Source organism: Schistocerca gregaria, chromosome 4 (genome assembly GCF_023897955.1).
Source record: "Schistocerca gregaria isolate iqSchGreg1 chromosome 4, iqSchGreg1.2, whole genome shotgun sequence".
Classification (NCBI taxonomy): Eukaryota; Metazoa; Arthropoda; class Insecta; order Orthoptera; family Acrididae; genus Schistocerca; species Schistocerca gregaria.
Window position 1 is genome coordinate 296,568,093 of NC_064923.1, and position 288,358 is coordinate 296,856,450.

At 42.2% G+C, this 288,358-nt stretch overlaps 1 protein-coding gene across 1 annotated transcript; it reads right to left on the reverse strand.

The window, feature by feature from the left end:
* Nucleotides 1–86,242: 86,242 nt before the first annotated feature.
* LOC126267546 (neuronal acetylcholine receptor subunit alpha-3-like) lies at nucleotides 86,243–235,697 on the reverse strand. Its single transcript, XM_049972850.1, has 9 exons — nucleotides 235,621–235,697; nucleotides 219,145–219,296; nucleotides 210,217–210,261; nucleotides 210,009–210,112; nucleotides 199,369–199,573; nucleotides 176,699–176,855; nucleotides 129,369–129,521; nucleotides 123,900–124,075; nucleotides 86,243–87,368 (listed from the first exon to the last, which is right to left on the reverse strand). Exons 1-9 carry the CDS (start codon nucleotides 235,673–235,675, stop codon nucleotides 87,210–87,212), a joined length of 1,206 nt encoding a protein of 401 aa, XP_049828807.1. The 5' UTR covers nucleotides 235,676–235,697; the 3' UTR covers nucleotides 86,243–87,209.
* Between the last annotated feature and the right edge of the window lie 52,661 nt (nucleotides 235,698–288,358).

Below are 288,358 nucleotides of genomic sequence, written 5' to 3' on the forward strand. Positions count from 1 at the left end.
CGGCTGGATTTTTCACCATTTGTTGCTACAGCTGTCACCATAACAAGTATTTTTTGTTACCCTGGCTATCGATTATGATGTTGTTGTTGTTGTTGCTATTGTGTTTTCTCCAGGTTTTATTTTAATGTCGTTGCATGTCATCTTCACTGTACTGTGAAGTAGATGCTTCTACGAAATCTTCCCCTGAGGGTGCAGACCCACACAATCTTTTCCAGCAGTTTACAGCATTTCTCTTTCCAGTTGGGAGCCAAGTAGAACCAGAAGGATTATCGTCATTGCTTAAGTCACCTGTATGTGACACGTTTTCAAAAGGAGCATTCAGAGAATCTCTCAGAGCTGCTGATTTGCAGCAGCAATTTAATTTTATTTTTCGATTAATAATAATAAGATCCCGTGGTCTAGGGGTGCCGGCACGGTAGCTCAGCGTGTTCGGTCAGAGGGTAAGCAGTCCTCTGTAATAAAAAAATTAAGCTAATTGATCAACAACGAACTTAAATGGATGTATTACGACGCCCGCCCCGAGCAGATGCAGCGAACATAAGCGAACAAAATGAGATAAAAAAGTTGCGTCTTTGATTCATAATAAAAAACGTCTTCGGTCCGTGGTTCGACCCCCGCCACTGCCTAAATTTTGATAAATAATCAGCATTGGCGGCCGAAAACTTCCGGCATAAGAAGTCAGCCTCATTCTGCCAACGGCCTTGTCAAAGAGGGTGGAGGAGCGGATAGAGGTTCAGGGCACTCTCTTGTCCTAGGGGTGGGAAATTGCCCATAAAGGCGGAAGAATCAGCAATGATCAACGACATGAGGATGCAGAAGGCAATGGAAACCACTGCATTAAAGACACATAACGTGTATCCACAGGACATGTGGCCTGTAGTTGGAAAAGTGTCATGATGATCTCTCCATTGGCAAAAGATTCCGGAATAGTCCCCCATTCGGATCTCCGGGAGTAGACAGCCAAGGGGGAGGTTACCATGAGAAAAATATTGAATAATCAACGAAAGGATAACGTTCTACGAGTCGGGGCGTGGAATGTCAGAAGCTTGAACGTGGTAGGGAAACTAGAAAATCTGAAAAGAGAAATGCAATCTAGTTATAGTAGGGGTCAGTGAAGTGAAGTGGAAGGAAGACATGGTTTTCTAGTCACATGAGTATCGGGTAATATCAACAGCAGCAGAAAATTGTATAACGGGTGTAGGATTCGTTATGAATAGGAAGGTAGGGTAGAGGGTGTGTTACTGTGAACAGTTCAGTGACCGGGTTGTTCTTATCAGAATCGACAGCAGACCAACACCGACAACGATAGTTCAGGTATACATGCCGACGTCGCAAGCTGAAAATGAACAGATAGAGAAAGTGTATGAGGATATTGAAAGGGTAATGCAGTATGTAAAGGGGGACGAAAATCTAATAGTCATGGGAAACTGGAATGCAGTTGTAGGGGAAGGAGTAGAAGAAAAGGTTAGAGGAGAATATGGGCTTGGGACGAGGAATGAAAGAGGAGAAAGACTAATTGAGTTCTGTAGCAAGTTTCAACTAGTAATAGCGAATACCCTGTTCAAGAACCACAAGAGGAGGAGGTATACTTGGAAAAGGCCGGGAGATACGGGAAGATTTCAATTAGATTACATCATGGTCAGACAGAGATTCCGAAATCAGATATTGGATTGTAAGGCGTCCCCAGGAGCAGATATAGACTCATATCACAATATAGTAGTGATAAAGAGTAGGCTGAAGTTCAAGACATTAGTCAGTAAGAATCAATACGCAAAGAAGTGGGATACGGAAGTTCTAAGGAATGACGAGATACGTTTGAAGTTCTCTAACTCTGTAGATACAGCAATAAGGAATAGCGCAGTAGGCAACACAGTTGAAGAGGAATGGACATCTCTAAAAAGGGCAATCACATAAGTTGGGAAAGAAAACATAGGTACAAAGAAGGTAGCGGCGAAGAAACAATGGGTAACAGAAGAAATACTTCAGTTGATTGATGAAAGGAGGAGGTACAAACATGTTCCGGGAAAAATCAGGAATACAGAAATACAAGTCGCTGAGGAATGAAATAAATAGGAAGTTCAGGGAAGATAAGACGAAATGGCTGCAGGAAAAATGTGAAGACATCGAAAAAGATATGATTGTCGGAAGGACAGACTGAGCATACAGGAAAGTCAAAATAACCTTTGGTGACATTAAAAGCAACGTTGGTAACATTAAGAGTGCAACGGGAATTCCACAGTTAAATGCAGAGGAGAGAGCAGATAGGTGGAAAGAATACATTGAAAGCCTCTATGAGGGTGAAGATTTGTCTGATATGATAGAAGAAGAAACAGAGTCGATTTAGAAGAGATTGGGGATCCTGTATTAGAATCGGAATTTAAAAGAGCTTTGGAGGACTTACGGTCAAATAAGGCAGAAGGGATAGATAAAATACCATCTAAGATCATTAGGGGAAGAGGCAACAAAACGACTATTCACGTTGATGTGTAGAATATATGAGTCTGGCGACATACCATCTGACTTTCGGAAAAGCATCATCCACACAATTCCGAAGACGGCAAGAGCTGACAAGTGCGAGAATTATCGCACAATCAGCTTAACAGCTCATGCATCGAAGCTGCTTACAAGAATAATATACAGAAGAATGGAAAAGAAAATTGAGAATGCGCTAGGTGACGAACAGTTTGGCTTTAGGAAAAGTAAAGGAACGAGAGAGGCAATTCTGACGTTGCGGCTAATAATGGAAGCAAGGCTAAAGAAAAATCAAGGCACGTTCATAGGATTTGTCGGCCTGGAAAAAGCGTTCGACAATATAAAATGGTGCAAGCTGTTCAAGATTCTGAAAAAAGTAGGGGTAAGCTATAGGGAGAGACGGGTCATATTCAATATGTACAACAACCAAGAGGGAATAATAAGAGTGGACGATCAAGAACGAAGTGCTCCAATTAAGAAGGGAGTAAGACAACGCTGTAGCCTTTCGCCCCTACTCTTCAATCTGTACATCGAGGAAGCAATGATGGAAATAAAAGAAAGATTCAGGAGTGGAATGAAAAATACAAGGTGAAAGAATATCAATGATACGATTCGCTGATGACATTGCTATCCTGAGTGAAAGTGAAGAAGAATTAAATGATCTGCTGAACGGAATGAACAGTCGAATGAGTACACAGTATAGTTTAAGAGTAAATCGGAAAAAGACGAAGGTAATGAGAAGTAGTAGAAATGAGAACAGCGAGAAACTTAACATCAGGATTGATGTTTAAAACTTTCCCGGCGTACTGATTGTTCCATAATAACACGGGAGAACTGCCGTAAGTCAGTAACGTCCTGCCACGATATTTCGGCACAAAGTCTTTTGGCCATCTTCAGGTGAGCACCGCTGTAGTAGTACTGGCGAGTACGTGCTGAACTCTGCTATTTAAAGCCCTATGAAAATGGCATTGCGCATGCGCGACACAGTGTACGCATACACAACGACTCCGTGCGCTGCGCCTAGCGCCCTCCGCAGTGAAAGCTTGGCGTTTCGATATCAGATCGATCTTCATATTTATGCAGATAACTGCGTCGGTTACGGAGTTTCTCTATTAGCGGATTCCAAGCGGCGTTTAACTGAAAACCACTATCTCGATTAATAAGAGTGTCTCTGTCAGACAATCTTATTTCCACTGATTCATTAATAATCGAACTCCAAAAGTTTAATGTATGAGCCACAATTTTTGTATCATTGTAATTCATGGAGTGGCCTGTGGAGATACAATGTTCGGCGATTGCAGACTTGGTGGGTTGAAGAAGGCGAGTATGCCGCTGGTGTTCCACAATGCGTTCCTGCACAGTTCGTATTGTTTGCCCTATGTACGATTTGCCGCAATCACATGGAATCAGGATTGATGGTCACGAAGTCAGTGAAGATAAGGAATTCTGCTACCTAGGCAGTAAAATAACCAATGACGGACGGAGCAAGGAGGACATCAAAAGCAGACTCGCTATGGCAAAAAAGGCATTTCTGGCCAAGAGAAGTCTACTAATATCAAATACCGGCCTTAATTTGAGGAAGAAATTTCTGAGGATGTACGTCTGGAGTACAGCATTGTATGGTAGTGAAACATGGACTGTGCGAAAACCGGAACAGAAGAGATGTGGTGCCATAGAAGAATGTTGAAAATTAGGTGGACTGATAAGGTAAGGAATGAGGAGGTTCTATGCAGAATCGGAGAGGAAAGGAATGTATGGAAAACACTGACAAGGAGAAGGGACAGGATGATAGAACATCTGTTAAGACATGAGGGAATGACTTCCATGGTACTAGAGAGAGCTTTAGAGGGCAAAAACTGTACAGGAAGACAGAGATTGGAATACGTCAAGCAAATAATTGAGGACGTAGGTTGCAAGTGCTACTCTGAAATGAAGAGGTTGGCACGGGAAAGGAATTCGTGGCGGGCCGCATCAAACCAGTCAGTAGACTGATGACCAAAAATAAATAAATAAATAAATACTAGGCAGGGTGGTTATACCAAATTAATAGTAAAACAGAACCACATTATCATATAAAATAAACTGTATGACAGGTTACAGGCGTTGAAACAAACGAGGACTTCAACACGTTGTCGCCATGCTTTGTCTTAAGAATCTCACGCTAGGCCCAAAAAATGCAATTGTGTGTATGTTAATGTTTCAGTTTATATCTGAATTAATTTTCAAATAATATAACAAATTGAGTGATATATACAGAATGATTTATTTAAACTACATTTATGCCATGAAAACGAAATAAAAACCAAACTTATATTATCACAGTAGAGGCAAACAGTGGAACGTGCGGTTCCTGGCCGCCATCGTAACTCGTAATACAAGTTTGCTGACTATTAGCGTCATCAAATGTTGGAGGTAAAAGTCATTGTAAACGTGAAAAAACCCGTCACTATTGTGCAGTGCTGGTCTGAACTTCCTAGCGTTAATCGCAATGAAATAAAGCAGGAAAGACCACAAACGCGCAATTGTGGATGTATGACATGTAAGGCCTAGTGCCCTTGTTCAAACGATAAGAACTACCTCTTTGTTAGTGACTCTAGAAAATAAACAATTCATCATAAGTATGAACGGCCCATGGGAAGTGCCTTGTTGAACGCTGTTTAATGTTGGTGTTATATTTCATATAAGTAGCACATTTCCCAGTAATTTACATGTTTATTAAGAGAAAAATTAATGTTTAATTAATCAGCCGCAGGGTGACCCAAAAGCCCGTCGGCATTTAAAAATTGAATATTCGGAGGTAATTGAAATTGACACACATGCTCGAAATGACATGGGGTTTCACTGAAACGAGGAAAAGCGCACAGAAAGACCAACAAATGCCGCCGATGTGATACAAAAGCAATATTTAGCATAGAAATAGATTTTTAGCAAAGACAATGTTCTTTATAACAAATGCTCAACATGTCGGCCGTAATTCATCAGTAATAACTGTAGTCAGGGGACAATTTTGTGAACAGCACTGTGCAGCACATCATTAGATATGGTGCGGAACTCGAATCGGATGTCGTCTTTTAGTATGTCTAATGAGATCGAACGATCGCGATAGACCGCTAGTCCTGAATGGTATCCCTCTTCATTCTCCCGAATTCCTCCTCTAGCCATCCGTATGCAGAGATCCCTCTTAAGCATTGTCCAAACTGCTACATCCCCTTCATAGCAAACTACGCCCAATCATTACTTCTCTCAATCATTTATCTACTTTGATCAGTCAACACATTGGCTTTTTAATTCCTTTAACGTATGCCCCTGTTCCTCTGTCTTTTATATTTAGCGATACAGTTTGTCGTCGTTCCATCTATATCATTTTTTAAATGAATCAACTAATTTGTCTTTTATATTTTAATTTATGTAACTGAACTATGTTAGTAATGGATTCTTCCGTCGCTTCTTGATAGAACAATTCTATGTCAAACATTCATTTTGTCGAAAGCCATGTCCTATTTTATATTATATTTTAAACTTTTTGCTCTCACATAGCTGAAGAGCGCCCACTTGTATCCGCTGCCAGCCTGTCCCGTGTCCATATGCGCGAGGAGAATGAAATGACAGTAGAGAAAAAAAAGTTGTAGATTTACAACTTCACGTAATTCTACAACCAATAATCATACGAATTGATGTCTGGAACCTAGGAGGCGAAGCATGACAGAAGTGGCGGATCAGCATGTGATCCTCACCAAACAATGTGCGCAAGAGACCTCTGCCATGTGTAGCCTAATGGGGTGCAGCACCATCCTGAATAAAAGCTATACCTTCCAGTAGATGTTACATCAGCGAGGTTAGGGATCAGCTGAGACCTTCTCTCACAACAACTCTTTTCACATACCATTCTCAATAGGTCTCTTGACATTTTAAAAAATATCTCGAATCACATACGTTGATATTTAAAAAATATAGTTATAGATCTTCGATGTATCGAAAAACTTATCGATATATCGTAGGAAAATGAATCAACATACCACCCAAAAAAATCGGCTGCATTTGGTAAATTGGTGTGTTATTGGATATTCTGTACACCAAAAATCTGGTTCCTGCTTATTCTCCTTAGAGCAAGAATTAAAAGGAAAACGGTGCACGTTCATGCTTGGTGATAACCACTTTGCCAACTATGGTAACTGCTTGTAAGTATCACAATAAAAGGTGTCCAGTGGCTCGGTCATTCGGTTTCCGTACATACCGGTTTTGTGCAGAATACTTCATTCCAAGTTTTTGTTTTCTTTTTCATTTCTGCAAACACCAAACTAGCAGACGTAATGTCAAGAGTGCGGTGGTGGAGTTAAGCTTTGCACTTCCTGTTGGTAGCGCTAGAGCCGATTACGTCCACATTTGCCCACCGCTATGACCAATCCCATGGTTTAGATTTTTGTTCATCAGTTTTAGCAACTCTTTTTGTAGAATAATGATTGTAAGTAATAGCAAACTACTGCTATTATTTCACATGGGAAATCTTTTTACGCCATCCAGCCCGCTCCCCCTCCCACCAGAGCAATCGTACTTCTTACTTGTGTCATCTATATTTGCTTCACACAAAGAGAAAGACTGGACGCGAAGAAATTTCAAAAAGTAGTGAGACACATTGACACACTGAGAGTACAATTATGTTCTACTACAATTTCAAAAAACAACTCCAAATGGTTATCGAAAATCGCGATAAAAATTCAGTATAACATAACAATATCGGCGCTCGATATTGCCGTTATGATTCGCTCTATCGTTGTTAAGAAGTATATCCGACATATATCGACATTATACGGGAATTATCGATACATCGACACATGGATATTTTATCAACAAACCTTCTTCTCATGCGGCTTCACTGACGTATTGCTATTCAGCAATTGGTGTAGACATGTGTATTAAAATACAGAGATATCTAAACACGCAGAATACGGCGCTGCGGTCGGCAACACCTATGTAACGTAACAACTCTCTAGCGCAGTTGTTAGATCGGTCACTGCTGCTATAATAGCAGGTTATCAATATTTAAAAGGGTTTGAACGTGCTGTTATAGTCGGCACACGAGCGTTGGGACACAGAATCTCCGAGGCAGCGATAAAGAGGGGATATTCACGTATGATCATTACACGAATGCACCTTGAATATCAGGAATCCGGCGAAACATTAAATCTCCGTCATTGCTTCAGCCGGAAAACAGTCCTCCAAGACCGTGACCAACGACGACTGAAAAGATTCGTTCAACGTGACAGAAGTGCAACCCTTCCGCAAATTGCTACAAGATTTCGATGTTGGGTCATCAACTTACGTCAGTATGCGAACCATTCAAAGAAACTTCATCTATATGGGCTTTCAAAGTCGAAGACCCACTCTTGTACCCTTGATGACTGCACGACACAAGGCTTTACGCCTCGCCTGGGTCCTTCGACACTGACATTGGACGGTTGATGACTGGAAACATGTCCGCTGGTCAGTCGAGTCTCGTTTCGAATTGTATCGAGGGAATGGATGTGTACGGACATGTATATGGAGACAATGGTATGATTCCATGGACACTTCATGTCAGCAGGGGACTGTTCAAGGTGGTGGAGGCTCTGTAATGGTGTGGGGCATGTGCAGTTGGAGTAATATGGGACCCCTGACACGTCTAGATACGACTCTGTCAAGTGATCCGTACGTAATCGTCCTGTATGACAATCTTCATCCATTCATGTCCATTGTGCATTCCGATGGGCAGTTCGAGGAGGACAATGCGGCATCCCACACGTCGAGAATTGCTACAGAGTGGCTCGAGGAACACTCTTTTCAGTTTAAACACTTCCGCTGGCCCGAGACTTGAATATTATTGAGCCCGTCTGGGATGCCTTGCAACTTGCTGTTCAGAAGAGATCTCCGCCCCCTCGTACGCTTACGGACTTATGAACAGACCTGCAGGAGTCATGGTGTCAGCACTACCTGAGACACTTGTCGAGCCCATGCCACGTCGTGTTGGGGCACTTCGATGAGCTCCCGGGGTACCTACATGATATTAATCAGGTTTACCACTACCTTTGGCTCTTTCAGTGTTACATTGAAAAGTAAAGTTGGTTCCGGCTACAACATACTGTATCGAGGAATCGTGGTTCTGAGACATCTGCATAATTCCATTATTTATAAACACGATATAACGCAGTCTGTATGAAAACGATGTTTGATATTCAGTGACTATAGCTAAGGTCCTTAGCTATCGTCCACTTTTCTTTTAATAGAGGTGGAGGTCTACTGCTATCTCTGCATAAGGCTTTAGTTTTCTCTAATGTCAACTGTCGCAGAATGTGGGTACTGCGAAGTTTGCTTGCGTCTGGTTAAGGTTAACCATTAATTCGCGCTCATCTGGAGACAGATTGTGTCGAAAGTCGACGAAGGGTAGCGGTTTGAAAGACAGAGGGAAAAAAGTGCCAAGGTGAGAGCCAAGGGAGAAAAAAACCTCTGCGATAGTTAGGTCGGGTAGTGAGAGCAGCGGCGGATGTCTTGCTGCCTGCGACAGCGTATGCAAGGGTAGGCTCTGTTAGTAGTGGGTATCATGCATGTCGATACCGTTGATGTTGTGCGTTGCTGTTACTCGGCGGCTGTCGTTGGGTGCCGGTGTTGATCTCTCGGTCAGCGTTAGCATGTGTGTAACAGTTAGCTTCATCATCGTTTTGTGTACGATGGGTCATATATCAGAAGCACAGTGTAGGGTGATGTTGGTGATTTGCTTGTGCGTTGGCAAGCTCGTCAGTTTCCCTGCTGTAGCCTGCTGGTCGGCTTTAATAGCAGCTGATAGATGCAGTCAACGTTGCTGATATGCAGGGGCGTGCCGACGTTTGCCGGTTTTTGGTGTATGTTAGCTTGCCATAGTGGTTATGAGCTACCTAATAATGTCTTTGACAGATTATGTTTCCATGTATGATTGAGATCATGGTTTCCCAGAGTAAGGATGAAAGGATTGTTCGAGTATCTCGAGTTCCTGTATAGTCATGTGACGTGTTTTTTCAATACTTTCTTGAGGGTTTTAAGGTGGTATTCATTGTGAAGATCCACGGTGCGTGTGTAGAGTGGAGTGTTGCTAGTGATGCGTACCACTTTGTTTTGTACGATCTGCAGGCGTTTAGGAGCTGCATATCCACAGACGGGAGCTGCGTCCTCATCAGAGGTCTAATGTGTCCTGTATAAGGAAATAGACACACTCCTATTCAGTGTACTTTCTCTGCTGAGCATTGGGTAGAGCGGTGTGAGCCTCGCGTGCTCTCTGTTGGCAACGTATTCAAGGTGGTCTACCCATGTAAGTTTCCGGTCCAGCCAGACACCGAGATATCTGACTTTCTCTCGAAAACATATTGGGCGGTATGCAGTGTTTTCCATCTACAGTGTTGATGTTTGCGCAGTAGTTTCCGTCTGCTTGCGAAAAGATCTGCTTCGCACTTGTTGACGTTTACTTTAATACGCCATCGTTCCAACCAAGGCCCGGCAGTTTTGCGTGCCGTCTGTACTCGTGAATTAATGTTCGATTGTTTCCAGTCTTGCGTAAGGATGGCGTAGATGGCTAACGTCGTGTTTTGTGTTGCTGGGAAGTCGTTAATCTACAGGTTGTACAAGATGGGCCCTGGAATGCTCCATGGGGTACTGTAGCTTGGATACCGTGTTGTGTCTATTATTTTGCTTGCACGTCAGTATTGAAACATCTGTTCGTGAAATATGAATGTATGAGACATACGAGTCCGTTCGGGAAACCAACTTCGCTTCGTTTGCGTATAAGGTCGTTGTGCCAAAAAAGGTCGAAAGGTTATTCGATGTCCATGAGCACGGGCCATGTGTAGCAATGTGTCATGTGTTCGACTACGCGGTGGAGTTGTTTTGTTGGGTGGTGGTTCCTAAGGCCGAATTGCTCTAGTCTTAGAGTGTCACTGGCGATGCAGTGCCTATTGATACATTTTAATATTACCTTCTCAACAATCTTGCTGAGCGAGCGCAGCAGACAGACGGGTCATTAATTTTGTGGGAGTGGTCTTTCCCTGGCTTCCTGAACATCACGACCTTGGCCGCCTTCCAAAACTCAGGGAAGTGTTAGTGTTTTAGGGTGGCATTCGTTATGTGTGCAAGGTACTCAACGGCTCTGTCCGATAACTCCTGGAGGACAAGGTTTGGAATGAACTCCTAGCGTTGCTATGGTTGATAACCCATTTAATTTCATTTGTACTAGTGCGTCTAATTTCGTCGGGCGTCGGCTGGGCTAGATGTCGTGTAACATCCTGGCCGGTTTCCAGTGTGAATGCTGGATCCGAAGGAGCCAGATTCGGCATGAAAGACGCTGCAAGTGTTATGGCCATAAAATCTCTCTTTTCCGTCTCGGAGTACGCTGGGCCGTGTGGTCCTTATAGGGTGGGGATGTAATGTTCCTACCTGGTAAAATGTGTGGCTGGCTTCCACACTCCAGGACGTGTGATATCTAGCCATGCGTGATTCTGTCCACATTGTTCGTTTCGAAATATTTGTATTTTGTCCCGCATTATACCCTGGAGAATGTTGACGTGCAGTTTATACACTCCTGGAAATGGAAAAAAAAGAACACATTGACACCGGTGTGTCAGACCCACCATACTTGCTCCGGACACTGCGAGAGGGCTGTACAAGCAATGATCACACGCACGGCACAGCGGACACACCAGAAACCGCGGTGTTGGCCGTCGAATGGCGCTAGCTGCGCAGCATTTGTGCACCGCCGCCGCCAGTGTCAGCCAGTTTACCGTGACTCCATCGCAGTCTTTAACACTGGTAGCATGCCGCGACAGCGTGGACGTGAACCGTATGTGCAGTTGACGGACTTTGAGCGAGGGCGTATAGTGGGCATGCGGGAGGCCGGGTGGACGTACCGCCGAATTGCTCAACATGTGGGGCGTGAAGTCTCCACAGTACATCGATGTTATCGCCAGTGGTCGGCGGAAGGTGCACGTGCCCGTCGACCTGGGACCGGACCGCAGCGACGCACGGATGCACGCCAAGACCGTAGGATCCTACGCAGTGCCGTAGGGGACCGCACCGCCACTTCCCAGCAAATTAGGGACACTGTTGCTCCTGGGGTATGGGCGAGGACCATTCGCAACCGTCTCCATGAAGCTGGGCTACGGTCCCGCACACCGTTAGGCCGTGTTCCGCAGCCCGCCTCCAGTGGTGTCGCGACAGGCGTGAATGGAGGGACGAATGGAGACGTGTCGTCTTCAGCGATGAGAGTCGCTTCTGCCTTGGTGCCAATGATGGTCGTATGCGTGTTTGGCGCGGTGCAGGTGAGCGCCACAATCAGGACTGCATACGACCGAGGCACACAGGGCCAACACCCGGCATCATGGTGTGAGGAGCGATCTCCTACACTGACTGTACACCTCTGGTGATCGTCGAGGGGGCACTGAATAGTGCACGGTACATCCAAACCGTCATCGAATCCATCGTTCTACCATTCCTAGACCGGCAAGGGAACTTGCTGTTGCAACAGGACAATGCACGTCCGCATGTATCCCGTGCCACCCAACGTGCTCTAGAAGGTGTAAGTCAACTACCCTGGCCAGCAAGATATCCGGATCTGTCCCCCATTGAGCTTGTTTGGGAGTGGATGAAGCGTCGTCTCACGCGGTCTGCACGTCCAGCACGAACGCTGGTCCAACTGAGGCGCCAGGTGGAAATGGCATGGCAAGCCGTTCCACAGGACTACATCCAGAATCTCTACGATCGTCTCCATGGGAGAATAGCAGCCTGCATTGCTGCGAAAGGTGGATATACACTGTACTAGTGCCGACATTGTGCATGCTCTGTTGCCTGTGTCTATGTGCCTGTAGTTCTGTCAGTGTGATCATGTGATGTATCTGACCCCAGGAATGTGTCAATAAAGTTTCCCCTTCCTGGAACGATGAATTCACGGTTTTCTTATTTTAATTTCCAGGAGTGTAGAACGGGCGCCTGGGGCTGTTACTCATTGAGATAAAGTTAGGATTTCCCGGAGGAGGGCCGTCGAGTGTTGTTTTGATGTTGTACGTGGAATGGCGTCAGTCATTGCGTCTTGGAATGCATTAGTATAAGCCTCCACAGCCTCGTCAATTTGTGGCGTGTTGTTAATTTCGTAGGTGTGCAGAATGCGACTATCAAGCGTTTCCTTGAACAGCGTCCAATTCGCGCGCTTGTATTTAAGTATCTTGCGTGGTTCTGTGTCCAGCAGTGTTTCTTCCGTGTGCAGTGTTGCAGGCATGTCGTCTGAGTCCAGATAGTTTTCAGCCATAAGGTTGACTCTGCACGTGATGCAGTTGATGAGGGCAATGTCTAGCACGTCTGGCCCGCGTCGACCATGGGTAGGCGCGAACGTGGGGACGTCGGGCACAAGTAACTATAGCAAACGTCGTTAGCTATCGTCCGCCACCAAAAATGCTGTTACCACTCAAAACCTTCATGAGTCAACAAGTTTCAAACGTTTAAGTACAGTTTTCGACATCTTGTGCCAATGTAACTTCTGTATTTTTCCAATACAATTGTTGTTAAAAAAATCAATGATCACTCCTCATTTTCGTGTCACCATGTATACCTCTATTTTTTATACGTTGTTTCTGCGATTTATTATGTAATTTCGAAGTATTCTGATATAGCCATTACTCGACATACTGAGTACACAGCCGTGTTTGACATGTACACCAACAACTCTGTCACAACCGTCCTTATCACTCCAGGAAATTAAAACAACAGGTCTCTTCCTGTCCATCGCCAATTCACCGACTGCCCTTGCCCAGCTGTGTCACCTCGCATATACAGGGTGTCCCAGCTATCTTGTCCACCCAAAATATCTCTGGAACAATACCAGCTATTGGAAAACGACTTTCACCGGTATCAATGTAGTACTGGGCCCATGAATGTACATATTTGGAAACATTCTAAAACGAAAGCATATGTGTTTTTTTAACACAAAACTATGTTTTTTTAAATGGACCTCCTATATTTTTTCTTCAGCAATCCATAGCACAACAAAGCATATACACAATGGCGTTGATTGCATCGCAATATTACCATTACATCCCGAGATATTGAGACGCGAAGTTGACGTTTGAAACACCGGACATGCGCTGCTACCGCACGTCCCGAGGTCAAGCGTGAACCCCATGCTGTCTGTAATCGCAGCAGGATGGCAACAGACCATATTATTCGTTTCGGACCTATTGATAAGTATGGAAGTGTGATTAGGCATGTCAATCACATCGCGATTACGGGCAGCATGGGGCTCACGCCTGAGCCTCAGGACGTGCGCTAGAAACAGAAGTTTGTGTTAAAAAACACATATGCTTTCGTTTTAGAATGTTTCCTAATATGTACATTCATGGGCCCCAGCCCTACATTGATACCGGTGAAAGTCGTTTTCCAATGGCTGTTATTGTTCCAGAGACGTTTTGGGTGGACAAGATAGCTGGGACACCCTGTATACACACTACTCTCAGCAAGGGGCCCTATCTCAGAACATCTTACGCTCAGGTTATTCAAACTCTTTGCATAAACGTCCAGGGCTGACAGATCACGTCATGGGAAACAACGTCTGTTGACGCTTTCCTGCGATACTAAGCGTCTTTCGTAGTTAGTCACGCCCATGAGAGGCAGTGGCACTCTGCATCGTTCGCGTGTGACGTGTGTTGTAATCGTCTGCTCTGTGTAAAAGGGCTACGTCGACCTTCTGAATTATCGGTCTGCACTTAGGGACGTTCATTCTTAAGGTTTTGCTGTCAAAAATCACTCTATCAATTTACTGTGCAAGGTAGTATGCAGATGCAACACACCTGAGTATCAGACGCCACTAGTCTGACAATATCTCATCGTCCAAGGCCGGAGAATTCAACAAATCCACGTAGCTTAGCTAGTAACTGTCATGGGAAATTCTTTACGCTAACAGAAGCAGTGTTCCTTGATGTAATCTATTACTACTAGACATTTAATTCAAGACTTGCTCGCCATGTAATGAATTTTACCTTCTTCATGGAAAAGTAGTCACCACATCATTCCGTAACGACCTCAGTCAAGGGAGATTACATCTGAGTTTGTAAAAATTGAAACAAAGGATAATGATGAAAAATACCATCTAGTGAATTTTACCCTCTTCATGGACATGTATCCACCATGTCACTCCATAACGGCTTAAGTTGAGGAAATTTATAAATGTAACAGATGAAGGTAAATGAAAAATAACAGCCATGTAAGTTTTGGTCAAAATTGAGTTATTGGGGCCGTTAGTTGTGAATTATGAGTAAATTCTGATAGGTCGGTAGGGGAGGGAAGAGCACGTAGGACAGATGTTACGTACAGTGAAACTATTTCTGCAGTGCGAAGAAACCTGGAGTCTCAAGCAGAGGTTGAAAATATGCCAGGAAGTGATGTAACCAGCGATAGACGGTTGCCCAATAGCAGTGCTTGCCACATGTTCATGGTTTGCTGCATATTCTATCGCCCCTTTGACAATTTTGCTGTTGGTCATATTAACGTTTTCACAGCTCAAATGTTATGTGCACGACTTCAGAAGAGGACTCAAAAATCGGCGAATAGTGAAAGGTAAGGTCAAGACCGCTCAGTTGCCTGAGTTTAGAGATGAAATTACTCATGAGAAGGTAACTCTTGCGAGTAGAAGCGTCTATCTAGATTTGTTGTGGCAAATACAGTAACAGTACTGGAAATACTCCTCAATTTCCTTTTTCCGGGATCATATGACGAGCATAACCATCAACAGTCAGGTTCCATTACGTTACTAACAGTTAAAAAGAGCGGACCTCGACGTGGCCAAACGTAGCTTAACTCTTTGAGTGAAGTTATAGATGGAAAGTTCGGATTTTCGACTTTCGAAAGCTTCTTGTTATTACGCAATAGGAAACTGAATACATATAAAAGGGAGTGAAGTGAGCTGGAAATACCTCAATTGTTAAAGAAAGCAAACACTCTTCATTACGTAGGATGTTTAACGCCGAAATAGATCGAGCGGGGATGACCACATTAAAATCTTTAATGTTCGTTACAGTAAAATTACGTAATGAGTCTTAGGGAGGTCTCCGAGGATAGCAGCATTTTTACAACAGCCTTCTCCGTGATAAGAGAAATATTAGCAACCTGTTCATCAGCACATAATTCAAGAAATAATTAATATCCTAATGTAAAGTATGCTTAGTTGACTCACCTTATTCATTATTTTCATAGGACTTACCTGGTTTCGTCAGAGGAAAAGTGAGAGACTAAAAGCAGTTCCTGCTATAGGTCATACTGATCAATAACAACTGAATCATTTAGTTATATATTGATAATCAATTATTCTGCATTTTATGTCACTAAATGGCTACGTTGTTTTCCACATAAACTTATGAAGTTAAATATTTTTTTAGCTATTATGTCCATCGCTTGCGTACCGCTTATTTGTAGGTAGCCGTAACGTTTAGAAATGACCGCAGTTACTGCTATCATTAGCTCAAGGTAACTATTTAGCTGATCAGAATAAGCTAGGCAATATTAAATTCCTGTGCATGGTTGATTTCGTCAGAGAGGGTTTTCCTATTCTTTCGTTTTCTGGCTAAAACGTGACTATTAAATCGACTACGCGAGAGGCGCCGGAATTCCATCAGTTTAAAGAAAGTAAGGAACCACATGAGAAGAGCACTGATATAAAGCAGAGGACAGCTGGTACTGTAAGGTGTTACTAGTGAAATAAAAAGAGTCACGTGTTTTAGTTTTCGTATAGTAAGAAGAGCAGTTATGAACTTCCATTCTTACAAACGTAGCGTTAGCCGTAATTGAAAAGGCTGATAAATGAGCAAATTTCATATAGAAACACTCTTCTCTCCCTAAATATGATTTTTACAGTAAATTCTCGTAATTCGTTTACATCCAACAGCGCCACAGAGTTGACATCGTCGTCTAATGTTTAGTTTCCCTTCTCTTACGACAAAATTCCTAGCTTATGGCGAGTGATGTTTGAGGATATAAAAGCTTTTGTGACCGCCGTTTTTAGTGTTTTTTTTTTTTCTCACGCTGTCTCGTCGTTTTATAATCGTAGCTGCAAAGCAGTGTATTTCCGAACGAACGTTAAACAGCATATTTCCGACATGAACTGGCAAGAAGAGTTTGTCTTGTTTTTGTAATAGGTTGCTCAATCCAGTCATTCGTAATGAGGGATAGCATCATTTGTAGCTCTCTTCAGTCATTAAATGGTATTCTGTCGTTATTTTAAACAGTCAGTCACCGTCCTAAGCAACAAATCTGTATTGTGATGAAGCACGTTAAACACGCTCCATTGACGTGGCGGTGGAGACTCATTATTGTATTCCATCTCATTGTAATGAAAAATATAAACGATGGAGGAAGCTTTTGCTAACAGTCTGTATATTCATAACATTATATAAAATAGTAAAAATGCAAAGGATACTGAGAAAATCATTGTGACGGCAAGAAGTGCTACCATAAAAGTTTAGAATCTAAATTTGTTTTCGTTAGTATTCCGGAAAATGGAGGATACTAGTTTTGAAGAATGTCCCTTACTTGTGCCCATCAATAATGCAGTAGAGTCAGTTTAACTTTGTACATGTATCGTCACGTTTTTTTCAGACATCATCGACTGTTTAAAAGTATTAAGCTTTCACAAATGCATCCTCTGACAACTTCTAAAAACGGATTCCAAGAATGAGACCAAGTATGATTTTGCCTGAAACAGTAAAGAAAATTATTCCGACAAATTTTCCTTTTACTTATAGGCGGAATTCTTACCAAAACCAATTCAGGCCACTCGTGATATTCGCGGCCCCTTTTATGCTTCTTTTTAAAACCTTAGGTGGTATATCCAACGATTTGCTTTTCACGTCTATATCCAGGTGCTCACTGCAGTTCCGTTTCTTTTTGTTAAACACACACTTGCTGAAAATCTAGATTAATTTCGTGTAGGTCAAAGTAAAGTTACGGTACAAACATTGCTGAACTATTGATTTCTAATATTTATTGGTTTATGATGAAGATACTCAACACATGAGGCACAACACCGGTAGTACACTCCATTTTACAAGACGACAACGAATCGCCGGTAAAGTTTAAGAAATTTTAATGATGGAGATACTTTACGTTCTGTCGCTATTCATACTATGGACCTGACATATATACCCTAAAAGTCTATGACAACATAAAATGTTCAATATCAGGATGATCCTAAAGAAAGTGTAATGTCATCATAGTAGGAAAACTGTTGAATTACCTCATCGAGAAGAGGGACCAGATTCCTTATTGCAAGTCTTCGTAGATGATCCTTATTTCACATTTTCAATGTGATTTCAAGAATCATTAAATTATTGTTTAGCCAGTTTCACATACCGTGGAAATAATATTCTTTCGTGTATTTTAAAATTTGTTGTCTCACTCTGTGCTTTGAGTTAAATAATATTCAGAGGAATTTTTTTTCGAGTCGAGGACATAAAATAATTAAAAAACTAATAATAATTGATTGACATAACAAATTTGCAAATGTGTACAGTACGTATGTATAGTACGTGTGCACAGTACAGTATGCACAGTAGTATTTATGAGACAGATTCAATAATATATACAAACAAGAAGCAAGATGATTATATTTTTTGACGGGCCCAGTATTCCGTGGTTATCACAGCAGTTTCGCTGGCTGCACCAAGATCACAGATAGTGCATGCAGCCGGTAGGTTTCTGCAGACTAGCAGATGTTGTCCGTCCTGTACGTCACCGCACTGACTAGTTTCCTACTCATTACTGAAGCCCGACTTCCTGAGGTTGGCTTTGCACTTTGACACCCAACCTCACAGTCTGTTCAAAGTCTTTCAGGACACGTATGACAGGAGTGGAACATCCGTGACCGTTAAGTGATTGTCTTCAGCTAGGGGATCTCGCCAAAGCTCCTCTCTGTGTGTTCTGGAAGATGAACGAATTGCCATGGTTTCTGTAGGAAGCTTCTTCTTGACCTCAGTCTCGGCTGTTGAGAGTCATGCCCGAACAAATTATGTCTAGGGTAGATTTCTTGTTTTTTCTTTTCCACTTCTGTTGCAGCTTGCCTTCGAATGGGTGGCGGTGCTATACCCATAATTCGGTACAGCTTATTGACAGGAGTATGTCGTAAGCAGCCTGTAACAATGCGTCCTTTCTCGTTCAGGGCTATTGCTACATGTTTAGCATGTGCAGAGTTTTGCCAGACGGGTGCTGCCTATTCTGCGGCGGAGAAACATAGTGACAAGGCAGATGTTCTGAGCACTTTTGGCTGGACACCCCAGCTGGTTCCTGTAAGTTTGCGGATGATGTTCCGCGCTTTTACACTAAGGCTAGTTTGTTCACAGAGGGCTTTGAATGTGAGGGAACGATCCATCTTCACCCCAATGTATTTAGGAGTTCCGCAGTTTAGTTGTTCTACTCTCCAAGTGATTTTCAGTTTCCTTTTGACTTCCCTATCTCTAAGATGGAATGCACAGATTTGGGTCCCTCCAGGGTTCGGTTTCAGTTGGTTTTCATCGTAATACCTGGTCAAATTTTAAAAAGCTGTTGTCAGTTTCACCTCTACTTCCTCAAAGTTCTCACCTTGGGCAGCGAGTGCTGTATCGTCAAAGTATATGAATGCCTTGGTTGAAGAGTTAATTGGCTGGCCAGGATGGTAAAACGCCATGATTGAAGGTCGACCACAGGCCTAACTAGGTCAGAAAAATATCCTGTTGAAAAATTTTCGTTACGAGTAATTTTTCTGAAAGGTATAAGTAGTCCAAAACAGTAGCTGCAGCCATAGATAGTAAGAATGTATTCAATAGAAAGTGAGACATCCTAGCAGAGACAATAGCATGATTAAGTTATGAATATTAATACTGTTAGACTTCTGTTTTGTCTCCAACGTAAGCGCACAGGTGGCGGATACATCGTTTACAAGTTGGTTCTGACCCAACAAGTAAGTGAATTGATTGTCAGTCTTGGGTATTATAAGTGTCATTCATGTGAGCAAAAAGTTTATGAAAAGGGTGAGATCGTGTGAGGGCATGTTAACGCGAAGTAGGGCGCGTGAATTTCTCTTAAAACAGAAAATAAGGGAATCGGAAAGATTAGCAATGGCAGATCGAGACATTGACCGAATTGAGGTAGAGACCCAGCATGAGGATGGACAGAGAATAGAGGACAGTACAACAGACGATGCAGTATCGCGAGAAATAGGACAGACAACGCACCATAACGAGGATAATGTACGCCAAGGCATAGAAAACGTAGGTCAGCTTACGACAGTGGAACAGGAACGTAGGGAGACAGTCGATGAGGATTCTAACTTGCGTCTTGAATATGTAGAACCCATAGTACAAGGAATTCGAGCTGAGTCGTGTCACCCACAGTTCAATACAATCGGTTGCGAGCCAGCACTTGGGCGAAAATACGGATCGTAGGACGTTGGAAGAAACCGCAATGTGACCCACCAATCTGGCACAATTATTAAACAAATGACAGAAACCATGACAAGGCAAAATTAAGAAAAAGCGAACCAAATTAAAATTCAAAATGCGTCAACGACGAAACAAATTGCAGAAACCACGAAAACAATGCGTGCGATTAAAGAACAAAACAAAAAAATTCAGTTACTCTTAAGTCGTATTGAAGACGAAGCAAAAACAATCAATTGAGAACAGACATTGATAAGGTACAAGTGACGTACAAACACTGCATAATAACACTCAGGACGAGATCAAAACTTTACGTTACAACACCCAGGGAGAAGTCAAGAAACTAGAAAAACAGATAAACGTAATTACTAGACAAGCAGCTGGTACAGCGCGTGTAATTGTTGAAAACAATGTGTTACACAAACGTATCACCAAAGCAGCGCTGACAATATACGATAATCGCATAGTCAAAATACAAGCGCAAACCAGCAAGAATTTCAGATTCTTTAAGTGAGAGTCGAGCGATAATAGATATGGGGAAAAGTAGCGTAACATTCGGGAATGTCACAGTTCTCTTTGAGCAAAATCTAAAATTAGAAGAAATACCAGTTATGAACAAACAATTAAAAATGATGCCAGATAAAGAGGATGAAGAATTAGAATGGTATGCACAAAAGGGGGAATCGCTTCAACTCATGTTAGAAGAGCATAAAGAAATCGACGAAAAATTGCAAGAATTTCAAGGTATTTCGTCACACAGTGAAAGAGAATTAGAGGTTATTTTACAAGATAAAGCAGAGGTATTTTTAGCGAAGACTCGCAGAATTAAACACTTTCAGTACAAGTTTGAAGTAAAACTGCACAATCCGTTTAGAGTGCCACCCTATACAATCCCATTAAGCTATAGGAATAAAGTATTCCAGGAGTTATCTAAAATGTTAGATGAAGATATTATTTAACCTGCTACCTCCACATATAACAGTCCATTCCATATTGTACAAAAACTAGATGGCAGCATTAGTTAGTGCTTGATTCTAGACACATCAACACAACCATAATCACTGAGCCAGATCGCCCAGAAAAATTAGAGAAATTGATAACTTCCACGGTGCTAAGATATTTTCATCAATTGATTAATGGAGTAGATTCTGGCAAATAGAATTAGCCCCAGAATGTAGAACATTTACAGCATTAATCGTATTCGGTAGATGTTACCAATTGAAACGATTGCCATTTGGTTTAAACAAATCATCATCAGGGTTTATCAAGGGATTTAATACTATACTCATTCCTGAAATTTTACAAAAAATTACATGTTATGTTGATGATGTGATTACAGCAGAACCCTCTTGGGAACATCACTACGACACGTTGAATCAGTTTTTACAGGTCATGAAAGAGCATTAGGTCACAGTAAATATAAAAAAATCTAAATTTGGAAGGGGAGAGGTCAAATTTCTAGGACATATGATTTCAGTGAAAGGGGTAATGCCCCACCCAGAAATACTAATGGCAATCAAAGAATTCTGTATTCCATATAATAAGAAAACTCTCAGAGGATTTCTAGGTCTGACCGGATTCTATAAAAAAATTATTTGGATCGACTCTATCGCAACACTAAGGCTATGTGCATTGACTGAAAAAAAAACACTCCATGGGTATGGGATCAGCAAGCCAATGAAGAATTTTTAAAAGTGAAAAACGCACTAATAACAGCACCGATTTTAGCACATCCTGATCTAACAAAAAAAAAAATTTATATGGCCATTGATAGTGAGAAAACAGGTTTAGGAGTTGTTTTATTCCAAGAATACGAACAGCCTGCTCTAAGATCATACAGAACGATTGCATTTGCCTGTCGTGTACTCATAAAAAGCGAGAAAAACTATTCTGTCACGACGCTGGAAGCACTGGCCATTGTATGGGCTTCCAACGTTTTCGATACTTCCTATTCAAAAAAAAAAAAAAAGTATACACTGATCACAAAGTATTAGAATTTCTGTTATCCGCCAAACTAACTCATGAGAGGTTAGCCAGATGGATGTCAATACTAAAACAATTGGACTGCACTATTACACACATACCAGGACCAGCGAATTTATTAGCAGATGCTTTAGCCACAGGGTGCATCCAATAACATAAGTTTGAAAGCAGCAGAAGACCAGTTTACAATGTACTATATGAAACAAGTACACTTCGAAAACTACATTACGACAGCATTTAAAAACATAGGCAAAGAACAGGACAAGGATCCCGAAATACTAGGAATCAAATACAAGTGGAGAAGTAAGGAATTTCTGGACATTCGACAGCACAATCTCATAAAAAATAATGTTTTATTTTTTAGACGAAATGTTGCAACGAATGAATGGTTAATTTATATCCTAGAAGAACTAATTAAGAAGTACATATGGTATACACATTTAAATAATGGCCACTTTCGACCAAAGAAATGCTTTTTAAAAAGAAAACGAACAAGCCATTTTCCGAATATGGAAAGACGAATGAGAACAGTATTAGTCAAATACAAAAAATGTATGAGGGCTAAACACATCACTTTCCAAACCAAGCCATCTATGTTTCCAATAATCCCTAAAAAATTAAAACAAATAGCTGCAACGGATTTGATGGGGCAACTCCCACATACGAAATATGGATTTATTTTGATATTTGTCGTTTTGAAACTTACTTCTAAATATGTTGCCTTGACACCATTAAAATGGGAAACGTGTCTTACTGTAAGTAAAGCATTTAGACAATATTTTCTCAGACTAGTAGGTCGAGTAGAACGAATAATTTCGGATAATGGCCCACAATACAAATCAACGTATTGGCAGAAAACGTTAAAACAACACAAAATAAAACCTACCTACATATCTAAGAACAAACCTAGCGTAAATCCAGCTGTACGATCTATAAAGGGCATAGGCACTCTATTCCGATTATATGCAGGCAAAAGACACAACACTTGGAATATATACCTTAAAGATTTTCAAGAAGTAATAAATGAAATTCCACATAGCACTACACTACTACCTCCAATTACTGTACTTAAAAATATTGAACCCCAAACATAACCAGAGAAAAGTAAGATTTCACATTGTACCTCGTAGACAGCACAAGAAAGTCTTAGCAACAGCACTCTCCAAAATCAGAAAGGCAGCCATTAAAAGAAAGGAAAGAGGAGATAGAACAACAATTAAAAGAACATCCCAGTAGGCCAGAAAGTATTTGTAAAAACACACCACCTCTCCAGCAAACAGAAACACAAAAATACATAAGTTTTACGCTGCATACAAAGGACCGCTGATAATTTGCCGAATTGCTCATGATAATGCTGTGGAACTAATGAACCCAAAAACAGGTAATACCCTAGGACTTGTCCATGTGAGCCATATCAAAAAGTTTTAAGATTAATTTAATTACTGGTAAATAATCAGCACAGTATTTCAAGTTTATGTTCCAGATAAGATCGTCAGGAGAAAGAAGATTGAAGAGAGAGGAAGGTGGATAAAAGAAAGTATTTTCAATAAAAACAAAGACAAAAATAACACCAATAGTAGTATAGATTAAGGTGAAAGGATAAATCGTACATAGTCTAACAGCATGAAATACTAAAATGCTATGCACCACGACACTACACAAAAATGAAAAACGAATTTTAGGATTCTTTTAGAAGTTAAGACTCAAAATATCTTAGAATTGTAATATGGAAAGGGCTCCAAAAGTTGTATAGCTTTTTAAAAGGCGTAAAACAATGTAGTTACCAGACATATGTTAGATGATTACAAGTAAAACTTTTTGTAAGAACCATTGTAAAAAAAAGAAGAAAAACTCCAGCAAGAACCGGATGCAACGACCCACAAGTTGCAACGAGAGAAGTATCAAGAAAGAAAAGGACGTAATTAGCAAGACACGATTCCTACAAGTCCGAACCGTTGAGAGAAGGGAAGGGACAGCGACACCAACAAAGCGCACTTTTATCCGAAGTCAGCAGCAAATCTACTGCTGAAGGGTACCGTGCAGGGACAGACAAGCAAACACCGGACTTTCGCCGCTCGTATGGGACGCGGAGTCAGTCGGACGCAGCGGAGCGAGCAAAAAACGGCCCGACGAGAAGACGGCTTGGGTAAGCCACCACTGGCAAAAAATATGTGTAAGAGTCACACTACTGCAGTTAAACAGCAACGCTGCAGCACGGAACTAAAGAAAACTTCCAGAAAGTAGAAATGAGACGTCCAAACAATTTATCAAACTGTTACTAAGAGGAGAATTTCTAGGCGACTAGTTATCAATAAATATTCCAATATCCTGCCCAGAGAAGAATCAAGAATCAAGTAAGAAGCAGAGAAAAAGCAGGAAGAACAGAAGTTGAAGAGTATCAAGATTGAGACCAAGAAAGAAGATGGGTGAAGAATAGACGACATACCTTCCTAAATCCCTATCCTATTGTAAACTAGTCATCTGCGAAGTATTTCAATGATAAACAGCCTAATTTAGCGACATATAACGATGACTTTCACGCATGCAGTGCCAGTAAACCACTAGATTCAGCACTCCCAGCTCCATTTCGTTATGGGACCTCAACAATAGCAATACACAGTTGCAAAACAACAAGGAACGACGGACGAGGCGTTACATAGAATACTTGCCCACATCCATCTTGATGAAGTCCATCAACTTCAGCGAGAAAAAAAAAAATAGCATTCCTCAACCTCATGCATAAACATTCATAGGATCGTGAAAATGTGTGAAATCATGTGATATAGGAATTGTGCAAAAGACACGTGTAAAAAACTTAATAAGTAAAGCATACCAGACAGCTAATAAATTACAAAATAACAGTCACTGACTATGGACTTAAGTAAAAATAGACTATCGATAAAAATAAGACATAAGTTCTGAAAGGGACAGTGTATAAAGAACCAAAGTGAGGCATAATAAATACTAAAACTATATGCTACTTACTTTCTCCTCATAAAAATAAAAGAATAACTATGTTTTACTTATTTTCTTCTTATAAAAACAAAGAATAAAAAATTATCTTGTTGCATGTTTTCCCTTTTTTAAGATTCACACCATTTGTTAGGATAATATCTCAATACTTATGTATTAATATTTCTTTTTCAAAGCAATTCTTGTAAATAATTCTTATTTGTTAGTATAACAATGTTGAAATGAATGTCGAGAAACAAAAACTTTTTTTATAATGACCAACAATATTCAAAGTATTTACTTGTACATTATAATTAGAAAATGTGTTAGGAATAGGTTTTACTTAATAACTACATTCATGAAAACAATATTTCTAAGGAAACCGATGTGAAAGACTCCTCACTTTTGATAACAAACTTCTTAAAAAACAAACTTCACACATAAATAAAGAAAGAAAAATAAGTAAAACTGAATAATGATATGGGCATAAAAATATTCTTCTCTAGTCAATATAAACATATTTTTGAGAATAATGTGGAAGAATATAAAAATATAAAGTAGTAATACAAACTACCATAGAAGTAGAAAGACGTGGCTGAACAGTAGGCAACAAAATGTCATACATTCCCACCGTGAAACAGACGCAATTCCGAGGGGAGAAACTAGAACACAAACCAAGAGCAAAGCTGTGTATCCTAGAAGGCCCTACAATAAGGGACGGACACCAACATCGCCGGCCGATCGCCAAGAGCAGCCCCCAGCCCATACTAAAAGATAGAGCCCTCCAGAAGATCAGTATAGATATTACGATAACCCTAAATGGGCCACACCAGCTGCAAGTTTTAGCGTGAGACTATATGCATCTCTGTTACATAGCAAACATTAAAAACATTGCCCCACCACGAAAAGTATAACGTTTCTCACTGGATAGACAGAATTTTTGTAGGCGGAGCTTAAGGTTAACATTGAGACCCTGATTGGTCAGTTTTAAACACAGCCAGATACCCTTTTCTTAAACCCACTTCTGTAAATTGTAGTAAAGAGAAGTTAGGCGAGATGCTACCGAGATGGCGAGGTGTGTAGAGCTGCGCCGCCCGCCGCCAGCTGACTAACCACCGACAAGGTAATGAACGCACGCGATGCCGCATAAGAGAGCATAAGGCTTCACTCAGAACTGCAAAAGTCTCATCTGTTACATCCCCTTTTTTTGCGTAATACTAGTGTCGATCGTCAATGAAAGTTCGTGGTATTCACATTTGCTACTGGAAGTTAAAATCTGAAACGCGATGATTTTTCTGTTATATAGTAATTGAGAAGCCATATCAGCCACCGTAACTTACGACAAGTTAAATAAGTAGTTAAAGTTAATTGAGGGTCACTGTAGACCATTTTGATAGCTTTCTCTACGGCATAGGTCATCCTTCGATCTATTATAGAACCTGGTAACCGGTTCAGGGAATATTCGATCACATTTTTGTTGAACGCAGTTGGTTTTTATCATCGTGTGTTAAAATATTTCCTTTTATCAATACTGCAATTTATAAGCAATGTTTTGTGAGTAGAATAAAAATTCCAGTGGTAAATTTAACTGCTTTTTCGACGTTATTTTAGCAGCTAACTAAAAATAGGAAAGCTTTGAACCCTTTCTACTAAATTTAGTTAGTGTTAAGATTCTTTTATAGGGAGCGCAGTGGAACTGACGCCGAAATCATTAAGAATTTGATTGTATCATCGCTAGTCTTACTGAACTCTTCTGAACTCTACATTTCATGTGTGGTCTGGCGTCTCCTTACCAGCAACAGGTCCCAGGTTCAAACTAGTCAGTTCCCTAAAAAACACTCTCAGGTCGTCGTTGCGAGAAAGTGATAGGGAGACATGACTAAGAACAAACACCATGCAGAATGTTAGAAGTCGTGTAGATATTATATAACAGCGGAGACAGCACACTTCCCTGAGTTAGACCATTTTTCTGCACTCTCCGTCGACTCTTCAGAGGGTTGTACCCATAGATCTTAAATGGCACAGCTAGCTTTAGCGCACCTTTTCATTTGTTTCTGTAATGCTTTCAGCGTCACTCATCATTTCGAACTCTCAGAGGATTATTCGGTGTTCATTACTCGGCCACTAAAACTGGTTAGAGAATAGAATTACATCGAAAGAAATTTGGTAGAACGTTAGACACATATTCTACAAGTACACTGTCAATGGCAGTAGAATGCTTCTCTTACAGCTACAACAACTAAAATGAAATTGCAAAATACCGTATAAGCCCACTTTTCGGCATTCGATACACCAAATTTAACCACGAAGCCTTATTTTCTGGTCGGGCTTGGTACGTCATTGCTGGTCTTCGTGTTGGTTACCAAATGTAGAATTCGATGCGTAGGTGCATGGAGAGTTTCGCGTTCCCCGATAAATATTTGAGGTGTTTCGTCGTTCATGAAATATTCGTTGGTCCGTGCATGTATTTTGCAATGAACCAGTTAATGCAGTATTGCCGATTGTAGGAATTTCATTTCTTTAAAGAGAAATGAGGATAAGCATAAATGTTTTACAGCTTACGTTTCATCAACGTAATGATTTTGCCTCAGCCAACTACTTATTTATTCATCTATATGCACCCAGCGATTGATCTTTAGGCAATACGGATTTTATCTGTGTTTGCACAGTGCGTACATCTGTGGCATGCTCATCAGTAGAGGAAAGTTTATATTTCTGTTAAGACTTTCAGTTTCTGCCTGCGTTCATTTCATTCGTACTTTCATGATGCAGTTCACAATATTGCACCACAGCCTGTACGTCATAGAACAGTATCCAGTAGGATTGTTTCTCGCATGCTACGAATAGGGTCTAGGCCTACGGACTACCCCTGCGTCGTTAGACCGTTACAGATGACGTACCACTTGTTGGCAGCTGACAGGAAACGATCCAAATCGAGAAACACCTCGTCTTCGTTCTGCATACCCCTCGTATCGTTACCCGAAGACTGAATGCCACATCAGAAGAATACGATAGACCAAAGAAGCAGTGTGGGTGCACCGGTCCTTTGCGCAATGAGTTGGGGCGACGCCGTGCTCCAAGACCACCGCAATGGACATCTGCCCGCGATATTTCACCTCGACTTCTACCTGTAACAAAGTCAGGAAATTACAGTATTATGATGTTGTGCATGTTACAACTTACAAAGATAATCCGTCAGACTTCCACCATGTCTTGTTCCTCAGGTCTTCAGCCTGAAGACTGGTTTGATGCAGCTCTCCACACTAACCTTGCAAGCTTGTTCATCTCAAAATAACTACCGCAACATACATTCTCTTGAATCAGCTTACTGTATTCATCTCTAGATCTCCTACGATTTTTGGTCTCACACCTCCCTCCAATACTAAATTAGTGATCCCATTATGTCTCAGAACGTCTCCTATCAACTGGTCCCTTCTTCTAGTCGGGTCGCGTCGCATATTTCTTTTCTCTACAATACTGTTCGGTACCTCCTCATTAGTTACGTGATCTATCCATCTAATGTTCAGAATGCTTCTATAGCACCACTTTTAAAAAGATTCTATTCTCTTGTCGTTAAAACCGTTTATCGCCCATTTTCACTTCCATACATGGCTACACTCAATATCAGTACTTTAGAAAAGCCTTCCTGACACTTAACTGCATATCCTGTGTTAGAAATTTCTCTTCTTCAGAAATTTATTCCTTCCAATTGCCAGTTTGCATTTTATATCACTGTGTTCTGCTGCCCAAATAGTAAAACGCATCTGCTACTTTAACTGTGTCATTTCTTAATCTAATTTCCTCAGCATCACATGATTTAATTCAGCTACATTCCGTTGTCCTTGTTTCGATTTTGTTGATGTACGTCTTAGATCCTCAATTCAGGACACTGTCCACCCGTTGAACTACTCTTCCTTATCCTTTGCTGTATCTGACAGAATTATAATGTCATCGGCAAACCTCAACGATTTTTCTTCTTCCCCCTGGATTGTAATTACTACTTCCATTTTGTTTCCGTTACTGCCTGCTCAACGTACAGATCGAATAGCGTCGGGAATAGGCTACCAACCTCTCTCACTCCCCTCTCAATTACCGATTCCATTTCATGCCCCTGTCTTCTGGTTTCTGTGCAAGTTGTAAATACTCTTTCGCTCCCTGTATTTTACCCATGCTACCTTCCGAATATCAAAGAGAGTACTCCAGTAAACATTGTCAATAATTTCTCAACTTTTACAAACGGTATAACTCCAGTTTTGACTTTGTTTTACCTATTTTTCAAGATAAAACGTAAGTTCCATATATCGTAGCTTGTTGCTTCATTTCATGGAAATCAAAACTGATCTTCCGCTATATCGACTTCATTTACCTTCTCCATTCTTCTCTGAAGAATTCGTGTTACTATTTTGCAAACATGGCTTATCAAACTCACAGATAGGTAATATTCCCAGCCGCCAGTACTTGCTTTCTCTGCAACTGCAAGTATTATATTTTTCTTGAAGTCAGAGGTTGTTTCATCCGTCTCATACATCGCGCACTCTGGATGGAATAGTTCTGTCATGGCTGGCTCTCCCAAAGCTGTCAGTAGTTCTGAGGGACTTTCGTCTGTTCCCAGGGACTTGTTTTGACTTACGTCTTTCTCTGCTCTGTCAGATTCTTCTCACAGTATCATATCTCCCATCTCATCTTCACTTGCCTCCGCTTATGTTTCCAAAATGTTGCCCCCATACACATCTCCCGTGTAGAGACCCTCTATATCCTCCTTCCACCTTTCGGCTTTCCCTTTTTCGCTTAGGACTGGCTTTGTGTCTGAGCTCTTGATATTCATATAAATGCTTCTCTTTTCTCCAAAAGCCGCCTTAATTTTCCCGTAGGCGGTATCTATAGTTCCCCTGGCGATATAGCTTCCAGGTCCTGCTTAACAATTCTTCACTTACTTTCAACATAATTTTTTGACATTTGTATTCCCTTTCACCTGCTTCATTAATTGCATATTTACATTTTTTCGTTTCATTAATTAAATTCCATATTTCCTGTCTTATCCAAGGGTCTTAAAAGTTTTTTTTTTTTTTTTTTTTTTTTTTTTTTTTTTTTTTTTTTTTTTTTTTTTTACCGCTTACATCTTCTTATGCATTCATTATTCCATCTCTCAAAGCTCCATTTCGTCTTCAACTGTATTCGTTTCACTTGTTCTTGTCGATTGTTTCCTAATGCTCCCACGGAAACTCTAAATAACCTCTTGTTCTTTCAACTTATCCATCTCCCAGATCCATAATTTCCTACCTTTTTGCAATTTCTTCAGTATTAATCTACAGTTCGTAGTCAATTAATTATTGTCGGAGTACACATCTGTCCTTGGAAACGTCGTACAATTCAAACTCATCTTTCGAAATCTCTGCTTTACGATTATATGATCAACATGAAACCTTCCGGAGTCTCCAGGTCTCTTCCACGTGAACAAACTTCTTTCATGATTCTTTAAAAAAGTGTTTACGGTGATTGTAATATGCTCCGTGCAAAATTCTCTCCATGAAATTGCGAAATAGCACTCAGTAATATCTTGGCCGCAGTTGAATCTTCACTTGCTTCGATGGTAGTAAATGCACGTGTTTCCACTGCCTGCTTTGCTGCTTCGGTTAGAGAAATTGTGTTACTTAGAGCGTTCGTCCATGATTTGCTACAGAAGTCATCAGTATTGGCCGATCGTGCCTACGTTCAGCATGTTTTCTGAATAGGTGCGAGTAGTCGCGAAATACAGGTGGTGGTGACCTGTGAGATATTCATAGTGTAGTGAAAGAAGTTTGATGCATGAAAAATTTTCACTGTTTGCACTATCACCTCGTGTGAGATAAGCTGATCTCCGACCACCACAACCAGGATTTCTCTTGCAATTCCCAATTCTCGACAGTAAAATGGCCATCATGACTGTAGTCATGTAGAAGTAAATTAAAGAATTATTATGTAACTCATAAGATTGACAATCTTAGCTTAATCACCTCAGAAACGTTTTTCGATCGTGCTGAAATAAAATAAATTCTTCACCTATTCTGAGAATTTTAGTAACTTTTTTTCAGGAATAATTATAAGGTCGTAAAGAACTATTGAAAACAGACACTTGGAAGATCTTTGGAAATTTCTAAGAGTATTAGGAAATGAGGCAACAGGGGCATTGTTGTTTTTGAAAACTGGTGGCTAGAAATTAGGCTTCCAGCTCACCACCGCTGTTTTGCGTTTAACAAGATACCTGACTACAAAAAAGTGTCTGGCACCCCACCATATCGGAACTTAATTGAATGAGATGCCACCGTTACTAAAAATTATGTGCCAGTGTGGCTTACATTAACGGTGCCGCGCATAAAAGCATGTGTCGACCTGGTACCTCTACATCAGAACACTACTTATGGAGCAGTGTGTGAGGTATTCCAGTGTTTACCTCCACAATTCTGCAATGTTGTGGCTGCATCCTCGTATTTCTTATTGACTGCATCCTCGTATTCCTTACCATTCAGTAATCCTTATTGAAAACCATAGACATCAACTACAGAAGAGATAAACGGACTATAAATTCTGTTTATGAATGCAATAAATAGCGGGAGAGCAATATGGAATTGACTGAGAGGCTCAGAGTGTAGTCTGAGCAGTGTAAGTGGAAATAAATTTCTTCCTCAACGTACAGTGGCATATTTCCAAGCGGATTGAGGCTGTTTGTAAACGGTACCTGCTGAATATTTTATTATGTCATCAGTCTACTGACGGTTTGATACAGCACGTCATGAACTTCTGTGCTAGGCCATCCCCTGAATCGCTCAGTAGCAGCTGAACCAAACACCCTCAGTTATCTGCTGGATATATTCCATTCTCTCTTTCCCCTTATGTTCTTCTCTACAGTTCCCTAAACAGAGATGGAAGTTACTCTTCGACTTCTTAACAAAATACTATCATCCTCTATCTTCTTCATTTCAATGATTTATAAATTTCTCTCCGCTCCGAATTTGCGGAGCACCTCTCCATTTCTGATTCCACTACTCCACCCGATTTTCAACCACCTTCCACTCGTACACATCTCAAACGCTTCGATTCACTTCTTTCCTGTCTCCCCCAATGGCTAATGTATTATTTCTACACAGTGCTGCCCTCTAAACGTACATTGGTATATTATCATAAGCATATTCATCTAATTAAGGCTGATATTTGATGCAGGCAGTCTTCTTCTAACCAGATACGATATGTACTCCGATGTCTGTCCATTTCGTTCAGCATGTCCTGCAATTCTTTCTCTCCTCCACTGAGATTAGTATTTTGTATTGGTGCATAAGTTCGAAATGTTTTTCAATGAGTTTAATAAACACAACAGAAACACACAACAGAATCCACTGTCATCGGTAATATATTCACATTCTTCCTTTGCAACAGTGTGCTAAAGCTGGTGTAACTTTTCGTCTCCACGACTAAAGAAATAACATAATTCTGAGGCGAAGAACTCGTAGAGCCATCCTCGAAGCCCATTTTCTTCCACAAAGAGAGTTTCTTGAAGGTTGTTAGAGAGACAGCGAAAAGGTGCAAAACTGAGTCTGCAAGATTAGACGAGTAGAGTGGGTGAGGAATGACTTCCCAACTCCTGTATAGTGTTTTTGACAGTCTAGCAGAATGGGGGTGGGCGTTATGCTGGAGTAGTCACTTCATGGTGGCTTCATGGTAGTTATTGGACTGCGCCTGCAAGACGTCTCAGTTGTTGACAGTAAACCTCAGCAGTGATGGTTACACTCGATGAAGGGCTTGGTAGTTCACCACACTATTGCGGTCCTACTAGAGGCATAACTTTATTTCTCGTGGATGCTCGTAGATCTTGCTACTTTGTTTGGGCTCAATCAGTCCTTTTCTCTTCTTATCGTATCACAAGGAGACCATTTCTCGCCATCAGAAACGATAAAGTGCACGAATGATTGGTGTTGTTCATGAACCAATCGACGACGAACGAGGAGAGATGCATATAAGTCCGCCACCTGATTTTTGTAAATTTGGCTTAGAGCATGCGATACCAAAACACCTGATTTTCTAATCTCCCCATTCCATGTAACAATCACGTGGATCATTGTGGATTAATTCGTTTAAACTCCATCAAACCCCGAAGAGCTATCTGGACATGGAGAGGAAAATGTTGGAAACGTTCAGTTTTTCCACATGTCGGTCCATTTTACAGCGTACGCATCTCCACTCGCTATCTCCAAATGACAAAATGACAATATAAAAACTCAAATAGCAACAGTGAATTAAAAATAAGATATGTCAGTCGCTAAAGAAACCCCCAGGAACCGGAATTCTAAAATGCAAAATAGAAACGAAATCAACTTATGCAGCAATCTATAATTTTATCACCAAATCTTATCATTGCTATTTTTTCAATCTCAATAATGCACCTTTCCTTTATTTCAGTCATTTCTTCTTCGACCTCTAAACTGAACAGTAGAGGCGAAAAACTATATTACTCCTTATTACTTTTCTGAATGTGCAACCTGTTCTTAGCCTTTCTTTCTTATTTTTACCGTGTGGCATAGGATAGAGGTGTACTGTGGTTCGGGTTGGATGTTGTCGAGCGTGGGCTTAGTTTCGCAAGCACCACTTCATAAAGAAAAATATCTTCCTCTACAGTTAACAGCAGATTAACAAACTGAATTCAAGTATACGCCTGAGTTATTGTTCGTGAAGTGCTGGGTATTAGAACAGCACAATTAATTAATTAAAATTTCTTTAGTACAATAATAAAAAAGTTGAAATTAATACCTCCCCAGAAATACTAAAACTATAAGCAATAGTCGAACAAAACTTTTGAGTACTCCGACTCTTGGCCCGAAATATATTACGCACAAAATGAGAAATAACCATCAGTCTAAACCAGCTTAGTAAAAGGAGTTAGGTCAGAAAACCTGCCCTCAGAGTTTATAGCATAGAATACGTTTACAATAAAGATAGTACTACGTCTATTAATCACTTCCTTCACCACCTACCCACTACTTGCAGCAATTGTGCCAACCAACTGGAATATTGCCTATGCAAAATCAATGACAACAGTTCTCTGTGCAAGTGTATATACAGTCTTCGGTATGGTTACAGCTTAATTATTACAAACTGGATATACAGTTTTGAGTCAACCAACGCACGCCCAGTGTGTAGGCAAATACATAACACTGTGCAGACAGTCCATCTGTTCGGAATATGACTGTCTGGGTCTTTACTCTCTGCACAGACTCCCTGCACGACACACTGTACTGTACATATAATCAATGAGTCTCTTGTAATACAGAAACCCTTGCGTCCGGTTCTTCTGGAATCGCCGCCTTCTTCTCCAGGAAAGACACCAGCTACCCTCCTGGCCTGATGCGACAACATCCTTCAGTGTCACCACAAGACGGCCTTAGTGAATTCAAAAAGCCCTGGTTCCCCACCACATCAGCCTTGCAGTAGACTCAGTGCTCACTGGCCACTGGCTGTCCACTGACTTACTCCCAATTCCGGTCGGCAGCTCGTATTGTAGCTACTGTGATGTCTTCGGCCTGCTACACTGCTTCATACAAGTTGTGGCAATGCTGCAATTCAGGTACCACGCCACCGCCTGACCCATCAGTATCTCGCACTATGGCTACCGGCGGAGGCTATCCTTGACGTCATAGCATTTCCAGCTCTCATGCCGACAACCTCGACCGCCAACCCGAGCTCGGTTGTACCCCGCCGGCGACGCCGCAGGCTTCTCGGCTGTTCCACCCCGGCCCCAGCGGTGCCTTCTGGAACCCGTTTCCTCGTAATGAGCGGGCAAGTGAGTGGTTTGCGATCCTTCGCGCTGCTTCAAGACACCTCCTCGTGGCGCTAGTTGTGATACAAACGCTGCCGAGCCCGGCTGGACTGGCAGGAAGTGCGCTCTTCCACGAATTTTAAATTCACTGCACACTTCCTGGTTTTTGTACGTATTCAGTATCACCCTCCATCCTTTGTAGATTACACCTATTTTCCTGAAAATTTCAAATATCTTGTAGTATGTTACACTGTCAGTAGTTTTTCTATGTCGACAAATACCACGAATGTATCTACTAGTACTTTCCTAAAACCCGTCTTGCCTGAATTATGGTTCACCTTAACTCTGCTATATGGCGTGCTTTACAGCTAGCATGGAGGAGAAACGGCTACCTAGCATGCTGGATCTCTCACAGGGTTTAGGATTCGGCAAGTAGGCTGACAGACTCCCTGGACAACGCAAAACGTGCAAGCCGGAAGACCTGCAGCTTTATTTTTCTTTCAAACGATTGTGGAGAAACTATCCGGTAAAACTAAATCTTCAGATAGAAGCTATCAGTGACGAGTTTTGAGTAACATATAGTTTCTCTCCTTCCCGTTCTAAAATCTGATTCATATCCAAAAAGCAGCAGAATATCCATCTCACTAACATCCTAGTGCAGCTGAAAATGCAACAGAATCATAAAACAGCAGCTGAGGGAAAAGCAAGTCAGTAGTTCATAAAAATGATCAGTCTCGGTAGCAAAATTAATAGTAATTTTTTGAGTTGTATTGAACCAAACGAACAGCAATTATCGTTTTAACAACTATCGATGACCCTTAAAAATTACATTACTTCATGACGGAAATCTGCGGTTGCATGAATACTGCGCCAGATATGGAAGTTGACATATTAACCACATGTCGAAATACTCTCATCTTTGCGTAGTATCACTTGTCAAAGTTTTGTTTCGAAATCTAAACCCGTTTATGAAATACGAGTAATCTACATCTACATGACTACTCTGCAATTCACATTTAAGTGCTTGGCAGAGGGTTCATCGAACCACAATCATACTATCTCTCTACTATTCCACTCCCGAACAGCGAGCGGGAAAAACGAACACCTAAACCTTTCTGTTCGAGCTCTGATTTCTCTTATTTTATTTTGATGATCATTACTACCTATTTAGGTTGGGCTCAACAAAATATTTTCGCATTCGGAAGAGAAAGTTGGTGACTGAAATTTCGTAAAAAGGTCTCGCCGCTACGAAAAACGTCTATGCTGTAATGACTTCCATCCCAACTCGTGTATCATATCTGCCACACTCTCTCCCCTATAACGCGATAATACAAAACGAGCTGCCCTTCTTTGCACCCTCTCGATGTCCTCCGTCAATCCCACCTGGTAAGGATCCCACATGAATATTTCGAATATTTCACTCTGGCTTTTACGCTGATGCGTGATTTCGGTACTAAGCGCTTTATGTAGAATCTATCTTCTCGAGAAAGTGGTTTAAGTTTAAATAATGATTCAATATGTTCATTAAGTTTCACACACAGCAACGTAGAACATATTATTCACAAGAAGCAAATTCATAGCGCCCGCTAATTGTCATTGGAAACTTCAACAATATGTTGCAGTACTTCACCTAATCTCGAAATGTCACGGTAACTATGACCATTAACTAAATAAGAGACAGTTCTTCATAAAGCTGACAAATTAAGTTATAAGATAGGCGAGAATCAATTTTTTACTGAATCGGCCGGGGACCCGTCATATTCTGTTTGGTCTTGAGGAGTTTCTGGCGTTGTCTGAGAGTTCCCACCTGTAGGTCGTAACGTCAGACGTCAAACAGCACTTGTAACTGGTCAGCGTCGGTAACATTGATAGAACCTTACAAAGGCTCACGAGGAAAGTAGTACCGGAGCTATCTCGGAAAACATGCACAGCTGCCTAAAGGACAATGGGATAGCAGACGAGGGAGCTGTCGTATGAGCCAGCAAGTAAGCTTAAAGCGAATGATGCTCAATGTCAGATCGGCTTACGGGTCACTGCCACGACGAAATTTGACGTCAGAACAGTATCACTTTTCTGAACCCGAACTGACTGTTACCTAAGAGCCCCAAGATTTTCTTTTTCTTTACTGTGAATATTATTCTCGTCGGCAACTTAAGTGCGTGAACTGTGAAACTAATTTTGTGATAGTTCTAGCTCACATTTGCCTTCGATATCTTTAGGAGTGTGTGGACGATATCTTCCTGAAGAATTATGTTATGTCTCCAGTCTCAAAGAGTGTACATTCCAACTTGTATACTCATTCGGTAGCCTCTACTTCCAGTGACTTCTGATATTCTAAAGGGAAGTTATCTATGCCTTCCATCGTACTTGATCACAAGTTTTGCAAAGTGCTATTAACTTATGATTCGAATAATGGATCCTTCAGTTTTCCATATGGATTTCTACACTCCTGGAAATGGAAAAAAGAACACATTGACACCGGTGTGTCAGACCCACCATACTTGCTCCGGACACTGCGAGAGGGCTGTACAAGCAATGATCACACGCACGACACAGCGGACACACCAGGAATCGCGGTGTTGGCCGTCGAATGGCGCTAGCTGCGCAGCATTTGTGCACCGCCGCCGTCAGTGTCAGCCAGTTTGCCGTGGCATACGGAGCTCCATCGCAGTCTTTAACACTGGTTGCATGCCGCGACAGCGTGTACGTGAACCGTATGTGCAGTTGACGGACTTTGAGCGAGGGCGTATAGTGGGCATGCGGGAGGCCGGTTGGACGTACCGCCGAATTGCTCACGTGGGGCGTGAGGTCTCCACAGTACATCGATGTTGTCGCCAGTGGTAGGCGGAAGGCGCACGTGCCCGTCGACCTGGGACCGGACCGCAGCGACGCACGGATGCACGCCAAGACCGTAGGATCCTATGCAGTGCCGTAGGGGACCGCACCGCCACTTCCCAGTAAATTAGGGATACTGTTGCCCCTAGGGTATCGGCGAGGACCATTCGCAACCGTCTCCATGAAGCTAGGCTACGGTCCCGCACACCATTAGGCCGTCTTCCGCTCACGCCCCAACATCGTGCAGCCCGCCTCCAGTGGTGTCGCGACAGGCGTGAATGGAGGGACGAATGGAGACGTGTCATCATCAGCGATGAGAGTCGCTTCTGCCTTGGTGCCAATGATGGTCGTATGCGTGTTTGGCGCCGTGCAGGTGAGCGCCACAATCAGGACTGCATACGACCGAGGCACACAGGGCCTACACCCGGCATCATGGTGTGGGGAGCGATCTCCTACACTGGCCGTACACCTCTGGTGATCGTCGAGGGGACACTGAATAGTGCACCGTACATCCAAACCGTCATCGAACCTATCGTTCTACCATTCCTAGACCGGCAAGGGAACTTGCTGTTCCAACAGGACAATGCACGTCCGCATGTATCCCGTGCCAACCAACGTGCTCTAGAAGATGTAAGTCAACTACCCTGGCCAGCAAGATCTCCGGATCTGTCCCCCATTGAGCATGTTTGGGACTGGATGAAGCGTCGTCTCACGCGGTCTGCACGTATAGCACCAACGCTGGTCCAACTGAGGCGCCAGGTGGAAATGGCATGGCAAGCCGTTCCACAGGACTACATCCAGCATCTCTACGATCGTCTCCATGGGAGAATAGCAGCCTGCATTGCTGCGAAAGGTGGATATACACTGTACTAGTGCCGACATTGTGCATGCTCTGTTGCCTGTGTCTATGTGCCTGTGGTTCTGTTAGTGTGATCATGTGATATATGTGACCCCAGGAATGTGTCAATAAAGGTTCCCCTTCCTGGGACAATGAATTCACGGTGTTCTTATTTCAATTTCCAGGAGTGTATTTCCTTCTCTATCTCATTATCAGACATTTCCTCCCCACCGTACACGCGCTCAGTTCTCTCCGTCCCCCTATTAGATCTCTCCTCTGCGTTTAACAGTGGAAATCTTCTTTCTATGTTAGTATTGACACTTTTGCTTTTAAATTCACCGATCGCTGTTTTGGCTTTTCTGCATGGTGTATCAATATTTTCGTTGACAATGTTGTTTTCGATTTCTGCACAGTTTCTTCTGCAGCCATTTAACCCTTGGCTTACCTGAACTTCCTATTTATGTCATTGCTGAGTTGCTTTTATTGCTGCGATCCTGTCTTTTCTGAACATTTTTATACTTCCGCCTGTCAATGATTGACTGAAGGTATTTTTATGTAGGCCAAAGTTTCTACTCCATTACTCTCCTTGTGCCTGTGTTTGTCTGTTCCAGACAGAATCCGCGTGAGCATTCAGGCAATCATCTTACCGAATGTATCACGTTAAGGATACATGTTCGGTAGAGGGTGGCCGGAAGCCCTTAATGTCATCAATATGCCTCCCCTTCGCACCACCAGGACCCCTCTCAACCACCCAGGAATTTTTGTAACCCAACTCCCCGAGTCTAGTATTGAGAAACATAAGGCAACCGCCGGCCGCGGTGGTCTCGCGGTTCTAGGCGCTCAGTCCGAAGCCGCAGGACTGCTACGGTCGCAGGTTCGAATCCTGCCTCGGGCATGGATGTGTGCGATGTTCTTAGGTTAGTTAGGTTTAAGTAGTTCTAAGTTCTAGGGGACTGATGACCTAAGATGTTAAGTCCCATAGTGCTCAGAGCCATTTGAACCATAAGGCAACCGTTCGCCTGCCTCTTTCTGATATGCAAACCCAATCGATAGTCCGACGAATTACGTTAGCTCGATCGAGGCCCACTCTGATTTAATAAGAGAGTAATAGCATTGATTGTAAGATTGCATCATCGTCTTATTCTGTAATCAGCTACATCGGATTATGTAGGGGATGATTCCGCGTCTGAAACATAGTCCCTGGTGGGCGGCTATAACAGTGAACGCATATAGCGGCAAGGGCGAATGTTGGGGCGCGTTAGCGGACGAGAGGACGCATAGCACCGTATGGTGTCATGGCAGATGAATTCAGATATAGCTTGACGGTGAACTTTCACCAGATAATGGACTATGTTGGCAATCTCGTCTCCAATTAAGAAAATATTATAACGAATCTTCCCTGCAGAGAAGCGATCTTTCTCTACTGGCCACCTCTCTCATGAGAACACGAACTGGTTTGTAGGCTCAGTTACTTGGACGTCCAGCGAATTCAGGGAAGACGGGAGTAAAGAGTCACATTTCTACACATTCCTATTCTTTCCGCTTGTCCTAAAACAAGTAAAACATTCCGAAAGACGTCCTGCGTGTTGTCGGTTACCACGAGGTGCAGATGCGACGGGTGGACGCCACGATAGTGATATACGAGAAATGTGACACCCACAGGTAGAAAAGAAACCTCCTAAGAACCTATGAGAAAACAGAGCGTTTCAGTAATTTTTGCGCGCGAAATCAAGCCCAAAGAGAAGAATTTGGGTAAACAGTATCGTCGTTTAACAGACAGACAACTCAGCAGGCAGACGACTTCACAGAAAGTTCACTTCATGAACAGACACATACAGACTTCTGCCGACTCCACCTCAGACTTCACATGCAGAGACCACGGGCCGTTGTCGACTTTGAGGTGGAGAGCCGTGAACACATTATCTACAGCGAGATTGGTCACTGTGGGAAAATAGCCCCCATCTACAAACTTGCAGCCATCTTGTTCACCCACAAGTATGATAAGCTCGGATAGTCTAAGGGCGTTGTCAGACTCAAGTAAATTCACGCATTCTCATCATAACTGAATTTGCAGGCATAGTTCACGTGTGATTCCCTTTCTTTTTCTTGAACAAGCCGTCATTGTTTTCACGTGATGCCTTTCAGTTTAATGAATCTTGTATGAATTGGTTTATTACTGCCATATGCATCCTTATCAGAGAACCCAAATGGTTACTGTATTTCTTTTTACGGTTGAATTCACGTGTCACGCGATTGTTCAAATGGCTCTGAGCACTATGGGACTTAACATCTGAGGTCATCACTCCCATAAATTTAGAACTACTTAAACCTAACTAACCTAAGGACATCACACACATCCATGCCCGAGGCAGGATTCGAACCTGCTACCGTAGCAGCAGTGCGGTTCCGGACTGAAGCTCCTAGAATCACTCGCCCACAGCGGCCCGCAAGTGATTGTTATTGAAGTGTGTGTAACGAAATGTTGTAACTCTACAACGGGTAATAATACTCGGATTTACCTGGACCTGTGTACTTAATTTCGTAATCAGTAGACAGTTATCACGAAATTATCAATATAAGAAATGTCCGTACTTGAAATTCAGTGACAGGGCCGTTTTGTTCTTAAAACTGTGGTAAACTCAACCCCGTTGTGTAACTTTACTAAGCATTGCAATTTGAAGGAGTGATCTGCTTCTCAGTAGGTTCAGTTGATGCAGATCAGAGACCTCACATGTGGCACTTCCTAGCTTCATCTTATGTGGAATTGCGCAAATCGTTTCTAAATATTTGAGACTCGTGTACCTCAGACGAAATTCAGGTCCCAGTCCCACTCTCAACCAGACGGATGTGGTGAAACGCTAAAACCACATCCAAGGAAGCCATCACAGTGACCCTCGTCCTTTGTCGTTAATTCCGCCCCGTCCGATCCGGGACTATAGAACCAGGCCGACTCCTGGAGGCGACGTGCTAACACGCAATGCGTATCTTGATTTTAGAAAAATGTATTAGTTATTACCTTCCGACTGCTTTTTTTTCCATTTTTTTAAACTCGATTTTGTTCCTACTACAAAGAGCCAGCATTATCTCACAACTGTGTCTTCTGTTCCTTCCACTACTACACTGTTCGAACCTCCCACGATTACTAGCTTTTTCTCCCCTTTACGTACCGTACTATACGTTCAACACCGTTTAACACTTTCTCTATTTCTTCATCTTCTTCTTGAGAGTTCCGTATGCTTAGCTGAACTATGCTTGTTTTCTTTGGGTGTGATGTGATTAATCCTGTTACAATTCAGTAGGATGCACAGTCCTCTGTCCGATACACCACACTCTTAAACAAGTCTATTAACAGAACTATGTTGGCTGATTATATCCGATGTCTGTTGCCAAGATTACCAACTATTTTTATTTAAAGTTTAAACTGTGGCTGGATTTGCCTGCGCGATATAGCTTACTGTTACAGATGTGTATACAGTGTGGATTCACGTTTATCTAGTATGACGAGAAAAGTCCCCATTACCAGCAAATGCCACACTACTCGACTATAACCAACAGGTGCGGTGAACATGAAGTCCTACACCTTCTTTCCCTTCGAATGACGGTTCACCACCACGCACTGTCACATGTCTTTACTAAGTAAGGCATTGAGAAGTTCATAATGAATCACCCTTCTCTAACTTTACTTTTTTTTATACAGATAACCTGTAGCATGTATGCTATCGATTTTTGTGTAGATTAAAATTACCTAAGCTGTTTCATTAAAAGAATTTATATCATTTTGTATACGATGTATTACATTTCAGGCTAAAAAATACAAAAATGAAATTCATGTTTTACAATCGATAGGTACTAACAGTTAAAATTACTCTTCTTTTAAAAATATTTGAAATTACGAAATTTTATGTTATTAATTGCACAGTCTGACGCTAATTATAAAACTTATTTCTAGATTACTTTAGAAAATAATGACATATTTTAGCGAATATTTTTCTTCAGTAAAGAAAGTTTGTAAACTCTTTGGAATAATGATAGTACCGCAGAATGAAGGAAGTGGCGGGCTTGCCTCTGATGGAAGTAGACGTTTTCTAAGTTTGTCACCAACAATGTAATTATTGTTTTTTATGCAGAAAATGTAAAAAAATGTGTGATGCTGAAAGATGTAACAAAGAATAAAATTCAAGAATAATAGAGGCAATTCTTCATCAGATATTTAGTCATCAAGAACCTACAAAGTAGAAAGTTTAGCTGCAAGAATCTTCTCCTTAGACAAGACTTTGAGCCATCGACAACAACTACGAGATAACTAACATAAGTAAAAAGTTATTCTTCTATATATCTTATGCCTCTCGAAGCTTTCAGAACTTTTACAAAGACAGAATTTTAATAGTAATCTGTGGGAGGGTAAGATTACAATTGGTATGGAATTTTGGACCTTGGCCCAATGTCTGGTTATCAGGAAGTGTGCGAAATAGTTTTCTCCAAATGCCGGCCAAATACTGCCCTTGGAGACATCAGCCTCCATTAGGATTTGTAATACCTACCTGCGTGTCGAGCGCCGCTATGTAGTCGTGCTTTAGTCACTTTGAACATTGAGGGAGATTTGGGCTGCGGTCATTACGTTGTAGGAACGGGGTGGAACTGCAAAGCGCCAACGGAAACCCTAAGCTTCTTTATATACGATTGTGGTTTGGTCATACAGCCACCTCTCCACATCGACAACTAAATCAACCACACTAACGCTTACGACCACTGAACGTACCTAGAATATCGTTCACTGATGCCGTTCTCAGAGCAATTGGCTAGGAGTTAATAATACTCCAAATTAGACTAGAATTGACGCTATGTTGTGTATAAGTTTTCATAGGCTTACTCAAACGAGTTGTGCTTCGATGACACGTCGCGTAGGAACAACGGAACACTTTTGTCGAGAACTAATGTTGAACGGCTAATATTGCCTTATTTTTGTTGTAATTTATTCATATAAATCTTCTATTATGGGGAAAGACACAAATTCCACTAAAGCCCTCCCTCATGTTTCAAGTTTTCAGACGCAAGAGTAACCAGCTTCTATTCACAGTACGTTTTATCGTAACACTAATGCCATAGTCTACTAGGAGGAAAGTAAATAGAAATTTCAACATAAAAAACATTACTGAAATAATTTCCTTCATCTACGAAGACATGGACTGAATATTGGACACAGCAGGTTCGGTAACAGACGGGAACGTGACCATTTGACATGTTTAGAAAGTATTTACTAACTCCAGTTTCTACCATCTAGTCTTTCTAGTAGATGGTTAATCACTAAGGCAGTAAGTAATTTAGACACTGCTGTTTATTGCACTTGGGAACACTGTTTTTCAAGTAAACGTATGCACGCTGCAACATTTCAGTGATTTGAGAATCTGCTGCCTGCACATTCCTTCATTGAAATGCGCTATCTATTAGAGTTGCTGCAAAGGTAACCCTTCCGTCAGAAAACTTTTCCAAATTTATTTCCAGTTATTGATATTGCTTATACATCAGCCAAAGAACTAAGAAGAGTCGAAAATGACAAGTTTTATAAAAACTTCGGTCTGAGCGTAATATAAACCGAGAGCTAGTGCACACAGTTCAGCCACTCTCGTCTCAGTGTTTAATGAGAATAGTTCGTTGCTTCAGGCGGACGATGAACTATGCAATCCGGTACTGCACACCCTCAGCAAAGTCAATTAAATGCAAATAGCGCTTGTAGCAGTCGTTGACCCCGGCCTTTCTAAGTCCAGTGCTGAGAGCATCACTCGACTACAAATGTGCTGTCTCAGTTCTGGCAACCCTTTCGTCGAACGTAGACGAAAGTTACGCGATAGTACTAAATAACTGATCATTGTCCAACCGGCAATTCAAGCTACGTATTAAATTCTGCAATCTTTAATCCCACACTAATGTCTAAGCGTAACGAAAACATTCATAAAACAGTTTATTCACCATCACGTGTCTCAAAAGGCCAACTGAGATGTGCTGCAGAATTTGCCATGAATCGCCTGACTGCTATTTTCCCGCGCAGACCCTGGTGTGCTTCATGGTATTGTAAAAGTATCTACTCTGGAAAACATTGTTCATCATGTCTTCCTGTAAAATTCGGTCTGCGTAATAATTGACGGCTGCATCTTGAAGGCTGCTATGAATTTTATTATTTGAAAAATACAGACCTCCTCAGGCTTAATTTTGTCGATTTATTTATTCATATAACAATCCTGAGTGACTGGAATATTCTTCTCATCACCTGGCGTACCTCGGATACTGTTGGCATATCTATCCAATCAACGAAATGTATTCATTACGTAGTAGCAGCAGTTTCTGTAGTTTTCCCTGGTATCTATAAAAGTTTTCTGTGAAGCAACGACTGTCAAATCCATTCTCTTTTCAAATAATTAGTTAATACCGGGGACAAATAACAAGAGGTCCTTCAGCCTTTTGTTTAGAGCCATTGTGGGCCAGAAACAAGAGAGAAATTATCTGCTTTGGACTAAATTTAACGTTTATCATATAATATGAAAGACACTTTTCATATGACTCTACATGCCATCTGAGTAACAGCTGCTTCGTTATAATTGTAATTCGTTATTCCACCTGTTGCGCTGCCATTCATGAGCAGCGTCCCAGGAAGTGTTTTCCAGCAGGATAACGCTCGCCCATATACCGCTGCTATAGCCCAACATGCTCTATAGAGTGTCGAGATGTTTCCTCTGTCTGCTCGATCACCTGATCTGTCTCCAATAGAGTACATATGTGAAATCTACGGTTGACCACTTCTGCGTCATCCACAAACATCATAACCGTCCCTGCATTGACCGGCCAAGTGCCACAGGCGTGTAACTCCATTCCATAAACTCAAATCCGGCACGTGTACAACACAATACATGCACTTTCCACGATTGCATGAAACATTCTGGCAGTTACACTGCTCATTAATGTAACAGCGTTTCACATTATCAATGACTTACCTCGTACTTACATTAACCTGTGATCCTGCAACGTTAATCACATAAATTTACTACCCAGACTAGTGTATTCCCGAAATTTCATTACTTGACATTAATTACTTTTATTATTGTGATTTTTTTTCCGACAGTGTACCAACAGGTTTCTAGGTGCGTGACGATTATGTACCTTGGAACTTGTTCCCCATTTGGAAACAGACTGCAGCACATATTAAGTAATGCTATCTTTTCATAATTAAATAAGAAAATTTGTTAAACTTTGGTTAGAGGGCTGGGCCTGGTAAGTGTACTGAAGTAAAACATTCTTCGCTACTTTCTTTTATGTGTATTTAGGGAAAATCCTGCACTTTGGGTATAATACAAGTTAGATAAATAACGGTGGTTTTTGGCTAGTAGTGAGTTAATCATATCTTTTAGGACTGGCCAAGTCAGGCAGGTGTCGTTGTATTGTACCCTGTCATCAAACGGCAGATACACTATGTGATCAAAAGCATCCGGACACCCTCAAAAACATAGGTTTTTCATATTAGGTGCATTATTCTGTCATCTACTGCCAGGTACTCCATCTCAGCGACCTCAGTAGTCATTAGACATCGTAAGACAGCAGAATTGGGCGCTCCGCAAAACTCCCTGACTTCGAATGTGGCCAAGTGATTGGGTGTCACTTGTGTCATACGTCTCTACTCGAGATCCCCACACTTCTTAACACTCCTAGGTCCACTGTTTCAGGTGTGATGGTAAAGTGGAAACGTGGAGGGTGCGACGGGACGTTAAATAAAGTGTGGTTTGAGAATTCATACGAATGTGAATATACAAATGTTCGTTAAAAATGTTAGTGCAAATTACTCTAACAATTACATTATCTTCTCGAGGATCCATTTTAGTATGCCGTCTTCAAAGTTAGAGCTAATTTCTACTCTTTAAAATATTTGTTTTAAGTGCTGTCAACATTCGTAGAAGGTATTTCTTCCACTTATATATTTCTCTGTGGACTATTCTTTTTTGAAGGTGGTCATTGCTTTGGTGCCAACTGTAGTGGTTCTTGTATTGTACGTAATCGGTCCTGAAGATTGTTTATGTGGATATGCATGCAGTTTAAGCTCTGTGTAACAGCAATCTTCCTGCTGAAAATTTTCTTCGCTGCATCTCCAATGGTTGTTCTTATTTTATTTTTTCTATCGGGTGGTATATTGATCAGAGCTGCTCTAAGCACATCATCCACTTGGACAAATTTTTCGTCAATAGCACCTTCCTTTATAACGTGTATTGATACAGTGCACTTTGGCAGTTGTGTCAATCGATGCGGCATCTTTTGGTCTCTTGGGACATCTAAAATCGGTTGCTAGGTGGTTTTCTCCACTTGTCTGACATTTTGGTTCAACTTTTTTAGCTGTGCAGCTACTTTTAGTGTTGACCTTCACATTCACCAGTTTTTGGTGGCTTTGTCCAGTTGTTAGTATAATGTTAGAAGCTATAATATTTTACACATTGTACTGGTAGTGGAGGAGGATGTTTTGAAGTTTCTACTGTATGTACCTTACAAAACATTTTCAAAAGATTTTTTAAAAAAATTGTCTACTGTCTGTTGACCACGCGTAATCACGCGCATTTTTGCTATTTCCATTTTTCTTTGGATTTCATTGTAACTACACTGTCAAAATTGAGATCTAGTTTCTTGAGAACTTCTTCAACGTCATTAATTGTGACATCAAATTCAACCTTTGTTACGACTACACTCAAACTTGGAACAAAATTCACGGAAGTTCTTTGCTGTTGTTGTCTAGGATTATAATTGGGTCTCATTGCTTGAACTTTCATTTCTGGTTGGAAATTTGCCTTTAGTTTTTTGACTACTAGTTCCTCAATATTTGGGTTTCTACTGAGACGATTTACACTATCATTTCGACTGAATTTTATGTCCTTTATTTCTTATGTCAGATTTACTTGTTTTAATTTAGAATACAATGTCTTTGTTGTTTCACCCTTGTCTAAATTTGAAACACGAACTGCATACTCACGATCAGTAATTTTTTTTTTTTTTGTAATTGTCTTTCCGTTGTCAGACTCAATGTCTATTAAATGGCTTTTTTTCTTCAGTTTAATTTTTGTAATGTTAGCCCTGTTCTTCGTTACCTTGAATAACTGTGTTATATGAGTGTTGTTTGTCCTCTTGAATGGTGTCTGTAAGATTTAAGTGTTGCTCTACATTTTCGTCAGTAACTGTTAGATCTTGCTGCATGTTTTCAGTTGGCTGTTGTGTTTGTGTTTATTCATTAGTTGTCTCATTTTCGACTAACTTGTGTTTGCGTTTGAGTTTTCTTTGTCATACTAGCATAAGCTGAAGTGCTATGTCTGTTTGATTCTACTCGTGGATTATACTTTGCCCAGTTTTGCGCCTTGGCCTCTGCAATCGCGGGCTAATCCGACATGAACGGGCCCCTGGCTTGCCAATACCCTAGCAAACTTCCCTATTTCGAGGTGTCCAGAAAACTCACCTATTGAATAACGGATATAAATGCAGAACACGACAATTTTGCGAGACTGCCTGGCTGCCTTGACTGCTTCACTGCCTGTACCTTGACTGACCCCTGGCCAAGATGGCATCTCGCTTAAATAGGCTCAGACTTCCCCCCCGCCCCCCCCCCCAATCTTACCAGTTAAGTTTACAAATTTTGGTATATACAACCCTAGAAAGAATTAAGTACACCATCTGAACCGCGCTAGAAGTACATCTTATTTACTATGTTACATTAATTTCTAGAACTATACTATCACCCATAAATCAAGTTTTAGTTTTTGCAAAATTTCATCACTTAGTGCTAAATTGTTTGTTGATATCTGTGCTGCAAACTTTTAACATAGAACTGGATATAGAACCGTTTTTAGACGTAATCTATAGCGATCTACACATTGCGCCGGTCAGTATCTTCATATCTATAATAATTATTTAATTAATGGCGATAAATATTAATAATAATTTGCAAACAATGAAAACTATTGCAAGTTGAGTGTTTAGTATAACTGAAATAGTTTAAGATACGTGTGATGCCACCAAAATATTATATTGTACCGTTCTTTAAGTCATGAGTTTTCTATTGAATGTTATAAACAATTTACCATCAAACTTTGTTTATTGCTATTTATGGGCTTAATTATTTATGAAACATAATATATGACTACGACACTCGATCCGCTAGGATGAAACGTTTTCAATAAGTGCTCGCTCATCCCTTCAGGTTGTTATTTACTATTTTTATTAATCTTTCAGTATTCATGATATTAACCGATTTTGAGGTTTCTGTAACTTTTGCGTCTCGTGACTTGAAATAAAGATAGATCTGTCCGAAGGTGCATATTGCTGACCAAAATCCAGTGCCACATCGCCTATCACCTTAAGTTACATAGTTTTCGCGTAATTCGCGAAAAACCGCCAATGCCACAAGCTGCAGGCCACTTGGCTGCCCGGCAGTGGAGACATCCCACCGACAGTTGCAAATCTCGCACGGACGCGCCACGCGCTTCCGCGAATCGTGCACCATGTCGGGCGCTCGCTCTCCACAAAGCAATCCTTGCATACTAGGTCTGTTCGTCTAGTAACGGAGGTTTATACCGTCACAATGGACACGTGCAGCACAAAAGCGTACAGGCGGACCTCGTCTGTTGACTGATAGAAGCTGCCCACTGTTGAAGACGGTCGTAATGTGTAATACGCAAACATTTACCCAGACCATCACAAACGAATTCCAAGCTGCAAGTACTATGAAAGTTAGGTGGGAGTTGAGCCGCTGCTGATAAGCAACACATCACGCCAGTAAATGACAAACGATGCCTCGCTTTGTGTAAGGAGCGTAAACACTGGACGACTGAACAATGGAAAAACGTTGTGCGGAGTGACGAGTCACGGTACACAATGTGGCGATCCGATGGCTGGGTGTGGGTATGGCGAATATCCGGTGAACGTCATCTATCAGTGTGTTTGGTGCCAACAGTAAAATTCGGAGGCGTTTGTGTTATAGTGTGGTCGTGTTTTTCCCGCAGGAGGGGTTCACCCCTTGTTGTTTTGCGTGATACTATCACAGCACAGCACCTTGTTGCTGCGCACCGTTGAAGAGCAATTCAGGGATGGCGACTGCACCTCTTAACACAATCGAGCACCTGTTCATAATGCACGGCCTGTGGCTGAGTGGTTAAACGACAATAACATCCCAGTAATGGACTGGCCTGTACTGAGTCCTGACTTGAATCCTATAGGATACGTTTGTTATGTTTTGGAACGTCGCGTTCGTGGCAGGCCTCACTGACAGACATCGATGCTTCTCCTTAGTGCAGCATTCCGTGAAGAATGGGCTGCCATTCCCCAAGAAGGCTTCCAATACCTGATTAAACTTATGCTTGCGAGAGTGGAAGCTGTCTTCAAGGCTAAGTGTGGGCCAACACCATACTGAATTTCAGCATTACCGACAGAGGTTGCCACGAACTTGTGGGTCATTTCCAGCCAGGTGACCGGATACTTTTGATCACATAGTGTATAGCCGATCAGAAAGCATGACATAACGTGCAAGCGTCAGAATTAAAACCAGGAAAAATACTGTGCCCAGTAATAGTCATCTTAATGACTAATGCCCCGTTACAGGAGACTATATATGCTTGCTTTCTCATAGACTATATCAGCCGTTTGATAACAGCACAATACTACAACACATCGACGACTGTTGCGCTTGTTAATGGACTGCAAGGATGCAGTTCACCAATCGTACCAACTGTAACAAAGTGAATACTTGTCAAAGACACCTGAGGTGGAGTATTTCAGTATGTCTTCTAACTAAAATATAGGGCTCTGGTCCCTATGTGAAGAAAATGAACAATTGAGGTAGACGGTAAAAGTTCGATGAAGAGAATATCATACTGTAATTTATACACGTTTCATAGCTCTCACGGCAAGAAAATGTAGTGGAGCATGATTTCATTCTGTAAAACTTGATGTGTGTGTATTCATTCTCAATGGAACATCCGCCAAACCATGAAAACAATGTATGCCGAAGAATATGGTGTTTGTTTTTAATGGGAACATAATCCTAATCCACCACACTGAAGTTGACTGATGAGTAAAGATTTTACCACTGAAGCTATCAGCTGATAATGGTCAATTTACTCTGTGAAAGTATAAGACATATGTGTAATGTGATTTATGGATAAGTTTGGTTTTGAGTAAGCAAAGGTTATTACTAAAAGATGGTGTTTGTTTCACAGCAGCGGATGGTGAAAATAAGTCAGTACTCGTAGTATGTTATTGTAACACCTGTCCAGTGAATTTGGGAGAGTTAGTAACAAGGATTCTAGTGACAGTATAATCTTTGCTTGACTGTACCTATAGGACATAACACTGTCTTTTAGTGCTCCTGTACACAGCACATCTTCAAATTTCGGTAAAGACTATCTTCAATATTTAGCCTTACTTAACTGATGTTGTAGGCGGAAGTAAAACATTAGCTTTCAGATGAGCCTTCTTGGCATCGGAAGTAGCATCCAACACTCCTCACAAGAACTTCTGCTTCTGGGGAGGTGGATAAACACTGAAGAGGTGATAGGTAAGCGACACGTGGGAAATATGGATAAACAAAATGAAGTTTCAGCCGAGCCAGTACTACATCTCTAATGTGAGTATCGGAGTTTGTAGTGTAAATGAAAACATAGTTTAACAAGTAGGCACACTTTAGAGAATTTCGCTCCTTGCCAGTCCTGTAATAAAAGGGTAATATACTTTCATTTTTTTCCGAACTTACAAAATCTGCTCCAGAAAAGTAAGTTTTTCGAATTGTGAAAACATGTTCAACGTACAACATTGTCATGTACCTAGGAACAAGCATTCTATTGAAATTTAAAAGCGTTGCACTTGAGAAAATCTTAACAGTGCCGGACCTAATCGCCGATCTGTAATTACTTTTGAAGCAGTAGTTACTGGAAACTAACACAAATTTCCATTTTCAAGACATGTGAAATTATTAATAGATTATAGAAACTCAATTAATTTGCTACTGTCACTTGTTCCATACTGAAAGACCTTCTTCTGTTTGCAGGCAGAAGTTGATTCTGGACCGATGAAGTATAGCTTAAGTGTCCATATATGAACAGTTTTAAAAATACATAGCATTTTACTCTCCACAAAATTTTGTACCTGAAGAATCCAATCTTCGAAATAGCTTTGATACATTGCACAGCACTGAATTGTGTACAACGCGAAATATTTACAAATGCTGCACAGAGCACAACCTCATTTGTAACATCAACAAAATCTACCGAAAATATGGTGTTAACTTCTTATGGCGTTCTCTAGTACTTGTTGCTTCTTGTGATCCTAAAATCAGTCACTACACTGAAATACTGACCAAAAGACATTACGCTTTCCTAGGTTCACTACCCTCTGTTGGCAGTACTCTTTCGTGCTCAAAACTGGCTTTTGCTATTCGAAAGTGGATCACGAATGGACCTTAGTTTATGAGTGCTACTTTACTAATAACATTCAGCATCTCTCATAAGAATACTGATATTGTAATCTCGTGGTCACGGTGAGTATACAAGAAGAAAGAACAAACTCCCGCAATTATGGCTCAATATGCCTAACATCGGTTTGCTGCAGAGTCCTTCACCATATTCTCAATTAAAATATAGTAAGATTTCATGAGACCGAGAAGCTTACGCTCACAAATCAACATGTTCTTAGAAAGCATAATTCGTGCAAAACTGAGCTTTCTTTTTCTCGCCAACAATGAATTTCTTACTTCTAGATTTCCGAAAAAGCATTTGGTACCGTGTGCCATCCAGGATGTTAACGAAGGTACGATGATGTGGAATAGGTTCACATGTATGTGGAAAGCTCGAAGATTTGCTACTGTAAGGTATAGAACCCAGTATGTTTGAAACGTCCCCTTAGAACAATTGTACACGACTGTGCTTAAACTGACACGCAATATTTCTTTGCGCAACGCAATCTGACTTTCAGTAATCCCCACAAAAGAATTGCTCTGACTAACATTAATCTATATGTTTCACAAATCACTTACCTCACAAAAATCTTCGTTACTCGAACTACTGCAATACAGCGAGCGCCACTACTGCCAGCTAACTAAAAGATGCAAACTACGGAAGTCACTAACTACTGACAGGCATAGTTAGCAAATGAAAGATTTTAATACAGAACGGACAATGTATTTACCTTAATAGTCATAATATATAAATCAGTTCGTGACACCAATTCTTACAAATTTCAAAACTCCGCCATCTCTCTCCCCACGTCCACCATTGCTGGCGGCTCACCTTCAACTGCGCAACGCTACGCGCTGTTAGCATCCAGCTGCCGCTGCCCAACACTACAATGGCGAGTATTACAACAATGCCAACCAGACACAGACTGCACACGGCACAGCCAGTGATTTTCATACAGAGCGCTACGTGGCGGCGGCGTTACCAATAAAAAAAACTTAATCAGCCCAATTACATGTTGTCCTCGACGGAGAGTGTTTATCAGAGACAAGGATATCGTCAGAAGTGACTCAGAGAAGTCTGATAGGAGAGCTGTTGTTCTTTATAACATAAACGATTTGGCAGACTGGGTGCGCAGCAATCTGCGGCTATTTGCTGACAGTGCTGTGGTGTACAAAAAGGTGTCGAGGTTAATTGACTGTATGATACAAAAGATTTAGATAAAATTTGTAGTTGGTTTGATGAATGGCAGCTAGCTCTGAATGTAGAAATATGTGACTTAATGCGGGTGAGTAGGAAAAGCAGATCCGTAATGTCTGAATACAGCATTAGTAGAGTTGTGCTTGGCACTGTCACGTCGTTTAAACATGTGGGCGTAACTTTGTAAGGCGATATGAAATGAAACGAGCATGTGGGGACTGTGGTAGCTGAGGCAAATGGTCGGCTTCGGTTTATAGGGAGAGTTTTAGGAAAGTGTGGTTCATCTGTGAAAGAAGCCGCATATTGGACCCTAGTGCGACCTATTCGTGAGAACTGCTTAAGCGTTTGGCATCGGTACCAGGACGGATTAAAGCGAGACTTCGGAACAACTAAGAGGCTAGCTACTAGAATTTTTACCGAAAGGTTCAAACAGTACACATGTGTTACGAAAATGGTTCAAGAGCTCAAATGGAAATCCCTGGAGGGATGACGACACTCTTTTCGAGGAAAACCGTTCACATAATTTAGAGAACCGACGATTGAACCTGACTGTAGAACGATTCTACCTCAGCCAACACGCATTGCGTGTAATGAGTGCGAAGGTAAGATTCAAGAAATGAGGCCTCACATGGACGCATATAGATAATCGATTTTAACTCTCTCTATTTGTGAGTGGAACAGGAAAATAAATGACTAGTGGTGGTGCGGGATACCTTGCACCACAAGGCTTATGGCGGCTTGTCGAGTATCTACTTAGATTTGCACGTAGAGTATACTGTAGAGATAACATGTCCAAAACCACCAATACTCTTCATCAACTATTAATAATCAATTGTGATGAAGAATTATTAGCATTGCGTATTACATGTAAACCACATTAACTGCAAGGCGAGAGATTTATAACAGTAGAAGCGCTTAAAAACAGGAGAAGGTCATTTCAACACGTAGTACTGTGGCGTCAGTATCAAAGGATACCGAAATTCCATTCAAATACTCCAAAAATGTGGTCCAGATTCTTATGAAATGCCTGAAATACGTTTTGAGTTTCCACAACTTTTCTTACCAATTTCATTGTCATATCCAAATAACCTCACATATCTTTACATAAAATTTGGCAAAATCTTTTAAAGCATTACAATAGTAACACGATCCATGACGTAACCAACACTCTGAACAACAACTCTCGCATCCTTGGTGCCAACTTACTTCCAAAGACAACCATGACACAATGATATTCTTCAGAAGTGTTAGGATGATATGAGAAAACAAACTATTACATTCATTCATGTCCTTTACTTCATCATATAACACACATCAAACCATCTGCAAAATAGTGATTTTTTTTATTTTTCTCAGGTGTTATCATCTTGAAAACGATAGAATTAGGGTAATTCCGTGAAATGTATATAATTTTGTTGCATAATATGACTGTTGCTTAGCATAGCTATTGCATTGTGTGAACCTCTGCAACACACAATTATTGGTACACCAACATATTTTTCGATGCTTACTTTATATGGCGTTTTGTGATGACTGGTATCTTGCATTTTTTGATGACATACTTTGCATTAGTTGCTGCATTGATTTGATGATGAATGTTTTTGTGTGTGAGTTTTCTTAGTTCAAGACAGTGTACTTCATTTTGTTTACTGGTTTACCATGATGGTTTTTTGCATATATGCATAAGATAAGATACTTCGCTGCACTGTGTTTCTAACGAAGTATTTGTTATATTCAGAGGTGAATGAAAATGGATTTGCTCGCATTGCTTTTCTGATGTACCATTTTTGTCAATATATGTATACTTCCATGGCTATAGTTTTATGAGGTCTCACTTAGGTTAAGTATTTATTGTTAAGTATTATAAACAAGGTAAAAAATTATGAAAAAATGTTTATACGAAGACAGTAAATCGAGAATATAGCAGTTACATCTAGAAATGAGAAAGAAAAGGGTACACAGATACGGAAATAGTAAAATGTGTGAGTAGGTAGGTTGAATGAAATTGCATATATACATTGGTGGAAAAAAGCTGTTGGTTGCAATGTGAATATATATTTCCTTCGGTTAATAGTTCTGACAGACGAACAATCCATTCTTATGCATCAGTTGGTTGCCTTGAAAGATCCTTGCAAAAAATCTTCTTCATCAATAGAAACGGTAACACATGTTTACCAATAAGTTTTATCTCCACAAAAGTATTGCAGATAATTTCGCTGAGATTCAAAAATATCAAATCTTCTTCCCTAAAGTCTCGACTGATCGCTACTGTACCGCAAATAAGAATGCCAGAGCGATTCACAACTGACTGATGACCAAGTGGACCACAGATTACATTAAACCCAGAGCCAAGGGCCCTATTCACTACTATTGCAGCACGCTTGTTCATATCTGTCCAGTACAGTAAAGGAGAATTACTTAGAACGGCAGAAAACGTACGAAAACCTCAAGTTACCCCCTGCCCGAAGAAAAAAATTCGTACAGATTGTCTTATCTGTGTTATGGCAATGGAAACGAATTTCTTTTTGCAAAAATTACAAAGATGTGAGTATAGTAGGCTATAGTTATGAATAACATTATCAGTGTCAGGACTTCAGGTTTCAAAATGTACAAGAGAATACTCTGATTTGTGTTTCACATATGAATACTTTTTAGAACAGGGAGGGAACAGACACAATATTTTCCGAGTTTTGGAGACTGTAAATAAATATTTCGTAACTTACAACCATCGAAGATTTACTTTAATGTCACTTGTCATTGATCCAGAGTAGTATGGGAATACAACTGAAGATAAAATTTTGCATCACTTAGAATCAACGAAGATAATGTTTAACGTGTTTCGTCATTAATCCTGCGGCTAAGAAAAGGAAAACGACTAACACATACTGACACGTTTCTTGAGGCTTTGTGAAGTTATATCGGTGGTAGACCCAGTAATGCAGCTGATTGCCTATTACTGACAACACTCCGGAGACCAGTACTCAGGCCGGCCGTAGTGGCCGTGCGGTTCTAGGCGCTACAGTCTGGAGCCGAGCGACCGCTGCGCTCGCAGGTTCGAATCCTTCCTCGGGCATGGATGTGCTTGATGAACTTAGGTTAGTTAGGTTTAAGTAGTTCTAAGTTCTAGGCGACTGATGTCCTCAGAAGTTAAGTCGCATAGTGCTCAGAGCAATTTGAACCGTTTGAACCAGTACTCAATGTAGAATCAAATATGAGTAGACTCAGGAGAGTAATTTTCCACGGACAACTCATATGTACATTTGAAATCTAGGAGGTATCTTCGCACTGAGTACTATTACTTCATTTACGCGTGTGCAAGAATTAGTTAAAGACTTGGCAAATTCATTGAACTTTTTTCATTTTCCTTTACAAATCATTACAAAAATCTGAATTGCGTATGTAGTACTGTCTCACTAGAAATGACCTATGAATTTCTACATGGTGTTACAAAAAGGTATAGCCAAATTTTCAGGAAACATTCCTCACCCACAAATAAAGAAAAGATGTTATGTGGACACGTGTCCGGAAACGCTTACTTTCAATGTTGGAGCTCATTTTATTACTTCTCTTCAAATCACATTAATCATCGAATGGAAACACACAGCAGCAGAACGTACCAGCGTGATTTCAAACACTTTGTTACAGGAAATGTTCAAAATGTCCTCCGTTAGCGAGGATACATGTATCCACCCTCCGATGCATGGAATCCCTGATGCGCTGATGTAGCCCTGGAGAATGGCGTATTGTATCACAGCCGTCCACAATACGACCACGAAGAGTCTCTACACATGTCCAGATAACATATTTTCTTTCTTTGTGTGTGAGGAATGTTTCCTTAAAGTTTGGTCGTACCTTCTTGTAACACCCTGTATATTTCTGGCGTTAGCGGCGTGTCACCTCATTGCCTTAAATTGCTTTCCTGTGGCGAGATTGGCCACGTGAACTTTAAAAGGAGCAGAGTTGGAAGGAGGTACGAGCTCTTCCGGGAGATGACAGTACTCTCCTGCAAGGAGTGTGGTACGGCTACTTCGGTCGCAGCGAGTTGTCAGCCCTGAATCAGGGCTAAGCACTGTTGGCTTATCGTGATGCAGAGAAGCGGCGCAGCTGAGTGGATCGGCACGGCGAGGCCACGTAGGCGAAGAGGAGCTGGGGTTAGCAGCGTCTACAGTGAAAGCCGTTGCTGTCCGTGGGCGATTCAGGCCTAAGTGTGGCTGAGGTTTGCCCTGTGGCATCGCACAATACCTTCAGCACCTGGGCGGCAGATGGACACTCTTCGACATAACATATTTTCTTTCTTTGTGTGTGAGGAATGTTTCCTGAAAGTTTGGCCGTACCTTTTTGCAACACCCTGTATATGAAATAACAAGACAAATATGAAGCTTGCATATGCAATAATAATATGACCTTATTCCAAGCAAATGTGCGAATTCGTACTAATATGTTGGATGAAAATGTAAGATGAAGCTTTTTTACAAAACACGAACATTTGTAGATTTTCAATCAATATGATCAGTTAATAGCTACATACATGGATAATTATGTAATATTTTGTGTAAGATACAGAAGTGTAACAAGTAGAGCAGGTAGCAGAGCATCAGTAATTCCTAATGGTGACAAAAGGCCATGAAAATGTACAAGAGAATCTAATGTGCTCACAGTAACAGATCTTATGTTACTTAATCACTCAAAAAATGTCTGGCTACGCAGAACTAACGATTAACATGTAAGACATAGGAACAGTGGTAGTAAAAACACATACACAAGAATGTATATAGACCAGAATTAAACGACAAGCAAACAAATGTATCACAGTACCTGTAAAGGAACAGGAAAGAGAACTGAGTGCCCTTCAAAGTCTCAGTTTATTTGTGTGATATTTTATCTTAGTGTCGTATGCTACTCTAATGTACTGATCAGCTTTCTAACTTCTGTACCTTAGGCATATTTCATGGATTTACGTTTTCGCTGAACTCTCATACTTTCCTCATAAGATATTTTATCTCAGTTTGCTTAACAAATCATTGTATCCACATATCACTTTTCATCTCAATTTATGTGGCAAAAACATTATGTCAATTTCCCTGCAAAAACATCATATCCAAACTATCTGCAAATATTTCGCTATCACATCATCAGAACCACAAAATATAACATCTATTAAACCTGTGCTGGTCAAATGTATACACGTGGTCTTGGGGTAGCGACTTCGATTCATAATCAAAACGTCTTCGGTCCCAGGTTCGATCCCCGCCGTTGTCTAAATTTTGATAAATAATCAGAATTGGCGGCCGAAGACTTCCGGCATAAGAAGTCGGTCACATTCTGCCAACGGCCTTGTCAAAGAGGGCGGTGGAGCGGATAGAGGCTTAGGGCACTCTCTTGTCCTAGGGGTGGGAAATTGCCCCTAAAGGCGGAAGAATCAGCAATGATTAACGACATGAGGATGCAGAAGGCAATGGAAACCACTGCATTAAAGACACGTAACGTATATCCACAGGACATGTGGTCTGTAGTTGAAGAAGTGTCATGATGATCATTGGCAAAAGATTCCGGAATAGTCCCCCATTCGGATCTCCGGGAGAGGACTGCCAAGGGGGAGGTTACCATGAGAAAAAGATTGAATAATCATCGAAAGGATAATGTTCTACGAGTCGGGGCGTGGAATGTCAGAAGCTTGAACGTGATAGGGAAACTAGGAAATCTGAAAAGGGAAATGCAAAGGCTCAATCTAGATATAGTAGGGGTCAGTGGAAAGAAGACAAGGATTTCTGGTCAGATGAGTATCGGGTAATATCAAGAGCAGCAGAAAATGGTATAACAGGTGTAGGATTCGTTATGAACAGGAGGGTAGGGCAGACGGTGTGTTACTGTGAACAGTTCAGTGACCGGGTTGTTCTAATCAAAATCGACAGCAGACCAACACCGACAACGATAGTTCAGGTATACATGCCGACGTCGCAAGCTGAAGATGAACAGATAGAGAAAGTGTATGAGAATATTGAAAGGATAATGCAGCATGTAAAGGGGGACGAAAATCTAATAGTCATGGGCGACTGGAATGCAGTTGTAGGAGAAGGAGTAGAAGAAAAGTTTACAGGAGAATATGGGCTTGGGACAAGGTGTGAAAGAGGAGAAAGACTAATTTAGTTCTGTAACAAGTTTCAGCTAGTAATAGCGAACACCCTGTTCAAGAATCACAAGAGGAGGAGGTATACTTGGAAAAGGCCGGGAGATACGGGAAGATTTCAATTAGATTACATCATGGTCAGACAGAGATTCCGAAATCAGATACTGGATTGTAAGGCGTACCCAGGAGCAGATATAGACTCAGATCACAATATAGTAGTGATGTAGAGTAAGCTGAAGTTCAAGACATTAGTCAGTAAGAATCAATACGCTAAGAAGTGGGACACGGAAGTTCTAAGGAATGATGAGATACGTTTGAAGTTCTCTAACTCTGTAGAAGGCAACACAGTTGAAGAGGAATGGACATCTCTAAAAAGGGGCATCACAGAATTTGGGAAGGAAAACATACGTACAAAGACGTTAGCTGCGAAGAAACCATGGATAACAGAAGAAATACCTCAGTTGGTTGATGAAAGGAGGAAGTACAAACATGTTCCGGGAAAATCAGGAATACAGAAACACAAGTCGCTGAGGAATGAAATAAATGAGAAGTGAAGGGAAGCTAAGACGAAATGGTTGCAGGAAAAATGTGAAGACATCGAAAAAGATATGATTGTCGGAAGGACAGACTCAGCATACAGGAAAGTCAAAATAACCATTGGTGACATTAAAAGCAATGGTGGTAACATTAAGAGTGCAACGGGAATTCCACTGTTAAATGCAGAGGAGAGTAAATAGGTGGAAAGAATACACTGAAAGCCTCAATGAGGGTGAAGATTTGTCTGATGTGATAGAAGAAGAAACAGGAGTCGATTTAGAAGAGATAGGGGATACAGTATTAGAACCGGAATTTAAAAGGGCTTTGGAGGACTTACGGTGAAATAAGGCAGAAGGGATAGAGAACATCCCATCAGAATTTCTAAAATCATTAGGGGAGGTGGCAACAAAACGACTATTCACGTTGGTGTGTAGAATCTATGAGTCGGGCGACATACCATCTGACTTTCGGAAAAGCATCATCCACACAATTCCAAAGACGGCAAGAGCTGACAAGTGCGAGAGTTATCGCACAATCAGCTTAACAGCTCATGCATCGATGTTGCTTACAAGAATAATATACAGAAGAATGGAAAAGAAAATTGAGAATGCGATAGGTGACGATCAGTTTGGCTTTAGAAAAAGTAAAGGCACGAGAGAGGCAATTCTGACGTTACGGCAAATAATGGAACCAAGACTACAGAAATTCAATACACGTTAATAGGATCTGTCGACCTGGAAAAAGAGTTCGACAATATAAAATGGTGCAAGCCGTTCTAGATTCTGAATAAAGTAGGGGTAAGCCATAGGGAGAGACGGGTCATATACAATATGTACAACAACCAAGAGGGAATAATAAGAGTGGACGATCATGAACGAAGTGCTTGTATTAAGAAGGGAGTAAGACAAGGTTGTAGCCTTTCGCCCCTACTCTTCAATCTGTACATCGAGGAAGCAATGATGGAAATAAAAGAAAGGTTAAGGAGTGGAATTAAAATACAAGGTGAAAGGATATCAATGATACGATTCGCTGATGACATTGCTATCCTGAGTGAAAGTGAAGCAGAATTAAATGATCTGCTGAACGGAATGAACAGTCTAATGAGTACACAGTATGGTTTGAGAGTAAATCGGAAAAAGACGAAGGTAATGAGAAGTAGTAGAAACGAGAACAGCGAGAAACTTAACATCAGGATTGATGGTCACGAAGTCAATGAAGTTAAGGAACTCTGCTACCTAGGCAGTAAAATAAGCAATGACGGACAGAGCAAGGAGGACATCAAAAGCAGACTCGCTATGGCAAAAAAAGGCATTTCTGGCCAAGAGAAGTCTACTAATATGAAATACCGACCTTAATTTGAGGAAGAAATTTCTGAGGATGTACATCTGGAGTACAGTGAAACATGGACTGTGGGAAAACCGGAACAGAAGAGAATCGAAGCATTTGAGATGTGGTGCTATAGACGAATGTTGAAAATTAGGTGGAATGATAAGGTAAGGAATGAGGAGGTTCTACACAGAATCGGGGAGGAAGGGAATATGTGGAAAACGCTGACAAGGAGAAGGGACAGGATGATAGGACATCTGCTAAGACATGAGGGAATGACTTCCATGGTGCTAGAGGGAGCTGTAGAGGGCAAAAACTGTAGAGGAAGACAGAGATTGGAATACGTCAAGCAAATAATTGAGGACGTAGGTTGCAAGTGCTACTCTGAGATAAAGAGGTTAGCACAGGAAAGGTATTCGTGTTGGGCCGCTTCAAACCAGTCAGTAGACTGATGACAAATAAAAAAAAAAAAAAAAAAAAAAAAAAAATCAAATCTTTGTCCCTCACAGAGCTAATAGCATTCATTATTCGAGTTAATTCTATCCCTGTATCCAATTTTTGTATTAAGAGTATCTCGTAACCGCTATGGCCTTCTTATGTTTGGTATTTTTTGACAATAATCGGAGTTAAGTTTTTCAGGAATGACATTCTTTAATGTAAAAGCATCCCTAATCATTCTTAGTAAAATTTTGTATATTTCGTCCTGTCCTCATTGGACCTTACGCCATTCGAACTGCGACATGGTCCATTAAAAGTATATCCGTTTTTGACTGGAGCCCAACGCTCTACTCAACAAGTATTGGAAATGAGTTTTTATTGTTCGAATATGATTTATTTACGAATATTCGTCCTCGAATCATAATTATTTTATAAGTGTATTTTTAGCCTTCATTTTACTCTAGTGCGAAATCCATTTTCGTGTTGTGACACTACTTTTATGACATTTGTTACAATGACGGCTCAGACGAAATATTAGGAGCACGAAATATTGCTACCTAGAAGTAGCTTCCTTGGTTAATTATTCTGCGACGTGACTTTTAAATAACTCAAGCCCGCTAATCTCGATCGCGCTGGTGAATCTGACTTCGTACGTCATATAGTAATGTGGGTCTGTATAATTGTTACAATTAGTTACCATGTCAGTGAGTTAGCCATAATGATGACTGAACAGATAACGTTCAAGCCGGCTTGCTCTGATAATAAAACAAAAGTCACCGACGCTTCCAAAGCACGGGCTGAAAATACGTGAATAGCATTAGTGTCAGAAAAAAATTTAAAGTACAATGCGATATGTCTATCTGATGGTAATTACTTTTATCATAAATAAAGTGCACATTTACGTAAGTAGGTACAAATAGAAGCTAGGGGGAGAACGGATAAGAAAGTAATACACAGGTATTCCCCATGCACAGCTTTCTACTCAGTCATCAGTTTTTCAAGTTCATACATTATGTGAATGTTACCCTTATCATAAAAGAAAATCTAATCTTCGGGCAAATCATTAAAATTGTCTATGTGAAATGATTTGCAAAAAAATGTTTGTTTTCAGTATCAAAAACGTGCGTTTTGTTTTCTTTGCATTTAACACGTGGCTAGGTTCTAATGATACATTTTACATCATCACCACCTGCTCGAATCATTTCAGTTGACACTAGTGCTGACGTCATATTTGCCTCGGGCATGGGTATGTATGTTTGTCCATAGGATAATTTAGGTTAAGTAGTGTGTAAGATTAGGGACTGAAGACCTTAGCAGTTAAGTCCCATAACATTTCACACACATTTGAACATTTTTTTACGTCATATTGAAAACAGAGCAACTACGTGGATTCTGTGGCCTCCTGAGTGAAGGCAGATCACGTAGAACACTGCATAATATCGGGAGCTGTGGTCTAACTTCAGCTGCGTGTGTGAACACGTCTTTACTTTGCAAGTAAAGAGGCTATTTGAGTCATGAACAGCTACGACAAACGCTACAGTACACGGCAAGGTTGAACGTACCTATGGGCAAGGGGAGAGGTGGGTGGTCCAGGCCTGTCTAGCTCTAAGGCAAAGGAGAAAACATAGTGCATTCAGTTGTTTTTCCTTCAGGAAAACGATTTAAAAGTCAGTATTACCCATGTATTTAATATAGCTACATCTGAAATTTTTTTTACGGTTTGTTACAAGCCGTCATCCGTCTTCTGAAATGTTGAGAATACGCCGTATGCCAGGTCTATATCCCTCGCCACTACAATCTGTCGCATGGGCGCCCACGACACGCGGGGCGTTCGCCCGCTATCGGCCGTCAACAGCAGCGCTACGCCACGCCGTGCTCGGGACAACGGTGCGGCCTGGGCGAGTCGGCTACCTGGAGGTAAACGCTGCAGGCGCAACTGCTTTCGACAGCTTAAGTGCCGTCCGCTGAACCCACGCTCGCTTCCATTGACCATCAGCCACGCCTGATGAAAGACACCGTTATTTTCCATAGTTTTATATGAAAGTTAAGGGCACATTATGTCTTAGTCGCTTGCAATTCAAGGTGTTTGAGACATTTTAAGGTGGATTAAAACTGCTGATTAACTTCCAACCATATTTTAATTGAAAATCAGATGTAATTTAATTTATTATTTACTTATTTGTTTATTTTAGGTAGCACAGAAGTAAAACCTAAAGTTCACTCCTCTGCAAATTACTCAACAACAAAGAATGAATTAGGGAGGTAACGTAAACAGAAACTAACATAATGAGCCGCGGTAAAAATTGCTGTTTTGAAGAGGGCGCCGCAGCGCGTAGTGTGAAGCAGTCGCCCTCCGTTTCTAGCGGTGGCACCACTGTGGCAATCGCAGCTTTGGTGTCTCCCTCTGGTGGGAAAGGTTGCCTGTTCACGTGCAGTAAAGGGGCGCTATGAACTCGCCAGTGAGTCAGTCAGTCTAGGTCAGTCTCTCTTCCGAATCTGTGAGGCAGTCAGTGTCTGTCTGTCGTCCGCAGTGCTAGTATGTCTTTCGTTCGGATCAACCTTTAAAGCCGGCAAAATGAGAGTCTTTCCACTCCGCCAGTGAGAGAACTCAGAGAACGGTCGCCCGGTCGGGGCTTAGTTCCTGCATCTCTGCGCATTAGGCCGCCAGTATGCTCGAGTTTGCTCAGGAAATGGTCATTGGCGGTTGGATCGATCGGTTAGTCGGTCTCGCACTGAGACACAAGATGACTTGTCCGTCTTGAGCGTCGGCGCATGTGAGGTCGCCATGTGAGTCCAGTGGGCCGCGCCTTATGGCGAGGGGTAGTGACTTTGCGGTCGACACGAGAGCAACAGGAGTCAGCCCAAGACATCAGTCTGGTCGGTGCGAGCTGCGACGCCGTGAGTCGGGAGATGGGAGCGCCTTCCTGCGTCCGTTGAAGCGGCTGGCAGCGGCCGGTTGGTGAGAGCGATTTACGGGTGCTGCGCTAGGGCTTCTCGAGAAATCGCAGTTTATTAGATGTTTAGTGATTGGTAATATGTTGTGTGATTTACTCTTGTTAAATTCTACTTCTTTTCTTGGTCAGTGTCTCGTCCCCATCTGTCATGTTTGTCGGATTTAGTGTGTTAACGAATTTATTGCTTGGAGTGTAACGGTCTAATTCCTGAAACATGTTTTGATCTCGCCGATCATCTCGAGAGGCGGTATCTGTGTACTGTAGAGCATCGTAACTTGTTTGGCCAACCCTGTAGAATTTTATATAAGAATTCCTTTCATTGACTTTTATTTAAATGATCATTTTAGTGTATAAAGTTGCCACCCTTTCACCGTAATACTTTCTTAGAAGTTAAAATCAAGTTGCACCTTCGGTGGCAAAGTTAATATTTTAGTTTTTAGTGTTTGTACCATGTTCATCTCTCCCAGGGGGGTGCATAGTTTGTGTGCTTGTGTAAATTGCTAAAGGTTTTAGTTTAAAGTAATCTGGTGTGTTGCAGATTTGCACCAGTGTGTTCTTTCAGAGGCTGTTGCGAGCGGTCGTAACTACGGCCATGTCAAAAGAGGGCGGCAAGGTTCTCTGCCCGAAAGCGCATACAGTGAAAACTTGTTTCCTTCTGTCTCTGAATAAATTGTAACTTGATATTTAGAGGGTTCAATCTGATTATAATTTCAAATCGGTTATTTTTAAAAAATGTTTTTAGGCTCTAGTAAGGTGAATAAAATTCCCATTTGTTAAAAGCAATATGGTTATGATTTCATCAGCTACTGCCTGGCAACTACTTCCTCGCTTACGTAGTGTGATTAAATGTGTTAATGTTCTTGATGAATCGCTAGTAAGTAGAATAAATTCTCAAGAATATTCTTTGAAAATAAATTCGCGGTTCATATATGTCATTTGATTTTTTACCTTTATTCTCATTAGACCAAAGAGAGCATGTAGAGACACCTCGAAAGTAAAAACCTGTACTCAGTACCATGGTAAAATACACATATTTTATACATATGGCGGTACTGCTGAGTTTAGCTCTTAACTTTAGACATGTTACCATCAAGGCGAGAAAATCAGAGACATCTCTTTTAAAAACCCCTAAATAATCCTTCTCGTAAGCTGGGTATATACTCTGTTGGGCATTAAATTTGCTACATCTTTAAAACTGCATTCTACAGGTAAATAAATAAAGTTTACTAACTGAATGAGTATGCCAGTGAATAGCATTTCAGCGCAACCTGATAAAGCCAAAGCTAATTAGACTTCATGGCCTTATATGGCGAGTGATCACACTGGTTTCTAGTCGACAGGCAGCGACATACAGCTGCACTAGAGTCACTTAGTTGCCCGTGGCAATGCCAGGTTGAGCTGTGTACAGGGTGATAAAAAAAATTACCATATTTTGAGAGACGGTAGTACGGGTCCAAGTAAGATAGAAAGGTTCAGTAAACATGGCCTCTGAATTGCGTGCTTCGAGAGCTACGACAAATATTTAATCTTCGATACTGTGACAAATATTTCTTATGCTGATAGCTCTTTGTTCCCTAATAACGACCTACAGAATTAAGTACAGAAATGAGGACGCATTCCTCTCTTATTGTTATTGAATACAGCAAGCAGTAAACATCTTTACGGCTTTTACTGTAATCCGTTTTTACAGTTTTGCATAAATTCAGCAAATACAATAGTTCTAATGGATTCACTTTTATTTTTTACTTCATTATTTTTGCATTTGTGAAATGGAGTGTAGTGCCGTCTTTGCATGTAGCAACATACTGAAATCCTACCACATGGAAAAAAGAGGACACGATCTTCTGTTGTGGTGTGGCAAATTAAAGCATCTATCGACCCCGTGTCCTGTAAGCTGAAAAATGTACAGATAACTGGGTACCATCTTCACAGCCTCCGTGCCTCTAACAACGGCGGAGTTTTGCCATGGATGGAGGAACATCCTAGCACCAGCGTATGTAAGAATTCAGCATCTGTCGGGGTTAGTCGTCTAGTCTGAGTAATCCTGCACGAAAGATTACTAGACCGGTATCCAGGACAGTGTGTCCATGGCCTTCGGTCACATGATTCCTCTACCCGAATGCAGTTCTGTCAATGTTTCAAGGAAGGAATTGTATTCTTGCGAGATGAGATAGTCTATTTCAATAACCACAATAACCAGTATGCCTGGGCTGAAGCAAGTCATCACACGTTTGAAGAAACGATACACCAGCGTCGATTTACATTTATTGTTTGGTCATAAATTATTGTCGATGGGATAATAGGACCTTGCTTACCACGAAACAAGTTGACTGGAGGATGGTATCTTCAGTACCTATCAAACGATTTACCGGTACTGGCAACGCCTGGGCATGTTGTTCGTGCGTGGTAAATCACTAGCTCACGTCCTCCAACGTGTCCGGGATCATCTCACACATGCATTCAATGGAAAACTGATCTGCCGGGAACATCCAGTAAGGTGGCCAGCTCATCCCCCCATGTTAATCTCTTTGATCTTAGCCTGGCTGTCTAGAACACCTTGTCATGGTCCGTTCAGGCTCCCCCCCGTCGGAGGCGGAGGTTCTAATCTTCCCTCGGGCACGGGTGTATGTGTTGTCTGTTGCCTATAGTGTAGGTTAGTTTAAGTAGTGTATAGGCTTAGGGATCGATGACTTTAGCAGTTTGGTCCCATAAGACCTTACCGCAAATCTCCAATTCCTCTTGGTTCTATGTTGTGTGGACATTGGCGTATCCAAACCCAATTAATAATGTACATACACAACAGTAACGCATCACCAAGCCCTTTTAGGGCATCCGTGACCAGACGAGTTTTTCAGAGATGTTTGATTCCCTGAGTCGTCGGACAACAGCATGCCTAACTAGGAATTTTTTATTTATTAATTTTAGGCTGTGGACTGCAAAGACAATACGTCCATTTGCACATTGGATAAATAAAAAAAGTTCATTGTACAAAATTAAGTTCTTAATGTAAAATAAAAACAGTAAAAGACAGACGCCAGCTAGTTAATATTAGTGCAATTTTCGCAGTATAACAATCTCAAGGGTGAGAAGTACAGAAACAAGTTAGTATTAAACATTAAAAACACCAAAATATGACACAGATTTCGAACGAGGCCGATTCCATAGTAGAATGATAGTCAAAGCAGCTTATAATTGAAAGCTGGACAACACCGTAGTTTACGACGATAAGTTCTTAATGCAAAGTGAAAACATAGACATCCAAATTTTTGAACCAGGCTGGTTCCGTGGAAGGACAACTGGTGTAGTAAAGCAGTTATACTCGTAGGGAGCGGGGAATCTCTCCAACTAAATGTTTGTACAAGATCGCCTGTACGACCGAGTACTTCGTACACACCTACATGACGTAGCTCAGATCCGCCACCGCCGTTGTATCCTGATCACTGTATACAGAAGCGATGATTCTCAACGGTATGGGTAGTTGGGGTAACACATATGTCCCAGTATCATGTGAATGAGAGAGGCCACAAAAAGTTTCATCGAGGAGAACCATGACTGATAAGAGACGTTCGGTTGTATAGCCGCCAGGTGATATTGGGAAAGACATTTTATCCTCAAGACAAATACACGGTGTAAAGGAGCTGCTTGGTAGCGTCATGGAGTAAGCAACCTCAGGGCACGTTGTGGGGAACTGGTGCACAAAAGTGGCGGCCAGCACGGTGGCCTGCGGACTACAACGGGAAGATGAGGTGTTGTCCGTCACTGGACGTATGGCAGCATTGGACAGCTATCCATTTCAGTGCCCTCATGATAGAGCTGTCGGGTACTTAGGTTATTGCAGAGGATTGCCCGGCCCAGGACGACGGTCTTCATGAAGAGCAGGGCCATGTTTCCCACCATGCGAGACCAAGACAGCAGCATGTGCTCATGGAATGGCCAGGTGTTGCGTGGACGCATCACTGCTAGAGGGTGTGTGTATCATTGCTTGCATGTCATCCACAAACGACCCACGGTTGGTGGAAACCTGGCAGCACAGCAGTCCTCTCCTCATACACCAAATAGGCTGCACTGTGTCATGATACAACGCAATTCAAACTGCAATGTCTAAAAAAATTTCTTTATTGAAACAGTATCGAGCAGTAATTGACAGAGTAAAATGATCGATCATGTACAAAAGATTATTGTTAAGGAAGCCTCTATAACTATGTCAGTAAGAACAAGTGTAAAGTCTCTGATAAAAATTCGTTGGAAGGAACGGTGTTTCGTGAAAAATTATTTAATGAAAAATAAAATATGGAAATCAATTTAATTTATAATTGTACTGACTGTAACATTCTAATGGTCTTGAAATATGTAATTCAGTTAAACCAAACGGAAACATAAAGGTAGGGAATCTGCTGTGTGTTTTGAGCTTCAGTCTTTTGGATGACCTTGATGTGAGCACCGCAAGGGAGGAAAGAACGGAAATCCAGGGAGTTACAGTCGAACATTAAGTGTACATATCGTGGCGTGCCATGTCTGGTGATATGATCCTTAAGAAATAACAGTTCGGAGTGAAAGTGCTTAATATTTTGTGTGAGTGTAGTTTGTGGTTCCTGAAGTACTCTCCTGCTCATTTTGTGTCGAAAAGCAAGAATATCAGCCTGGTTTTGTATTATGGAATGAGGATCAGATGATGCATCATGTTAGTGACTGCCAGTTACTAATTAATTACCTAACTGGAGACCTGAACAGCCTAAGATGTAGCAGTGTATAAGAATGTTACAGTCAACCCCATGGTTTGCCAAAGTTCTAATACAGTTTTGTTAAAACAAATTGTTATAATCATTCTCCAAGGTTATATACTGATCTAACGTTCCCTGTCCACTTTGTTAAATGTAAACTTTGTGTCAGTCGGTACGGTCAGAAGTTTGTAGTGATCAGTGATACAATACTGTAGCAGTCATAAAAAAGTTATTTCCAATAATAACTGTTTACTTTCAAATTGAAGAGACAAAAAAGTGTGGTCGCTTTGCTACGTCATTGTAAAGTTCAATTTAATGACATTTCTTACCTCTAAATTTACTTTATCAGAATATTTACTTTACGTAATTATTCAAAGTAAAGATGGCAACTATTATGCCACGTAAGAATATCTCAGTCTCCTTCCATCTTGTTTCTTAGTGAAATTGTTACCATAGATGTCGTTAAAGTAAATTTACTTCTGGCACTTTTAAAAGATCAACTGCAATAACGTAAATTGCTCCTTCATAGCTGGCGACCAAAAGTATCTTCATAGATACAGTTTTCCATCAGTGGATCTGTCGTAAGGTAAGGCACATAGCTGCAAGCTGTTTGCTATAGGGGTGCGGAATAAACCAAATCTAGGTAGGCCATGTGAAGTTTTGTGTGTAATAACTTGTGTGGCATACCAGCCCTGAAAATCAAAACCCCTTATCCATACTTCGTTGTGGAGATAAGTTTAAAACATAAATTAGTGCCTTGGTAATGACAGTATTCTGTTAGATAGCACTTGCCAAAATTTGTGTCAGAGCTTGTTGTTAATGCTAGTAGTGACAGTCTAACGTTGTGCAGTTTAAAAAAAAATGCTCTTCTGAGCGAACTAAAAGCTGGATTATTCTGTGGTTCGACATGCAGTCAGCGCGGCAGGAGCGAAGTTTCATTTTCGTATGGTTGTCCAGGCAGGCAGCGGTGTACGCACGGGAGTGGGGAGCGTAAATCTGAGTGCTAAACGGATGCACTTACCGTAGCATTACAGAACGATACAGATATTATTCTGCTCATACTTTCATATTAAGCTATATGAGCTAGTCATCCAACTAAATATTGTCATGTTCGTAGTTAGAAAGCATCCCTTCCCCTGCTACTTAGCGTTAAAAACGGTTCCGGACATTTTAAATACAAAGGCGAATCGCTCACACCTGGATTCGGTGCGTTCTGTTGCAACTGATAAAACACGGTTGTGTCTTGCATCGGAATGGCTCCATTTCCGCATTGACGTCAGCACGCAGGTAGCGGCAGACCACAGCCCAGATGATTCTTTTACCGAAATGCCATGTAGTAAGCATGTGTACCAGATATGTATACCTGACTGGTGTTGACATTAATGCATTATTATCTTGGTCCTACCCATGCAACTACTCTCATATTTTCCATTTTTTCTGGATACTGGTCTTTAAGCAGCAAGTCGTTAACTGAATAAAATAAATTGTCCAGGAGCAATTATTTTAAATTAGTTTTACAACTAGTTTCACTACATGTCAGACATTTTATCTTATTCCCAAAACAATAGAAAATTTTTGTTGTTTCATACTGAACTCCATTCTGAGCCACTTACAGCCTTAACAATGGGTACTGAAGGTAAATCTTCTTTCTAATGTTTTAGGCATGGACATCAACTGTTCTTTTCTAATTATGATGAATTATTTATAATGAATTTGATTAGCAAATACGTGTATTGTGATGGTGCAGCTAAAACACCAAGTTTCTTGAACATTTTTCGAACTGCTCGCTTTTGGGCAATGAGTCCTTTCTAAGTGAAGCGTTACCCCAGAAAACTATACCGTAAGATATTATTGAGCGAAAATACGCAAAATATGTCAGTAGGCTGATACACTTGTTTTTGAGACAAACAATTATACGAAGAGAAAAGGAACTGGACATGTTTCAGAAACTCAGTGATAGGCTTCTTCCAGTTGAAATTTTCTTCAGTATGTACACCCACAATTTGGTATATTCTTCTTTCTTTACTGTTGGTATGACTATTTGTTGAACTGAATACAGTGTGTTTACTTCAAAATTTAGGGAGAGTTCACTCTCAGAGAAACACTGAATAAGTCTTTGGAAAATATTATTTTTAACAGCTTTTCTGTTGCTTTCTCTCTAATGGGTATTATTATAACACTAATATTATTTTCAAAAATCACCAATTTTGTTTGTTGCATGTCAAGTGAAAGGTCTTCCCCGTATATAAGGAAAAGGAGAGGACCGAAGTTTGAGCCCTGTGCGACTTTTTTTTCCCAGTCACTGGGATTTGGTATCTTTACGACATTGTCTGAATAATTCGGGATTACTTGGTGCATTCTGTTTGACAACTGTAATTCAAACCAGCTGTGTGTAAAGCCATCAATTCCACAAAACTTGCGTTTTCTAAGAGTACTTGATCTACACAATAAACCACCTTAGAAAGATCACAAAAAATACAAGGTGGAGGTATATTATTATTTGAGCTTCGTACTGTTTGATGAATGAATTATAAATAGCACCCTCAGTTGAGCAACCCCTCTGGAATTCCAACTGTGACATGCTTAGTAAATAATTTTTTACATAGAAGTGTGTGCATACTCTTGAATACATTACTTTTTCGAATACTTTTGAACGAGATGTGAGTACGTAAAATGAACGTTAATTGTTTACTTCTGTCTTGCCATCTTTCTTATGAAGTGATTCAACAATTGCATATTTTAAAATATGTGAAAAATTCCCTGTGGCACTAATGCACTGAATAATACTTGACTCAGAACATTACTTATTAAGTTGGAACAGCTTTTTAGAATTCTGTCTGAAAGTCCATTAACCCTTCATATACTTCCGTTTTTTATAATTCCTATAATTATATTAATTTCAGTAAAGGAAGTTGCTGCTACTTCTAATTGCTTAATGTTTTGTGGAATGACATTTGTAATATATTTTCTTGCTCCTTCAACTAAACAATTTAATCCTATACTAGCTGATACGTTTGGATGGTGAATGTTAAAAGAATTTGCAGTTCGTCAGTTAACAGTCACAACTTTGTCATTTGATTTATTTAGTTTTCGTATTGGCTGGCTGTTCTGTCTCCCATAACAATGTTCATATAGTTTAATTCTATTACATATATTATTTATTGCTGTCAGGACATGACTATTTCTGGACATTTTAATGACTTTCCCAAACATGCTACAGCATTTTTCGAAGTATGCAAGTAATGTCGGATCTTCACTTTCTCTTGCCTTTACAAAAATTTCCCTCTTCCTCCTACATAAAACTTGAATTACTTTAGTTATCTATGGATACCTATTCTTTTTAGTAGACCTTCTTGACAGTATTTTAGTAAAGCCCCTTTCAAGCATTGAGAGAAATTTTCTGTGGAATAAACTGGATTTGATATTAGCATCTCTTTATGTATACCTCATTATACACCATCCCTTTTAGGTTAATCTGAAAACATTGCAGCTCAGCTAGAGCCTACGACGCGAAATTGCCCTGGCTCAGTAACTATTACTGACTGTCGAGCTTGGGTCTTTCTGCAACATTTGGCTGTTGCAGTGGCATTCTATTGTTTGGAGTTACGGAGTTTTGCTTCATACTGTGTTGTTATAATGTAGTGTAGTGTTTTCTCTTATTCTTCAGTTGTTCAGAGTTTGTGTGGCTATGCTCTGCTTGTACCTTCTCTTCTGCTACATTGGTGGTATGGTGTGTTGACTTATCAACTGACAGTCTGGTTCCGAGCGAGCGTGCTTTGCCCTGAGTTCGCCGAGTAGAATTCATTATAGGGTACAACAGTGGACACCCTACGATTAACAACTGAAACTAGATCGGTATATTTTCGAGCAATTACCCATTTTCGTTTCGTCTCACTGTTCTTAGTAGATACGTGTAACTTAATTCAGAACTTCTTTCGTTGGCTGTAGCGGTTATTACAAGTCGCGATTTCACGGTAAACCATTAGTTACCACTGAAAACAAATCAGAACATTCTGAACTCGTCAATACGCTGATGGGTGTAGCGTAACTCAGCACTTAATAGTCAAACGCGGATGATGGTGACATGTAATGCACTCGCAGCGCTAGAAAATTGCAGCAAAGTGCAGGATGACCTGAGGAAGGCTGCAGCTCGTTGTAGGGATTGGCAGTTGACACTCAACATAAGAAAATGCAGCGTACTCCGCGCAAATAGGTAAGAAGACAAATTATTGAGTGATTATGTGATTGCAGAGCAATCACTGCAAACAGTCAAATCCATTAAGCAACGTTATATCCACTCAGACACACAATGATAACAAAGCTACGGGCCAGTCAGTAAAGTCGGGGTTGGCTCTTATGTTTGTGTCAAGGGCTTCTGCTGGGCACTAACCACGTGGGAGCTACCGTTTATTCTAGTAACGGTGGCACAAATTAAGTAAGACTAACGCCGTTTAGACCCTGTATATAAGGGAATATTTCGCAAAACTTGAATTTATTTGTCAGAAGATTGTATTATGTCCCACTCAAAAAGGAGCAACGTTTAACAGCAAGTGTGACATTTCAGCACTGACGCAGGGTCTCATTACGTTGTCTTTCCAGGTGAGCCGTGATTCTGTGCGTAGTATCATTATGGATGTATGCGAGTGAGGGCCTCTGAGAAGCAAAAGCGTTGCAGAATGAACTGAACATCGATATACGTGCCTAGCACTTGATGCCATAGTATGGGAGTGAACTGGGTAGACAACACGATCATCTCTGTTCCGCAGAGCCGAATTTAAGGCTGGTGACTGTGCCCCATCTGCAGAGTCTCACAGATGTTACCTTTCATAAAAGTAAGACTGCATGTTGCTTGTGCTGTTCTGACGCAGGCCACCCCTCAGTAGAGACGCTCGATGACTGTTGCCCATGCCAGCAAATTTTTCATACATCTCAAACATTAAAGACCACCAAGAGGCTGACACGTGACTGTTAGCCAGCTTATTTAGCAGGTTGGAATCGTTGTGTCAGCTCTGTGTAGTAACTTGAATATTCTTTTAAGGGCAGAGTGGTGTACCGGAAAGATAGTGTACCCAGGAACACAATGTTTCGTATTCAGTATGTCTAATGACCAGTTTTAGAATCACATGGAGAAACGAGCACTAGAGACTGTCAGGAGTAGCAAGTTTCGCACAGAAACAACAGGCCACACAACTGTTGGTTTTATAACCTTATAGCTCCAAGAAGTGGAAGGAAGACAAGGATTTCTGGTCAGATGAGTATCGGGTAATATCAACAGCAGCAGAAAATGGTATAACAGGTGTAGGATTCGTTATGAATTGGAGGGTAGGGCAGAGGGTGTGTTACTGTGAACAGTTCAGTGACCGGGTTGTTCTAATCAGAATCGACAGCAGACCAACACCGACAACGATAGTTCAGGTATACATGCCGACGTCGCAAGCTGAAGATGAACAGATAGAGAAAGTGTATGAGAATATTGAAAGGGTAATGCAGTATGTAAAGGGGGACGAAAATCTAATAGTCATGGGAGACTGGAATGCAGTTGTAGGGGAAGGAGTAGAAGAAAAGGTTACAGGAGAATATGGGCTTGGGACTAGGAATGAAAGAGGAGAAAGACTAATTGAGTTCTGTAACACGTTTCAGCAAGTAATAGCGAATACCCAGTTCTAGAATCACAAGAGGAGGACGTATACTTGGAAAACGCCGGGAGATACGGGAAGATTTCAATTAGATTACATCATGGTCAGACAGAGATTCCGAAATCAGATACTGGATTGTAAGGCGTACCCAGGAGCAGATATAGACTCAGATCACTCAGTGATGAAGAGTAGGCTGAAGTTCAAGACATTAGTCAGGAAAAATCAATATCCTAAGAAGTGGGATACGGAAGTTCTAAGGAATGACGAGATACCTTTGAAGTTCTCTAACGCTATAGATACAGCAATAAGGAATAGCGCAGAAGGCATCACAGTTGAAGAGGAATGGACGTCTCTAAAAAGGGCCATCACAGAAGTTGTGAAGGAAAACATAGGTACAAAGAAGGTAGCTGCGAAGTAACCATGGGTAACAGAAGAAATACTTCAGTTGATTGTTGAAAGGAGGAAGTACAAACATGTTCCGGGTAAATCAGGGATACAGAAATACCAGTCGCTGAGGAATTAAATAAATAGTATGTGCAGGGAAGCAAAGACGAAATGGCTGCAGGAATAATGTGAAGACATCGAGAATGATATGATGGTCGGAAGGACAGACTCAGCATACAGGAAAGTCAAAACAACCTTTGGTGACATTAAAAGCAACGGTGGTAACATTAAGAGTGCAACGGGAATTCCACTGTTAAATGCAGAGGAGAGAGCAAACAGGTGGAAAGAATACATTGAAACCCTCTATGAGGGTGAAGATTTGTTTGATGTGATAGAAGAAGAAACAGGAGTCGATTTAGAAGAGATAGGGGATCCAGTATTAGAATCGGAATTTAAAAGAGCTTTGGAGGACTTACGGTCAAATAAGGCAGAAGGTATAGATAACATTCCATCAGAATTTCTAAAATCATTAGGGGAAGTGGCAACAAAACGACTATTCACGTTGGTGTGTAGAATATATGAGTCTGGCGACATACCATCTGACTTTCGGAAAAGCATCATCCACACAATTCCGAAGACGGCTAGAGCTGACAAGTGCTTGACAGCTCATGCATCGAAGCTGCTTACAAGAATAATATACAAAAGAATGGAAAAGAAAATTGAGAATGCGCTAGTTGACGATCAGTTTGGCTTTAATAAATGTTAAGGTACGAGAGAGGACATTCTGACGTTACTGCTAATAATGGAAGCAAGGCTAAAGAGAAATCAAGACACGTTTATAGGATTTGTCGACCTGGAAAAAGCGTTTGACAATATAAAATGGTGCAAGCTGTTCAAGATTCTGAAAAAAGTAGGGGTAAGCTATAGGGAGAGACGAGTCATATACAATATGTACAACAACCAAGAGGGAATAATAAGAGTGGACCATCAATAACGAAGTGGTCGTATTAAGAAGGGAGTAAGACAAGGCTGTAGCCTTTCGCCCCTACTCTTCAATCTGTACATCGAGGAAGCAATGATGGAAATAAAAGAAAGGTTCAGGAGTGGAATTAAAATAAAAGGTGAAAGGATATCAATGATACGATTCGCTGATGACATTGCTATCCTGAGCGAAAGTGAAGAAGAATTAAATGATCTTCTGAACGGAATGAACAGTCTAATGAGAACACAGTATGGTTTAAGAGAAAATCGGAGAAAGACGAAGGTAATGAGAAGTAGTAGAAATGAGAAGAGCGAGAAACTTAACATCAGGATTGATGGTCACGAAGTCAGTGAAGTTAAGGAATTTTGCTACCTAAGCAGTAAAATAACCAATGACGGACGGAGCAAGGAGGACATCAAAAGCAGACTCGCTATGGCAAAAAAGGCATTTCTGGCCAAGAGAAGTCTACTAATATCAAATACCGGCCTTAATTTGAGGAAGAAATTTAGGAGGATGTACGTCTGGAGTACAGTATTGTATGGTAGTGAAACATGGACTGTGGGAAAACCGGAACAGAAGAGAATCGAAGCATTTGAGATGTGGTGCTATAGACGAATGTTGAAAATTAGGAGGACTGATAAGGTAAGGAATGAGGAGGTTCTACGCAGAATCGGAGAGGAAAGGAATATGTGGAAAACACTGATAAGGAGAAGGGACAGGATGATAGGACATCTCATAAGACACGAGGGGATGACTTCCATGGTACTAGAGGGAGCTGTAGAGGGCAAAAACTGCAGAGGAAGACAGAGATTGGAATACGCCAAGCAAATAATTGAGGACGTAGGTTGCAATTGCTACTCTGAGATGAAGAGGTTAGCACAGGTATGGAATTCGTGGCGGGCCGCATCAAACCAGTCAGTAGACTGATGACAAAAAAAAAAAAAAAACGCTCCAACACGAGCAGATATATGAGAAACCATGTTTCTTACAGTCCCAAGTGTAAAGGCTGCGCTGCACGCCATACATTGTGTACGAAGAGTATCAGCTGCCTGATCGATCTGCTTTGTATGACAGGGGCAAGAAATTTGCTGTGTTGCATGTATGTCAGGGGCAAGAAATGTGTTATCCAATCTCTGTTTGTAGGCTGCCCTGCATGGCAGACATGTTACAGTACTATCAGTCTGGATTTAGGAATGGACAGGGAGAGAGAGAGGTGGGAGGCAGAAGGGAATGAATGGAGAGAAGTGGGAATGAGGGCTGAGACAGAGATTTGGGGAGGAGGAGAAGTACAGCGAGTGGCGTAGGAGAAGACAAGCAAGAAATGTGAATGAGTGAGCTGTGGACACCAAAGAGATCGGGTGAAGGGAGATGGACAAAGAAGAGAATTTGGATAGAGAGAGGGAGGGGAGGAGACGGTAAGATGGTGCAGAGGACATTGAGAGAGGGGTACAGGGAGAAGCAATGGTTGGTTGGTTGTCTGGATGGTTTCAAGGAGGCGGCCACACATCGAAATCATCGGACCGTTCCGTTTTGGGAAGGATGGGGAAAGAAGTCGGCTATGACTTTTCAAAGGAACCATCCTGAAATTTGCCTGAAATGATTGAAGGAAAACACAGAAAACCTAAATGAGGATGTATGGACGCGGATTCTGAACCGTCGTCATCCACCTCTCTCGGTGAGAGGGAGGAAAAGGAGACGAAGAGAGAGAGGAGAGAGAGAGAGAGAGAGAGAGTGAGAGAGAGAGAGGGGGGGAGAGGGGTAGAGAGAGAGAGAAAGAAAGAGAGATATGGAGGAGGTGAAGAGAAGATTCACAGAGGTAGGAGGATGAGATGCACAGAGTGACGGAGGTAGGTGTGCATGTTTGAGACATACTTTCCCTATTCGTGCACCATCCTGAACAGTGGAATGGAAGGTCTTTCTGCCAGAGAACACAATATATTTACTAATCCACCACTTTTGTTTAACGAATTTACAATTTTCCGTGTCCCGATAATGGAATTTTCAGTTAGTTGCCAACAATTTCCATCCATACAGGTTTTTAGCCAGTAGCTTCATCTTAACTTGATTTTACGTACTGATTATTAGAATGTTGTTGTTGTTGTCTTCAGTCCTGAGACTGGTTTGATGCAGCACTCCATGCTACTCTATCCTGTGCAAGCTGCTTCATCTCCCAGTACCTACTGCAACCTACATCCTTCTGAATCTGCTTAGTGTACTCATCTCTCGGTCTCCCTCTACGATTTTTACCCTCCACGCTGCCCTCCAACGCTAAATTTGTGATCCCTTGATGCGTCAAAACATGTCCTACCAACCGATCCCTTCTTCTAGGCAAGTTGTGCCACAAACTTCTCTTCTCCCCAATCCTATTCAATACCTCCTCATTAGTTACATGATCTATCCACCATATCTTCAGTATTCTTCTGTAGCACCACATTTCGAAAGCTTCTATTCTCTTCCTGTCCAAACTAGTTATCGTCCATGTTTCACTTCCATACATGGCTACACTCCAAACAAATACTTTCAGAAACGACTTCCTGATACATAAATCTATATTCGATGTTAACAAATTTCTCTTCTTCAGAAACACTTTCCTTGCCATTGCCAGTCTACATTTTATATCCTCTCTACTTCGACCATCATCAGTTATTTTACTTCCTAAATAGCAAAACTCCTTTACTACTTGAAGTGCCTCATTTCCTAATCTAATTCCCTCAGCATCACCCGATTTAATTTGACTACATTCCATTATCCTCGTTTTGCTTTTGTTGGTGTTCATCTTATATCCTCCTTTCAAGACACTGTCCATTCCGTTCAACTGCTCTTCCAAGTCCTTTGCCGTCTCTGACAGAATTACAATGTCATCGGCGAACCTCAAAGTTTTTACTTCGTCTCCATGAATTTTAATACCTACTCCAAATTTTTCTTTTGTTTCCTTTACTGCTTGCTCAATATACAGATTGAATAACATCGGGGAGAGGCTACAACCATGTCTCACTCCTTTCCCAACCACTGCTTCCCTCTCATGCCCCTCGACCTTTATGACTGCCATCTGGTTTCTGTACAAATTGTAAATAGCCTTTCGCTCCCTGTATTTTACCCCTGCCACCTTTAGAATTTGAAAAAGAGTATTCCAGTCAACATTGTCAAAAGCTTTCTCTAAGTCTACAAATGCTAGAAACGTAGGTTTGCCTTTTCTTAATCTTTCTTCTAAGATAAGTCGTAAGGTCAGTATTGCCTCACGTGTTCCAACATTTCGACGGAATCCAAACTGATCCTCCCCGAGGTCCGCATCTACCAGTTTTTCCATTCGTCTGTAAAGAATTCGCGTTAGTATTTTGCAGCTGTGACCTATTAAACTGATAGTTCGGTAATTTTCACATCTGTCAGCACCTGCTTTCTTTGGGATTGGAATTATTATATTCTTCTTGAAGTCTGAGGGTATTTCGCCTGTTTCATACATCTTGCTCACCAGCTGGTAGAGTTTTGTCATGACTGGCTCTCCCAAGGCTGTCAGTAGTTCTAATGGAATGTTGTCTACTCCGGGGGCCTTGTTTCGACTGAGGTCTTTCAGTGCTCTGTCAAACTCTTCACGCAGTATCGTATCTTCCGTTTCGTCTTCATCTACATCCTCTTCCATTTCCATAATATTGTCCTCAAGTACATCACCCTTGTATAAACCTTCTATATACTCCTTCCACCTTTCTGCCTTCCCTTCTTTGCTTAGAACTGGGTTGCCATCTGAGCTCTTGATATTCATACACATGGTTCTATTCTCTCCCAAGGTCTCTTTAATTTTCCTGTAGGCAGTATCTATCTTACCCCTAGTGAGATAAGCTGCTACATCCTTACATTTGTCCTCTAGCCATCCCTGTTTAGCCATTTTGCACTTCCTGTCGATCTCACTTTTGAGACGTCTGTATTCCTTTTTGCCTGCTTCATTTACTGCATTTTTATATTTTTTCCTTTCATCAATTAAATTCAATATTTCTTCTGTTACCCAAGCATTTCTAGCAGCCCTCGTCTTTTTACCTACTTTATCCTCTGCTGCCTTCACTACTTCATCCCTCAGAGCTACCCATTCTTCTTCTACTGTATTTCTTTCCCCTATTCCTGTCAATTGTCCCCTTATGCTCTCCCTGAAACTCTGTACAACCTCTGGTTCTTTCAGTTTATCCAGGTCCCATCTCCTTAATTTCCCACATTTTTGCAGTTTCTTCAGTTTTAATCTACAGGTCATAACCAAAGGATTGTGGTCCGAGTCCACATCTGCCCCTGGAAATGTCTTACAACTTAAAACCTGGTTCCTAAATCTGTGTCTTACCATTATATAATCTATTTGATACCTTTTAGTATCTCCAGGGTTCTTCCACGTATACAACCTTCTTTCATGATTCTTAAACCAAGTGTTAGCTATGATTAAGTTGTGCTCTGTGCAAAATTCTACTAGGCGGCTTCCTCTTTCATTTCGTAGCCCCAATCGATATTCACCTACTATGTTTCCTTCTCTCCCTTTTCCTACACTCGAATTCCAGTCACCCATTACTATTAAATTTTCGTCTCCCTTCACTATCTGAACAATTTCTTTTATTTCATCGTACATTTCTTCAATTTCTTCGTCATCTGCAGAGCTAGTTGGCATATAAACTTGTACTACTGTAGTAGCTGTGGGCTTCGTATCTATCTTGGCCACAATAATGCGTTCACTATGCTGTTTGTAATAGCTTACCCGCATTCCTATTTTCCTATTCATTATTAAACCTACTCCTGCATTACCCCTATTTGATTTTGTGTTTATAACAGTGTACTCACCTGACCAGAAGTCTTGTTCCTCCTGCCACCGAACTTCACTAATTCCCACTATATCTGACTTTAACCTATCCATTTCCCTTTTTAAATTTTCTAACCTACCTGCCCGATTAAGGGATCTGACATTCCACGCTCCGATCCGTAGAACGCCAGTTTTCTTCCTCCTTATAACGACATCCTCCTGAGTAGTCCCCGCCCGGAGATCCGAATGGGGGACTATTTTACCTCCGGAATATTTTACCCAAGAGGATGCCATCATCATTTAATCATACAGTAAAGCTGCATGTCCTCGGGAAAAATTACGGCTGTAGTTTCCCCTTGCTTTCAGCCGTTCGCAGTACCAGCACAGCAAGGCCGTTTTGGTTAATGTTGCAAGGCCAGATCAGTCAATCATCCAGACTGTTGCCCCTGTAACTACTGAAAAGGCTGCTGCCCCTCTTCAGGAACCACACGTTTGTCTGGCCTCTCAACAGATACCGCTCCGTTGTGGTTGCACCTACGGTACGGCCATCTGTATCGCTGAGGCACGCAAGCCTCCCACCAACGGCAAGGTCCATGGTTCATGGGGGGGGGGGGGGGGATTATTAGAATACAGCACAGTAATTATGTAACTCATAGACTATTAAATACTTCAGTGAAAAAATTTAGTCTTGTCTCCTTCCTACTACACCCACAATAAGGTGAATTTCGTTGTTATCTGTCCTTCCGTGTTTAGCTTTTTAATAATGAAAACGATTTATATTGCTTGTATCAGATTGTTGTAAAAACGTACGACGATGTTAGATCACGACAAGGGAACCAACTATTATTAGACAGAAAGTGTTCACTGATGCTTCGTTTTATTCCATTCTCCCGCCCTGGAAATACTAGATTTCACAGAACTAGCAAGATGTGCTATGCAGGTATGTTGCACCTCCTTGAAGGGAGTCCGATATCTTGGTCAATGAGCACTCTCGCTCAGTTTCACATTTATTACGCAGTAAACAGTAGTGTCATCCTAAAGTCTACTTTTTATCACAGTGTCTATGCTATTAAGTTATAGCCGGCTTAGAGGACAATACAAGATGATCCAAGTACATAAGCAGAGTAGTGGCCATCCCTTTATATGATTTTCTGTGGAATGTCATGGCCATCTTTCAAATAATCCTTAACAGAGCCCTATACAGAGCACTAAGTAACGTACATAAACGATTGCCGCGTCCTTTGAATAACTGACATCTACATTAAATGTCACTGGTATAAATGGAAATTGCCAATATATGTACAGCATAATTTTTCGACGCTAAATAGAGATTGCCATTTCCAACAACGACAATAACGTAGTAGGTGTCAAGGGATAAATAAGTGTTACAATATATAATTTGGAGAAGTAGTGACATAGCTGCTGATCATTATGTACAAGATAAGCAACGTATATCAGTAAAATCTGGCGGTCTTTGTTGTTAACAATGCATGCCTAGTAAAAGTTACATTAGTGCTCTTTTCACAAATGTTTGGTTATTATGCGTTCTGTGCCAGTATTATTACTCGTAAGTAGAGCGTGTTTCTTGCAGAATAACACTGTATTGTCTGAGTTAGATAACTGGTTTGAATCATGGAGATATGGTATAATTTGAAAATTACTGACTAAAGAAACTGCACAAAGAACAGCTTTATGTATAAGATTCTTCTCGAAAAACTTGTGAGCTCCCTATCTCCGGGGACCACTTAGAGAGCAGTCTCAGAAAGCTCGTCTTCTTCCCGTTATGCAAATGCGCGGGCCAGTCCCGTGGAGGGCACTTCGCTTGCACCCAAGCGTATCCCGGTTCAAGCCATTCCTGCGAAAGGAGAGGCAGGCAAGCGGTTTTAAGTGCTGCCGTCAAGCGCGTCTGCCTTATGGTGCCGAGCGTTATGGAAGAGGCCAAGTTTCTAAAAAGTGTATTGAATGTCTCACACAGCACTGCGGTACTGCAGTTAACAAAACATTTTTTATTTTCGTTTTCCAGGACAAACGAAGATTAAATGTGCGACAGAGATACAAATCTAATAAAAGTGGAAGAAATTTGAGTGGAAATGATACGTCGACGAAATTATGAAACAAATGTCTGTCCTCCTGCTCTCAAGGAATCAACAGCTTCCTTATTCTTAAACATGTAACTGCTCCAATTACACAGGTGATTGGCAACGTCAGTGCATTGCAGACGAAGTTTCTTCTGTAACAGTGTAACAGTGTCTTCACTCAAGATGGTGTACTCAGTAATGAAACAAAATACAGAGTGCAACGAACGACTGTTTTCAGTTCCTCACAAATATGGATAAACTGGTATCAATAACCGCTTAACTGACGAAAGTAGAAATGCTTTCTTGGTACTTACGATGAATTCAGGTTGTAGAAGAGGAGTTTGCTATACTGAAGCCATCCTGGTTCCTTGACGAGCCGCCTTCATGCATGAATTGCTAGCGGTGGCGACAGCTAACAAAAGAACGCTGAAGTTGTGCTCATAATTGGGATACCTGTTCTCACTGCTATGCATGGGAACTCCGTGACCAAACGTTGGCCGTCTGCAGACCTTAGGCAGTGCGGAAAATTCCATTTCACTTCAAAATCTCGCGCGAGATGCACCTTCTCTTTTCTAGAGTTCGGAAGCTGGAGGTAGACAAAAAAGGAACTAAAAGCCCCACTTAAAATCCTTTTACATCCATCAAACACACACACACACACACACACACACACACACACACACACACACACATACACGCCAATGATGGTCTTTCACTGACATATGTGTAAAAGGGCACGCGTTACCTCTCGGCGTTTCCTTTCCATACGTCTAAATTCAGAAGTAAACTCATATTCACATACTCGTGTGCTGTTCACTGCAAACGTTAAGCTGGAAATAGATTTTTCGTCCTCCAGAGAAGTGACGTTGTAAGCAGACTGTTTAGGTTTTTATGTTGGTAACGCCCACGTAGCGCTCGGTATGAAAATCACTGTCTGTGCTGTGTGCAGTCTGTGGCTGGTTGGCATTGTTGGAATATTCTCTATTGTAGTGTTGGGCAGTTGGCTGTGAACAGAGCGGAGCGTTGCGCAATTGGAGGTGAGCCGCCAGCAGTGGTGGATGTGGGGAGAGAGATGGCAGAGTTTCGAGAGTGGACGATCTGGGCGTGCGGTCGTCAGAAAAAAGGAAATTTGTAAAACTGTATATCATAAACTGATACATATATTATGACTTTTGAACACTATTAAGGTAAATACATTGTTAGTTCTCTACCAAAATCTTTCATTTGCTAACTATGCCTATCAGGAGTTAATGCCTTCAGTAGTTAGAATCTTTTATTTAGCTGTCAGTATTGGCACTCGCTGTATTGCAGTAGTCCGAGTAACGAAGATTTTTGTGAGGTAAGTGATTTATGAAAGATATAGGTTATTGTTAGTCAAGGCCATTCTTTTGTAGGGATTATAGAAAGTCAGACTGCGTTGCGCTATATATATATATATATATATATATATATATATATATATATATATATATATATATATATATATATATTCTCTGTAAGTTTACTGTTGATCAGAATAAGTAAAGAGAGAAATGTCTGAGTACATTCAGTTTTGCCCGGCTGCTTGAAAAACAAATAACGTAGAGGTTTACCAGCACAGGCATTTATAAATTTTCCAAAGGGGAAGTTTCAACGTTGAGTGGTATGAACTTAGTCACATAGGCTGCTAGCACGAGGTCATGATGAAAACGGTATCCGACACGTAAACTGGGTTAGAGGTTATTCTTACTTAGTGTAACACTTTTTCTTAAGGAATACGACTAATAATAATAATAATAGCCGGCCGCGGTGGCCTAGCGGTTCTAGGCGCTCAGTCCGAAGGCGCGCGACTGCTACAGTCGCAGGTTCGAACCCTGCCTCGGGCATGGTTGTGTGTGATGTCCTCAGGTTGGTTAGGTTTAAGTAGTTCTTGGTTCTAGGTGACTGATGACCTCAGATGTTATGTCCCATAGTGCCCAAAGCCATTTTTGAATAATAATAATGTTGTGTGACGAGGGCCTCCCGACGAGTAGACCGCTTGCCTGGTGCAAATCTTTCGAATTGACGCCACTTCGGCGACTTGCGCGTCAATGGAATACCACTGATACTGTCTAATGCAGCTAGCCCAGAAATTGTGTTCCAGGTGCAATACTGTCAGATCACTTTGTCATACTGAATAGGTGCTGATTCTTAAATCGCTTCTGTGTTTCGAGAGCTATAGATTTACTTAACTTCAGCGATAAAGTGACTCGTTATCTAAAAAGTAGAGTAATGAACACAAATATTTACGAAACAAGAATGCCGGCCGCGGTAGTCTCGCGGTTCTAGGCGCGCAGTCCGGAACCGTGCGACTGCTACGGTCGCAGGTTCGAATCCTGCCTCGGGCATGGATGTGTGTGATGTCCTTACGTTAGTTAGGTTTAAGTAGTTCTAAGTTCTAGGGGACTAATGACCACAGCAGTTGAGTCCCATAGTGCTCAGAGCCATTTTTTGAAACAAGAATGAACGTACGATAAACATATTTTCGTATACATATGTGAGTCAATAGTTAAATTTGTCTATGTGTGGAATAACATTAAATTTACAGCTCTGTGAGTAATGTACGGCCGCTCGGGATTAGCTGCAGTCATGGACTGTGCGGCTGGTCCCGGCGGAGGTTCGAGTCCTCCCTTGGGCATGGGTGTGTGTTTTTGTTCTTAGGATAATTTATGTTAAGTAGTGTGTAAGCTTAGGGACTGATGACCTTAGCAGTTAAGTCCCATAAGATTTCACACACATTCAATAAAGTACGAAATTTATGGATGTTCATCCTACTGCGAAGACGAGAGACGTCAACTGATGATATATATGAGAAAAAGTACCATCACAACTGTATACTGAGACTGTCTTTATTATTTCAGACGACTAGTTGCGGCGGCATATTACCGCCGTCTTCAGGTTCCATCAGAGCAAAAAAGTATTAACAGTTCGTTGGCGCATTTACTGTGGAGTCCTATTTACTAGTTCACGTGGGCTATCTTTCCCCAGGAATCTCTAGTTGATATCGTGTTGTCTACAATGCCCGCACGTACTAGTAACAACGGCTCCACAATAAATGCACCAGGGAAATCTAATACTCTTTTAGCAATGATGGCGTCTAAGAATGGCGGTAATTTGCCACAGAAACCAGTCGTGTGAGACAATAAAGACAGTATCAAGACACAGCTGTGGTGGTACTTTTTCCCATATCCTTAAAAATAATATGAAGGTTAAGAACTTTTCTTATACAGAGTCGCATATGTAATAGGCGGAACACGGAAAACACTTTGGAACAAAGATGGAATTACATTATATTCACTTAATTACCTTTTCCAATTTCTTTTTATTTTCATTTTATTGTAAAATACACCACTCTGACTAGGTGAGATGGCCTGGCAGTCTCTAAAGTCCTTGTGATTAATAATTAATGAAAGTAACAAATCGATGGATTAAGATTGTGCTATCTTCATAACTTTCACTTTTTTGTGCATTCTAGGCCCAAGATTATCTGTATGGCTTCCAGCTTGCCGCCAAAACTGTAAGAGGAAAACAACGATGATACCGTAACGAAACAAACCTGTAAGCGGTTCTTCATGGTAGTGAAAGAGAGTTTTCCCAGTAAGATATTCAGACTTTTATGACAACAGAAGAATACCTGTGCGTCACTGATAAAAATAGCCGAACCTAAAGGATGCTTTGATAGGCGAAAAACAACAAAAGCGATGCAAACGTCCACAGTGACGGAAAGTGGACGGGAGACCGAGTTTTTCGATGCTGATACACTGAGTACATAAAGTTCCAGTCATGTTAGGGGAGTTGAATTGCTCTACGGAACGGGGACTCGACGAGAGGTAAGTTATTTTTTTGCATACAGTCCTTCTCCCACAGAGCCTCTTCACCATTTAAAGTAAAACAAATTCACTTTCAAATTGCCATCCCTCCGTTTCTTCCACAGTTCAATAGGCACTGGCCTTCTTCGACAATTCAAAATGTACTGGTTCTCTCATGTGGTAGCTGTAACTGTTTGTTGATGACTGGTCTGAACTTGGAACAGTATTGACAACAGAGCGTAAGTGTCGACCCATTGTTTGAACGATCAGCTCAGCAACGTAAGGCACACCAAAAGTAAGACAGTTTCAGGTCAGACCTGAAGAGGGATCCTTCACATTGGACGGAACAGAAGCACACTTCATTTAAGGACATGTCCGTAAGTGCAGAATTATTTTGGGGAGGTAGCCGCCGCCCACAGATATCCATGTGAGTGGTTAGTATGTGGCAGGCAGGTGAGAGTTAAGCCATGAGTCTGACGGAGAGGGCGGCGACACAGGTGGCTGTCGACGCAACCAGACCCAGGCGGTTGATCAGCAGCGCCAGGAGCGCCGCTGGAGCGGGCGTGGCAGCTGTCACTGGCTCCTCCTCGCTCACCAGGCCCTCAGCGTCGTCTTCTTCCTGGAAACAGACCAGCAGGTAATAGGCATGTCAAGGAATATCTGTATAACTAAGTACAAAACGGTGCTGTAAATGGACACGACAAACAGAAAGAAGAATAAAACAATGCACCAGTAAGGAAACATGCGAATGGGACAGAAATCACCAGATATGATGTACATACAGGGACCAATTTTTTTTTTATAATATCAGAAAAATTTGATCATATATTCAGGAGAAAGAGCTTCGCAAATTGAGCAAGTCAATAACGCGTTGGCCCATCTCTGGCCCTTATGCAAGCAATCGTTTGGCTTGCCACTGATTGGTGTAGTCAACGGATGTCCTCGTTGTGGTTACTGTGGACAATTACGTGGGTGAGTCAAATAAAAACCTTACATTTTTTGAATATTATTTATTGGGCAGAAATGGTACAAAGCTGTATCACTTTTCAAGATAATCTCCCCCAAACTCAATGCTAGTCCTCCAGCACTTACACAGTGCATAAACTCCCTTAGCAAAAAACATTCTTTTGGTACTCCGCGCAGCCACTCATGCACCCCCCTGGCGCCGGCCGAAGTGGCCGTGCGGTTCCAGGAGCTGCAGTCTGGAACCGGGAGACCGCTACGGTCGCAGGTTCGAATCCTGCCTAGGGCGTAGATGTGTGTGATGTCCTTAGCTTAATTATGTTTAACTAGTTCTAAGTTCTAGGGAACTAATGACCTCAGAAGCTGAGTCCCATAGTGCGCAGAGCCATTTGAACCTTTTGAGCACCGCGTGGCGTACCTCTTCATCAGAATGAAACCTCTTTCCTCCCATTGCGTCTTCGAGTGCTCCAAACATATGGCAATCAATTGCCGGCAAGGTCTGGTAAGTATGGTTGATGAGGAAGACACTCAAAATGGAAATTTGTGATTGTTGTATCTATTGTACGTGCAGTGTGGGGCCTTGCATTGTCATGTTGCAAAAGGACACCTGCTGACAGCTATCCACGTCGCTCTGATTTGATTGCAGGCCGTAGATGATTATTTAGGTAATATGTGTATGACGCACTGGTTACAGTGGTCCCTCTAGGCATATAATGTTCCAAAATGACGCCTTTGTCGTCCCAATGAGAGTCAGCACAACCTTTCCTGTTGATGGTTCCGTTCTAAACTTCTTTTGTTTGGGTGATGAAGAATGTCGCCTTTCCTTGCTCGCTCTCTTCGTTTCCGGTTGGTGAAAGTGAAACCAGGTTTCGTCCCCAGAAACGATTCTTGCTAGGAAGCCATCACCTTCTCGTTCAAAGCGCCGAAGAAGTTTTTCACAAGCATCAATACGTCGTTCTCTCATTTCAGGAGTCAGCTGCTTTAGCACCCATCTTGCAGACACTTTGTGAAAGTGGAGCTCATCATGCTCACTGTGTTGTGCTGTCCCATGACTAATCTGTAAACATGCTACAATGCCATCGCTGTCACTCTGCGCTTTTCCTTCACTATGGCTTCAACTGCTGCAATGTTCTGTGGAGTCACAACTCGTTGTGCCTGACCTGGACGAGGAGCACCTTCCACTGTAGTCACACCATTTGCGAACTTCCTACTCCATTCGTAGAATTGCTGCTGTGAGAAACATGCATCACTGTGCTACACCTTCATTCATCGATGAATTTAAATAGGTTTAACATCTTCACTACGCAAAAACCGAATAACAGAACGCAGCTCTTCCCTGTGCAAGTCGCCAGTGGGGCTGCCATCTTTATACTGATACTCCAACGGTATGTGTGTATCTGCACTATGGTGCCACCTACAGGCCATTTTGCACGCTGTTTGTAGCACGCTTACCAGATTACAGGATAACGGGGCGAAATTTCGATTTGTTATTACAGATTTAAGGTTTTCATTTGACTCATCCTCCTGTGTGCACTTGACTTGTTAGGTCGTCTAAATCCCGAGCTAGTCGGAGGGCCCAGTCCATAATGCTCCAGTCGTACTCCTTTAGCGAATGATCTCGAGGCATGTGCTTCGTTTGTGATGAGGCAAAACTAAATTCGTGATGGCAAGTAGTGGACACGATGTGTGGGGGAAGTTGCGAAGACAGTCTGCTTTGCGAATCTGGTAACTGTGTTGCTTAAGTGTAGGTACGAACAAAGTCGTTGTGATAAGACAGACACAAGTTCTAACAATGAAACATGACGACGACACAACCTACACCAGCAATTTGTAGTTACAAGAATTCTGCTAACTAACAGTAGACATCCCTATACCAGTGGGATAGTGATACTTAGCAATATTATACAACAAATTCAAATGTTTTCTCTGGACACCTATCATGGGACACATACGTCCCGATGGCAGCCCAATGTTTAAACTGTACTTACCCTCTCCCTGGATGAATGAGGGAGGTGAACTGAGAACAAGCTAGTCCATGGAGTGTCGTCCAGTAGAAAGACTTGCACCAGGCCATCTAGCGGCAGTAAATTATTATATACACGTAATTATATTCTGTACAGAACAGTCTTACTCGCACTTACTCGGTTTTCCCTGTTCTGATTAGAAAAATAATTTACCAAAGCAAAAATATGTGTTGTATACGGAAATCTATGTAATCATATGGGTGACGCCACATGACACATTGACAGTCTGGCTCTCACACTGACTAGATCTTAATGTGTTTTGTCCTTCACTTGGTCCTCAAAGAGAACTTCATCAATCAACGACAGATTCCGGGATGAAAAAATGAGGTATCTGTCTGTCTTCGAAGGAGAATACCTTTTTCTGCTCTCGGAACTGTAATACTTACATGATGGATTCGGTACGAATGCCTGTGCTAAGGAACTCAAGTTTACAGAAAGCGTTCTTGCAGTGTAATACGCGTCATCTATGTTGTACGAACTACTGGTCAAGGATGTTACCGATCATTTTATCATATAGAACAATGTCCACAAGTCTAAGCAGATAGATTTCATTCTTCCTCAAAATCGAGGTAATGTAAATAATCTGACGTAAAATATAACTACTCTTACCAGGCATCACGAAAAGTTATTATATCACATTGATGTTAGCATAGAAAATAGTTTCCAGGCGCAACAAGGCACTTTTGGACAATCTAGACATCAACCAGCTAGTAGTCCATTTCCTCTTGCCCTACTAAAGACTTCCTCGAGCAAATGTACTCGTCAGCACTTACAGTGTGCGTTGCTTGGTCTCAAGTACCCCGATGACATATTGCCAGGGAAATTTATCTGCGGACAGCAAATATGTTGGAAAAATGAGAGGTAAGAAAGCTACCTTTACGAGACTGACACCAAATAAGAATGAAAGAGGTCGGTAACAATATGAAACCACAAAATGTAACAAAGATGCCTGTAACGGAAGAAGGGTTTTTCATAATTTCTAATCGCCATATAGAGAGATGGAAGGACATAGATTTACCTATGCAATGAGTTGCAAATATACACTAAGTCAAAAAAAGAGAAAAGATGCACCATGAAGGAAATACGTGAATGGGAAGGGGATCTGTATATGTGATGTACATGTACAGACAAGTAAATGATAACAGCTTCGGAGAAGATGGATTATTAAAAACTTCACAAACTGAGCAATTCTATAACGCGCAGGTCCACCTCTGCCCATTATGCTAGCAGTTATTCGGTTTGGTATTCATTGAGCGAGTTGTTGGACGTCCTCCTGGAAGATGACATGCTATATTATTAGCACTTCGCGCGTTAGGTCGTCAAAATATCGATATGGTTTTAGGTCACTGACCGTAATGCTCCAATATTTCTCAGTTAGCCTGGAGATCTGGCTGGCTGAGGTTGGGTTGGCAATCACGAAGAGTCGTTATGTGCTCAAACAAATTGTCTTGCTGGAATGTAAATACAGTATGGCTTTCCATGAAGGGTAACAAAACGCGTCATAGAATACCGCTAGTCTGTTGCGCTGATGACAACGAAAGAGGTTCTGCTACGAAAAGAAATGGCACTCCACACCACCATTCTTGGTTGTCTGGCCATACAGCGTTCGATATTCAGGTTGGTATCCCACCTCTGTCCTGGGCATTTCCAGGCACGTCTTCGACCTGGAATCTTATTGACTGGACTAGAAATGTTTTCAACAGTGAGTACACCCTCGAACGGAACCCTGATGAACAGCGAGTCCTGCCTGGGCCACTCCAGACTGTGGTGGGATCCCAACCTGATCGTCGTCAAGAGTAGTGGTCTGAAGAGCCATTCCACTTCATAGCAGCATTTCTTTGACTGTCATTCGCGGCACCCTTACAACACAGAAGTACATCGACGATATTCTGCACCCCTTTTGTTGCCCTTCATGGCAAGCCAGTCTGGACTTACATTTCAGCAAGGTAATGTCCAGCTGTAAAACAGCGAGAGCTCCTACTGCTGGTCTTCGCGGGTGCCATTTCCCTCCACAGTATCAAACGTTCTCATGTGCAATATGAATTACGTCTGTGGAATACGCAGGTACTTGACAAATAAAACTAATTATGGTATAACTTCCAAACAATTTTTCTGGCGTTTTGACTGCATCATCTTTGTAAAGGGATTGACGTTTCAATGTATAGCTTCACTTTAAGTTCGGCAGTGTCTATCATTACATACACTGATGAGAGCCACAAGCAGTAGTGGCCGAAACGGTGGTTTAAGAGCACGACACGATATGTAACTCATATTAATTTTAGGAATACTCTATTTGTCCACGAAAGCCTGGAGACGTACCAGAATATCCAAATCCTGACAATTTATCACTCCACTGACCAAGATATAGATGCCACACTAAGCTACAATTAATTTAATATACATTTCGAGGTGACATATTGCCAACGGCCTTTCCGTAGTGGTAACACCAGTTTCCATCTGATCACCGAAGTTAAGCACTGTTGGGCTTGGCTAGCACTTGTATGGGCACCCATCTGGGTCTGCCGAGTGGAAGCAGAGTAGACTCAACTCCTGTGAATCCAATTGAAGAACTACTCGATTCAGAAGTAGCTACATCGGTCACGAAAGCTGATAATGGCCAAGAGAGTGGTATGCTGAGCACTACATCTGGTGACGTCTAAGGGCTTAGGATGAGTCGCCGGCCGGTCGATGCCGTCGGGCCTCCAAGGGCTGTTAGGACGGTGTTTGTTTATATACTGCTTAGTTGGATACAGGAAATACGATGGAATGCACACTTTCACATAATCAGCAAAGCACATTATAAATGACCCAACAAATTCATCGTACTACATATGATATTACGATTGATTTCGTTCAAATGGAGAATATTTTGTGGGACTTCTGTCGTCTAGCATTATCCAATTTGCATTTCCTTCTCTTTGATTTATTACCCGATCTGTGATAAATTGGCCGGCCGGAGTGGCAGAATGGTTGTTGGCGCTTCAGTCTGTAACCGCGCGACCGCTACGGTCGCAGGTTCGGATCACACCTCGGGCAAGCATGTGTGTGATGTCCTTAGGTTAGTTTGGTTTACGTAATTCTAAGTTAAAGACTCCGTGGTCTATTCTCGCTTCGCGCGTCGGGCGACTAGGTTGTGCTCTTAGTTCCGCCTCTACCGTAGCGCAGCGTGTTTTCCTCCTGTCAGTTTAGTGCCGTGTTGGTCTCCGTGCGCGTCGCATCGCTGGTTGTCGGCTGGTGTTTGGTGTTCGTGCGGCCCTTCCTGACGCGGCGTCGTCTCTCGCCGTGATGTCCACCATGGTTCCCACGAAAGTTCCGCGTACAGGTACAGTCAGTTTTACCTTTGACAAATCCACGCGTCACGTCCAGCCCGGTTCTTTGGAGATACATGACTGTTTAGTCGATACAGTTAAGGTCACTACTGATCAGGTGTATACCGCATATTTCGACAGCGAATTATATGTGTTTTTTGTTAAGTTTCTTGACCCGCTCCAGGTTGATAGGCTACTTTCTCGTCATGGTTCTCAGGTACCCTTTACGCACCGTGATGGTTCCACTAGTATGGTTCTCTTGGCAAATGCAGAAGTGATATATACGAATGTTCGGGTATTTAACCTTCCGCCCGAGGTTGACGACTGTTTTCTGAAGTCCGTTTTGCTTCCTTATGGGGACATACGCCATATTCGAAAGGAACGCTGGTCTGCTCAGCACCGCTTACAGGTATATAGTGGTATTCGGTCGGTGGAAATGGTGGTCAAAAAACCTATTCCTTCTCACCTACAGGTATGTGGTTATAGGGTCCATATCACGTACAGTGGCCAGGAAGGAACATGTTATTATTGTAATGAAACTGGTCATTTCCGTACTAATTGTCCGCGGCGTGTGGTGGTATTAAAACCTACATACGAACAGCGTAAAAAATTGACTTTAGCTGATCTTCTCCCGCAAGGATCTCGGACTGAATCGCTCACTGTTACTGAGGGACGCAGTGATCCGTTGCCCGACAACGGCCGTGATTTTCCCCCGTTGTCCTTGAGTAGGGATGTTGCTGCCCTTAATTCCGATCTGCCCGCGCTGATTTCTCACAACAAGCGTCGGCGAACACAGGATGATGCGGCTGATGAATCTTCCTTATTGGCTCGCCCTTCCGATGGGCCTCCGGTAAAGGACTCTCTTTCTCAGTCGGAAATCGTGGATGAGGACGCCACAGGTGCTATCACGCCTTTGCAGAAGCTCCCTGACACCTTATCTGACGTTGTTCCTGCTGCCGCGGCAGCCTCTTCGGAGACGCCCGTGACGGAACCTGCTTCTGGTTGCCACGTGTCTTCTCCGGTTCTCTCTGACACTTCTCCTATTGACTCTGTTTCGCATCCCCCTTCTGGAATTTCTGTCGCCCCTTCTGGGTCACAGCCTCCTCCCATCAAACAACTGATTGATTCTCCAGAGCCAGTGGATCCCGTTGTTATTCACCAACTGTCCCACCGTGAACCCATGTCTGCGGACGAGTGGGATGTAGAGGCCTCTCTCCCGCAATCTGACACGGAATGTCTACATGATGCTCCCACGCAGCCGAACGCTGCAGCGTCGGCACCGCGGAGCCGCAGTCGAATCCGTAAACAGCCACAGAGAGCCGCGTCACGGCCGAAGAAAAAGCAGTGGGAAGATGAGGGTTCTGTTTCGTAGTTTTTCTCTCTGTGGTTCAGCGCTTGTTTCTGGTATGATTACTTGTATGTTGCTCCGTCAGCTGACGGCTCTCTACCGATCTTTGTTCTTCTTTCTAGGTTGAAGTTCCATGCAAGCATATACATTTCTTACTTTGAATATTAACAGAATATGTTCTGAGCTTCGGCTCGCCGCTTTGCGACAGTTTATCTATCAGTCTGGGGCAGATGTGTTTTTTTTACAGGAAGTCCTATTCGACCAGTTTTCCATTCCTGGGTTCTCGACGTTTTTTAATGTCGCTTCCGAACTTTCTACGGGCACTGCCTTGTTTTATAGAGAAGGCATTCCGTTGATGAATTTCGAAGTACTCGACAGTGGAAGGGGGATCGGGTGCACGTTTTATGATCTCAGTTTACTCCTTCTTTATGCCCCTTCTGGTTCGGGTTGTACTACCGCACGTTCTTGTTTCTATAAAGAAGAAGTCATTTACCTGCTTCGTAAATCCCCGACAAAGATAATTTTAGGTGGGGAAAATGGTTCAAATGGCTCTGAGCACTATGGGACTCAACTGCTGTGGTCATTAGTCCCCTAGAACTTAGAACTACTTAAACCTAACTAACCTAAGGACATCACACACATCCATGCCCGAGGCAGGATTCGAACCTGCGACCGTAGCAGTCGCACGGTTCCGGACTGCGCGCCTAGAACCGCGAGACCACCGCGGCCGGCTTAGGTGGGGACTTCAATTGTGTTCTACGGCCGGTAGATTAGTCTCCTAATTTTAATTTCAGTAAAGAACTCGACGACCTTGTGCGCTCCTTGCACCTGCGTGACGTGTGGGTTTCTCGCTATCCTACACTTGTGCGACATACCTACTTTACTCCCACGTCTAGCAGTCGCTTCGATCGCTTTTACCTTTCCGATTCCTTGTGTGAGCAACTTCTGGCTGTTGATGTGATACCAGCCTGTTTTACTGATCATTGCGCTGTAGCCGTTACGTTTAATTACGAGCGACAACCGGTAAAATTGTTTCGTCCTCCTTGGATGCTCAATATCGCGTATTTGCAAGATACCTCCCTTGGTATCGTCCTGGAGGACATTTGGACTCGTTGTTCTCGTACTATGGACCGGTACCCGTCTATCGTGGCATGGTGGACACTGTATGCAAAACCACACATCCGTAGGGCTCTCATGCGTTTTGGGGCTGCGAAGGTGGCAGAAGATCGACGAACGCAAGAATTTTACTATTCTGTCTTACGTCAACTGTACGATAGTGCTACGCATACTCCCCTACGGGTTACTGATATACAGCGCATCAAAGCCAAATTGCTGCAGCTCAAACGCATTCAAATGGAGGGTCTGCGGACGAGGTCTCAACCACGTTCCCTTCTACAAGAGGAACTGACGTCACTCTACCATCTAGTCCGTTTACGGTCGCGCCGGAAACGTGGGTGCCTTGCCTCCCTCACAACCGCTGACGGCCGCGTGTTCACCTCTCACCGTGACATTTCTGACTTCGTTTACACCTATTTTACTGATCTGTACGATACTCATGTCCCGGCGGAAACCTCTCTTGACGACTTTACCTCCTTGCTGCCTCGCGTCGTCACTCCTCAATTAAACGACGCCTTTCTGCGTCCCTTTCAGAAGGATGACATATATGATGTTGTTGCAGGATCGCAGTCCCGCAAGTCGCCTGGATTAGATGGTATTCCTAAGGAGTTCTATGTTCAATTTTGGCCGCTCATTGGTGACACCTTAACGTCAATGGTAAATGAAGTGATGCGGGGAGTCTCACTTCCTGCTCCTTTTCAGGAAGGCAGAATGGTCCTCCTCCCGAAATCCACAGGTCGACCGGCAATTGATTCCCTCCGTCCTATTACTCTCCTTGACTTTGATTATAAACTTGTCGCTCGAGCAATTAATATCCGTCTCTCTAAGCTGCTCGATACCATTATTGCCGCCCATCAAAGCTGTGTGCCTGGACGCACGATACTGACTTCCGTTCTCGAATGTCGCGATGTAATCTCGGTGGCGGCTGCCGCTAATATCCCAGGGGCTTTGCTTTTTCTTGATTTCCAAAAAGCGTTCGATCGCGTCAGCCATGATTTTTTATCGAGAGTGCTCACCGCTGTCGGCTTTAATAATGATGCTCGACAAGTCTTAACTAATCTTTTTACCGGTATCAGTGTCTCGGTGATTGTGAACGGTCACCCTACCCCCCGGATATCGATCAGACGGGGGTTACCCCAGGGAAGCCCCTTATCCATGTCACTTTTTGTTCTATCCTTAGAGACCTTACTTCACCATCTCACCATGCAATTACGTGGCTGGAATATATTGGGGGAAATTTTTGCAGTCCGTGCATACGTCGATGACGTCATGGTTTTAGTACGACATGCCGAGGACATACCGCGGCTTAAGGATACCTTGGATTCATTTTGTGGTCTTGCTGGTGCTCGCATTAATGATCGCAAATGCACGTTCCTGCCGTTGAGAGGCTTTGATCATGTCGTCATTCCTTGGGCGACGGTTGTCGATCGCCATAAGACCTTGGGGATCATAGTGGATCGTAATCCGATCAAAATGGCGGCACTAAATTGGCGTGAGGTTACGAGTCGTGATCACGGGGCGATCCTTGAACATGACCGCCGTTCCCTTAGCCTCCTTCACAAGGCACGGGTTTTAGAGACCTATGTCTTCAGAAAAATATACTACGTTGCGCAGGTCTTCCCGCTTCCCGCGATGATGGCCCGCAGGCTGAAACAGCTGTCTAGTCGATTTCTGTGGCGCCGCCATGTCTTCCGTGTCCGGTATGAAGTTGTGGCCAGGCCTCGGAAGCTTGGAGGATTGGGTCTTTCAGATATCAAAGTGAAGACGTCCATCTTATTTGCCCGCCGCAATGTTTTAACCTGTACGCGGGCTCCGCATTCGGTCACCTCTCGTTTACTTTCTCGCCTCCGGCCGGCCAGTCTGACCCCTCCTGTTGATGTTGGACGGATTAATCCTAAATTGCGGCACATTCGTGAATACTTTGTACTTGTCGGTATTCTGGGTGCTGATATACTTTCTATGACGCATATTACTACCAACATGCTACAAATCCGTTGGGGTACAGCATGTTTCCCTTCTTCTGTTGAACTTGCTTCCCCGTCAACGTCATGGAAAACGGTCTGGTCTCATCTTAGTCTTCCCATTTTGCCGATGGAGATTGTTTCAACGTGGTATAAGGTCATTTACCGTCTGATACCCACTGGTGATCGTCTTATTCGTATTGGCCTTCGTCCGACTGATCAGTGTGAGGAATGTCATCAAACTGACACCTTACTTCACAGGCTAGTTGCTTGCGGACGGGATCATTGGCTCTGGGTCCGCCGTCAATTAGCTTTTCTTACTAGAGGGCCTGAAACCGCATTCCCAGACGACATCTTCTTACATCCGGACATCTCTTATTTTCCTCAGACGAAAACGGACACGATTGTCTGGCTCTTGGGTTACTATGTCCACTACGTCATTGAAGGCGGTAATGACCCAGATCCCCGCGTTTTTCACCATTATTTGTCAACTGCGCATTGGAAATGGCAGCGGTTACCACAATACCGAACGCTTTTTGCGAATATGCTTTTTCTTGTGTTTAACCGTCAAGGTGTTGGTTAAGTTCCCCTGTGATTCCTGTTTCTTCCCTGAGCTTGAGTCCTCTCCCTTGTTGTATTTTTTCGTAATTTTTTTTCTCTTTTGCATGTATATATATACATACGGGTGGGATAACGGGTTGTTCTTCCCCTTCAGAAGTAATGTTTTATTTGTGTTTCAACTAATTTGTTGATTTTCTTTTTGCAGCTAATATTAAATGATGATTTGACTATGGTTGTCTGAATTCTCGTGAAATATACCAAGTCAATCTGATAATAAAAAAAGGGGTAGCGTCTTTGATTCATAATCAAAACGTCTTCGGTCCCGGGTTCGATCCCCGCCACTGAATAAATTTTGATAAATAATCAGCATTGGCGGCCGAAGACTTCCGGCATAAGAAGTCGGTCACATTCTGCCAACGGCCTTGTCAAAGAGGGCGGTGGAGCGGATAGAGGCTTAGGGCACTCTCTTGTCCTAGGGGTGGGAAATTGCCCCTAAAGGCGGAAGAATCAGCAATGATTAACGACATGAGGATGCAGAAGGCAATGGAAACCACTGCATTAAAGACACGTAACGTATATCCACAGGACATGTGGTCTGTAGTTGAAGAAGTGTCATGATGATCATTGGCAAAAGATTCCGGAATAGTCCCTCATTCGGCTCTCCGGGAGGGGACTGCCAAGTGGGAGGTTACCATGAGAAAAAGATTGAATAATCAACGAAAGGATAATGTTCTACGAGACGGGGCGTGGAATGTCAGAAGCTTGAACGTGATAGGGAAACTAGAAAATCTGAAAAGGGAAATGCAAAGGCTCAATCTAGATATAGTAGCTGTCAGTGAAGTGAAGTGGAAGGAAGACAAGGATTTCTGGTCAGATGAGTATCGGGTAATATTAACAGCAGCAGAAAATGGTATAACAGGTGTAGGATTAATTATGAATAGTGAGGTAGGGCAGAGGGTGTGTTACTGTGAACAGTTCAGTGACCGGGTTGTTCTAATCAGAATCGACAACGATAGTTCAGGTATACATGCCGACGCCGCAAGCTGAAGATGAACAGATAGAAAAAGTGTATGAGGATATTGAAAGGGTAATGCAGTATGTAAAGGGGGACGAAAATCTAATAGTCATGGGCGACTGGAATGCAGTTGTAGGAGAAGGAGTAGAAGAAAAGTTTACAGGAGAATATGGGCTTGGGACAAGGAGTGAAAGAGGAGAAAGACTAATTTAGTTCTGTAACAAGTTTCAGCTAGTAATAGCGAACACCCTGTTCAAGAATCACAAGAGGAGGAGGTATACTTGGAAAAGGCCGGGAGATACGGGAAGATTTCAATTAGATTACATCATGGTCAGACAGAGATTCCGAAATCTGATACTGGATTGTAAGGCGTACCCAGGAGCAGATATAGACTCAGATCACAATATAGTAGTGATGAAGAGTAGGTTGAAGTTCAAGACATTAGTCAGGAAGATTCTATGCGCTAAGAAGTGGGATACGGAAGTTCTAAGGAATGACGAGATACCTTTGAAGTTCTCTAACGCTATAGATACAGCAATAAGGAATAGAGCAGAAGGCAACACAGTTAAAGAGGAATGGACGTCTCTAAAAAGGGCCATCACAGAAGTTGGGAAGGAAAACATAGGTACAAAGAAGGTAGCTGCGAAGAAACCATGGTTAACAGAAGAAATACTTCAGTTGATTGATGAAAGGAGGAAGTACAAACATGTTCCGGGAAAATCAGGAATACAGAAATACAAGTCGCTGAGAGAGAAGCTAAGACGAAATGGATGCAGGAAACATGTGAAGACATCGAAAAAGATATGATTGTCGGAAGGACAGACTCAGCATACAGGAAAGTCAAAACAACTTTTGGTGACATTAAAAGCAACGGTGGTAACATTAAGAGTGCAACGGGAATTCCACTGTTAAATGCAGAGGAGAGAGCAGATAGGTGGAAAGAATACATTGAAAGCCACTATGAGGGTGAAGATTTGTCTGATGTGATAGAAGAAGAAACAGGAGCTGATTTAGAAGAGATAGTGGATCCAGTATTACAATCGGAATTTAAAAGTGCTTTGGAGGACTTACGGTCAAATAAGGCAGAAGGGATAGATAACATCCCATCAGAATTTCTAAAATCATTAGGGGAAGAGGCAACAAAACGACTATTCACGTTGGTGTGTAGAATATATGAGTCTGGCGACATACCATCAGACTTTCGGAAAAGCATCATCCACACAATTCCCAAGCCGGAAAGAGCTGACAAGTGCGAGAATTATCGCACAATGAGCTTAACAGCTCATGCATCGAAGCTGCTTACAAGAATAATATACAGAAGAATGGAAAAGAAAATTGAGAATGCGCTAGGTGACGACCAGTTTGGCTTTAGAAAAAGTAAAGGCACGAGAGAGGCAATTCTGATGTTACGGCAAATAATGGAACCAAGGCTAAAGAAAAATCAAGGCACGTTCATAGGATTTGTCGGCCTGGAAAAAGCGTTCGACAATATAAAATGGTGCAAGCCGTTCAAGTTTCTGAATAAAGTAGGGGTAAGCTATAGGGGGAGACGGGTCATATGCAATATGTACAACAAGCAAGAGGGAATAATAAGGGTGGACCAACAAGAACGAAGTGCTCGTATTAAGAAGGGAGGAAGACAGGGCTGTAGCCTTTCGCCCCTACTCTTCAATCTGTACATCGAGGAAGCAATGATGGAAATAAAAGAAAGGTTCAGGAGTGGAATTAAAATACAAGGTGTAAGGATATCAATGATACGATTTGCTGATGACATTGCTATCCTGAGTAAAAGTGAAGAAGAATTAAATGATCTGCTGAACGGGATGAACAGTCTAACGAGTACACAGTCTGGTTTGAGAGTAAATCGGAGAAAGACGAAGGTAATGAGAAGTAGTAGAAATGAGAACAGCGAGAAACTTAACATCAGGATTGATGGTCACGAAGTCAATGAAGTTAAGGAATTATGCTACCTAGGCAGTTAAATAACCAATGACGGACGGAGCAAGGAGGACATCGAAAGCAGACTCGCTATGGCAAAAAAGGCATTTCTGGCCAAGAGAAGTCTACTAATATCAAATACCGGCCTTAATTTGAGGAAGAAATTTCTGAGGATGTACGTCTGGAGTACAGCATTGTATGGTAGTGAAACATGGACTGTGGGAAAACCGGAACAGAAGAGAATCGAAGCATTTGAGATGTGGTGCTATAGACGAATGTTGAAAATTAGGTGGACAGATAAGATAAGGAATGAGGAGGTTCTACGCAGATTCGGAGAGGAAAGGAATATGTGGAAAACACTGATAAGGAGAAGGGACAGAATGATAGGACATCTGCTAAGACATGAAGGAATGACTTCCATGGTACTAGATGGAGCTGTAGAGGGCAAAAACTGTAGAGGAAGACAGAGAATGGAATACGTCAAGCAAATAATTGAGGAGGTAGGTTACAAGTGCTACTCTGAGATGAAGAGGTTAGCACAGGGGAGGAATTCGTGGCGGGCCGCATCAAACCAGTCAATAGACTGATGACCCAAAAAAAAAGTTCTAAGTTCGAGGGGACTGATGACCTTCGCTGTTAAGTCCTACAGTGGTCAGAGCCATTTGAACCAATTTTATTGTGATAAACTAGTGGACATTTGGTATCATCAATAATTCAGTGTAACAAAGTCTAACCAAGGTACTGTATATCCACATAATGGTAACATCCGTAAAATGAATTTGGTGCTATGGTGCACTCCCTCGAAGTTTGTACTGCAAGTGACTCCACTTATTTGTGAATAATCTTTAGAACAGCGGTATAATAAAACGGGCGGGAAGGACACGTACAGTTACCTCAAAACGGAATCCTATTCCAGACAAATGCAAGTCAAAACATAGTAGCACTATATACGAGCCTTCTCTCCACTAACAATACGAATTGTTGCTGTGATACATTTTGCTATACATTGCACAATTAAGAAAGCGTCCACGTTAAAGAGTAGCGCTTCTTCGGACAGTTCTTAAGAGTGTCACCATAATCCGAGGTAAGGTAGATACATTTAGTAGTAGGCTGAATAGCTGTGTTCATTTTATGCGTTGGACGTTCAAGCTCATAGGTGCTGGTATTTATCCTTGCCGCCCGAAGTGCTTTACGAAGACGTATTCCAGCGATAAACGTATTAACGGTAGCGGAATTTCCATATCGGAAATTTATTGGGAATAGCCATTGCAGCGTCGCCACAAAGCCTCGGGAAGGCCAATAGTAATATCTGCAGACGCCGTCGGACACCTCAGCAATATTCACGCAGCCTCGGGCAGCTCCAATAACGGCTGCCTACTGAAAGTGCAAGAGTAGCCGTGTGCCTCACTTCTTTGTGTTGTACTGCGTTCGACACGGCGGCAGCAGCTGCAGCATGTGGCTGCTACAACTTAACATTTTTTGTGTTTCTTGTGCAGCGTGTTTATTTCAAATAGTCACTGATCCTTAGAAAGTATCAGTTTTACCAACGGGAGTTGTGTACTACCTAATGGCCTTTGTTTTCCAGTCTTGAACACTTGTAAGCTTAAGGATATCATGGGTGCAGCTAATCACAACCGTATTCTCACATTATAAGAATGTTAGAAGCTACATGACACACACATATGTAAGTACACCAACGGTAAATACTCCATTACAGTCGAGCACTGTGTCGCCAGAATTGAGGCCATTTACAAACAAAAACTCCAAAATAGAGAACAAATTGATTTCAAGGAATAAATGTTTACAATCGACAGTAAATTTTCTACTATATTTAATGAAATGGAATCAAATGATTCCAGACACCTTTCCAACTCGTAAACATCTGTCATGTATGTATGAAGACGAAGGATACCAATGAAAATGTGTAGCAAGACGAGATTCGAACCCAGGAATCCGGTTTCCTGGGCCGATGCATCAATCACTACTCCACGCTGACGTAGCACAGTGGCCTAGTGAGCAGGACAGCCATGTTCGAATGCTGGTTTGCCAGAAATTTTCATTATTCCCTCAGTTTGCAAGCATGCATCACGGATTTGGAGACTTGGAAACGTCTCTGAAGTGTATATTTATATTTGATCAATGCACCTCTGGGTTCTAGAAAGAATCTAACGTTTTGTTCAATGCTGAGGAACTATTCCAACAGAGTCCGAGAGCCTGTGTAATATTATTAGAACGTAGGGGGAGTATCAAGTCGGCTGGAGGGGGAATGTGAATTTGGTGTGCGGAGGGAATCGTGATAGGGCAGCCTGTGAAGTTTTGGAAAGCCACTGTGCGAGGGTGACGTAGTGATTAGCGCAATTGTCTAGTGGACAGGAGACTCAGGTTGGAATTCCAATTTAGTACAAATTTCTTTCGTTGCTTCAGTCTGCATGTTATGGCACTATCTACTATTTTAGGTTAAAGTATCAAACCTTTAGTATAAGTGACTGAAAGTAGCTACGTCGACACGAAGGGCACAATAACAAATGCGTAAGTGAGGTACGAAGCAGCCGGCCTCAGTGGCCGATCGGTTCTAGGCGCTTCAGTCTGGAACCGCGCGACCGCTACGATCGCAGGTTCGTATCCTGCCTTGGGCATGGATGTGTGTGATGTCTTTATGTTAATTAGGTTTAAGTAGTTTTAAGTTCTAGGGGACTGATGACCTTAGATGTTAAGTCCCATAGTGCTCAGAGCCAGATGCGAAGTGAGGACAGGACAGTTACCTGGTCTTCTCCACCACCCTCGAACGAATCTCTTTGATATGGGCGATGTGACTAGAGACCAGGTTTTAGAGAAACAAATGGACATAAAACGGGGCTTAATTTGACAGAAGGACGTCATTAGATTCTGGGACTGGGTTATCGTCGAGTAGCCGCATTAAGACACGGGAGCAGAGGCAGATTGCGAGATGAGTGGCACCGCCAGCAACATCAGCCGGTTCGAGACCAGGTTGCGTCTGCCACCGCATTGGGCCCCTCGCGAGACTTGGTGCCACATCGCCACCAGCCTGCTGCCTGTGTCCGTTGCTGGTTACACTGAAGCGCAGAGAGGGACTTGGGCGTCACAGTGTTAAGACGCTCTCCGCCTCCTGTCCGACCTGCTGTCTCCGCCACAGGTCGCAGCGGAGGTTCGTGTTCTCCCTCAGGCATGTGTGTGTCTGTTTGTCCTTAAGATAATGTAGGTTAAGTAGTGTGTAAGCTTAGGGACGTGTTCCTCAGCCGGGAAGCGACACTGTCGCAACTGGCCGTGGCCTCGCCTTCGCCGATGGGTCACAGTCCTGACACAGCATCACCGGGCGTCCTCTTAGCAGCCAATGCCAGCTGCACCGTCCAGAGCTCACGAGGAGGGGCGTGCATACCTCATATAGAACCGACGATTTTTTTCATCAGTCATCCGACTGGTTTGATACGGCCCGCCACGAATTCCTATTCTGTGCCAACCTCATCTCAAAGTAGCACTTGCCCCTCCGTCCTCAATTATTCGCCGCTGGATGTATCACAGGTCTTCCTCTACAGTTTTTACCCTATACCGCTCCATCTAGTACCGTGGACGTTATTCCCTGATGCCTTACAAAATGTCGTACCGTCCCGTTCCATCTTCTTTTTCATACATTTCTTTCCTCTCCGATTACCTGGAAAATCTCTTTATTTCTTACCTTATCAGCCCATCTAATTTTTAATATTCCTCAGCAACAACATATCTCAAATACTTCGATTGTCTTGTTTTAAAGTTTTCCTACAGTCCTTGTTTCAATTATACACAATTCTGTACTCCAAACGTACATTGTCATAAATTACTTCCGCAAATTGTGGGCTATGTTTCATACTAGTACACTTCTCGTGACTAGGAATTCTTTCTGTCACTGCTAGCCTATTTCTTATGTCCTCCTTTCTCCGCCGTCTTAGGTTATATTGCTGCTTGGGTACTAGAATTTCTTAATTTCATCTGTTTCGTGACCACCAATCCAGATGTTAAGTTTTTCGCTGTTCTCATTTCTGCTACTTCTCATTACCATCGTCTTTCTTAGATTTCCTCTGAATCAATATTCTCTACTCATTAGAATGTTCATTACATTCAGCAGATAATATAACGCTTTACTCAGGATAACGTCATCAGCGACTTTTATCTTTGATATCCTTTCACCTTGAATTTTAATTCCATTCCTGAATCTTTCTTTTATTTCCATCATTGATTCCTCGATGTTCAGATTGAACAGTAGGGCCGAAACACTACACCCTGTCTCACACACTTTTTAATTCGGGCACTTCAAAAAATGGTTCAAATGGCTCTGAGCACTATGGGACTTAACATCTGAGGTCATCAGTCCCCTAGAACGTAGAACGTAACTAACCCAAGGACATCACACACATCCATGCCGAAGGCAAGATTCGAACCTGGGACCGTAGCCGTCGCGCGGTTCCAGACAGAAGCGCCTACAACCGCTCGGTCACAGGGCCGGCGAGGGCACTTCGTCCTTGGTCGTCCACTTTTGTTATTCCCTCTTGGCTCTTGTACGTATTGTATATTACTCGTCTCTCCCTGTGGCTTACCCCTATTTATCTCAGAATATTATTCTTGTCGTCAGCTTGGATGCATGAGCTGTTAAGATGATTATGTAATAGTTCCCACACTTGTCAGCTCTTGCAGTCTTCGAAATTGTGTGGATGACATTTTTCAGAAACTCAGATGGTATGTCTCCAGACTCATACAACCTAACCACTAACGTGAATAATCGTTTTATTACCTCTTCATCCAATTATTTTAGAAATTCTGATGGAATGTTATCTACTCTTTCTGCCTTATTTGATCTTATGTATTCCAAAGCTCTTTCAAATTCTTCTTCCAATACTGGATCCCCTATCTCTTCTAAACCGATTTTTTGTTTCTTCTTCTATCACATGAGACAAATCTTCCCCCTCATAGAGGCCTTCAGTGTACTCTATCCGCTCTGTGCTTTGTATTTAACAGTGGAATGCCCATTGCATTCTCAGTATTACCACCTTTTCTTTTAATTTCAGCGAAGGTTGTTTTGACTTTCCTATCTGCTGAATCAGTCCTTCCGACAATAATTTCTTTTTCGATATCTTCACATTTTTCATGCAGCCATTTCGATTTAGCTAACCTGTACTTGGCCTGCAGCTGTTGCCGAGCGGTTCTAGGCTCTTCAGTCCGGAACAGAGCGACTGCTACTGTCGGAGGTTCGAATCCTGCCTCGGGCTTGGATGTGCGTGGTGTCCTTAGGTTAGTTATCTCTAAGTAGTTCTACGTTCTAGGGGACTGATGACCTGAGGTGTTAACACCCATAGTGCTCAGAGCAATTTGAACCATTTTGAACCCTACACTTGCTATTATTTTCATTCCTCAGTAACTTTTACTTCCGTATTCCTCAAATGCCCTGAACACTTTAGTACTTACTTCTTTCATCCATCAGTTGAAGTATTTTTCTGCTACCCATCGTCTCTACGCAGTTACCTTCTTTGTACCTATGTTTTTCTTTCCACCTTCTGTGATGACCCTTTTTAGAGATGTCCATTCCTCTTCATATGTACTGCGTACTGAGCTATTTCGTATTGCTGTATCTATAGCCTTAGATACCTTCAAGTGTATCTCGTCATTCCTCAGTACTTCTGCATCCCACTTCTTTGTGATTCATTCTTCCTGACTAATCTCTCAAACTGCAGCCTACTATACATCACTACTACATAGTGATCTGAGTCTATATCTGCTCCTGGGTACCCCTTACAATCCAGTATCTGACTTCGGACTCTATGCCTGACCATGATGTAATCCAAATGAAATCTTCACGTGTCACGCGACCTTTCCCAAGTATACCTCCTCCTCTGATTCCTGAAGGGTACTCGCTATTATTAGATGGTGTTTATTACAGCACTCAGTTAGCCTGTCTCCTCTTTCATGCGCAGCACAAATCCCATATTCTCCTGTGATTCTTTCTGCTATCCCTACCCCTAGAACAGCATTCCAATCTTCCACGACTATTAGATTTTATCTCTCTCCAAGTACTGAATTACCTGTTCAATGTTCTCTCATACTTCCCCTATTTCTTGAAATTCTGCTTGCGAGGTCTGCATGTACATCTGAAACATTGTTGTCGGCGTTGGTTTGCCGCCGATTCTCATGAGAACAATCCTATCACTGAATTCTTCACAGTACCTGGATATCTGTCCTATCTTCCTATACGTAATTAATCCTACTTTCAGTATACCACTTTCTGCTCCCTTTGATATTACCCTACACTAATCTGACATGAAATCCTTGTCTATTTTCCATTTCACTTTACTGACCCCCACTATAGGTTGAGCCTCAGCATTTTCCTTTTCAGTTTTTCTTGTTTCCTTACCGCGGTTAACCTTCCGACATTTCACGCCACGTCTCGTATAACATTACCCTTTCGTTGATTATTCAGTTTTTTTCTCATGGTCATCTCCCATTACCAGTCCTCTCTCACAGATCGAAATGGAGGATTGTTCTGGAATCATTTGTCAATGAAGAGGTCATAATGATATTTTTTCATTACAGGCCACATGCCATGTGGATATACAGAATGTGTCTTTAATGCAGTAATTCCATTGCTTTGTGCATCGTCACGCCCTTCATCATTTCTGATTTTTCCGCCTTTGGCGGCAGTTTCTCACCTCAAGGGCCAGAGCAGAACGAGTACCCTCTTTGACAAGACCGATGCCAGAATAAGGGCGACTTTTTATCTCCGACATCGGCCGCAATTGCTGACGATGTTTATTCAAGTTTAAACGGTGGCGTGGTTCGAACCCGCGTCAGAGGGTCGTTTGATTAGTAATCAAAGACGCTACCTCCCCCCCCCCCCTCCCACCAGAGGTGCCCACTACAGAGCGGCCCATAGAAATTGGTGTCAAAAGAGCCGACATCGCAGCAGTCGACAGTGGAGTGTCTCCCAACCCTGCAGCACTTCGTTCCAGCTACATCTCGTAGTACTGTGACTGGGGTGAGTAAGACCATTTGGTTCTTGTATGGTGGTATTCATGAAGTCGAAGTTTGGATGCCGTGTTTTATGAAAATTACATTTACGAAAGCAGAGAAATTTAGGAGAAATGGTAAAAATGAATGGTTAGCACCGTACGTTACCCTCATTGTAATTTATAAATTATTATGTGTTTTAATTGTGGTCGATCAGTACATGTACAAGTCCACTGTTACCATTTAAGGAACCCGCAGCATAACTGGAGTAACGAAGGTCGCCAACAGTTTGGTGGAAATGGCAGTACAGGAGGTTTTGATCAACAGCAAAATTATAGGGATAATGGTAGAGATAGTCCAGGGAATGAGAAGGGTCCTTTAAACTTAGAAGGGAGCTGCAGGGCCACCGACAGGAGTTCCTAGTAGGAATAAATTCAGTCACAACAAATGAAGAGGTGGAACATGCCAAAATGGGTGTTGTGGATGGAACAGAATATGAAGTATTGTTGGAAACGGCAGCATATGTGTCAGTATTCTCGAGAAAATTGCTGGGTAGGAGGCAGTGGAGCCCACCACGATATGATTTGCGTGGTGTATGAGATATTGATGTATGACCATTGTGAATTGTAGTGATGAATTTTGTAGATGGGACAACCAAGATCAGCCAGTATGTGGAAGTGGTGTCTCATGTAATCGACGGGTAGTGCATGATACTAAGATTAGACTTTCTGCCTCAACGTCATGCCACAATCGACCTGCGAGGAGGTATAGTGGAATGAAGCATGGCGCAATGTGAGACATATGTGCAGAGTTGTTTAGAGGCATTTCCTTAACATATAAACAGATGTGCTGCTGAGTAGCAGCCTTTTTTGCAACTTAGTAATGTGGTGACTGCTCACCTGACTGCATATTAAGACGGCTCTCGAGAGAATCTGGCATATTAGCTGATAGGGAACTTGCTGCGTGCATGGCTGGCGCACATTGATGTCTTGGGACTGGACAGCGACGCTTCCGAGTCCAGTTACCCTGTGTTGGCCACTGGACAGGGATTCTTCGAAACTGGATCGAAAAGTTAGTACCTAATAACCAATGCTCGCTGAGTGGAGTTCCCCGACACTGATTCATCATTGGTGAAAATGTGCATCATAGGGCCTAACAACTGCAGGCCCCGGATCTGTGGGGGAGGGGGGCAACAAAATTGAGGGCACCAATTTCATATTCTTCAAGGAAAAAGCCTTGTTTCACGAAGCGCCTAGTACACTGGGCGCGATGGCCTATATATTTTTCATATGACTTTCAAACGCCTCCCCCTTTATATTTGAACATTTTCGAAAACTTTCTAGATTGATATCTGAACGAATCATAAGTTGATTTTTGAATGCGTGATGCCTCCGCCAGGGGAATTGCAGTCGCATCTAGAAGTAAAAGAAACTTGGGTCAATCCTAGTGGCCGGGCCACCCGTGGGCTTTGAGCAATGACGTCAAACCTAAGAAAAGACTCTACAAAGAGGTAATCTTTGAGGGCAACCATAATATTCGTAAACGAATGTAGCATACAATAAAGTTACAATTACAGTTATCGTGATTAATTACTCAGCCACGAATTATATCGAAAAGATACGAAGGTAATGAAAATAAATAAGAATAAAAAAAGAGGTCTGAAAGAAATTATCATTGCAATTTATTCGAGTGAGAAAAGCAGAGGGAACCTTTACATCCATTACAATATATGACATTTCGAAGTCGTAATATTGTAATACAGCATAAATTTATTATTAAATAATGATTGAATTAACAGGACTACTGCGGGAAATCTGGGGTTTAGGGCTGAGATAAACTAAAATCTAACAGAGCAACGGGAAAAATTAAATAAATAATAACATATATAAAAATTTAGAAGAAAAACAAGAGAATGAAAAGTTGAGAAACCGAACAGAAATCCTAAACGAAACGCCAGTACACAAATAATGAAAATTCACAAAATGTAAAAAATATTGCAATCGTTAACTAGAATTAAGCTATATAGATCAACTGTAGTTTCCGATTCCAGCCATCCCACATTTGTTATGTAGACCATTTTTTAAACAAGTGTGTGAAATACAATGCTAATTGTTTTCTAAATTCGGCATTACTCTCTTCACTATATTTTACTTTTCCGCAGTAGTTCAGCGATCAATAAGAACTCTACGAATCCCACAAAAACTGAGTTCACACACTTACTGCAAGCCTGTCCAAAATTATGAACCATCGAGTGGTTGGAATCGGTAGCCGTTATTGTCCTCTTCTATAGGTAAATGCTAGTAACGATTCCAACATTTCCATGGTTCATTATTCAGATCGTTTTTCTAGCAGGTGTGTACACTGAAAAGTAACAGAATTTCTACTTTTGTAATTGCTCTCTAAACTACTTGGAAAACTGACAGATATTGTTATCGGTAACCAGCACTAATCTGTATAAGAGGTCCATTCTAGTTACCGACATCTAGAGGTGTGTTCACTGAAATGTAATAGGACCTCTGCAATTGTAATTGCTCTCTGAACTCCTGCAAAAGAGGGACTAATATTAGGATCGGGAACTAGAAGTAACGTATATAGGTCAATTCTAGTTATCCAGTCCAATAATTTTTACTTTTTGTGAATTTTGTTATTTGTGTACTTGCTTTTTTAGGATTTTTGTTTCAGTACCTCCACGTTTCATGCTACTGCTTTATATTTGTTATTACTTACTTCATTTTCCCGTAGTTGTGTTGCATTTTAGTTTCTCCCCGCCCAAAACCCCCACTTTATAGCGGTAGCCCCGTTAGATTCAATAAGCATTGTTATAAATTAACGTTACACTAGTAAGAGCCAGTTGTACAGTCCCCGTTTAGTAGCCGCTTAGTTCTACTCTCGGAATAGCGCGGAAAACCGTTGCACGAACATGTTGCATAACCGGTGAAAAAACGCGGGATAACTAAACAGGTGATTCTAACATGGTTTGTGAAATTAACCGGAGAACAGGTGATTCTGACATGGTTTGTGAAGTTAACCGAAGTATAAGTTCTGACAATAGCAGGATCAATTACAGAATCACTGATTCAAAGATTGTTTGTTAGAACGAGTAAGGAGAAGGAATGGGGACTTTACACCGATTATAAGGGAGAATACGACTATTCCAAGTTTATAGAAATATTTCGTACTACTACTAATTTTCCATCTCATCCTTGAGAAACTGGAGCGTATGAATGAAATGTGAAAATGTTTCCTAAATTAAAAGTTATTGCTTGTAGTAGGCTTAACAGGCATTTGATAGTGGTACTTCACGAACCATATTCTGTCGTGTTATTTAGGTAAATGAGGTAGATAAAAATGACCGTTTGTACCAAAATAGTCCCGCTTATTAGGAGTGTGTTAGAACTGATGTAATTTTAAGACGGGCTACTTGGTTTTATCTAGCAGTCAGTGACGAAATAGACGTAATCAAACAGAGAAACCACACCAGTCTTGGGTACTATTCGTATTAACAGCTTTTTTAGTACTGGACAACGACATTTTGATTTTTCATGTTGCAAAACGTTTGACGAACTTTGATGGGGTAACAGAATCTCTCGCAGAAAGAAAAGCTAGCCATGTAGAGTTGTGACAAGATTAGAGAGAGAAAAATGCTGAGACCTAAGGATTGAAAAAACGTGCACTGTCTTGCTTGTCTCTTGTCTTTACTGATTTTATGTTTCCTATATTTAATTTTATGTCATAGAGAAAAAAGTTTTTAGTTAACACACACTATGGAGTGCACATTTTATGAAGAATTCTCATTCTCCCCGTCACAGGTCATCACACCCTGTATTAATTGTGAGTTTTTTTAAAAGGGTCTAGGATGTCACAACGACTGATTGGGTGCAGTAGAGGCACCACAGGACACGTTAATTTCCACTTTCCTGAATGTAGGTTTGGTGGCTTCCACTAAAAAATAAACACATTTGAATTCCACAAAGCGAAATACTGTGATGCGCGATAAAAGAATGCTATGTCAAGAGGCGTGGCACGGTACTTTGGCTCACGTAAGACCAAATAACATGTCTTACATTTCCTCGAACATATATGTTTTATACATGAAACTTTTCAGAAAGATGTGCGCTACAAAATGAACACATTTTTGAAAAATCTCTTTTTCTTAAATTTCTTAGGTTCTATCTCAAACGCTCGAGAGGGAGGGAGTGGAGGGGGGGGGGGGGTGGCATCACAAACAAGTTTACGTCCCGATTCGAAAATATCGTAGCTCCGGGCCTGACTAATTGTAAGACAATACAATGATGAATTAGGTCACTGAGGGTCAAGAGTGGATGAATAAGAAATAAAACCTGAAACAGCGACGTTTGGGAAACTAATTCAATTGACTGGAGGTCATACTAAGGTATGATGTGATTCTGTTTCGTGCAGGATATTCACACTTCGCGTTCGTAGTACGTGTTACTCTGCCTTCTTCTTGGTCTTCAGACTTCGAGACTGATTCCTGTATTCATTTCGGTCTGTTATTATTTTCTAATATTCTAATTTTAAAATCCGTGTTGGACGGTTTTCCTTCTGTTCCAATGTCCAAGTCCATGAACATTGAACTGTGTTCCTGCTATCTGACCTACACTTCGAAAAATAACTTGAACTCCAATTCTACAGTCCAATTACCGTAGACGAAAGATGCCGCATGATCTTTGGGCACAGAAATTGTTCACTGCAGTTGGAATAATAGGGCAGCTCTGACTTTCAGATGGCGGTTTAACTGGAGAGCGTTTAAGGAGGAAGCAGTGGACAGATTCTTAGTTAAGCTGCTCTTTACGTCGCCTGTAAAATCATAGCTGCATAGAAGTGTGGAGCTGAAGACAGTGGCTGTCAGAAACGACCACACGACACTTTGCCAACCCGCTTGAAGATCGACATCTGCAATTTGATGCATCACTGATGGCATCATGAGGTGGGATAGATAAATCTGTCTATTTACCTACCATTTACTGAGTCATGTCTATGGCCAACCTAATCAGCCCATTGAAATTTAAATTTGCCGATTGCACCTCCTAAGAGACGGCAGGGGCATTTTCTACATCTACATGGATACTCTGCAAATCACATTTAAGTGATTGGCTCAACGTTCATCGAACTCAATCTCGTATAGCGCACGGAAACAACGAACACTTATATCTTTCCGGACGAGCTCTGATTTCCCCATCCCTATGTAGGTTGGTGTCAACAAAATATTTTCGCATTCGAAGGAGAAAGTTGATGATTTAAATTTAGTGAGAAGATTCCGTCGCAACGAAAAACGCCTTTCCTTTAATGATGTCCTGCCCAAATCCTGTATCATTTCTTTGACACTGTCTCTCATATTTCGCGATGATACAAAACGCACTGCATTTCTTTGAACTTTTTGGATGCACTCCATCAGTCCTATCTGGTAAGGATACCACACCACAGCAGCGGAATTCTAGAAGAGGACGGACAAGCGTAGTGTAGGCAGTCTCCTTAGTAGGTCGGTTACATTTTCTAAGTGGCCTGCCAATAAGACGCAGTCTTAGATTAGCCTTTCCCACAACATTTTCTACGTGTTCCTTCCAATTTAAGTTGTTCGTAATTGTAATATCTAGGTATTGAATTTACCGCTTTTAGATTAGACTGATTTATCGTGTAATCGAGGTTTAACGAACTCCTTTTAGCACTCATATGGATGACCTCCCACTTTTCGTTGTTTAGGGTCAACTGCCACCTTCCACACCATTCATATATTTTTTTCTAAATCGTTTTGCAGTTTGTTTTGATCTTATGATGACTTTATTAATCGATGAGCAACAGCTTCATCTGCAAACAACCGAAGACGGCTGCTCAGATTGTCTCCCAAATCGTTTATATAGATAAGGGACAGCAACGGGCCTATAAATCTACCTTGTGGAACGCCAGAAATCACTTCTGTTTTACTCGATGACCTTCTGTCAAATACTGCCAACTGTAACCGCTCTGACCGGAAATCACAAATCCAGTCACATAACTGAGACGATATTCCTTAAGCACGCAATTTCACTATTAGACGCTTGTGTGGTAGAGTGTCAGAAGCCTTCCGGAAATTCAGAAATACGGTATCGATCTGAAATCCCTTGTCAACAGCACTCAACATTTCATGTGAATAGAGAGCTAGTTTTATTTCACAGGAATGATGTTTCCTAAACCCATATTGACTTTTTGTCAATAAAGCGTCTTCGTCGAGGTAATTCGTAACGTTCCAGCACAATATATGTTCCATAATCCTGCTGCATATCGAAGTTCACGATATGCCCCGTAAATTAGTGGATTACTCCTTTCTTGAATATTGGTGTTACCTGAGCTACTTTCCAGTCTTTGGGTACGGATGTTTCATCGAGTAGGGTACGGATGTTTCATCGAGTAACGGTTGAATATGATTGTTAAGTATGGAGATAATGCATCAGCATACTCCGAAAGGAACCTAATTGGTATACAGTCCGGACCAGAATACTTGCTTTTATTAAGTAATTTAAGTTGCGTCACTACTCCGAGGATATTTACTTCTACGTTACTCGTGTTGGCAGCTGTTCTCGATTCGAATTCTGGAATATTTACTTCGTCTTCATTTGTGAAGGCATTTCGGAAGGCTGTGTTTAGTAACTCTGCTTTGGCAGAGCTGTCTTCGATAGTATTGATTGTTTCTTGCCACTAACATACTTCACAACGACCCGAATGTCTTTGAATTCATCGAGTAACGGTTGAATATGATTGTTAAGTATGGAGATAATGCATCAGCATACTCCGAAAGGATCCTAATTGGTATACAGTCCGGACCAGAATACTTGCTTTTATTAAGTAATTTAAGTTGCGTCACTACTCCGAGGATATTTACTTCTGCGTTACTCATGTTGGCAGCTGTTCTCGATTCGAATTCTGGAATATTTACTTCGTCTTCATTTGTGAAGGCATTTCGGAAGGCTGTGTTTAGTAACTCTGCTTTGGCAGAGCTGTCTTCGATAGTATTGATTGTTTCTTGCCACTAACATACTTCAGAACGACTCGAATGTCTTTGAATTCTCTGCCAGGTTTCTAGAAAAAGTTTCTTGTGGAAACTTTTATACGCATCTCGCATTCAAGTCCGCGCTAAGTTTCGAGCTTCTGTAAAAGATCACCAATCTTGGGGATTTTGTATCTGTTTAAATTTGGCATGTTTGTTTCGTAGTTTCTTGAACTGTGTTCTAACCCGTTTTGTGTACCAAGGAGGATCAGCTCCGTCTTTTGTTAATTCACTTGGTATTAATCTCTCAATTACTGCTGATACTTTGTCTTTGAATTTGAGCCACATCTGGTCTCCACTTACATTGTTAATTTGGAATGAGTGGAAATTGTCTCTCAGGAAGCCGTCAAGTGAATTTTTATCTGCTTTTTTGAATTGGTATAGTTTTTGCTTATTTTACGAGGATTTGGGGATTACAGTATTTAATGTAGCTACGGCAACTATGTGTTCACTAATCCCTGAATCGGTTTTGATGCTCATTATTAACTCAGGGTTATTTGTTGCTAATAGGTCAAGTGTGTTTTCACAACCGTTTACGATTAGCGTGGGTTCATGAACCAACTGCTCAAAATAATTTTCAGAGAATGCGTTTAGTACAATTTCGGATGATATTTTATGCGTACCTCCGTAATTAAACATGTATTTTCGCCAAATATTGAGGGTAAATTTGAGTCACCACGAACTATTGTCGTAAGAGATGGATACGTGTGTGAAATCAACCTCAAGTTTTCTTTGAACCTGTCAGCAACTGTATCATCTGAGTTGGGATGTCGGTAAAACGAGCTAATTACTATTTCGTTCCGGTTGCCAACAATGACCTCTGACTACCTCACAGGAAGTATCTACTTCAATTTCAGGACAGGATGTCTTACTTCTAACAGCAAGAAACACGTCACAGCCAACCGCGTTTAGCCTATCCTTTGGGAACACCGTTAGGTTCTTCGGAAAAACTTCGGCTGAGCTTATATCCGACCTTAGCCAGCTTTCAGTTCCTATAACGATTTGAGCATCAGTGCTTTGTATTAGCGCTGGTCGCCCTGGTACTTTCCCAACACGGCTACGACGATTTACAACTGTTATACTAATGGTTCCTGTATCTACGTTCTTCCTGTGTTTGGCCTGCACCCTTTGTGACTGTAGCCCTTCTTGTGTTTTCCGTAGACCCTCTAACCTAAAAAACCGCCCAGTTCACGCCAAACAGCCCCTGATATTCGTGTAGCCGCCTCCTGAGTATAGTGCACACCTGACCTATTCAGCGGAAGTCAAAACCCAACCACCTTTTGGCGCAAGTCGAGGAATCTGCAGCCTACACTGTCGCAGAACCGTCTGAGCATCTGATTCAGACCCTCCACCGCAATAGGCCCTGTCGACTATTCTGCAAATGGCCAGCTCTGCTTTCATCATGGAAGCAAGACTGGCAGCCTTCTGGTCCAAAGTGACACACATCATTGGTACCGACGTGAGCATCCACCACAGTTGGCCGCACCCTGTGTTCATCATGGTATCCCGGAGCACCCTTACCTCATCTGGAATGACTCCCCCCGGTATGCACACGGAGTCCACATTGGTTTTCTTGCCCTTCTTTTGAGCAAAGTCCGTCAGGGGCCAGATAACGTGCCTAGCGTAGGAGCTTCCAACTACCAATAATCCCACCCTCTGTCATTGCCTAGATCTTGCAGGCTGAGTGGTTTCCTCTGAAACAGGACAGGTGACAGCATCTGGCTCAGCGACAGCGTCAGCCACACACGGCACCTGGAATCTGTTTGTCAGACAAACCGGGGAGGCCTTACGTGCGCCGCCTGGGACGTCTTTCGCCGCTTGCTTCCCCCAGGGGCGACCTCCCACTCGAACATAGTGCGAGCAGTAACTGGGTTGGCCACTGGTGAAGACCGATCGGAGGACTCTGACGTGCTGGACGTCCGGTGGATCCCCACGGCCAGCCCACAACAATGCTGCCCATCCACTGCAGCCTCCAGCTGTGTAACCGAAGCCATCACAGCCGGAAGCTGAGAGCGAAGTGTCACCATCTCGGATCGCATCCGCACACAACAATCGCAGTCCCTGTCCATACTAAAGACCGTGGAAAACTAAACTATGCAGATAAACTGACTATAGGCACCTGCTGCGGAACTCTACTGTAGACCCTGACGAAAATGCTGGAACTGTGTCCAAAAATACGCAGATATTCCAAAACCTAACTACCAAAGCACTCAGGTGTAACTAAATAATTCACCCCTGTTTATAAACTTGTAATATGCCACAAAATCTGTTTACTTCCGATGCAAACGGAAATTCGAAAACTGTGGCTGTTTAATATTAAATTAACACCCAGAAACTCAAGAAACTAAACTATTAAAGTACAAAGATGATATAATAAAATTCGCTCCTGGTTAGGAACTCGTAAATGTCACAAAAGCGGTTACTTCCCTGTTGCTGCGTCTGTCTCGATCGGCTGCTACTGCCTGATTCTCTGTCAGATTCTCTGGTGGTTCAGCAGATATTTGCAATTTCGTTTTGTGCATTGTGTAACTAGAGTCAGCCAAAATAAATAGAGCTCATCACGTCTTGCATGCGTCACCCAGTATCGACGGAAAGTGTAGGTTTGTTTTCCGCTACAAACAAAGTGGTTTTTGAATCGGAATTTTACAATTGCATTCGACTGAGCAGCCCCTAATTAGTCTAGTTCGAAATTCGTATTAACAGGGACAGTAAAACACGAAGAATAAACAGCAGTCCATCTGCCATTCACTGTCAGTAGCGCTGCAGGGCAGTGTTGTCGCCGATGGAGCACTGGTAACTCTTCGAGTTATAAACACATAACACATAACGATAAAACAGATGTCGCACTGGATTAATCAGGGACGATCTATTGAGTGGGCGCGTAAAATTACCTTTTAAAACTCATTTTGTTTGCAAAGGCAAACAAACCTACACGTTCCGTCATTACTGGGCGTCGCATAAGATACGTAATGAGCACAATTTATTTTGGCTGACTCTAGCTACACAATGCAGAAACGAAATTGTAAACATCTGCTGAAACTACAGCCGTCCCGTAAGTCATCTGATGAACATTTTAACATTTTCGCTGACATGCCCACCCCAGCTAACCATGTACTGAATATTTTATAATGTGGCGAATTGCACCCCGAATGTATAAAAGCTCAAGATGCTTCAAAAGTCGGCTTAAATTTTGAGGTAGCCGGCGTCCTTATGGGTCAGAGGTGAAATCAGATTCAGAGACTTTGGCATTGTGAGCCGTGAGGACCACGGCTGCCTCACTTTCTTACAGGACATGATACAGAAACAGGGTATAAATTATATAAAAACGCACCCAATTGATTGTTCTTTATTAGGTGTATATAAGCAATAGGAACAAAAATTGTTTTTCTTATAGTTTGTGTGTTTTTGAAAAACAGGAAATGCAAAAAAATCATGGCATTCCTTACAGAGTGTGGTTGTTGTTACTGCGAGTTTCTGCACTTCATGTCTTCCTTTATTTCTTCAAGTAGCAACTTCTGCACCTCTTCCGCATTCTCCATTTCGCTTGTCTCCTTGCATGCTCTCTACCAGTGTATAGCTCTGGAAACTTTTAGAAGGTCGATTGGGAGTTAGTGAATCGATTTTGCTCTCTAAGAGCCTTGTGATTATTTCCTCCCTAAAATTCTATATAGGAATATTTTTCTCGGTAAATATTCTGTACAAAAAGTGAGCGTTTACTACTGCTGTGTGGAACATAATTTAAAAAACCTCTTTATGGTACCATCTTAGTGTTTTCCTCAGTGGAAAGAAATAGCTTGACATCTGGTTTTGACACATCGATTCCTTGCTTAACCGCATTATAATTCAAAATGGCAGCAGGCTTAAATGTCTCCCGTCTTTCTTCCTAGTGGTTCACATTTCGATGCCATACTCAGTAGTGAGAAACATCACATCTCTTTTGTTTTGCCATTTTACCATTATCATTCCATTAGACTCTCTTCCATTGAGTTTGCCTCTTCTTATTTGTGCCCCATCCAAACATCATCATTATCATCATCATCAAAAGCTTGGTTCACAGTTTGAGTATCTTGGTTCCATATCAATGGGTCTTACTGGGTATGTACTGACGAAATAAAAGTCATCCGCGAAAGGACACTATAGACTCGTTCACTGTTAGGATCTTTCTCCGTTCATATTGCGAGAAAAATTACTCTAGATCCTATCAAGGAGTTTCCGGATCTTCAATACAATCACTTGTACCTGCAGTTGCGTTGTTCGCGAAATGGACGAACCTCAACAGCAGATGCAATCGATCATGGGACATCAGTCTAGCGAATGGGTTGTCCCTGCAATGAACACTGCTACTCAAATAGTTGATAATGTGTGGGTAGTGAACAAGCCCCCTGTACATAATCACACCAAAGAACCTCGGCATCTGATCAGCGTTTGTCTCCTTCCAAGCTGTAGCCCTCGCTTCACCACAGGGCTGAGCAGTTGACAAGAATTGTACAGTATTTCTGTTTCTTTTTAAGTTATAATTAACCCTACAGTATCGTCCCTGATGAAAGGTCTGAAGATTTGTATAGGCTTCAGATACTTCCGATTCTAGTAGTAATGTGGATCATTAAATTCAAAGGTTTCAATACTTGTGAATTGTTCCTCAACGTGCTATAGTGGCACTTCGTCCCAGTTTTCATTTTCACTTCCTTCTATAAATTGAGGAGAAGTAAGTGTTGTAATGAATGGCTCATTACGTCCTTCCAATTCCTGGTCACATCCATTCTCAGACACCAACTGAAGCTTGGGTGAGGGAGTTGCATTGAGTGCGTAATCATCATTACTGTCGTGACTCAAACCACAAACATCAGGTAACTTCACCATCATGAGCACCGAGAATTTTTAACAGCTCTTCCTTTGTCGAAATATGAGACTTGTCTTTCAGTCGCCGTTTACCATTATAGGGACCGGGACTTGTATCTCCACCGCGCTTCGTCCGTGGTCTACCATTAGACCGCCCCATTTACTGTACAACAGAGGGCAAAGTAATGATGTTAAAATATATTCGTTATTTAGCAAGTGATTACAGAATAATTCGTAGCCTACCAAACAATTGTTTGAAATATTCTCCAGTTTCTTATACCAAACTTACAGTCTCTCTGCCGCATGGTTATTCACGACTGCTTCTACACAATTAAAACCAAACTATGAAAACAATGAATCATAATCATGTCAAACGGAGGGCAGAGTTCACAAGTAAATGAATTTGTGATCTAGCGGCCTTTGCACGTACCATTAAGTGTGTTTCTCCTCAGCTCTTCCACTCCTGGAACTAATGTATGCCGGTAGTACATTCAGTGTCTGCACAAGTAAATATAATACTGCTCTGATGTTAGTGACTACAATACTTATATTAGTAACACTGTGAGGAAGCAATCACTCAGTTTATCGCCAATGATTTAAAACAATCAACATTTCTCGAACTCCTACTTTCTGGAGACTCATTTCCAGTTGGAGTCGGTTCATTGTTGGTTTCTTTTTGAAAAATGATCTGAATTTTATTCTCCTTAATTTCTGGAGTGTTTTAATTTCCGAACAAACATCATGAATCGCGTTTCTTGCTAACAGACTCAAGAATTTCATACTACTGATTGGAGTTTCAGCATCTGCCAACACCTTGTCTGCTTTATTAGGTAGAGTTCTCTTCTTTGCACGAAATCTTCCAATTTCAGGAGTTATCCACCTCATTTCCTCGCTCCTGTTCGATTGTACGCTTTTTTTCCAAAGGGAGACAAGGGTCCAAGTGCTGATGGGTTCCCATCTACATTGTCTGCCTTATAAATTTCTCCCAGCGACCGTCCTCTAATTTGCTTCTAAACGTTATATTTAACTTATTGTTCGTGATTCATACTTTTCTTCTATGGTTTGTATGTATCTAATAATTAGACTTCTTTTCTTCACATTTCATCGTCACGGTTTTGGTTTTACAACCAAATCACTTCAGGATGGTGAGCGATGTAAAAGCGTCACTCTCACATATAATGTACGCAAAAGACAAACCGCCGTAATATAATGTTCGTAGGAAGGAAGCACGTGTTTTGATGAGACTTTATTACGTTGAGACTTTATTACGTTGAACCACTTAATCTGTATATTTTTGTGATGAAAAACGAGAAAAGTGTTTCTCTCGAAAATAAAATCTTAGCTACTGAAATAAATTTATTAAAAAGTAAAACACGTATGCAGATGGCTTATTGTAATGTTGTGGCGATCTTCTAGCCGAAGATTGGTGTGATGCAGCTCTCCATGCTTGTTTAATAGCGCAAACCTCTTCTTCTCGAAATATTTACTGTAAACTACATCTTAAACCACATCCTGCAGAATCTGCATACTGTATTCATATCTTGGTCTCCCTCTACGACTTTTACCCCCCCCCCCCCCCCCCCCACACACACACACACCTCTCTCTTATACTAAATTGCTGACCCCTTGGTGTCTCAGAATGTGTTCCATTAACCGATATCCTCTTTTCATCAAGTTGTCACTCAACATTCTTTTCTTCCTGATTCCATTCAATTCCTCCACATTACCTACCCATTTCACCTGCAGTATTCTTCTATAACCCTGCATTTCAAAAGCTTCTATCCTCCTCTTGTCTGAACTGTTAATCATCAATGTTTAACTTCCATACACGGCTACGTTTGATACAAATATGTACTGAAGAGACTTTCTGACAGTTGTACCTAAATTCTGTGTTAACAAATTTCCAGATTGGATTTTATATCCTCTCTACTTTCACCATCATCATTTATTTTATTGCCTGATTCAATCCCTCTATATTACATTGTTCTTGATTTTACTTCTGCTGCTGTTTAACTTATGTGCTCCTTTCAGGACACTGTCAATGCCATTCAGGTGTTCTTCCGAGTCTTTCATTGACTCTAAAAGAATTACAATGTCATTGGTGTATTTCAGCTCCGTATAGTAGTTTCAATTTCCAAATTCGACTATAGAAATAGTCGTTTAGCACGAGATTTGACGGCAGCCTACGAGAAAGGAGTACGGCAAACAGTTGGGATAATAGTAGAACAGTGCTTGTGGAGTGTGATCATCAAACAGCCCACGAGAAAGCAATATTTTGAGACAGTTGGAGTAACAGTTAGAATGGAATCCGGTGCATTATCTTCGAAGGTACTATGAGGCAGGAGTATGGCGAGGTCGTTAGCATAATAGTGGGACTGGACAAGTGGTTTGTTTTCTTCAGAAAGGCTATGAGGAAGCAGAACGTCGAGGCAGTCGAGGAACAGTTCGACAGGGATGATACTGTGCGATCTTCATATGGTCTTCGAGAATGCAGTTTGGCTAGTCAAATGGGATAATAGATTTAATGTGATCATGGTGAATGAAAGATGAATTCCTAGTGTCAGGCTTAGATAATGATGCTTTAAAAGTCATTTTAAACTGCTGAATGGTAGGCTCCATATGGTTTCCAAGTTGTGCAGCGACCGTAAACCATAAAATTACCAAATAAGCAGGAACCAGTGGCAAAATCATGTTTTCTTTATTTATGAAATAAAGAAACCATAATTGTGCGACTTGTTGCTGCTTATTAGGTAATTTTAAACTGCATTACGTAAGTTTGACATAAATAGTGTTTACGCTTAAGTAGTTAACACTTCAAATTGATGATGATGATGGTTTTGTGGGGCACTCAACTGCACGGTCATCAGCGCTTGTACAAATTTCCAATCTGTACACAGTCCAACCTAGTCACTTTCATGAATGATGATGGAATGTTGCGGACAACACAAACACGTAGTTCCAAGACAGAGACTTTCCCTAACCTGGCCAAGAATCATACACCGCATCCCATGATTCAGAGGTAGAAACGCTAGCTACTAGACCACGAGCCACAGACACTGCAAATTGAGGTAAATGTGTGTGGTTGATGGCAAGTCAAAGAATGGGCCGAAACTTTCACTGCTTGCAACACACTGTCCCGAAACCCATTTTAGAACTGTTTGTGGTATAAACATGGTGTACTTGTTTTTGTTCGTATGTGTGTGTGTGTGTGTGTGTGTGTGTGTGTGTGTGTGTGTGTGTGTGTGTGTGTGTGTGTGTGTATGTGTGGGTGGGTGTGTGTGTGTTTCACTGATGTATCTTAGATGTTGAAATATTACAAGTTTCACCCTGTGCATAAATTTTCATTATTTGCTTAGTATGTAGAGCTAAAAAAACCAGATCATTCAGATACTTCTGAGCACAGCTATCATCTCATTTGGTGCCCCATTGTGGCTGGCTTTTTAATTTTAAAGCCCACTAAACTATTACACTTTGATTAGCTGCATCATTTTAATAATCACCTGAGATTACTTGTACAGGGCAGTGGAACGAAACGCAGGAGAGGGAAAGGGTAGGGGTGGAGAGGGGGCATAGCATGTCATGTATTGATGATGATGATAGGATTCACAAGTCTGATGATGCCACTCATGCGTGGTGACATCATTGATATGAGTGGCGGGAGGATTGTGATATCACTGGGGCACTGACCGGGAACATATATAAAAAAATTTACAAAAGTGAAATAGTTAGTTCATAGATATACTACATGCTATGGTCAGACTGGATGTTTCTAGCAATCAGCCAAGAAAATTGCCTCTTACATGAAGCATTCAGGTGCCACTCTTGAACTGGTTAGGGGTGATTCAGCGAAACCACCCATCTTAAATGTATGTTTCCCATTATCTATTGTACAATCTCTGCAATAATATGTTCCACAGAATGGTTCATGCAGATCTTGTCATACAGCTTCCACTGTGATGCAGTCTGACAATAGTGTGAGTAACGGCTTTAAAAATGTTAATAAGGAGGTTAGGCATTGTGAGGTTTACAGACATAGCGAACTCACCTGCAGCCTGAGAGAGCCATGGGGAGAGCAGAGCAAGAACCGGGCGGGCCCGGACTCCAGCAGGGAGGGCAGCCACACGGGGGTGTCCAGCGTGCGCAGGGCGCTCAGCCTCCGCAGGCCCACGGCAGCCATGAAGGACGCACACGCCACCACCAGCAGGTCGCGATACATCAGCACTGCACAACATACACAGACTCAAACGTACACTAGAATCACAAGTTAGAACACAAAACAGAGGAGATCTCAGCGACGTTGTAAAATAACCTGATGGAAGTGGAAGCAAATTATGAGCTAAAAGGCGAAGAAGCGCTAGAAGTGATGGGCAATAATTTACAGTCATAAATGTCAACTAAGCGATTGCACCATACCTCTTTACATCTGTAGAAACGAGATGACATCCTTCTAACTCTACCTCGCATAGGATACGTCACTATGGTGCATGGATTCTTCTTCCAGCGAGAGGACTCTCCAATGTGTTGTGCTAGTGTGGTAGACATATCGATGTCCCATACCATAGTTCTCTGTGTTAAATTGTCGAACTATAGGGCAAGGGAATATTCACATTATTTTAGCTAACATTTGTATGAAATAGAGAATGGGGAAAGATAGGCAAAAGATTAGTAAGAATTTATGACTTCCAACCGCACAGGCCACTGTGGTAATGCAATGCCGAAAGCTGAAAATTTGTACCTGACCAGGAATCGATCCCATACGTACTTCTCATGACCAGTTACCTCCACCGCACAGGCCGGCCGGACATCGTCCCTGACCAACTCAAATTTGCAATACTGCAATACATTCTCCCTCATCTATTAACTCTCTGTTTCCAAATTATTGATACCCATAAAATTCGCACAATGTTACTGCATGTGGACTGAAACAAATGTCAATGAACTCTTGTGGTCTTACAGGTATTTGAGTGGTCTCTGTTCTGTCAGACTCCTACTACAGAACACAAACCACTCAAATATAAGCATTTTAGCTAACAATAAGAGCGAATGTGGTACTATTTTAAGACTATTTGAAATCCCTCTATTGCTCCCTAAAGTATCACGGAGGAATTCGTAATCAACCATTATCAGTACAGCTGGCCTATCAATGTGTTTTGCAAGTGATCGGTTAACCACATGTATCTTCATAGATATGTTAGACCCCGTCTTGTACTATCTGTGTTTCAATAGAACATTTTACAAAATTTTAAGAAATTTGTAATATTTTGTAGGAATCGTCATAATATGATTGTGCTGGTGAACATGAGTGAGTTCGGGAAGCAGTGAAAGCAATTTTAAGTCAGGTTATCTTTTCTCTCTTCGTAATTTTTCACGCTTTTTAACCATATTCGTTTCTACTTATTTTTGGCAGGGGATTTGATAACACAACCCCTGAGCACCTGCAACTGCAGCGAATATGTTCTGTAGTGCTTTGGCGCACCAACAACCTCTCTGCACGCCTGTGACGTTGTCACACTCCAGTGAAGGTTCCATTATTCGTAACGTATCCAACTATGTGACTGTGTGTAAAATAAGGAATTTTCCCATTAACGTGGCAACTTTGTAAGGACTTGGCGTCCCACTAACAGGTAAATCACATGAAATGTATTATAAAGTATGAAGAAAGCTGTCTATCAAATCTACAAACTTACAAAGAAAATGGTTCAAATGGCTCTCAGCACTATGGGACTTAACTGCTGAGGTCATCATTCCCCTAGAACTTAGAACTTCTTAAACCTAACCAACCGCAGGACATCACACACATTCATGCCCGAGGCAGGATTCGAACCTGCGACCGTAGCGTACAAATTCACACAATGGAATGTTATCTCTCTAGGAATATCACTGAGATCCAAATTTTGTACCTGCCATCCATTATTGGTGTTCGTTTATAGACTGATGGAAATGGGAAATGCCGCATCGTGATCATCTTGACCAAACGCTAGCAGATTGACAATACTATGCGTTTGTGATATTTTAATTATAATTCCATCCTTATTTTCAGACTACTCAGCAAAGGGAAAAGTCATTCCTGCACGTTGAGAGTGGTGTGAATACATGGTGGCTATTAGATGCGTCTAAGGTCATGGGAAATTTTCAGGTTGATTCTGAAACGCAGCTTTCATGGAGAACGTGATAATTTTGGCCTTTAGAATGATAGAATAATAGGGATAAGGATTACAGGATCATCATACCAGATCACATAGATGGTTGGTTATAACGCAGTGATGACAGAACAATGATGACAGAACAGTGATGACGAGATGGAATCAGGACAACAGTTTTGACCCGTACGAGTGTCCGTATCGATGGTCATAATGCTCGTTTATCTTTGCTGAAGGAGACGTGCGACTTCTCTGGCCTGCCGAGAAGGTTACTGACAGTGAAGGCGATTTAAGCGACTGCGCCGATTAGCAAAGGGAAGTCTGGGACTATAGCGAGTGAGATCAGTTTTCTTCATGCCTTCATCACATCGGATGGCGCTTTGTGTGCTAACCGTGCATTTGGACGCGTATCGGCCTTGTATCCACTTTCGTGTTGATATTCAAGGTGCGCTGGTTATGTGTAATAGTTTTCAGAAGGAAGGCAGCGAGGCTTAATTAATGTTGTTGGTCTTCGTCTGTTACGAATGTGGATTGGGTACCATCGTGAAAAATTGTATATACCGGTCACTGTTGCGTGGCTTTATAATTGCCCTTGTTTTGAAGGTCTTGATGGCCGACCATCGAAGTCCCAATCAATTAGTGTTGATAAGCTCATGAAAGGATATTGGCTATGATTCATAAATTCGATTTCAGTTCTTGGATTGTCTGTAAAAGGGGAATTCCAAATTATGGTGAGTACCTTCTGAACGTTGTTAAAGAAAAAAAAAATAATAATCTAACTATTCATCTTTACTTGTTATGGCGTTTTCCCTTGAGCTTGCTGCAATAAGTGTTTAGTATCGATGCTATGTTTCCTTCCAAAAATCGAGGGTGACTAGGTTCTCTGTATTTATTTGTTATATTCATAACATAATTCGTTAACACAGAAGGCACTGTCTCTGCTCACCTTGTAATTTTGCACCTAACTAAAATTGTCTCTTAAAGTATTGTTTCTTTTCTTAAATATCATTCCCCGTTTACTTGTTACTGGAATTTCGGTGCCTTCTTTCTCATTTGATAGTCTTCAAAGTAATCAGTTATTGCTTCTTTTTAATTTTCATTAGTGGTTAAATTTTTTAAATTATAGTTTGTTTTAATTTTTTTAAAGTGTGTTAGAACTAATATCAATAGAATCTTGTATGGTATTTCTGGCAACTAATTTTATCCCTGACAGTACTCACTCCAGTTCTCTTCCCCTCTACCATTTCCCTTACGAGTGATAGCAAGCGCTTATGTAACCAGGAAAAGCACGGGATTTGTGATAATTGTTTAAAACAAATTGTGATTATATATTCTTTCGTAGAATTGGTTCACAGGTACGTCTTTTATCATGTAAGCTCACAACATTGAAGGACTTGGGCATCTCAGAAGAGAACAAGTGGCCTATGAATTGAAATTCCTGGAGTATAATGTTGCCAGAACCATTCCTGAAATGAGTGAATGTTTAAGAAGTGCAGTCAGACGTCTGCAACAATTTAGTGTCCTAGCACTCGGCAAGGTAAGTGACACAGTTCTTGTCTACACTGTATATATGGTATATGAAGGGCTTAATTCAGTAGTGGTACAAGTCCATTACCTCCACTTGTCTGTCTATAATTCTTCTGAAATTAATGAGCCAAAGAAACACAAAGAAAGATTCATCTCTGGCAAGAAGCCACATGCTTGAATGTTTCTGATATCTCAGCTGCATATTTTTCAGTGGTCCACGAGCAGTGAGATATAGTGATGTTGACTTCCGGCAAAAGTTTAGTCATAGAATAGTTTCCTGATTTCAGTTCTGCAAGGGCTCCATGAATTATGTAGTAGTGGATCTCAGCTTGTTCCTTTTATATTTATCAGTGGAGATGCAGTGAATTTCTGGTTTTGCGTAGAGTGTCTGAATTTCTTTTTTTTATGTTCTGTATATTTACTCTGGCTAAAAGGCGTTTATGAAATATTTTAGAACAGGTAATTGGGGATGAAGGTAGCTTGAAGAAATTCAGACAAAGAATTGTTTATATAATTTGTCACACAGGTTAAGAAATCATCTTGTTAATAAAAAAGATACTTTCATGTGCAAGATTGCAAAGAATATCTTTTTTGCTGAGTGTAGAGTTTTAAGAAAGCTCATCTTGACTTTCACATTGAGGTTAGTGAGAGGGAGGTGGTTGACACTGTTCATAACATGCGACCTGAGGGTCGCTCTTGAGTGGTATTTATTAACAAACCTACAACCTTCACCAAATTAATGGAATCCCTATTGATATTGTTAGCATTGACGTTTCTGATCAACAACAGTAAACATTGACACCTATTGGAAGTATTCACCAAAGTGAATTTCCGGTACAACAGGAGAGCAGAGAAAAGTATTTGGACAGATTCAGGTACTTTGACTGTGATCGGACTCGCCATTTTGCATGCAGTTGTAATATGAGCCGGCAAGGACCAAAGAAAGTGTTGTGTACATAGTTCCGCATAGTTAGTGGGTACACAACTTTCCCACTAGAGCGCACCCCGCTAAGCACAACAGAGCAGGCACAGCGCTCGTCCGTCTCCACACTACGAGATGGCGCTGCCATAGAGACGGACCAAATTCTGCTTCTGCGGATCCGTGTATTAATATGTAACGCAGCCAATGAGATTGCTGCTAACGTAGAACCTTTTCTCCTCACGGATAACACTCGCGCAGTGATACACGAATGCGCGAGGTATTATAACGAGTGTACAGACCTCCGATTAGCCAGTCTGCATTTGTCTGCACAAGTCTCTACCAGTCTGCATTAGTGTACCAGTCTACAGTCAATTTCAGTCTGTGCCTAATACGATTACCATATTCCTGTACATAGCCATGAAGATAAATGTATAAACACTTTTGTCAAGTCTCAGAGATATGTGAGAATAAGATTAACATACCAATTCCAAGGGAACTTCAGATTGTCAATTGTTAATAGCATCCGGAACCAAGTTAAGTAATTTTTATGCTTCTTATTATTTTAATAAAGGCATGTGAAAATTAATCAAGTTCTGTTTAAAGTTGGTCACCGTCAATCTGCTACTCTAAGCGTGTAAGTGGTATTTCTATAGTCTGACGTAACGGGAGAAGATAAACACGCCGGGATAAGACCACGAGACACATTGCTGACACTCGCCTACTTCGTTAGAGCGATAAGTCACATAATCTGATGGTGTGTGTACTGAAGGTCTTACAGTACGCACACCACAAAGTTTGGCGGTTTCGGAAGCGGAAGAGCCTAAATAGAGGGGCGCACAGAGGTTGTAATAACCTTACGGATGACGGTGACAGTACACCTATCCTTTCGTGTGAAGCGGGCTGGGAAATGCGCTGCGGTACTCACCGACTTGCGGCGCGCTGCGTCCGTCCTCTGGCATGGCGTACGACAGGCTGTCGATGACGACGCAGTGCAGGAAGACGGAGAGGGTCGCCAGCAAGAGGCGCTCGTCGCAGCTGATCGGCAGGAACCAAGTGCTCACCGTCAACAGGACCAGCACTGTGGACACAACACCGTGAGAGGCTTCCATGTCACGACTGAAACACCTCGGTCCACGTATTACTGTAAATTAGCTATTGTTTAGGCTGTATCGTTTATACACTCCTGGATATTGAAATAACAACACCGTGAATTCATTGTCCCAGGAAGGGGAAACTTTATTGACACATTCCTGGGGTCAGATACATCACATGATCACACTGACAGAACCACAGGCACATAGACACAGGCAACAGAGCATGCACAATGTCTGCACTAGTACAGTGTATATCCACCTTTCGCAGCAATGCAGGCTGCTATTCTCCCATGGAGACGATCGTAGAGATGCTGGATGTAGTCCTGTGGAACGGCTTGCCATGCCATTTCCACCTGGCGCCTCAGTGGGACCAGCGTTCGTGCTGGACGTGCAGACCGCGTGAGACGACGCTTCATCCAGTCCCAAACATGCTCAATGGGGGACAGATCCGGATATCTTGCTGGCCAGGGTAGTTGACTTACATCTTCTAGAGCACGTTGGGTGGCACGGGATACATGCGGACGTGCATTGTCCTATTGCAACAGCAAGTTCCCTTGTGGGTCTAGGAATGGTAGAACGATGGGTTCGATGACGGTTTCGATGTACCGTGCACTATTCAGTGTCCTATCGACGATCACCAGAGGTGTACGGCCAGTGAAGGAGATCGCTCCCCACACCATGATGCCGGGTGTTGGCCATGTGTGCCTCGGTCGTATGCAGTATGTCGTAGTTCTTCCCTCCTCACGCCAGCCTGCGTGAGCTAAAACTCGTGCATTTCGGCCTCCACTCGTAACACGGTGTTGGCTCTTCTGCTAACACAAAACGTTATGCAACTCACATTTTTGTGGATGATAATAAGTGTCCATATTAATAATTTATTCCTGATATTTACAAACAATGCGAAGGAAAATAGCTATTTCTAGAAAATGCTTACACAACAGTTACATCCTACAACTACAAAACTTAAGTAAAATCGCTTAAATATTTACTGAACTACTACTACTTTTACTATTATAGATTTTGTTCTCTTTATGTTTATTTATTAGAGTACATATTCACCGTAGGTGGTTTATTTCCGTTAATTGATCCGCGCCAGTACTATCCTAGTGAATTGCCATTGCCTGCTGTATTCCTTGGCCACAGGACAGCACGTCAACAGCAGTTATTTCGAGTACGCTGTAGCGCCCCAGAATCGACATTCCGGCTATCACTCGCGCCAATCCAATATAAACTCTAAAATACCATTTCGTTCAGTGGCCGCTGGCCTCAGTTGCCTCCTCTCCATCTACAGAATGCACTGACATGACAAAATTAATGGAATACCTCGTAATATCGGGTCGGACCTCCCTTTGACTGTCGTAGTGCAGCAACTCGACGTGGAATTGACTCAACGAGTCTCTGGAAGCCCTCTGCAGAGATACAGACCGACGATGCCTGTATAGCCGTTTTTAATAGAGACAGTGCTGCCGGTGCAGAACTTTGCGCACGAACTAACCTCTAGATTATGTCCCACGTATGTTCGATGGGAATCGTTTCGAGTGATCTGGATGGCCGAGTTATTCGCTCGAACTGTCCAGAATGTTCTCCAATTGCGAACACTAGGAGCCCGTTGACACGGCGCATTGCTAGCCATAAAAATTTAATCATTGCTTGGGAACATGAAGTCCAGAAATGCAAATGGTCTCAAAGTAGTCGAACATAACATTTGCAGCCACTCATCGGCTCATCTGGGCCAGAAAATCCTAGTCTATTCCACGTAAGCACAGCCAAAATCATTACGGAGCCACCACTGCCTCGCTCAACGCCTTGTTGACAATCTGACTGCATGCCTTCGTGGGGTTTGCGTTACGCTCGAGTCCTATCACCAGTTCTTATCAACTGAAGTCAGGACTCACCGGACCAGGTCATGGTTTTCCAGTCGTCAAGGATCCAACTGATATAGCCGCGAGCCTAGGAGAGGCGCTACAAGCAATTTCGTGGTGTTAGCAAAGGCACTTACTTCGGTCGTCTGCTGCCGTTAACCATTAACCCCAAACATCGCCATTCCGTCCTAACAGATGCGTTTGTCGTTGATTTCCGCGGTTATATTACGCAGTGTTGCTTGTCTGTTAACACTGACAACTCCAAGCAAACGTCGCTGTTCTCTGTCGTTAAGTGAAGTCCGTCAACCACTGAGTTGTCCGTGGTGAGAGGTAATGGCCGAAATGTGGTATTTCCGGCACATTCTTGACACTGTATAATAGGGAATATTAAATTCTCTAACAATTTCCGAAATGGAGCTTCCTATGCATCTAGCTCCAACTAGCACTCCACGTTCAAGGTAGTTAATTCCTGTCGTGTGGCTGTAATCAAGTCCAAAGCCTTTTCATACGAATCACCTGAGTGCAAACGATAACTGTGTCAATGCACTACCCTTTTACACACTGTGTAGACATTACTGCCACCATCTGTAGATGTGCAGTTTAATATTCCTTGACTTAAATCACCTCAGTTTATAATGTCTAGCTTGGACGGCACCATGCTCACGTGTCAAGTCTTATTTGATTTTGCTGGATACTGCAGCTGCAGTATCGTCCAAGATGCACATGGTAGACTCCTGTGGATGTTTGGAATCCAGCATCCTTAATGCCTGACGACCACTACCCGCTCCAACTTCGTGCAGGACTCAGTCGCATAGTTTGTGCTCTGGTTCGTCCACACTACCGCTAGCGTAACTGTCATTCATGTTTTAACTTTGTAAAGATACATAGCATACGGGTTACTACCGATCAGGTACTCTATCGGTCCACTCGAAGGCTTGAGAAGTCTCATTTTTTGTGTTTCCTTGTGCCAGTAGCGTCCCTTTCATTTTTCCTCAGTTTCCATATGTTATCTTGTATTAACAGAAAATGTTATGGCTGAGAGGAGCGTAAAGGCATATGGAAGACTATAGTAAATGATTCACAAAAAACAGAAACCGTACATGCCCTTCATTTGAGCTGAGTATCGCTCTGTTTTCAGGGTGTAAAAAGAAACTCAATCAATGACTAGATCCTAAAAAAGGCGATGGCACGTAAATGAGTTAAATTTAGACAAGCAGCGTAACAGCTCACCCGTTCAAGTTGATAAGAGAATAATATATAGAAGTGTGAAAAAAAAAAACATTGTGGATCTGATAGATTGGCTTTTAATAAAGGTCCAGATACCAGAGGAAAAGGAATTAAAACTCGGAAAAAAAACTCTGACATCTGCCAGTGACACTGTAATTCTATCAGAAACAGAAATAACATGGAAGAACGGTAGATCGGAATGGACGGTGGATATACACTTCCCAGTCACACCGATGGGACCAGCGCCTATGTCAAAGTGCAATAACCACCACTCAGGTCGTCGGGTGGTAGCCCTAACAGTGGAATAGTGCACTCATTGCAGAAACAGAGCGATTTATCTAACGGAGGGGCAAGATCATTAGCTTCCGGTCCAAGCGTGGGAGTATTTCCAAAACAGCTACCGTACGTGGGGGATACCGTGCATCGCGGAAATGCGCTATACAAACCGGCTTCCAAGCAACTGTGGTGCACCAAGCGCCATAGATGACAGGAATAAACGACGGCTGCAGAGATGTGATGACCCGAAAGATGACAGCATGCTTCATCACTCATGACGGCATAGAAAGTGTCTAACAAAAGTAATGCACAATAATCTACACATTTTTGTTTGTCACCTTCCCGTTATTGTTGCACACCTGTCGCACGATATGCCTTCAAATTAAGACTTTTCAATGTCTCTAGGAACTCCTCCTACTTACACGCGCCTGTTGGGTAAATGTCTGCAATAACATCTGGTGTATGAACTGAAGGAATTCTTTTTATTTTTACGTTTTTCACAGATCGGAAGGAGCGCCACTTTTATAGACTCTATATTGCTCTCTTTTCTGGTAGTCTTCTATCCTGATAATTGACCACAAAAATTTCGCAATTTCCCTTAATCGAACCTGTTTTCACGTGTGGTTTCATAATTTCAATTCTTTCTTCTACCGTTAATGTAATTTTGGAGACTGCAAAGAGTAACATCTAACTTCACTAATGAAATAAACTTCAATGCTGACGAAAGATTGCTAACAATCGATTGTTGCATAAAACTGTCTATTGTGGTAGCTTTTGCTCTATTTCAGAAGTCGAAATATTGCATTCACATTCAAAGGGCAGACCGGCTATTTATAACTGCGCCACCATGCATAAGGGATGCTGATCTAATTTTTCATGCTTTTAAATGGAAAGCTGCATTACGCAAAATGGGAAGAAATCAAGTACGTTATGATCCCCATACCAGCTGACAGTGTATGTAGTGTTACACGATGAAGGAATGCGTATGCAGTATGTTTAGTGTGTACAGTGAGTGAGAGTGAGAAATGAATGAAACACGTAGTACTAGACTTTTACTCGTGTATTAGCAAACAGCCTCAGTGAAGAGCAGTATTATTAGTGAGGGACAAAGCCAACTGGCCTTGTACTGTGGAGGCTGGAGTTTCCAAATCTCATCCAGCCATCTTCATCCAGGTTTTCTATGATTTCACTTACTTCAGTAAAATACAGGGATGGCTTCTACAGTAAGGCCACGGTCAACACCCCCTCTTCCCTGTCAAGCCGTGTAAATGGCTGTATGTATGAAGAACATTTTGTTTATGGATCTGAAATGTAAGACCACGAAATGTCCAATATCCTTGTAAAAGTTATCTCTGGATTAATGAACCTGCTACTACTGCTATTAGTACTACTAACACCACTCCTCTAGCGTAAATGCAAATGATTATGCTCGAAACGTAATTGTGTACGATTTCAATACAGACTGCTGCAAACCCAACGCATTGAAAAACTCTGGGATGTTAGAAATTTGAATGCTCTCACATTCACTTTGCAAGTCTAGATAATCCAAGCTCGCCGGGGTGTTCATTGTTCTGACAGGCAAAAGGTTAGCTAGTGGAACAAAATGAGTTTAACATTGATCCACCAGGAACTGACAGGAAGGCATAACGAAACAGCTGCTCATTCGATTGTTGTTTAACAGTATGTATAACTTAAAATCGGCGTTCAACAAAGTTATTAATCTGCACGTTTTAGCGATCTAGGTTTGCCACTAGTAGTTCAGCGACAGAATTTCATAGCACGTTATGTGCAATCGGTATGCCCAAGTCTTTTATAAAATTCCACCAGAATACTATATATATCATAAGACTCATTATCCGGAGCAACTATGATAATTTTCAACAACTTTTCTGACGTCGACGGCCCCGTGAGATCTGCAGTTGGCTGCTGCTAAGTTGTTGAAGGGACAACTCTTGATTTTTATTCTGAGATGAATAGTTCTGACACACCCTAAGCAAAAAAACTATGTAACTCTTGCTAGGAGGCAGTCAGCTGACATAACCGTTGTTCCATCCTTGGAGAACAGGGCATGTAGAAGAAATAGTATCGGTAGATGAAGAGTCAAGGCAAAATTGTTGTAACTAATTAACTATGTCATACCGAACCAGGTTCACGACCCATCAGCATATGGGGAACATTAACGACTCACGTCCTGTCGATGTCGAGGTCTTTAGAGCTGGAACACCATCTCAATTTGCAGAAGAAAGCCGTCAACTTTCTTTTCTAAGAACTCTCCCTGGGTTTCCTTCAAATGGTTTAGGAAAGCCATGGCAATCCTAAACATGGATAGCAGGACGAGAGTAGTTACCTACATTATTCTGGCATGAGCCACCCATCAACAGCAGCTCATTATCTGATACGTGTTGTTGTTGTTAACAGCATAATGACCTGCTGTGCTCACGTTTTATTTAGTAGTGCTATCGACAAAAATTCTCACTTTAACTCTTTCTATAAAAACTTCAAGTTTTATTCGAAATAATAAATGTTTATGAGGAAATTCGAAAATATCCTAAAAAACGTAAGCCAGAAATGTAACTATATTCAAAACTTTACGTGTCATTTACATTACAAACGACATTGAAGTAAAGTATTTTAAATATGTTAACGAAAGTTAATCATTATAAATTGGAACAGAATTAGGTTTCGTATGAACAGCTACTGCACTATAATTACCGCACCCAATAATTTATTGGCAAGCACGATTCCAATTCTTTAAGCAATCACTAAGTGGGCACGTAACTTAAAATACTGAGTACAGGATCTAGAAAGAACTAGTTACAATTTTTCCACTATAGTTAGATATGCAAGAGCCTGATGGTTCAATAACAGTAACAAAGAAGCTATTCCAAAGAAAAATTTAACTTCGGTCGAGAAGAGAATATGTTTTTCGGGAGTGAACGCACTTTGTTTAGGCATTACAACTATATACTTGACAATGAATCACAACTACACTCCTGGAAATGGAAAAAAGAACACATTGACACCGGTGTGTCAGACCCACCATACTTGCTCCGGACACTGCGAGAGGGCTGTACAAGCAATGATCACACGCACGACACAGCGGACACACCAGGAACCGCGGTGTTGGCCGTCGAATGGCGCTAGCTGCGCAGCATTTGTGCACCGCCGCCGTCAGTGTCAGCCAGTTTGCCGTGGCATTCGGAGCTCCATCGCAGTCTTTAACAGTGGTAGCATGCCGCGACAGCGTGGACGTGAACCGTATGTGCAGTTGACGGACTTTGAGCGAGGGCGTATAGTGGGCATGCGGGAGGCCGGGTGAACGTACCGCCGAATTGCTCAACACGTGGGGCGTGAGGTCTCCACAGTACATCGATATTGTCGCCAGTGGTCGGCGGAAGGTGCACGTGCCCGTCGACCTGGGACCGGACCGCAGCGACGCATGGATGCACGCCAAGACCGTAGGGTCCTACGCAGTGCCGCACCGCCACTTCCCAGCAAATTAGGGATACTGTTGCTTCTGGGGTACCGGCGAGGACCATTCGCAACCGTCTCCATGAAGCTAGGCTACGGTCCCGCACACCATTAGGCCGTCTTCCGCTCACGCCCCAACATCGTGCAGCCCGCCTCCAGTGGTGTCGCGACAGGCGTGAATGGAGGGACGAATGGAGACGTGTCGTCTACAGCGATGAGAGTCGCTTCTGCCTTGGTGCCAATGATGGTCGTATGCGTGTTTGGCGCCGTGCAGGTGAGCGCCACAATCAGGACTGCATACGACCGAGGCACACAGGGCCAACACCCGGCATCATGGTGTGGGGAGCGATCTCCTACACTGGCCGTACACCTCTGGTGATCGTCGAGGGGACACTGAATAGTGCACCGTACATCCAAACCGTCATCGAACCTGTCGTTCTACCATTCCTAGACTGGCAAGGGAACTTGCTGTTCCAACAGGACAATGCACGTCCGCATGTATCCCGTGCCACCCAACGTGCTCTAGAAGATGTAAGTCAACTACCCTGGCCAGCAAGATCTCCGGATCTGTCCCCCATTGAGCATGTTTGGGACTGGATGAAGCGTCGTCTCACGCGGTCTGCACGTATAGCACCAACGCTGGTCCAACTGAGGCGCCAGGTGGAAATGGCATGGCAAGCCGTTCCACAGGACTACATCCAGCATCTCTACGATCGTCTCCATGGGAGAATAGCAGCCTGCATTGCTGCGAAAGGTGGATATACACTGTACTAGTGCCGACTTTGTGCATGCTCTGTTGCCTGTGTCTATGTGCCTGTGGTTCTGTTAGTGTGATCATGTGATATATGTGACCCCAGGAATGTGTCAATAAAGGTTCCCCTTCCTGGGCAACGAATTCACGGTGTTCTTATTTCAATTTCCAGGAGTGTATTTCACTAGAGTACTTGTTTTCTTGACAAGAAATATAGTAGCGATGGTTCCATAAAATGGAAGGTCATTAACGACTCTTCTCTTACTTTTGAGGGAGTCACTTTCGAGCTGCAAGAAAGTTAATTATTTATTCAAACACTAGCAGTGAGGTACGACTGCGACTACCTGGATGTAGTTTCCAACTGTATTAGTCAAAGTAATTGACCGTCTTGATCACTGTTATATCTTTTGTTTTGCAAGACACGTTTTAATACACAATTCCTCAGTTGCATTCATGCTAAGATACAAACATGACGGTAATGGTAAATGAATGTATCCAACATATAGGTACAGAGGTCAGATAGTTTGCAAAAATTCTGAGCCTTGAACTTGGGTTTTGACGTACGCAGCTTGCCATACACAGCCTTCGTACCATACTGAAGTCCGATGAAAGTATAACACCAGAACATTGTCCAGTTGGTGTGAAACAAAATAAAAGTTTTATTCGTCAAACTAAGAGCAGTGCTGAATAACAGATGAACTAATTTAATGGCACTGTGTTAAAGCTTCTTAGTTTGTTCTCAGGCAGTGCACTAAAAACAGCATGATGGAGCGCTTTATAACGTATTATAATCAGATGTTTTCTCATTACATCTAAATTTTGTTTCATGCTGATACATTCTGTATCATAAATCATGTATCATAAATTCCTTTACAAGAAAAACATTTAAAACATCTAGATACAAGTAACGTGTCTAATGTAAGTCATTAAAAATTGTTAATTACTGGAGTCGTAACCGATGCAAAACGTAATAGTTGAACAGACCAGTGCGGAAACTCTCTCATATTTATTCCTTATTAGTATTAACATATAGTTATCTCAGCTGCCAAAACATACAATGAATATCTTAAGTTTTATATTTTCCAATCGCTCGTCCAACTATAGCGCAGGGCGGACGACCTAGCCTCTTTTATAGCTCTTTAAAATTCGGAGAATCACAATATAGGTCAGTGTGCTTTGTAACACTGAAGCACTATTTCACTGTCAGCCATTAAACAAAAATTACTTCCAGAACTCTAGGCTCTTCTTTATTGCTGTGCAATACAGCTTGATCGTAACCCATTAAAAGTTTTACAGAAGTAACACAAGAAACTGGGTCTCTAATGACAAAAATATATGAATCGAGATCATTATCACTGGTCAATGTAGCTGTGCGTCTTGACTGCTACTACATCTTTCTTTTTAAAAAAACAATATATTTTAATGCTTAATGTCCACAGTCATAATAAGGATTACATTTAATACACGCGATCACTATATCTCGTCCGTCCTCACGTGCAGCTATAACATGATTAGTCACTGTACAATTGTATGTGTGTACTGAGCAAAATGTTGCTTTTACTTCGTTGCTCATGCTTAGCACCTGAGGACAGCGTTTTCTGCTATTTTGAAAGTACACTGCACTTCAACCAGTTCACTACCACTACTGCATTACGATAAAAAAAAGAATTGTCTCTACAAACAAAAATGGTGTTTCAGGTACCCAATGCGCATCTCAGCGATTGCTTCACTAAAATAACACTGTATTCGTACTCCATCTACATGGTTTGGAATTTCGTGTGAAGATTCTGTCGCAACGAAAAATGCTTTTCTTTTAATGATGCCCATCCCAAATCCAGTATCATTTCTGTGACACTCTCTTCCATATTTCGCAATAATACAAAACGTGCTGCACTTCTTTGAACTTTTTCAATGTACTCCGGCAGTCCTATCTGGTAAGGATCCCACACCAAGTAGCAGTATTCAAAAAGAAGACGGACAAGCTTAGTGTAGGCATTCTCCTTAGTAGATCTGTTACATTTTCCAAGTGTCTTGCCAATAAAACGCAGTGTTTGGTTAGCCTCCCCCGCAACATTTTCTATGAGTTCTTTCCAATTTAAGTTGTTCGTAATAGTAATACCTAGGTATTTAGTTGAATTTACTGCTTTTAGATTAGACTGATTTATCATGTAAACGAAGTTTAACGAGTTCCTTTTAGCACTCATGTGGATGACCTCACACTTTTAGTTATTCAGGATCAACTGCCACTTTTCGTTCCATTCAGATATTTTTTTAAAACTTGTTATGCAGTTTGTTTAGATCTTCTGATGACTTTATTAGTCGATAAACGGCAGCGTCATCTGCAAACAACCTAAGAAGGTTGCTCAGGTTGTCTCCCAAATCATTTATATAGATAAGGAACAGCAAAGGGCCTATAAGACTACCTTGGGGAACGCCAGGCATCAGTTTTACTCTATTATTTTGAGTCAATTACTACGAACTGTGACCTCTCTGACAAGAAATCACAAATCCAGTCAAATAACTGAGACGATATTCCATAAGCACGCAATTTCACTACAAGCCCCTTGAATGGTAGAGTGTCAAAAGTCTTCCGGATATCCAGAAATACGGAATCGATCTGAAGTCACTTGTCAATAGCACTCAACACCTCATGTGAATAAAGAGCCAGTTGTGTTTCACAGGAACGATGTCTTCTAAACCCATGTTGATTATGTGGCAATAGACAGTTTCCTTCGAGGTAATTCATAATGTTTGAACACAATATATGTTCAAAATCCTGCATATCGACGTTAAGGATATGGACCTGTAATTTAATGGATTACTCTTAATACCTTTCTTGAATACCTTGTGACCTGTGCAACTTTGCAGTCTTTGGGTACGGATCTTTTATTTAGCGAACGGTTGTATATGATAGTTAAAAATTCAAATGGCTCTAAGCACTATGAGGTCATCAGTCCCCTAGACTTCGAACTACTTAAACCTAACTAACCTAAATACATCACACACATCCATTCCTGAGGCAGGATTCGAACCTGCGACCGTACCAGCAGCTCGGTTTCGGAATGAAGCGCCTAGAACCGCTCGGTCACAACGGCCGGCCTATGATCGTTAGGTATGGAGCTAGTGCATCAGCATACTCCGAAAGGAACCCAATTGGTATATATTCTGGACTGAGGAGGAAAGGTTACTGGAACTTCTGTGCCTTCCCTGGTATCCAAAACAGATGCGAGTGCTTGTTATGTGCATTACTTTCTTCTTCCGCTATCTGTTTCACAAATTTGAAAATAACATCATATGAAATCAGTTTATCTTAATATTGTTCATATTTTGTGTATAGAATGCATTAAATACGGATGTATGTTAGGTGATCATTTGTAGATGTTACTGTTATTCTGTCACATAAAATATAAATCCATACATATAAAAATAGATGCGTGTGTGTATGTATGTATGTACGTATGTTCCACATCTTCTCCTAAGCCACTGGTCTGAGTCCAAACAAACCTGGTTCACTTATACCTTACTGTCCTAACTGTCAGGCAACAATCGCTGTGAGTATTAAAATCACCAACCTATCAGAGGGATATAGGGATAGGGGTGAAAAAAATGAGCGTATCCCACAAAGCGTGAATTCTTAGATTTCATTAATCCATTATCTGAGAATGACAGCACTTAGCGACTTGCAACAAGCTTTACACATAATTTTAAGACTTTACAATTTCTTTTCTCGCTGACTACCCCTGCAAAATGATGAAAGGAAAAATATTTATCTCTTACTATTTTTCCGGTGTTCATACAATAAAAGTACCACATGAGTTCTTCTTGAGGCATGATGTTATAAGTTATTACTTCTTTACTTACATTTGAAGTTGTAGTACATTTTACATATCACTTTATTCATTTAATAGTGTATGAAGCATCGTACATAAAATCAGAACAATTAACACATACATATCAAGTATATGACAAATACAAAAAGAGTATAAAAGTATACAGATATATAGGAAGAGTCAACTAGTTGTTTATTTTATGAAGTCTTGGACCAGAACCTGGCCACGTCTAGCGCTTCCGGTATGACATTAATCAAATCCTTCACGGTGTAGGTGCATGGGCACAGCCCACACTGCGTGAGGTGGGTGGTGGTTTGAGTGTGTCCACAATCACACAGCGCCGGTTCATTTGAGAGGCGCCATTTACGCATATTCTCTTGGAATCGTGTGACACCAGAGCGCAGCCTATTGAGAGATATCCATGTCGTGCATCCTTCCATATGACCGAGAGGGAGTTATTAGTTTGGTAGGGTAGGGTACTTACCACTGAATGTAAATGATAAACCACATCATTGTACGACACATATTTCAGGAGGTATGACGTGATAAAGAAATAGATGATTGAAAAACTTCCACATCATGCTTGACGTTAAAATTTATTCTTCCTTCGCTGCCGCTCAATGTATCTACAAAATTACATTTTAGCATGACCGGTAATTCGAGCAATATAAAGTCGTAAACACTAAACATAATGCCAGATATTGTGTGGTATAGGGGTGGATGCACCGCTATAAATAAATGCCTGGGAAACGCCGTGTTTCTGCGCTAGTATACAAATAATCTCGCAGCTGATAACGTCATTTCAGTTGCAGGAGAGGCCAGCCGGAGTGTCCGAGCGGTTCTAGGCGCTTTAATCTGGAACCGCGCGACCGCTACGGTCGCAGGTTCGAATCCTGCCTCGGGCATGGATGTGTGTGATGTCCTTAGGTTAGTTAGAACTAAGTAGTTCTAGGGGACTGATGACCTCCGCTGTTAAGTCACATAGTGCTCAGAGCCGTTTGAACCACTTTGAATCAAGCTCCTGGGAGAAAGTAATGAAGATAGGGGTTTAACGTCCAGTCCTCAAAATAGTGGGACCACAAGTTTGGGTAGGATAAATACGGGAAGGTAGTCAGACATACCATTGCGAAGGAACCTTACTGGCATTTGCCTTAAGCCACATAGAGAAATCACAGAAAACCTAACTAAGTGTTGCCGCACTGGGTCGTCCGAATGGTTGTCTTCCCGAGTACTATAATCGTATCAATGCGGCCTGTCGCTCTGCCATTTTGCAGTAAACTATGAGAAATATTCACATTACATTTTCTTGTGAAGTATGGTTTTTGGAATAGGCGGAGGAGTAGGAAGATATTAGTGTTAAATGTCCCTCCGACAACGAGGTCATTAGAGACGGAGCACAACGTCGGATTAGGAAACGATGCAGAAGAAAGATTCCACGCCCTTACTATGGCACAGTCCCGGCATTTAGATTTAGCGCTTTCGGCAAATCACGGGAAACCTAAATCTGACCTCCCGAACGCGAGTCCCGTGTGCTGACCACCTTGCTACTCCGTTCGGTAAGTTTATAATTTAAGAGACGAGTGTCTAAGAAAACGATAGCCTCAGCCCAAGGTGTCTCAGTTAGTACAGACTGAGCGACCTACTACATGAATTTGAGTTTTTTTTCTCTTCTTTTCAAGGTGTTTTCCCCTTTAGCTACAGTCATATCAAGGCTTTTTTTAACAGATCCTTCTGAATTCCAAAATATCCAGAGTACGTTAAAAGCAAGTTCCGAAACGAATTCAGATTCCAGTCCGGCAAACCAGATTACAATTCAATAACACAAATCAGCGCTCTGTCCGCTATATGTGGAAAGTTTCATTCTGGAAACAACCACATGGTGAGCGTAAACCACATCTCCGCGATATAGTTTCTTCCACAAGTTTTAGTCTAGCAGTGTACGTAAGAAGTCTTTGTGTAAAGCTTGGAAACTAGGAGACAGCTACTGCCAGGATTGGAACTTCAATAGCGAGGGAGTGGTATCGTCTGGTGTATCTGGATAGCTCAGCTGATAAAAGTATTGCCCGCGGAAGGTTCCGAATTCCTCTTCTGCTGCTGCACGTAATTTAAATCTGCCACAACGTTTGAAAATAGCGCACAACCCGCTGAAAAAAGATGGACGATATTCATTTGGGTACTATTGATTTCGTCCGCGGAGCAGGTCTCGCTGCGACCTAGCCAGACCGAACGTGGTAACTAACATCTTCTTGTTGTTTTCATTTACCGAATTTAACGAAATGTTTCCTTTTCGTTCTACTGTGTCTGAGAAGGAATTAAGAACTACCTCAAAAAGAGTGAAAGAAGAAAAAAATCGCGATAAACGATTAAACTTTTAGAAAGAAGAGAGATCTCTGTCTTTGTTCCGAACAAAACTGTTTTCTGCTACGTCGACAAAAATATATTGTTGGAGTCACAATATAGCCAGCATCAGCAGAGGAACCTTCTATGAGTAAATCTATAGGACAGTGTCTGTGGAATTCGTAAAAGTAGGGCTGAGGTGCGATGAAGTTGTATATTTACATCATACAAGCATGTCAAGGAAATTACAGGTATTCCGAGTGAGCTTCTGGTTTAGGTTACAGCAGTTATAGATCAACTAGTTTCCTTATACTTAAAAAAAGTGATGTTCTTACAGTATTTTGCTTTTAAACTATTTTAGAAGCGAAGTTTATAAAATAAGGTAAACATTCTTTTCACTTACGAAAAGTACTGTAATAATCTCTGAGAACCAAATAAGGAGACAATCTACAACATTTCCTTCAGCCATGATAAGTAAATGAATATGTTTAATCATTGGTGCAGTTTGTAAACAGTGAGTGGAGATAACAAACAAATGCTACCCGCTCAAGGAGACCCTACAAAGTAGATACAAAGGATCTGCTGATATCTGCGGTCAGATGACTGCGAGAGCATATCACCTGCAATAGGATCGTTTGTACGTCAGCATTATGGCGTCCTATTTCGGCTATACTGAGTTAGTTTCTTCTTTTACGAATCCGTCATATGTTTCCTTAACTGCACAGATGTGTATATCAAACTGCTTCATTATTTTTTACATCGTCGTTTTCCAGGGATAAGGCGCCTAGCCCATCGTAGTTAACTAGCATTTCAGTTTACTAACTGGCTGTGGAAGGTTTATTTTATTTGTAGTTTGAATACACAGACAGAGAAGCAGCCTATACAAAATTATATGGTAGCTTTCGATATGACAAATAGAAGCACATTCGCCTTAGAGGAATGTGATAAACTGTGGGCGTAATTGGCTTTGCGCCCTTTTTCCGTCAAAGTGCTAAATCGATATCTCCACATTTGAATTACTCGCCCTGAAAATTTCAGCTGGACGTCTTTCATGTAGGCTAAGAAATCATCTTAAGAAGGGTGGATCACAGGCATTTGTCACCTTGCTTACTGCGTATAGATTGTGTGTCCACTGTGAATTGTGCTGTGTGTTAAGTTGTGTAATACAAAGAGGAAGTGATTGGTAATGACTCTGAAAGTGACTTTACAGATAAAAAGAGGAGAAGAAATGGCGAGAAAAGTTATAGAAACAAGAAAGGAATGGTTGTGAGCGCAAAAAATTTTTAGCCTGTAGATCGATGTTGTCCAAAAGAGTGTAATACAATAGTGACAGACGAGATCCAACCAGATCCTAGAACAATATTCAGTCTCTTTTATCGTTGTGGCGATAAATCTCAACAAGAAGCATTTGTCTCAGGATGTGTGGAGGGACAGTATGTTAAAGAAATAAGAACATACCCAATACTAAAAACAAGAAAAATATATGAGTGTATTTATTTTTGGAAGAGGAAACTTCGTGGCTGAACATTTCTGAAAAACGTTTAAGAAATGTGCAGAAGATGGTTCAAAAAGGTGATAGCTATGAAGAAAGAAGGGGTAAGCATGCAAATATACCCCATAAAATAAGTAAGGAGATTTGAGAGTCTATTAAGGAGCGTTTAGTAACAATTCCTCAAGCAAATTCACATTATGTACCATACAAATTAAGCAGGTTGTATTTTGACAACCCAAATTTAAATATCAGGATATTATTCACCCTCTTGAAAGAGGACTACCAGGCAAAGTATGATAGTCAAGTTAATATGAAGCATCACGCATATTATAAGTCGAAAACATTGAACTTTGCATTTGGACAACATAGGTCAGACATTTGAGACTTTGGTTCTGAAACTACTACAAGTCTTAAATGTGAAGAAAACAAGGAGCTCGAATATGGATTAGAGTAACACAAACAATCTGCTGAGGTCTATTATGTACAAAAAAGCAGGTTATTGCACATTGTAAATCAGATGCTGTGCTTAGAATTTGATTATACACAGAAACTTCCACAACCCAAATTGGTGATACATGTACAGTTTTGTAAACTCTCACCAGGATGTATGTTTTTAATGTACACTGCCACAATGATTGTTGAAATGATTTTTATTATTTTATGGAGTTCGAAAATAAGAAGGATCCAAACTCTGTCTGCTCATTCCTCCATGACTTTGTATTCAAGGACCTTGAAGACTTCACAAATGTTAGGAAACTTAGCAAAAACCCTTCCCAAGAAGGGAAACTGTACATTCAGAGTCCTTACACAATACAGGGAGAAATCATAGCCATTTCAGGTCACTGACAAAAATGAGCTTATGAGAGATGGTAAGAAAAGCTTATGAGGGTAAGAAAAGGTTAATGGACTTCTTCTAATGAAAGCCACATGGGAAATTTCCTTTACAGTTGCAGTAATTTATGAGAATACACTTCGGCAGTCATGGCATAATCGGAGCTTCAAAATCATATTTTAAGGTCTGTGTACACTTTACGTTTATTCGGAAATCAACAAAACTCCCTGGCGATATATCACTCTTGTCATTAATAGAGGAACCAACTGTAGCAGCAGCAAAGTTGAGGGACATTCAAGACCTATTGCGCTTCTTTCCTGATACAGTAAACGGCAGGTATGAAGAACAGTGAAAACAGTGAAAAAGCTACTGATCTTGATCAGGAACGTATAATGGTCTAGAACATAAATTTTTACTAATGTGCTGTTTAACACCATAATAAAATAATAACAGCAAAACTTCAACATAATTTTCGTGATACTCTGTAGAGGTATCATGATTTGATGGGAACAGGACGTAAACCGCTCATTATATTTTGGATAATATATCACAAATAGAAGAAATATCTTCAGTTGTAAGGAATTATTTTGAATCTTAAAGTATGGTCTAAGACATGTTTATTACATCACTGAAATATCATTGTTGTTCAATAGGGTATAAATACGCAAATCATCAACACACTCTTACCGGAAATGCATTTTTCGGGCCTACGCCCATACTCCATCAAATTCCTCTGAAACTAGCTCATGAACAGACATTAATATTTGGCTCTCTCGGCTTTAAAACTGTAAATATGTTCGGAAAATATAGCTGAAATACATACATTACACACAGACGACACCCAATTTATATTTAATAAACTGTTATTAGCATGGACTGTTATTAGCTCTGTAGCTCTATATGAGGCCCTATTATGAAATATTCTTGAAATTCTGTAAAAGAGAAATTGGTTACGAAGTAAACTATTTACGATTTCGCTTTTAAATACTGAATTTTACTAAACTGCATTAGCGATATATTGAGAATGAAATACAGTTTGTGGCAACTGCCTCCACGATGGATACTGTTCAGAGAAAAGTTGAGATATAGTGTAAAACTGATAATTATATTTAATTAGTTCAGCAGTTGACGATTGTTTCACCGTCGACAGCTTCGGTATAATAAAATTTCTCTGAACCTTTTATGTGGGAAACAAAACTGGCGTTAGTTCCTGTGAATAACTCATAGGCTCCAGATTGTTGTTTTCACGCTACAGCGGATTAAAACCGTGTACCGGACCGAGACTCGACACCGGGGACTGCCTACACTACGCTTGTCTGTCCTCTTTTAGAAAACTGCTGTGCGCTGTGGGATCCTTACCAGATAGCACTGACGGAATACATCGAGAAAGAAGGGCAGCACGTTTTCTATTATAGCGAAATATGAGTGAGAGTGTGACAGAAATGATAAAGGATTGGGGAGGGACATCATTAAAAGAAAGACGCTTTTCGCTGCGACTGAGTCTTCTCACGAAATTTCAATCACCAACTTTCTCCTCAGATGGCGAAAATATTTTGTTGATACCGACCTACATAGGGAGAAACGATCACCACCATAAAATAAGGGAAATGAGATCTCGTACGAACGATATATGTGTTCGTTCTTTCCGCGTTCTACACGAGATTGAAATAATAGAGAATTGTGAAGGTGGTTCGATTAACAGTCTGCCAGGCACTTAAATGTGATTTGCAGAGTATCCTTGTAGATGTAGATGTTTCGCAGGCTACCCTTGCAGGACCCACCATCCATCCTTACTCCAATACTTCTGCTAGTAACTCGTATGCCATCTTCCAGATTTCACAGAATCTCTATTCTGATACCTGTGAGACAAGTACTCGTGAATTTTGGAAGGTAGGGGATTACGTAAGGCCGGAAGTGAAGTTGTGGGGACGGGTCGTCAGTCGTTCTTGGGTAGCTAAGTCGGGCAGTCTTCTTCGTCGGCGAAGCGGTGAGGACAGGGCTGTTTAATTCATTGCTGTGGCGCGCGCTTTCGAGTTGTTTAAGTGTTGCAGTCGCTTTAGCGCAAAGTGAGTGTCTTTCAATGTAAATGACCAGTTTACATCGAAATCTACGCTGAAATTAGACTTCTCGAATGAATGTACACATCCCAAACCTCTGGATGTCGAGCTATTTCTTCGTGTCGATTTGAAAATCTCCGTACTGATCTTGTTGCAATCCACCTCTCAATTGTGAGTAGCATGGTATACGTTGATTTAGTGACACGCTGCGTGCGATGTGATTTTAGAGAAGACGAGGGATGAGCTTTACTTCAGATATTTGGAAGGCAACGCTGGTCCAGTGACTGTGGATCATGCGGGTCTCAGACTCGGGACAATTTGCATATTCGAACTCCCATTCGAAGTGCCGGCGGACGATGCTGTGGCTGCTCTCAAGCCCTAAACAAAGATTCACAGCCATGTCACGAAAACAATTCACCATTTCCCGTGTGTTGAATGAAGTGCAACAGATATGAACTGAACTCATTGAGCCGTGGCGGCTCTAATCTTGGCGGTATGGCATTCCATTGGTGGCATTAATTACTTAGGTTGTCAATAAAGGTTCGATCGTCTGTCGTGAGCTGAAAGGCCGTGTTCCAGGTGAACGACAACGACAAAGCGAGCAACTTCCGGATATGCGACACTCCAACGACAAGCAGCATCATCGGGTGAAAAGCTTGGGTGTCCTGTGTGCGAGCGACCATGTCGCGCTACAAGATGGCTACATAGAGCCAACCAGCTGTGTCTATAAAACGGCGTCCCTAACCTGTAGAATACTGTAGCTGGAGAGTAAGGCTACAGAATTAGGTTTACTTAAGAAACTAAAGCGAAAAGGAACGCTGTGCATGAAATTTACAAAGGGAGGAATCTCCATGGAGAATTTCATAACTATCATCAGCTACGAAGATCACCAGGCAAATTATTCGAATACACGTGATTGGGCAGAGGAGTATTCGACTATCTTTTCAATAAATTAAATACGATTTTTTTTTTTACATGATCAAGAACTTCTAACAGCCAAAAAATGCTGAGAAATTGCTAGTACATGACTAACTACGCTAAATACAAACATAAGTACATAGATACAGATCGGTGAACAAAAGCTAGTTGTGGTGTAGGGGTAGCGTATACAGTTCGTATAGATACAGATCGCTGAACAAAAGCTAGTTGTGGTGTAGGGGTAGCGTATATAGTTCGTAATACGTGGTAGGAAAAGGTCCTCGGTTCGATTCCTCACCGTTCGTATATCGCTACTGACTCATTTACAATTCTGTATACTAATTTTTATGTATAGACTGTTTAAAATGCATAGCCAATTATATTTCTAAGGTCTTGCCAAAACACTTGATCTTCACTCCTACTCCAGTATATAACACACATTTAAGTTCTAATAAATTAAATGAACCACGAAATGTTACAGATATTTGATGTTGCGAACGTAATTCATCAGCAGTCAGTATTAAGGCCAAGCGTTTCAATTACTCTAAATAGTCTATAAAAGTAAAGCTTACAAAATGTTTGAAAAGAAAGTCAAACGTTTTGTGTAATGACTTGTCTAAAAGTATGAAATTAAAATTATTAGGGAAACGTTTAGTGCACCTCGTTTACTGTTCATGATTTCGAGCACCATTTAAAGGCACTTAGAACGTTTCTCTGATCTACTTATTTGTTTTATACAAACGATGTCATAAAATATTTGACTGATTTCTTTCATTTTTTTAATTTCAAGTTCTATTCAGAAAGTATGATCTCATGGACTCCTCGTTTGTCTTCCTGACATACTTGATTCGAAGAAAGCCTTTTTGACATTTAAATATCGCACCAATGTATCTATTTATGTGCAAAGTAGCTTGTTCTTGAACAGCTGAAATTTTTGACACTTCATTTTCATAGCTTGGCAGCCGCTTTTCGTGAATTATTTCAATTTTTCCTAAACTTATTTAATTAAGTTTTCGTTAATTACCCTGATTACTTTCAAGCAGTTAAATATTTGTGTGCGAAACTAGACGTCATGCTGGTCGCTTTGATATCCCGTTTACCTGTTTCTCTCACTTTGTTTGGTTATGAAAATGTGGACAAAACCTCATGGTGTAAGTTATAGGGAGTCTTGTTTTCGCACTGCTCATCCGTTTACAAAAACGTATCGAATGTTAATCATATGATGAAATAATCCGTTCTGCGTGCTGTCATTTCCAAAATTCGTCGTTACGTTATCTTCAATATTTTATTAGATACGAAGATTTTTACGACCACTTGGTTCCCGAAGCGCAGGAATGGTTCGGATGCACCGCGAGCGACCCGTCCGCGGATATAACAACAAATATCTCAAGATGAAAAGAGATATCATTCCTGTCTCAACTTTAAATACAATTTAGCTATATTGGTTACATTTCACACGCAATAATGTATGGCCTTAAATAAACTATACGGAAAATCTACATAGTGTGAGTTTGCCTCTGCAAATTCTTAAAAAATTTCATGCAGCACTGTAACGAAGACGAATAACGAAAATAAATTCAGACCTTTATCGTTTGAAGTATCAATATATAGGTTGCGGAAGAATCAAATTTTTTCACCGAATAGTTTTCTTAAAATCGGATGTTAAGTATTTGATAGCTGCCGTCGCGTCCGCTCCACTGCTTTGCCGAGAAGGTACGTGGCTAAGATTCAAACACGTTTGAATTCAAATGTCGTCAGTTGCCGCAGGAGACAGGCAGCGGCACAGATGTCGCTCACGTAGGACACTTCCGTAACTGCACCTGCGGTTGTGTTTTGTCGCCTGCAGCTGTCGCTTGCTGTTGCTCGCTTCTGTCGCTCTCGTAGAACACAGCCTAAGGTGTTCGGTTGAAGTGTGTGTGTGGTGGGTTTGGCGGAGCCTGGAGAGTGAGCAGGCTGAGGGGCATGTTGTGGCTTTCGGGGTTCTCCGGCTGTCCGACACCGCTCGCGGGAAGTGGCATAAGGTTAAATCGGCTCGCTTAAGAATTGGTAGCGGCAGACGGCGCGAACACAGGCTGACTTCGCGTGCAACCTGGTCAGGAAGTTCACAGCTTACTCTGGAAACCTCGTGGATCACCTAGTGTGGTTTGGAGGCAATAAGGCCCCGGCTGGAATCTTGCAAGTCGCGGCTCCTTCACACTGAGGGGAATTAATTGTTGTTTTCTTATTCTGAGTGCTTGATATTGTGAAGCCATTCCTGTGTTATATGGAGCGCGGGATTAGCCGAGCGGTCTACGGCCCTGCAGTCATGGAGTGTGCGGCTGGTCCCGGCGGAGGTTCGAGTCCTCCCTCGGGCATGGATGTGTGCGTTTGTCCTTAGGGTAATTTAGGTTAAGTAGTGTGTAAGCTTAGGAACTGATGACCTTATCAGTAAAGTCCCATACGATTTCACACACATTAGAACATTTTTTTGCTACATGGAGCCGGCCTGGGGGTCCGAGCGGTTTTAACGCTACAGTCTGGAACCGCGCGACCGCTACGATCGCAGGTTCGAATCCTGCCTCGGGCATGGATGTGTGTGATGTCCTTAGGTTAGTTAGGTTTAAGTAGTTCCGAGTTCTAGGGGACTGATGACCTCATGAGTTAAGTCCCATAGTGCTCAGAGCCATTTGAACCACCTTTTTTCTATACGGAATTGGGTCTGTTATATTAGCGCACCAACCAGTGTTTGAGCGATGGCCATCGGTCAGTGTTACTAATTGCAGTTTGTGTTGGAGGCCATATGCTTTACAAGTGTAAGAATATTTCCCGTGATAAGTTTCCTGAGGGGAAAAAATTGTGTCTATATCTGTGTGGGAGACAAGGTTGTACATGTGTATGTTTTTGTTAATATACCAGCAGGTACTGATATGATCACCCGTAAAAACGAATAATTTTTAAGGATAGTTAAGTGTAACAGTATAGGTGCCCGCTTTCCCATTACCTAATTTTCGCCATTCTTGTGTGAAGTTTTATTTGGCAGATTACTGTCCCTTTTTTATGTGTGTTGGCACGGCTGTTGTGGCAGCAAACGACGCGTTTCAGTTCCCTGGGCACGGGCCAAAGGCGTGTTTGTCTGCTGGCGCGATGACGCTCTCCGCGTCGCACGGCGTCCAGGTGGACCGGCAGTCTGCCGGCCACACCAGTCGCATCGTGGTGGCACACATTAAGGAAAGTTTATCGTTTAATGCGTGCCACGGCGGAGCGTCGCCGTTTGTGCGGGAGTCAGCAGTTGGATCTATTTATTGAATTTAAAGAGCTGAGGAAGCTAAGGCGTATTTGCCAAGACTTAAGTTCTTCCTCAATGTACCTCTGCAACGCTTCCTACGCGAAGACGTGAAGATCCCCCGTGACAAACTCATCGGCATACACCTATCGATCATTAGCAGCGTCGTTTATGTTAAGATGACTTCCGAGGCTGTCTGCAACGAGATTATTCAAAGTACGCGACATGGACTAAAATTTCGGTACTCCGACGGAAACGTCGGGCCTGTGGATGTCGACCATGCAGGACTTGGCCTTCGGGCGATCCGTGTATTCGAACTGCCTTTCGAGGTAAATGAAGATGACGTCATCGTGGCGCTAAGCCCGTTCGGAAAAGTCCAGAGCCACGTAGCCAGGACATGGGCACAGTTCACGACGTATCCGGTGCTTAATGGTGTGAGATAAGTACGAATCGATCTCAAACGGCACGTTCCATCGTACATATCTATCGGCGGCTACCATGCGGTGGTCATTTACATGTTCCGGTTGTGGCAAAGAAGGCCACGTCCGTAATGAATACCAGCAACGCCGCCTCACACAACTAAGGTACGACGATACGGACACGGAGAGAACCACAACCACCCTTCCAGTCACCTATGCGGCGACACTGCACGTCCAGCCCTCACAAGACGCCGTTCATGAGCGTCTCTCTGTTCCGATACACCAGGAGGAGTCCCAGCACCTTGACACCTTGCGATGCCGCCCGTGAACATGTCCAACAGCCGGACACAACCACGCTAGAAGATCACAAGGTTACCAATGAGAGTGTTCTGGAGAATGACGACCGCATCATAGCACCCGCAGCTTTTGTACAGGAACGACGTTAATCTCTTCCGAAACTCAACGCCGAAAGCAGAAGCCGACGAAGAAAACGCCGCAAGACATCAGAATCGAACATTGAGCCCCCTCCGCAGGACGAAGAGATGGCACATCACTCTGACGGAGAACACGATAACACTTTCTCCTCTGCCACGGAGACGCATCATCCACAAGACGGTGAACCGTCCAATAGAGATCGTGCGCAAGCCTCGCGTCCAGAAGCCATGGAACATAACATGCCTTTTGTCACCGACGCAATTGAGCCGACTCAGCCAGCGTTGCCACCTCTCGCTGATTTGAAACCTGTCGGACATTTTTCATGGGCGGATGACACGGATTTCCCACCTCCATCTGATGCGGAATTGAGATCTGTTCCTCCGTTAGACCAACACTAAAATGGGGAAAGTTCTACGGCGACTCCTGCGACTTCTATGGACTTCCAGCATCCACCATGACAATCTTCACCAGCTACGAACCTATTGGCAACACGGATCTCCCATCAGGCGTACCGAATAGCTACCATCAGTACTAATAATATCGACTCCCACGTTAAACTTCAACTGCTCCGTGACACGCTAAGAGCAGCGGACATCGACATCGCCCTGTTACAAGAACGAAAATAGCCACTTGCACTGGATCTTATGGATTTGAGACGTACGCAGCCCCTGCAGGCGCAGCCATCCTCCTACGAGAAGGTATTACAGTTTCCGATGTCGCATACCTCCCATCGGCGCGAGGGGTGGCCACAACAGTTGAAGGACTCAAAATCACAAATCTCCATGCTCCATCGGGCACTGATAAACGGAGCGATTGCTCCCTGTTCTACGCAGAAGATATGACGCCTTTATTCCTCGACCGATGCGATCATCTCATCGTAGGCGGAGATTTCAACTGTGTTCTCGAGCGCATAGACCAATAGCACCATTTCACCACATGTCCGGAACTTCGTCTCCTCATCCGCCGCCTTCGTCTCCTCGATACTTGGTGAGCGGTACACGGCGACCACCCGGAGTATATACATATCACGAGCCGCTCCGCCAGCCGACTTGATAGAATATACATCTCTGACGCTCTTAAATCAGTTCTCCTCGACGCGGAACGTTGGCCGTCTGCTTTTTCGGATCATGACATCTACATCTGTACCATGAACCTACGTCGACAATCTATATGGCGCAGTGCAGGACCTTGGAAACTTAATGTCACGCTACTGCGGACCATGAATGTCGACAGCAGGTCACCGACACGTGGCACACTGCAGTGGTGGTTGCTGTTCGCCAAACCGGCCATCCAACGCACATGGCAGAGCCAAAGCCAGGTGGAATCACCACACAACTGATTTCTACTATAGCGCTCTACGTGAACTCATTGATCATCCTACATCCCCGGATCGTCTAAAAGAAGCTCAACGTATCAAGGCAAAGATTTTAACCTTGACCAGATGCCGTCTAGAGGGAGCCATTGTACGAACACGCAGCCAAGATAGGATTAACGGTGAAGAACCTTCTATGCATCATATTGTTCAAAATGTTCGCCGACGCCGACAGGCTTTAATGACAACTTTAGACCTACCTGATGGACGACGGGTGACTTCGCAAGCTACCATTGCGGATGCATTCACAACGCACTATAGACTTTTCTATTAAGAAGTACCTGCCGGTGCAGAAGCCATTGTTGAGGTTGCCCAGGAGACACATGGTACTCTAAACGCAGCACCTGCAACCCTCCTGACTTCTGAAGTGACCACCGAGACCACCGAGTCCAAGGCGCTGTGGCCGAAGGGTCTCTGAATCGATCTCCCGGCCCGGATGGTTTACCTCTCGAATTTTGCAGAACCTCCCAAAATTGGTGTTGCCATGATGGAGGGACATGTACTGGGAACTTTTGTCCGGCACGGCGAACCCGCCACCAATGTTCATGGAAGGAGGAACACGACTCGACAGTTATCAGCCGATCACGTTACTCAGTTCCGAATGAAAGATCTCCACACGCCTTCTAGCAGTGCGACTGAAACATGTCTTACGAGACATTTTTTCCCACGAACAAACATCCTTAGGCGGCGATCGTAATATACAGACAGACCTCAATGAATATCGAGATGTGATCGCTGTGGGAACACACTCGCGACTGCCAGGCGCTTTAATCTCCATCGACTTCAAACAAGCGTTTGACCGCGTCAATCATGCATTCCTCAAGGCAGTGATGGACCGAATGGCAATTCCCTCGACGTTCACGCAAGTGATTATGCGGCTCCCTCGTGAAGCAACGTCCAGACTTCTCGTCAACGGCAGACTTACAGAAGCTATACGGATTGAACGCTCAGTACGGCAGGGTTGCCCTTTGTCGACGGTGCTTTGTGCCATTGCGATGGAACCACTCATTTGCGGATTACGGCGACGTTGACAGGTATTCCACACCGGGATCATTGTTCCGCTGCCGAGTTTACGCGGATGACTTGGCCCTCGTCGTACGTTCAGCGCAGACGTACAAGCTGCGATGCAGTGGATTACCCGTTACAGTGCAGGGGCAGGGAGCGCTATGAAAGTGGCAAAATCATACGCCATGAAGATCGGCCGCTTCCTTCCCGCAGACAGCGTAGTCCCATTTCCACTGGTGGACACCCTTCGTAGTCTCAGATTAGTGTACACGCGAGACATTCGCCGTACCTCGGCGATCAATTTTCGGGCGCTACTGCAACGCATCCGGGCCAACATAGAAAATCACATACTACGCCCGTTGAATATGTGCCAGAGAGTCCCCTTCGTTAATACCCATCTGACAGCCCGTATACCCCATATGGCGCAGATTCTGCCCGTCACTGCGACAAAGGCAGCCAGATTACAGGCGGCTTTCGGCTATTTTATGTGTTCTGGACACATCTTCAAAGTCCAGTATGAAGCTCTCACCTTACCGAAGCGGAACGGTGGCCTCGATCTGGTTAATGTGGAGGCCAGGGCTACGGCACTTTACACCAATACTATGCTCCGTTTATGGAAAAGCCAAAATGCTAGTTTTACTGGAATGTTGGCCACCGAGCTCGCATCTGTTTCGAGACGCCCACAGACGTCTCTGGCACAAATCCCACCTCCGATGTCACGTATCGGCCGTTTCCTTTTGGGGTACAGCTACATATGCACCGAGCATATGGGCCGGAGATTTTCTCCTCACAGGGACGGGGTGTTGTGTTGTCCTTATCATCATCATTTCAACCCATCGACACGCAAATCGCCGAAGTGGCGTCAACTGGAAAGACTTGTACCAGGCCCTAGCCACAAGGAATTTAATTTTACTTTCCCAGATGTGCTGCTTGAGGCACTGTGTATTTCATTTCTCAAAGGATTTTCTTAATAAGGGTTACACATTGCTAAGCAATCTTCCTACATCTACAATCAGTGATGTGTCTCGCGATCATTCCCGTATTTGGATGAATGTTGTCTGTTTGTGTAACTGTTTTTAAGCTTAGAATTTGTCAGTACATTTAACAGCTGTTGTTGTTATTAATTTCGGTGATAAAATTGTTTGTTGAACCTGATTGCACCCACGGCCAGTTGACCTGACCTTTCTTGTTTTTGGAGTCCTGTATTTCCGATTTTCATTTCCTGCTCTTAACGCTAGCATTACCAACGTATTTTTTGTTACATGTAATACCAACGGGGGGGCCTCAAAGGCCCATAAAGAATACCATAATTTATTTTATCATAAATCAAGTTTATTTACTTCTGATACCTCTAATAACAATTCAAAATGCTTAGACATTGTTTTTGTATACTGGATAATAAAAGATGTTATTATAATAGAAATAAAATGAACAAATCACGAGATTCAGTTTATATATTTTTTTGGAGTAATGTTTCAAAATAGTGTTTTCTTATAAAAACGACTTTTTTAATTCGATACACTACATGAAGCAAACAAAATTTACTGTCTCACTCTGCAACGCATTTTTCACACAACACTGTCTTCCTGCAGTGTTTCCCACAGACGTGTTTGTGGCACTGAGAGCAGGTAACACTTGACTTTCCCAGCTTGTTGTACTTGATCTTTTTAGATGCAGCTTCTTGGCAGCATAGGTGGCACCTCCACGTGTTCCTGGTTCTGCTGTTGAGGATGATGGTTCTACAGAGCAGCTGACCTTCCGTTGTGTGATGCTTTCCATTGCCATTATTACTGGCTTCTGAAGTCCATACAAATGTTGTGCCCGTTTATCTACTTGAGATCTTATTAGTTCGAGACCTAAGTTAGTGATAAAAACCCTTCTGCGGTTTAGCAAATTCTTTTTCCAATTCGGAAAGTTGAGGAGGAAGAGTGAATATGCATTTGTTGCTGCTATGTCAATGAGTGTGTAGAAGAGGTACAAAGGCCATCTTCTTGTTCCTCTCTTTGTGCTGTAGTGTCTTGCCATCCGGTCTATGGTGTCCACGCCTCCCTTTGTAGAATTATAAAAAAAAATTTATGTTAGTCTTTTTTGACTCTTCATTCAACACCCCTTCTGAGTGATAAGTTGAAAGCATCAACAGCAGTCGTTTGGGCTTCTCGCGGACTAGCGTTGATGCAAGAGTAACTGGTGGCCTCTGTGTCTGAGGGTCAGTATAAACAAAGATGGAAGAGTATAAACTGCTGCCAGTTGTAGTCTTCAGCTCTTCAGGTATGTGTCGTCTGTTAGACTGTAGGGTGCCAACAAGTGTGAGGTGAAAATCATTCCATAGAGTCTCAGCAAGCTCCACTGAAGTATAGTACCGATCTGTGGTAACATTACGGCTTGATTTTTCAATAGGTTTTATTAGTCTCTTTACAATTTCCATCGGTCCATTGGAATGCTGTGTATTTCCTGACTTGCCTGTATAGATGTCCATGCTGATCACATATCTAGTCTCAGAATCAGACAGCATTCGAATTAGAATGCCGTATTTTCCAAGTTTTTCTTTCAGAAACACCTTGAATGGACAGCGACCACGGAACAAAGACAACATCTCATCCACTGTTGTATGTAGACCAGGAATGAAATACAATGAAAGTGAAGAATTTAAGCTTTCAAAAATTTCCCTCATTGGAGCAAAGTTGTCAGTCTGGCGACGAATTTCTCTTGTGTTCTTATCATCAAACCTCAATATTTTAGTCAATTCGAAAAATCGGGTCCGACTCATTGATCCATAGTACACTTGTCGGCCCTGAAGCAAAGACCATAAATCTTGGACAGGTATCTTATTGTCATGATTTGAACCCATGATTAGCAAGAGCCCTATATAACAAAATAACTCATCTTCATCTGTGTGCTGAATACCTAGTCCAGAAGCCTCTTCATTTGAGTGTAGTTTTATTAGATTCATAATTTGAGGTGTGAAAAAGAGCTCTATAGCCTCTTTCGGAGACGCAGTTCTTCCTTGTTGTCCTAGCCCCATTCTTTCTCGCACTATATTTTGTACAGAACGCCGATATTGTCGAGGAGATGGCTTCGTAATATACTCTCGTCCACTTTTTGCAATGAATTTATCACATTCCGTATCATTATCATCTGGTGGATTGGCTTCAACCTCATCTTCATTCTCAGACGATGAATCAGTTCTAATTTCTTCCACATCATCATCCACTTCTCTTTCCTCTAAATCTGATTCGTTCAAAACTTCTTCTAGCACTCTTTCAATGGAACTATCACGTAAACGTTGTCTACTCATGTTGCTGGTTCAACAGCAGCAGAAACACTGAAATTAACAATGGTCCGCTTCATAATAATATGTCTGAAGGCAACAATGACAAAATTCGTTTCATGGTAAGGATTTGAAACGAAAGACTCAACCTCGTAAATATTTCCTTGCTATTACCAACGGGTGGGCTTCTAAGGCCCACAGAGAATTAAATCAAGTAAATGAATTTTAATTACATTTTTATTCCGAAATTCTGTAATGACTCAATAGTACATTCAATAACGAACAATTACCTTTGCTTTCAAGTTCATATATCAAAGGGTGTGGATACAACATAGAAAAACTGAGTCAGTGGGCCTACGAGGCTCCCCCCGTTGGTAATGCTAGGTTTAATGGTGATATTTTTAAGGTTATTTTTCTTAAGGTATAAGCCTTTTCAAGTTTTGGTGACAGTTGTAATACTTTTAATATGTTTTAATTGTGATTTTAATGTTGTTGTAGGTAGTAAAGTGTATTATATGAAACACCGAATGACAAACATGTCGCCGGCCGCTGTGGTAGAACGGTTCTAGGTACTTCAGTTTGGAACCAAGCGGCTGCTACGGTCGCAGGTTCGAATCCTGCCTCGGGCATGCGTGTGTGTGATTTCCTTAGGTTAGTTAGGTTTAAGTAATTCTAAGTTCTAGGGACTGATGACCTCAGATGTTAAGTCCCATAGTGCTCAGACACATTTATGAAAAAAATATGTCGGTACACATTCCACGTATTTCCCATAAGGCTATTCCAAACCTAGCATCACATAAAAAGCATGTTCTGCCCTACCTCTACATCGGTAGATACAGAGCGATCACCATGTTGACGGCCAGCCAAAGATGTCTGCAGAGATGGATTCTCCTGATCCGACCTACGGATCTGAGGCCTTCTACCACCCTCTCACATATGTGGCAGCACTCCGGGTGAACCGCCGTCAGTCGCATGGGCCCGATCACCCACAGGATCTCTCTCAACCGGCGACGTCAAGACGAGATGTCGAGGGGCCACAGACACCTAAGTCGTGTGCCTTCACTCCATGCCGGCTATAGAAGTAGGTGAAGGGAATCCCCCAGACCCTCTTTTTTTTTTTTTCTTTTTGTCATCAGTCTACTGACTGGTTTGATGCGGCCCGCCACAAATTCCTTTCCTGTGCTAACCTCTTCATCTCAGAGTAGCACTTGCAACCTACGTCCTCAATTATTTGCTTGACGTATTCCCATCTCTGTCTTCCTCTACAGTTTTTGCCCTCTACAGCTCCCTCTAGTACCATGGAAGGCATACCCTCATGTCTTAGCAGATGTCCTATCATCCTGTCCCTTCTCCTTATCAATCTTTTCCACATATTCCCTTCCTCTCCGATTCTGCGTAGTACCTCCTCAACCTTTACCTTATCAGACCACCTAATTTTCAACATTCGCCTATAGCAATACATCTCAAATGCTTCGATTCTCTTCTGTTCCGGTTTTCCACTGTCCATGTTTCACTACCATACAATGCTGTACTCCAGACGTACATCCTCAGAAATTTCTTCCTCAAATTAAGGCCGGTATTTGATATTGGTAGACTTCCTCAAATTGAGGCCAGTATTTGATATTAGTAGACTTCTCTTGGCCAGAAATGCCTTTTTTGCCATAGCGAGTCTGCTTTTCATGTCCTCCTTGCTCCGTCCGTCATTGGTTATTTTACTGCCTAGGTAGCAGAATTCCGTAACTTCATTGACTTCGTGACCATCAATGCTGATGTTAAGTTTCTCGCTGTTCTCATTTCTACTACTTCCCATTACCTTCGTCTTTCTCCGATTTACTCTCAAACCATACTGTGTACTCATTAGACTGTTCATTCCGTTCAGCAGATCATTTAATTCTTCTTCACTTTCACTCAGGATAGCAATGTCATCAGCGAATCGTATCATTGGTATCCTTTCCCCTTGTATTTTAATTCCACTCCGGAATTGTGTCGATGATGCTTTTCCGAAAGTCAGATGGTATGTCACCAGACTCCTATATTCTACACACCAACGTGAATAGTCGTTTTGTTGCCACTTCCCCTATTGATTTTAGAAATTCTGATGGAATTTTATCTATCCCTTTTGCCTTATTTCACCGTAAGTCCTCCAAAGTTTTTTTAAATTCCGATTCTAGTACAGGATCCCCAGTCTCTTCTAAATCGACTCCTGTTTCTTCGTCTGTCACATCAGACAAATCTTCATTCTCAAAGAGGCTTTCAATGTATTCTTTCCACCTATCTGCTCTCTCCTCTGCATTTAACAGTGGAATTCCCGTTGCACTCTTAATGTTACCACCGTCGCTTTTAATTTCACCCAAGGTTGTTTTGACTTTCCTGTATGCTGAGTCCGTCCTTCCGACAATCATATCTTTTTCGATGTCTTCACATGTTTCCTGCATCCATTTCATCTTAGCTTCCCTCTCAGCGACTTGTATTTCTGTATTCCTTATTTTCCCGGAACATCTTTGTACTTCCTCCTTTCATCAATCAACTGAAGTATTTATTCTGTTACCCATGGTTTCTTCGCAGCTACCTTTTTTGTACCTATGTTTTCCTTCCCAACTTCTGTGATGGCCCTTTTTTAGAGATGTCCATTCCTCTTCAACTGTGTTGCCTTCTGCGCTATTCCTTATTGCTGTATCTATATCGTTAGAGAACTTCAAACATATCTCGTCATGCCTTAGAACTTCCGTATCCCACTTCTTTGCGTATTGATTCTTCCTGACTAATGTCTTGAACTTCAGCCTACTCATCATCACTACTGTATTGTGATCTGAGTCTATATCTGCTCCTGGGGACGCCTTAAAATCCAGTATCTGATTTCGGAATCTCTGTCTGACCATGATGTAATGTAATTGATATCTTCCCGTATCTCCCGGCCTTTTCCAAGTATACCTCCTCCTCTTGTGATTCTTGAACAGGGTATTCGCTATTACTAGCTGAAACGTGTTACAGAACTCAATTAGTCTTTCTCCTCTTTCATTTCTTGTCCCAAGCCCATATTCTCCTCTAACCTTTTCTTCTACTCCTTCCCCTACAACTGCATTCCAGTCGCCCATGACTATTAGATTTTCGTCCCCCTTTACATACTGCATTACCCTTTCAATATCCTAATACACTTTCTCTATCTGTTCATCTTCAGCTTGCGACGTCGGAATGTATACCTGAACTATCGTTGTCGGTGTTGGTCTGCTGTCGATTGTGATTAGAACAACCCGGTCACTGAACTGTTCACTGGAGACCTTACCTGACCTCTATCTCTAGATTGCATACATTACTCCTACTGCTGTAGTAGGCTCTGAAGCGGTTGCCTTTCTGCGACATGGAGTAGAGGTAACAAATGTTATGGAGTTGCCATTGGCACGGAGCCTGGCGTTTGATCTGAAGAGCATTTGGGTTGTTAATATTTGCGCCCTTCTCGTACTGAAGAAAGGTGGAACGGTCACATTTTTATGCGGGAGAAATTACACCTCTGTTATTGGGCAGCTATAAAAACATCATTATTGACTGAGAGTTTAATAGAGAACAAACCAAACTACACTCCGTCCCATGAGTTACGTGCCGTTTATGTACGAATTGGTACAAGTTCTGGAACTCTTGGATGGTGGCAGGGTAACAAACCGGGAGGACATCGAACATATAATCGTCGACACTATCATCGACGATATCAGTGAGATGCGTCATGATGATGTGGCCTTGGCAGCAGTCCCCCTGGCTCTCACTAGCACACTTGATGATACGGCGTCGGTATCCCTTTTGGAAGAGAGGACGAGCGATCATGTAGCAGACCCGCTTGCCCAGGAGGTAGTTAATAAATCATTTGGACCAGATGGTTTTCTGTTATAATTCTACCGAACCTTTAGGATCTGATGAACCTGCAGTGGAAAGAGATGGACCAAGAGTTGTTGTCATTAGCGACTTTCATTGAAGGTCTCATTACTCCGCTGACCAAATCAGCTGAAGGAACACAGACTGAACATTACCTTCCAACCACTCTTCTCAACAGAAATTTCAAGATCTTCGCCAGTCTCTTGGCGATGCATCTTACGGGAATATTTTACCAAGTTATTTCATATAAACAATCATCTTTGGTTGGGGTAAGGGACAGCAATATCCACACAAGCCTTAGTCAATATCGCAATGTGATAGCTCTTATATAGGCCTATAGGTTGCGTGTCTGTGGACTTTGAACGTGTGTTTTATAAAGTGAACCATTCCTTCCTGGTTGCTGCGATGGCCCGTATAGCATCCCAGCTGCTTCTACCCATGTTGCCATATGCGTCCTCCATGCAGCCAGTACGGCGGGACTATCCTCTCAATGATCCTATACGCAATAGCAACAAAGTCGCTTCCATCTGAAACAACATCTGAGAGGACTCCGTTTTCAAAGCCACTCATAGAGATGATCTAGTCTGTTTTGACTATTCTGAGCAGGAGATCCGGATGGCACTTGGATGGGTCGAGCACTATGGGAATGCGGCAGGCAGCAACATCACCATGTACCTTGGATATTAGCAGAGGGCTCCGGGAGGGGAGTGTGGCTCCACTGCTGCCGATGGACACACTTAGGTGTTTGGACGTCGTACTTGCCATGTGACAGCACAAAATTATAAACGCCTTTTTCAAGCTCTATACATGGGCGTCTGGGGCCACCTCCTCCGAACTTTAGACATGGTACAAAGGGCCGGTTTCATTAACACCCACATGGCGTCCCAGATACCTCCTACCAATAACTCGTGTGTGGTACAGCGGATCGAGGCAGCCTTTGGTTACTTCGTTCGTAATGGACCGCTGATCAAGATACGATATTACGCCGTCACCATCCCTCTTACATCGGAAGACCGCGTCTGATCAATGTTAGAGAACGTGCGGTGGCACTTTACATCAGCACCATTCTCAAAATGTGGACCCATCGTCCACCAGCTTCACCGGTCATGAATCTCCCCCTGTACCAAGACATCTATGGTTCGTGGTATGTATCGGCAGCTGATGACAGAATGTGGTTGAAAGGCGTCACCCACGAGTAACGTGGACTGCGATCTTGCGAATGATTCACCAAATCGTTTAACGATGGAGATCCGTGTCACCTGGTACTTCGACGATAACGAGACGTAGACGACATAACACTGCTCTAGCTGACTTTCCAATGTGCATCTGGTGTGAAGCGAGGGATATGGAATGTGGGTGGTTTCTATTCAGAACATGCTTGCCCTGTAATTCCGAATGGCACCCCACGTGTTAGAGTCTGCAACGCTCCTACGCTCTATTAGGGCCTACTTTCCCCAATCAAAGACACTTGCCATTAATAGGATCAAAGAACTTTCTGTGCACTAACATTTTCGGGATGGTCTCTAAGATGTGCTTGGCTTTTGGACTGCCTTACAGGAACGACACAGTCCACTGCAGTACCCAGGCAGTGCCCAGGCATAATTAGAATCTCGATAATTACTGAAAAAACATATTCCAGGGTTCCCAACGCCCCTCCCCCACCCTCCCAGCTCTCCTGCAGCAGGGAGTACCGGGTAAGACTAGCTTATTCTGGTGTATACTGATTTGGCTCTCGATATGGACAATTCCATTCTCGGTCCGTGCATTATTTTAATGTGCCAGGAAGTTTCATACTTCATCGATTATTTGTTTCCAATGTATTTGTATTATTTTCTTTTATTTTTCATTTTACAGTTTCTGGAAACTTTAGAATACATCGAGATTGACGTCTGTTCTTTGTAAAATCAGATTACGTAAATGGTAAAAATTGCTACCGGCCTTACTGTGACAACCAGTTTTTTGTTGACACCTTTACTCACGATAACGTCAGTAGCAACGTCGTACATTATTCTTTGTAACGTACCTAGTATCAGTTTATGTTAGTAGGTGTGTAAAACGTGTGTTGTGAAAGTTACGCATAATGCTAAATTGTCGTCCTACGCTCTGGACTGCAATTGAGATAAATTCTTCTAAGAGTGACAGCCAGTTTTGAGCAGACAACAGTAATTAGTGGTTGGACAAAACTACACAAAAATCTCTACAAGCACACAAAATTTCTGCCAGTAAGCTCCTGACTCTCTTTTTGCATATACTATAGCGTTTAACCCACATAGAGTGGAGATGTTATGCACACTTAATCGATTATTTGCTGCCATTGCACTCGTATTCTATCCCTTCATTTAGCTTTAAATTACAGTAGCACTGTGTAAGATATATAAATTTTTTAATTATAGAATTTCGTAGTACATTTGGTGCCACTATAGCGAAAACGCAGCATTGTCTGAAACATCGCTGTGCATAAAAAAACAGACATGGCATATCGCAGTCTTTGCCCATCCCTAAGAAGACGCGATTGAACCTGTAGTGTAGTGATTACAGATGGAAAATTAAATTCCATGAAGATGTGGGATGTTCCTGTAGGAGCTAACAAGGTACAGATTATATGAGCGTGATTTTTAGTATCAAAAACGGAGAGAAATACAAACCACAACTGCATCATCACACACAGTATGACTTCGCCTTTGTTGCTTATATTTCTAGAAACTTGTCCGGAAGTGCGTAGGCCACACCATTTGCGTACAGTCATTCAAAATTCTCTGAAAGAATATGTGCACACTATGTGTTTGAAATAAATAGTGTTTACGACTCTCTGCTAATTGTGCCACATTGTACCGTCATGATCAGCGACTCATTGTCTCTGTATAACAGTAAATAATACGCACCAATGGGTATGTGCTAGCAATTTTGAGAATTTACGTGTCATTATGATTGCGTGAGGGAGCACATTTAATTTCGTCTCGCCGACTTTACTTGTACGACATCTTATCAGTGGCTTACAGTACTACTGAGAAGAGACCCCTCTCGGCTCAAACAGGAATTTATATTTAAACACTTGTACACAAAATGACTTCTTATTTCTAATGACGCCTCCGACAGCTTATGATCGTGTTGCGCTTGGTTTGTATGCAAGAGCGCTTGCGGTCTTGGTGTAGGAGGTGCGGTTAACAGGCCAGTCACTAAGCTGCCTCAGCAAGAAGTTGACATATTTAATATACCCGTTCCAGAACTATCATACATACACAGCAAAAATGAACGAAACCATTCATGTTTGAGCGTCCAAGTTAAGATGTAAAAGGACAGCAGGCCCAATAAGGACATTCTGCAGTGACGTCGACACCAAATCAGGTAAAAGAATTTTCTTAATGAAAATATACTCTATTATTCGTTAGCCTATACGAAAGCTGATCAGCGTGTTCGGATATGACTGACAAGGGACGTCTTTCGGCACGAACAGCTTGTGCTTCAATATCCCTGGGAAGCGACTGGATGAAATACTCCTGCACATTATGCTATATTCAAGAATGTCATTCAAATGGCATTTTATTTTGCAGCTCAAGAATATGTGTCTGACGATTATCCAGATACTGCTTTCGCTAAATGTTCCTATTGTTACTCTGAATATTGTTTCATGCACTTTGTTGGGGAACCTCACGTACATTTTTATAGTCCGATAGAGGGCAAACTAAGAGTAACACGTCGAATGCTTTCACCATCCTAATACGATACGTAAAGTTTCTGAATAGTACTTGAACACCGAATTCCTATACGAGCCGAGAGACTTTACTTCTGAGTCGCGATACTGTTGCAGGGCTGATGTATTATTGTGTGCTCCTGTCGAAACATCGGTGGTTGTCAACTACGTCACCCGGCTGCATTCCTGTAAGTTATTTGATGTACTGCTATATCAGTGTAGCTCCCTCAGTTCGAAGCAATTTCTGAAAGTATTTATTTCGTTCCGGAGAGCAGTGATGTTTATTTGTGTGTAGAAAGACTAGTTAATGTTCTCCTGATACACAGCAATAGAAAATTAGCCACATTCGGTACTAAATATACAATAGGCCTATTAAATGGAGAGATTTTCCATATAATCGAGTCTTTCTTATGAAAATGAATTACTAGACACTCATATTGTGACGGTGATTTCAATGGCAGCACGATTAATATCGTAACTTCGGTGTCGTAAGGCGCATTTTTTCAACGCTCTTGTCTGTGTGCTGCATGTCCTCGAAAACATTTTACAAAATACGTGGTGTGCTTCCAGATGTTCTCAGCACCTGAAGAAGATGGCAAGGTTTGTCGTCTTAGTATTCTGCATAAAATGGATTCATTAACTCGGTAGATCACGCGCAAGATCACCATTACTCTATCTCGAAGATAAAATCTGAGAAATAACATCATTTCACAAAGGTTCCATAACCTTCGGATGAAATTAGATAGATGGGCGCACGAGACGGTCTACTTCATCCTCCTTAATTACATGGGGCATTCAATAAATAATGCGACACATTGGTTCCTCATGGTCATTTTCCGTTGAAAAACTGTGAAATTTTTTTATGGGACAAAGTGGAATATTCCCTATAGTTTCATGAAGTACTGATAGTTGGCAGCACTATACGTAGCCTTAAAAAGGCGTCTGTAGCGAAGGTGCTGTTCAGCAGAGAGCTGTCCGCCCCCGGTAGCTGAGTGGTCAGCGCGACAGACTGTCAATCCAAAGGGCCCGGGTTCGATTCCCGGCTGGGTTGGAGATTTTCTCCTCTCAGGGGCTGGGTGTTGTGTTGTCCTAATCATCATCATTTCAAACCCCATCGACGCGCAAGTCGCCGAAGTGGCGTCAAATCGAAAGACTTGCACCAGGCGAACGGTCTACCCGACGGGAGGCCCTCGTCACACGACATTTCATTTCAGCGGAGAGCTGTAATAGTGCTTCTGTTGGCAGCAAACCAGAGCATCACAGATAGGCGCTTGCAGAATACCTGCGCAGACTTGGCAGTGAACAAAACACTGAGTTATTGGGCGATGCGTCATTCATCACTGCAAGGCCCGCGAATGCATCCGTTCTCCCGCGTGCCTGCCGGTCACCGCAGCTGCAACTCCTGCAGTCTTCAAATGAGCGGACACTCCATTTAGATACGATATTTCACTGCCTATGTTATTCGGAATGACGATGCATGTCCGAAGTAAGTTTGCATCGTAATTCTGAATAACTCATACTCTGCAATATCGTATTTATTAGCCGACACTGAGCAAGTGACTTTCGAGTACAATGTCTCCCCTGTTGGGGTTTGTACATAATGGATGGACTAACTGTTAACGACATATGAAAGTTTGGGTGTGGCCGTAAGTCGTGGTCGGATAGGCAAATGGCAGTCGGAATTTGCCTGTGGTAAGGCGCAGCACGACTTACTTGTGTATTGCCCGTTGTGCTGCTTGTGAGCGAGCGCTCGTTCGTTGACTTTCGCGTAGCTGCTTGTCTCAGGGTCCGACTTCACTAACCATAATGGCGTTTTCTTACCGCCAAGCCACAATTAAATTAACTTTTCTATTAGGAGACGAACGACAGAAGGCGTATGAAGTTGAACGTGTTGTACTGGATGAATGCGTTTCCCACCATAAGACGTTCCCGGAATACGTTTTCCGATCCTCAGTACTACTGTGCACGTAAAGCTGGCAAATGACGAGCTGTGGGCCGTGTCCTCAGTGGTGTCCGTCAGGTAAAAACTGAACTACGGAACCCATGCCTTCCAATGTGGCTACTGCCGGCTGCAGGGCTGTCGGCGTGTAAGATAGCCAGCCGCGCACTTGTTCAGGTAGTGTCCAGGAAGCCAATGTCCGTTCTGAATGTCTCCGACCTGGACTGGTTCTGACGCCGATCGGAGACGTCGCTTCTCCTGCGGCGCCCACTCTGTTACCTCTGTCTCACGTGTCTGCGGCGGTACTGGTTGCCACCGTCCATCTGAATCGGTCGGTACCCGTAATGACTCCTCTCGACGAAGCGATGGACGATTCACCTGTGTCTCCTACACCCCAGTCGGAGGCAATACAAATGAACGACGACCGTCAGCAGGCACAAGTGTTCTGTCCCAACCCATTGGTTGTTGATCATGAAGCGGTACCTCTGCCTTTCTCCCATCTGGTCACATGTCGGAAGATTGCCGCCCGCCATCCTAACGGGGCAGCATATTAGGAAGCAACGGTCGCCAAGGAAACGGAAGAGACAATGCCGTACTACTTTTGATGACTGTGTCCATCTGATGTGTGTACAGGATGACGATCCTGCTACTGATGGTGCGGTGTCCTTTGTCACCATGACACTTGACGACGCGACGTCCTTGGCTGCCTTCGTAGGGTCGGCTCCCTCCCCGAAGACAGCTTTCCAGACTTATCGCATAGCCACGTTCAATATCAACACTACTCGCGTACGCCATAAACTGGTTTTACTCCGTGATACCTTGTGTGCCGCGGACGTTGACGTAGCTCTCCTTCAGAGGGTGTAAGTTACTTTGCGCTCCCCATGGTTTTATAGCACATGTCTCTCACGCTTCCCCTACTGGTAGTGGGGTGGCGAACCTCATACGTCACGTTATCCTCGCTTATGCATTTGCCTATCTCCCTGATGTTAGAGGTATGGCTCTCACGTTTAGTGGCATCAGGATCGTCAATGTCTATGCGCCATCTGATTCCGGTCCCCACTGTGAACGTTCCACCTTCTTCTCAGCGACAGTCACGTTTCTCTTTCTGGGTCGGCACGATACATTGATCAAGGAAAGGGGAAGGGGGCATTTCAGCTGCACCCAGGCACCCAAAGGCCACCTGTCACGTCACTCTCCATGCGCGGCGCTAGTGACAATTCTCCAACACCTCAGCCCAGTGAATTCTTGGGAGCATGTTGATTATGATCGCCCGGGGTTTACACATTTCATTACCCAATCGTCCAGCGGACTCGAACGTGTTTACATCTTCCGTAACATTGTCAGTGGGGTGCACGCTGCTGAAGTCTGGCCCGCTGCGTTCTCTGACCATGACGCATATATCTGCGCCATCAGTCTCTCCCGCAAAGGGTGTGACGCAGCCGTGGACCATGGAAAGTGAACACAATCCACCTTACTTCTCCTGACTGCCGGCAGTTCATCGAGACCACGTGGGCAGCTTGTCGTCGTCGAGATGCCTGTCAGTCTGCCCTGTCATGGTGGGTGCTCTGTGCAAAGCCTGCCCTCCGCAAGGCCGTGATTAGTTACGGAAGGGAGGTTGTGGCATGGCGGTGACGGACTCAGGAATTCTATTTCACCACTCACCGGGAATAAGGTATGATTCTGTATTAACCAGAGCGGCAGGCGATAGCAAATCGTGCCAAGGCACAGCTCACGCCCCTCTCTCACCGTCATCTTCAGGGAGCTACTGTCAGGGCGTGCACATGCGATGCGTTATGCAAGAGTGTCCATCTATGTATCACGACGTAGTAATTTGATTCATATTCTTACAACTGATGATGTGCAGCGTTTTGATACCCAACGTGACATAGGGTGTGCCCTCCATGCACATTATGTTACTTTGTAGTCTGTACAACTTCACTGCCCTGTCGACACTGCGGCGGTCTCCTGATTCTCCTTTGGCTCGGTTCCTGTGGATGCGACGATGGATCTGATTGTTAACGTCATGGAGGACGAAGTCCATGACGCTGTTCAGGATGGTTCTACGAACAGGTCACCTCACCCTGATGACCTCCCACATGAGTTTTCCCGCACATTTCGTCCCCATCTGGCGCCAGCTTGGACGGAAACTTGTCAGGACTTTATGTCACCTTCCATACCGATTCCAGTTTCTTCGATGGTTTCCTCATTCCCATATCCACATGCCTTGAGGTACCTTATGGATATGCAGTTACCGCCTCATGACGTTACTCAACAGCGACAGAAACATCTTTACCCAGCTGTTGGCTGCGCGGCTTAAATGGCCAGCTCGGTACGTGTTTCCCCCCCCCCCCCCCCCCCCCCCCCCGATCAAACTTCTTTAGGAGGTACCAATAACATCCGAAGTGCCCTCTGCCGCTATCGCCCTTTCTCTTCCTGGACTTTTGGTAGCTCTTGACTTCAGCCAGGCGTTCGATCGCGACATCACGACTTCCTGGAAGGGGTGCTCTGCAATATGGGCTACCCTGATACTACCGTCGACGTCGTATTGCGTCTCCTTCTTGGAACGACTTTTCGTGTACTCTACAGTGGCCGTCTTACTCCTCCCATCTCGATCCCTCTATAAGTGCCTCATGGTTGCCCATTCTATGGACTGTTACATTCATTCACCATGGGACATCTCTGGCTCGTCTCCCGGTGACCACGTATTCAGCAGCACTGCGTATGCAGACGGTCTCGTCATCGTTATTCGTAGCGGTACTGAGGTTAGGGAGTCACGTGCATGCTTCACCAGCTACGATGAAGCATCTGGTAGCTGCCTCAGTGCCTGAAAATCGAGCCCCGTGGCTATAGGTGCGGGACTTCCTATGGACAATGCTGCTGCTTGGCGTGTAGCTGTTACTCTCCGATGCTTTGAACTCGATTTCGCAATTGCCCTCAACTGTCGACGTCTACTTTAAAAACTAGAAGCTAAGCTCTTAGATCACCTTTTAGGAGCATTCGTTTTTCTGCAATGCACTCAATATGTAAATGTATATTTCGCGTTACGTATGCTCCACGTGGCACAGACACTTTCCGCCATCCATGGCTCGCTGCATGCTAGCGGCATTGGGTTAGTTTCGTTTTCCATGGCTTACTATTCAAGAAAAGGTACGGAACCCTCACCCTCCCGCTGTGTAGGGGTGGTTTAGGTTCGTGTCATGTACCTAACAGCGTGGCAGCCCTTTTCATTGTCTCTTATATGACGTTGTGGTGCCGTTGTGCTACGTGTCTTACGAGCCTATTGCTGGACGCCCTTGCACCACACTATCTCTCAGCAACTGTTCAACTTTCAGAAGTTCCACCATCCTTCTTTTACTTCCGCCTCTTTTTCTTTGAATTGAGCTACGTCCGTACAGCGATACTTCCGGCGCGATTGACATCCACGAAGGCGATTTATGGTTTCCTTAAGCAGCACATTTGGTTCAAATGACTCTGAGCACTATGGGACTCAACATCTTAGGTCATAAGTCCCCTAGAACCTAGAACTACTTGAACCTAACTAACCTAAGGACATCACACACACCCATGCCCGAGGCAGGATTCGAACCTGCGACCGTAGCAGTCCCGCGGTTCCGGACTGCAGCCCCAGAAAGGCACGGCCACCGCGGCCGGCAACAGCACATATCACCGTACGCGGTGTGCGCTTCTTATCTTGACACTGACATCCAGTCTGCGTGGCACCTTACTGTCAATGGAAAGCAAGTAATCCAGTCACGCCTTCACAGGATTCACCTCGCAGACACCCCGTTGTGTGTCGACATGTTATGGACACAGACTAGCGCCGCCAGGTGTCATCAGTAACTTAATGAACTGCACCTGTTTTCAGAGGCGGGATACTTCTCGCAAGCAAAGACGAACTCCGTGGGGTGGATCTGTGGACACGCAGTATACTAGTTGTCCTCAATCCGAAATACAGACCATTTCTCTCCATTTTTTTCTACTGTGTCTTCCTTAACTGAACCCAGAGCTGGGGTGTTGCTGTCATGAAGAGTTTATCCCCGCCTCCTCCACACCTACAACTGACATGTTCGCTAGTAATCGTAATGTTGTTCTTAGTCTGACGTCTTGCTGCGCCCTCCTCCTCGCCTGACTCGGGTTTCCTGATACTCTCGGTGGTAGTAATGAGAAAAATAAATAAATAAAGGAAAGAAAAGAAAAATAAAGAAATAAGCGATGTTATTGTCCCTCTACTCCACGTTCCCTAAGCTTTGTTTGGTTCCTCGAGGGTGGGAACTAGACGTGGTGGCCAGGCGTCGGGTTGCGCCCATGCCCACATTACGCCCACACCTCCCTTTGGGCACCGGTAAGGTTCCTTTAAAGAAAAAAAATTATGGGGCGACCTCTCGACATAAGCGAGAAATCGGGATTCGAGTCACGATCCGGCACATTTTTTTTGTGTTATTCCATTATAGAGCTGACGGTAGTCCATATTCGCAGCTGCGAATGCTTTCCATGATTTTCGGTGATCGACGTATCGCAAACATACAGCACACCCCATAACTGGACGTCTCTCATGGTAGCGCTGACTCTCTCTTGCATCAGTTGGGACAGTCAAAGGTGTGTGTGCCGCTGGGTTCCTCGCCGTACAACAGGAGGCCACAAGGAGCAACGAAGGACCGTCTGCACAGAATTGCTTGCGCGGATAGTGACAATTTTTTGTCGAACATCGTCACAGGCGATGAGGCATTGGTTAATCACTTCGAACTGGATGCAAAACAGTAATCGATGGAGTGATGCTACACCATCTCTCCTCCGAAGAAAATTTTTTATGTTGCATCCTCGGCCGGTAAAGTCATTCGACGCTGTTTTCTGGCTATAAACAGGCTGTTTGTTTGATGTCCTCTTTCATGGTGCAACAATCAACTCTGAAGTGTAGTGTCTTCCCCTCAGGAGATTCAAGAAACGGCTTCGGTGTGTTCCTTGCCAGAAAAATGTAAATGAACTTCTCCATGATAACGCAAGGCATCACACAAGATTGCGAACCCAGGAAAAAAGCACAAACCTTTAATATCTTCAACATTTCGTGGCCCTATCAGCAACTGTATAAATATTAATTTTAATAATCAACAGCCTCAGTTGCACCATTTACATAGAATTTACCTAGGTTTCAGTTGGGATAACTCAAACTTCTTGAGTTCCAGTACAGCACTCGTGGCTGCCGCATCGCGGTCGCGAAGTGGGGCCAAGGCAGTTCAAGATACGTTCTACAGTGTGACGATAATTTATGGATGTGTAGTTTTAGCCTGACGATGTCCACTATGGACAAACAGTAGTTACTGTTATTCTGAAGAAGGTTGGGTTATGCCGACTGAAACCTAGGTAAATTCTAGGTAAACGGTGCAACTGAGGCTGTTGATTATTAAAATTAAAATTTGCACAAAACTTTATTGGGCCGTTATTCCTCATCCACGTACAGCCCGGATTTCACACCTTCCGACTTCCATCTTTGGCCCAATTAAGGGGGCACTCCAGGGGAAGCAGTACGTGGTTGATGTGGTTATTTATGAAGCAAGACGTTGGCTCCCAGAGCTACCATTAGAGTTGACCAGAAACTCCGAATAATGTGGCGTAAGGACGCCGCATTGAACAGAAATTACATTGAAAAATGGAATTCTTTAGCGAAAAGAGTGGGTGATAGTATGGTATATTGGAATCCTGTATAAAACCAACCTGCTTTCAGAAAAGAAAATGTGTCGTGTTACATACTGGACGCCCCTAGTACACATTGACAAATTCCAGAAGTTTGAACTGGAGCATTATTATCTCAGTGACCTGGACTTAGACTGGAAAACGCAGTTAATAATATTGGTAACATTGGCCGAAGAGGTCCAGAAATTCCGATAGTAGCAATCGAAGAAGCAGAGGAGGTAACCCCCTCCCCCAAACACACACGCTCCCCCCTACCCCACCCCCAGTTATCTAGAAGCCAAAATCCTGCCCCTCCAGCCACAAGTATACATTCAGTATCTGTTCGGTCACAGTTATTATTGACTTGTGTTAAGTTTACTCAGAGCCGTTTGGCGTGACTGAAGACTATTTAGCCTTCCACAGCGAAGTAGTAACCCGAGCCTTGTCGCAGAATCATGACATAATCACGCCATCTAATCTGCTCACCCGACAAGTATGCTAAGATCACGGTGTGGAATGGAGAAGTACCGGATCACTAAGCCCCATTCATTCTTATCAATGGCTTTTTACAACGGTAAACACATACCTTCCTTAGGAATAACATAAAATAGCGAGACAAAGGCTGTGAACATTTCTTTTCAAAACCATGCGTATTTAGTTATTGCTACCCTCAACATACTCCCGTCATCTACCTCTTCAACGCTCCATGACTAGGGAAATAACAGTCATCAACGCTTTCAATCTTGATTTGCTCAATTGACTTTTTTCCCGCTGAGTGAGACTGGGCTCTTCCAGTGTATGGATTGGATCTTAGTTTCTGGATCATAAGTGAAAAAAGTGAAAAACCGAAACTAATCATGTGCTGTCAATCTTTTCAAGAAATCAGGATCATTTTCACTAATGTCCAAATGGTCGGCAAACATTTTTACGAGCTGCTTTTTGTTCGATCGTGAGAATTTTCGGCACCAGTTTCCAAATGCGTTCCTTATGATAAATTGGTTATGTAAAATTAGGATTCTTTATCAATTTATAAAGTTTCAGCAATAAATCGAATAATCGACCGACGGTCAGATCGAATCACATTACCTACTTTCTCGATAATGTCGTCCGTTCTTGATGTCGAAGGGCGTCGCACGCTTGAGTTATCTTCAAAGTCTTCTCAGCCATCCAGCGAACGCTACAACTAATCAGAAACTCACCATACATTTCTGTTAATAAACAATAGGTTCTAGTAGCAGTTTTTCTAAGTCTCATGTTAAACGTCACGACCATTCGTTGCTCTATTTTTTACACTTACCATTTTTCCTGAGAAACAAAGTACCACCTTATACACAAACAATGGTTACGGCCACAATGATCTGTCGACAAACACCAGACTGAGCATGCTTTACCCTTCACAGCTATTGGTCTTCCATCTTTGGCGTATGTGTACTCACTCTGTGACAGCATCAGTCCCGTTGTTTTATAGTCATACCTCGTAAACGATGAGTCACTCGTCCACGTAGTATTCTCTGTCATGAAGTACACCATTCATATACTATCAGCAACAGTCTTGTAAAGGTATTGTGTGGTGTAAAAAATAATTTAGATGCTGCTACTACGCTATTAAAGGATGTCACATTCAATTCGCATAAGTTCGATGGTATAGATTGCTGAAGGTGTGAATTAAACTCATTCGTTACCTTAGATGCTATTTTCTTGTGCCATCTGTCCACAATCCTCTTCAAACAACTCTTGACATCATCAGTCACATTCAATTTTAGAAAACTGGCGCTTGGCAGATAATATTTTCCCTTTTAGATGTAGACTGTCTTGTAGTCGTTTACGTTACTGAAGCCGTAACTAAATCTTGACACAACACTGTATTTCGCAACGACGCTATCACTGTTAATTATGAACTTACGTTAACACATTCTCCTCTGTAGGGAGCACTCTTGAACACCAGAGAGCCAAGAGTAAGCTACAGATTCTCCTACAGATTTTTTTCGAGTTAGGATCAATACAAGAAGACTACCTAAATCTCCTACACAGAAAGGGGAGAAACGGCTTGGTAATACGGTAAAAATAGGTATGGTACGTCGAATCCACCAAAAGTATCCCGAAAACCGTAGGTCAGAAATGCACCACTGTGGAGCTATAGTCATAAAACAACCGCCAATCTACAATGAGAGCGTGGAATTTTGAGGTTTTTAACTAGCGTGTCCCAGTTATTCCCTGCTGTGTTAAAGAAAGCAGTTGCTGATTACATTAGTTGAAGTTAATGGTGTCCGCTGAACAGTCAAAATCCCAGGCGAGGTGCACATTCCTATCCATGTCTCATTACGTGCGATACGATGTTTCCGTGATGTTTACTAGGAAACAATTGACTGTCAAATCACGTACGCTAAAAGTACCGCAATGATAATAATTTGTTGCGTTAGGGAGCTGCACTGCTGAAACAGAACTGAAATAAGACAGTCGAAATATGGTACCGAAGGTGAAATTTTATTAATGATCAAATCTAATGGCCACATATTTTAATTTTGATAATGCACCGGTGCCATTAACGAATTTTTGTTCTAACAAAAAACAAACACCATCTGAACAGACTTCGATGGCCTAAAGGTAACGAACGGCCGCCATGACATCCTCAGCCCGCTGGCGTCACCAGATGTGGATACGTAGGGGCATGTGGTCAGCATACCGCTCTCCCGGCTGCTGTCAGGATCTGTGACAGGTGCCGTTATTTCTCAGTCACGTTGGTTCTCACTCGGCCTTACAAAGGCTCAGCAGACCCAGAAGGTGACCGGTCCAAATGTTAGCCAAGCCTGACCGTGCTTAATTTTGGTGATCTGACGGACCCAGTGTTACCACTCCGGCAGGGCCATTGGCTTTGTTCTAATAAGGCCAGTAAGGAAGGAGCAGTGGAGCACACCCATAGCAGCTTACGTCTCTGCGTGGACGTACCGACACAATGCTCCGTTTCGGTTCTGTAGCTAATCTGGAAATTTTTGATCGTTTGGACATCCTTGCCCTCCTCTGTTTTCATTATGAAGTTGTTTTTATCCAATATATGTGGGAATGAACGTTTTGATCCTATAAATTACAAAATATGCGGAATCCTAGTTAACTACGTAACAAATAAAAACACGTTTCGTCAAGTAGCTTCAATGAGAAAGCCAAATTAACTGTATGTATTGTACATACCAAATGCTGGAGCGACGAAAGCTGCTATTTGTATCAAGTTGTGCCTCTTTAGTTCAAACGATACTACCACATTAGATCTCCCTCCGACTTCTTCAGCGTATGACGAAAGCTGCAAATTGTCCCAGTTCCGCGAAGCAAGCTCGTAAACGAAAACCACCTGGAATGCATAAAAAAATAATTTGTGCCTAGTGCTACTTGTAACAGACCACTGTAAATACAAGGAATTTCAGACTTTTGTGTGACTCTAAACAGTAAATGAAAGTAATTAAGCCCAGAACTTGCTGTCCTTCACTGCATTTGGGAAGAGCAACTTGGGGGGGGGGGGGGGGGGAGGGGGAGATTCACCATGACACTGCAGAGTGCAGAACTAAAGATCTATCTGGAGACCAATAGATTTCTAATGTGTTGTGAGTATTAAGTATCTTATTTTATCCTCCTTATAACGTTTCCTGCTTTGTATTTGATTACTGTCACTTAATAACTATAGTGATGTAAGGAAAGCCGCAAGTACTATAATTCCGAGGCACATTTACTCTGAGCTAATCTACATGTCTTTCATCACTGTAAAAGACATATTACAGTTATATTTCTCTTCGTGTAATGTCACGCGTCTCTTTAACATCAATGTGACCACGAGATTTGGAAAGCCTCGACGTTTATATGCATATCGTATAGGCCTCATGAGACAGAGCCGTATAAGAACTATGTAACTACTACTAATCGTCTTAAGGGACCTGAAGATGGCAATACACAGTGCCGAAATTAGTAATCCAGTAACAGCGTTAACATGGCGATCTGCATAAATAAATTTGTTTTCAAAAGAAGACTACAGTACAGAACGACGGATCTCCTCCTGCACTGAATGACCATGTCAACGTAAATAAATGTTTCCATATGTAATGATTTAGGAACTGGACATAGGAGGAAAGGCGAGAAAGACATAAGGTTGATTTGATTACACAGTTTGTTAAGTACGAGCACCGGCAACGTCGACTAAACGCTGCATCCGTAAAACAACTTTATCAGCAATTGCCCACAGCGATTACGATGCGTCCGCAGTTCGTGGTTGTGCGGTAGAACTCTCGCTTCCTGCGCCCGAGTTCCCGGGTTCGATTCTCGGCGGGGTCAGGGATTTTCTCTGCCTCGTGATGACTGGGTGTTGTGTGATATCCTTAGGTTAGTTAGGTTTAAGTAGTTCTAAGTTCTAGGGGAGTGATGACCATCGTTGTTAAGTCCCATAGTGCTCAGAGCCATTTTTGATTACGATGCAATCAGGTAAGGTAGACAATGAACTCGTTCTTGTACATCCCAAATCAAAGAGTCACTTGAATTTAGATTAACTGATCTTGCAGGTCATGCATCTGGAAAACCACTGGAGGTAATTCGTTCTTGGAAATTGTCGTTAAGCAGATCACACAGTTGAGCTCTTGCAAAGCAGAAATCAGATGCTGTACATGGAGGTTTCGATAACGTGCAGATGTCGTGATACACGCGAGAGGCTCTCTGGATGTATTCTCTTTAAAGTAGACCGACCGATAAAAGGGGTGCTTGTGAATCCACATCACACAGTCTCATACGGGGAGTGCGATGGCTCGGTATTACAGTACATCAAATTGGGCAGTTCTGCATTTCACTGCACCCTATATTGTAGAATGTGCCTCGTCAGTCCATAGAATATTGCCCGGCCGCATGTCATCAACGTAGACCCAGGCCAGAAGCCGAAGAGCAAATTCAGAACGTTGCTGCGGATCATGAGGTTTCAGTTGCTTCACTGTCTTGAGCTAGTACGGCTACCAGTGTAAAATAGACCCGTACCTGCTGCACGTACTGCATCGTCAGCTACAGCAACGACAAACCCGTCAGTAGCTTTCACCGGGATACGACAGCTTCCTCTCCCGGGTACCACACCATGCTCATCCGTCTTATGGAATTTCATTCTCATCTTCTTTAAACCCGTTAATGACACCGGGACCATCCTCAGGTCTTTCAATCGGCGATACTCTCTCAGTGCAGCACTGTAAAGTCTGTCGTTCACAGTAATAAATTTCACTAACAACCCGCGGCTACTCTTCTCGATACCCATATTGCTCACTCACGCTATGGCGTGTCAAATGATAGCGCAGATGTCATGCAGTCATACAAACTGTGAGCAGTGCCAGATTTGCACCTGGTGGCCTCATTTGAAACTGATTTGTTGTGCAGCGTAAATCTGTTCCGCATTAACGGATCAGCGTATCTACCAGCATTAGCTGCCATTTGACAATAACAGGACAAATTATACCTTCGTGAATATCAGCACTTTAAGTAAAGTGATGCAATTTTTCCATATAACTATATATTCAAACTTGTAGTGATTTAAATGGCCCTACTACCCTGGTGCAGCTGTTATTACGTGATTAAAAGTGGCACAGGCAGCAGAATATAGGACATTAAGGACCACTAAGTGATATGATGATCATACATTCCAGAGTTAGAATCAAGAACAGCTGCCAACATGAGTAACGTAGAAGCGGATATCCTCGGAGTAGTGAAGCAACTTAAATCGCTTAACAAAACCAAGTCTCCCGGTCCAGACTGTATACCAGTTATGTTCCTTACAGAGTATGCTGATACAATAGCTCCATACTTAACAATTATATACAACCGTTCTATCGACGAAAGATCAGTAACTTAAGATTGCAAAGTGGCACAGGTCACACCGATATTCAAGAAAGGTAGTAGGAGTAATCCACTAAATTACAGGCCCATATCGTTAACATCGATATTTAACAGGATTCTGGAACATGTATTGCGTTCGAACATTATGAATTATCTCGAAGGAAACGGACTAGTGACATACACAACTAGCTTCTTACCCACACGAAGTGTTGAGTGCAATTGACAAGGGATTTCAAATTGATTCCGTATTTACGGATTTCGAAAAGGTTTTTGACACTGTACCCTACAAGCGGCTTGTAGTGAAATTGCGTGCTTATGGAATATCGTCTCAGTTATGTGAGTAGATTTGTGATTTCCTGTCAGAGAGGTCACAGTTCGTAGTAACTGACGGAAAGTCATCCAATAAAAATGGAAGTGATTTCTGGCATTCCCCAAGGTTGTGTTATAGGCTCTTTGCTATTCCTTATCGATATAAACGATTTCGGGGACAATCTGAACAGCTGTCTTAGATTGCTTGCAGATGCCGCTGTCGTTTATCATCAAGTGAAGTCATTAGAAGATCAAAAAATATTGCAAAACGATTTAGGAAAAATATCTCTTTGGTGAGAAAATTAGCAATTAAGCCCAAAGAACTAAAAGTGTGAGGTCATCTACATGAATTCTAAAAGGAATCCGACAAAGGTCGGTTACACGATAAATCAGACAAATTTAACCCTCAACTAAATATCTAGGAACTATAATTATGAACAATGTAAACTGGAAGAACATAGAAAGTATTGTGGGGAAGGATAACCAAAGGCTGAATTTTATTGGCAGAACACTTCGAAAATGTAACAGATCTACTCAAGAGACTGTCTACACTACGCTTGTCCGTCCTCTTTTAGATTACCGCTGCACGGTGTGGCATCCTTACTGGTAGGATTAACGGAGTACACCGTGACAGTTCAAAGAAGGGCAGCACGTTTTGTATTATCGCGAAATGTGGGAGAGTGCATCACGGAAATGTTACAGGAGTTGGGGTCGACATTATTAAAACAAAGGCGTTTCCGGTTGCTGCGGAATCTTCTCACGAAACATCAATCACTAAATGTTTTGTTGACGCCGACCTACATAGGGAGAAACGATCACCACAATAAAAAATGGGAAACCAAGGCTTGGACGGAAAGATAAGAGTGTTCGCTTTTTCCGCGGACTGTACGACATTGTAATAACAGAGAATTATTGTGAAGGTGGTACGATGAATTCTCTGCCAGGTACTTAAATGTGATTTGCAGAGTATAAATGTTGTTGAATACTTTCGGAAATATCGCGTTGATGCATAAGTTCGTAGCGTTTTCCCATAAACGGATACACGCACCAGTCGTCAGTAATATTTTCTCCTTCACTGTTTTCAGCAGTCTGACAACGCCGGGGTAACTTTTGTATTCGGCGACTGTTCGGAGAGAATTTTCATCCGGAAGGGAAATTCCTTGAAGGATATTCGATAGAGATCCTGAAAGGAAAAAAATCTTAACACGCAACATCATGTGAACAAGGTGTTGTGGAATGACTTTCCAACCAAGCTCCTGTATGATGTTCTTTGTCAGTGTAGCAGAATGCGGGTGGGCGTGATCGTGTAGAAGCGTCACTTCAAGCAGTCTTCCTGGTCGCTGTTCTCGGACTGAGTCTGCAAGACGTCTTACTTGTTGACAATACTGTCAGCAGTAAAGTTCACATGGTAGGGACGCAATCAGAAGTACACCAGAGTCTCGCTGATTCACGAAACGCAAACACTGTCTTTTGTTGATGCTCGCCGGTCTTTGTTTGGGGAGTAACTGATTTTTGGGGTTTAACCATTCCTTTCTTGTTCCTTACGTTAGCATAAAGAGATCATTTCTCTTCACAGTAAAGATGCAGGATGGGAATGATTTTCGTTGTTCACGAGCCAGTTGACGACGAACAAGCAGAGACGCACACATGGTCACCCGCTGATTTTTCGTTTTGGCTTAGAACTGTACACCCGATTTTTGAACCTTACGCGTTGCGTGCAAATGTCATAAAATGATGAAAAGATCACAAATGGCCACATATTCCAGCTCTCGAATGCACCGGAATGGCTCATTGTGTAGTAGTGTGTTTAAACCATCGTCTTTAATCCATGAAGGTCTTCCTAAATGTGGAGAGTCGCTAATGCGAAACGATCATTCTTAAGACAAGAAAAGAATTTTGTTGCCATGCCCTGTCCAATAGCATTATCCCAGTACATAATAAAAATGTTTCTGGCAGCCTCCGCTGCCGCCACCTCTCTACTGAACTCGAACAGAAGAATATATCAGAAATGTTCTGATTTATCCATTTTTCGCTCAATTTTCTAGCGTCCACGGCTCCTCCCACTATTTCCGAATGGGAAAATGACATTATTTAAACTCAAATCGTAACAGCGAATTACAAATAAAAATAAATCGTAATTTATTGAAACCCTCAGGTGTCTACAGGTGTTGTTGATGTACATCGATGGGGACAGTTCAATATGTGTGCCCCGACTGGGACTCGAACCCGGGATCTCCTACATGCATGGCAGACGGTCTATCCATCTTTTCTTCTTTTCAATTTTTTTTATTTTTGTTCGATATAGTTCGTTGCGTTTGGTCTAGGCGGACGTCACAAGACATCCGTTCAAGTTGATCGTTGATTTCTTGACTCTCATAGTTTCATTACAAGAGAGCATGCAGCCCTCTGACCGAACACTTTGAGCTACCGTGCCAGCTGTCTGAGTCACCGAGGACACATATGAATAGCGCGACTGCAGGGACTTACCCCTTGCACGCTGCCCGTGAGACCCACATTCTACATACGTAATGTACCTAATAAAATGAAACTTCCTGGCATATTAAAACTGTGTGCCCGACCGAGACTCGAACTCGGGACCTTTGCCTTTCGCGGGCTAGTGCTCTACCATCTGAGCTACCGAAGCACGACTCACGCCCGGTACTCACAGCTTTACTTCTGCCTGGTAGAGCACTTGCCCGCGAAAGGCAAAGGTCCCGAGTTCGAGTCTCAGTCGGGCACACAGTTTTAATCTGCCAGGAAGTTTCGTATTAGCACACACTCCGCTGCAGAGTGAAAATCTCATTCTGGATACCTAATAAAATGTTTGCCCATCCACTCATTACTCGCTCCCACTAAGGTGACGATTCCCGTAATAGTTCGAGCAACCTGTGCGCAATCGCACAGATGAAAGTCAATGGCCAGGTAGCCTTTAACTATATTATATGAAGAAGGCAACTGTTCTCTTTCGATATAGTTAGAGGCTACCCGGCCATTGACCGTCGTCTGTGCGAATGCGCACAGGTTGCTCGAACTATTACGGGAATTGTCACCTTAGTGGGAGCGAGTAATGAGTGGATGGGCAAATATCTATTATGTACATTACGTATGTAGACTATGGACAATTGGTAATGTGGGTCTCACGGAGAGCGTGCAAGGGATAAATGTCTGCAGTCGCCTTATTCATCTGTGTCTCGGTGGCGCAGATGGATAGAGAGTTTGCCATATAAGCAAGAAATCCCGGGTTCGAGTCAGGGTTAGGGCACACATTTTCAACTGACCTCATCGAGGTATATCAACAACACCTGTCGGGAGCCAAGGGTTTCAATAAATTATCATATATTTTAACGAAGCTGCACGGTGATCAATGGTATGTGTTCGTTCGAGAACAGTTGCTGTCTTCATACTAATAAAAACGACAATCAATCAATAAACTCATGGTAACCAGAAAACCAACATGAAAAACTAAAACGCAGAGATTTTATGCATCAACCTAACCTACTATGTAGAGAGAAAAGACAAGGGGAAAAAAACTTCAGATTCTTCTATGCCGCCGGCCGCGGTGGTCTCGCGGTTCTAGGCGTGCAGTCCGGAACCGTGCAACTGCTACGGTCGCAGGTACGAATCCTGCCTCGGGCATGGATGTGTGTGATGTCCTTAGGTTAGTTAGGTTTAAGTAGTTCTAAGTTCTAGGGGACTGATGACCACAGCAGTTGAGTCCCATAGTGCACAGAGCCATTTGAACCATTTTTCTATGCCGCTTTAAAACACATGATGAAAACTAATAATTCAAACTTAGGTTTCCGGGTTGCCAACTGAGCCAAGGATTTTTCCATCCATGCGCAATATTTACTCATTTTTCACAGTCTTCTTTTTCAGGCTCTTTGAACGGTAGTCATTTGAGACTTTTTAGTGTTACGTCCGATTTTTAACCGACCAGAGAGTTTTAGCTTCTGCAACGTTCTTTGATGGCAATGTGTTTTTTCTACGATCCCTCTATTACTACGTGAGCCGCACGATATCTAGATGTTTCTAAGCTATGCCTACGCGAAAAGGAAATAAATGTTAGTTACAAATCCGCGCTTATATTGGTTTTTAGTGGACCTAAAGATGGCATAAGTGTTAACCCAAATTTAGTTGTTTCAAATGAGTTCCTTCGATGCTATGGCTGTAGTGATTCGATTTCTTTATTTGTTTCATCAGCCGCCGTCCCATGTCCGCGAGAACGATTGATTTCGAGAAGTCCTACAACGGTCATCGGAAGGGTCTAGGCCGCAAATAAGGCTTTTTGTTTGGGGAATTTTTAAGTAGCATTCCGTGGGTGATCTCGTTAATCCGCATGGCACAGTGGATCTACACAAGTACGCACCTTCCTTACAGCCAAGTCCACCGCTGTATGTACGAGTAGTTTTTTTTTTTCTGGTACGATGGTATCTGCCAGGTGGGCAACAACCTTTGTCACACAGGTCGCAGTGTACGTGTCCGGCTCAGAGAGTACCAGGATGAGTTTATTCTACTCCCCTGGCCAAAAACGTCCTCTCTAGAACCTGTGAGACCACCTCGAGCCTGCCGCGCTGGTCTCGCGGTTCTAGGCGCGCAGTCCGGAACGTTGCGACTGCTACGGTCGCAGGTTCGAATCCTGCCTCGGGCATGGATGTGTGTGGTGTCCTTAGGTTAGTTAGGTTTAAGCAGTTCTAAGTTCTAGGGGACTGATGACCACAGCAGTTGAGTCCCATAGTGCACAGAGCCATTTGAAACCACCTCGAGAGGACTGTTAGTGTCACTGATCCTCAACCGAGGAATCTAGTGCAGCGGGGCAAAGCAGGGTAGTCGGCATGATGACAGACGCCTCGCCGAGCAACTCACAGTGCTTTTGTTCCCTCCTACATTACCGTAGACATTCAGTCAATACTCAACGCCTCTCAGGATCTCAACGCCTGAACGCAACTTGCACACCAGTACAAATACTGTTCGCACATCCTTGCAGGACCTAACACACCGGTCACGTACCTCGAGTCAGGGGATGCACTTGTTGAAACAAGGCAAGTTACCATTCGGGGAATACGACGTTTTCATGACATTGCTGATTGTCAACACGGCGACCAATTAAGTGAATAAAGCCGTACAGATAGCTTCCTCACGAGAAATATGCAATGACTGCACACTCTCTTAGGAAAGTTATTTACGTAACTAGTACAGTGGCCACTTGGCGGCAGTAGGCAGACGCTCATCGTCACTGCTACGCCTATACGCGACACATGCCATTGGGTCGCAGTCGGGTCCCTCATGTCCTTACACCATCACCACTGAAGGCTACGAGGAGATCGAACTTTAGAAACTTCATGTGTTCTCATCATAAACACCCATCAACATATGCTAATTTGCAAGTTATTAGCTCTTCCTTTTGTCATTAGTCTACTGTACTAGTCCTCAGATAGATTTAATTCAGCCCACCAGAAATTTTTCCCTGTCAGCTTCTTCGTCCTAGAGTAACACTTTAATAGAACATAATGAATTACTTTTTGCTTATATTCCAATCTCCGTCTTCTCCCACAGTGTTCACCTTCGATGATGACCTCTAGTTCAAATTGTTCAAATGGCTCTGAGCACTAAGGGACTTAACATCTGAGTTCATCAGTCACCTAGGACTTGGAACTACTTAAACCTACCTAACCAAAGGATATCACACACATCCCTGCCGAAGCAGGATTCGAATCTGCGACCTAGTGGTCGGGCGGTTCCAGACTGAAGCGCCTAGAACCGCTCGGCCACAGCGGCAGGCCGACCTCTAGTACCATGGACGTTGATGATCGCTCCTGTCTTATCACGTCATATCATCATGTCCTTCTTCTTGTTAATGTCTTCAATGTATCCTCTCCTCGCCGGCTCTGCAGGGAACTTTATATTAATCTGGTGTCTGTTCTTTCTGACATATCCGAAAGAACAGAGACCTTTTCGATCCAACAGCCACTTTGAATAAAGTCACCAACGAATTAAAGACAATGACTGAGAGGGGGGGTTGATTTAAATCAGTGGTGAAAGTTGAAACCTGAGATTCGAACCCGGGTCTCTTGTCTTCTAGGCAGATGCGGTTACCACTGCGCCATCCATGCACAGTGGTTACATTGGTCGGACAAATTTGTACAGGGCTGGGATTCGAACCCGCGTCTCCTGCCTGCTTGGCGGATGCGCTGGCCACTGTGCGGTCCAGACACCATGGTCATATTCGTTGGACATGTCCGGAAGAACAGAAACCACATCTTTTCATTGCAGATGCACACCATATTCTAACTCAGGGAATTGGCGAAAGGGCAGGAGTAACGGGCCAATTGGCAAACGGCTATACATAAGTAGTGTGTACGTAAGTTTAGAATTTGGATCTGATGAGAAGTATGCTAGGGTAGTCCACACAGATGTGATGACCTCTGTGTCCGTAAGGCAGTCTTGCATCTGTCATCAGATGCAGCGCAGCTGCCTAACGAAGAGGCGACTCGAGTTAGAATCTCATTTCGACACAAATTTTCAACTTTCCTCATTAATTTAAATCCATGCCCACTTTCAGCCCATGTATATGAAACTTTTTTGTCCTATTTATCATTTTATTAGCAATCTACCTAATTTTCAACATCCATCTGTAGCAACACATCTCGTCTGCTTTGATTTTCTTTCTTTCCTGTTTTCTCCCTGAGGATGGTTGACTTCCACACAATGCTGTGTCAAAAACGTACATTCCAAGAAATGTCTTCCTCAAATGTTTGAGACCAGTAGATTTGTATTGGCCAGGAATGCTATCTTCAACTGTACGAATCTGCTTTTTTTTATTTTCTCCTTGCTTCGTTCTTGATGTGCTACTTTAGTTACAAGGTAGCAGAATTTATTCACTCCGTTCACCTTCCCCTATTTTGGTGTTAAGGTAGCCACTAATTTGATTTCAGCTATTTGTCATTCCTCATAGTAAAGTAGGTCATGTTTCAATGAACATGTGAAATGTAGAATTTGTGTACATAATTTACCTTTTTCACAGATGTGCCAAATATAATTATTCACGCACTAAAACACAGTGGTCAGATGAGCAGAATTTGTTAAACGTTGTCTTTCGGATACACATCTATACTTCGCAAACCATCTCATGGTGTGTGGTGGTTCTAACTGGCTCTGAGCACTTAGGGACTTAACATCTGAGGTCATCAGTCCCCTAGAACTTAGAACTACTTAAACCTAACTAACCTAAGGACACATCCACACCCGAGGCAGGATTGGAACCTGCGACCGTAGCGGTCGCGCGGTTCCAGACTGAAGCGCCAAGAATCGCTCGGCCACAACGGCCGGCGTGTGTGGTGGAGGGTACTATGTGTGTGTATCACTGTAAATTCCCCTTATCCATCTCGTGAATAGTGGGTGGGGATAATTTTTTTTTTTTTTTTTAATTTATGCGTTTTCGAGACGTGCCCATAGAGCCGTGTCGATAGCGGAGGGTCCATCATGACTATACGATACTGAGGGCAACAAAATACCCAGTCCCTGAGAGGAGGATATCTCCGACCCGACTGGTAACCGAATCCAACAATAGTTGTCGGTAAGATTCAGTGTGAACAGGTATCTCTTAAATTTTATGGTCTTTCCTCAAGGAAGTAACCTACTGGTCGACTCCTCTAAATATGTACACTCTTGAAATTTTTAACAGTAAACCACACCGTGATACGTGCTTGTGTTTTAGGAGCTGTCACTGGAGTTGGATGACACTTCCTCGTTTGCTAAGCGAACCTATTGATCTTCTGTTTCTTGTATCAGACCTGTTTGTTAGGCACATTCAGGTAGTGTTCAAAAGAGGGTATGCTGTACCTCCTGAGGATTCTTCGAATGATTTACGTTAATAAGTCTGAGTTGGTGACTTTTATGTAGTCGTTTCATTTGAGATCGCTCGTATGCATGCCCCTTCTGCCAGATATTAACCTGCTTCTAGTGATGGTTAGGCAATTGTGAACTCATACAGTAGCTGATCGTTTCGCCTTTTATTATGCGATATATTACAATTGTTTGAGTGCTAACTGTCAATCCCTACACCTGTCTCGATGCTCTGCAGGTGTTCCTGACTTTCGCTTCATCTTTCCATCGTTGCAGCTGCTATCTACACAGCATCACCCAGTAACAGCCTCATATAGCTTCTTCCATTGTCCACTAGGCGATCTATATATGCTGTGACCAGTGATGAGCCTATAACACTCCTCCTGAGATACGAATTTACTTTTATTTTTACCTTCACAGGTTTTCCTGCTGTGTGTGATATAAGGTCAGCGATACATTCCACGAACTGTTCATCCCAATCACAAACCTGGTCTGACACTCTGCCAGCTCGCTTACAGCGCAAAACTGTATCGAACACCATCCGGAAATCATCCTGTGTCCAGCATATCCGGCCTTGGTGATCTCGTGAACGAACAAAATGAAGTGGGTTTCTCTAGTTCGTTGCCAGTGGAATCCATGTGGACTCCTACAGAGGAGAATTTTCGGTCACTACAAAGATAAAAGATAAAGAGTTTGGCGCAAGGCCCTGACGAGGCTGCTAGCCTGATTGTGGCACTAGGATAGGGACGGTAGTGAGACCATTCATTGCCCCGACGACCTTTATACCTCCGAGGTAAATTCCCAGTAATCATTTGATAGCAGACTGAGTCGATCTGGAGAGACTGGAACGAGGAATAATCCCCAATCGTACCCACCTGCACCTAGAACCTTAAGGGTGGAGTCCAGTGTTAAACTTGCTGGACCAGAGATCACCAGAGGGCGGCCTCGGGGCTACGTCAATCCATCCGGACCGCTGATGGTAGTTGAAATACCTTGATAAAACGTATGATATACCAGACGTGTGATACAGTTTGAATATAAATATTATATTTATATTATTATTAGGTCTTCACCACCCACAGAGACCTCTCGGCTACTACCTTCCTTAAAGTGACTACAATTTACAAATATTGTAGTGACATATTCTTGTTTATTGTAATGTTTTCTTATTTCGCGCCGTCCCAAGATTTTAAAAGTAATTCAATGTATTTTTCATTTTCAGTTCCTGTTTCCATCAGTTTTCAATACGGCTTCTAACGAAGCAAAAACTGACGAAAAGTTTTGCGTTTTCATTGAAGGATGGGGAGTAAAGTACTTTTTTATCGGAATGAACAATTACAATCTTAATTGTGTAATATGCAGCTAAAGTGTTGTCGTTTCGAAAGTACCTTTCAAAATGGCGTCTGCAACGGACTTGCGTCTAAGGCAGAGATCTTTAACGGAATTTCATTTGATACAAAACCAAAGCATCGCAGATACTCATAGGGGATTTCTGAACGTCTACTGTAATGTAGGAGAGAACAAAAGCACTGTGAGTTGCTCGGCAAGGCGTATGTCATCATCGCAAGTTCACTCAAACCAGTCCGATCTCTCGCATTCCGTCCGGCTGGACGCAGCTGTGACTCCTGCAACGTGCGGGCACTCTCGTCCGAGGTGATCGGTGGATCACAATCAAACACCTCGCCGCTCCACTGGACGTCTTGTTGGTAGTGCTGACATGGTCGTTCACCAAGCGAAGGCGTCGATGCTCGAACCTGAGACTCCTGGTAGCCGAGCTGAAGCCAGGACCCACCGCGCCGCTTACACAGGTTACACAGAATAGTTACAGCATCGCTTCGAGACTGGCCCCTAAAAGTGTAGACCAGCACAGGTCCGATCCGACCTCTCGACTGACCTGGCACACACTTGTCTCTTGCTAAAATTGCCCGTCCATCTATACTGCTTTTCCCTTCGCTTCTGACGTATTCTCGGAGACAGCAACTATGGCATGAGTAATTTCCCATACGTCAACCATTTATACATCACCCTTCTAACTCTGGCCTAGTGCCCCCACCTCATACGCTGCAATAACTTCAAGCAACGCTGTAGTTCCCTGCCTATCTGTTGCTTCACACCAAACACATCGTGCGTGCAATAATGCCGTCGCAGCTAGCGCGCTGTTTACTCTGCCTGGCCTATTGACTGCCGACTATTACTACACACTTCCAGCGGCCCCAGACTTCACCGCCGCCGGCCGCGGTGGTCTCGCGGTTCTAGGCGCGCAGTTCGGAACTGCGCGACTGCTACAGTCGCTGGTTCGAATCCAGCCTCGGGCATGGATGTGTGTGATGTCCTTAGGTTAGTTAGGTTTAAGTAGTTCTACGTTCTAGGGGACTGATGACCAAAGCTGTTTAGTCCCATAGTGCTCAGAGCCATTTGAACCATTTGAACTTCACCGCCCAACCGCACATTTACTGAAATTTAACAAAATTCCCCTTTTCTACGATTAAGACTAATACTAGCGCAGCAACCAGTTCAGGTACTGAAAGGTGTGTGCCCGATTCATCGCCGCCTACAGAACACCTTGAGCAAGGAAGGACAACCTCTGTGGAATTGCTTGCGCGTAACGAAGCTGATCGTGATAACTTTTTGTCGAACAGCGTCACAGGCAGTGAAACTTGGGTTCATAACTTCCAACCGGAAAAAATCTCCGTCCATGAGGTGGCGCCACACAAAATCTCCTTAGAAGAAAATGTTCAAAGTCGCACGCTCTGCCAGTGAAGCCATTGCGACAGTCTTCTGGAATTCTGTTTGAGGTCCTCCCTCATGGTCCAAACATCTATCTTCATCAATCTTTAAGGAGTATTGTATCACCCTCGCCACAAAAATGCGAATTGAAATCTCCTTCTCCACGACAACGCAATGCCTCACACAAGTCTACACGCCCGAGAGGAGTTCACAACATTTCATTTGACTATTCATCCACATCCACCCTACAGTCGGAATCTCGCACCTTCCGATTTCCATCTGTTTCTCTCAATGAATGATGCACTCCGTGGGAAGCAGTGCTTGGGTGATGTGGAGATTATTAATGTAGGAAGACATTGGCTCCAACGTCGACGACTGAGTGATAGCATTCGGCTACACTGACCGGCTCAATAACGTGGCGTAAGGCAGTTGCATTCAACGAATATTATGCTGGAAAATTGGGTTTTGTAGCTAAAAGTGGGGGTAGTAATATGGTTTACTGGAACCCGAACTAAGACTAACCTGCTTTCAGAAAAAAATGCATTTATTACTAAACGCCTCTAATGCAACCACTCGGAACGCCATATTCTGCCACTGAGCTAGGAGACTTCCAAATTCTTTCGCGTACTCTTTTAGGTATGCCGTCATGACCCGTCGTTATCCCTCTGTTGAGCGGCCTCAGCTTATTTTTTAGCTAATCTTTTTTTTTAGCATATTCAGTATACCCTTCCTCTAACCAGATGCAACAGAGCCGCTAATAATGGTGCAACGTATCCTCAATGCACAATGACTTGCAGAATCTGTACAGGTAATGTAAATTACTCGGTAATAATATGCTGTACTGGAACTCCGAATAAAACCAGCCCGCTTTCAGAAGAAACATTTGTTGCATTAATAACGAATACCCCTCTTAGAACCACTTGGAACGCCTCATTCATCCACAGAGTAGATGGCGTCAGACTGTATGTCATGCACTGGCAAATTACTAGCGTACACGAAACGTAACTCCGTGGCCGCCACTGCGGTTTGGTAACTACCATCGTTCACTTATCCGAGAATTTGAAAGGAAAGGTCTGCATTTTTGAAAGGTGGCAGCCAATCCACTTTTCATGAGATTTTGTAGTTTTGTCAAGTTCTACAGAGTGTCTCGGCCTGTGTTTTCTCATATTTCATACGAAGGCAAGGCAGAATATCATGTGTCAAGAGCGGATTTGAGTGAGTTTCATCTTCATCTTTACAAAGTCTGATATTCAACACAACATGTATCTCCAACCACCTTCGCTAAAGACAGATTTTATAAACGCGGGGCCTAAATAGAATTGGAAGTGCGTTGGTGAATTCCGATGGAATTTCGTGGTTCAGCTTCATAGCAGGTTTTGGAAACGGCCGTTGAGTTTGATTTTGAAACTAGGGATAAGCCATCACTATGGAGGCCACTTACTTGCCACTTTCTCAAACTTTGGGTGGCGACTGCATCCTTCAGATCCACGCCGAAGCCACGCGGTTGCTGAAATATCGAATAAAGCAACCAGGAGTTAATTCTTCTGTCTTCTGACTGGAGGAGTACCTAGTTTTTAATTTGGGTCATCAGTCTACTGACTGGTTTGATGCGGCCCGCCACGAATTCCTCCCCTGTGCTAACGTCTTCATCTCAGAGTAGCACTTGCAACATACGTCCTCAGTAATTTGCTTGACGTATTCCAATCTCTGTCTTCCTCTACAGTTTTTGCCCTCTACAGCTCCCTCTAGTACCATGGAAGTCATTCCCTCATGTCTTAGCAGATGTCCTACCATCCTGTCCCTTCTCCTTATCAGTGTTTTCCACATATTCCTTTCCTCCCCGATTCTGTGTAGAACCTCCTCATTCCTTACCTTATCAGTCCACCTAATTTTCAACATTCGTCTATAGCACCACATCTCAAATGCTTCGATTCTCTTCTGTTCCGGTTTTCTCAGAGTCCATGTTTCACTACCATACAATGCTGTACTCAAGACGTACATCCTCAGAAATTTCTTCCTCAAATTAAGGCCGGTAATTGATATTAGTAGACTTCTCTTGGCCAGAAATGCCTTTTTTGCCATAGTGAGTACGCTTTTGATATCCTCCTTGTTCCGTCCGTCATTGGTTATTTTACTGCCTAGGTAGAAGAATCCCTTAACTTCATTGACTTCGTGACCATCAATCCTGATGTTAAGCTTCTCGCTGTTCTCATTTCTACTACTTCTCATTACCTTCGTCTTTCTCCGATTTACTCTCAAACAATACTGTGTACTCATTAGACTGTTCATTCCGTCCAGCAGATCATTTAATTCTTCTTCACTTTAACTCAGAATAGCAATGTCACCAGCGAAACGAATCATTGATATCCTTTCACCTTGTATTTTAATTCCACTCCTGAACCTTTCTTTTATTTCCATCATTGCTTCCTCGATGTACAGATTGAAGAGTAGGGTGAAAGGCTACAGCCTTGTCTTACACCTTCTTAATACGAGTACTTCGTTCTTGATCGTCCACTCTTATAATTCCATCTTGGCTGTTGTACATATTGTATATGACCCGTCTCTCCCTATAGCTTACCCATACTTTTTTCAGAATCTCAAACAGCTTGCACCATTTTATATTGTCGAACGCTTTTTCCAGATCAACAAATCCTATGAACGTGTCTTGATTTTTCTTCAGCCTTGCTTCCATTATTAGCCGTAACGTCAGAATGGCCTCTCTCGTGCCTTTACTTTTCCTAAGGCCAAGCTGATCGTCACCTAGCGCATTCTCAATTTTCTTTTCCATTCTTCTGTATATTATTTTTGTAAGCACCTTCGATGCATGAGCTGTTAAGCTGATTGTGCGATAATTCTCGCACTTGTCAGCTCTTTCCGTCTTCGGAATTGTGTGGATGATGCTTTTCTGAAAGTCAGATGGTATGCCGCCAGACTCATATATTCTACACACCAACGTGAATAGTCGTTTTGTTGCCACTTCCCCTAATGATTTTAGAAATTCTGATGGAATGTTATCTATCCCTTCTTCCTTATTTCACCGTAAGTCCTCCAAAGCTCTTTTAAATTCCGATTCTAATACTGGATCCCCAATCTCTTCTAAATCGAGTCCTGTTTCTTCTTCTATCACATCAGACAAATCTTCACTCTCATAGAGGCTTTCAATGTATTCTTTCCACCTATCTGCTCTCTCCTCTGCATTTAACAGTGGAATTCCCGTTGCACTCTTAATGTTACCACCGTTGCTTGTAATGTCACCAAAGGTTGTTTTGACTTTCCTGTATGCTGAGTCTGTCCTTCCGACAATCATATCTTTTTCGATGTCTTCACATTTTTCCTGCAGCCATTTCGTCTTAGCTTTCTTGTACTTCTTATTTATTTCATTCCTCAGCGACTTGTATTTCTGTATTCCTGATTTTCCCGGAACAAGTTTGTACTTCCTCCTTTCATCAATCAACTGAAGTATTTCTTCTGTTACCCATGGTTTCTTCGCATCTACTTTCTTTGTACCTATGTTTTCCTTCCCAACTTCTGTGATGGCCCTTTTTAGAGACGTCCATTCCTCTTCAACTGTGCTGCCTACTACGCTATTCCTTATTGCTGTATCTATAGCGTTAGACAACTTCAAACGTATCTCGTCATTCCTTAGAACTTCCGTATCCCACTTCTTTGCGTATTGATTCTTCCTGTCTAATGTCTTGAACTTCAGCTGACTCAACATCACTACTATATTGTGATCGGAGACTATATCTGCTCCTGAGTACGCCTTACAATCCAGTATCTGATTTCGGAATCTCTGTCTGACCATGATGTAATCTAATTGAAATCTTCCCGTATCTCCCGGCTTTTCCAAGTATACCTCCTCCTCTTGTGGTTCTTGAACAGGGTATTCGCTATTACTAGCTGAAACTTGTTACAGAACTCAATTAGGCTTTCTCCTCTTTCATTCCTTGTCCCAAGCCCATATTCTGCTGTAACCTTTTCTTCTACACCTTCTCCTACCACTGCATTCCAGTCGCCCATGACTAGATTGTCGTCCCCCTTTACATACTGCATTACCCTTTCAATATCCTCATACACTTTCTCTATCTGTTCAACTTCGGCTTGCGACGTCGGCATGTATACCTGAACTATCTTTGTCGGTGGTGTTCTGCTGTCGATTCTGATTAGAACAACCCAGTCACTGAACTGTTCACAGTAACACACCCTCTGCCCTACCTTCCTATTCATAACGAATTGTTCACCTGTTACACCATTTTCTGCTGCTGTTGATATTACCCGATACTCATCTGACCAGAAATCCTTGTCTTCCTTCCACTTCACTTCACTGACCCCTACTATATCTAGATTGAGCCTTTGCATTTCCCTTTTCAGATTTTCTAGTTTCCCTATCACGTTCAAGCTTCTGACATTCCACGCCCCGATTCGTAAAACATTATCCTTTCGTTGATTATTCAATCCTTTTCTCATGGTAACCTCCTCCTTGGCAGTCCCCTACCGGAGATCCGAATGGGGGACTACTCCGGAATCTTTTGCCAATGGAGAGATCATCATGACACTTCTCCAACTACAGGCCACATGTCCTGTGGATACACGATACGTGTCTTTAATGCAGTGGTTTCCATTGCCTTCTACATCCTCATGTCGTTGATCATTGCTGATTCTTCCGCCTTTACGGGCAATTTCCCGTCCCTAGGACAAGAGAGTGCCCTGAACCTCTATCCGCTCCTCCACCCTCTTTGACAAGGCCGTTGGCAGAATGAGGCTGACTTCTTATGCCGGAAGTCTTGGGCCGCCAATGGTGATTATTTATCAAAATTTAGGCAGTGGTGGGAATCGAACCCGGGACCTAAAACTTTTTGATTATGAATCAAAGACGCTACCCCTAGACCACGGGTACCTAGTAAATTGGAAAATTCTTGTCGACCGATCAGCTCGCCCCTCCAAGTGTTTTTTGTGTCTCGGCAAGGCGGCGAGATTGCTTGGATTTTAAGCAGAGTTGATCACCTTCTGTGCTGGTGTCTGTTGAGTGTAGTGTTTATGATATGGGAACTCCATAAATGATTTTGGCTGGGAGTTAGCTCCAGATTTTTCTCACTGGAAACGATGTATGATTTCCAAAGTAATTTGTCAAAAGCAATACGGGTTTCTTTCAAGCAACTGCCTAAACAAATGCAAGACGTACCGATCTCGTTCTTTATCCATGCATAATTCATTTCAAGCATCGTGTACTCTTTCAAGTCTCGTACTTCTTTTCACTGCTAGTCGCAAGGCATTTTTGACGACTCAAGCTTTACTAAAAAAGGTGTTGAGATTTACCTTCAGTTATTCTCTGAATGCCTGAATCTTCGTATGTCAGCAGATGAGCACCCATGTTGCGTATCTTACTGACCCCAATTCTCGCTGAATATACACCGATGATGATGATGTTGATGATGAGTCCCATAATTCTTTACAGAGCGTAGGAGAGCGACGCGGGAGACCCACGCCGCTTTACTAGGCAAGATTCTAGTGGACGTGGTTTGCCATTGCCTTCCTCCGACCGTAATGGGGATGAATGATGGTGATGAAGACGACACAACAACACCCAGTCATCTCGAGGCAGGAAAAACCCCTGACCCTGTCCAGAATCTAACCCGGTCTCCATGATCGGGAAGAGAGATCTCTACCGCGAGACCACGAGGATACTCTACTGGCCATTGAAATTTCTACACCAAGAAGAAATGCACATGATAAACGGGTATTCGTTGGACAAATATATTATACTAGAACTGACATGTGATTACATTTTCACGAAATTTGGGTGCATAGAGCCTGAAAAATCAGTACCCAGAACAAACACATCTGGCCCTAAAAACGGCCTTGATACGCCTGGGCATTGAGTGAAACAGAGCTTGGATGGCGTGTACAGGTACAGCTTCCCATGCAGATTCAACTCGGTAACACAGTTCATCAAGAATAGTCACTGGCGTACTGTGACGAGCCAGTTGCTCGGCCACCACTGATCAGACGTTATCAGTTGGTAAGAGATGTGGATAATGTGCAGGCCAGGGCAGCAGTCGAACATTTTCTGTACCCAGAAAGGCCCGTACAGGACCTGCAATATGCGGTCGTGCATTATCCTGCTGAAATGTAGGGTTTCGCAGGAATCGAATGAACGGTAGAGCTGCAGGTGGTCACACATCTGATAGGTAACATCCATAGTTCAAAGTGTCGTGAATGCGAACAAGAGGTGACCGAGACGTGTAACTAATGGCACCCCATACCATCACGCCGGGTGATACGCCAGTATGGCGATGACGAGTACACGCTTCCAATGTGCCTTCACCGCGTGTCGCCAAACACGGATGTGACCATCAGGATGCTGTAAACAGAACCTGGATTCATCCGAAAAAATGACGTTTTGCCATTCGTGCACCCAGGTTCGTTGTTGAGTACACAATCGCAGGCGCTCCTGTCTGTGATGCAGCGTCAAGGGTAACTGCAGCCATGGTCTCCGAGATGATAGTCCATAGTTTTGCAAACGTCGTCGACCTGTTCGTGCAGATGGTTGTTGTGTTGCAAACGTCTCCATGTGTTGACTCTAGGATCAAGACGTGACTGCACGATCCATTACGGCCATGCGGATAAGATGCCTATCATCTCGACTGCTAATGATACGAGGCCATTGGGATCCAGCGGAGTTCCGTACTATCCTCCTGACCCCACCGATTCCATATTGCGCTAAGTCATTGGATATTGACCAACGTGAGAAGAAATGTCGCCATATGAGAAACCGCAATCGCGATAGGCTACAATCCGACCTTTTTCACAGTCAGATGGTACTCATTTCTCCTCCTAACACGAGGCATCATGACAACGTTTCACCAGGCAACGCCGGTCAACTGCTGTTTGTGTATGAGAAATCGGTTGGAAACTTTCCTCATGCCAGCACGTTGTAGGTGTCCCCACTGGCGCCAATCTTGTGTGAATGCTCTGAAAAGCTAATCATTTGCATTTCACCGTATCTCCTAACGGTTAAATTTCGCGTCTGCAGCACGTCATCTTCGTGGTGCAGCAATTTTAAAGGCCAGTAGTGTACATGATTAATCAATGACAGTTTCCGCTTACGGATCATTTGAATTTAAAATTTTATACTGTAGTTCCTGAGTATTCTCTATTTTGTGAAAGAATGAGTATTTGAAATCAACTTAATTAGGTAACGTTTACGCCACTGTGCACAGGCGCATGCCGTCGTGCCTCCTGATCTCATTAACCTCATGTACTCTTCGACAGAAAGTTATTAGAAACCATTTAGCAAAGATCAATTCCTAATTGATCGATCTGAAGCCCTGATGTCAGGTTACCCTAGTGTGGTTCCTTGCGATAGAACTTAGGACTAAATACAGTTAATATTTATGTGACTGCAAGCGACTTAGTGCTCAAGGAGTTAGAGAATGATAATCACTGACTCGCTGAAGAGGAAGCTCATGGTAGCGGAAAAGTCCATTTTACACGGTGAATGTGGGTTCCGACGAAGCCACATTTACCACTATTTAGTCGTTTTCGATATTTTATAAGCAGTGGGCACTTTTTACTTTCGTTACACATCAACTGGAAAACAAATAAGCAGCCAATTCATGCAAATATGGCTCATTGAGGAACTAATTACACTCATGCTCATTATTAATTTAGGATAATGCTGATACATGGTAAAACAAAGCTCTGGTTGGCGGTTTGTGGGTTTAAATCACCTTAGGGTATGTCCATATGGTGCATTTGACCTGCGGTCGTCACACGGTGGCGCTAGCAGCAGTCCACATATTCAGTATGTGTTGGTGCATATCAGAGTACGGTGCAGCAAGTAAGTATGCTGACGTTTTCAGACGTGCAAATAGAGACTGTGCGTTGAAGTGGCTCAAAGAACACATATTGATGACGTTATGAGGGTAGAATACTAAGGCGACCTGAGGCTGGTCAAACAGCAGGTCGTAGCACGGGACCTCCGTGTGCCACAAAGTGTGATCACAAGATTATGACAACGATTCCAGCAGACAGGAAACGCATCCAGGCGCTACAGTACGGGAAATCCACAGTGCACAACATCACAAGAAGACCGATATCTCACCATCAGTGCCCGCAGAATGCCTTGCTCAGGACCTTCCTGCAGCAACAGGAACAGTTGTCTCCAGACAAAGTCTACAGAAGACTGAAAAGACATGGTTTATTCCCCCAGAGACCTGCAAGGTGCTTTCCACTGACGCCTTGTTACAGGAGAGCCAGTAAAGCCTGGTGTCAAGAACACAGTACATGGTCATTGGAACAGTGGTCCCAGGGTAGCTTCACGGACGAGCCTGAACAGTGATTCTCACTGGGTTTTCATCTGACATGAACCAAGAACCAGATACCAACCCCTTAATGTCCTTGAAAGGGACCTGTATGGAGGTCGCTTTTTGAAGGTGTGAGATGGGATTGTGATTGGTGCAAGTACAACCCTGCATGTCTTTGACAGAGGAACTGTAACAGGTCTGGTGTATCGGGACGTCATTTTGCACCAGTATGTTCGCCTTTTCAGGGGTGCAGTGAGACCCACCTTCCTCCTGGTGGATGATAACGCACGGCCACATGGAGCTGCCATCGTGGAAGAGTACCTTGAAACACAAGATATCAGGCGAATGGAGTGGCCTGCCTGTTCTCCAGACCTAAACACCATCGAGAACGTCTGGCATGCTCTCGGTCGACGTATCTCTGCACGTCTTCAGACCCCTACGACACTTCAGGAGCTCCGACACGCACTGGTGCAAGAATGGGAGGCCTTGCCCCAGCAACCCGTTGTGCGGTCTGTGTACGTGTGCATGGTGATCATATCCCATATTGATGTCTGGGTACTTGCGCATGAAACAATGGAGTTTTGTACCAAATGTGTTTCGGGTCGGTTTTCTCAACTTATCACCAGTATCCAAGGACTTAAAGATCTGTGTCGTGTGTATTACCTATATGCTTATGCTATTAGCGCCTGTTTTATGTAGTGCACATATGCTTAATTTATGAGCATGACTGTAGAACAATAAAGTGAAAGTGGTTCCACATTCCCTTATAGCCATCCAGCAGCTATCGATGTGCGAACGCTACGCTAAGTAAATAGCAGAAGTACTGACCTCCATGAGTTCGAACTTGAGCTTCTGGATCGGCAACTTGGAGGCGAGCCGCAGGGTGCAGTTGTGCCTGCTGTAGGGCCAGCGAGAATTGTCTTGCTTGCAGTGCGAGCGGAAGTAGGCAGGTGGCATACACTCCACGTAGCCAGTAGAGGACAGGAAGCACCTTGTGTTGACCAGAGACGATTCGTCTGGGTCGTCCTGCCACCTGCAAAACACACAGTTCCATTGTCGTCATTGTCGATCAATGTTACAAGCATAAATCACACACACACTCACACGGAGTCCTTCACGGCGGCATTCTGGTACCTGTTGGTACTCACAACAGCTTCGTGAACTGGCTGCAAACGTCCTCGTGGAGCTGAAGTTAGTCGTTTAGACCGAAACCGGTTACTGTAATTAATAAACAAGTATCTACTGTGATCTGCCCTGGTTCTTTTCATTTACACTGTTAAATGCGATCGCTGTCGTTCTGATATGGCATCTGTAACTGTACGTCATTTATACGAGGAACCTTTTTTCTGAAAGTAGATTGATTCCATCCGTCATTCTAATAGAATCAATTTTCGTCCATATGGAGTGTCGTCTTAGTTGTGTGACTGGATTCGTGATTTCGTCTCAGAGAGGCCACAGTTCGTAGTGGTAGACGGTAAATCATTGAGTAGAACAGAAGTGATATCTGGCGTTCCGCAAGGTAGTGTCACAGGCCCTCTGCTGTTCCTGATTAACATAAATAATCTAGGTGGTAGTCTGAGCAGCCCCCTTAGATTGTTTGCAGATGATACTGTAATTTACCGTCTAGTAAAATCATCAGACGATCAATTCTAATTACAAAATGATCTAGAGAGAATTTCTGTATGGTGTGAAAATTGGCAATTGGCACTAAACAAAGGAAAGTGCGAGGTCATCCACATAGGTACTAAAAGATATCCGATAAATTTTGGATATACTTTAATTCGCACAATTCTAAGGGCTGTCAATTCGACTAAATACCTAGGAATTACAATTACGAGCAACTTAAATTGGAGAGACCACATAGATAATATTGTGGGCGAGGCGAAACAAAGACTTCTATTTCTTAGCAGAACACTTAGAAGATGCCACAGACCCACTAAAGAGACAGCCTACATTACACTTGTCCGTCATCTGCTGGAATACTGCTGCACGATGTGGGATCCGTACCAGGTAGGAGTGACGGAAGACATCGAAAAAGTGCAAAGAAGGCAGCCCGTTTCGTGTTATCGCGCAGTAGGGGTGAGAGTGTCAGTGAGATGATACACGAGATGCGGTGGCAGTCACTAAAACAAAGACGGTTTTCTTTGAGGCAAGATCTATTTACGAAATTTCAAGCCCCAACTTTCTATTCAGAATGCGAAAATATTTTGTTGACACCCACCTACGTAGGGAGAAATGATGATCAAAATAAAATAAGAGAAATCAGAGCTCGAACGGCAAGAGTTAGGTGTTCCTTTTCGAGAGTGGAATGGTAGAGAAGTAGTACGAAAATGGTTCGATGAACCCTCTGCCAGGCACGTATGTGTGAATTGCACAGTATTCATGTAGATGTACATGTTGACCATATAATTCCCACACACATTTGGCTACAAGACCATATTTTTCAACATAATCTCCGTTCAATGCGACACATCACCTTACGGGTAGCGCATGTATGCTCGCACGGTGCCACCCTGTTGGTGGATTTGGTAACCAACGTCTTGCTGTATCGATAATCTCTCCATAATTCACGTAAAGCTTCCCACGGAATCGCTCAGTCATTGGGCCAAACAGATGGAAGACGGAAGGTGCGAGATCCGGGCTGTAGTCCAGTTAAGTTTTGTGAACTCCTATCGGAGTGCACAAATTTGTGTGACGCCTTGCACTGTCATGGAGAAGAAATTCGTTTGCATTTTTCTGTTGACCAACACGCTTAACCTGTTTCTTCTATTTCGTGAGGGTTTCACAGTACACTTAAGAGTTGATCGTTGCCCCATGAGGGAGATCCAGAAGAAAGTCGCTATGGCTTTACTAGCTGAGGGTATGAGTCTGATAATAGATGATGTAGCACAACTCTGTCGACTGTATTTTTGTTTTCGGTTTGAAGTGATGAGCCCATGTTTCACCGCCTATGACTACGTTAGACAAAAAAATTGTCACGATCAGCATCGTGACCCACAGATGGACCTTCCTCGCTCTTTATGGTCTTTTGTTAGGCGACGAAGAATCCAGCGTGCACTTGCCTTTGAGAACCCCAAGTGGTGGACGAATTTGTCAGCACTTCCAACAGAAGGAAGGAAGATAGATTTAATTTAACGTCCCGTCGATATCGAGGTCATCAGAGACGGAACGCAAGCTCGGATTGTGTCAAGGATGGGCATCGAAACCGGCGACCCCCTTTCAGAGGAATCATCCCGGTATTTGGCTGGAGCGATTTAGGGAAATCAGGGTAAATCTATATCAGGATGGCTGGACGCAGGTTTGAGCTGTCGTCCTCCCGAATGAGAGTGCAGTGTGCTAACCACAGGGACGTCTACAGGGCAGAGAGGTGCTTGATTGTGAGCCGTTTATCACCCCGAATGTGAGTGTGCGCCCCCACGTTCCAGTACTGTAGGAGTTACAGATGTGTGCAGCCGACCGGCACGCGAGTGAGGAGACATGTTTGCGCAACGTGGTTGATATGATGACAGGGGCGTCGCGCAACGACTCGCCGTGGTTTTGTTCACTGGCAGATCACCGTATACATTCTCCAAGAGCCTATGAACATTTGCAGTACTCAGGTTCTGCGCTAAACGACACTAACAGCACTCTGCTTAGAACTCATTCTTCTTTGCAGACGACATTTTTAAGACAATGTATAGTGCCACCAATAATCGAAAGTTCATGAAACGCGGGGGGCTGATGCTGGAATACTCCATGAGGTTCCACAACAAATTCCACATTTCTGAGCGAAAACTGGCCGAAAAATCTGTATTCTATTCTTGTTGAACGCCCCTTGTTACCTTATTTATGTGTAAAAGTAACACCTTTTCATCACATAAAAGTTTAAAACGTCTTTTCGTCTAAAATGCCTTTCCTTTTTAGGGCTCTCTGTTTGGTAGTCCCATCAACGTGTCAGTAATTCCGACGTGACGTTCGATCGAGAAAAGTGGCCACACCCCTCGGCATGAAAAGTGCCCTAGATGTGTAACAAAAATGGTTCAAATGACTCTGAGCACTATGGGACTTAACTTCTGTGGTCATCAGTAACCTAGAACATCGAACTACTTAAACCTAACTAACCTAAGGACATCACACACATCCATGCCCGATGCAGGATTCGAACTTGTGACCGTAGCAGTCACGCCGTTCCAGACTGAAGCGCCTAGAACCGCTCAGCCACTCCGGCCGGCAGATGTGTAACCCAGTAAGAATTAGTTACTTCCGTACACCATACATAATACTACAGTACAGACTGAGCTCCAACCCCTTTCGTAAAGAAAGCTATCATCCATCATTGTAAAGCTGTGTGACAGTTTTCAATTAAATAATTTATTTTATTTTTATTTATAACTTTCTTTGTTCTGTTGTATTTGGCCTAATAACAACGACTGAAAAAGATTTTCTCCAGCCGCTTGGAATGGTTTCAGATATGAGGGCATCAAGATGTGTAGAAAATATGTCACTGCCCTAGGAAGGAATAAGTGACCAATATGTAAGCATCAGAAAAAATGGACATAGTTCCTGAATATTCATCTGAATAAATACTCCGCAAGCCGCATCAAGGTGTGTATTAGAGAGTACTTCCGGTACCACTAACTGTTCAATAGCGAATGGAGTGAGGGGAAGAATGACTATCCACAAGCCTCTATATCATCTTTAATTTCTCCTCGCGCTCACTTCGCAAGTCGTATGCCTTTTCCCGTTAAATCTTTCCGTTTTCACTCAAAAATATTTGATGTAATACTTCGTAGTATGTAAATTCGAAATGCGTAAGAAGCAGTATTCTATTAATAACCATGTTATGGTGAGATACGATAATGGAGAAAAATTAGTTACATGGAGGAGACGTCTCCCAGATACCGTGCAACACCACCGCTACACTTTATAACTGCAGCAGTTTTTCATTTCACCGAGGAAAATAAGGACCAATTTTCTACAGAGCTCACATAGGCCGTATACAGCTGAAGCTGGTCGTTCATGATTATATTCGGTAGAGCTGCCATTTTGCGGGGACGTTCATTGCTGCGTTTCACCCGTACTTCCAAATTTCTTATGTTATTGAGGTTCAGTGATTCGTGAGCCAGTCGAGACGGTGAAGTTGGTGTTTATCATTTTCAAAGAAACAGAAAACAGGCCGATACTTGGTTTCTGAGAATTTTTATACAAACGTCCTGGTTCATATTTACGGTAACTTAAAGGAGTATAAATGTAACCTGAATAAAGCCGCAAACAACTGTTAACTGATGACTTATTAACAACCACTTTCGTTCCGTTAAAGCCTTACTTACCTTAGATAAGATGGCCTTAACACATTTTTTAAAATATTTTTCGTCCACTTTCTCCATTCATAATGTGGGTCTACGCCGAAGTCTATATGTATTTTAAAAAATAAATTAAGGTCAGACAATAAAAATAAACCCAAATAAAAAGTATTAAAGCAGTGTTACATAAATCAGCAAATGGAGACGCTCCCAACGTTCGTAGTCACAGAGTCCAATCCCATGCAGAAGGGAAGTGGTCAAAAAACAATAAACGGCAGAGCACTAGGGCGAATAATACAGGGGATGAGGCAATGTATTAGAAAAAAAAACCTAGGTAGTGTAACAAATATGATAAAAAAGTGGAAAATACAAGAAGCATAAAATTAGATATCATCAATGAGCCATATATCAGAGAAATTGAACCCATTAAGTAGCCCCATTATTAGAAAGTTAACACCACTCTAGGACGAAAAAGTTATGCAAGATTAAAAATCGGGAAGCAAAAAGTTGATTAAGCTGTAGGTCATAGATGAGCGTCCATGTGGAATTCGAATGCAGATGAAGGACGAAAGGTATTAAAAAACCGTGAATTGTGAAACTGCAAGGTATTGACAATCCCAACGTTCATATTTAGAAAATATCTCGATTTCGTTTTAAAGACAAGAGATCTACTAAATAACTTACTCATTAATACTCTTGAGAACAGTGAATATATATATTTGAAAGATGTAGTGGAGTTTTTGTTAATATTTCGTAAATGGAAATGCCATGTGGCTAGGGCCTCCTGTCGGGTAGGCCGTTCGCCTGGTGCAAGTCTTTCGATTTGACGCAACTTCCGCGACTTCGTGCCGATGGGGATGAAATAATGATGATTAGGACAACACAACACCCAGTCCCTGAGCGGAGAAAATCACCGACCTATTCGTGAAATATATATATATATACACTCCTGGAAATTGAAATAAGAACACCGTGAATTCATTGTCCCAGGAAGGGGAAACTTTATTGACACATTCCTATGGTCAGATACATCACATGATCACACTGACAGAACCTCAGGCACATAGACACAGGCATGGACCAGCGTTCGTGCTGGACGTGCAGACCGCGTGAGACGACGCTTCATCCAGTCCCAAACATGCTCAATGGGGGACAGATCCGGAGATCTTGCTGGCCAGGATAGTTGACTTACACCTTCTAGAGCACGTTGGGTGGCACGGGATAGATGCGGACGTGCATTGTCCTGTTGGAACAGCAAGTTCCCTTGCCGGTCAAGGAATGGTAGAACGATGGGTTCGATGACGGTTTGGATGTACCGTGCACTATTCAGTGTCCCCTCGACGATCACCAGAGGTGTACGGCCAGTGTAGGAGATCGCTCCCCACACCATGATGCCGGGTGTTGGCCCTGTGTGCCTCGGTCGTATGCAGTCCTGATTGTGGCGCTCACCTGCACGGCGCCAAACACGCATACAACCATTATTGGCACCAAGGCAGAAGCGACTCTCATCGCTGAAGACGACACGTCTCCATTGGTCCCTCCATTCACGCGTGTCGCGACACCACTGGAGGCGGGCTGCACGATGTTGGGGCGTGAGCGGAAGACGGCCTAACGGTGTGCGGGACCGTAGCCCAACTTCATGGAGAAGGTTGCGAATGGTCCTCGCCGAAACCCCAGGAGCAACAGTGACCCTAATTTGCTGGGAACTGGCGGTGCGGTCCCCTACGGCACTGCGTAGGATCCTACGGTCTTTGCGTGCATCCGTGCGTCGTTGTGGTCCGGTCCCAGGTCGACGGGCATGTGCACCTTCCGCCGACCACTGGCGACAACATCGATGTACTGTGGAGACCTCACGCCCCACGTGATGAGCAATTCGGCGGTACGTCCACCCGGCCTCCCGCATGCCCACTATACGCCCTCGCTCAAAGTCCGTCAACTGCACATACGGTTCACGTCTACGCTGTCGCGGCATGCTACCAGTGTTAAAGACTGCGATGGAGCTCCGTATGCCACGGCAAACTGGCTGACACTGACAGCGGCGGTGCACAAATGCTGCGCAGCTAGCGCCATTCGACGGCCAACACCGCGGTTCCTGGTGTGTCCGCTGTGCCGTGCGTGTGATCATTGCTTGTACAGCCCTCTCGCAGTGTCCGGAGCAAGTATGGTGGGTCTGACACACCGGTGTCAATGTGTTCTTTTTTCCATTTCCAGGAGTATATATATCACAAACTGATCGATTATGTGTGTGTGTATTTCCTAACTTTTGATTAGTTTTATGCCACTGTACATATTTTGGTGCCAACATTAATGTGACTGAAATTAAAGTTAGATATTATTTACAAATTTGTCGAAAAGAAAAATTAATGCCTTCTGTCGAATGGCAACCCTGTACGTTTGAACTGGTTGTACTGATGTGTCAGGAGGCCAATGAAATTAACAAAAAAAAAAAAAAAAAAAAAAAAGAATGCTCCACAGTTACTCCAATACTTCAAAAGATACGAAGTTCCAAGTAATTAACGAACTATAAAATAAAACCCCCCCATGAACCATGGACCTTGCCGTTGGTGGGTAGGCTTGCGTGCCTCAGCGATACAGATAGCCGTACCGTAGGTACAACCACATCGGAGGGGTATCTGTTGAGAGGCCAGACAAACGTGTGGTTCCTGAAGAGGGGCGGTAGCCTCTTCAGTAGTTAAAAGGACAACAGTCTGGATGATTGACTGATCTGGCCTTGTAACATAAAGCAAAACGGCCTTGACGTGCTGGTACTGCGAAATGGTCAAAGCAAGGGGAAACTACGGCCGTAATTTTTCCCCAGGGCATGCAGCTCTACTGTATGATTAAATGATGATGGCGTCCTCTTGGGTAAAATATTCCGGAGGTAAAATAGTCCCCCATTCAGATCTCCGGGCGGGGACTACTCAAGATGATGTCGTTATCAGGAGAAAGAAAACTGTCGTTCTACGGATCGGAGCGTGGAATGTCAGATCCCTTAATCGGGCAGGTAGGTTAGAAAATTTAAAGAGGGAAATGGACAGGTTAAAGTTAGATATAGCGGGAATTGGTGAAGTTCGGTGGCAGGAGGAACAAGACCTCTGGTCAGGTGACTACAGGGTTATAAACACAAAATCAAATAAGGGTAATGCACGAGTAGGTTTAATAATGAATAGGAAAATAGGAATGCGGGTAAGCAACTACAAACAGCATAGTGAACGCATTATTCTGGCCAAGATAGATACGTAGCCCACACCTACTGCAGTAGTACAAGTTTATATGCCAACTACCTGTGCAGATGACGAAGAAATTGAAGAAATGTATGATGAGATAAAAGAAATTATTCAGGTAGTGAAGGGAGATGAAAATTTAATAGTCATGGGTGACTGGAATTCGAGTGTCGGAAAAGCGAGAGAAGGAAACGTAGTAGGTGAATATGGATTGGGGCTAAGAAATGAAAGAGGAAGCCGCCTGGTAGAATTTTGCACAGAGCACAACTTAGTCATAGCTAACACTTGGTTTAAGAATCATGAAAGAAGGTTGTATACATGGAAGAACCCTGGAGATACTAAAAGGTATCAGATAGATTATATAATGGTAAGACAGAGATTTAGGAACCAGGTTTTAAATTGTAAGACATTTCCAGGGGCAGATGTGCACTCTGACCACAATCTATTGGTTATGACCTGTGGATTAAAACTGAAGAAACTGCAAAATGTTGGGAATTTAAGGAGATGGGACCTGGATAAACTGAAAGAACCAGAGGTTGTACAGAGTTTCAGGGAGATCATAATCGAACAATTGTCAGGAATGGGGGAAAGAAATACAGTAGAAGAAGAATGGGTAGCTTTGAGGGATGAAGTAGTGAAGGCAGCAGAGGATCAAGTAGGTAAAAAGACAAGGGCTAGTGGAAATATTTGGGAACAGAAGAAATATTGAATGTAATTGATGAAAGGAGAAAATATAAAAATGCAATAAATGAAGCAGGCAAAAAGGAATACAAACTTCTCAAAAATGAGTTCGACTGGAAGTGCAAAATGGCTAAGCAGGGATGGCTAGAGGACAAATGTAAGGATGTAGAGGCACATCTCACTACGGGTAAGATAGATACTGCCTACAGGAAAGTTAAAGAGACCTTTGGAGAAAAGAGAACCACTTGTATGAACATCAAGAACTCAGATGGAAACCCAGTTCTAAGCAATGAAGGGAAAGCAGAAAGGTGGAAGGAGTATATAGAGGGTCTATACAAGGGCGATGTACTTGAGGACAATATTATGGAAATGGAAGAGGTTATAGATGAAGATTAAATGGGAGATACGATACTGCGTGAAGAGTTTCACAGAGCACTGAAAGACCTGAGTCGAAACAATTATGGAAATGGAAGAGGTTATAGATGAAGATTAAATGGGAGATACGATACTGCGTGAAGAGTTTGACAGAGCACTGAAAGACCTGAGTCGAAACAAGGCCGCCGGAGTAGACAACATTCCATTGGAACTACTGACGGCCTTGGGAGAGCCAGTCCTGACAAAACTCTACCATCTGGTGAGCAAGATGTATGAAACAGGCGAAATACCCTCAGACTTCAAGAAGAACATAATAATTCCAATCCCAAAGAAAGCAGGTGTTGACAGATGTGAAAATTACCGAACTATCAGTTTAATAAGCCATAGCTGCAAAATACTAACATGAATTCTCTACAGACGAATGGAAAAACTAGTAGAAGCCGACCTCGGGGAAGATCAGCTTGGATTCCGTAGAAATACTGGAACACGTGAGGCAATACTGACCTTACGACTTATCTTAGAAGAAAGATTAAGGAAAGGCAAACCTACGTTTCTACCATTTGTAGACTTAGAGAAAGCTTTTGACAATGTTGACTGGAAAACTCTCTTTCAAATTCTAAAGGTGGCAGGGGTAAAATACAGGGAGCGAAAGGCTATTTACAATTTGTACAGATACCAGATGGCAGTTATATGAGTCGAGGGACATGAAAGGGAAGCAGTGGTTGGGAAGGGAGTGAGACAGGGTTGTAGCCTCTACCCTATGTTATTCAATCTGTACATTGAGCAAGCAGTAAAGGAAACAAAAGAAAAATTCGGAATAGGTATTAAAATCCATGGAGAAGAAATAAAAACTTTGAAGTTCGCCAGTGACATTGTAATTCTGTCAGAGACAGCAAGGGACTTGGAAGAGCAGTTGAATGGAATGGACAGTGTCTTGAGAGGAGTATATAAGATGAACATTAACAAAAGCAAAACGAGCATAATGGAATGTAGTCGAATTAAGTCGGGTGATGCTGAGGGAATTAGATTAGGAAATGATACACTTCAAGTAGTAAAGGAGTTTTGCTCTTTGGGGAGCAAAATAACTGATGATGGTCGAAGTAGAGGGGATATAAAATGTAGACTGGCAATGCAAGGAAAGCGTTTCTGAAGAAGAGAAATTTGTTAACATCGAATATAGATTTGTCAGGAAGTCTTTTCTGAAAGTATTTGTATGGAGTGTAGCCATGTATGGAAGTGAAACATGGACGATAAATAGTTTAGAGAAGAAGAGAATAGAAGCTTTGGAAATGTGGTGCTACAGAAGAGTGCTGAAAATTAGATGGGTAGATCACGTAACTAATGAGAAAGTATTGAATAGGATTGGGAGAAGAGGAGTTTGTGGCACAACTTGACAAGAAGAAGGGATCGGTTGGTAGGACATATTCTGTGGCATCATGGGATCACCAATTTAGTATTGGAGGGCAGCGTGGAGGGTAAAAATTGTAGAGGGAGACTAAGAGATGAATACACTAAGCAGATTCAGAAGGATGTAGGTTGCATTAGGTACTGGGAGATGAAGAAGCTTGCACAGGATAGAGTAGCATGGAGAGCTACATAAAACCAGTCTCGGGACTGAAGACCACAACAACAACATAAAATAATAACCCTTAAAATGTTAGCATTCTTTATTTATTTATTGGCTCATTAATGCTGTTTTTTAATGTGTACAAAGTTGTCAAACACGGATTCAGTGATGCAGTATTGCGGTGCTCATGACTGGACATTAACTTATTCGTCTTAAATATGTTTTGGTGGTGAGACGGGTGCATTTATTTTCTACTAGAAAGGAAAAATATAAAAATTTTTGTAGAAGTGGGATGCACTTAATGAACATTGCTTTTAGTCTCTGTGTCACCGAACTCACCTATGTAGAACTCCTAGGTCAGGTGTCCAGATCTCGTCAGTATAAACGTAAACATTTTTTACTACGTCACTACCTGTCCAAGATAAGCGTGAGTCCGTCCAAGCCTGTGGAGAGACGTAGAGCACTATTACTAATTGTAACTATGATTTTGAAATTTCAAATAATTACTTATATAATGTAAGATATAAATATAACATGTTCTACTCACAATGTAAATAAGGCCTTCAATCTCCATTACCCGTGCGTATCCATACTGAAACACAGATAAACCACAATAAGAAAAATCTGTCGAGAAATAGGAGATACTTCTTACAATTTACGGAATTTTTGTATTATTCCTTATGGTTGCCTATTTTCATTTTAATGGCTACGAAAGTAAATGTACACCATATGAATAGAGCAGAAACATGCAACAAAAAGTGCCAAGAGCCCAAATTGATAGATATAATTTACATAAAATATAGCAAGTGCTACTTAAATACTTTAGATAATTTCTTGGTACTGGGGTCCAAGGCCTGCACAGTACTGTTAGCCACAAAAAGTGTAATTGGCTTAACTAGGTAAAAATTGCCATTTCTTCCCTGGTACCGCAACAAGCCTTATAACGGATAAGTGCTGAGTAGTGCCCTAGCCCTGGACGTTGAATTGTCTAGCGCCAGTAAACAAAAATGATCTCAAAGGGAGAGAGGTTCAGTCTTTATCGTGACAACGCACTCTGAAGTGAGAAAACTTATTCAGAAGGCAAGTACTCTCATTGAGGAAACAGACGTAGCGGAAGGAGCTAGCTAACACCTCTGAAGCTGACGGAACAAGAAAAGCAGAGGTAATGTAGTAATCTACAGTCAGTGGCGACGACTAGCTGTGTCGACGTACTGGTTTTTCAGGAATGAGGATCTCATGTGGAGGAGAAATGTCCAGCAGACACTCAAAAATAATCCCCAAATCACTCATTCTCTGTTTCACTCAGAAGTTCTCAGACAGTCTCCAGGTGTGCACACGATGCGGAACTACGCCACCTGTGACAGTATACAATGATACAGCCAGTCACCTTTTCCGGACTAAGGCTCCGGAAGCATTAGAAGATTGCACACAGACTACGTGGCTTCTTCATACTGTCAGGTCACCTACTTGCTCATTGCTTCCTTAGAGTGTACATTTCCTGGTGGAACGTGTGTACTGATCCAGACCAATAGCTACCTGCTACCTTGCTGTCGCCCTCTAGTCCTGGTGGACCCCGCTGTTGCTGATCTGCGTCCAGAGCAAGCGAACGCCTTCGAAAATGAGAATGCTGAGGTTGACCGTTTGAATACTACACTCTCCTGAAATGTATTCTATGTTGGAGAGGGGCTGGCAGTCTGACCAGGGCTGTTGCGTATCAACGGACGTTCTCTGCCAGCGCCGGCATTCTGATGACTGCGCCGTATGACGCGACTCACGCACGGCACTCCCCAGGCGTCTCTGTTGACGACGGCACGCTGCGCTGTCGAACTCACAACGGCATCATTCCTCGAGAGGCGACTGTCCTCTGTATTCCTATCAATAAATGTCTGATTCAACCACGAATGTATCAGGGGCTCGCCGTTCCATTCCAGGAACCACCACTCGCAACCCATGTGAAGGAGCCAGCGTTAGTTCCTGAACTTTGCTCAGCCATTTGCTCGCCTTCTGCGGCTTCTAAAATGCTATTCAGTGACAGCAGTGGTACTTTACCGGACCTAGTTTATCTGCATGCACTGATTACTTGAAAATCACCATAGAAATTTCAATGGAGTGAATGTGAGAGTACTCCTATATAATAAATATAATGAGATAAACAAGAAATAGCACGACCTAACAGTATCTTATAATTCTTGCAAAATTTAGTCGGAGTGCGATTTACCTGGGTGAGAGAGAAAACAGGAAAAGGTTAGCGAGACAGTACATGACTAGCACCGTACATAGGTGCACAGCTAAGATGTCAATTACTGTGCGTGTTACGTTAACAGTCCGAATTTGCTTTTAACTCAGCACAGATAAATCGCCACTGTTATCTTTCCACAGTTAAAAGACCAATGGCGCCTCAGGAGTGGACGGTTATATCTCGAGACGTTTTAGAAGAAACTGCAAGTGTCGTCTCAGGAAACATTGCTATACTTGTATTTATATGATGTGCTAAATTGTGTTTTTGCGGTGTGAAATATGGTAGGAGAAGCTACAGAGGTGCAGAAAGTGAGTTTCATTCTTTTCCCTTAATAATAATGCAGCAGTTGATTGTCTATTTCATTGTGTAATATCTGTATTGATTCCATCAGCAGCAGTCCAGTACACTAAGTACATTCCAAAGCAATTTCAGGCAGTTACCTATAGTCCCTACATACCACATTACTGGAAAAACCACAATGATCACATAGCGTCTTTCCAACTGTTTAGTGTTTTTTGACGGCTCAGAAGCCTTATCAAGGTCGATTAATGGAAGACTCAAGTAAGATCGGTGCACGTCTACGTGCAGTCAGCATGAGATCGACATCTAGATTAACCTTAATCATCTAAATCCTAGAGGTGAAAGTCCAAAATCATTCAACAAACATGTTAGTGTCATCGACGTACATCACACTTAATGTCAATTGTGGCTTCCGGAGAGGAATATGAGCTCCGTATAGGCAGCTGTGTTGTGTAATGAGCGTCCAGGATCGGACGCCAGTGCTGAAGTCAGCATGTGGCCCTCGCCAACGTTACGAGCTCGCAGTAATAAGCGAGGAACACTCCTGTTGTCAGGACTATGGCAGCGAGGAAGAGCGGTACAGCACGTCAGAGTACACACTTCGGTGGCAGACAGCTTTGCCGACCTCTACAGGAGTCGACTGAGGTCGCTCACACACACCTGTGGCTCAGCACTTCAGTGGCTGGCGCTCACCTACGATTCAGAAAATAAAACAATTTTTGAGTCATCTAAGTATAGCACTTGCAAAATAGGTCCTCAGTTATTTGCTGGTTCCGACCTCTGCCTTCCTCTCCGGTTTATCCCATCTACAGCTCCCTCTAGTACCAAGGAAGTCATTCCCTCATGCCTTAACAGATGTCCTACCATCGAATCCCTTCCCCTTGGCAGTGTTTTCCACATAATCCTTTCCTCTCCGATTCTGCACAGACCCTCCCCACCTTATCAGTCCAACTAATTTTCAACATTCGTCTGTAGCACCACATCTCAAACCACTCAACACTCTTCTGTTGCGGTTTACCCACAGTCCATGTTTCATTAACATACGATGCTGTGCTCCAAACGTACATTCTCTGAACTTTATTCCTCAAATTAAGACCTATGTTTTGTATTAGCAGCCTTTTTTTGGCCACGAATAACATTTCTGCCATTGCTAGTCTGCATTTGGTGTCCTTCTTGCTCCATCAATCATTGTGTATTTTGCTGCGTAGGTAGCCTAATTCCTTAACTTCATCAATCCTGATGTTCATTTTCTCGCTGTACTCATTTCCGCTACTCATAATGTTCGTCTTTCTTCGATTTACTCTCAGTCCAAATTCTGTACTCATTAGATTGTTCACTCCATTCAGCAGCTCATATAATTGTTCATCGCTCAGGATAGCAATGTCATCAGTGAATTGTATCTTTGACATACTTTCACCTTGAATTTTAATTCCACTTTTATGTCCATAATTGCTTCTTCGATGTAGAGGCTAGTTTCCTTACAACCTTTTTAAACCGAGCACTTCGTTCTTGGTCGTCCACTCTTATTTTTCCCTTTTGGCTGTTGTACGTATTGTATATTACCCTTATCTTCCTACAGATTACCAGTATTCCTCATAATTGCAAACGTATTGCAGCATTGTCAATTTCCAGGCCGGCATATACTGCTTTTTCTTTAGTCTTGCGAGTGTCCCTCTATAATATGTTAGATTTTAAGAACAGAACGAGGATAAGGTGTTAGATTTACAAATCTCAGAGCATTGGGAGTAATGTTTTCCAGAAAACTCTAGAGCGCAAATGTGTATCGTGGCACTAGGGAGATGTTTTTAATACTTCACGTGTGTTAAATTTTTCACCAAACCTGCAAGCTTTGTTATCCAATTAATTCTTTGCCTTACAGACTGTATTGCTTAACTGGAAGTTATTAACTGACTTTTCAAATAAGTGTTTTGATAAACTCTTCCATTTCCTTGATCAATGTGTTATTCATCCATGTTCCGTGGCAGAAAATGCTGTTTTGAGTTTGTATTCTTTCTTAGTAAATGTTAGTTCAGATTGTATTCTGTTCCACGGTCATGGACCGGGCTAGGTGTGCAGTAAATGTCCAAGTTATCTTGATGTTGACAACTGATTCATTGATGTATCCGCATGGTGTGATCACTCATGTTTTGGAAACATCCGTACAGCAATATCGATTAACATTTTTGGTTGTTATTCTGATGGTCCATATCTGTATATAGAAAACTGAGTTCATATTTTGTGCATTTTTGGTTGCAAAAAAGTCCTTAGCACAGTATTGACTATACCTGAATAGTATGTAACTAAATGACAGCCGGCCGGGATGGCCGAGGGGTTCTAGGCGCTACAGTCTGGAACCGCGAGACCGTTCCGGTCGCAGTTCGAATTCTGCCTCGGGCATGGATGTTTGTGCTGTCCTTAGGTTAGTTAGGTTTAAGTAGTTCTAAGTTCTAAGGGACTGATGACCTCAGAAGTTTAGTCGTATAGTGGTCAGAGCCATTTGAACCATTTTAGAACTAAATGACACAAGGCTAAGGTGTAACATGATGGTGACATTATACAGTATGTGTATCTACACCACTCTAACTGGCAATTAGTATTCATTCCTAGAACTTCTGTATTTATTATGATGTATCTATCGTTTTGTTCTTCAAAACATAATTAATGTAATTTTTCCTTTTTTCTTGCATTGATTATAACTTTATTGAATATTCGCTGATTGTAAACTTCTTTGAGAGTTTCAATTCCTTTCTTTGCAAGGAGTTCTCCAGTTTTCTCAACTGCTGCAACAGTACCGTCATTAGAGAATTGAATTTTTTGCCACTGTAGTGTAAGGACGCTGTGGTTGACAACCACATGTGTCCTGATAAGGAAAGAAGTGGCACCCCATACCATCACTCCTGGTTTTAGGTCCATATCCCGCCACTGTCTGCGGTGTCTCCGTAACGTCTTCGTTGCTCGTCAGGATTCATTTCGAAGCGGGACTCATCACCGAAGACAATTCTCCTACTAACAATGACAGCTTGTTATTTTGACGATCTAACACGCCAATTAGACAGAATTAGGCACGATATCATTCAGGAGGACATCCAACTCTTCAGATCGAGGAAACGATAACTGTAAACTGTAAAGTTAGGAACACAGCTTACTGTAGTATACAAAGTGCAACAGGTCCAGGATGGCTGGTGTGTGCAATTATCTCATTATAGATTGGGATGAAAGACAGGTTGGTGGAAGAGGCAGCTGGTACGTTGTGTCAGTTGGACGGCAATTGTAAGTCACACGAACACTGAGATAATCATATAGTCTTTTTTGCTAACAAGAGCAGTACGGGATTCGTTGATGTCTCGCTGCGGTCAGCACCTGCGGCACAGCTAGCCATAAAAATCGGTACGTGCTTACCTCACCATGCGACCCCAGACGGTGATCGGCTTATGGAGTCACTCTGGCAGACAGACGCACTGCGATGAAGTCATGATGTTAGCATCTCAGTGCAATGGTGTGCCAGAGATGCAATCCTGCAGTAGCAGAGTGGACGTGCTCAAGGTTACGTACATTTTGTGATATAAAGTATCTCGACACCTGGCTGATAATGACATACAAGTTCGTGGCACACTCCATCGGTAATGCTGGAAATCTGTATGTGTTGGCCCACTCTTAGCCTTCATGACAGCTTCTACTCAGGCAGGCATACGTTCAGTCAGGTGCTCGGTTTCTTGGGGAATGGCAGCCCATTCCTCGCGGAGTGCTGAACTGAGGAGAGGTATCGATATCGCCCGGAAAGGCCTGGCACTATGTCGGCGTTCCAAAAAGTCCCAAAGGTGCTCTGTAGCATTCAGCTCAGTACTCTGTACAGGCCAGTCCATTACAAAGACTTTATTGTCGTGGAAGCACTCCGTGGATTATGAACAGGTGCTCGATCGTGTTGAAAGGTGCAACCGCCGTCCCCGAATTGCTCTTCAACAGTGGGAAGCCAGAAGGTGGTTAAAACGTCAACAACCTGTGCTGTGATAGTGTCACGCAAAACAACACCGGGTGCAAGGCCCTTCCATGAAAAACACGTCCACACCATAACACAATCACCTCCGAATTTTACTGTTGACACTATCCACTCTGAAAGATGACTTTCACCGGGCATCCGCCGTACCCACACCCTCCTATCGGACTGCCACATTGTCTACGATGATTCGTCACTCCACACAAGGTTTATCCACTGTCCAGTTGCCCAATGTTTACGTTCCTTACACCAAGCGAGGCGTCGTTTGGCATTTACCGGCGTGATGTGTGGCTTATGACCAGCCGCCTGACTAAGAAATCCAAGTTTTCTCTGCTCCCTCCTAACTGTCATAATACTTGCAGTGGATTCTGAGGCGGTGTGGAATTCCTGTATGATGGTCTGGGTAGATGTCTACCTATTACACATTATGACCCTCTTCGACTCTTGGCGGTCTCTGACAGTGAACAGACGAGGTCGGCCAGTACGCTTTTGTTCTGTACGTGTCTCTTCATGTCTCCACATCACTATCGCAACGGAAAACAGTGAACCTAGGAATGTTTAGTAGTGTGGAAATCTCGCGTACAGACGTATGACCCAAGTGACACCCAATCACCTGACCACATTCGAAGTCCGCGGGTTCCGCGGAGCCCTCAATTCTGCTCTCTCACGACGTCTAGTGACTACTAAGGTCGCTGATATGGAGCACCTGGCAGTTGGTGACAGTACAATTCACCTAATATGAAAAACGTATGTTTTTCAGGGTGTTCGGATACTTCTGATCACATATTGCAGCATCTATACAGTGAGTGACTCCCAGGTGCGAACCCCATGAAGTCTCACAGACGCCACCAGATGTAGGTATTGGTCAGCCAACAAACGATCCCCAGCTGGAGGTCTGCCATTCTTTTCCCGACAGCGTCAGGCATAGGCGCAGCCCACAGTTACGCATGCTACGGAGGCAGCATCTACGTAGGAGCCGCATGTTGGAGAACCCACAGTGGGTCGATAACTGTCTTGGAGTGCATCTTTGAAGTGATTGCAGATCGTGACAGCACTTGTAGCTGCGGCGTGCAGTATTTATGGTCACTCGTGCTGACCATGTTTTCACAGGACATAATTTCTAAACACGTAATTCATGGAAGCAGTATAGGACCAAACACGTATGTAGGCACTGCGACAGTCTGATCCCCCACACTATGCTTTGGTGACTATATTCCAGCCATGGCAACATTTTGAAGGCTGTATGTGAGGTAATCACCCTTGCTATAGTGCGAGGGTGGTGCCTTCAGTCACAGCAACAGTGTACCATGTTTCCGCTACGTAATATTCTCTCTAATCTATTTCACATATTCCAATCCCTATGTGCAACTTTACCTGCATCTCCTATGCCTTTCAATTATGAATTCAAAAGTTTCCAGTATGTTTTTCCTTATAAGAAATTCAGTATATTGACGATGTCTGTCACTTTGAAGACATAATTTTAATATTTTACTTGAGGTTTTGTCTCCTAGTGCGTACACCGTTTTTTACCAGTATTCATCACTTTAGACTGCTTATCATATTTACCCTCATGTTCTGCAATCACGGTTGTTAAGACCATTCATGGCCCTAACAAGCTGCTTTTATGCCTCTTGTTTTACTGCATACTACTAACATCCCGAAAAATCCCCTGTGGAGTCCAGGTGGGTCGTTTTATTAACCACCCTACCGAAAAAACCTTGATATGAGAAAAGGAGGCGATTTATATGTCTGTCCTTCTTATAAACCTTGGTACACCAGGGTATTCCTCACCCTTAAAACACGGTATCCACGTCTTGTGTCTTATCAATGTAATCCAAGTTAAATTCAGCGGCAACGGTACTCGTATTTCTACACTGGTTTTAAGGTGCTTAGTGCTACCTGTTGGCTTGATAAGTACACAGTGTCCGTCTTACTTACACTGATCCACATTTGCAACTTGCCGCATTGTGCTTTCTGTTGTTTCCACGCTTAATCAAAATTCTGTAGGCTTTATAATTCCCTTGCATATATTTCTCCTCCACGTTTTTCATACTTTCGAACACAAGGACTTTCCCATACTTTTAGGTGAGAGCTTGTTAATGTCATCGTCGCGAATTTAATTCCATTGAGACATACTAAGTACGGTGGCATTCAGAAAGGGAATACCTCCTAATTTAATATGTGAAAACTCTTAAACCATTTTAAATTTAACAAATGTTGTTAGCTTTCCCTATATTTATTATTGATGTATACATATTTAGTTCTCAACAGTGTCATCCTGGTGACGAACAGATTTCTCCCAACGAGATACCAGTTTTTTGATACCGTCACTTAAGTATGTTTGACTTCGTTGAAGGAGCCACAACCTGACCTGTGCTTGCATCGCTTTACCACTATCGAACTCAAGTACTCGAAGGCGTTCTTTAAGTTTTAGTAACAAATGAGAATCGGATGGGGTAAAGCCTATACTGTATGGTGGATGATCAATGACGCTGAACCCAAGACTTTAGATTATTGCAGATGTTGCAGGGCTAGATTGTGAACTGGTATTTGTCACGCTGAACAAGAGGGTGCTCCACGTCTGGAGGAACGCTTCAAATTCGAAACTTGGTTTAAGCACGTCATATCTCAAGCAACGACATAGTTACAAAGCACGCCATTTCTCAAGCAACGACGTAGTTACATTGCGCACCGGTATGTTACAGGCTACAATTTGGAACTCTCTAGCGGCAGAGACCTGCAGATACGTAGACATGAAGAATAAAGATGTAGAGTGTTAATAACGTATGTTTTATTAAAAAAAACTTTAAGCGGCTTCACATTACTTTCAGCTGGCCGTTTTGTTTATGAGGGAAGAGCAGAATCTGAGACATGCAGGATATAGTGACCACTGCACAGATGTTCCTTATGTGAGAGATAGGGTCCATTTGCAGGAATCTCACCAGATCCACGTTGAGGAGGTCAACGTAGAGTCTCACTTTCAGCTGGTCACCAGGGGGCGGCAGCGCGCGATCGTAGTTCTTGAATAGGGCAGACCGCACTGCCGCTATCTGGGACGCAGAAGCCGAGACCGCTTCCACTGCACGCCGTTCACCTGTCGAGGAAGCAGTATCATACACTGCTGTACTGACATGCCCAACAGTCAACAGCTGACATCAATAAGACTAACACATACATAAGCAGCTGAGGTAGTACAACGATTTCTGCAAATCGTAACGTGAGGAAGGTGTTACAAAAGTAAAGAACACAGAAATAGCACCTAAATTGTTTGAAAAATGGTATCTTGGACAACAGAAACAAATTACATCTGCTTACATTCAGAGCAATGTAAAGAGGAAAAAACACACTCGTGGCTCCGTGTGTGGGGTAGGATAATAATGATTAACGGATCTTTTGAAACTGACGGAAAACGAAGACGGAAAACTAATGTTTGACGTCCTGCCACAGATTAATTGATCAAAAACGTGGCAAAGGTTGTTACTGAACATGGCTGGGGTAAGAGATCGAAATGTAATTTTCTAATCAACGCTCTCGGAAATTAACTTACAAGATATAGGGAAAACAATAAAAGCTGGATAGCTGGACGGTGATTGAAACACTGTTGCTGCATAGCATTCGAGCGGAGCTATTGACCCCGCATCTCTCATTGTATTAGATTTTATGTTACATGTGTGTCTTAATGAGTCCCATGTAGTTAGTGATCAAATTAAAGTTTGTTGGGACCAAATTTTTGCCGTACAGTGAATGCTCGTAAACAGTTGTAGTTTGTTCGAGAAGCTATGTTAAAGAACCTCAGCATGCAGGGAAGATGTGTTCGCGCTGATGATTCTAATCTACTGTGTAGTATTGTTGTAACGGAATAGACCACAGGTAGTGCAACAACCGTACAAAATTGCCACTAATAATCCGATGCCCAGACTTGGGAATTTACACTATTTACCAGCAATTTCACTGTTGTGGTCAGTCAGACGGCGTTTGACTTAATGTTGAATTTTGAGAAGCGATTTCGTTTCGGACCTGAAGAGTCCGGTGAGTGTCACTCTAGAAATTATTGCTCGAACCTAGCCAGTTAAGAATTTTATCTATAGTTACCACTAATATCAATTAATGTGGCAAAGAAATCTATTACAAGTATAGTCCGTATAATATTGTGCTTGTCGTAAAATTTGTGCGGTGAACATCTCAAACAGATCTGCTTATCCTAAATCTATTTATGATACTGTTAAAAGATCTCCTCAGGTAAAATGTGTTAAAGATAGTGATAACATTACATATCTCATCGATAGTAGCTCATTTAGTACCACCATCTGTAGCGCTTATTGCTATCTGTCATTTCGCTCGTTGAAAGTGAGTAACGAAATTTCACACATTAGTCGTCAACTAAAGAAATCGAATTGCGCACAGCAGATACGTCACCACTGAGCCAAAATGTATCTCTATGCTTGCAACAGACAAAATATTATTTCAGTCATCACCCAGAGCTTTGATAAACTGATAATTTTATATAACTAGCCAAGATAGTGTTAAGAATTTCATTTTTCTGGAACCAGTTTCGACTATTGCCTCATCAGCTGGCAGATTTTAAAGCATAAATCAGAGAAAAGCTTACGTTTTTGTAGGTACAAACTGTGTTATATTAACACCTAATGTTTTAGTAGCAAGTTATCCCCCCTTTGTTCCACAACATTAACTACAATTTCGTCACATTTTGTGATTATGGATACCAGGCATAAATTTTCATTTAAGCTTTAACGTTTTCCAGGTAATGAGACGTTTGCAACAACAAACAAAAAGACCCAGTAAAGTTACCATATGTGCAAGTGTGTCATTAACAAAAGAAGTAAAGGTTTTATGTGGGCAAATTTATAATTTCGAACGTGTTGTTATTGAAATGTTCTGGAAATATGTGTGTCTGTTGTATCCTCATCAACAAGGACACCGGGTTTCAACTTAGCAAGGCCTGGAAACTATTATTAAACACCATCAAAGAGAAACGGCGCGAGCGGGCGCGAGATACTTCCGCCACGGCGGGCTGAGATGAACTGCGTCTACCACCGGGCGTGGCTGAAGCTACCCCCACCACACCCAACACGCGGCGCCCCGCCGGCCAGCCGCGCCTGGGTACGACTCGAGACCCAGCGGACATAAATACCACGGACATAGCGCAGACAGATCATTCCCTCAGCACCACCTGATGATGGCAGAACGGTTATTAGCCGAAATATCACGGAACTTCGACGATCGGATCCGGCTGGACACCCGAGAACCCTGGATACAGCACATTCGCCGTGAAAGCCTCAGATCACATGTGTGTCTGTTACTGATGACAAGCTATTCACTTCATAATTTGTGACAGCTAAGTCATCCTTCCAGAGAATGTGGATGACTGGAACCACACACAGATTATCTTAAATGGGGTTTAAGCATTAACTTATAGGATATGGAGTAGTTGTTTATTGAAAGAGTGGGTCAAGGCCTGACGTTATGTATCCAACTAGTGAGGTCGGTGAAATCTTCTTAATATTTGGCAGTCATTATCAACAGTGATGGATCCAATAAAATCAAATTTATGAACCACACTGGCGAAGGCATACTAACAACCAAATAGTTAAATGGAGTTTTATCGAACACACACACACACACATTATGTCAGATACGATGTTATGATATCTTAACTATTGTAGAAAATATAGTAATGTACAGAGCAGAAACATACGAAGTAACAGAAAGAATTAAAATAAATGAACTTACTGGCAATGGAGAAGCCATTTTGGAGGTGTTGTTGTACGTTGAAATTACGGAGTAAAATTCAAATTGAAGGCATATGAAAGACAATAAACATTTGCATCCTGCAATGGATACAATGGAAACTAAACGAATGATATGGTATGGACATGTATGCTGTGTGGATGAGAACAAATGGACTAAGGAAATGAGACTAAGAGAATGATAGAATGGATTCCAACTAATACAAGAAGAACAGGGCCCAAGAAAACATGATGTAAAGAGGTTCTCACGAACGGTATGTAATAGAGGTATTTTCAGGTGGAGGATTGAAAAGATATGAGACTTAAGATAACTACAGTACTACTGTACTCGTGTATTTAATCGAAATGAAAAAATGTTTCCGGAAGAGAAGGACCCAGCCTTACCATTAATAGAAAATTCCGCGGAAACATATTGTCACTCTCTAAGAGTCAAGTTAAAATTTTAGTTTCTGTTACCCTAAAATATTAATTTAATTTTTGAAGACTAGATATTTAATCTCAGACTGTGATTCGAGAAGATCGACAAGTGCAAAAACTCTTTTATAACGTAATCTACCAATAAAAGTCTGTAGCACTTTTGCAAATGGTGAACAAGATACAAGCCACCAACGTGCGTCGTATTCCAGAGAATGAATTAAACAGAAGACTGTTGTGGATGCGTTAGAGGCGGTGAATGAAGGTCTAAGATTCAACAGTACTAAATCCACATCAAGCCGTTGGTTTCTCAAGAATTAGGAAAGGTGTTATGACACTGTAATACTCTTTGTATTATGTTTGTTCTGGACCTGCGTGTTCGGTTTCGGCAGGCCAAGGCATTTGAAACGTGGCAACCTATTTTGCATGCCCTTTTAATTATACATGGAGTGGATTAGGGAGAGTCATGTAGTTAAGAAAGGAAGTAAGCAGAAAATTTTGGGAACCCGAGGCGAAAGGACTGCAGGACATGTGTGAAGAAATTGAAAAACAAAATAGTCTTTAGCAAGACTCATTCAGTGCATAGAAAAATTAACACAGCTTTCAATTGAATTTAATAAAATCATTGACGTCATAATTAAGGGAACAGGAGAGTCAGAAAAAGTGGAGTAAGACTTCCGCTGTTAAATCTAGTAACGAGAGCAGATAAGTGAAATGAATACAGTGAAGGTCTCTACGAGGGGAGAAAGTCCTCAAAACGCGACAGAAGAAGAAACGAAAATAATGTTTAAAAATAAACATACTCCAGTTTTACAGTGTTTCAGAGAGTTTTGGAAGACTTTCTGTCCAATATAAAGAAAGTGTAAACAATGTTCATTCGAAATTTCTAAATCAAAACAAGTATTATTCAAGTTGGTGTGTAGAATCTGCCAGCCTGTTGTAAAATTATGACCCACACATTCCCCAAGGTATCCATCTACATCTACATCCATACTCCGCAAGCCACGTGACTGTGTGTGGCGGAGGGTACCCTGAGTACATCGGTTCCCCCTTCTATTCTAGTCTCGTATTGTACGTGGAAAGAAGGATTCTCGGTATGCTTCTGTGTGGCTTCTAATCTCTCTGATTTTATCCTCATGGTCTCTTCGCGAGATATATGTAGGAGGGAGCAATATACTGCTTGACTCTTCGGTGAAGGTATGTTCTCGAAATTTTAACAAAAGCCCGTACCGAGCTACTGAGCGTCTCTCCTGCAGAGTCTTCCACTAGAGTTTATCTATCATTTCCGTAACGCTTTCGCGATTACTAAATGATCCTGTAACGAAGCGCGCTGCTCTCCGTTGGATCTTCTCTATCGCTTCTATCAACCCTATCTGGTACGGATCCCACACTGTTGAGCAGTATTCAAGCAGTGGGCGAACAAGCGTACTGTAACCTACTTCCATTGTTTTAGGACTGCATTTCCTTAGGATTCTTCCAATGAATCTCAATCTGGCATCTGCTTTACCGACCATCAACTTTATATGATCATTCCATTTTAAATCACTCCTAATGCGTACTCCCAGATAATTTATGGAATTAACTCTTCCAGTTGCTGACCTGCTATTTTGTAGCTAAATGATAAGGGACCTATCTTTCTATGTATTCGCATCACATTACACTTGTCTACATTGAGATTCAATTGCCATTCCGTGCACCATGCGTAAATTCGCTGCAGATCCTCCTGCATTTCAGTACAATTTTCCATTGTTGCAACCTCTCGATACACCACAGCATCATCTGCAAAAAGCCTCAGTGAACTTCCAATATCGATAAGTGTGAGAGCTGTCACACAAAAAGTTTAACAGGTAATGTGTGCAAGTTGACGATAAGATTAACATACAGAAAAATGAAAAACAAAATTCGGGATCTGTTCGACAATAAATAGATTGGCTTTAGAAAAGGAAATGGCATCACAGAGTGATTTCTGCCATTGCACTCGGTAATGAGAGCAAGTTCAGGAAAATATGAAACACATTCATAGGACTTCTTGACTTAGAAAGTGCAGCAGTGCAACATGGTGCAAGGTGTTAAAAATTCTGAGACAGTGTTAAACTATAGGGAAAGGCGAATAATATGCAATCTGTATAAGCCCCAAGAGGGAACAATGAGAAGGGAGGACAAACAACGAAGTTCCTGGATGAAAAATAGGAAAGAGATTCGATCATTCTCTGTTACAGATCTACCTATACATCGAAGAAGTGGAAACAAACAAGAGGGAATTCCTGGCCAAGACTACTAGTATCAAATATGGGCTTTAATTTTAGGAAAAAAGTGTGAGAATGTATGTTTGGAGCACATTTCTCTATCACGGTGAATTGAGGGAGAAACGATATCAACAGTGAGACCTGCCAACGTCATTGCTATCATCAGTGAAAATGAAGAAGATTTTCAGAACTTGTTGGATTAACAGTACAATAAATATAGACTGTGGATTGGGAATAAACAAAAGGAAGGCCAAATTCATTAGGAGTAACAGAAATGAGATATGCTATGAAATTACACACACAGTAAGCGACCAAGAAGTAGAGGAGTTAAGGAATAATGGTGCTTTGGGAGCTAAATTACACAACGTGAACGAAGAAAGGCGGGCGGAAAAAGCAAACTAACACAGGCAAGAGGCAATTCGTGCCAAGCAAAAGTCTGGTAGTATCAAACATTGGCCGTAATTTGAGGAAGAAACGTATGAGAATGCATGGTTGGAGCACATTACTGTATGGTAGTGAATCGTGGACTGAGTGGACACCAGAAAAGAAGAGGATCGAAGCATTTGAAATACGGCGATTCAGAAGGAGGCAGAAAATTTGGATGACTAGTACAGTAAGGAATGAGGACGTTCTCCACAGAATCGGCGAAGAAAAAATTAAACAAATATCACTGATGAGGAGAAACTATATGATGATCGGACATGTTTTGAGACACCAGGAAATAATTTCCACCGTTCTGGATGGAGCTGTGGAGGGTATGAATTTTTTGGAAAGAGAGAGACAAGAATAAATAAAACAAAGAGGTGAGAACTTACATTACGAGTGCATCACTGAGCTGAACACGTTGTCACAATGGCGGAATTTGTTGCGAACTGAACAAAAAGTTCAGCTATGGTCAGTGCCTTTAGTTTGACTAGGAGAGTATATGATGTATTTAAATAAGTTATCCAAGGTTTATTTTATAGAATGAATTACTGTCAACGTATGTTCATTATATTTCCAGTATATACAATTAGTGTCAATTTTTTTATTACAGCGTGAAGCTACAATTAAATTTTCAGTTGTTATTCTTTTTTTTCTTTGGGTTGTGGTTCCTGAGTGGCTGAACATTTGATACAGCCATGCTTAATTAGGATCCAAGTTACAAATTTTACATTGGTTAACATTTTTCTCCCATAAGACTTTAGAGCAGGCGACTTACTGCAGTGGTTAATCCAAGCCAAACTAATAAAGCAATAAACTGTAGCTCTCGGCAGCCTTAGTCTAATAATACCGCTATGAAAAGAAATAATATCAATACTTACATATTAAAAAATTATAGAATTACTTAGTAGCTTCTGTGATGAATCAGCACGAAGATCCTAATTAATCTCTGTGCTTTCTTGTGCCTCTGTCATTTCTAAGGTTGAGATGATGCCAATGAAGTTAGTTATAGTTCATTGGTTTGGATGTCTGCATTACAAGATTGGATATGAAATTGGCTTATATTTAGTAGTATGATACAAAAAAAAAACATTTATTTAATTTCAAGCACTTACTCATAAGAATTTTATAAACAAAAGGAAATGGAAATACTTGTTTATGTCACTAATTGCTTAGAATTTAGTTTTCCGAACCATGTTCATATGGGAAAAACCAAATATCGTTTGCTGTCACATTCATTGTATCAACGCAGGGGTGACACTGTACACAACTATACATCTTGTGTGGAAGAAATACATCGAAAATATTACCAGAAATTCATTGAAATGTTTTATAAATGCTCTAAAGTACACAGGGAAAAAAAAGAAATACCATATTGGAAAAATGAAGAATCTTTTCCTGTCATGTTCAAAGTCTCAAATCACAGGTGACATTGCAGATAACTATTCAGCTTACATTTACAGGGAACCAATGAAATAAAAATATTACTATCAATTTCTGAAATAATAGTAGTGTTGCAGTCATTTGATTTATACAGGTGCTAATATTTTTCATATTTTTAATCTACTTTTGGAATTTCTTTACATAAGCCTTACACATCCTTGTAAGATACGAGGAAACAAAATCCAGACACAGACAAGGGAATTAGAAAGCAAGATCATCCTCCACAGGGTATTGAATGGAAATTATGAGAGAAGAAATTATTAACAGGACAAAGAGAAAAAATTGAGCAATTCATGACAAAGTATACATTATGGAATAAACCCAAAAATAGTAGATATCAAAAATCTTGTCACTCCCAGTCTAAGAAATAAATAGCAGAGTCATAACAGCACCACAAAATCATTTACAAGCACATTTTGAAAGTCTTGGTGATACTGTTAAATGACATTGATAGTGGTCATGAAGACGATACCGAAAGCATAATCAAAGAAATTAATTCCATGGTTCATGATGTAACACAATTAAAAAAACAACATAAAATTGTTAGACACCTCTGTGTCTATTTTTGATGACATAACACATCTAGCAAAGGAAACAAATCAAACACCACTAAACGTAGTAATACAGGTCTAGTAATACAGCCATAAATAATAAACAAAATATTTTCACCCAACCCCACATTCAACGTGCTATTGGGGTGAGACAATGTTTACTCACTTACATCACGAAGAAGATATGCTCTGACAATGGCAGTTCCTTATTTTTGTAGCAGGTTGATATGAAATCCACCCCTTGATGTTCATTATAGCTTCTCATGGTGTCATTTCAAACAGAAGGACCGATATACTGAAAATTAAGTTCGTGGAAGGATAAATGTAGGCCAATTCTCCACTGTGCGCCACTGGGGCGAAGACTTAAAGAAGACCATTTCTGCTATTTACTGATCACAAAGTCACGAAGGAACCCTATGGAATAGATACATAATCCTACTAAATCGATAGTAAACAAAGCATTTTATGTTCTTACCTTGAAAACAAAACTGGGATCAGAAAATGGCGATTCATGTGTTGAAAAATTGAAGTGAAAATTCGCTGTTATCATCAGAGTCTAACTGGTCATTGTCCTTGTTCATGATGTGGATAAATTTTTGTCCACAACTCGTACAACTCATTTACTCGAACAGTATAGGTGAAATAATGAGAATAATCATCGAGCACACAACAACAATCACAGATACACAAATTAAGAGAATATACAATACTCAAGCAAGCGTTTGTGAGACCCATACACCCAACAGACGGATACAACATGTATGATGAGCTGCAAAATAATGCAGAAAACTATGAACGGAAGTCATCTAGGTCAGCTAACTGGTGGTGGAATAATAAATTAACTGCATGCTGCCAGTACCGCCACTGACTCCGACAACAGTAGTACCGGTACACTGGGTGAGTCACCTAACGTTACCGCTGGATATATTTCGTAAACCACATCAAATACTGACGAAACGATTCAACAGACCGAACGTGAGGACAGGGGCTAGTGTAATTGTTTAATACAAACCATACAAAAATGCACGGAAGTATGTTTTTTAACAGAAAACCTACGTTTTTTAAATGGAACCGCGTTAGTGTTGTTAGCACATCAGAATATATCAACAAATACGTAATCAGTGCCGTTTGTTGCATTGTAAAATGTTAATTACATCCGGAGATATTGTAACCTAAAGTTGACGCTTGAAACCTCCGCCGTTCAGTTGCTGTTGTAACAAACACGGGCCACGGGCGTTTCACAGGACGTGCAGGACGCATAAATTGGCCAGCCCGTTCTCCTGATCTTACACCTCTGGACTTCTTTGTGTGGGGTACGTTAAAGGAGAATGTGTACCGTGATGTGCCTACAACCCCAGAGGACATGAAACAACGTACTGTGGGAGCCTGCGGCGACATTACACCAGATGTACTGCGGCGTGTACGACATTCATTACGTCAGAGATTGCAATTGTGAGCAGCAAATGATGGCCACCACATTGAACATCTATTGGCCTGACATGTCGGGACACACTCTATTCCACTCCGTAATTGATAACGGAAACCACGTGTGTACGTGTACCTCACCCCTCATGGTAATGTACATGTGCGTCAGTGAAAAAGACCAATAAAAAGGTGTTAGCATGTGGACGTAATGTGCTGTTCCAGTCTCTTCTGTACCTAAGGTCCATCACCGTTCCCTTTGGATCACCACGTAATTCGGTGCTCTCCGATACACACGATCGAACAGAGGAGGAGTGGTACTCAAGCGTCAACTTTAGGTTACAATATCTCCGGATGTAATTAACATTTTACAATGCAACAAACGGCACTGATTAGGTATTTGTTTATATGTTCAGATGTGCTAACAAAACTAACGGGGTTCCATTTAAAAACGTAGGTCTGTGTTAAAAAACATACCTCCGTCCATTTTTTTATGGTTTGTATTAACCAATTACACTAGCCCCTCTCCTCACGAAATATATCCAGCGGTAGTGTTAGGTGACTCACCCTGTATATGCCGACATCACAAGCTGAGGATGAAGAGTTAGAGAAAGTATATGAGGATAGTGAAAGGGAGATGAAAATCTATTACTCATGGGCACTGGAATGCAGTTATAGGTGAAGGAGCAGATGAAAAGTTTAAAAGAGACTACGGACTTGGGACAAGAAATGAGAGACGAGAAGGATTAATTGAGTTGTGTAATACGAAGACTCTGTTTTGTAATCACAAGAAGAGGAGGTATACTTCGAAACGGCCGGTTGATAGGGAAAGATTCCAGTTAGATTAACGTCATGGTCAGACAGAATTTCTGAAATCCGATACTGGATTTTAAGATGTACCAAGGAGCAGATAAAGACACAGATCACAATGTGGTGGTGATGAAGAATAAGCTGAAGTTTAAGAGATTAGTCGGGAAGGATCGAAATGCAAGGAAATGGGGTAAGAAAGTACTAAAGCATGACGAGATACACTTGAAGCTTTCTAAGGCATAGATACAGTAATAGGGAATAGCTCAGTAGGCAATACAGTTGATGAGAAATTGACATATCTAGAAACGGCAATCACAGCAGTTGGAAAGAAAAATATTGTTACAAAGAAACTACACTACGAAGAAACCATGGGTAACAGAAGAAATATTGTGCCCGTTGGACACTATAGACCGGCAGTACACCCGTGGATATTTTGATTATCAAATACGCCGGGAGAAACTCAAGAATTAAAACATTCTTATTTCTTTACGTACTACACGAACACGTAATAAAAATTGGGGGTTCCTATCTAAAAACAAAAAGCAGTTTATATCCTTTTGTTCTACGGCAGCGCCATCTAACGGGCCAACCATAGCGCCATCTGGTTTCCCCATTCAAACTAGACGAGTTTCGTTCTTTGTAGTTTTTTAGTTTGACGCTTATTTCCGTGACATATTTGGCTCGGTCACTATCAATGGACCACCCTATGTGTATATATATATATATATATATATATATATATATATATATATATATATATATATATATATATATATATATATTCGAATTGAAACAGATGTAAACAGCCAGAATACGGCTCTGCCGTCGGCAACGCCTTTATAACCCAACAGTTATGTCTGACGCAGTTGTTAGATCGCTTACTACTGCTACAATGGCAGGTTATCAAGATTTAAGTGAGATTGAACGTGGTGTTATAGTCGGCGCACGAGCGATGGGACACAGCTTCTCCGAGGTAGCGATGAAGTGGGGGTTTACCCGTACGACCTTTTCACGAGTGTATCGTAAAAATCAAGAATGAGGTAAAACATCAAATCTGCGACATTGCTGCGGCCGGGGTAAGATACTGCAAGAACGGGACCAACGACGACTGAAGAGAATCGTTCAGCGTGACAAAGGTGCAACGATTTCGCAAATTGCTGCAGATTTCAATGCTGGGCCATCAACAAGTGTCAGTGTGCTAACAATCATCGATATGGGCTTTCGCAACCAAAGGCCCACTCATATACCCTTGATGACTGCACGATACAAAGTTTTACGTCTTGCCCATGCCGGTCAACACCGACATTGGTCTGTTGACGACTTGAAACTTGTTGCCTGGTGGGACGAGTCTCGTTTTAAATCGTCCGAGTGGATGGACGTGTACGGATATGGATACAACCTCACGAAATTATGAACCCTGCATGTTAGCAGAGGACTGTTCTACCTGGTGGAGGCTCTGTAATGGTGTGGGGTGTGTGTTTTTGGAGTGAAACGGGTTTTCTTATACTTTCAGATGAGACTCAGACAGGTGACAAGTACGTACGCATCCTGTCTGATCACCTGCATACATTTATGTCCATTTTGTATTCCGACTGACGTGGACAGTTCCAGTAGGACAATGCGACTCTCCACACGTCCAGAAATGCTACAGAGTGGCCCCAGGGACACTCTTGTGAGTTTAAACACTTCCGCCTGTCACCAAACTCCCCAGACATGAACATTATTCAGCATATCTTTGATGCCTTGCAACGTGCTGTTAAGAAGCCCTGCAGGATTCATGGCGTCACTCCCCTCCTGCACTACTTCAGACATTAGTCGACTCCATGCCACGTCGTGCTGGGACACTTTCTCGTGATCACGGGTGCCCTAACGATATTAGGCACGTGTAATAATTTTATTGGCTCTTCAGTGTATATATATGCATAAAGTATTGCGAACGAGTAAAACGGTAGTTGATAAAGAAAGAGAACCGCACTACAAAGACCTGAAATCGCCCTTGAAAATGTGTTCTTCAGTAAATTTGATTTTCTGAACAAAGTTACTTATCCCAGATCCCTCACTAAAACGTGATTTGAGCTGTAGTATAGTAGTCAGATAACTAAAAATATCATGTGAAAGAACTTAAAAGAAAAGTTGGATTATAGGCCTTTGAGGCACAGCAGTGCGAGTTTAGTGACATCAGTCCGCCACGGTAGCTGAGTGGTCAGCGCGACAGATTGTCGCTCCTAAGGGTTTGATTCCCAACTGGGTCGGAGATTTTCTCCGTTCAGAGACTGGGTGTTGTGTCGTTCTAATAATCATTATTTCATTCCCAAGTCGCCGAAGTGGCGTCAAATCGAAAGACCAGCACCCGGTGAACGGTCTACCCGACGGGAGGCCCTGGTCACACGTAAGGCGGGGGAATATTTGCTCTCGCGTGGAACACCCAGTGTGGATCTGGAATGGAAGCAAGTTCTATTGAATAAATCGGCAGGGCAAGGCACGTGACCTTCACTGCGCTACGACTAAATACTAAATAAGACTCACCTAGCAGCCTAGAACACCAGGATGACTTTCAGGGCTTGTAGCGAATCAGACGTGAACTACACCCGCCTGTCAAACCATTGCTCCGTACAAAATACGAGTATTAAGGAGAGTCTTGTTAAAACACTCTCGCCATAACTTCTCTTGAAGTATACCATTTTAATTAGCGCTTCTTGCTTGTCATCTAGAGATAGCGGTGTGAAGGTAGATTTATTATCGTTTAACGTGAGGAGGTTTCTACAGCCCGAGAACTAAACATGATAGAACAGAGGTGTGGAGCCCTGGGATATCTACATCAGGATGACAGATCAGAAATACGAGCCTCTCTCCCCCAAATCTAATGCTCCAGCCACTTTGCCATCTCATTGAAATCGATTATGTGTTCAGAGTGTAATTTAAAATATGGAATGAAATACAATGCTTTCGGCCTCAGTCCTTCTAGCGCAAGTATAGGATCCAGACGAGTGAAACTTATCCGTTCCGTACGTGAATTACAATGTCGGCAAGAAACTGTAGTACCACACTCTACACGTTCTGGTATTTTCACGGAGCGAGATGGGTCACTGGAGCGCCCATTGGGTTATCATTATACAAGGTGTTCGGATATTCCCGATAGAAACTTCTAGGACTTATAGAGAAGGTGAGTAAATAACATTAACAATAGGAACACATATTCTGAAGCGTGCCGTTTCCTTTCATGACGATTTCACTTTAGATGTGTAATGCGTCAATGTCTGCTGAGAGAATCAGAAAAGTCTCGGAGTTGCCTGTCCTTGGACTTTAATTTACGAGATCCTTTTAGAGACAGAGGAAGAGCCACTGATATGAGTTCTCGGCGTTGTACTAGAAAGTGAAGAGACTCCAGATGGGTTGGAGAGTGTGTACCCGAACATGCTTCGTAGGTACAATGTCTGGAACAAAGTTGGTCGTCACACTTACAGCAGCTGCTGTAATGCACGCGTGCCTATCTGTATGTACAGTACGCTGGGTCCTTTCATGTTTTGAAACAATGTAAACACGCAGTGTTAAAGTGTTAATACAAACAAATGTGCTTAATTTTTATTTTGGTTGGGGCTGCAGTCATGGAAAACTCTTGGACTACGCCGCCGCCATATGTGTGTAATAATTTCTATTTTATTGTTATACTATGGAGATTTCGGGCTTAGGCCATTTTTGTGTTTGTAAATGGCCTAAGCCCGAAATCTGGATCGTATGAGAATAAAATAAAAATTATTATAGTCAAATGATGGCATCATTATTCCAAAACATGTGCTTATGTGATAAATGGATGTTTCATCGTGCGTCCTTTCGAATTGTTAGGTGATAACTGTATTGGGTCATGCGTAATTCATTTCTTCAATCATAGGTGGTGAAATGAACATCTAAAATCAAACCGTCGTTGAACGGAAACGTTACGTTCCCAGAATTGTGTTCCTATTCAAAATGTTATGTACGATACTCTACAAGTCCTATCACACTTCAACTCCTACAAGTTTGTAACGGGAATTTCGGAACTCCTTTTTGTTGAGTTCAAGCTTTTCGACTGATTTCTTAAGTCATACACCTTCCCTTCCATGGACAAATGTTTTCATGCAGTTACTATACCTATGGTTCAATGTATTTTATTTTGCCTGTTTCAGTCTTTATACACAATTATTTTCGTCTATTACTCATTATAGCCAAAATTAATTATTCCTTGGTTCCAGTAGGTAAATGCTGCCACTCTGTCGGCTCCTCTGTTATGAATTTTCCGTAGAGTTATTTCTCGTCTATTAACGTTAGTGCATCGTCTTCCCGTACATCTCCTGTCCATTTGCTTTCTAATATTATTTGACATCACCATATTTCACATGCTTCCAGCTCCTTTTCCTCTGGATTTCTAACAGCTCTCGTTTCACTTTCCGAAAGTGCTGTGCTCCTGAATTGCACCTTGTGAAACTTCCACTTACTTCTAATAACTTGGAACTTAAGAATGTTTTAGTTGGACCACTTTTTCGCTCTGTGATAGATGGCGCTGTAATTGTCACAAGGCGTATAAGTACGTGGTATCACGTAACATTCCGCCAGTGCGGACGGTATTTCCTTCGTGATACATTACCCGTGTTAAAATGGACCGTTTACCACTTGCGAAAAAGGTCGATGTCGTGTTGATGTATCGCTATTGTGATCAAAATGCCCGACCGGCGTGTGCTATGCATGCTGCTCGGTATGCTGGACGACATCATCCAAGTGTACGGACCGTTGGCCGGATAGCTACGTTATTTAAGGAAACAGGAAGTGTTCAGCCACATGTAAAACGTCAACCACGACCTGCAACAAAGGATGATATCCAAGTAGGCGTATTAGCTGCTGTCGTGGCTAATCCGCACGTGAGTAGCAGACAAACTGCTCGAGAACCGGGAATCTCAAAACCATAGGTGGTGAGAATGCTACATCTACATCGATTGCCCCCACACCATATTTCTATGCACCAGGAATTGCATGGCGACGCCATTGAACGTCGTGTACACTTCTGCCACTGGGCACAAGAGAAATTACGGGACGATGAAAGATTTTTTGCACGCGTTCTATTTAGCGACGAAGCGTCATTCGCCAAAATCGGTTACGTAACCGGCATAATATGCACTATTGGGCAACGGAAAATCCATGATGGCTCCGACAAGTGGAACATCAGCGACCTTGGCGGGTTAATGTATGGTGCGGCATTATGGGAGGAAGGATAGTGGGCCCCCATTTTATAGATGGAAATCTAAATAGTGCAGTGTATACTGATTTCCTACGTAATGTTCTTCTGATGTTACTACAAGATGTTTCACTACATAACAGAATGTAGATGTACTTCCAACATGATGGATGTCCGGCACAAAGCTAGCGTGTGGTTGAAGCCGTCTTGAATAGTATATTTAATGACAGGTGGATTGGTTGTAGAAGTACCATACCATGGCCCGCACGTTCGCCGGATCTTACGTCCCCGGATTTCTATCTGTGGGGAAAGTTGAAGGATATTTGCTATCGTGATCCACCGACAACGCCTCAAAAGATGCGTCAGCGCCTTGTCAATGCATGTGCGAACATTACGGAAGGCGAACTACTCGCTGTTCAGAGGAATGTCGTTACACGTATTGCCAAATGCACTGAGGTTGACGGACTTGATTTTAAGGATTTATTGCATTAATGTGGTATTTACAGGTAATCACGCTGTAACAGCATGCATCCACAGAAATGATAAGTTCACAGAGGTACATGTATCGCATTGGAACAACCGAAATAAAATATTCAAACGTACCTACGTTCTGTATTTTAATTTAAAAAACCTACCTATTACGAACTGTTTGTGAGCCATATGTTTCTGACTATTACAGACCTATCTATCACAAAGCGATAAAAGTGGTCCAACTGAAACACTCATACTTATTTGCGTACTACACGAATATGTAACAAAAATGGGGGTTCCTATTTAAAAAGGCGCATTTCATATCCGTTTGACCTATGGCAGCGACATCTAGCGGGCTAACCATAGCGCTATCTGGTTTCCCCCTTCAAGCTATACGAGTTTCGTTGTTTGTAGTCTTTTCGTTTGACACTTATTTCATGAGATATTTGGCCCGCTCATGTGTGTGTGTGTGTGTGTGTGTGTGTGTGTGTGTGTGTGTGTGTGTGTGTGTGTGTGTGTGTGAAAAAAGCGATATTCTTCTGTCAGGTGGATGTTACATCTTGCTGTTAGCCTTCCGGGCGAATGTTAGCCAGAACGTGCTGCTTATCATGTTCCTGTCTAAGCGTTAAGAGCCTTTCCAACGCTCTTTGTATTTAGCGATTACCTGAGAAGGTCACGAACAACAGCGTCAGCACGAACAGCGGCGACGCGGTGTCCATGGCGATGATGCGGCAGCCACTGTGTGGAGCTGGCGTCCGCCGCTGTCCGTTCGTCCGGCTATCTTATCCCATAGGCCGGTGACGCCCACCGGGCGGCCCACCGGCACTCCATCCTGCTGCACGCCGCGCGGGTAACACGAGCTTCTGACATCTACCGCTGACAATGGTAGCGGCATGCCGAAAATGATAACTTTTACACTAATATCGTCTGGTTATAATTAAAGTGCAGCTACTCACTGAGGTCCGGTATGGGCTGTAATTATCTTGTGGCAGCGATATGATAATGCGTTAATGCGCTACCGACTTACGATGGAAAGGAGAGTTCAAGTGTTCTCTACCAGGAGCAAATGTGGCCTTGTACACTGTTTATGTGACGGTACGACATGCACGCTGTCGTTTGAGAAGCCTTAACAGTGTGACTGTCGAGATGAGAGACTTGCGCTATTAGTGGAACTGTTGTAAGTAAACAGCACAATTACAATGCTGCCCCGAGAGAGTACCGCTGACTGAAACGTCTGTGGAGAGGCCAGATGTCATTAAATGCTCATACGGAAATTCGAAAACCCTGGTGAGTTTGTTCCGCCACCTGGCGTCCTATTGAAACGTACCGTTAGAAAAAATTTTTAATTACTATACTGGTTAATCCCTTACGTTATTTGAACATACTCAGACATTTCTCTCTTTACTTATTCTGATCACCAGTAAACTGACACACAATATTTCTTAGCGCAACGCAATGTGACTTTCATTAATCCCTACAAGAGAATGGCCCTGACTAAATTAACCTGTACATTTCACAAATCACTTACCTCACAAAAATCTTCGTTACTCGAACTACTGCAATACAGCGAGCGCCACTACTGCCAGCTAAATAAAAGATTCAAGCTACTGAAGGTACTAACTACTGATAGGTATAGTTAGCAAAAGAAAGATTTTGTTAGAGAAAAAACAAAGTATTTACCTTAATAGTGTCCATGATATCCAATATTACCAATCTACTCTTTCTGATGGACACACGTCGAGATCGTCCGCTCTCAAAATTCCGCCATCTCTCTCCCCACATCCACCATCGCTGGCGACTCACCTCCAACTGTGCAACGCTACGCGCTGTTAACCGCCAACTGCCCAACACTACAATAGTCATCAACAATGCAAACCAGCCACAGGACGCACACACCACAGCCAGTGATTTTCATACAGAGCTGTACGTGGCGTTACCAATAAAAAAACCTATGCAGCCTACTTACACTATCCAGTTGTAAGTTAATGACAAAATTACAGTTGCTGTAACTGACCATGCAGCACGTGCCCCTGAAGTGCAAGTGCTCGTGCAGTGTTACGAGAGTCGTCCATCCAACGGTCAACTCTACGAAATGTTTGCGGTCTATTTTACAGTGGTACCCGTACCAGATCCACGTGGTGCAGTAACACCTTGAAATCCGCGGCAATGTCCTGAATACGCTCATCGTTTTCTGGCATTCATCGAAGCTCGTGGCAAGTAGACGGGCAATATTGTGTGGAGTTCAAAGTGGCTCTAAGCACTAAGGGACTTAACTTCTGAGCTCATCAGTACCCTAGAACTTAGAACTACTTAAACCTAACTAACCTAAGGACATCACACACAGCCATGCTCGAGGCAGGATCCGATCCTGCGACCGCAGCGATCGCGTGATTTCAGACTGTAGCGCTTAGAACCCCGGTCTGCTATTGTGTGGTGTGATACGGCACATTTTGCTCTTGATTGTGCAATGAATACACAGAACTGTCGGGTGTGGGGTACTTCTAAACAGCGTTTCGTTTACGAAGAATTATTTAACTCGCCAAAAGAGAATGTTTGCCGTGGATTCACAAGCACCTTTATTCTCTGCTCGTTCCTCTTTAAGAGAATGCATCCATAATGTGCGTCAGGTGTACCGTGACGTCACCACGTTACAGAGACCTCCCTGTGCAACACGTGACTTTTGCTTTGGGAGAGCACAGTTGTGTGGAAACCACAGTTTTTTTGTAAGCTAAGGAAACACCTCATGTCGCTCGCGCAGAGTAAGTTCTGCTTAATGTTACCTTCCACGAACATGTTATCACTTGAAGTTTTCCAGACACCTGGCGTGCAAGATCACCTGATCTAAATCCCTCTCAAGTCTTTTTCTGAGGATATCTAAAAGAAAGCGTTTGCAAGGCAATATTTCGGTCTCTAAGGCCAGTGGGCAGGAGCACATTCCTCAGATTTCACTGAAAGTGCAGCAAGCAACTGTTGACCGTGTAATTAACTTTTTATACCTGAGATTCACAGTCATGTAGAACTTCGTAAGATATCATATTTACGCCAGTGACTGTAACTCTTTATCTCAAAATTGCAACTTCGGCCTTAGGCCATTATCAAATGAAGATGTTATAGCTATGCCGTTTTCCCGAGCCAGCATCTCTTTGACGTTTCAGGTGCAAAGTTGATCAAAACGTAGTTGATAACAAAATCAAAATTATGACTTTCTCATTGTTTGACCTTTTCTGACTATATCCAGTGTCACAGTATGTAAGCTTCATTGTGCAACAAGGTAGTAAAAAGTTATTTCAACACCATGATAATACGCAATCTCACGTTGGAAGCTGCATGGCCTGGCCACTGTCTGGAGTACAACCAGATATACAAGGTGTACCGGGTATGAGTGCACATATTTCTATTGGTGGTGCACTGAACAAAAATACATCGTTATTTACGTCATCTGAAAATTAATCAATATGTCTATGACAAGTCGTATATTTTTAGGTTGGTTGGTACCTCCTAGTATATTTCCCAAGAGCAAGCCGTTAATGCTTATTTTTCCCCTGGTAGCAGGTCCGGTGTTGAAGAGTGGAAGCGTGGAAGCAAAACGATTGGTCTACACTGACAGACGTAGTCCACTTGGTGGTGCAGATACGGTCATGCAAAAAACGTCAGGTCGTGAAGTTTGTGATATATTTGTGGGACGACACAGAGAAATAACAGCGAACACAACTGATAAATGCACATATTAAGGTAACACATATAAAAGTATCTGCACTTATATCCATTACGCACTGTACAAAACCAGTCATTCCGAACAGGCCATGAAGGCCCAAAGGTACTGACCGACCGCCGTGTCATCCTCTGCCCACAGGCGTCACTGGATGGGGCACACCACTCTCCCGGCTGTGCGTCAGTTTCAGAAACCGGAGACGCTACTTCTCAATCAATTAGCTCCTCAGTTTGCCTCACAAGGGCTGAGTACACTGTGCTACCCAACAGTACTCGGCAGCCCGGATGGTCATTTACCCCGACAGATCTTAACTTCGGTGATCTGACGGGAACCGGTGTTACCACTGCGGCAAAGCCATTGTTGTATAAAACTAGCCATACAATGAAAATTAATTTTTTGGCGTACAGTCCGAACCAAGGTGAAACGTTATATTTTTCAAGCATGCAAATCATTGTCGATTTAACTGAGGAGTATTGTTGCCAGTAGCCTAGGAAAGGCTTTTTGGCATCACACGAAACTGCTGTTCGGACATTCAATAATTGAAGGTTTTGGGATTGTTACAAATAACACAATACAGCCACTGATTCAGCAAATTTTGTGATTAGTAATTTTCATTAGACATTCGTAGACCTCATCCACACCTCCCTGACAGGGACACATTTCAATAGTGGTTTCATAATCACTAAAACGAATCCTGCAGTGTTATTAATCTTCCATTTTGTAAAAGTTAGCAAATGACAGGATGAATTTCTCCATTTTTTGCCTGATTTGTAATGTAAACGCACGCATTAAGAATAGTTCATTCACTCAAGTCGCAGTTTGATCATTGAGCAAAAGCACTATGCCAGCGATGGTGAGTCAATTGAACTTGCCATGAGCAACAAATTTTTTTATAATCTATTTAGTTACTATGTCTACAGTCACAGAGTATATACATTATTGATAAGTGCAGAACATATTAAGAAATGAAATGTACTGCACACGCACTGAGTACAGAACATATCAAGAAATGACCAAATGTATACCCAATGAGTACAGAACATATTAAAAATGAAATAGTGCATACGCAATGAGTACAAAATATATTAACAAATGACATAAAGTGCACACACACTGTATATGTCTTTATCATTTTACAAGAATTTAAACGCAATGCATAAGTCTTTACCATTTTACAAGAACAAGGAAAGGAATGGGAATGATTGAATCATGGTTGTAGCATGGTAGGTTGCACATAGCTGCCCTGAAAGTCCATATCTTTCTACAGAAGCACAACACCAAGTGAGACAATCTAAAGTTCTCTTCCCTGAAGTATTTATCAGTGTAGCCAAGACACTGAAATGTTGTATTAATATTCAGTGTTATCATTTTGGTAGTACGTTAGGTACACCAAACAGTAGGACCGTAATAACATCTCCATCGTTCAAGGTGGTGGACACCTAGGTACATCAATACCGCATTCTTGTAGAATCCATGCTCTTACATCAACGTAGAGTTAGTGCAAAAAGTAAATATAGCGCTCCATGATCATGAGGATGGACAGGACAAATGGATATTGCAGTAGTTGCTGGTAATTAGGTCAGAAGGTGAAGGACATTAAGTCTTATGCTAGTCATACTAGTGTATCAAGCGATCTGAACAAATACTAGCATTCATTGGCTATTTAAACAGCATTTAAGTAGTATGTATGGAGTATTACAGAACATTATTCATAAGTCATCTCAATACAGTAATTATTGGCACGCATTGGCCAGTTACAAAGTATTTTAATGCATTATTCAGAAGTCATAATTCAAATTGAGCTAATTATTGGCATAGCGTTTATGCATAAGTTATCTAATTATAGTAATCATTGGCATAATAAGTCATCTTATGAAATTTTACAGTAATCATTGGCATTGCATTTATGCATAAGTCATCTTGCTACAGTAATCATTGGCATCATAAGACATCTCATTACAGCAATTATTACAGAACATTATTCATTAAGTCATCTAATTACAGTAATTAATGGCATAGCATAGCATATTTATGACTCATGTCATTACAGTAATTATTAGCATCATGTCATCTCATTACAGTTTACAGTAATCATTAGCATTATAAGTCATCTCATTATAGTAATTATTGGCACTCATTGCCAGTTACAAAGCATTTTTATGCATTATTCAGAAGTCATCATTCAAAACAGGAGTTATTAGGTATAGCATCAAGCTACTAATGTTTATACATTATATCAAGTAAGTGACATATCACATATTTAAAATTTAAGACATTGCATCTATTACTCAAGGTCTTTAGTCCAATAATACATGGACATATTGGAATCAATACATCAGAGAAAACGGCATTATATTTAGGACCAGAAATATTTCATAAACTGATAGCATTATTTAGTTATACACTGGTAATAGCTCGGACTGGTAATAATATATATATATGCATTGCGTTGGGATCGATAATTAATTGCTGGGGCATGAAAATATTTGCTTTTGACTTAGTGCTGGAAATAAGGATTAATAACGCCATTCGTCATGAGTCAGCTGTACCAAGGTTATCAAACAAGTAGAGTATATGCGATCACATTCATGAATGATACATACAATTGGGTAAAAAATATAAATACTAGAACAGTTTTAATAAGTAAATGCTCATAGAATATTAATATCATGAAAAGCTTCTCTTGGAAAAAAATACAAAATGGATTATTGACCTAAGAGATAAAATGTATATTACGCTGAAAAGTAGTAAACTTCGAATTAACAGGTAATGAAACGTGTACTTAATTTGTATGTACTCTAGCTGTCTTTCCCAAAACATTCAATCATTATACTATGCGACATAAGACATACTGTCAAAAGGAACTACAAGAAATACTTAAATAACTACATAGCATCTTTTAACTAATAGTAAATGTATAAACTTCATCATTATTCTCATCTGCAAAGAAAAACTTCATTATTCGTATTATCATAACTTCATCATTATCATCATCTGCCAAGAAAAACTTCATTATTCATATTACCATTATCATTTTTTATCATGTGCAAAAAATAGGCACTTCATTATTCATATTAATATTACAATTTACTTCATACAACTATTCATTATAATTCATTACTTCATATAGTATAGAGTTTCTTACTTCTAGCATATTTCATCACTAAAATTAACATGTTTAGTTCTGACTGCCTACATAAATCGCCTCGTATTCTGAAAGAAAAATAATTAGTCAAAACTGCTATCATACAGTGTGTATAATATATTCTTGTTAATGCTTGTTAATTCTGATTCAGTGTCTCTTCATGACACGTTATTGCATTTTCTTTCGTTCATTACGATGATGAAATTTCAATTTCATTGTAAACCACTGTGGTTTGTTTAGTTTATTTCTTTTACACGTTATTGCTTTCTCAAAATGGTGAATATAGATTAATATTTTGCGTTTAATTCATATACCCATTATATAAAAACTTGTTTCTAGTGATATAGCTAAACATACAGCATGACAGAAAACATATTATGTCAAAACCAAAGACAATTTTCAAGTGGAAAAAATGTACACTCAGTATCATAATGTAGCAGCAAAAAATGTAGAATAATCAAGATATTGATATATCATAAGGCAAAAATGTCAAAGTCAACTTGTTTGTTATATCTTAAAGAATTCATAGTGCATACAGACAATAATTCTATTTTAGATAGGAAAACAATCATAGATATACAAACAAAAATGGAAAATATGCACGGTCTGATGTCTAGCGACAAGAAAAGCCACCTACTAACCTTACGTTGCTGGGCACTTGCCAAGAAAAAATATGATCATCATCAGTAGGTGGTCATATAAATATCTGGAAATGGCATTACAGTGTGATAAATCATAAAGTACGTTCATTCAATAAAGGGTTTAATATTGGAATGATGGTGATTGCCCTTGATTTTTCTGGTTCTCAAAGTTTCGAAGTGTACTACATTGGGATGAGGAATGCTGCGAATTCTGTATGGACCTGCGTATAGAAGCTCAAATTTACTACATCTACTCTTTCCTCTGTTGGATAAATAGTGCGTACGTACTAATATCTTCTGTCCTATGTGAAAGTCACGGCGTGTACAAACCTGTTTTTGCTGTCTTCTGGGGCGCTCTGCGGCACGTTTGATGTCGTTGAGCGAATGTCAATTATTTCATGGTTACGTAGTCGACGACATTCAGGAAAAGATACTGATTCTTTAATTTTGTTAGGTGGTTCAACATTTTTCAATATAACAGTCGGGGATAGCAAAGTAGATTCATTTGGTATGGAGATAATTACATCCTGGATGAGAGTATGTGTGTATTCCAATCAATATGTTTTTTTATACCAGTACATTCTACATAGTTTACCAATGTTTCATCAGTCGTTCACAAGAGTTCGAAGAAGCGTGATACTTGGATATATAGATCGGAGAAATGTTTCCAGCTCGTAACATACGGGTCCATATTGCAGATCGAAATTGTGGTCCATTGTCGGAAATTACTTTCAATACATGCCCTACATGCAACAGAAAATGTTTTACAAATGTATTCGAAACAGATGTAGCAGTAGCTTTGCGTAACGGAGTGAAGGTAACAAATTTCGAAGTGAGTTCAACAGCGACAAAGATATAACAAAAAACTCTATTATTTCTGGGAATCGGACCAAAAATGTCTACAGCGGCCATGTGTCTCAATTTAACGGGTACAATAGGATGTAACGGAGGAATATGTGAAGTCGTGTCTGATTTAGCTTTCTGGCAGATTTAACATGACGCTAAAACTCGTCGAATACGTTTACCATCTTGGCAGAATAACAGTTCTGTCGCAGTCTAAAAAAACATTTTCTAGCTCCATAATGTGCGTAACTTAAATGAGTATACCAAATTAATTTGTTAACAAGTTCGTCAGAAATGCATAATAACCAGTTGTTGCTGTCAGGGTGAGAGGGGCGCAACAGAATGTTATTGCGTACAGTGTAATGGTTGCTAATGGTAGCGTTATTCTTATCTTATCAAAGGTGTTTAATTTCTTTCCACACGTTGTCTTTGCTCTGCTCTTGTGCTATGTTTCGTAATGACGATGAAATGAAATTTTTCAAATGCGACTTGTTGAATATACGTGACGCTAGAATTTACTTGGCAGAAGTTGGTTGCGATGTCTTGCTGATTGTTGCTGAGAGAGCGGGATAGTGCGTCTGCTACAATATTTTGTGTAGCGGGAATGTGAACAATTGTAAAATTAAATTCCTGTAAATAAAGTTCCCATCTGCTTAACCTGTCGTGTGTAAATTTTGCGGGAAGCAAAAAGTGTATAGCTGTATGATCTGTGTAAACGGTCGTATGTCTTCCATAAAGAAAATGCCTAAATCTCGTAAATGCCCATACAAAACATTATGTTACAAGTTCTGTAACAGAATAATTGCGTTCAGCAGGTGAAAGAATGCGACTTGCAAAGGCGATGTTTTTAATTACTGTATTATCGTCTTCTTCAATTTCCTGAAAAAAGTGTACGCCTAAAGCTGTGTTAGAACTGTCGGTGGTAATGGGAAAATTTCTGGTAGGATCAGGGTGTGATAAAAGTGGTGCGTTCAACAAGGCTTGTTTTAGATTGACAAATTGGGACTGTGCTTGGCTATCCCAGGACCAAATAGCGTTTTTACCCGTCACTTGACACAATCTAGGGGTGTCTAAAGCAGAGTAGTGAATAAATTTACGGTAAAAGTTAATTAATCCCAGAAAGCTGCGTAATTGTTTCTTTGTCGTTGGAATAGTAATGTCACGTAACGCTTGAAGTTTTTTCGGGTCAGGCGGAATGCCTTCTTCTGAAAATACATGTCCAAGAAATTTTGTGGAAATTTTGCCAAAGTGCGATTTGTTAAGATTAACTGTGAGTCCTTGTGCACGAAAAGTTTGCAATAGTTGTTCCAGAATCAGATTATGTTCAGACCAATTAGCTTCTGCAATAAAAATGTTGTCTACATACGTTGTGATTTGGTCTTTAAGTTCTGTCGGAAGTATAGAATGCAAACGGCGAATAAATGCTGCTGAAGAAATTGTTAAACCGAACGGTTATTGGCAAAATTGGTAACAAACACCAAAACAGAGAAATGCTGTGTACTTTCTGCAGTTGGGATGGAGCTGGATTTGCCAAAATCCCGACTTCAAATCTAATGTGGACTAATAGCGGTACCATGAAATTTCTGTAGGAGTTCTTTTAGTGTCTGTGGGCTATCTGTTTCATTAATAATAATGTCACTGCTGTGACTCGAATCAAGTACGAGGCGATGTGAGCCATCCTTTTTCTTAACAATATGGAGCGGGTTTATGTACGGACTAACTGCCGGTTCAATAATTCCTTGGTCTAGCATATCTTGTAATTCTTTCTTACTTGTTCTCTGTAGATATACGGAATAGGATAATGTTTGGCTTTAAATGTATCATGCTGTTTAACTTGAAATTCATACATAAAACCGGACATAGTATCAGGGATGTTGTCAAAAACTAGAGCTTGCTGTAAAAGAATTTTGCGTAGTTGCGTACGTTCGTCGTCTGTATTTGCGCTGCTTTGTTTTACTTTATCATAAATCATTTGCATAACGTCATAGTGAGCTACGTCTGGTGTATTATAGCCGGATACGTGCGTATCTGTGAACAATGTGGAATGATAGTACGTGTTACGCGATGTAGAAATGACGTCTGTTCGATTAATTACCTGTTCATCTGCACATAAAGCGTGCTGAAATTCTAATGCCAGTTGTACATTTTCATCCTTTAACATTAAATAGGAATTTTGAAAGTCAATAACTGCGTCGTGTTGCACCAAAAAACTCGTACCTAAAATAACGTCTGTTGTCAATAAGGGAACAATCGAAGAATTTGAGTGGACTGTATGACCTGCAATACAAAATGATAAGTGTGTCTGTAATTTTACATCTACGCCTTTACCAGATACTGCTCCTTTTACATAAGTTTTGCCTAATGGTAACGTAGGATAATTATTATCTTTTTTGCATTCGTTGAAGGTTTCTTCATTTATAACTGACACAGGTGATACAGAATCGATTACTGCTGAAAATGTGGATGATCAGATCTTTACTTCAATGACAGGGTGGGAAATGGTTTTTTGAATAACAGGTTTTTCATGCAAAAGAGTGTCTCGGATGTCGTCAAAAGTAATAACATTTTCGTGAACAACATTCTGCGTGTCAAAAGTAGTGCTTACGTTGTTGGAAGATGCTACCTGTACTGTATCTAGTCAAATTCTTTCTGACGTGCCGTTATTTGCGGGCTGATGCTGTGGCATCTCAACTATTTGTACTGTTCTGTATTTCGTCCTGACGCATTAGGTTTCGCGATGATACCTTCTGTCTGGTACATTCATGATAATCTGTTGTTGCGGATGATTCTGCTGCTGGTAAGATCTACTGTTATTAAATGTACGCTAAAAATTGTGCTCATTACTTTTATGTCTGTCATTACAGTCATGGCTATGCGGCGCGTTGGGATAGGAGTTGAAATAATATGTTTTCTCTACGTACTGATTTCCTTGTTGCGGTGCGTTATTGTTTGGTGGAGCCGACGCTATACGTGTAGACGGCGAAACATTAAACCTTGGTTGACCTTGCACATTACATTGCTGGTTAGGTATGTTATCGGGCTGGTTTTGATGCTGTTGTGGGGAAAAGCCTCTATTGTTGCCAAAATGTGATTGCTGTTGCTGATAATTTTGATGATACTGTTAATTAAAATTTTGTCTGTTATTAAAATTCTGGTGGTTGTCAGTTCTGGAGCGTCTATCAAATTTACTATTAAAATAGCTTGGCTGATCTTAATTGCCGTATGCGTGTCGGCCTTGGTTATGATGTGAAAAATTTTTGTTTATCAAAGAATAGTCTGACTGCTGAACTTCCAAAAGCTGTAACAGATCTCTAAATGCCGAAATATTTTCTTTCTGCTGTCCTGTTAAAAGAGATACTCTTAACGATCGTGGTAATTTAGAAATACACAATTGGATAAGTGCTGATTCACTGTATGGCTCCTTTAAGTATTGGTTTTGTGGGACCATGTGTTCACAAATTGCGCGACAGTGGGAAAATTTGACTTCTCACAATTCGGTAAGCTAATTAATTGATCCTTGATTCCGCGCTGTGTAGTCTTCGACCACTACGTTGACAGAAAAGCATTCTGAAATTCTTCTACCGAATAACATTGTCTCGCGATCGGTCTCATACGACTTGCTGGTTCACCTTCCAAAAAACTGCAAATAAATTCAAGTTTGTGTGTTACGGGCCAAGTTGGTGGAAAAGCAAAGCTAAATTGTTGTATCCAATCCAAAGGGTGAATCTGAGTTCTGTCATTTTTAAATACTTTAAATTTCCTAACGGATAGAAAGTGCTTGTAATCAAAATTTTCGTCTCTGAATGTTTGAACAGGTTCAGGATTGTATGCTGATCTCTTTGTCTGTGACTGTTCGGAATCTAAGTCACGTACTCTCTGTAAATTACCTAAATTATATTGGCTGTGTGTGTGTGAGAAATGTTCGGAGAGTGGCGTATGCTGTGTCGTGTTACAGGCTGAGACATTTCTCATCTCTGTCAGCTCTTGCTGTAAAGACGAAACTTTTCTACGCAATGTGTTATTGGACGAACTTATCTCACTGATTGTCCGCTGTAGTTTTTGGAATTCGGGTGTTTGATTGATAGAAATTGGTGACGTATCGTCTGATTTGGTATCATTGTTATTTTCGATAACGTCAATACGACTGACCGAGTCATCAAATTTTTCAGTCAGTGCTTTTACCTCATCGTCATTTTTAGTATCACAAACATTAATTTGTTTTGGGATTTTACGGGTGGTTTTGTTCAATTTCTTAACGCCTGCATTATTGGCATCGGGATCCTGTATTAATTCTAATTGTTCTAGTCTGTTGGTCACTGTCTGAAAGTCTACTGTATATTTATTTTCCAAAGTCTGAATATTAGTATCTGTTTTTGTTTTTAGGTCGGATATTTCACCATACCATTCAGTGTTCAACTGTTTAATAGTATTGATTTCGTCTGATATTGTAGCAATGTTGTTGTCTATGAATGTTTTTGCTTTCGTAAATAACTTACGCTTACTTTCTATCTCTGTGCAGTAATTGTTTCCATGACTTGTTTCTTTACTTTGTTCTGTTCCTGTATAAATTTACGGTAACCCGTTTCACTGTTTTGCAGGTAGTAATTAAAACGTTTGTCAATTTGGCTGTTTTGTTGTTCAAATTTCGTGTCTACTTTCGCATCTAGTGTGCGTGAAAGTTCTGATGACATTAATTTAAAGTCATCGCGTAACTATGTTGCGTTTTCAGAACACTGTTTAGCGATTGCACTAATTTCATCTCTTAAGTAATTTGGTTGTGGCTGCATGTGTATTACTTAATTCTTGTGCCACAGATCAAATTTCTTCACTACTGTTCCTAGCACAAGCCTTAATTTCCTCACGTAATTGTTCTTTAGTATCATGACAATGCACAGCAACTGCTGTAATCTGTTCACTAAGTTGTTTGAAATTGTGGACTTCTTTTTAAATCGACTGTTTGAGATTTCCATTAAGTTGTTTGTTCAATTCATTAAGGTTGTCGTGTTTTTCATTCAACTGTTTGAGATTTTCATTAAGTTGTTTGTTCGAGTCATTGAGTTGTTGTTTGAGACTTTCATTAAGTTGTTGATTGAGATTTTCATTAAGTTGTAGCAATAATGCCGTAATTCGATCCGTGCCAAAAATAGCTGCTGTATTCTCTGTGCTGTGTGATGGCGTATCTGTGTGTGTCAAGTTTTGTATAACCATTTGATCATTGTCTGATTCGCAGAAAGGTTTGCCAGTCGGATGTGTACAGTTGGTCACTACATCGGACTCAAATAAAATTGTCGTGTTTTGTGTATATTGTTTACCTTCGTTAGAAACACTTATCTGTTCATTGTGTAACTTTTGCAAATCAGGTATGTCAAACTGGGCAGCGTTCATTGTAACGGAAAGTGTCGCGTCATCAGTTGTTGTTAAATTTACAGTGGACACAATTGAATTTTTTTACTCATCATTTAGATTAGAATCATTACTGGTGGTCGGCATGCACTGATTTTCTGTAACTGGAGGATTATCATTAAGACACTGAGTGTCGCTGGTATTATCAGGTAAATTATTCAAGTCGGCTTTTTCACCCATTACGGATCGCGATGTGCTGTTAGCAGTTTTTCGCGGCATTTTCACAAGTCAACGATAAGCACAAAATCAAACAAAGATAAAGCAAAAATGGAACAATTACATTGACAACCAAGGGCAATAAATTGCCGCTGATCTGTGAAAGAAAGAGTGACAAATTAGTAAATGCGTTGCGCCAGATGCAAACTACCTTTAACAATAGTGTAAATAAGAGCAGATATATGACTACTTCTCAGAAATTTACAAATAAATTATGATTCTGGCCGGTTGTCGACAAGTGTAACCTCCCAACAAAAAATTCCGTAACCTACCAATAATACAATGTGATTAAACTCTCAATAAAATTGTCACACACTTATAACCTTTCAATAATGACCGGGTAAATTTAGAACGTCAGCATTGCTGCGTTATGGCCCTGAAAATTCATTCTGAAGAAATTGAAAAATCTTACCTGAATTAGGTCGCCGGATGAAGCGAATATATCTGCTCCTATAAGAAATTTTTCTGGCGCAGCTCAGGACAATGCTGCCCTACAGATTTGTCATGTATAAAAAGAAACAACTGGTTTTTGCTTTCAATAATCGGGATGACCAAGGATTGGAGAAACTAGTAAATTCTTTAAACTGAAATGAATGATTGTCAAAAGTTACTTTTCATGAGAAAGATTATGATTAAGAGATTTTTTAAACATTTACATGAGAATTGATATAACAATACTACATATGTGCGAGGCTGCATTTACCTTATACGCTGAGGCTCTGCCATCGCTCCACCACGACCGGCCCAGCAACTACTTACTCCAACTGCTACACAGTTCCTACTGAAATCAATACTGCTCTTTGGTCGGAGATTCTCTTATTGCTTACATATCGCAGGCAGCGCGTGAGCAATCCATTGAAATTACATCTGCTCGAGTGCGCTAGCAACGAATTTCGTAATCATGGGCCTCTTACAAAGTTTATATGCCAACTAGCTCTGCAGATGACGAAGATATTGATGAAATGCATGATGAGATAAAAGAAATTTAATAGTGATGGTTGACTTGAATTCGATAATAGAAAAAGGGAGAGAAAGAAACGTATTAGGTGAAAATGGATTGGATGTAAGAACTTTAAGACGAAACCTCCCGGTAGGATTTTGCACAGAGCACAACTTCATCATAGCTAACACTTGGTTCAAGAATCATAAAAGAAGGTTGTATATATGGAAGAATCCTGGAGATATTAGAAGGTATCAGATAGATTATATAATGGTAAGACAGAGATTTAGGAGCCAGGTTTTAAATTGTAAGACGTTTCCAGGGGCAGATGTGGACTCTGACCACAATCTGTTGGTTATGAACTGTAGATTAAAATTGAAGAAACTGCAAAAAGTTGGGAATTTAAGAAGATGGTATCTAGATAAACTGACTAAAACAAACGTTGTACAGAGTTTCAGGAAGGGCTTGAGAGAACATTTGACAGGCATTGGAGAAAGAAATAAAGTAGAAGAAGAATGGGTAGCTTTGAGGGATTAAGTAGTGAACGCACCAGATGATCAAATAGGTAAAAAGACGAGGGCTGGTAGAAACCCTTGGACAACAGAAGGAATACTGAATTTAATTGTTGAAAGGAGAAAACATGAAAATTCAATAAATGAAACAGGCAACCAGGAATACAAACGTCTCAAAAATGATATCGACAGGATGTGCAAAATGGCTACGCAGGGATGGCTAGAGGAAAAATGTAAGGATGTAGAGGTTTATCTTGCTAAGGGTAAGATAGATACTGCCTATAGGAAAATTAAAGAAACCTTTGAAGAAAAGTGAATCACTTGTATGAATTTCAAGAGCTCAGATGGAAGCGCAGTTCTAATCAAAGAAGGGAAACCAGAAAGGTGGAAGGAGTATATAGAGGGTTTATACAAGGGCGATGAACATGAGGACATTATTATGGAACTGGAAGAGGACGTAGGTGAAGGTGAACTAGGAGATATGACACTGCGTGAAGAGTTTGACAGAGCACTGAAAGACCTGAGTCGAAAAAAGGCCACCGGAGTAGACAACATTCCATTAGAACTACTGACAGCCTTGGGAGAGCCAGCCCTGACAAAACTCTACCACCTGGTGAGCAAGATGTATGACACAGGCGAAATACCCTCAGACTTCAAGAAGAATATAATAATTCCAATCCCAAAGAAAGCACGTGTTGACAGATATGAAAATTACCGAACTATCAGTTTAATAAGTCACAGCTACACAACACTAACTCGAATTCTTTACAGTCGAATGATAATACTGGTAGAAGCCGATCTCGGGCAACATCAGTTTGTATTCCGTAGAAACATTGGAACACGTGAGGCAATACTGACACTACGACTTATCATAGAAAATAGATTAAGGAAAGACAAACCTAAGTTTCTAGCATTTGTAGACTTAGAGAAAGCTTTTGACAATGTTAACTGGAATATTCTCCTTCAAAGTCTGAAGGTGGCAGTGGTAAAAGACGGGGAGCGAAAAGATATTTACAATTTGTATAGAAACCAGATGGCAGTTATAAGAGTCGAGGGACATAAAAGGGAAGCAGTGGTTGGGAAGGGAGTAAGACAGGGTTGTAGGCCTCTCCCCGATGTTATTCAACCTGTTTATTGAGTAAGCAGTAAAGGAAACAAAAGAAAACTTTGGGGTATGTATTAAAATTCATGGAGAAGAGGTAAGAACTTTAAGGTTCGCCGATGACATTGTAATTCTGTCAGAGACGACAAAGGACTTGGAAGAACAGTTGAACGGAATGGACAGTGTCCTGAAAGGAGGACATAAGATGAACATCAACAAAATGAAAACTAGGATAATGGAATGTAGGCGAATTAAGTCGGGTGATGCAGAGGGAATTAGATTAGGAAATGAGACACTTAAAGCCATAATGTAGTTTTGCTATGTGGGGAGCAAAATAACTGATGACGATAGAAGTGGAGAGGATATAAAATGTAGACTGGCGATGGTAAGGAAAGCGTTTCTGAAGAAGAGAAATTTGTTAACATCTAGTATAGATTAAAGTGTCAAGAAGTCGTTTGTGAATGTATTTGTATCGAGTGTAGCCATGTATGGAAGTGAAACATGAACGATAAATAGTATGGACAAAAAGAGAATATAAGCTTTCGAAATGTGGTGCTACAGAAGAATGCTGAAGATTAGATGGGTAGATCACATAACTAACGAGGAGGTATTGAATAGAATTGGGGAGAAGAGGAGTTTGTTTCACAACTTGTCTAGAAGAAGGGGTTGGTTGGTAGCACCTGTTCTGAGCCTGCACAGATAAAAAAAGGGCAATCCGCATCCGCACCGCATCCGCAGCAATTAATCCGCAACCGCATGTATTTAAGTTCTGAATAAGTAATTAATACACTCCTGGAAATGGCAAAAAGAACACATTGACACCGGTGTGTCAGACCCACCATACTTGCTCCGGACACTGCGAGAGGGCTGTACAAGCAATGATCACACGCACGGCACAGCGGACACACCAGGAACCGCGGTGTTGGCCGTCGAATGGCGCTAGCTGCGCAGCATTTGTGCACCGCCGCCGTCAGTGTCAGCCAGTTTGCCGTGGCATACGGACCTCCATCGCAGTCTTTTACACTGGTAGCATGCCGCGACAGCGTGGACGTGAACCATATGTGCAGTTGACAGACTTTGAGCGAGGGCGTATAGTGGGCATGCGGGAGGCCGGGTGGACGTACCGCCGAATTGCTCAACACGTGGGGCGTGAGGTCTCCACAGTACATCGATGTTGTCGCCAGTGGTCGACGGAAGGTGCACGTGCCCGTCGACCTGGGACCGGACCGCAGCGACGCACGGATGCTTGCCAAGACCGTAGGATCCTACGCAGTGCCGTAGGGGACCGCACCGCCACTTCCCAGCAAATTAGGAACTCTGTTGCTCCTGGGGTATCGGCGAGGACCATTCGCAACCGCCTCCATGAAGCTGGGCTACGGTCCCGCACACCGTTAGGCCGTCTTCCGCTCACGCCCCAACATCGTGCAGCCCGCCTCCAGTGGTGTCGCGACAGGCGTGAATGGAGGGACGAATGGAGACGTGTCGTCTTCAGCGATGAGAGTCGCTTCTGCCTTGGTGCCAATGATGGTCGTATGCGTGTTTGGCGCCGTGCAGATGAGCGCCACAATCAGGACTGCATACGACCGAGGCACACAGGGCCAACACCCGGCATCATGGTGTGGGGAGCGATCTCCTACACTGGCCGTACACCTCTGGTGATCGTTGAGGGGACACTGAATAGTGCACGGTACATCCAAATCGTCATCGAAACCATCGTTCTACCATTCCTAGACCGGCAAGGGAACTTGCTGTTCCAACAGGACAATGCACGTCTGCATGTATCCCGTGCCACCCAACGTGCTCTAGAAGGTGTAAGTCAACTACCCTGGCCAGCAAGATCTCCGGATCTGTCCCCCCTTGAGCATGTTTGGGACTGGATGAAGCGTCGTCTCACGCGGTCTGCACGTCCAGTACGAACGCTGGTCCAACTGAGGCGCCAGGTGGAAATGGCATGGCAAGCCGTTCCGCAGGACTACATCCAGCATCTCTACGGTCGTCTCCATGGGAGAATAGCAACCTGCATTGCTGCGAAAGGTGGATATACACTGTACTAGTGCCGACATTGTGCATGCTCTGTTGCCTGTGTCTATGTGCCCCAGGAATGTGTCAATAAAGTTTCCCCTTCCTGGGACAATGAATTCACGGTGTTCTTATTTCAATTTCCAGGAGTGTAGTAATGGACAGCAGTACTTAGAATTATGGTATGTAATGACATAGGTATTGTTAGGCGGCCATTTCTGCGTCAACTTAACTACTTTTAACTTCTTAAATCACTGGAAATGCTCAATACCTCCTCTAAAGCAGACCATTCCAAACAGGAAAGCATTGGCGCTTAGGAGCACACACAGTAGCGGCTCGGATCTCGTAAGATTATAAACGCTATTAAAAAAATTAAAATTCAATGTAATTGTATTAAATGATGAAAGTAGGGGTATAGAAACAATTATATTTCGCTGCTCTTGTGCCAAGGCAGCCTAAAATGACGATGGTTTTAAACTGTTACTAGCACATTGCATCATTTACAGACAGTTTTTTTGTACTCACTGCTTGGATGTGTCAAATTCTGAAGCCATTCATGTCAGCTGATGATTATATTATAGGTTATGCGTTCATTCCTCGTCATTTCCATGTGATAATACTTACAGTATTAGGCCTACACTGCAAAACGCTGGCGCACCTGTGAAAAAGTTCAACTGCCAGCAATAATTGACGTTGTCTGGAAGAAATAACTCGTCCTCCGAAGAGTGACAACATAATCACTGGTTATAGAAATTAGGAGTCGATTTAGCTTTAGCTAAAAATACGACTGAAATCTCGGACCTCACCTTTTGGCTGATTTCTCGAATTAAGACCTAGCGATAAATGAAATGTCTGTTTCATTCTCAACTAAACAAAATTTTTCACACTTTAAAACATCCTCAACATTGGTCTAAATTACTAATACCAAATTTGCAGTAGATTTCGCGGTTAATACTTTCAGAGTAAAAAATATTTTTTTCAGAGTTTAATGGAACTGCAAACGATTTCAAGATGTCTATATAAAAACCACTGTCCCATAACTTCCAATGTTAGGCACTGTTCCCTGTTAAACAATACCGAGTTACCGTTAAAATGTTCCATTTTGTTACGAGTTTCAGCCCTTATCCTTACTAATTGGCTGGTAGATTAAAAGACACATTATTATTTTGGATGATTTGAATATTTTGTAAGTTTTCAGTGTGATCACAATAATCTTTCATGGGCTATCGCAGTCACAGCTTGTTGGTGGTAGTGAGCCGTAGTTTGAAGTCCCAATTGTAATTAGTTACAAGGCCCGGCGTGCCACAGCTCCGGCCGGGCTGTTTCACTGTTCACAAAGAGCGACAATTGTCGGCGGCTGCAAATGTTACTGTCGTGCACGGGCAAAATTTATGTAGGCACTTGTGAGATCATCATTACCTAGTTTAATAATATTGACGTGTTAGCTGTTGAATGCTCTTGTTGCAAAGAGTAAAAACTTAAAATTGAGCTCTTGAATATGAAGATTACAACAAAACAATTTGCTTGTTAATATTTCCTTATTTTGCCTAATGCTACTTAAATGTTCTTGTTGGGAAGAGTAAAAGTACTAACAATATGTCGTGGAAATTCTTTACTATAAATATTACAATAAAAACTCACAGGCTTCAGATTAAATATTTTCATCTTCCGCTTGCTTCTGATTCAAATTCTGTAAAAGGAAGAATCAGATGAAAAAAGATTGTAACTCAGATAAGCCCAAAAAATACAGTGAACTAAGAGACGCTGTTAAAGTACCTTTTTACTTTGGTAGATTACTATGCAGGAACATGATGTCATCAATCGTCTGTGGCTTCAAAGACGTGCGTCGGTCCTGCAACATTTGTCCCGCAGTACAGAAGCTTTTCTCAGATGGTGCGCTGGACGGTGGAATGCAGTGCACGAAGTATGCGAGTTTGGAAAGACGCGAATAGACGTTTTTCACGTCCATGCCACCAAGCTCTCAGATCGATGCCTTCCGAAAATTGGACTTTATCATTCGTATATCTGAGAATTTCATCTGACGCAAAGTCAAGATCTCTCGTCGATTTATCTTCTGAGGAATCTTCAAATTCATCAAAAAGTACGTCAGACCTCAGTTTTTTTTCTTTTTTTTTTTGCACGAATTCAAGATGTTGTTTCCTCCTTATCTTTTAACATTGGACAATTTCTCGCAACATAATTTTTCGCTTCCTTTACAACTTCATCTTTTTCGGCACTGCTAATAATTTTTGGGTTTTTATGTTTTGGATTAAATAAACGTTGCAAGTTTATGGGTTACTGTTGCGTCCCATTTGCTGATTAAAATAGATTTGGCAGTACTCTTTAAAACTATCAGAAATGGGCTGTCGCCATCATTTGTTTCAAGGAAGGAGATAAGTTTTAACTACCACAACACACATAAATAAAGCGTAGGGGTTGTGGAGGCTTCGAGATCACAAGAAGCTACTTTAAATGGTGTCAGAAAAGTTATTATATCTTCCAACATCCTCTTGTCTATAGAATCAATCAAATTATCTTGATTTTTCTCCGACAAAATTGGCAGAACCTCAAACCATTGTGAATTAATATACTCAAACATATCCATTTTACTGTTCCATCGTGTGTCTCTATCTCCTTTCAATGACTTCTGAAGCCGATTCTGAAGACCAGATCTTTTAAAGAAAGTTATGATAGCTCAACTGGAATTTATTAGTCGCTGTACGTCACTCTTCTCATCATTCGCATCTCCTCGAGTCGTGTGCTCCAGCACAGTATTAAGCAATGTGTGCTGAGCACGAGAGCCTCTTGTATTGGCGAAGTGCAGCCACAATATTTGGACCTCTATCCGTAACCAACACGATGTTATTCACAGCACTGAATAAATCGAACGACATTAGTATCTTAATTAATTCAAGTTTAATGTTTTCTCCTGTTTTTTTAATCTCACTCTCAAAATTTCTGGTGCACAACACTCGATCCACAAGTTTCACTTCTCCATAATTAACATAATGTGCAGTCACTCCCATACAGTTCATTTTACGGTGCGAATCAGTCCATATATCGACAGTTAGTGCTCCACCTATATCTCTGAATATATTCTTCCCTTCTGCATTGACACTTTCACGCAGCCGATCGGCCGTTACCTTCAAATTTTGGGATATGGTGGTTGTATGAGGTAGCAGTTCCTTAGCACTCGCTGCACCATACTTGGCCCCCACATAAATAAGAAACTATGCTGTCTCCAGAAACCCAGATCCACACGCAACTTCGAATGGCAAAATGTCTTTGCTGACAATATTAATAAGTTTTTCTGCCGCGGCTGTCTTCAAATTTGGCGGAACTTCAGGAACCTTCACGTCTCTCTTGGTATTTAAATGAGTAATTATGCTACTTTCTCCAGCCTCACAGGAACGTTTTAGCAAATTTGAAGTTCCACTTTTGTGTCCAGTGTAGGAATATACTTTTTTACATGCAAAACAACACACTATATCTGTTATCTTTTCGTTGCTATCAAATACGTATCCGGAGTTTTTCCAAATTGGCGATTTCAATTTGTTTTCCTTCGCTTATGTAAAATCACCTTTTTTCACCTTACACGAAATTGTATCCATCGGTATGGTGTTCATTTGAAGAAAGAACTCTCACTGGTATTTGCTACGATGCACATTGTCACTCGGCCACTACAAAGCGCTAACTGAAGGCAGCAAAAATTGCAACGGGCACCTGTCTGATAGACAGCGGGCAGGTTTGCCACCCAGAGAGCACTTCACAGGCCACAAAAAAGACACGGTCGCGGAAACAGATTAGGCGCAGGTCTCTTGGGTACAGCTACGTCGCTCGTAGCCAGGGGCTGAGGACTGAAGACATCCACTCTGTCCGGTCCCTGCAAGATTCCAAGAATGTCAATAGACCTGAAGTTTTCAACTAACATTGCAACATACGTACTGGGCAGATGCCTTGCTCATTATCCTCAGATGAACCCGCGGATATCCGCGCCGGTCGCGATTTTATCCGCCTAGTAAAAAATACCGCGGATATATCCGCGGATATCCACATCCGCGCAGACGTCTATTAAATCTGAGGAATGAAGGGATCACCAATTTAGTATTGGAGGGCAGCGTGGAGGGTAAAAATCGTAGAGGGAGACCAAGAGATGAATACACTAAGCAGATTCAGAAGGATGTAGGTAGGAGTAGGTACTGGGAGATGCACAAGCTTGCAAAGGATAGAGTAACATGGAGAGCTGCATCAAACCAATCTCAGGACTGAATACCACAGGAGAAATGCGTTAAGTATTTGACATCAAGCTTGTAAGCGAGAAAAAGTTTCCAAAAAGTCTGAAATACGCGTAAAGTTTGTCGAAAGTCACTAATTGTTCTCTTTATGAAACACTGGATGAATATAGTCAGGGTAATTTGCGCTCTATTTTAAGTAAAATCTAGGGTCCTCGCGGATCTCAGTGTCTAAGGCATCACATTTCTCGAAATATGTCATACATTGGCCGAAACATAACTTTCCGACTGCCTCTACGTTGTACCTTTCTTCGACTCATTATCTCCGCTGCTATAACTAGACATTTACAATCAGAAATATTTGTAAACACTGTCTGGGAAGTGTGTTTCGAATACAGTTTGTAATAAATAAGTAATAAACTAAAGTGTAATTCCTCATGAAGTTTTACTGCCACCATTTGAAGCAGCAGCTAGTTTCTCACGCATAATAATATCCATGACCTCCTGAACTAAGAGTAATACACAGATATAAATTGCAAATACATTCAAATAAATTAACGTGTCATGTGTGATAGCTGAAGTTTCACTGCATGAAGAGCGAAAATATAGTAAGCAATAAACATCCTACCTCTCATCTTTTTGTGGAGAGGGGGGCGTCAACAAAAAAAGGTTCGTTGTTTGATATAAGTCTCTAGATGCTCTTGCTCTCAAATATTGGATGACTAATATGCGCTAATTTGTGCACCGACAGTTACACTGCCACAAGACAAGCATAGCATACGGTTTCTAGTAGTAATACTCGTTTTATTCTGTTAAACTTTTAACATGACAATATACCTCTTAGCGAGTACATTACGACAGCATTTCAGATTTTAGAACTTGGCCAATAATTGAGTGAAATATTGAAAACATAATTTTTGTTGCCCGCCTAAGTCGTTATACAGGGTGGTCCATTGATCGTCACTGGGCCAAATACCTCACGAAATAAAGGTCAAACGAAAAAAAAAACTACTAAGATCGAAACTTGTCTAGCTTGAAGGGGGAAACCAGATGGCGCTATAGTCGGCCGGCTAGATGGCGTTGCCATAGGTCAAACGGATATCAACTGCGTTTTTTCTTAAATAGGAGCCCCATTTTTTCACATATTCGTGTAGTACGTAAAAAAATATGAAAGTTTTAGTTGGGCGACTTTTTTCGTTTTGTAACAGATGGCGCTGTAATAGTCACAAACATATGGCTCACAATTTTAGATTAACAGTTGGTAACAGGTGTTCGCAGCTCGTAGTCGTGCGGTAGCGTTCTCGCTTCCCACGCCCGGATTCCCGGGTTCGATTCCCAGTGGGATCAGGGATTTTCTCTGCCTCGTGATGACCGGCTCTTGGGTGTGGTGTGATGTCCTTAGGTTAGTTAGGTGTAAGTAGTTCTGAGTTCTCGGGGACTGATGATCATAGATGTTAAGTCCCATAGTGCTCAGTGCCATTTAACCTTTTTTCTTTGTAACAGGTTGGTTTTTAAATTAAAATTCTGAGCTTAGGTACGTTTGAACATTTTATTTCGGTTGTTCCAATGTGATACATGTACCTTTGTGAACTTATCATTTCTGAGAACGCATGCTGTTACAGCGTGATTACCTGTAAATATCACATTAATACAATAAATGCGCAAAATGGTGTCCGTCAACCTCAATGCATTTGGAAATAAGTGTAACGACATTCCTCTTAACAGTGTGTAGACCGCCTTCCGTAATTTGTCGGTGGATCACGATAGCAAATATCCCTCAACTTTCCCCACTGAAAGAAATCCAGGGACCCGGTGAACGTGGGGGCCATGGTATAGTGCTTCGACGACCAATCCCCCTTCATGAAATATGCTATTTAATACCGCTTCAACCGCACACGAGCTTTGTGCCGGACAACCATCATGTTGGAAGTACATCGCCATCCTGTCATGCAGTGAAGCATCTTGTAGTAACATCAGTAGAACATTACGTAGGAAATCAGCATTCATTGCACCATTTAGATTGCCATCTATAAAATGGGGGCCAATTATCCTTCATCCCATAATGCCGCACCACATATTAGCCCCCCAAGGTCCCTAATGTTCCACTTGTCGCAACCATCGTGGATTTTCCGTTGCTCAATAGTGCATATTATGCCGGTTGACGTTACCGCTGTTTGTGAATGACGCTTCGTCGCTAGATAGAACGCCTGCAAAAAATCTGTCATCGTCCCGTAATTTGTCTTGTGCCCAGTGCCACGACGTTCAAAGTCGTCGCCATGCAATTCCTGGCACATAGTAATATGGTACGGGTGAAATCGATGTTGATGTAGCATTCTCAATACAGATGTTTTTGAGATTTACGATTCTCGCGCTGTTTGTCTGCTACTGATGTGCGGATTAGCCGCGACAGCAGCTAAAACGCCTATTTGGGCATCCTCATTTGTTGCAAGTCGTGGTTGATGTTTCACATGTGGCTGAACACTTCCTCTTTCCTTAAAGAACATAACTATCCGGCGAACGGTACGGACACTTGGATGATGTCGTCCAGAATACCGATCAGCACACATAGCACACACCTGTTGGGAACTTTGATCACAATAGCCATACATCAACACGATACTTATCTTTTCAACAATTGGTAAACGGATACCGTCCGCACTGGCGAAATGTTACGTTATACCATGTACTTATAGGTTTGTAACTATCACTGCGCCATCATGACATAGCGAAAAAAGTGGTCCAACTAAAACATACATATTTCTTTACGTACTACACGAATATGTAATAAAAATGGGGATTCCTATTAAAAAAAACGCAGTTGATATCCGGTTGACCTATGGTAGCGCCATCTAGTGGGCCAACCATAGCGCCATCTGGTTTCCCCCCCTCAAGCTAGACGAGTTTCTTTCTTTGTAGTTTTTTCGTTTGGTGCTTATTTTGTGAGATATTTGGCCCGGTCACTATCAGTGGACCATCCTGTATATCCAACTTGCAACTGATTTTGAAGATCTCTGTACCCCCCCCCCCCCCCTCTCCCCCAATCCCCGTATTACTACTGGTTTTTGACAGCCCTGCAGGATTCATTCCGTCGGTTCCCTCGAGCACTACTTCAGACTTTAGTCGAGTCAATGTCACGTCGTGTTGGGGCACTTGTGCATGTTTGATAGGGCCATATACGATATTAGGCAGATGTACCTGTTTCGTTGACTCTTCAGTGTATGTCGCTATGGTGTTTATGATTTGATTGCACACAACTCGTATGTATAAATTCTTTGATCGAGTAGGAAAAGTTTCTTCTGCGTTAAGATTCTGCCAAAGAGGAAGCAACAAGTGAAAGTATGCTGGGATTCTTAGTGTAACAGCGGGCGCACAAGAAATGTTGTTTAAGTAGTGAGAAGAGTGCTAAAATCTAGGAAAAGAGGACTGTTTTACTGATGGAGAAATGCAGAATATTTTAAGAGGAGAAGACACTTACAGCTTACAGCTGCAGAATGCACTTAGAGCACGCGGAAGTGGCCAAAATGCATAGAAGCCGATAAGAAACTATTGTACCAGCACTGGTGCAGCAAAACATCAAATCTTGAGATGAAATTCGATTCTGATATTTCCACGAAGAAGACGAGTTACGCGACAGGGAGCGTGCAAGAGAGAAGAAAAGAAAGATTTCCCAGAACTGGAATTCAGCCAGAGACCAAAGCAGAAGAATGAAATTATCGAGGCGTAGAAATACAGAGAAGAAACATCAGTCTTCACAAAACGCAAGTGCACGATAGATACTATGACACAGCGTACTAAATAGTTGTCAGCTTTATTTTGATTCAGGAGAACCCGCTATTCTCAACTGTAATACTGACTGCGTTACGAAGTGTGTCGTTTTATAGATTTTCTTATTTAACGAAGTGATCTGTGAATAGATTATATAACTGTTAATTTACTTGCTGGGAGAACCAAAATGTTCACCATGTTTATCAGTAGAAGTGTTAATAAACTTATCGCCGCACTACTGAAATACATTATATATTATGTGTTAGTTGTTATATGCATAGAACAGTGTCCATACCTAAGCCCTTTCACATTCCAGTTCCATATGCTATGTGGAGAGTTGAGACAAGTTTCAACAGTGAATTCTACGATGGAATGATTCTTCGGAGCAACAGCGGAATCATTTGGTATTTTTTAATAATTATTTTCACTGACAAGATAGTATCTACTATCTTGGCCTTTTACCATGGATGGCCAATCATTTGCTATATAACGACGCCAGCGAATTGTCAGTTACAGCAACGGCATCCCAGCGTAACCAAGTAGGCATTGTAGTTATTCATCTCCGGCTTAGAGCGTTGTATCACATCCAAGTCTACATTTATCTCGTAGCAGCCTACTTTAACTTCCGTAGACAAATGCAGAGGACAGCAAACATTAAAAGCTGTTATCAACTGGAACAGCAGTTAAATACAGTATAGTTGGTTATCGTCCTGACTTAAATTCTCTTACAATTAAATGTTGTTGTTACACCGTTTAAAGTGACTGTGAAATCAATCTTACTCGATTGAAAGTTCCAAGAATAGGGTATCGATCTATGATAGTATTCGGTTTGTGAGTAAATCCATGTGTGATACTTCACGACTACATATACAGGGCGTTTCAAAAATGACCGGTATATTTGAAACGTCAATAAAAACTAAACGAGCAGCGATAGAAATACACCGTTTGTTGCAATATGCTTGGGACAACAGTACATTTTCAGGCGGACAAACTTTCGAAATTACAGTAGTTACAATTTTCAACAACAGATGGCGCTGCAAGTGATGTGAAAGATATAGAAGACAACGCAGTCCGTGGGTGCGCCATTCTGTACGTCGTCTTTCTGCTGTAAGCTTGTGCTGTTCACAACGTGCAAGTGTGCTGTGGACTACATGGTTTATTCCTTAGAACAGAGGATTTTTCTGGTGTTGGAATTCCACCGCCTAGAACACAGTGTTGTTGCAACAAGACGAAGTTTTCAACGGAGGTTTAATGTAACCAAAGGACCGAAAAGCGATACAATAAAGGATCTGTTTGAAAAATTTCAACGGACTGGGAACGTGACGGATGAACGTGCTGGAAAGGTAGGGCGACCGCGTAGGGCAACCACAGAGGGCAACGAGCAGCTAGTGCAGCAGGTGATCCAACAGCAGCCTCCGGTTTCCGTTCGCCGTGTTGCAGCTGCGGTCCAAATGACGCCAACGTCCACGTATCGTCTCATGCGCCAGAGGTTACACCTCTATCCATACAAAATTCAAACGCGGCAACCCCTCAGCGCCGCTAACATTGCTGCACGAGAGACATTCGCTAACGATATAGTGCACAGGATTGATGACGGCGATATGCATGTGGGCAGCATTTGGTTTACTGACGAAGCTTATTTTTACCTGGACGGCTTCGTCAATAAACAGAACTGGCGCATACGGGGAACCGAAAAGCCCCATGTTGCAGTCCCATCGTCCCTGCATCCTCAAAAAGTAATGGTCTGGGCCACCATTTCTTCCAAAGGAATAATTGGCCCATTTTTCAGATCAGAAACCATTACTGCATCACACTATCTGGACATTCTTCGTGAATTTGTGGCGGTACAAACTGCCTTAGACGACACTGCGACACCTCGTGGTTTATGCAAGATGGTGCCCGGCCACATCGCAAGGCCGACGTCTTTAATTTCCTGAATGAATATTTCGATGATCGTGTGATTGCTTTGGGCTATCCGAAACATACAGGAGGCGGCGTGGATTGGCCTCCCTATTCGCCAGACATGTGATTTCTTTCTGTGGGGACACTTGAAAGACCAGGTGTACCGCCAGAATCCAGAAACAATTGAACAGCTGAAGCAGTACATATCATCTGCATGTGAAGTCATTCCGCCAGACACGTTGTCAAAGGTTTCGGGTAATTTCATTCAGAGACTACGCCATATTATTGCTACGCATGGTGGATATGTGGAAAATATCGTACTATAGAGTTTCCCAGACCGCAGCGCCATCTGTTGGTGACAATTGTAACTACTGTAATTTCGAAAGTTTGTCTGCCTGAAATTTTACTGTTGTCCCAAGCATATTGCAACAAACGGTGTATTTCTATCGCTGCTCGTTTAGTTTGTATTGCCGTTTCAAATATACCGGTCATTTTTGAAACACCCTGTAAAAGTAACGATAACATGGCTGGATTAATATGATCGCAACCACAGGGAAATATTACCTGATTTTCTATAAACTGTCTCTGTTGTTGGATTAATATGAGCGCAACCACAGAGATATTTTACCAAATTTTTTTATAAACAGTCTCTGTTGCAAAATCCACCAAAATTAGCGTATATAGCACAGATCGGCCAATAGAATTTTATAATCCCATTGCGTCTATACACTCAGTTCCAAACACAACAATAAATATAAAGCTACGTAGCTGTTCTATGGAATACTGAAAACCAGTGTATCTTTTCAAGTAGTTATATTTACATACTGTGCCACTGGAATTTCGTATTTGTATCTGCTGTCATGTAAGTGTTCGTCTTTGTATGTACAGTCGTGGACAAAACGAGCGAGGTGCCTCACCTTTTCGTTACGCTGATCCGCACAGCTGAAAGTCTACTGCACAGCATAACAGGCAGGGCGACGAAGTGCTTCCAACATACTATGCACAGGCGTGAAATTGACAGACTATCGAAACTTTGTCAGACTGTTTTCAATCATGTGTATGACTATGCTGATTAGTGTGTTAAACGCAACACGTAAATATAAGATGTAAATGAAAGAAGGAACGCTAATTAGTATGAAATGTACTAATAAAAATAAATTTCAGCTTATCGAGATATAATATAACTGTTTTAGTAAGACAAAATACACCAGATCGAAACAAATTAGCAAAACGGGATTCAAGGTCTGGGTAGACAGACAGACGGTCAAGAAAGTGAGACTAGTAGGGTTCCATTTTTACCGATTTAGGTGACGAAATCCTAACAACGAAAATAGCTACGACAGTTACTGAAGATGAGGGCCGCATAAATAACCCAACTTACTCTTTATTCGAAATGTTCTAGTTGCAGTCGATACATTAGTATATTACTCGTAGCTACGCTTTCGATCCAAATCACATTTACAGAAATGCAAATAAAATCCATTTGCCTATACACGTGCAAATTCAGATCCCAGTATTAATGCCACTGCGTTTTAGAAGTGCGAGCACTCCCATTGCTAGCTAGCTTAAAAAACACTTCGGCTAATAAACGTTTTCTGGCTGTTGCGAGTCTAATGGAGAATTCGAAACATTGTAGAATAAGTTTGGCAGCTATGTCGCCGTTTATTCCCTGGGGTGTTGCAGAATTATCCTACTAAATTTACTAGATAATAACAGTACTTTGTTATTTCGATAAATTTCCCGAATGATTGTCACATAAGTGGTGACATAAAGGTAGAACATTCATGTTTCTGAGTTCAGAAAGCTCTATGCAACAGAAACTGCAGATCATTTTGCTATTTTCATTGCGAAATTGCCGGCTTATTCATGTCTAAGGCAATAATAGAGGTCTATTTGCTAGGTTGCCTGCTAGTGTAGTGAAAGGTGCATGCCACTGCAAGGGAGGTCTGGTTTGTTTTCGGTTCTAATCTCGATGGAGGCAGATAGACTATCGGTAAAGCAATTTTAAGAAATTCTCGCGCCCCCAATATGTTTTATTGCTACCTTTATTCTGTACCGGTGCCCTGTGGATGTAGATATGAAAATCTTGTAAAATTTCATACTAATTTTTCAGCTTCTGTCAATAATTGAACTGACTTAAGTGTGGCACAGAATGATTTGTAATTGAATTTCGTTATGAATCTTCACTCATTGCCAAATTTGCACACTTTCATGGTAGGTCACCAACGGTAATCCAGTATGACTGGTGTGAACGTTGACACAGACCGTTCGCAGCAGAATGTGCATAATATTTTGCAAATTCGTAATGATCTGGGGTACTTTGTCTTACTAAAACAGTTGTGTCATATCTCGATAAGTGGTTCAAATGGCTCTGAGCACTATGCGACTCAACTGCTGTGGTCATCAGTCCCCTAGAACTTAGAACTACTTAAACCTAACTAACCTAAGGACATCACACACATCCATGCCCGAGGCAGGATTCGAACCTGCGACCGTAGCAGTCGCATGGTTCCAGACTGCGCGCCTAGAATCGCGAGACCACCGCGGCCGGTCATCTCGATAAGCTGAAATTTATTTTTATTAGTACAGTTCATATAAACTAGCGTTCCTTCTTTCATTTACATCTTATATTTACGTGTTGCGTTTAATACACTAATCAGCATAGTCATACACATGATTGAAAACAGTTTGACAAAGTTTCGATAGTCTGTCAATTTCACGCCTGTGCATAGTATGTTGGTAGCACTTCGTCGCCCTGCCTGTTATGCTGTGTAGCAGACTTTACAGCTGTGCGGATCAGCATAACAAAAAGGCGAGGGGTCTCGCTCGTTTTGTCCACCACTATTCGTGTCTAACGTTGACTCCCATGGACAAAAGCAGGAGTGAGGTACGTGCTGTACGACTTTAACTAAAACATCAAATTATTTTAAAAGTAAGTCATATTTTAATCGTAGCACTTACTATAAGTATAATAACTAATTATATACTGACGGGAAAAAATCTCAACACCAAGAAGGAGTTGTGAACAATAACTAAAACTATTGGGCTTGTTTCTCCATCTGAAAGATGAAGCCTATTAAAATTGCGCATTAAGTGGTTCTAGTAGCGCCACTATGAGGGGTAAATCAAGTTTGCTTTAAATACACGCAGTAACGGTCTTTATCGTTAGTTACGTCTGAGATAGGACATGGTGAGTTCATGTTAGCCAAGAATGTTTTTAAGGTGACAAGGACGCCAGTATCAACATCTCCGAGCTAGACGCCTTCTACCGTGCATTCCACCGACCCCAAACCATCGCCATTGGCGACTTAAATGGTGTTAAGAAAATCTCATTGGAGGGCGAAAGACCTACTCTGTTTTCTGATAAAAGCTAGTGACACTCGCTGCCAGTGACGGCCGTCAGTTGGTTAAAAGAGGGCCTACAACCAACTTGTCTGCATGCTAGACACACAGGACCTACACCTTGGAGTTATGGTTTGTAGTGAGATTTCAGGAGTACTCTCTCGGTGATCCCAATCACCCTGACTGCAAAATTGTGCATCTGTCTGGTGATTCGACCTGTCGTGCTGTCATTCATGAACACCATCCAGAGGGTGCTTTCCAAGAGGATAACCCTCGGCGTCATACGGCTGTTGTAAACCCACAAGTTCTACGAAGTGTTGACATGCCTTGGGCTGCTGAATCCCCAGATATGCCCAGTGTCATATGGGACATCATCGGACGACAACTCCAGCATCATCCACGGACAGCGTTAACAGTGCCTGACTTGACTGATCAAATGGATGGAATTCTATTTCACACACTGACCACCGGCACCTGTGTAGTGTAAGGCATATATATATCTGCATGCTTGCATTCGACAATCTGGCAGTTATATAGGTTACTAATGTACTAGCACTGCAGGTTTGCAATGGCTTATCTAGCGCTTCCACTCACCTGTGATCTTGCAATATTAATCATTTAAATGTGTTAACTAGACAAATCCATTCCCAAAATTTCATTACTGTAAAGCTCTATGCTAACTGTTGTGCAGCGATTTTAATTGTCAGTGTGTATGACTAAACTGGAGCGCTAAAGAAACTGGTACAGGCATACGTATTCAAATACAGGCAGAATACGGCGCTGTGGTCGGCGAAATCTATATAAGACAAGTGTCTGGCGCAGTTGTTAGATCGATTACTGCTGTTACAATGTCAGATTATCAACATATGAGTTTGAACGACACAGCGATGCGACACAGCACCTCCGAGGTAGCGATGAAGTGGGGATTTTCCCGTACGACTATTTTACAAGTGTGCCATGAATGTCAGGAAACTGGTAAAACATCAAATCTCTGACATCGCAGAAGCCAGAAAAAGATCCTCCAAGAACGGGGTCAACGGTGACTGAAGAGAACCGTTCAACGTAACAGAACTCCAACTCTTCCTCAGATTGCCACGTATGTTCAGTGCTGAGCAATCAACAAGTAACAGCGTGCGAACCATTCAACGAAACATCATCGATATGGGTTTTCGGAACCGAAGACTTACTCATGTACCCTTGATGACTGCAAGACAGGAAGCTTTACAGCTCATTTGTGCCCGTCAACACCGACTCGCGGCTGTCTGTGACAGGAACCATGTGGCCTGGTCGGACGAGTCTCGTTTCAAATTGCATCGGGTGGATGGACGTGTAGGGGTATGGAGACAACGGCAAGAATCCATGGACCTGCATGTCAGCAGGAGACTGTTCAAATTGGTGGAGTCTCTGCAATAGTGTCGGCCTTGTGCAGTTGGAGCGATATGAGAACCATGATACGTACGTGAGCATCCTGTCTGATCACCTGCATACATTCACTTACATTGTACATTCCGACAGACATGGGCAATTCCAGCAGGACAATGCTACACCCTGCACGTCCAGAACTGCTATAAAGTGGCTCCAGGAACACTCTTCTAAGTTTGAACAGTTCTATTTCAGGCTATCTAGGATACCATACAACGTGCTGTTCGGTAGAGATCTCCACACCCTCGTACTCTTACGGGTTTATGGACATCCCTGCAGGGTTCCTGGTGTGAATTCCCCTGATCACTACCTCAGACCCTTAGTTGAGTCCATGTCACGTCGTGTTGCGCCACTTCTGCGTGTTCGCAGAGGTCCTACACGATATTAGGCAGGTATACCAGTTTCTTTGGCTCTTCAGTCTCTGTATATATAAACATTCTGTTAGGTTGTTAGGTCTGTAAGGGCAGACTCTTTATTGGTAACTGAGAACAGTGTGCAGACTAATAATTGTAGTTATTGGGAGTATCACTATAGTCATTAAGAGCAGCACATATTTGGGTTGTTTTGGTCCCCCAAGTATATATGGCAAGAGCAAGTCATTAATGCTTTTTTATCCCTGTACACACAACGGTTAGTGTATACTAACTGGCGTATTCCACTGACAATGGTGCAGTTACCACTGTGCAGAAAACATCAGGTAGTAAACTATTTGACGTGTTTGTGGGAAAACAGACATAGAGCAAAATCAACTAAAAAGGGTACGCATTGAGGTATCAATGATCACAATATTTGCACCTATACCGCTAACGCAATAAATACGGGATACAGCTTCGTTCTTGCAATATATAGCTTGAATCAGTCTGGTCAAATAGTGCTCGTTAGTCTCTCATGCGTCGCCCAGTTTTGCCAGAAGGCGTCGGTTTGTTTCTCGTTACAAGGAAAATGATTGTTAAATCGCAATTTTACAGTAAGAAATTAGGCTAGTACGATATTCGTTTTATCGATATGTATTAGCAGGGACAATAAGACATGAATAATAACCTAGCATTCCTGCAGCGACGGAGCTGCTACATGGAGGTAGAGGTCATCGCGGCCCAGAGCGCTGTTGTCACTGCTGAATTCCTGTTTATTCACCGTGTTTTATTGAACTCAGTCCTACAAAGATACTTGCATAATGAACAAATGTGTATGGGCAGAATACAGTGAAGAATCACGATCATGAACAGTTCATGTACGCAGGATGGAACTGCTTCACGTGTGTACATCGAGATTTGGTAAACGTCCCGAACCGCAGTGATTAGCACACTGGACTCGCATTGGGAAGGACGACGGTTCAATTCCGCGTCCGGCCATCCTGATTTAGGTTTACCGTGATTTCCCTAAATCGCTCCAGGCAAATGCTGGGATGGTTCCTTTGAAAGGGCACGGCCGACTTGCTTCCCTAATTATATGAGACCGATAACCTCGCTGTTTAGTCTCTTTCCCCAAACAATCAACCAATCTATTGGAACGCCTCCTCATAGCTCTGTAGACCGCTGTCATTTCCGCCTACAACCGTCTGTACTTCGCAGCTAAAAGCTCTCAAAAGCGCTGCTGAGGTTCTGGAATTTTCTTAATTTGAATTCACTGTAAGAGTGGCTCGGCAGTAAAGAATGCACATATTAAATATTCAAACATGAAGCGGGCCTTATTCACATAATTTCTCTTGAGCTATGAGTCGTAGAATGATAAATTTGTTTAGCTACATTCAGTGTTATATGTGGTTACTGTCAGCTGTTGGTAGGAAACGAGTATCAAATTTTAACGTTACGCGTGATGCGGGAGTTTTCACGTATCTCACTGTTTATGGCGTCATTTCTCCTGAACTATGATAGGTAGTTAAATTACAATGAAATGAATACCCCTAGCTTCATACAGGTGTTGATATAAGTCAAGGGGGACAGTTGAAAATGTGTGACCCGACCAAGACTCGAAAAGACTCGAACCTAGGATCTCAAATTTACATGGCAGACGCTCTGCTCTATCCATATGAGCCAGCGAGAACACAGAGAATAATGCGACTGCAGGGACTTATCTCTGGCACGCCTCCAGTGAGACCCACATTCTCAACTTTTGTCCCGCACTATATTCATAGTGTCCGTTGTTTCGGACATGTCCGAAAGAACAGATACCATCTTCATATATATGTACAAATAGGTAGTTGGTTCGTACCTCCACAGCTATTGTTGCCTTACAGTAAGGAGTATGTGTACCAGGTTTTGTTGAAATTGATCGACTGGTTAAGGAGGAACACACACACACACACACACACACACACACACACACATACACATCGAAACATCTATTTGCATAATATATACGGATTCCACCAAGCCGTGCTCTTTTATAGATGACAGTAGAAAAACTTTCTGTGTACCACACATCAATCTGTACCACTTCACACGCAGTGTGCTTTAATTTATACATTTAGAGCAAATATCTGCTTTTCTTTTATTTCTAGGAAGCAATGTACAGCAAAGACAACGCGTACACAATGAGAAACGATTGTGCAGATATTAACTCCACTGACATCCATATCGGAATCTTTTTCCGCTTTTACTCTACGTAAGTCAACGGTTTGTTAAGAAAGCCGCATATGTGAAAATGTCTATCATTATCACGCTCACCATATAATCGGTTGCCCAGCATATTCCCGCTTCATCTTCGGTTTGAGTCATTCAGAATAATATTTACTGCTTTTACTCTGTGTATGACGTTTTACGAGCAAATGTTCTGAATTATGCTTTTATCCATTCCTCGCATCGGTCTTCGAGATTTTATCGTATTTTTACCAGCCCCTGCACATATCGTCTTTATTCATAACATTCACGCACCATCCGAAGGCTTAAGCCGCTCTGTAGATTGAAAAGCCGGATATGACGATAAGCTGAATAGCTTAATTTCTCTGCCCAAGAGCCTATGCATGTAGGTTGCGGATCAGTTATCGAGAATAAGCGCCATTGGTTTGCCATATCAGGCTTTAACTTGTTAATGAAGTCTTAAACCTACATTGCACTAAAGCTTACTAAGCCATTCTGGCGATGAAGACCCACTAATTGTATCCGATGATCTCCGTCCATCACACAGTAAAGCTTATTAACGACAGTCACAAACCACTCTAAGTTAATAAACATTTCGTTAACACATTATAAACATGTAAGCAACGGCATGAAGTACCTACCGAATTCGACATATATAGAGATAAAGGGTGGCTCACTTATAACGTACACTGCAAATATTTCGATAATGGAAGATGCATTTGATATGTGGATTTCACAGACTGGAATGTCAGGCAGGGGCCCTTCTTTGCATGCCACATGCGGTGTATTATGAGTTTAAAATGTGTATATATTTATAAAAGAAGGAAATATTTTGAGTGGAACAATGTCCATTAAAAGAAACACAATCAAAGTAGACTAAATTAGAATGTCAACGATGTTTGTTGCAGCTGTCCAGTGCAATAAGTTTATGACGATTGTAGTTTAAATATTGTAAATACCGACAGTTATGTGTCCCATGTGGTAGCACAAACGATAGTGAATTTCACATTGGTGTGTACGTTCAGCCCTGCACAGATGTTGATACGTCTCTGGGGGTGTTGTGTAGTTCAATGCAACATTGCCTAGATCAAACAGAAGACAAAGGTGAATGCTGTACTTCCGTGTGGCGTGACACGTAAAGTACCAATGTACCCTCAAAGCAAGTGCTCAGAATGACCACCACCAGCGTCAATACAAGCTTGCAGTCTTCTCTGCAATGTTGCTTCACAAGTTCTAGCACTTCGGACGAGATTACAGAGCAGAGAACAGTAATACGCAGTTCTTTTTCTCTGTACTTACTGAAGAGAATGAAGTATTTGAAGAGACGTTTATTGAGATACGTTTCAGCGTACATAATACACTAACGAACGGCACATTTCCAACATTTACCATAAACCATGACCATATCCGCTTTTTTTGCTTTGGGATATAACATGTTCCAAGAACGTCCTACTACGTCCACTTTAACACAATAACTGACAAGACAGTTGTTGCAATGCAATAGCTGGGCACACGGCAAAATGTAAACAAACATACCGTCGTCGCCCAGCATCTCAGTAATAGGATGCAACAAATAGGTGTCAGTGTTTGTAGTGTTAACAGTATGATGATTCGTACTTCCAGTAGCTTCCTGCAAGGAACACCATTGACTTTCTCATTCCAGCTACTTTTAGGATTTTACTGTCAGTAGACACCGTCCATTTTAAAAATCTGTAAATTTGGGAATTGACTATTAGTAACATGGAGCTACACATTATGTCATTAAAAATGAAACAACAGGAAGCACAGAAAATTAATAAATTTTTCCTAACGAGTATGTATCTTGTAGTAGGAAGATTACATTTTTAAATCGGTGCGTGATTTGATGGTATGTAGGACGGGATTAACTGCATAATGCTTTACCATTGCTGGGCCACAAGTAGCTTCATTGATAATTAAACACATGTATTCTGATGCTGCTTAAACTCTATTCCAGAGTATATCGATCGCAGTGGTCAGCAGGTGGTACGTTACCATGTCTAAATAGTTTCAATGGGTGATATGTATAAAGTGCTGCTGCCAAGAGTAACAATCATACGTCCTCCGTATGGAAATAGGTCAACACAGCACGGAAAACATGTAACCTACCACTGTCTCTTCGATAGGTAACGTCACAGAGACCTCGAAAATAAAGCTTCTGTCCAAGACACCAGCTTAAATAACCAAAGATCACAGTACATTCACCCTATGGTACCCATATCACCATGCTTAATGCTAGGCCCTTTCATTGTTAAAGAATGCAATCTGGTAACGTTCGTTGTGCACAGTGGCCCCACATATGGATACGACCATCTTCATGCTGTTTACACAACTGAAACTTCTCTGAATAGATGACCTGGAGCCAGTCCTGGGCACAGTGACATTGCTGGGTGGAAATGGGTAAATCACTTGTTTTCTGGGATTGGATCAGAACCACTCACCCACTGGAATCAACTAACTCTTTGTTATGACTTACCACTCACCATCCATTTAATAAAATAAATGTAAGAAATACAACATTCCTTTTTAATTCAGTGTCATTGTTCCTGTATTTTTACCTTATTTCAATCTTTTTTGAAAGAATTTGGGAAGAGGACTAACAATTTCCATTATGTCCCTTGTAATTTCAAGGTTTATGGAAACTATTGCATTTCTTCTTCAGTAAAAACTTAAACTTCTGAATATGTTGTTGTTGTGGTCTTCAGTCCTGAAACTGGTTTGATGCAGCTCTCCATGCTACTCTATCCTGTGCAAGGTTCTTCATCTCCCAGTACCTACTGCAACCTACATCCTTCTGAATCTGCTTAGTGTAGTCATCTCTTGGTCTCCCTCTACGATTTTTACCCTCCACGCTGCCCTCCAATACTACATTGGTGATCCCTTGATGCCTCAGAACATGTCCTACCAACCGATCCCTTCTTCTGGTCAAGTTGTGCCACAAACTTCGCTTCTCCCCAATCCTATTCAATACTTCCTCATTAGTTATGTGATCTACCCATCTAATCTTCAGCATTCTTCTGTAGCACCACATTTCGAAAGCTTCTATTCTCTTCTTGTCCAAACTATTTATCGTCCATGATTCACTTCCATACATGGCTACAGTCCATACAAATACTTTCAGAAATGACTTCCTGACATTTAAATCTATACTCGATGTTAACAAACTTCTCTTCTTCAGAAACGCTTTTCTTGCCATTGCCAGTCTACATTTTATATCCTCTCTACTTCGCCCATCATCAGTTATTTTGCTCCCCAAGTAGCAAAACTCCTTTACTACTTTAAGTGTCTCACTTCCTAATCTAATTCCCTCAGCATCACCCGACTTAATTCGACTACATTCCATTATCCACGTTTTGCTTTTGTTGATGGTCATCTCATATCCTCCTTTCAAGACACTATCCATTCCGTTCAACTGCTCTTCCAAGTCCTTTGCTGTCTCTGACAGAATTACAATGTCATCGGCGAACCTCAAAGTTTTTATTTCTTCTCCATGGACTTTAATACCTACTCCGAATTTTTCTTTTGTTTCCTTCACTGCTTGCTCAATATACAAATTGAATAACATCGGGAAGAGGCTACAGCCCTGTCTCACTCCCTTCCCCACCACTGCTTCCCTTTCATGTCCCTCGACTCTTATAACTGCCATCTGGTTTCTGTACAAATTGTAAATAGCCTTTCACTCCCTGTATTTTACCCCTTCCACCTGCAGAATATTAAAGAGAGTATTCCAGTCAACATTGTCAAAAGCTTTCTCTAAGTCTACAAATGCTAGAAACGTAGGTTTGCCCTTCCTTAATCTAGCTTCTAAGATAAGTCGTAGGGTCAGTATTGCCTCACGTGTTCCAACATTTCTACGGAATCCAAACTGATCTTCCCCGAGGTCGGCTTCTACTAGTTTTTCCATTCGTCTGTAAAGAACTCGCGTTAGTATTTTGCAGCTGTGACTTATTAAACTGATAGTTCGGTAATTTTCACATCTGTCAACACCTGCTTTCTTTGGGATTGGAATTATTATATTCTTCTTGAAGTCTGAGGGTATTTCGCCTGTCTCATACATCTTGCTCACCAGATGGTAGAGTTTTGTCAGGACTGGCTGTCCCAAGGCCGTCAGTAGTTCCAATGGAATGTTGTCTACTCCAGGGGCCTTGTTTCGACTCAGGTCTTTCAGTGCTCTGTCAAACTCTTCACGCAGTATCGTATCTCCCATTTCATCTTCATCTACATCCTCATCCATTTCCATAATATTGTCCTCAAGTACATCGTCCTTGTATAGACCCTCTATATACTCCTTCCACCTTTCTGCTTTCCCTTCTTTGGTTAGAACTGGGTTTCCATCTGAGCTCTTAATATTCATACAAGTGGTCCTCTTTTCTCCAAAGGTCTCTTTAATTTTCCTGTAGGCAGTATCTATCTTACCACTAGTGAGATAAGCCTCTACATCCTTACATTTGTCCTCTAGCCATCCCTGCTTAGCCATTTTGCACTTCCTGTCGATGTCATTTTTGAGACGTTTGTATTCCTTTTTGCCTGCTTCATTTGCTGCATTTTTATATTTTCTCCTTTCAGCAATTAAATTCAATATTTCTTCTGTTACCCAAGGATTTCTACTAGCCCCCGTCTTTTTACCTACTTTATCCTCTGCTGCCTTTACTACTTCATCCCTCAAAGCTACCCATTCTTCTTCTATTGTATATCTTTCCCCCATTCCTGTCAATTGCTCCCTTATGCACTCCTTGAAACTCCGTACAACCTCTGGTTCTTTTAGTTTATCCAGGTCCCATCTCCTTAAATTCCCACCTTTTTGAAGTTTGTTCAGTTTTAATCTACAGGTTAAAACCAACAGATTGTGGTCAGAGTCCACATCTGCCCCTCGAAATGTCTTACAATTTGAAACCTGGTTCCTAAATCTCTGTCTTACCATTATATAATCTATCTGATACCTTTTAGTATCTCCAGGGTTCTTCCATGTATACAGCCTTCTTTTATGGTTCTTGAACCAAGTGTTACCTATGATTAAGTTGTGCTCTGTGCAAAATTCTACCAGGCGGCTTCCTCTTTCATTTCTTTGCCACAGTCCATATTCACCTACTACGTTTCCTTCTCTCCCTTTTCCTACTACCGAATTCCAGTCACCCATGACTATTAAATTTTCGTCACCCTTCACTATCTGAATAATTTCTTTTATTTGATCATACATTTCTTCAATTTCTTCGTCATCTGCAGAGCTTGTTGGCATATAAACTTGTACTACTGTAGTAGGTGTGGGCTTCGTATCTATCTTGGACACAATAATTCGTTCATTATGTTGTTTGTAGTAGCTTACTCGCATTCCTATTTTCCTATTCATTATTAAACCTACTCCTGCATTACCCCTATTTGATTTTGTGTTTATAACCCTGTAGTCACCTGACCAGAAAAGTCTTGTTCCTCCTGCCACCGAACTTCACTAATTCCCACTATATCTAACTTTAACCTATCCATTTCACTTTTTAAATTTTCTAACCTACCTGCCCGATTAAGGGATCTGACATTCCACGCTCCGACCCTAGAACGCCAGTTTTCTTTCTCCTGATAACGACATCCTCTTGAGTAGTCCCCGCCCGGAGATCCGAATGGGGGACTATTTTACCTCCGGAATATTTTACCCAAGAGGATGCCATCATCATTCAATCATACAGTAAAGCTGCATGCCCTCGGGAAAAATTACGGCTGTAGTTTCCCCTTGCTTTCAGCCCTTCGCAGTACCAGCACAGCAAGGCTGTTTTGGTTATTGTTACAAGGCCAGATCAGTCAATCATCCAGACTGTTGCCCTTGCTACTACTGAAAAGGCTGCTGCCCCTCTTCAGGAACCACACGTTTGTCTGGCCTCTCAACAGATACCCCTCCGTTGTGGTTGCACCTACGGTACGGCTATCTGTATCGCTGAGGCACGCAAGCATCCCCACCAGCGGCAAGGTCCATGGTTCATGGGGGGAGGACTTCTGAATAAGGGTTTGGAAAATTATAAGAATAAATTGTTCTTGTTACTTTTTCACAATTTTACTGAGAACAAAAGTTCAAATAAATACTGACATATAATTTAAATTAAGTTTCTATTTCATAAAACTATTTAGTTTGATAATCACTGCAGCTCCCAGGTCGTGGCTTTCTCGGAGCTCACTGATGGTCCCATGAAACGCCTTCCATATGGAATAGTTCCTAGCCTTTACAGGTTTTATTGGCAATTGGTTTTTCTTTTCATTTCCTTGTATTTCAGCGAGTTCTCTTAAGGCAGGAGCAGACATACTGAAAAATTTAATTGGTTTTTTGATCTCATCAACAGTTTTCTCTATTGACTTTCATTGTGTATGTGGCACAATATGATGTAAAGAATGTACAAAACACGGGACACATGGAAGGTTCAAAATCAAGGCAGTAGACTTCATTATTTTAGTATTGTTATTTATTATGACAGAAATTTTAAACTTGAAATTATATTTGGTTGTAAGAGTCTATACTCAATTTCAAATATTTTCTACAATGTGTCTCCTTCAGATGACTTCCGGTCTAGAAATTATGTTTTTAACTGAAACTTATCGTCAACAAAACATGCTCTGAATGCATACAAAATAATATTATTTATGTATTAACCGTTTATGAAAAAGAACCATTTAAGGGACACCACAATGTGTTTTCAAGTAAAGCTTCCAATTATATATAATTACTTTACAGTATTAAAGTCTCAGTGATTCCACCACACTTAATAAAATCTTACAACCTCTTTCAGTTAAAAAACAGGAAAACTGTCCCTGGTTAAGGTATTAACCATTTAGAAAAGCAACCCTTTGTGGGAACCCCGTACTGTGCTTTCAATTGAAGTTTCCAGTTATGTATAAATGTTTTAAAATATGTCTAAGCGATTCCATCACGTTTATTGAAAGCTTACAATTCATTTCACTAGTCCGCCTCTGTTAGCTGAGTGGTCAGGGCGACGGAATGTCATACCTAAAGGCCCGGCTTCGATTCCTGGCTGCGTCAGAGAGTTTCTACGTTTAGGGACTGGGTGTTGTGTAGTCCTTATCATCATCATTTCATCCCCATCCACACGCAAGTCGCCAAAGTGGCGTCAACTGGAAAGACTTGCACCAGGCGAACGGTCTACCTGTCGGGAGGTCGTAGCCACACGGTATTTCCATTTTATTTATTTCACTCAAACAAACTACAAAATTCTCAAAGAATTAGCCATTTGCGACACAATTTGGTGAAGGTGTATAAATTGCTTTATGTGGCTCCTGATTTGGTGAGCCATTTCCAGTGCTGTTTTCTCATGGTTGTCACAGGCCCGAGTGTCCTTCCAGATCAGTGTCATCTTCTGCAAGGTGTGGCTCTCATGCCACAAAAGTAGAAGACTGCGGCGTGTGTTAATGGTCGGTTAAATACTACTTGTCCAGAAGTATTTTTAATAAATACATTTGAGAGGGGAAACCAGACTCACTCAGTTTCTAGGGGCTCATAAAGCAACAGGCAGAAGCTGAGGCCTGCAAACTCCACATGGCCATACCAAACCAAAACACAATAGAGACGCTACAGGGACCCAGAACAACTCAGGATGTGACAGATGGACGCAGAGGTTAAATCACACAGTTGCCCAACTTAGGTGAACCCCAGAGAAAAAAAAAAAATAAGGAAAGAAAAATACTTGCACAGTTCGAGGGTGGTGTTTAAGGATACACACACATTACTTGGAAGATGTCAGGAGAAATCTAGAAAAGAACATGGGGAGGAGTGGGGCTTCAGATTAACTGAATAATTATGAAACAACAGCCACAAGGTGGAACTATCTGTGCTCATTCTTTTAGGCATGCCACTAGTCAGAGTTTTGTAACTACAATCTTAATTTGTGTCCAGAATCATAGCACTACAGCCATTCCACTGGGTACGAGAAGATAATAAGATCACTAAGCAGTGGAAAGCAACCAGGGTGGATGATGATCACCTTGAACCTGTGGTCTTCTTGTTCGTAAAACCAATCGGGTCCCCTTCTGTTCGTTTTAGCAGTCACTTGCTAGCTCCAACTGCCACTTCCATCCGGCAAGAGCCACTGCACCTGTCTGCTTTGCATTGGTCATTCTGTTCGCCATACTGCCAATTAAGCCCTCTCACGGCCACTCTCGCTGAAGACCGAGCTGTTGCCATGAGGCCAGTACCCCCACCTGAACAAGAACGTCTCAGAAGCGAACAAAGAAAGGGCATGTAGAGTGCAGGAATTCGAAGAAAACTGAGCTGCATACTCATTTTGTTGATTCAGGATCAAAATTTCATGATTTATAAGCAGAATTCAATAACATCCTCGTCAAGCTGAATTCAAACGAAGAGCAGTGAGTCAAAGACTAAGTCAAACTCTAAGCTGAATCAGTGAACAATGTGACTGGACTGTGAGCATGTATAGCATAACTAAACTGATATGAGCGTAGTTACATCAGGTAGTGGGAATACACCAGAAGCAACTATAGCCTAGAGATCCTCAGAGCTAGTCTGATGGCCACATCATCAGAGCATTGAGCCCACCAGGCTGGGCGATCTCTGCTGTCCCCTCCCTGTGGCCCCTTGTATGACCACGGCCTGTCCAAACGTTTCTGCTTGACCAAGCCATGCCCGAGCGCAAAACACTCAAGTGAGTACAACGACCTCTGATCTGTGTGTTGTGGCCTTGTCGCCTTGCAATCCACTCTGTGCAGAGTCAGGATCAGTGACCGCTACAGGGAGCTGGGAGGTAGTAGCTTGGATCCAGGTGCTCAGAGCCAAGTCCTGGGAGCCAGGCACTGGGAGCCAAGAGCAAAGTGTCTCATAACTCACTTGCGATTTTCTCCATGCTGAGTCAGGACGGGTAGGGGAGCCAAGTGCTTCCCGTGCACAGAGCGTCTTCTCCCATGGGGAAGTGGTGAATGGGCCAAGATGGCAGTTCTTTGGAAAATGTGTTCTTAAATCAAAAGCAGAATTGAAAGCAAAGGAGTGTTTTCTTTGTTGATGAATGGTTCTAAGTAAGTGTACTTTCTTTGTATTCTGTTTGGTTTACAGCTGACAAAAACTGTTCACAACGGCATACAAAAATATACATAACACAATGTTTGTAGCGTATTTTTTGCAGCTTAGTCTGAGTTGAAGTTACGAAATCGGTATACTGGGTGGGAAATTATTGTGACAGCTTTCCTAGAATTTTAGTTATGCACACTGGTGTGTCTGTATGGGCTATTCGGATTATAAGAGTTAACACTTCTATTTCTGAGACACTGAGTGATCGCTCAGTGAAAGGATCTAGCTCTTTGAATGAGTTCAGGAGTGGCTCGCCCATCTCCTCACTGGACACTGTTTCCATAGCCTTAGTAAACGCCATCCTGATGATTCCTGTTAACGAAGTTATGATTTTCATAACGGATATTTTTCCAGAAGATTTGACTGTTCTTTTTAGACATTGTCTCACATCAAGTCAGTTCCAGTGGGATAATGAATTTTATGAATAGCAATGGGTAATCCGTTAGGCCCTGCGACTGCCAATCTTTACATGGAGAGATTTGAACAATCAGCCCTAGACAAAGCTAATAACAAACCATCTCGTTGGTATCGATATGTAGATGACAAATTTGTGGTTTGGTACCATGGCAGAAAGGCCTTGGACGATTTCTTTGATTATTGAAATTAAATTTTCCCAAAAATACAGTTTGCCATGGAAATAGAAAAGGATAACAGAATATCTTTCTTGGATGTCTTAGTTATGAAACAGTCCGATAGAAGCTTGGAATATAAAGCTTTTCGGAAGGCAACACATACGGACAGATATTTACATAAAAATTCTAATCATCATCCACAACAAAAAAGGGGTGTCGTAAAAAGTCTTGTCGATCGAGCGCAACGGATATGTACACCTGAACAATTGGATGCTGAAGTGAAACATCTGAAGCAGGCTTTTGAAAAAAAAGGCTACTCAAAAAATGAGATAAATAGAATTTTGCGTGCAAGGAAGAGAAGACCAAAAGATAAGAATGAACCACAACGACAGAAAAATACAGTAGTTCTCCCTTTTATTAAAAAAGTAACAGATCGGATCGGTAAGATTTTACGAAAACATTACATAACACCGGTCTTTAAACCAACAAAGAAAATAAGTCAAGTACTACGATCTGTGAAGGATAAACGCCCTCCTCTGTCGACATGTGGTGTGTATAAAATTCCATGTACTTGTGGGAAAGTTTATATTGGTACTACCAAAAGAAGCGTAAATACGAGACTGAAAGAACATAAAAGTCTTTCTCGACTTGGAAAAATAGAAAAATCAGCTGTAGCGGAACATGCTCTTCAACCAGGAAACCACCAAGTGAAGTTTTCGGATACCGAAGTTTTATCTACAACGTTAAATTACTATCCACGCCTATACAGAGGAGCTATTGAAATTTATAAACATCACGATAATTTTAATAGGAAAGAGGAGGCTATGAAACTCAGCGATATATGGACAGCGGCTCTACAAAATTGGTAACAATTTTTGTCTTGACGAGGTGGTAATCAAAAGTCAACCTTATCTTTGCTATGGATTATCACTACATATCACGTGTCACCTGAACCACGCCCCCCTTTCTCACAATATATAAGTCGCTCTGAGACACCAGACCAGTCAGTCGGCAAGACTCAGCGGAGCAGCGCCTATGAGGAAGTCCAGCGCAGTCCTGGGCGAAACGTAAGGAGCAGAAAAAGTTCTTGGACCACGACCTCACATCCCGGAAAGTATATCAACAGCCTTTTCTTCTCATTCCTTAAATGATCTCATCATTCTGGATAGCACAGTGGATCAATGCAAGCCTGCATCTACCTTGCAGTGGGCGTGTGTGCATATAGGAGCTAAGAGTAGCAGGATGAGTATACTGTACTCCGTCAGCCACAAACTCCTCGCCTTTAAATCCTGTCAGGAATCTGCGAAACCACCTCGATCCTACTGTTCGTATCATTGATCTGCAACCGAGAAACTTAGCATAGGTTGCCAAGGCACTGGCGTCGACAAGGCTACACATCCCTGTCAGTATGTCAGTACCTTACAGAAACTCACTGCCCTCTACCTGCACATCTCGCAGCGGTCCACGCAACAGAGGACGGGACAGAGGCTTTTGACAGGTAGTCACATTAATGGGATTGAACAGTGTACCTCCCTGCACGCTTGTGTCTAATGCTTTAGACAACAAAGAAAATCTCGAAACAGTTAAATGTCTCGCAGGATACGTGAGATGTTCAGTAAAACCGCCAGGTCACTTTGTCGTTTATTCCTATTGCAGCCAATATAAACGCAATCTTAAAGTTTTTGAGAGTGCCCATTCATTAATTTGTCATACATTTTCTGGATTTACGAATAGTCTGTCCTCTATAAGGTTTCTGTACGATCGTCTTAGGTTTTAGAGTATCCTTAGTTTTAACAGCTACTATTTTTCGTAGCTTTATAACTAACATAAATCTTACGAATTAGTAATGGTCTAAATTGGGGACCTACCTATCGTCTAAATTTGGCGTAAAGCGAGATAGTGGGTCATTTTATTATTATATTACGTATCCCGGCTTCGTTCTAGAATACCGAGGAACAAGTCAAAATACACACCTCAAGGGAAAAGGAAGAGATGGAGCAAAGCAAATATGACCAAGGCGATTTGTATGGTCAGAGATAAAATTTCATTAGCACTGAATGCCGCTAAAATGTTTCGCGCACCACTATCGACGTTAGAATCATTTAAGAAGACTGAACCTTCTCCTTCAAAACTAATTTCAAGGAAAGTTGGAAGAAAACTTGTATGACCTGCAGAAATGGAAAAGAGACTAGCATGTTACATATTCCACAAAGAAGAGAAATTATATGGCTTCATATGTGGTGACCAACATCAGTTATCTTGCCCGTTTCCGACAAGGAATCGTCCGAATATTTGTTTCAAAAGAAAGATGCAAGAAGAGCTTCACTGGATCCATTTTTCAAAAACCATAAGAATTGGACAAGAATTATGGTATAACGTGTGGGCTAATGTAGGACCATAGCAGATGACAGTCAAAAGTAATCAGATGTCTCCAAGGGAGAAATTCGTATGTACTCTGCAAGAAAGAAAAGAAAAAGGTGCACCACAAAGGAATTGTGGGGCTGGGACGGAATCTCATTAACTAGAGTAGCACTTTGAGTCTTCAGTTTCTCCTGGCGTATTTCTTACTCGAACAGTCCACGGGTGTACTACCAATCTATGGTGTCCAACGGGCACAATATTTCGGCTATCAAACATGTCGCCATCGTCAGGTGCGCTGACGAACTTAGATCCTGACGGTGGGTGGCCATCTTATGTCCCCTCCCCCTGAGAGGCGTTCTCTCCGCGGGCCCTGAGCCGCTGGCGTCGGCGTCTGTGTTGGCGTCTGTGTAATTGCCTCGTCCGTTCTGGTCGCCCGTTCGTTTCCTTTGCTGAGCGTCTTTTTAATCAGACTCATAGCTGGTTCCCACGTCTTGTTGTAGCTCCAATCTCGATTGATGACTCCGTCCCTGGTACGAATTTTGATAGCGTAAGTAGTTCCTGGGAGTTGTACTCAAGGTTACGTCTGCAAAACTGTACCCTCTCACGAACCCAGGCGAAGCTAGCACGCTTCTTAATTCTCCTAGCTGCTGCAGAATTGATGTGTTGCGTGCACCTTAACAGATGCATCCTTGAGTACAACTCCCAGGAACTACTTAAACTACATCTACAACTAGTCAATCATTTTAATTAAGGGACCTGGGACTAGATTGATGGTGCTACCAGGGTGACCGCCGATTCTGCACATAAATATATACATTCTCTCGTCTCTCTAACAAACCATTACTGGAGGCCCCACCCTAGACGGTCAGAAATCTCGCGGACATTGATCTGACTTGAGATGTAGTTTCTGCTATGGAGAAGGGACTTAATTTTTCTCCCATACCTACGTTCACGCCAGCAGCGGACATTGTCAGTGAAGTTGAACAGGTTGCTGCGCGGCTACCGCCTGAAGCAGCTGAAGAAGTACGCCGGGAAACCTGCCTTGCTCTGACGAGAACTAAACCGATTTAGTCGAATATTACCAACAGGGAGAGGGCATCCATTCGAGACCTGAGACAGAGCCCGGGGATTGTGGTCTTACCAGCTGACCAAGACAATGCTACGGTTGTTCTTTCCCATAATGACTATACTGAGAGATGCAGAGACTGCTAAATGACGAGTCATACAGGAAGATTAACGCTGCCCCCACAATGAAGGTGGAGAACAAGATTAGGGCAATTCTCAAGGACCCGGATTTACGAGAGGGTCTCGCAAAGAAATTGACACCTGAAGGATCTGACAGCCAAGACTTTATGGACTCCCTAAAGTCCACAAAGAAGGCATGCCATTACGCCCAATTGTCAGCAACATTAGGGCACCTACATATTTGCTGGCCAAATACCTGGCAGTGCTACTAAGCCCTCATCACGTTCGTAGTTCTGTGGATTTCGTAAAACATCTCTACAACTTCAACCTGCAAGGCTCGGATATCCTGGTGAGTTTTGACGATGTTTCGCTATCCACCAGGGTGCCGCTTCGAGAGGCAGTTGAGCTTATTGCACAGAAATCTGACGAGAAGACGACTGATCTTTTCATGCACGTTCTCAGCTCCACGTATTTTCTCTTTAATGGAGAAAACTATGAACAAACAGAAGGAATCGCAATGAGCTACCCACTCTCGCCTGTGGTCGCGAATTTCTATATGGAGTACTTCGAGGAGGAAGCTTTGCCGTCATCCACATGGAAAACTACTTGTTTTTTCTGTTATATGGATGACACGTTCCCATGGAAGGGACAAACTCCTAGCCTCCCTTACACACCTGAACTCCATACATCCGAACATCAAATTCACTATGGAGAACGAAGCAGGAGGAAGTTTACCATACCTGGGCGTCATGGACACAAGAAGATCGGATGACACCCAGGACCACGGGAAATACAGGATGAAAACGAACACCGACCTGTATTTGCATGTTAATAGCTGCCACCACCCTTTACAGAGGAATGGGGTGCTAAAAACACTGGTGCATAGGGCGTGCACCATCTCTGACGAAGAGAGTCCGCCTCATGAGCTGGAACGCCTCAAAACTGTATTCCGGAAAAACGGGTACTCTGAATGGCAGATGAGACGCGCTCTGCGCCCCACCTCTACAGGACAGCGTGTGGAGATGGAAGAAGTCACCGAGGAAGAGGTAACCACTGCCTATATATCGTATACTGGCGCACTATCGTGGAAAATGGGACGAATATTCAGGAAACACCGAGTAGGAGCTGTCTTTTGTCCACCCAATAAAACACGAGCATTATTGAGAAGTGTCAAAAATGATCTCGGTTTGCGGAAGGCCCGCATATACCAGATTCCGCGGCAATGTGGGAAGACCTATATTGGACAGACTGTGCGCACCAACGAAGATCGTTGCCGAGAACATCAGAGGCATACAAGTTTGCGGTCGCAGAGCACTGTTTGCCCCAAAATCACGAAATGGGCCACCAACTTACCAGGGTCTTGGCGCAGACATCTAAATACTGGGACAGCGTCGTTAGAGAGGCTATCGAAAAGAGTACCAGGGACGGACTCAACAACCGAGGTTGCGGCTACAACCTCAGAAAGGCATGGGAACCCACGCTAATTAAAAAGACGCTCTGCAATTGAAACGAACGGGCGACCTGGACGGACGAGGCAGTTACACCGACGCCACCACAGACGCCGACGCCAACGTCTCTGTCACCGGCGAGGCGCGGGCGCGGATTGCGGAGAGAACGCCTCGCCGGGCGAGGGGATTTAAGACGGCCACCCACCCTCTGGAGCTGAGTTCGTCAGCGCACCTGACGATGGTAACATGTCTGATTGCCGAAATATTGTGCCCATTAGACAGTATGGAGCGGCAGTACACCTGTGGCCTGTTCGAGTAGAGTAGAATTTTCAGTGGTTAATCCCGCTGCGAAATAAGCCCTGATGACCAACGAAGCTGTGTCTGGAAATGCCCCAGAAAGCAGTTGGATACCGACTTCACTGTTAGCCTCCATGTTGCCCTAGAAGCAGGAGTTATGATCTGATGTGCCATGTTTTTCCAGAGCAGAACTCCGTTGGCTGTCATCTGCAGCACTCCAACAGCACGGTGTTTCTTCGACGATATTCTACGCCCGACCATTTTTTTCCGTTCACGGGAACCCATCAAGGTAATACCCACCCGTAGATAGCGAGAGTTTCTTCTGCTCGACTTCGTGCTTCCCAAAGTCTACCTGAGCCAACCAGGTCACTGGGTCTCTCCTCTACTGAGAACGTTTGGAGCATTATGGGCAGGGCCCTCCAACCAGCTCAGGATGCTGACGATGTAACGCAACAATAGGACAGAATATGTCACAGAATCCCTCAGGAGGATCAATGCCAAGCTGTATAATTGCTTGCATGAGGACCAGAGGTGCTGAATTTGCGAAGCTTTTTATGTTCATAAACTCATCCAGCTTTTCAAAGTTATCATTCTTTTGTCTGGATATGTACATCAGATCTAATGATTTACGTCCCATTCCTTTGATTTCTTGGTAGTGCGTCGTTTCTCTTTTCGTTTATAGGCCTGCTTTTATCGTTAGTATTTCGTTTCTCTCTCCAGGAGAGCACTGAAGCAACGCTAACTCCATCGGTTTTTTGATCATGTCGTTGATGCGTTTGATAACTTGCTTTTACCTGTGAGAGAATATAGATTTCAGTATTTCTACCTTTTCTAAAATTGTTTTCTACTTTTAGCAATATTTCACTAGCAGTAATGTATGGTCTAAAACGCAGCGATCGGTAAGCTGCACACTATCACACTTCTTCAACAAAAGATTTGTAAATCAAGTGCACATTCCTGCCAAATGGGGTCCTTTAATAATGACTCTAACAATATATGGGAAGTTGAACGGTTTATTAAGAAGTTAAGATTCCACACTACCATGTGTGAAAATATCAATTTTACTTCTGTCTTCAAACTGGATTCAGAAACGTTAATGGAACTAAAATCAATGCGAAATGGAAATCAGAAATTTTTCTTTCATTAGGAAAACAGCGACGAAAAAAAATCTCAAAACGGTAGTCCATAGTCTTATTTACCTTTAAGAATCTTAATGGAGAGAACAAAGTGCTTTTCCCCTCTTTTACACTCTTTCCCACAGTGGGAGGTCGTGTCATTCGAGGATGGGATGCACGAAGAAGCGTGAGGGAAGCTGAATGCAGTTGCTCCCTGCGTGCAAAACGACTGCATAGACATCTACCTTTCACTGAACTACGAGCGCAGAACATTTCTAGTGAGCATAAACGCCAGATGCTGACCTCTGATGCAGATGTAATTTCTGAAAGGGAAATCAGTTGTGGAATTTTTTATCATAAATAGAATTTAGATGGTATTATTTCTACCTAGTCCGTAAGGTTGTGTGTAAATGATAATTATTTATATATTCAAACATGCACTTTACTTCATGACAACCTAATGTATGTTAAATGCCCTTCATGATATTGCAAATTTAATGTTTCGCAACGGAAAAAGCTACAGAGGATGGGTACAGCGTTTGACTGTTGTCTTTTCGACGCGCATTCAGTGGCATTCGAATTAAACGCTTCAGAAAAATCACGGCTCAAACAAATCATAAAGTGTGGACGTGAATCTGTGCGTTACAGTTACTGACTGTGTCCTCACTGCACAGCGCCGACTCACTTCGTTTTAATTTCAGATGTAATTTTCTGATTCGTAACACTATCTGATCAAAGGTATCCAGACACCCACATGCTATGCGAAAATGACAGCTACATTCCGTGAGATGCGCAACGGCCGGTATACAAGGAAGCAGGGAGTATTGTGTACTCAGTAAAGAAGCAGTAACAGGAGAATCGGTCGGTCAGGAAAGAACAGCGACTTCAAACGTTGACAAGCCAGTGCATATCACCTTTCAACACTTCTACGCTGCCTAATTCGCCTTTCATGATGTGACAGTGAAGTGGGAACGTGAAGGAACAACATAGCTAAACCAAGAGGGGTACGACCACATGCAGTTTACTGACGGAGCGGGACGGTTGAGCACTGCGGTGGATATTTGTAAAAATGGCATTAAATCACTCGTGATTTCCAAAGTGTTACCACTAGTGAAGATCGAGCGAATAATGTGTTAAAAAAATTGGTTACAAAGATCAAGCAGCTCCTCATAAGCCACACATTTCTGTAGTCATTTCGAGGTGGTATAATAACTGATGCCAATGGACAGTGTGTGGCTGAAATCGCAATATTATGAGTGATGAATAAAACTACTCTCTGTGGCAATCCATGGAATGATTTGGGTTTGGCTCATTCCTGGAGAATGTTACCTGTCCTTATCCATATTGTTCAAATGGCTCTGAGCACTATGGAACTCAACTGCTGTGGTCATCAGTCCCCTAGAATTTAGAACTACTTAAACGTAACTAACCCATGGACATCACACAAGTCCATGCCCGAGGCAGGATTCGAACCTGCGACCGTAGCAGTCGCACGGTTCCGGACTGCGCGCCTAGAACCGCGAGTATCCATATTGTCAAAAGTGTTGTACAGGAGAAC

Coding starts and splice junctions, on each gene's coding strand:
- LOC126267546 (XM_049972850.1), bottom strand. CDS start 235,675: ATGGACACCGCGTCGCCGCTGTTCGTGCTGACGCTGTTGTTCGTGACC. Junction 219,297..235,620: donor GTTGTTCGTGACCTTCTCAG/GTAATCGCTAAA, acceptor CTTCCTCGACAG/GTGAACGGCGTGCAGTGGAA. Junction 210,262..219,144: donor ACCTCCTCAACGTGGATCTG/GTGAGATTCCTG, acceptor TCTGTGTTTCAG/TATGGATACGCACGGGTAAT.